Source organism: Lethenteron reissneri, chromosome 5 (genome assembly GCF_015708825.2).
Source record: "Lethenteron reissneri isolate LAM-NWPU_2019-01 chromosome 5, ASM1570882v1, whole genome shotgun sequence".
In the NCBI taxonomy this organism is placed as follows: Eukaryota; Metazoa; Chordata; class Hyperoartia; order Petromyzontiformes; family Petromyzontidae; genus Lethenteron; species Lethenteron reissneri.
The window spans coordinates 8598452-8840818 of record NC_083783.1 but is presented as its reverse complement, the minus strand read 5'-3'; the positions used below and the strand labels follow the sequence as shown (position 1 = coordinate 8840818).

General features: G+C 48.0%; 5 protein-coding genes and 1 non-coding gene across 7 annotated transcripts; 2 read left to right on the top strand and 4 right to left on the bottom strand.

Moving 5' to 3' along the window:
- Window positions 1–1748: 1748 nt before the first annotated feature.
- Window positions 1749–15729, bottom strand: NSUN3 (NOP2/Sun RNA methyltransferase 3). Of its 2 annotated transcripts, none has more exons than XM_061567964.1 (6): window positions 15469–15729; window positions 13622–14439; window positions 11029–11186; window positions 6488–6609; window positions 3201–3324; window positions 1749–2228 (listed from the first exon to the last, which is right to left on the bottom strand). In XM_061567964.1, exons 1-6 carry the CDS (start codon window positions 15696–15698, stop codon window positions 2058–2060), a joined length of 1623 nt encoding a protein of 540 aa, XP_061423948.1. In that variant the 5' UTR covers window positions 15699–15729; the 3' UTR covers window positions 1749–2057. The 2 variants fall into 2 exon arrangements, with proteins under 2 accessions (XP_061423948.1, XP_061423955.1); XM_061567971.1 differs by having other exon boundaries at window positions 13634–14439.
- Window positions 15730–15787: 58 nt separating this feature from the next.
- On the top strand, window positions 15788–193000 carry LTN1 (listerin E3 ubiquitin protein ligase 1). Its single transcript, XM_061567905.1, is given in 33 exon segments — window positions 15788–15973; window positions 17727–17984; window positions 19355–19453; window positions 20419–20649; window positions 21594–21646; window positions 22626–22803; window positions 23659–23832; window positions 24726–24916; window positions 26545–26758; window positions 41353–41547; window positions 43534–43786; window positions 45952–46091; window positions 46093–46428; window positions 47597–47638; window positions 70046–70265; window positions 77566–77805; window positions 145014–145167; window positions 150980–151136; window positions 162056–162338; window positions 173744–173960; window positions 174655–174765; window positions 175517–175659; window positions 176383–176521; window positions 176724–176865; window positions 177434–177701; window positions 178205–178451; window positions 180728–180802; window positions 181438–181624; window positions 182471–182669; window positions 184072–184298; window positions 185540–185734; window positions 186284–186451; window positions 187258–193000. Coding segments are annotated over 33 exon segments (5841 nt in total). The 5' UTR covers window positions 15788–15931; the 3' UTR covers window positions 187321–193000.
- LOC133352334 (polyadenylate-binding protein 1-B-like) lies at window positions 102003–108725 on the bottom strand. Its single transcript, XM_061567929.1, has 3 exons — window positions 108502–108725; window positions 106235–106633; window positions 102003–103352 (listed from the first exon to the last, which is right to left on the bottom strand). Exons 1-2 carry the CDS (start codon window positions 108566–108568, stop codon window positions 106266–106268), a joined length of 435 nt encoding a protein of 144 aa, XP_061423913.1. The 5' UTR covers window positions 108569–108725; the 3' UTR covers window positions 102003–103352; window positions 106235–106265.
- On the bottom strand, window positions 190104–208883 carry CEP97 (centrosomal protein 97). Its single transcript, XM_061567940.1, is given in 13 exon segments — window positions 190104–194441; window positions 195196–195271; window positions 196258–196526; window positions 196528–197852; window positions 198901–199043; window positions 200289–200453; window positions 201350–201516; window positions 202483–202596; window positions 203726–203827; window positions 205612–205770; window positions 206794–206933; window positions 207298–207394; window positions 208622–208883. Coding segments are annotated over 12 exon segments (3681 nt in total). The 5' UTR covers window positions 207332–207394; window positions 208622–208883; the 3' UTR covers window positions 190104–193454.
- Window positions 208884–210522: 1639 nt separating this feature from the next.
- GOPC (golgi associated PDZ and coiled-coil motif containing) lies at window positions 210523–231177 on the bottom strand. Its single transcript, XM_061567891.1, is given in 10 exon segments — window positions 210523–215125; window positions 216270–216450; window positions 217541–217705; window positions 218324–218419; window positions 221468–221633; window positions 222424–222599; window positions 226268–226291; window positions 228520–228684; window positions 230916–231125; window positions 231127–231177. Coding segments are annotated over 10 exon segments (1404 nt in total). The 3' UTR covers window positions 210523–214955.
- A 5507-nt stretch (window positions 231178–236684) lies between these two features.
- On the top strand, window positions 236685–236756 carry TRNAC-GCA (transfer RNA cysteine (anticodon GCA)). The gene has a single exon. It is a non-coding gene; the product is annotated as a tRNA-Cys (tRNA).
- Window positions 236757–242367: the final 5611 nt, after the last annotated feature.

The following is a 242367-nucleotide window of genomic DNA, read 5'->3' as shown; positions in this document are numbered from 1 at the left end:
TTATGATTGCAAGTTGTTGCGAGTCAGTGACTGCTTTAGTGTTAAAATATGGTGCTGTATTTTTAGGATAGTGTGTTTATAATATAATTTTATGTAGATATCCACATTTATTTAATATTTTTCTTCTGCAGTTTTTATTGAAAATGCAATATTTGCTATCTCAAAAACCTGATGTGATAGACAAAAACTGATGCCAGATTTGGAATTAGCACCCCAAAATTACCTTACAATACTGTTGGAATACCTTATGCCAGAAAAAAGTGTGTTGACCAGTGTAATAATCTGATCCACAAGGAGAATCTTGCTTTGGATATAATTTTATTATAAAAACCCGAAAAAATTACTTGTATTTTCATTCGGTCGGTGTCGACATCTTAAGGTTCCGATTTTTTATATAAAGACAACTGTATTCTATAGCGATATAACTGTGCTGTCTGTAGATTCCAGAGGAAGGAAGAGGGTTGTTCAACGTCGGTTGATATCACTCGGCCACGGGTCGTTTCCCCTAGGTCCCGTGAAACAAAAACAATTGGACACACTGCAGCTCTGTAAAACTTGCACGAGGTATGTTTCGTGTGTAGGCAGTGTCGATGTGGAGGCTGGTACGCAATTGTCGCTGTACCCAGAAGAATTTCACAGTGTTCAGATGAGCAAAAAAGGGGGGGGGTGGTGCATACCCATCAACCCATACAGTTTACACGTATTCTTGTACAGGGAAATTGCGTTTTTACGTCCATATGGCGTACAGCCATTTCAATACGGGCAAGGACATTGTTTTGTCTATTTGTGTTTCTCCCTTGTGATGAGACTTTGTAGGATGAACGTTGAGATTTATGAGGGGCACAGGGTGACCAATAAGGTCTGAATTGGTCTGTAATGAGGTAGGAGGCACTGATAAGGGGTTGACAGGTATGCACTATACAGTACACACGACTATACACTCCTATACCCTACTATACAGTACACTATACACTACTATACACTATTATACACTACAATATACACTACACTATCATACCTGTCAACCCATACGGTTTACCCCGTATTCTGGTACAGGGTAATTGAGTTTTCAGGTCCATATGGCATACAGCCGTTTTAATACGGGCAACAAAGAATGTGTCTGTGTTTCTCCCTTGTGATGAAACTTTGTAGGATGAACGTTGAGATTTATGAGGGCACGGGTTGACCAATAATGTCTGAATTGGTCTGTAATGAGGTAGGAGGCACTGATAAGGGGTCAACAGGTATGGTAGTTGTGCCCATTTCTGTTGGTGGCTCTGAACCGGTATTGACAATTCCAGATTCACATCGCGGGGAGGGGGCCAGTCTCTCCATAAGATGACTGCTGTTAACTTTCTCAAAGTGGTAATCATTTTATCTACAATGAGGAGAGGGTGATAGGATGAGCATTCCCACAATCCACCATCTACCAAGATTTTAACTCGCAACCTTGCCCGAGCGCTCTAACCACAGAAACACCCAACGAGTAATTTCCCCATTCATAATCAACGTTTTTGGGTTTAGATCGCGTTATTTATAAATGTGTCGTAACCCTCCACCACCCGACACGGCTAATCAGTAAAAAAGTGTCATGTTGACAAAAGACAAATAGTTCACTGCTTTAGCTCACCGGTGTGTTGAAGCGTGAAACCACAACATTTACAATTTGAGTACGACGTTTCGCTGGTAATTGCATCCAGCATCGGTCAATTCGCCAGAATTGTAAATGTTGTGGTTTCACGCTTCAACACACCGGTGGGCTAAAGCAGTGAACGATTTGTCTTTTGTCAACGTGACACTTTTTTACTGATTGGCCGTGTCAGGTTGTGGAGGGTTACGACACATTTATAAATAACGCGATCTAAACCCAAAAACGTTGATTATGAATAATATTGGTCGCGAAAGCCTACGTGTTAAATTTCCCCATTGCCCCGAAGGAAATCTAACGTCAAAGGTGAAGCGAATGAGTGTCTGAGCGAATGCGAATCGCCGTTGCTTGGGTGGTGCGGCACCGTGCGTTTACGTCGTCGTAAGCTGAGAACGCGAAGTCGACAGCATCAGCTTTGCCGGCGCAGCTTGCACAGGTACAGGGGTCCCCACGCGCGGCCTTCCTCCGGCACCACGAGCAGGCCTGGCTGCTCTCCTGCTCCTCCACCACTGCCGCCCGGAACACCGTCCAATGAAAATACACCCTGCAGACCCCGTGCCATGTCTGCCAAGTCGACGACCTGTAACGAGGGTAGAGGCGACCGCATCGCAGAGAAGAGTTTATATATGTTAGGGGCCGTCCATAAATGACGGCACGCGGTTTTGGACGATTTTTTATCCCCCCCCGCCCCTTCGTCACACGGTGTCACAAAAAGTCAGACCCCCCTTAAATATGACGTCACAAAGTTCTGCCCCCCCCCCCCAAAAAGCATGTTTCAAATCGCTTTAAGTCTTCAATTAAGTAGAACGTGTTGTCTATATTTAAAGTTGCGCATTTTGATGTGACGTCACATTTCTCAAACCCCCCCCTCGTCACACATCGTCACAAATGTCTGACCCCCTCCCCCAGGTGTGTGACGTCATTTATGGACGGCCCCTTAGTGTTACCCGTGATGTGTGGCGGTACTGTCGCTCATCGTGTGATGTAAGGTCCACGATAATCGTGTCGTCTGTTTTTGCAAAATATCGAGCTGTCTCGAGTCTCGTTGCTCATTTTTCTTCTTCCGTAAACATTTAAGTCCCTGACAATTTTCACAGAGGAGCAAACTCTACAATGAAAGTTACGAATAAATTGCTGTTTATTAAATTAACGGTTTGTGAAACGTGTTGAGTAATTTACAATAGGTTTATTTAATGACGTCATATTAATTCGTGGAATGAATCAGTTTTGTGTAACTGGTACCATGTGCTTTAAATTTGATATCGTATTGTACGGTGAAAAATTGCATCACAGCAGCCCCAGTTTACATCCAATCATGAGCCACCGTGGAACTGGATTCTGTTTTTCGCACACGTACGGTTGTTGGCGCGGACCCTGGTGCAAGAAATGAAATGGGGGGGGGCGTTTCTGCCTTTTCCCCTTTATAGCCCGGATGACTCCTTCGTCCCATGGGCCCCGGTGCAGCTGCACCTCCGGCACGATCGATAGCTGTGCCACTGCCGTGCTTGGCTCATGGGGGGGGGGGGGGGGAGAGAGCAGTACAGCCACGTGCCTCTGCGTCGACGCCGGCGTTGCCCTCGAGCACGGCGCGCACCACCCCGGCGTTCTCGCGTGCGTTCAGTGTGCAGGTGGCGTACACGACGATCCCACCTGGCTTCACGGCCCGCAGCGCCGACCTGCTCGCACGGGTACAAACGCGCGAAGGTAAAAACTGAACCGTGAACGTTTTTTTTATTTTACCAGACCCACTGAGCTACGTAGCTCTTTGTCACAGGAGCGACCTGGCTACCACGAATGATCGCCCAACGAAGTGGTTTGTCACGTGGAAATTTATAGCAGCCAAATACTCTGAACGCACGTTCATTTTAAATGTGGAGGGAAAAATCGGAGGACCCGGAGAAAAATAACCGTGACCACGGGGAGACACGCAAACTCCAAATGTACAAGCACTAGGGTTGGGATCGAACCCACAACACCCTGCATACCAAGCGAGGTAGTTAACATCTCGCCACCGTGGTGCCCCTTAAAGATCCTCCAATGTATTCTTAACAGGTTGTCGTGGCAAATGCTGTTAGCGAGCACCTGTGGAGGCCAACACGGCACATGAGCAGGTGGTGTGGCTGATACCACGCTGGCTGCCTTTGTCTCTCCCATCGCTGATGTATATACAGCGCACCAGATACTCATTTAAGGCTGAGTCCACCTAGGAGAGGCCCTGAACCGGTTCAGAAATTCATCACCTATGTTGGCTGTGAGCAGAAATCGAACTGATCGCTGGGCAAGTGCACTAACCATTATGCCACCTTTCCCCACGACACGTAAATAAGCACACGTACGTCTGTGCTGATCTGCTCGCACGCGTATGCTCACACGTCCGAGAAGTGAGGGTACCCACACTTTACCCCATCACCCACGACCAGTCTATCGACTAACACCGTCGATCGGCAAAATCACAAAAATGTGTAGAAGCATGCTTAAGTGTTCAGACTTAGAGCTGTAGAGTCGTCATCAACTACGATCTTGGGAGTTAGATTTTAACACCTGTGTGAGCCCTGCAAAGCTCAGTCTGCCGACGTTGCACCGCTGATACGCGTGTCCCATTATCGGACGGTGCAGGAAATTCTCAGATGAGCAAACAGGTGACAAACCTCGTGGGCCGTGCCGCTTTGAAACCTCGTCATACCCACGAGCGTAAACGCACGGGGTGGGAACGGGCCTTTGATCCTTACCATCGTAACCCGGGACTGAACCCGCAACCTCTCGAACCCCAGGGAAATTACGCTGGGGGGGGGGGGTGGGGGGGCGGGTTGTCAGACGGAAACTTAAAAAACACAACACAAAGGGACCTCACAACCTGTGGTTGACAGCACTTCCCAGCGACTGGGGAGCGGAGAGAAGTCGGACCGTTTTCAGAACACGCGGGACGAGCCCGCTCTGAAAAGACGGTGCGGCATAAAGAAGAAGGGTGGACGACGAAGGCAGGGGAGGGAAGAAAAAAAAAAAAGAGCAACGCTTACAACTCGCTAACAAATTACCAAACATTCCTTCACTCTTTCAGAGAATTCTGACAGACCGCTGCGGTCAGATTAGTTCCGGATGGGCAGGCGGGCGTCAATAGGTGGTGGGCGGGCTTCGTAGTAAAATTTAGGGCCGAAAAGGATCGGAATTACTCATTGGGCCGCGGAGGGGAGAAAGCGTCGGCGAGAGACGGGGAACAGAGGAGCGACAAAGAGGTGCGGGCGGCGTCGATGCTCACCGTGACGCTATAGTGCGGAGTAAACGCCACTCCGATGAGCTCATGCATCTCGTGGAGTGGAGGGGGGGTACATCGGTCTTGTTTGTATTATATAGGGGGCTCCTTGGCGATTCACAAACAACGTGGGCCGATTAAAGAAAAATGTCAGGAATAAGAACCATTATTGGCCGAATGGGAAAGGAAGAGAGTGGATGTTTGAATAGAGGGGCCTTTCTCGAGACTACATTATTTAAGTGAATTATTTTGCATACGTCTATTTTGTTTATTTCAAAGCGCCAAGTCACAAAGCCACTTTATACTTCACAGATGAGAACGGGCAATGCCAAGATTTTACTCTGCACACGAATGTTGAGGTTTTTTTTTAACCCTCTCCAAGACTTAAAATAGAAAGTTGAGTGCTCACCTCTCTGAAGCTCAGCCAACCTAGGAGTTGACCATGACCAAGTTAAACATCTGCGTGTGAAAATCCTGAAATATCTCGGGCAAAAAGAAACTGGGATCGAACCCAGTAGCGTAGAGGTGGCAGTGTGCCACGCCCCTGTGCCACGCCGTCACGAGGCTGCACACTAAGCCTCTGAGCTCAGGGTCAAAAGTTCGAGCCCCGGTCGTGGCGGCCACGGCAAAACAAAGCGTGGCGTTTTGTCCGGGCAGTGCCGAAAGCGCGGTCCCACGGCTCTCCCCACAAGCCAGGCCACTTAGTGCCAATCAACCAGGGAGGGGGTGGGTAGATTAGCAGCTCATGGGAAAATATATTAATTATTCTTTTCACACCAAGGAGGGCCACGTTTCGAACGAAGCATTGCATAGATTAAGGCACGATGCAATGCAAAAAAACTAAGCTCTTATCTCTTCGAAACACACCTCTAAACCTGTGTATTCCAGGCAGTCCGATGTGAGTTTGAATCTTCGTTCATCAGGGACAAAGACACCTTCTACTTGCTACATTTGAGAACCCAGTTTATTGACAACCCGGCCTATGAGTCTTAGTGAGTCTATGGATGTCTGTGCAAGTTGGGCTGAAAGCATCAACTGGCTATACTTGAGAGCCTGATTTAATCAGGGGAGGCTGAGAAATCAGCCTCAAGCCTACCGCCTCATTGGTGCTCCTGGTTCAGAGCAGAGAACGATAGGATTTGTTTACGTTTCCTATAGAGAGACTCCTCTAATTACAAACGTTCAACTTACAAACTTTCAGAGATACGACCAAACCTCTCCGTATGTCCAGTTGCCTGTTCGGACTGAGAGTCGTAAGTTCAACCGCCGCACAATAGATGGCGGTGGTGACATCTACATCTGCAGAACGTACACCATGTTTTGAATCTACAGGAGTAAAGTTGGATTTACGAACAAATCGACTTATGAACAGACCTGGAACCTAACTCGTTCGTAAGTAGAGGAGTCCCTGTACTTTGCATTCCTATCGTGGTTTTTGTACAGTTTGTTGTTGTAACCTTCCAACCTCCCCTCCTACATGACATCTGTGAAAAAGAGCTTTATACATGTTCATCGGATCCCTCCAGTATAAATACATATCCTGACGATTCTGATGATCACCCATGGGGCGCGCGGCGCCGCAAACGTACCGCAGCAGCTGCGTCTGGAGGCCGGGCAGGTGCGCGCGCTCGCGGACACGCAGCTCGGCAAGCGCCTCGCTGCCGCCGTAGAGCCAGCTACGGTCGTTCGAGCAGGGGGCGTCCACAAGGACCTGCGGCAGGGAGCACAGGCCGACACGTGCGCACGCATAACCACGTTTCATTTCGAACTGCTTTTCGTGCCTGGTTCGTTGTCCTTCACGCCCCCCCCCCCCTCGCCGCGGAAGGAGTTCAAGTCGGGGCCACGGCTGACTTCTCCCACCTTCAGCCTGTCAGAAACACGCACTGTACGTGTATCATCAGCCATCGACAATCAACTGCTGGATGAAGGCCTCCCCAAGCTGCCGTCACCTCTCGTGATCCTGTGAAGTAATAATCCACCCAGCGCCTGCACATGAGCCGATTTCATCGCTCCATCCCATCGGTGGGACGTCCTCTTCAGATGCATTCCATTGCTTGACAGATTTCACTGTATATATCACACGCCTGGCAACTGTTGTTTCTGTTTCTCATTTTTAAATGGTGTTTTACGTTTATTTTTGTACTCGCTGGGTTCCCTGGACTTTTGTTGTTCCTTCGTATATTTATTCCAGGTCTCCATTGCAACAGTGACGTGTTGCCTTCATCTAGGCTACATGAATAGTACGACCCGGTTAGTTCATTTCGTTAAGTAATCTTACTCAAAATTTTAATCGGTTATGTTTTTGTGGTAAATTGTTCAGGCCACTTGAAACATGGTGGTCACCCCAACATCCTGCCTCCCAAAGGCACTAAACCGCCTGTGAGCGAGCCACACAGTGCCAAGTGGCTGATGATGCTGATGATGATGTCACCAAGCCCCAGAGGTCGCAAACGGGTTTTAATTCCTTACCCGTACCCGGCCGCACCAGGGTCGCAAATGGGTACATGTACCCTACCCGATACCTGGCTACCCGTACCCGGCCGGGTATCGGGTAGGGTACCCGATTGCGACCTCTGGGATGAAGCCATGTTGCAGGCGCGGGTGGGTTGATTCTAGGAACTTGAATTATGAGAAGAGACGAGACATAGGGAAATGAGTGACAAACGGTGACTCACCAGTGACTCATGGCCTACCCGTACCCGTACCCGGCCGCACCAGGGTCGCAAACGGGTACCCGTACCCGTACCCGGCCGGGTATGGGTAGCCGGGTATCGGGTAGGGTACGGGTATCGGGTACCCGGTTGCGACCTCTGCCAAGCCCTGGCCCCATTACCTTCCTTCCAGCGCCACACATGGGAACAGGCGAGACTTTTCGCCCCATTTTTTGCTTTATCCGAATTGTCGAGCAATCGACCGGATAATTGTCAATCGTTTACTCATGCAAACGAATCGCATAGCTCTAAATGTGTCAATCACCATAAACGTGACATCAACAGCCCCCTGGGAATAAAACCTAAGTGTTTCCCCGGGTCAATATGAGTGACCTTTGGCCGAGGTTACGGTACATTAAAAACACAAAGCCCACCGTCATTACGTGACAAAAAAAAAAGTCCCGTTGCGTCATTTGGCCTCTGTTCGGTTCAACAGCAGGGACGCGCTTCAAAGTGGGCAGCATTAAACGGTGCACGCGGGATATGGCGGCGGGGCGAACGGCGGATCAAAGAACTTAGCCGGCAACGCTGGGAACCTGGGTTCGAATCGGGGTTTTAGCCTGCCTGCGATTAAAGCGACGGCCTCAGCCCCAGTCACACGTGGCTAAACAAAACCCCCGTCACATCAAATACGCTTTTCTCCCCCCTTAATTATGGTTATTCCAGCACTCAAAATTAAACATTTTGGTTTCAACGACGTTGATAAATACTCCTTGCAGAGATTATAAAATGTGTGCCCACTTGGGCGGAAGACGACGCCTCGTGAAGGAACTCGGTCAACCCGAGCTGCGTCCCCCGTGACACAAGGCGGGTTTAATGCTCGCTGAAAGAGCCCAGAAACTGAACTTTCTTCATCCCCCCCCACCACAGCCCCCCCTCAACAACATCGCCAACAGCGCTGGTGAACCGGTGCGTATAGATGTAGTGCACAGGAGGTGCACAGTATGATATTAAATGATGACGATGATATTCTGTGGTTCTTTCGGTAAAGTACACCTGATGACGGAAGCTTGTGTTGCCTCCGAAACGTCGTGATTTAATTTAGTTATTTTCATTTTATTATTTTTATCATTATTTTTCTTTTTCATCTACGTGACTTTACCGAAAGAACCAAAGAGTATGGATCCTTGCAGTCACGAAAACTTCAAATCTAGATGATGATGATGATGGCTACAATGAGCAAAACGGACGACTCGGGATGAATAGTTGTGACTCCTGCTAAGGACGACTACTACGCCCAGCCAGCCCCGAGCGTCCCTGGACCCCACGCTCCTGCCAGCCGGGCCCTGGCAACCGCAGCAGGGATCTCCCGTAAATCCTCACAGGCCCCTTTGCCTGCCAAAACCTCGTGAAAACACCCATCACCACTCGCCCACCGCCCCCCCCCCCCCAACTCTGACTCCCCCCAGTCAGCCTCCCAGCCCCCCCCCTCCCCCGCTGTGATGAATGTATATGAGCCCAACGTGGTCCATACTGGATGAAAGTGTGCGAGTGTGAGTGTGCACTTGCACATGTGTGTCCGTGTGATTTTGCCTATGACGGGAAGCTTTGGAAAGTTAATCATGTGCACGTACGGAACTTATTATGTCAATCCATGGCTGGATGAGGACCTCCCCACACCGGGCGGGGGTTGTGTTTACCATAAGCCAACACACGCTGGTCAGTGCGGGTTGAAAGCAAGGGCATGCAGATGTGAGGGTATCGAAAATACGGTACCTTAGAAAGCTTTCTAAAACAAACAGATGCGCAATCACGCACAGTGTGGAATCAAGACTCGTATCGTCCTTTGGTCTTTATCCACTGCTATCCGCACGGTTTCTGCACCATGGAGCCCAGAGGTTGCAACCGGGTACCCGATACCCGTACCCTACCCGATACCCGGCTACCCGTACCCGGCCGGGTACGGGTACCCGTTTGCGACCCTGGTGCGGCCGGGTACGGGTAGACCGTGAGTCACTGGTGAGTAACTGTTTGTCACTCATTTCCCAACGTCTTGTCTCTTCTCACAATTCAAGTTCCTAGAATCAACCCACCCGCGCCTGCAAAACGGCTTCATCCCAGAGGTCGCAATCAGGTACCCAATACCCGGCCGGGTACGGGTAGGGTACGGCCGGGTATGGGTACGGGTACCCGTTTGCAACCCTGGTGCGGCAGGGTACGGGTACGGGTAAGGAATCAAAACCCGTTTGCAACCTCTGATGGGAGCCCCAGCTGTGTGCCAGAGCTGGTTCTGTCCCCCTGGGTGGGCCCCGTACAGACGGCATTTCGTGAAACGTGGGGTGCCGAAACGCAACATACGGCTCGGAGCGCCGGACGGGGGTCGAACAGAGGCATCCCAGCGATCACTGTCACTGCTCAAGGCAAAGTGGTGCCGAGATGTTTCCTTACCGCGCAGGGGCTGAGTGTGCAGACAAATGAGATGTAAATATGTCACACTGACGAGTGGTTACGGTACGGCCTTTGCAACTGATAATTGTCACGGTTCATGGGTACACCTTTGCCTGTACCAAAATATAACTTATTCTCATATGTTGGTACTGGCAAAGGAGGTCCCATGATGTAGCTGCTCACCCCGAGCCCTCATTACTCTGATGGTGGCATTGTCTTTGTGCTGTTCGCCTTTTGGCGTCCTCTGGTCTAACACCGTTTGAGACGAGGCTCGAAAGAAAGCTGTCTCTGGTGTGGACCAATCAGTTTTAAAGACAATGCATTTATTGCAGAGTATGTTTTTTGTTTGCATTCTGACCACAAGTATATGTGGATAATGCAGACATGATCCCTTGTAAAAGGTTTCAGTTTGGTGTTTTAACATCTTAACACCTGTTTTGTTGCGAGAAAAAAAGGGGAAAACCTCTTCTCATATTTTAACGGTTCTTTATTTAGCTAGGAAAGTCTCTGCTGAGTTTCTTGTGCTGTGTTTTTTGTCCGAATTATTGTTAAATGATCAGTCCTTCATCCAGATTTACATGTCAAAGATTCTTCTTTGGTGTTATCTTAATCGGTTTTTTTGCCTGTTAAATAAATAATGGATGTTGAAATTTATGAATGAAATTCTCACCTAGTCTTCTACACCACTGTCTGTCTGGTCTGTCTGCTTATTTAATAACAGCCCTTCGTGCAGGAAAGTCTCGCAGAGGCTCTTCCACTGGTGTATTTGTCTCATTGCTTGCTTGCTTTACAGCAATAACAGCCCTTTTTCAGAGAAGTCTCAGAGACGAGTCTCCGGCACCACTGTGTCTGTCTACTGCGTGTCTGAATAACAGCCCTTCGTGCAGCAAAATCTGGCAGAGGCCCTTTTGCACCGGTGTATTTGTCCGACGTCTTGCTTACGTTACAACAGGGACATTGCTCTATCGATCTACGGGGAGCCCCATGTCCGTTCAAACCGCTTGTGAGTGGCGAGTCGCTTAGCGCCTCACCTTGTCGTAGGACGCGGGCTGCAGGGCGCCCAGCTCGCAGCCGTCCCGCGCCGACACGGCGACGAGCGAGCGCAGCGCTGAGCGCGGCACGAACGACTCCAGCGCCAGCAGCAGACGCCGCCGCCGCAACTCGTCCGGCTCGTTGGCGCACAGCAAGCCTGCGGGTGGATCGCGATTGCAGCGGCATCGTTAGCTGACGGGCAACGGGTAGGGGAGGCGTTCATCCAGCGGTGGATTGTACTGTATGTTGAATTTCTTTCGTACCGTGCGTAGACAATCGTGCTAATCGAAGGTGCGGGGGAAGGACGGCAAAAATAAGTTCTAAACAAATTAGTTTTCAATATAAAATGGATCGATCGGGGCTGCTGATGGTGTTAGCTAAATTACAATTACATTGTTGATTGCAGTTCATGATGGATTACACACGTAGAATAGTAATTGATCCCAGGTCTGGTGCAAGGCAGGACTGCGGGCCATCAGTCACTTCTTCTTCATCTCGCTCGTCAATAAGCCGTGATGTTGCTTTGTTATTTTCTTACGCTCTTACGTGCGTTTTTTAAGTTTATTTTGTCGACATATATTTCTACCTATCAACTTTAATGTTCGTGTTATTTCATTTGTGTATTCTGTGTGTTGATATTTGCATTGTGTTTTGCACTCCGGGTTCACTTGCATAAGAGTATTTTGTGTATGTGGGCTCTCACCCAGTTATGAATAAAGTCCATGTCCTGTATGTACTATTCTACATATGTTTGCAAACTTTTTGAGTGTCGTGGGATTGTGTAATAACACGACAGGAAGGTGCATCCGAGTGCGATTTCATATGTAACGCTAAAAAGTCAGACCATAAAGTTTATCCCTTCGGAGAATTAGAATTAATTTTTTTTTAATGTCATTTAAGTACTGTAATTATATTACTCATTTTGCACTAACAGTACAAAAACGTATCTCAATGATAGGAAGAGAAAAAAAATCTGCATACAACGCCATCAATGGTTTATTTAAACCATTGTTAAAGCACATGCTGTGATCCATTCGCCACACATACGGAATTAAACCTCAAGGATTGCCCCTGGGACTCACGTTTTTTTTCTCACAATTTTGAGTGGGTTCTACACATGCGGGCCATGCAATGGATTCTCATGTGCGTGGTTGTTGTTTCACCGAGAGTAATTCACTCAGCCCTACCGATGGCAATGTCTCACCGCCAGGTGCTGCCCGCTGGCTCAGACCGCACGTAAGCTCCTCCACTGTTGTCTTCACTCACGGCCTTTGAGACACAAGCTGGAAACTAACCCCATCTACACCATTGGAACCTCATTTGCCAGTAAAAAATATGATTATTGTTTTTTTACCTTTCTATCTGGCACCAAAACTGACAACTTTTTTTTATAAGGAGTCATGTTTGCATGGACCACAATACCTGCAGTCATAATGCAAACAAAAAACATAACTCTGATAATGGATGCACTGTCCTTGAAGTTGATTGGTCTACACCCGAGACAGCTTTCCTTAGAGCCTAGTCTTACATGGGTTGGACCAGATGACGCCTTTTGCATCCATTATCAGAGTTATGTTTTTTGTTTGCATTATGCCTGCAGGTATTGCGGTCTATGCAAAAATGACTCCTTATAAAAAAGGTGTCAGTTTTGTTGCCAGATAGAAGGGTAAAAAACCAATTATTATAACCCCATCTAGCCAAGGTTATTATTCATTCATTTACTGTGGCTTCAACAAGTTGTGGAGTACATTAGCCTTTTGCTGCTACGCAAACTCATTTAGTAACCCCCGTTTTTCTCCATAATGCTCGCCCTTGCTTGCTTCGTGCCAGTGAAATGTTTGTGCCTCGATTTCCTGGGTTTATCTATCAGTTTCTTGGGTCTACGTATCAGTATCTCGGTTATTTTTCCCAATGTTTTTCAGTCGAGGTCTCACCGGTTTGAACCCTTTGGGGTTGACCCGTATCTATTAGCTCACCACCCTCGTTGTCTGTAAAATAAAGAGCGCCGCTCTAACCGTGGTCATTCTGCCACCCAGTGGCAAATATTTGAGTTGAGCTCTTCAGGAAGGTGGCCGTGAAGACTCGAGGATTCACCCAGTTGGTCATTAAAATAAGTTCTTACGCTCATTCTAGATTTGAAGCTTTCGTGACTGCAAGGATTCATATTCTTAGGTTTTTTCGGTAAAGTCACGTAGGTAAAAAATTTAAATTAATAAAAGTAAAATAAAAATAAAATAAAATCACGACGTTTCGGAGGCAACACAAGCTTCCGTCTTCAGGTGGAACCGTCACAGCACGATTGCTGTATAAAGTAAGAGAAATTCCAAGAAAACCGTCCTTGTATATAGTGGGCCTTACCTGGTAAATATGAAATATTTTAGTTTAGTTTTTTTTAATACCTCAGTGGGCTTTGCCTGGTGGGATTGGGATGGTGATGTATTTACCTTTCTTGTACTTTGCACTGCTTTGGTTTTTTGCATTCTTTGTTTTTTGTAATGTTCTTACCCGCCCCTACTGGACATCTGCGAAAAAGAGCTTTGTAGCTAATCGGATTTCTCCAGTATGAATACAATATTCTGATTCTGAAATCACCCGGCACCTCACTTGGCTGCGCGCACTGCAGGATGCCGAGGGTTTTGCCCCCGGGAGCAGCACACATGTCGAGCACCCGCTCCCCGCTCCGCACATCCAGCGCCAGCACGGGTAACAGCGAGGCGGCGTTGAGGACGTAGAACGCCTTGAGGCGGCCCGGCTCGTGCCGGAGCTTCGGGAAGGGCCTGCCGGCCTGCGCCAAGAAGCACCACAATCCGGCGACGCCAGCGGACCGGCCGTCGTCGAGAGATCTGAGCGGCCACTCAGGTCCATGCGAACCGGCGGGGAAGGTGTCGCGGAAGTGCTCCGCCAAGCCTTCTCGAGTCTCCCTGCGCAGGATGCCCGTGGCTGACAGATACACCGCCTCTTTGAAAGCGTGGTCGCGCGGCGGGCACCGCCTCGCGATCCTATCTGCACACCGTTCGATTTCATTCGTCTCGCTCCGATCACTGGAGGTTGTGTGGATGTCGTCGCAATCTCTCGGACCGTCTGGCATTTGCGCTAGTCTGTCGCAGGAGCCAGACGCCCAGGTGTCCCCATTACAGTTCGCGTGCAGGTGTGGAGAATCACTGACCGTGATGTCTTTGGTAGTAACGTTCCCATTGCAGTCTGACCAACTGCCGTCAGCGAGTTTGCAGGAGGGCGCATTGTCACAATCGTGGGATGGAAAGGCGCTGTGCTGTGTGTGACGTGCCTCCTCCTCCTCGGCCAGCTGCTGTGAGTGATGCTGAGGGCAGGACTGCTCTCTCCTTTGCTGCATCGCAAACAGGTTGGGCAAAGCGGCATACTGCCACTTGTTGGGTGCAAGCATCACTGCCCTGTTCACGGCCACACAGCGCAAGAACACAGCCATGAAGGAGCATTAACAATGACATCATTCTCATCAGCTAAGATCAATCCACTGGAGAAAGGCCTTCCAAGCTGCCACCATCATCTACTCACGATCCTACGATGCAACAATCCGCCTAGGACCTACATAAAAGCTGATTTCATCGTTCCATCTAAAACACCCACACTAATTTGTGCCATTCCTGTACATACTGCTCACATTATAGACTAAAATAACGGCCTATAATGGGGTCTCCTAACAATTGACTAAAACACTGGTGCCTGCTGGAGTCGAAAGACGCTGTCGTCATTAAATCCACATCGGAAACCAGACTGGTTTATAATGGGGCCTCTATATTCAAAAGATGACAGAATAGTTGTCGACACAATCTCGACTGCGCTCGCAGTCAATTACTGGTATTTAAACAACAAAGACATTATTTTGCCATTCTCATTAACGTGACCACCTCTTTAACAACCAGCAGAGAAAAACACACCGATTGAACACAAGGCAAACCTGCCCATTCAGCTCACAGTATATACGGATGGTAAACCAGTCTCTGATCGGGTCTCTAGACAAAACTGTATACGGGCACATCTTCTTGGTTCTTTCGGTGAAGTCACGTAGAAGGGAAATAATAAAATAATAAAAAGACAACATAATTTAATGTTTTATTTTTATTATTTTATTATTTCCCTTCTACGTGACTTTACCGAAAGAACCAAGAAGATGAATCCCTGCAGTCACGAATGCTTTAAATCGAAATGTATACGGACAGATTGTTAAGTCTGTGGTGCCGGAGTTATTCTGTGGGTGCAGTGTTAGTTTAAGAGTCCACTGTTATTCTTATCAGCACCATTGTCTGGTCCAGTCTCGAAAAAAGACTGACGGGTGATCACTGATACAATCTCTGACTTCTATTTAAATACCTCCCCCCTCCCCCCACAACCTCTTCCTCGTCATCCATCCCTTCAAAATCACTCAAACAAACTCGACCCAAACCCGCACACAACCGCACCTGAACTTCAACCAACGCTGTCCAAACCAGCTCTCCGTACTCCGCGTCAAAGTGCTCCAGCACTGCCCGGCACACCGTGCGGCCGGCCGGGACTCTCCGCCCGCCACCGGCGACCTCGAGAGGCCGGTCCCCTGTCTCCCCTGCCCGGCACGAACAAAGTTTGCCGGGAGGCATACCCGCAAAAGCCGAGTCGGTAGTGTCAGCGTGGTCCGGCCCAGAGGTGAGCACATGGCTAAACCACGTGTGAACCTTTCAGCTGTCAGCTGGTGAACCCTGACCCCCTCGTGACGTCACGGGGGGGAGGGGTCACGGGTCACGCTATCACCGCCCCCTCCCTCCCCCCACCTCTGGCGTGCCGTTTGAGTTTTAAACAGCCGTAACAAGCCCTGTGGAGAGAGTTGATTGCCGTCGGGAAATTATATTTGAACCGATTCAAAGTGATTCCGCCGCCACAGCTGCGCGCATGGGGGGCAAGAACAAGCAGCGGACAAAGGGGAACGTACGGGTGAGCGTGTGGGGAGATTCGTAGCGGCGAGGGAGGGGGGGGGGGACCGCGGGGTCTAGGCCCGAGCCTCGGTCTTGCCTGGATGTTGTACCGAATATGGGCGAGGGAAAAGCCGTCGGATATGACACGAATGTCGGGGTGTGTGTGTGAGGGTAATTTGTAGGGGCTGTTCGCGTATCGCGTTGTTGTTGAGAGTCGCTGTCGATGTGGTGGCGATGGGAGGGGTTGCCGGTTGTGGTCCTGAATTTTGGGTAAAGTGGGACACGTGGGGACCGGGAGAGAGTCTGAAGGACTGGGGGAGACACGGACTCAACTCACAAGCAGAGAGATGGACAGAAACAGACACGGAGAGAGACATACGTAGAGCGATGTACCCAGACACAGAGGTACAATGATAGACACGGAGAAAGACGCGCACAGACCGTCAAAATAATAACGGGCTGAGAGATGTTCAAGAGATACGGGAGACTCAGAAACATGGAAACTTAGAGACATAGAGACAGATGCAGACAAACGGTGTTAGACCAGAGGACGCAAAAAGTCGTACAGCACAAAGACAATGCACTATCAGACTAATGAGAGCTCGGGTTGAGCATCTACATCATGGGACCTCCTTTGCCAGTACCAAAATATGAGAATAGGTTTTCCACTTTTTTCTGGCAACAAAACAGATGTTAAGATGTTAAAACGCCAAACTGAAACCTTTTACAAGGAATCATGTCTGCATTAACCACAATACTTGTGATCAGAATGGAAAAAAACATACTCTGATAATATATACATTGTCTTTGAAACTGATTGGTCCACACCAGAGACAGCTTTCTTTCGAGCCTAGTCTCAAACAGATGCAGACATTGATGCAGACATGATTCCTTGTAAAAGGTTTCAGTTTGGTGTTTTAACATCTTAACACTTTTTTGTTGCCAGAAAAAAGGGGAAACCCTATCCTCATATCTTGGTACTGGCAAAGGAGGTCCCATGATTATTGACAACTGTTCTTGTTTGCCGTTTGCGAACTCTTGTGTACTATTCTTTTTAAAGGGATCCCGGTGGTTATACTGCACTTCAAAAATGCGCCTGCAGACTTCAGTCTTGCTCTGATCAACTGAACACGTTCACGTGATTTAAACACCTAGCCCGCGGTTTCTTGTGAAGCATTCATCTTCACATCGAACAGAAAGCGATCTGTAAATGTATAATAATATTGTAATCAATAGTTCGTCACTGTTTTATTGTGACTTACGTGTGTATTGTTATTACGTAACATACGCTATGCACGTTATTGTATAAACATATACACGTGTGATTGTCTGAGCTGGTTTCCTTTCCTGTGGGCCACAGAGGAATCTCACAGTTAAAATTGGTACATTTTTACTATGTCTGCCCATATCGTAGGGTCTTTAAAGTGCAATTTAAATGACTTCGCAAGCGTTGTTTTCCCCCAGCTGCAGAATCATGTTACGCAATGCAGGCTAACACGGTGATAAGCATGTAATGATTACTTAACGACAGATCCTTAAACTCACAATACACTTATTAATTTAAGCATGTTAGAATCGATTTCTTGATTTTTATGCAGATTTTATCTTTAGGCTAAGGGAATGAATGAGAGATCCTAGATTTGTACCCTGAACCTCAGCAGTGCCACCTCAGGTGCTCCAACCGCTCTGAGCTGTCGCACTGAGATCACGACGGCTGACTGCACAGTATTGACCGGTTTGCTCAACGCCACGTGCGCCCTTCCTCTTTACAGCCGTCGAGCAGCGCCCGCGCGGCCGAGTTGCTCGCCCGGGATGTCGGCTCCGTGCCGGGATTCCTCGGATTCGGGGGCGCCACCAGCGATATCGTGTTCGGCGCTGCGACCTCTGACCTCCGCGCCGGCGCTCTGACCTCGGAGCTGGGGTTCGTGCCCGCGGTGCAAGGAGCTGAGGACGTGGAGAATGTCGTTGACCCAGACTTCCGCCTCGTGCTGCGCAAGCTCTCCAAGCGAGATACGACCACCAAGCTCAAAGTATGCGAGCCACACAGGGACTGCCCGTATTGGTCTTACTCTCTGTCCGCTTGTGGAGTCTACACGGTTCTGGTTTGAGGGTTTAGACTACACTATGTGTAGGGCTTTGTAATAATGCCTGTAGGGTCTGTGATGCAATTATTGTCTAGTCTACGCAATATTTCCAGTGAAAATTCACATTACTATTTGTGGTGCCATATAGTAAAGATTGTAGGGTCTGATGATTGTAGGGGCTGTATGGTACTGCCTGTTGGGACCATGCAGTATGCTTTATATTTGCCAACCCTACTGATTTAAGTCGTAGGCTGCTACATCCATACATACTGCAAGTATAATGCTTGCATTGTGTACGCGATACTGACAAGGCTCTTAACATAACTGATGATATATCTATTCTTCACTACTTATTGCAGGCCTATATAGTACTTATTTTTCATGATGTCAACAATACCGCTTATAGCATTTGCACAATAATTATTGAGCCTGCTGGTGCTTATTGTAAGCCTATATAGTACTACTTGAATACTGCTTGTAGGTTATGCACATGGCACCTTGTGTGGGGTCCTTATACTACTATATGTTAGTGCTACACAGTTGTGCTTTTAGTGGGTTACCAGTAACATCTGTAGGGGATGCACATTACTGCTTGTAGGTCACCGTCATGCTTTTCGGGTCACAAATTGGGGTGGCGACGTCGCCAAGCGGAAGCGCATTCACCGCTTGTTGCAGAGGTTCGCGGTTCGAATCCAGCGGCCACTCTGGTTATTACTGCGGTTGTAATAACCGTAATAATACTACACTCCGTCTGCTTCATGGTGGATGTTAAAGATATCGTGACGTGATTCACAAGAATAGGCCATTGTGTGCCAGCGTCGGGTGTCCAAGTTGCCATTCTAAAATTAGTCGTAAATTACTCAATTGGGATTCTACATAGCAATCTTCACCCTCTACTGGCAGATTATTGCCCCATTGGCCACTCTTACACAAGAGACTATCCTGGTCTCTGAGTTCTCAGAAAATAAAATGACCTTGAAGCTGTGATGATATTCATTGTTTGGTCTGTATGATACTGATTGCATTATCTGCATGGCTCTTACTGTGGGGCTACAATGTACTCTTGGTGGAGTCTGAGAAACATGGCACGAGAAGAAAGAGTGATGAGTAGGTGTCATGCACAAGCTTCGAGATTGCATCAGATAGATGGTAATGCTTGAAAGTTTAGGATAGGAAGGGCACGTGCTGGGGGGATTTTGCAGGAGTTACTCTATAGGCTGGCGCCGGTGGTACTGCATGCTGTCTCAATGTATGCTCAAAGCACTTGACTTGAGTGCTGTAAGTGAAGGAGTGTTTGTTTTTGTTTGTTTGTTCAGGCCATGCAGGAGTTTGGAGCAATGTGCAAGGAGAAAGATGTTGATGTCGTTAAAGCCATCCTGCCTTACTGGCCTCGCCTCTACAACAAAATCTCCACGGTAAAACTGTCCCGTTGTTTAGTAAATGGAATTTGCAGTTTTTATTAGTGGTTTTTTTCATGCTGTGAAACTGTAGTGCCGTTGGTGTTGGATTGTGGGTTTCTGCAGGGCTACGTTGTCAGCGAAGAGCAATGCAGCAAAATACATGATACTGTGTTCCAATATCTAATCTACGATCTGCCTTTACAAAACCGTACTGACCAGCTTGGTGAATTATGATGAATAACCCCCATAACCTAATGGCTTGGGAAGCAGTGGAATTTAAAAAAAGGCTATAATTTTTTTTTACTCAGCATACAACTATAAAAATAGTTTTTTTAACGTATCTAAGAATGCCTCAAGTGAATCTCAAGACCACTTCTTAGAATACTTCTGCTTGGGATGTTTTTGTCAGAACTTTTTTGGCCGTTTTTCAGGATGGCATGGAACCAGAATGTCTGTAAAAAATCTCACACAAGTCGATAACACTCACACGCTACACAGACTGATTGGCAACCTACTTCATGTTTCAAGTTTCATTTATTAGGTATAGCCCTGTGAGCCATTCGCCTCTTGAATCGGGTGCAACCGCAACAAACAACAAACAAAAACATGAACAAGAAAACATCTTAAAGTGACTATGTGCAAACAGAAAATCCAAGAAAAGACAGCAGAATATTGCAGAAAAAGCACCGTACACTTGCTGTCCCGCATCCTATGGTCACCACCTCGATGTCACTGTTTGTGAGTGATGCATGAATTGATGAATGTTATTGGCACAGTTGTCTTACTTCACTGACGGACGACCAAATTACCTCTTTTTTTTGTCTCCGGCATTGGGCCGAGGCCAATAGACCAGCCGCCCATTTAGTGATAGTCGAATCGATGACCTTGAGTTTATGGCACTTGCCGGGACCGATTTGACCATTCTCTCGGGCACTGACGGGCGTGGATGAAACACCGATTTTTTTGTCTGGCACTCGCAGGACCTGGACCGGCGTGTGCGCGAGGCGGCCCAGGTGGCGATGCAGCAGCTGGCGTCGCGCGTGCGCCGTGCCCTCGCTCCGCACCTCAAGGCCGTGATGGGGACTTGGCTGGTGGCGCAGTGCGACGGCCATGCCCCCGCCGCCTCCGCCGCGCGCGCCGCGTTTAGCGCTGCCTTCCCGCCTGCCAAGCAGCCTGAGGCTCTCGCCTTCTGCAAGGACGAGATCCTGAGCGTACGTGGTGGGGCGGAGCTGGTGGTGGTGGTGGTGATGTGGCCGAGTCCCGGTGGTCGCTCGCTCCGGGACGTTTATAGTTTTTATTGTTCGGCGGAGATGGCCAAGGGCTCGCGGTGGCTATGTTCATCTGATGGACAGAGATGGGGGTGAATTTCGTCCAAATGACATTAATGGGAGTCAATGTAAAGTGGATACAAATTAGCAATCAACCACGTTTTGCATATATTAAATACAAATTGGAAATGTTTTTGAGGTGTGTAATTTAAATACCAATCACAAATTACAAAGTAATTAAATGACATTCAATTTAGATACTGCTAAGCCACTGAGCCAGCTTGGCTGAGATCTTGGGTTCAAGCCCTGGTGTCGTCGTGTCTCTTTCATCATAGCCTTCTCTCATCATAGCCTTCTCTCATCATAGGCTTCTCTCATCATAGCCTTCTCTCATTTGCCCCATAGTGCTGACGCTCATAACGGCTGTGTCAAAGTGATTGAGCCAGCACTGCTTGATATGTGAGGTTCAAGCCCTGGATTGCAGTCCCACTCTCTCATGGGGACTCATAATGGCTGTGTCAATCAATTGCTGAGATCCTGAGTTGGAGTCTTGCTGCTGGGTGTAACTCCATAATGGGCCCGTCAGAATCGTTGACCTTCCTTGTAAGCCTTGGGATTGGGATGTGTCTATTTTGCATGAAGCCTACAAGACCTGTTTCGTCGCAGAGCAAAAGATACTGGGTTTAAACGGTGGTACATTTTTTAAAAATAAGTACAGTGGTAGTCACCTGTAAACTAACTTCGAATAGGCAAAATTTTCACGGATATGCAGAATTCAATAATAAGAAAAATAGCAATCACGACCACTCTCATAACTATGGTTTATTTGATTTTGTAACTGTTAGCGTTTTTTGACTGTTATTATTTTTGTTTGTTTTTACTTGCAGCACCTCCAAGACAATCTTTTCAAGCTAACTCCAGACACGTTAAGTGACCCACAGTGAGTGTTTACCTTTTGCATATTCATGAATGTGATTATACTCTTCATGAATACTACTTTTAACAGACAGAATGCACAAAGAAAGCCAGACAGCTCAAATGTACAGATCTTGTTTTCTTTATATATATGTACATATGTAGGCATACCGTGCGTTTATATATTTGTGAATTAAGTGTATATATTTTTAGAAAATGTATTTATTTGACCATGCTTCACCATGCCCGTCAGTGTACATTTGGAAGAGTGAGTCCAGTACCAGTTCAGATGTAACACACGACTAATGTGAGCCTTGGCCAGGTATCGATTAGAGTCATAAGTCATAGTATCCTCATCAACCATGATCTGCTGGATTAAGGCCACTCCAAGTCGCTGCCTTTCCTCACAGTCGCACATTGCGTTGTGAAATTAACTTACCTTTTGTGTCTGAAGAAGAACTTTCCAATCGTTGCATATTACCCGCTTTGGCACGAGAAATCTCAGCACTGACAAGGAAAATGGAACAAAAGTTGAACATAGGTAATATACAAAACAACAAATAACCGACGCAATTTTGGAGGCACATCAGAGAGCCATACAGCACAAACGTGAAAACCTCCGCCGTAGTGTTCACGGTAGTGTTATTGTTCAGAGCAGTTATGAGGCGAGGCTTTGTGTGTCGTGACACTTGTGCCATGTATGGGCAGCAGTAGTGTTACGGTTAGCGCACTGCACCGACCACAAACCCGTCGACGTGAATTTAATTCCTGCTTGCGACCAATAATAGTGGCGAGTATATGAACTAGTCCTGGATCTCCCCTAGGCCAACACCTTGTGTGAACATCAGCACCGGGGAGACAAAGTTGGCCAGGAGTGGTGTTGGCCACCCACCCTCTCGTGCGCCTTCTGAACCTTTACAGGTGCTCACTAAAAGCACTTTTCCCAACAGTCTGTTCAAGGCTAATCCAGGGGGCATTCTCTTGTGTGCATGTGTGCTGCTCAGGGTGAGCACGGACGAGAAGGAGGCACGTCACATCCGCGTGGTCACCTCCTCGCTGCTCGCTCTCAAGCGGCTGCTGTCGCTGCTGCCCCCCGGCGAGCGTGCCGCACTCACGGACCGCCTGGCCGCCCTGCTCGCCCAGCCCAAGCTGTGGAAGTACAGCAAGCACAGCGCCCCACAGGTAAGCCGTGGCGTGGGCACTTAGGGTGTCGGGATGGCAAAAGCCGTTTCGAATTTAGCAGCCTCCACGACTTAGTAAGTCTGGAAGATTACGTGCCGATGATGTTAGCCATTGTCAGCAATCGAGCTCCAGTTGCTGGGTTCATGGTGCAGGGTCTGAACCCCACTGCACCACCGCTCAATTTATCGCGAGCTCGGTCTTTGTCCAGGATGGTATCATAGAGTCCCATGACTTAAGTCTTTAAGGAGAGTCTCTGCTTTGGGATTGCTTGTCAATTTATTCTTGGTTTCACAAGCGACGATATTACTTTGCGGTCATCTTTGTATGTAACAGGATACAACTCAAATCCATACGGGCAGGTCATCAACCTACTTGCTTGACTGCCATCTCTTGTCCACATCACAGGGCAGTGAGTTGGGCTCATCACAGCACGCAATGCCATTAGTGATGGTCGCCGCACGATTGGGCGACCCGACCATCACAGATGTTAACTGCCTCGCCAGGTATACAGGAGATCGTGGGTTCGATCCCGACCCTTATGTCTGCTGTATATTTGGAGTTGACATGTGTCTTTCCCCATGGTCGCCTCCTTCTCCAGTTTTTCTCTACACATTTAGAAACATGCTTTTAGAATATTTGGCTGCTTTACATTTCCACAAATGACAGCTCAATGTTTCTAAGCTTTCATTTGTGGTCAGGTCGCTTATTAAAAAGAGCTGTATAACTCAGTGGGCTATACATAAAAATAAAAATAGATAGATTAGAATTTTGTAGATCGCGGGTGATTGGCAATCGGGACTGACACTGCTCGTCCTCTGCTCCTCTTCATCCTTCCCCGCGCGGGCAACTCCGCAGGTGCGAGCGGCGCTGTACGAGGCCCTGTCGGCGCTGTGCCGCGCGGAACCCGAGCTGGCGCGCGGGGAGGCGAGGCGGCTGTGCCCCACCGTGCTGCTGGCGCTGGACGAGACGGACCCCGTGGCGTGTGCGCCGCTCTGGGAGGCCGCCCTACTCGCCGCATCCACCATCGAGGTTCCTCTACCCACTCTCCCCGCTTCTTAACGCACGAGCCCTCGCCCGCCTGCCTTGTGTTTTCGTCCGTCTGTGAAATGGGCTCAAGATAACTCTCGTAAGCTTATTCTGTCGTTATTCGCGAGGGGTACGCTCCGGAGATGCTCGTGAATAGGGAATTTCGCGGATGATGATATTGGCCTCTGAAAACTTTTAATGAATACTTAAATAAGCTATTAAATACATGAAAATTACAATAAGACAAATAAAAAAAAGTGTTATTATAAACAAAGTAAATCTCTCTCACCTCTTTCTTGCATCACACTTTCTCTCATCACTTTCTCTCTCTCGATGCAGTCATGTAGAGCTCCAGATGCGATTCACGGATAGTCAAAATTGCGGATAGTGATTTGAATAACACGACGAGGGAATGCTGTCATCTAAATTAATTGACCTGTGTCAGCGTCTGCAGGACTAAATATTTATTGCCTGCTGCACGTATTTTATTTGGTGCTTTTATTACCTGAAATCAACAGAGAAGTTCTACTTCTGTGGGCCTCATGACGTCACAGCTCACGCATCATGTGATGTCATCGCATTGTATGGCTTTGGAAGATTATGTGACTATGGTTCATAGTTGATTTATGGGTTAGGCCAGGTGACGGTTTGACCAAATTATACCATTAAGACCCTCCACCACCCGCCACGGCCACACAGATCAAACCACCACGCGTGCAAGCTTTTAACGCTGCGACTATTATCGATTGAGCTCAGCCCGTAAGCCGCAGAGAACATTCCCACGACCTGAATGTATAGCAATGGTGGTTACGACGTTTGCGTTTGAAACCACGTCAAACACCTTGAGGACGATTCGTTCTGACGCCCCCCCCCCTTCTCTCACTCGTGCGACACAGGACTGTTGGACGCACGTGAGCGCGCGCAAGGGCGTGCTGCCGCGCCTCTGGGCCGTGCTGCGGGAGGGCGGGCGAGGCCTCGCCGCCGTCGTGCATCCGCACCTACTGCCCCTGCTGGGCCTCATGCCGCCCGCCGTCACGGGGCCCCGCGCCCTCTTCTACCCGGTGCTCTTCTGCAGCCTGCGCCAGGGGTGAGGCCTGTGGGTGGCGAGGTGGGGGTGGGGGTGGGGGGAAGAGGCGGGCAGGGAGAGATGGATGAAAGAAAGGAGGCTTGGAGGGAGGTGTGGAGAAAGAGGGGGAAGAATGGAGAGATGGAGGGAGGAATGAAAGGAAGGAGGCATGGAGGGTAGAAGTCATAGAAGGTAGTAAGGTAGGTAGCGAAGGAGTGAGTCATGGAGGGAGGTATGGGAGGCAGGGATGTAAGGGAGGGGGAGGGAGGCATGGGAGGGAGGTAAGGGGAGGGAGGTAAGGGGAGGGAGGTAGGGAAAGGAGGTAGGGAAAGCGAGAGGTAGTAAGGGAGGGAGTGAGGTAGGTAAAGTAGAGCGGAAGTGAGGAATGGAGGGAAGGAGGGAGGGATGTGGGGAAGGGGTAAATGGGAGGAGAGAGGGTACGGTGCTGACAGCGTGCACGTCATGATTGGTTTTGTCTCTGCTGTGATTCTTTGTGATTCGTTGTTATTTTGGGGTTGTGATTCGATTAGATAATTCAGGGTTATTGAGCTGGTAAAATGTGGCCCACAAACGCCCTTGGACTGATCTGCCCAAGCTGTGACCCGCTGAGAGATATGGCTCACCGAGACAAAGAGGTAAGGATTATTGAGGTTGAAGAGAGCTGAAGAAGACTTGGGAGCTGTAAAACAGACATAGATTAGTGAGATAAAACTGAGATAAAAAAGAGAGGGGTGAGAGACCTGGAGTTAAGATCTCAAGATTAGTGATCATATCTTCATAAGTTATGATGTCACGATGCCCAGATAATACGTTACACTACCTGCAATGACCAATTTCCTTATGAAAATATGACACCTACACACATATATACTTTATAAGCAGACAAGAGTTAGTTTCAACCAAAGGTTTATTTTTAGGATGCCTGGGTAATGTGAATAAAATTTTCATCTCATCGTTTAAAGGCATGAACACAATGCGTGCAAGGGCAATAAACCAATGCAGTGCACGCATGTTCGGTTAGGCATGCAATTAAAGTGCAACAGCGTGCAATCCAGAAACTCGAAGGATATTATAGCACAGGGCTATAAAGTGGTGTTAAAGGAAGGCACACAAAAGAAAACAAACAGCGCTCGTAGAACACATTCCTGCGGAGGGAGCTGGTAGGAACGGTGGGTTGCTTGGTCAATGGCCAGGGTCGTGGTGTATTCCGTAAATATGCCCGACTGTGAGGGCGGGCATATTTGTAAGTAGGTTAAACGTTGAGTTTTATAAGGGCACCACGGGGTGACCAGCCCCTCCCCACCCAGCCCCACCCCTCCCACCCCAGCCAGCTCCTCCCCACCCTCTCCACCCAGCCCCTCCCCACCCTCCCCACCTAGCCCCTCCCCACCCTCTCCTCCCCACCCACCCAGCCCCCTCCCTCCCCACCCAGCCCCTCCCTGCACGATGGACACAATAATCCCCTGTGGGCTGGTGTAACCAGGAGGTTCCTACCAGTATAACGCCGAGACTTTTAAGTGCCAGCACGATGTGGGAAGACCCTTGTCTAGCAGTGGATTGACAAAAGGCACTGCACTTGGACCTACACGTACACAATGATGCAGCTGATGATGAGCGTTGTGATTGCGGAACGCACGCTTGTGTTGCAGCCTGGGCAGCGACACAGTGCAGAGCAGCCCCTCGGAGCGAGCCGCCATCGTGAGGGCTTTCACCGATTGCTTCCGCCTGGCGGTGCACGAGAGCGTGAGCGACGGAGAGAGCGGCGAGGAGGAGGGAGAGGAGGGGGAGGTGGCGGAGGTGGAGGGAGAGGCAGGTGGAGGTGGTGGAGGTGCTGCCCTGCGCAAGGCCCTTCTGCATGAGCAGGTGCGTGCAGACACATGGCGACGCTAACGGAACTAAAAAACTTCAAGCTATTTTTATTTAATCGGGTAAAGCCCACTGAGTTATCTTTTTCAGAAGCGACCTGGCCACAAATGAATGCTCAACGAAGTGGCTTATCACAGGCATATTTAAAGCATCCAAATTATCTAAACGCATGATGTTGTTTCTACATGTGGAGGAATACACCAGAGGACCTTGGAGAAAAATCCACACTACCACGGGGAGAACATGCTAACCCAGATATGCAGGTGTCGGATCGGGATTGAACCAACGACCTCCTGTATACCAGGCGAGGGTGATAACAACTCGCCACCATGGCGCAAACGCATGGGGCTATCCCTGTGTTGATGCGTCTGGTTGAATAGCTTTGATCCAGCCATCTTTAACCAGGTGGGAGACAATTCATGAGCGATGCTTTGTTGTTAGCAAGGTGATGCTTGCCTGGCTCGGCGGAGCGGTGGCGCAGTGGTTCCCACATTGTACTGTGAACTCACTCGCTTGAGTTAGATTCCCAGCCACTGCTAACAACAGTGACGAGTCATATCTGACCTAGTCCTTAGTTTCTTCCTTCGGATTGCACTTGTGAGCGTGGTGCAATATGGTATAACGATCCCCCATACTCTTCATCCAGAAGTGGATTGATAAAATCGTTGCATAATATTACAATACCCATTTGCCCGGCTGGTACAGTGGCTTGAAGTTGGAAGGATGCGAGTTCAGTTCCTGGTGAGGGGAAAACTCAGCCATTCGTTATCCTGGGGTTGATAAAATCTATACTATTTTGGGAGTAAGGCAAAATTATTAATCCACAGGAATTTCCGCCACTGGATCATGATTGTAATCCAGGGATCGTCCGCATGTCTGGTCTTTACTCATTGGTTCTATCGGTAAAGTCACATAGGTATCAAATAAAATAAAATAAATTACGACGTTTCGGGTGCAACACAAGCGTCCATCACCTATGTGACTTTACCGAAAGAACCAAAGAGTATGGATTCCTGCAGTCACGAAAGCTTCAAATCATGTCTGGTTTTATTTGTACTGTCCGTGTCAAAGACGTCCTTTTGTCTCTCTTGTTACGGCTCTCTGGTGTTTACCGACCCTATCACTTGTGCAACCTTTTTTCTTGTATGTTTTTTTATTTTATTGACACTGCCGGTCTCGTTCTGTCTCATTCATTCCGACCGACCGTGAGTACCGCGCTGTCTGACCTCAACAAAACATTTACCCTGGAGGTAAATACTGACGTACACGTTGCGTGAATTGAGCGTAAAATCTATTGTCACGCGCACCAAACTACACGGTACTGCGCCGTGTGTTGTTGGGGTTCGTATCGACGCATCGCGGCGGTGGTTTTGACGCCAGGGGGCGGTGTTGCTCCGTGCACCTTCAGCAGCGTCAGTGACACAGCCCTTCTGCCGGAGCCCCCCAGCACAGCCCGCTGTAAGAACAACATTAATTTTTGAATGATAGTCATAATTCACACACCTTCGGCAATTCACTGCTCGATGAAAGAAACCTCCCCACGCCGTGTCGGCCGTGCAGGTTGATCGTACTTCACCACGCCATTGCGGATTGGTGAAGGGGTGGGGGGTGTCCAGAACTAAACTAAACTATTTTTAATTCTACTAGGGTAAGGTCCCTTTGAGCTGTGTAGTTATTTTTCAGCAGCGACCTGGCAACAAATGATAGCTCAACGAAGTGGCTTATCACGTGGACATTTATAGCAGCCAAATACTCCAAATGCACGCTTCTACATGTGAAGGGAAAAACCGGAGGACCTGGAGAAAATTCATACAACCATGGGCAGAACATGCAAACTCCAAACATACAGCAGGCGTCATCAGGGTCGGGATCGAACCCATGACCTCCTGCATACCAGGTAAGGAAGATAACATCTCAGATATCACTTGCCACTTTAAGCAAGTGGTGGAGCAGTGCTTAGCCACACTGTGCTATGAACCCGGCAAGCTCAGTAATAATAATACCATTTATTCACCTTTTACCCAACGTATTCACCTATATCAGCCACTTATTGATAGAGCCTGAATTGCAAAAAATTGCTAAGTGTTGGCAATGACAAATTGACAAATTATTGCTTGGTGCAAAGTCTTGCTGATATTGTTCACAGGATCACAGGGTATTATCGTTTTCCCCACTGAGCAGTGCAGCCAGCTCACAAGGGTGATCTATTGATTGAGACCCAACAAAAGTAAGAGAGAGAATGAAGACAGGAAACTATTTTTAAATCAAAGGCTCTCCTTGTGTCCCACCAATCTCGGCACACCGACCGAGTCTCTTGACCATTCTTCTCCGTGCAACATGGAGCCATTGCTTTCCCGATATTCACTCGCCCGTTGAGAAGACGTTAATCGCGATATGACAAATCAGTGCGGTGTCCGTGTACATAGATCACCCTACATATTTACGTACTCTTTATGGATATTTATTTCAATGTGGAGATATGAGAGAAAGCTGTGCTACGTGTCTTTCCGTCATGACAACACCCAAAGTATACTATGTAGGTGTCGCCAGGGCTACCCAGAGGTTCCTGGAGGCGGCCTGGGGCAGCATGCTACTTGGGGCCCCCTTATTCCGCCATTCCCAGGCTCCTTGTGGGACCCTCTCCTTTACACAAATCCTGGGGTCAAATTGCCCCTTTTGACCACCATTCTGGGCGGTCCTGGGTGTCGCAGCATCGTGATGTGCATTGCAATGCCTGCCTCTGGTTCCCATCACTTGCTCGTCAAGTGTGCATCGCCACAGGTCGGCATGCGTGAGTTCCACTCACTTCTCGTATTTGCTGTCCATTTGGCATGCTCCGTCGCTAATTCGTCCAACCTGCGTCTCGTCCAACAAATTCCAACGACCGGCTCATGTCTGCCGGTACATTTTGTCCTCTCGTCACGTTTCGTTATCCGTAGATTAATGTGCTCGTGTCACTTTAATTGGAGAAACCCAACTCATTCAGAAGGGAGCTTCAAAATGACGCATATTTGCCCCTAATAACCCGCAACGGCGTTGGGCACGAGATGAGTTTATCCTGAGCCCCTACAGGGCAGACGCTGCGATTGAAGTGTGCGATAACGATGGCACGTCTGCTTATTGTTAAACAAGAGCGGTCGGAGCCGCGATGGTGTCCGGCATCTCGGTTACATAACGCCTCTGCTGCCCCGCCACCTCGGTAACCTGACCTCTGCAGACAAACAGACGCTGAGCAGCGTTGGGCCTGGTCAGAGCCTGCACCGGGGACCACCTGGGGTAGCTCAAGCAGCCGTAGGTGTCTCTGGTAGGGATTTTCGTTGCCCTCTTGGCTGTGGCTTGGATAATTAAGCTGTGCACCAGCAGCCTTTCTAGGAATGTGTGTGTGGTGTGGTAGTCATAGACATGTGTACAGACACACGTACACGCTCTACCTAAAAATACATCCACCGACAAAGATTCCATCCCCCTCCCCGCCCCCATATAGCCTAATACAGACTGTTGGGGAAAAATGCTTGTTAGCAAGCAGTGATGAAGGCCAGAATGGCACACTGGAGTTTGATTTTGCTAGCACCACACCCGGCTGCCTTTGTCTCTCCAGTTGTGATGTTTACAGTGTGTCAGTACTCATTTAAGGCTGACTTACATGCATATAGACCGAAATGCACACTTATAAATGCACATACAAGGACACATACTGACAAACAAGTCCACACACATGCAGAGAGATGTGAACTTATAGCACATGCTTGAACCAGACCCACAAACATACACACACAGACACTGATGCAAATATACACAATTCTGCACACACACATTCACAGACGCAGACACACATGCAGATTCACTGATTACACAACAACAACAACCGCCATTCGCCACTAAGTGGCGGTGACGTCACCACGACGCTTGTGCCAGGCCATGTGCACCTTGAGGCCACGTGAAGTGTCGAACGCCCGCTGGCAGGAGGTCACGGGGCAGACCCAGGTGCCACGGGTCGACTGACCGAGATGACCGAGATGACTGGCTGATGCACCACCTGTGCCCCCTACTGTACCAACTTGCTGTGCTTTAGCCACCCGGCGCTCCGCTCGTTGTTGTGAGCGTCGCTCCTCCGCCCTCCGTTGTTGTTGGAGGGCGACTGCCTCCAACTGCCTAGTAGCGTCCTTCATGAGCATCCTCCACTGAGGCCGATCTTGACACCGCTGGTACCAGTCATCGGCAAGTCCACTCAGCTCCACGTCCTCCTGTACCACATCACTCCATCTCTTCTCTAGCCCGTGCCGCGCCCGTTTAGCCCCCTCGATCCGGCCGAACAAAAGCTGTTTAGGCATGCGGTGGCTGGGCATGCGGGCTACATGACCCAGCCAACGCAGCCTTGCCTGCCGGAGGAGCTCACTGATGGGACTTTGCCCAGATCTTTCAAGGACTTGTGAGCTCCTCACACAATCCAGCCTGGTTAAACCCAGGATGGATCGTAGGTAGGCCAGCCTAAATGTTTCCAACCGGAAACATGTTTCCAACCGGAAACATTTAGGCTTTTTACAGATTACACAGACACACTAAGACACACACACACATGCCACCCATAGCCAACTGGAATGGACAATTAATGTAACTCCAAATGCAATACAATTGAACTAAACTTAGAAAATACATCCAAATGTCAAAAACACAACATTCTTTGGTTCTAGAAGGGCTTTTGAGAACAATTTCCAATTTCCATTTGCTCATTATAGTTATAAAATAAAGAGGCAAATGAGAGCATGTTGGAGTACTTTTGCAAAATTGGACATAGCAATGCGCCCCGAGAGGAATGTTTTCAATCGGTAATTTCAACTTGTAACACGCCGCATGGTATTTGCTCACTCTCGAAGAATCGGAATCTTTATTTAGACTGGAGGAATCCGATGAGCAATGAAGATCTTTTTCACAGGAGAGAGAATGACTCTGGAGGCGCGAGGAACCACAGACAATCAGTATGGCAGCAACCAGGCGGTGAGCTGCCACTACCAGCAGTTATCCAAGCTCTGCCATCCCCCATATATTGTGCCGATTTATACACCTCCCAGCAGAGATCTGAAACCTGGTAACTTCTTGATCGTTTCCTTTCGCATCGTACATAGCCAACCGTGCTCATCGGATCTGATAATGTGGTAGTTGACAGAATTCAGCAAATGCTGAAAGTTGCACAAAGACACATGGAGAGGGACAGGAAGAGGAACACGTGGATTAGAGAAGACGCGCAATTATGAAGAAAAGGAAGGATGTATTGGCAGGACACGTCGCTCGAAAGTATGACGGCTGGCGGTGGAGACTAACGGCGGAGTCACAGTTAAAGGAGAGAACACTCCCGAGAGGACGTTGACCTTGAAGTTGAAGCGGTGGAAGTCGGCGCACGTGCAGCAGTCGGACGGATTTTCGCATTGCAAGAGCGTGAGAAATGGCGATAGATTTGCGACACCCATCCATCATGGCCAGGCGTTGGCAACCAAAATAAATTTTTCCGAAATTCGGTAACAAAAAACCTCTATTTCAAGAGCTGCAATGCATTTGAATACGAAACGGTGGCACTTAATAAATAACGTCACGAAGCAATGTTAAAGAGCCACATGTGGAGATGGAGCCTCAGGTTGCCGATCCCCTGGTCACAATGATGACAACGAGCGTGAATTTGAACAATTTCTGGTCCCAATTCATGGACTTTCCTCTTCCTCCTCGTCCACCTTGTACCTCAGGAATTATTGAGGCTGTTGTTGCGCCATCTGTGCATTAACACCCTCCACCAGGTCTTTCGACTGCTCACTCATTCTCCATCAACTCTTTCCCTTTTTCGTCTTTGGCTCTTCTGTTCCAGCCGATCTGTCTTCCCGTGCCAAAGTCAACCGTCGGCGATCCACTTGATTTTTTTTTTCCCACGAAAGCCGAGCACAGGAATAAAGAAAAGCCCTAATATAAAATAACAAAAATGTCCTTCACACGCCGTGCAAAAACAGGTAGTGGGGCCTGAAGTGCGAAGCCTCAGGCCAGGATCAGATCTTGGGTGAAAAAAACACATATTTGCTCTGTAATCCTAGTGCTTCCTTTCGACCACGGCAAATATTTTCTGACCTTCAATTCGCCCGGCGTAGGATTAAAAGTGTGTGCACCATCCGAGCGCGACGCCGCGTCGATCGGGGCTCGCGCTGCCGAGCGGTTAGAGGCGGACGGACGAATGTCACGAACGCCGCTCCGCCATCCGTGGCGTTAGAGTGACATTCGCGCGTTTGCCACAGTGGCTGGAAGATGTTAACTACCTCGCCAGGTGTACATGAGGTTGTGGGTTCGATCCCGATCTTGATGACCGCTGTTTGTTTGGGATTTGCACATTCTCCCTGTGGTCGCGTGGATTTTTCCCCGGGTTCTCCAGTTTTCCCCTCCACATTTAGAAACACGCGTTTCGAGTATTTGGCTGCTATACATTTCGTTGAGCTATCATTTGTAGCTGACAAAGAGCTGTAGCTTAAAATAAATAGTTTTAGTTTAGTTTACAGAGGAGGACGTCCGTCTCCTCGTTGTGAGAGCGGCATTGGTATTGAGGGGCAATAGAAAGGAGCCTTCGTGCCCAATGTTATAGCAGTGTTAGCGTTTTTAGAGGAATGCTCGTGTTCATGATGATTAATTGGCCCGTCGATTAAAATAGACTTTTCCACTCTTACGACACATGCATGGACTCGTGCGTGTGTGAGCTATTTAAAGTGACACTTGTTACATTAAAGGTTTGAACAAAGCTACGCTAAACGAGAACACTATTAACAGGCCGGTACAAATAAAACAAATACAATAATATTTGTATAATTCCTTTATCGCGAATACTTAGGCATCCTGGGATGGACATTTCGGTGGTGTACATTTAACAGTGTGGCTTACCCCCTCACGTTCCATGCCAGCCTTAATTGGTGCTCACTAACAACACTTGCCCCAGCAGTCTGTTAAGGCTATGCGGAGGGATCTTTATCTTTTGCGTGCGTGTGTGTGTGTGCGGTGTTTGTGGATTCTCAGGCTTACATGGCGTACATTTAAAACGCCGTATTTTTCGGCCAATTCATCGTAGCGTTGGATGCGCGTGTGGGTGTGGGTGTGAGTGCGCATGCCTCCCGTGCGGGTGTCCATGCGTGCATTTTCATATTTTCTTCACCGCGAAAAGATAAACTAATGTTTCTCCAAAAACAATACGTCCCCCGTTTCAACTGGACACTTTTAATCTTGGTGCCAGATGGCCCGGGAGGGGGCGCGGCTGGGGGGGGGGGCCGGTGGGGGTGGCCGGGGGGGGGCATTGCAGCAACTGCGTTGAGAGGCATCGTCTCCTGTGTCCGATCTCTCGCGTGAGTTTTTGCTCGTCTCCGAGCACAGGTGCTGGAGCACAGTTTACGTTGAAAAGAAACCAAACTAATTTATTTTAAAATGTACCAGGTAAAGGCCCACTGAGCTATGTAGCTATTTTTCAGAAGTGACCTGGCTATCACAAATGATAGCTCAAGGAAAGTGGCTTATGATCGTGTGTAAATTTATAGTTGCAGCCAAATACTCTAAACGATTGTTTCTAAATGCGGAGGGAAAAACTGGAGGACCTGGAGAAAACTCCACACGGCCATGGGGAGAGACACATTTGCAAACTCCAAATACTCGATTTAAAGCTTTCGTGACTGCAGGCATTCATCTTCTTGGTTCTTTCGGTAAAGTCACGTAGAAGGGAAATAATAAAATAATAAAAATAAAACATTAGATATTATTTTATTATGTTTTAGTTTTATTATTATAGGGAAATGATAAAATAATAAAAATAAAACATAATATATTATTTTATTATGTTTTATTTTTATTATTTTATTATTTCCCTTCTACGTGACTTTACCGAAAGAACCAAGAAGATGACTCAAAATACTGTATACGGCAGGCGGCAGGGTTGGGATCGAACCCACGACCTCCTGCAGTACACCAGGCGTGGTAGTTAATATCTCGCCACCGTGGCGCGCGAATGGAGTGAACGCAAGCTAACGAGTGAGTGAGCGTGGCTTGCCCTCAAGGCATTTGTCTGGCTGTGTGGCAAGATCCTCTCCCGTCTTGTTCGCGTTTCGCCTGCCAGAAATCGACGCGTGTTTTGACGCTGGCGTTCGACAGGAAACAGAGAAAAACTCAATGTTAGAGACGCGCTGGATAATAAAACTGCAAATGCGGTCCAAAGCCTCATCGCATGATGAATCCACGTACGTGTTTTTCCCCTGTTGTAGGGCACTTTTATTAATGTTGATGTTGGTGAGTTTTAATTGGTTCTTGTAGATCACATCCCATGCACTCTGTTAATATTTTAATTAAAATTCACACTGACATTTAGCTTACGCCATTAATTTTTTTTACAAATTCATGTTTTTTATAGTTTTCAGGATCTGTGCTGTACTCATTTTAAGAAGAAGCATCCACGATCTATCCACTGTGGGACAAAAGCCTCTCCAGGCCGACATCGTTTCTCAGTCACGCGACACAACAATCCACTTAGCACCTGCGTAAGAGCTGAATTCACTTCATTTCTACAGTTGGCCATCCTCTTTGGAGTATTCGTGCCTTTGGCTGTACTATTAGCACACAATGAAAACTATTGCCATTTAAAACCCTCATTGCAGTGTCTTCTGTCATCGCTTGTATTTGTTTGATGATGTTGATGACAGCACAAAGAGCAGGAACATGTTCCAGACTCCAAGCACAACATCGGGGTGATGGAGGGGTTTGGTCCACGCTGTGGATTTTTTGTACAAATAGTGAAACTTCTGTACCACTTTTAGTTTTGTTTTCCACGTTTCTCCGTCCCTTGTCCATCTTCTCGGTGAAATTAACTGGAAAGTTGGAACGCCGGCGCTAGTTTTTTTTTATTCCTAAAACTCTGCTCCAGCTACTTCTCGTCACATTGCGTGCAATAAAAAAACACCTCGGAATTTTGGTAATAATTGGCGTATTTAACAGGCAGCGTTTCTGTGGTGAACTTCTGTACAAAAGGCCGGCATTTGCACTTCCAGAGGGCCACCTAGCTAGCGGTTAATGGTAATTAAATGAGCCAATAAATCTACACTCATTCATCACAATCGAAAGCAAGAAATTTACGCATTAATTTACAAATACTCAACACATTGGATAAGAATTTTCATTTATCCGGCCTTTAAATACCACAGAAACTCCAAAGTGTGTACATCTGTAAATGCAACGCCTATTTGTCAATCCACTGCTGGATGAGGGCCTCCTCACACCAGGCAGGGTTATATGGCCATACTTCACCACGCTGGTCAGTTGCGGGTTGGTGAGGGGTGGAGTACAGAACAGCACTGGATTTTACCACACTGCCCTCTTGTAGTCTACAACTACTCCATCTGTTTTATGCGTGGCGATTGCCCATCCAAGACTCATCCAGGATAAACCCTGCTTAGCTTCCGAGGTTTGATGGGATCATGTGAGTTGGTTCTTGGGGATTTAGTCATTGGCCATTCTCAAAGTGCCTTACACATGAATGTTTTTCACCAAATGCAACCTGTATGACGGTGCTTATATACAGTGGCGTCCCTCGGATAACAATGGAAATTCCACATTACCATGGTGTGGGCCAGGCTGATTGCGTCCGAGCGTGATTGTGCACGATTGTGATCCAGAAGGTTAGGCTGAGGGGGGCGGAAGCTAGCATCATGCAGCTTTGTGATGTTCTCATATCCGCTGCTGCGAGGTGTAGAGAAGTGGCAGGACAGAAAGTAGGTTCGTGAACCCATCTGTGTTGACCTTTGGGTGGGTGTTAATCCTTTTACCCGAGTGTATTTTCCCAGAGTATTCTTCGTTTCTGTCTCACATGTAGAACACCGATGCATGGATGTGGCCAAACGACCCAGTGCAGTACTTACATGCGCTTGAAATCTCGAGGCTGTGTGGCGTTCCCTGTAACACAACTACATTATTATTCATCCTTGAGAGAGAGGTCTAATAGCCACTTTTACAATTGTGAGCCAAGCGTGCTCGCCGCAGTACCACCTGGCCGGATTTACAAAAACGGTAATGTTTTCCAAAAACTTATAAATAAATTAATTCCGGGGAGCCGTTACAAGAATAATATTGAATCATCTTTTTGAGTTGGAGTGGTCCGGCCCGGCTTTTCAAGAGGCGTCCAATTCACTGTGGCCCCAAGCTCATTGCCGCTACGACCGTAATGGTTTTATGAGTGAGACTTCGGGGGCGGTCGGGGCTCAGGGGAAGCGGGGTATGAACGTCTGCTTACAAAAAAACAACCCGACGAAGATTCAGGTGGCGATAATGTCCGGGGCAATTTTGCACAGCTGCAGCTTCCCGATTCGGCGCCCTTATTGAATGAAAACGCGTTTCATTTTACATCTGTACATTTTTAAACGTTCCCGATAAGGTCACGTACGGTACGGTTAATGTCCCAACAAATTTGATGGCCGTTTGAAGTTTGAACCCTTGACTTCGGCTCAGTGTGCTCAATATAGTCACTCCTGGCAGCCAAGGGAAACAAGCGTGGCCTCCTTGCAATGTTTCACTCGGGTGTAATCGGATCGCATTTCAGCCACATGGCGTGGGCAGCGCTGGATTCTGTCCTGATGATTCGAATGATACTTTGAACACGTTGGGATCACTCTCGATGTTCGTGGGTCTGTTCTCTTTAAAAAAAAAATCTCATCGTTGTTTACCCAGTGAAGCCTCCTCACTCGAGACTTTTTCAAGAGGGTCCTGCCAAGTTTTCGCAATCGGAGGCGATGTTGCTGCTGAAGTGTAATCCCAGTCGAGTAATTTATTCGGCGTTGGATGACTGGCCAATACAAGTTGCATTGTATCGGGTTTTTTTTTAAGCGATGGAAGGAAACCGGACAACACTCGGAACAGGAGGAGAACATACAGACTCCACAGAAAGGCACCCGAGTTGGAGATCAAACTCAGGCCCTTCTCTCTGTGACGCACGAGGGTTACCGCCGCGCCAACATTTCGGTGGCCGAGCGCGTTCGGCGTTTGCGACCACCCCGATTGCCCGTCTTGGCGAAGCGACCCGCATCGAGCGCTCGCGGACGGGTGCGGACTCTTGCGCTCCGCAGCAGTGTTGGGTCCGAGCAGCCGTCTGAAAAATTCCTTTGAAACAAGATAATGCGCATACCTGCCCCCCCCCCCATTATTAGCGTTATTGACGTGGGAACCGTAAGTGCTCGACGATGTCATTTTTCACCCGTTACGTTCTGGCTAATGAGAGACAGAGCCAAGCTCCTTGTCGTCCCTCCTCCTTGGGTTTTCCCCACTGTCCCACCACGTGTGTCTCGTTAGCAAGCGCCTCTGTGGACTTGGGCGAATTGATAGCACGGCTAAGGATGCCCGATACGCAGTCGGTGTACACTGCCCTAGCCCCCAAGCATAGCCACAACCCTCGGGTCAGGTGGCAGCAATTCTTGCCTCTTGACCAGCAATTCCTGCCAAGCGCTAGAATTCTATTGGTTACAATGCACCGCCACCACCTCGTTTCATAAATGATCCCACTGCTGTCCAAATACCCTCTCGAGAGGCTATGTAGAGCTCCTTCTATTGGGGGCCCTTCTGCCAGCATTGAGTTGAGCCAAGAAATTGCAGGGTTGCACCTTTACTTTTTCTCTCAATGCACCTTGGGTTTTAGGAACACCTTCGATTAGCACGGTTGACTACGTACGGTGCGAACGATGTTCAATATACATACATAGAGAGACAGACATATCACAAATACCAACCACTTCTTATGTTCAAGATATGTACCTAGACTGTGTGTCCTGGTCTGTCCAATGCAAGTCTGAAGCTTCATTAAGGACTAAAGACATTTTAAACTAATGGTGAAGTGTGCCATTATCTAGCACTTTGGTGCTATTTCTGCAACGTCACTCACGCGCAATGTAATGCAATGTTAGTACAGGGCAGATACGAGAGCACGCTATGGCGGTCATCATCAGTCATGGTCAATCCGCTGCTAGATGAAGCCCCCACCCAGCCCCCCCCCCGCCCCAAAACTGCCGCCACATCTGACGATCCTGCGATGCATCGGTCCTTCCCATGGCGGTGCTCTTGCCAAAATGCACCTCCAAAGTTGTGAGAGTAGGATATGAAAATTGTGCGGAGGTTGATGTTCGTAGCTTTTGTAAAATGTGTAAATGACGAGAAGAAAAAAAACACATCATAACACAATAATACTGCGTGCTGGAAAAAAACCCGTAAGTTTTAAACAACACACAAAAACGTGTTACAAGCGCACGGTGCCTCTCTTGTGGGTTTTATGCGTTCCGGTTTTCTCCCATGCACGGAATTGCTTGTGAAGTCCCGGTGTGAGACAGTGCAGCAAGTAGGTTGTTGACAGAATCTCTGTGCGGAGTTTGGTTGCTCTCCCGTTGAATGCGTGGGTTTGGTGCAGGCGTTTTGGTTTCCTCCCACGCACAAAATTGCTCGTAAAAAAAAAACTCGAAGGCATTTGTCAAACAACGTACGGCAAAAGGACACTCGCGCAAAAAACAAATGGTCTTAAGGCTCTGCGTCAATTTGCCGAATTATATTTTAATAAAAAACATGAAACACAAGATTTCGCACTGGTCACTCGACCTCCGGCCGGAGTCAGGACTGAGGTTGTTTCTGCGAGTGTAGGCGCTGCATTCGCCCCGGACTGCTGAGCTTGGCAGAGGCTTGCACATCCTCATCGTATTTAACTGCGTTCCACAGCACTGTGTACATTAAACATCTGGGAACCATTAGAGACACTGAAACCAAAATGTGCTACATTGTTTAGAGGTGTTTTTTTTTCTTTCACTCTGCACCGAGTTGAATACCATCTATACGTCTTTGCCCATAGTACTGCTGTTGAAATGTGCACGCTCAGCGCGTGTACTGGCATTTGTGCCTGCACACATTTGCGTATATATATTTGTTTGCGTGTGTGTGGGGAGTGGTAGTGTAGCGGTTAGCACGTTGCTCTATGAACCCGGCAACCCGGATGCGATTCCCTCTCACCGCCAATACCTTTGACGATTATCTGAACCGGTTCTGGACCTCCCCCGATGTCGACTCAGCCTCAAATGACTACCTGGTGCGGTGTGTACAAATTTTCACCAACCCCCTCGTGTGTTGTGCCAGCCCTCGTGGGTGCTCGCTAACAGCACTTGCCCCAACAGTCTGTTAAGGCTATACGGGGGGGGGGTGTCTTTGTCTTGTTTATACTGCTGCAATCAGGTTGTTTTAATTCGACGCTGTCCGTGTATACAGTACGCAATGCGGTTCACCTCATCTTTCACCGTGGAATGTAGCCTGTTGCTTTGCGAGTTGGAGGTTTTTTTTTTATGCTGTGCCGCCCCATCGGAATGGATGCGGCACCGGATTCCTCTCAAGAAGAATTCGCTAAATATTTGCGTCTCAGCGTCTGCCACTTTAAAAAGGTCCGAAATAGATTTTTATTTTGCATTTCTTGTCAGCGGGGGGGGGGGGGGGGGGGGGGGGGGGAGAGCCCATAAAACAACTGCAGGCTACGTGACCACCCGGCAAAGGGCTCGACAATGTCTTTTTTTTTGTTCCATCGCTTTTCCTTTCTGCAAAGTAACAAAACTTAAATTCCGCATGACTTACGATCACAATGTATATGATTACAGAGGCCGGGCATGACCCTCTTGGGATGTCACATATGCCGCACTCGAACATCAAGTTTAAGAGTAACTGACGTATTGGATTGTCGCGCTGCACTCTCGTTTTATTGACCGAAGAGAGTGATGCAAGCCAGAGTGCCTTTTTAACGCGCCGTCTTTGTAACCATAATAATTTTTGCCCTCTATTTGGTTGTCCGTTGGTTGAGCTGCGTTCGGCTCATTTGCAAGCGAAGCCCCATACGGTGTTCTGACATGTGTTTTCGCCGACACTGGCCAGCAATAGCCTCCTCGTTTGTTCGGTGACGTTACAGATTCTTCGCCGGTTAAGACTGCAGGTTAGCCTTGGTGGCCAGGCGGCTTGGAGGGTTAGAGTGCTGAACTGGCACTGCTGAGGTCCTGGGTCAGACTGCAGGCAACCAGCCGCCCATGTTTAAACTAGGATCTCAAGTGTTATGAGTTGATTGTCACCAGATTCAAAACCAGCCTCTAAGTTCAGTGCGCCTACTCTGAGCCATCACAGCCACGCAGTCACCTTATGTCATGTAGGTTCTGTATTAAAACACATTCCTGCGGAGGGAGCTGGTAGGAACGTTGGGTTGCTCGGTCAATGACCAGGGTCAATGGCGGCGTGGTGTATTCCGCAAATATGGCCAACTGAGGGCGGGCACAAGCCGGCGTGAGTAAGTTAAACGTTGAGTTTTATAAGGGCACCACGGGGTGACCAGCCCTTCCCCACCCAGCCCCTCCCCACCCTCCCCACCCAGCCCCTCCCCACCCTCCCCTCCCCACCCAGCCCCTCCCTCCCTCCCCACCCAGCCCCTCCCTGCACGACGGACGGACGGACACAATAATCCCCTAGTGGCTGGTGGAACCAGTGGGTTCCTACCAGTAAAAAATGTACGTGACATGTGTGCTGTTGCTGTTGCTCAACAGTTGCTACCCCTGGTGGAGTTGGCCATTGCGGACCCAAAGCTGCAGCAGTCGCCAGTCTTCGCGCAGCTCTCCGAGCTTCTGGCTCATTGGGGGCGGCGATCGGAGGACCCCGATCTCCCGCCAAACCAGAGGCAGGCTTACTGCGAGCTGCTCGCTGCATTCTGGGAAAGCGTCGGGAGCACGTGTTTGGGACAGGTGAACTCGCACGCACGCACACGAGCACGCACGCACGGCGGCGAATAATCGCGGTGAAACGCACCGCGTTGTTGAGAGATGCACAACTCTCAGAGCTTTGCCCAAAGGAATACATGACAAAGGCCTTCTTCTAATGTCAGGAGTTAGCTGTTCTTCTTGGTTCTTTCGGTAGAAGGGAAATAATAAAATAATAAAAATTAAACATTATAAAATACAATTGTAAAATACAAAAATCCCTGCAGTCACGAAAGCTTTAAATCGAGAGTTAGCTGTTGTCAGGCAGTGGATTCTGGATGAGCACAGTTCTGATTTTAGCAACCAAAAAGAGATTTATACAAGTCTCCGTATTCATAGCCAGTAATTGCAGCTAATATATATATTTTCATGAACTAGAGCTTTAAACGAATACATGTATTTCCTTTCTTTTGAGTAGACCAATGAAATACAATTTTTTTTGTGAAGTTAGCAGTGGTTGTCCTGCAAAAAGACTTGCCCCTGCCATGAGAATGTGGCGTTTAACCTCCATCCGTGCACACCAGGGTTGTTAGCGAGAGAGGAGGGTTGCTGTGTATATACACGTTTGAACAGGAAAGCGCTTTGATATTTTCTTGAGCGTTTTTCGATAACACGGCAAGCAACTAATTTCCTACAATTGCTCAAATTGCAACATGTAATCTAATCTCTGGTAATTGAGATTACGAACCTTTTGCGATCTGTTCGGTAGTTTTTTTGTACCTCGAAGGTATTTTGGTTTACTGTTAGTGAGCGTAGTACAAATGAAATGGAATTAATACTGCCGTTTAATTTTTTTCAATGTAATATTTCATGTTTATATAGTTCAGATGGGCAACTGTCAAATAGTTTCACCCTTTATGGCTAGGCTCCCCTTTGTTCTTTATAAATGATGCTAATGATGCTGTTGAAGATAAACTAGCCTGCGCAGATTACATCAATAATTACCAAAGTACCGATGTGATTACAGTAATTGGTTAAAATTAACCTTTTATGCTTAATGCTCCATGGACGTTAATGATATCGGTTAAAAGTATGAAAGGGGAAATGTACAGCATAGTACAAATTAATAAAGACCGTTAAATGGACAGATCAATATCTCTATTGCACCAGTTGTGCGTGACAACACGTTCAAAAGACACCTGCGCAATTATGAAGAAAACTAAAGACACAACAACAAGCACGAGAAGAATCTTCTCGTCAACGTTGCCTTGTGATAGAAAATAAATATATTGTAGACAATGGCCCTCCATCAGAGCGGTAATAGAGCAGACCGTTTGGCTGACTTTGAGTCCTATAGGACACTTTACTACGTAGTACCTTGAAAACACTGGGACCTTTAAAGTGGATGTACGAGCTGTTTTGAAGAAAACATGTAAAAATAATTGAAACTATTTTTTACCGTCACACAATGGAACCAAAAGATCTTGGTATTTCGACTGACTGAATGCTTTAATTGATCTCTAATATTCTACAGAGTGCCGTTGACTAAGACTGCGTCTAAAATAAACATTCTGGAAACGTTAACGCGGCATCCCCGTTGCCACGTGCGCGTGTGTACGCCTGTGTGTGTGCACGTGTGTGTGTGTACGCCTGTGTGTACGCCTGTGTGTGTGTGCGCACGTGTGCGCGTGTATGCACTTGCGAGTGTATGGAGAGCGGTAGGTAGTGTCGCGGTTAGTGAATTGCACTACAAAGCCGGGGACCCGAGTTCAATCCCTGCTCACAGCCAACACCTGTGATGATTATCTGAACCGTTTCTGGGCCTCCCCTAGGTCAACGCTGCCTCAAATGAGTACCCGGTGCAGTGTATAAACATCGCACGAAGGAGACAAAGGCGGCCGGGCGTGGTGCTGGCCACCGACCCCCTCGTGTTGCCTTGCTGGCCTTCATAGGTGCTCGCTAACAGTGCTTGCCCCAACAGTCTGTTAAGGCTACACGGGGGTGCGGGATCTTTGTCTTTGTTGTGCACAGGTGGGTGCGCCACAGCCCGAGCGTGCTCTGCTTGGCGTCGCCGCTCTCCTCTCCGCCCTCCGCCAGCCCGGCACGGGCATGGCGCAGCCCTCGGCCGTCACGGCGCGTCGCACCAAGAAGCCGGGACGCATTCGCTTTGCGCCAGAGCCCGGAGTAGAGCGGGCCGAGGCTGCAGGAAACGGCAGCAGCGGTGGCGGTGGCGGAGCAGAGGAAACCGCGGGGCTGATTGAGACCGTCGCGACGGACGCCCCGGGTACGCGCGTCGCATCGTCGTGCGCATTCCAGCGTTGCGCTTTTTTAAGGAAGATGCAAGCCATGAGATGTTTGGGTTAGACCACGTAATGATGTTGCCAAATTGGTTGTTGTGTAACCCTTCACCGGCCGACATAGCTAAACAGGTGAAATTGTCAGAGGTACAGGCGTATAACACGCTGATTGTTATTGTGTCATCTCACCGGTGAATTGAAGAACTATTCTGACAACCAAATTCAGTAACAAGACACGACGCAGTGTTTGAAATGACACCAAGCATCCTCCTCAGGTCATGAAACCAGAAAGTCAGAATAACCTTTTGTTATGACAGCACAGGAGCAACCAATCACACGTCGTTAAAAAGCACAGCACACTTCGATGTTGGTAATGATGAGAGCTGTCCAGTTGAGGTTCATGAGGTCCTAACGACATAGGTACATGGCAATGTGACGGCTCTTCTGCTATAATAATAAAAAAGTTAAATTAACATTTCATTTTGTAAGACCTTGTCAAACAGGTCCCAGTAAAGAGCACAGAGATTCCCCGGCACTTGCCCGGCAGAGTGGTGTATGACGACATGCGGAGCGCCGGTTCCCACAATGCACCGTGCATTGTGACGTTTATTTATTGTCATGTCCTCTTCACATTGTCCTGGAAGGTAGAGCAGTCTCGCCATTCCGAGGCTACTAGAGGACGCTTTAGAGGCTGCACGATTGTGACCTTTAAGTCTTTTTTATCATTAACAAAGCCCCAAATGCGTTTCTTACAGCCGTTGAGACGCATCCTCGACATGCACTTGCAGAACAAGAGTAACCGCTGTTTGGTTGTGCATCTTGCTTGAAGTGTATGTGTAGTTTCAGCTGTTCATGCTTTTGGCATGGTATTTTTTTCCCACACAAAGCATGTACAGACATACTTTTGTAAAAATGAGTCCTCGTCATGTATTCATTTGGTGAATTTCCACAATTCGGGGTCATCATTCAATTCATGAATAACCGGGGGTGGTGGTGGTGGCTATGTAATCCTGCACTGTAGATGCGAGGCTTGGTGGATCGCACAAATTTTGTGAAACTCTCTTCCAGTGGGTGTTGAGGTGGTACAGCAAGTGGACTAATCACCGTCTGTTTCCAATTTGACCCTTGCGTGCGTGGGTTTTCTCCAGGTGTATAAACACTCAGTAATTGGCTGAAAACATCCTAAAATTTAAACTATGATGCAGGACCCTCCTGAAAAAGAGTCCTTGGACTCAACGTTGCACTCCTGGAATAAAAAAAAATCTCTTTTGTTATTGTGGTGTGTGTAGTCGATGCCACAGTGGCTGCAAGGCTTCCATGAGCCGAACAAATAGATACAAGTCCAATATAATCAGTTGTTACGCGCACTATTTGATGCATTTATCTTGAGCTCCATTTAGCGGATCATTTGATGAATCGTGGGATGCCCGGTTATAGAGCCAATGATCACACGCTGATCTGCTTCTCTCGCGACAGCTGGAGCTAGGAGTTGGGCCTGAATCCTCTTGATTTAACGTGTTGTTTGTGCAGCATCCCTAGCACGTAAATGAAGCTCCTCTTGTTTAATGCGTGTTTACGCGGGCTGTTTGAAGTGTCCTAACTCACTATCGTGCTCGCGGGAGATATGCATCCCTCCGCGTCTGTGATTCCCATGGTCTGAAATTTGCGGGATGCTGCCATTGTTTAGTGGATTTGCGCACAATTTGGTGCGGTTAAATTTCACGGCGCGGCAGTTGAAGCAATAGTGCAAGTTTCTTAAATCTCCCACGCCTCTGTCTGCTCAGCAGTCTCGAGGGGGTCGCACTGGTGCGATAACGTGCGAGTCCTACCATCTCTCGCAAGACATCTAACCAGTATGGAAGAGTAGGCTAAGTACCCTCTAGAAGGTCTCTAGAGCTTCCATTAGCAGAGGCCCTTCTACCAGAAGTGTATGTATGTTGAATTTCTTTCACACCGTACGTAGCCAACCGTGCTAATCGGAGGTGCGGGGGAAGGACTTGAAACCCAACACAAAAAGCAGTTGTGAAGATATTCGTTTTCAAACGATATGATATCAAAGTGCATCGCTCCAGTGGCTTCCTAATATCGGACTAAAGAGCGTTCTTAGATGGCAAACAATTGCAGTGCTGCATCTTTTTTTCCTCCCTTGCAGGCTCTGACGATTCCACCGGTGCCAGCGAGGACACTGCGGCCCGTGACCCCGGCCCGGACCCGTCCGGGCCCCTGCCGGCGCTGTGCCGTCGCGCGGCGCGACTCGGCCTGTCCCGCGCACGGGAACTCGGCTCCCTGCCTGCACCTCGACTTCCTCTCTGCCGTGCTGGCACTCTGTCCCACCGACGACATGTTCCGCTCGCTGCTTGGAGAAGACGACGGAGTGGCCGAGGCTCGCGCGAGCCGTCCGTCCGACGTGCGGCCCGAGGCGCGACCGAGTGAGGCTGATGAGCGGGAACGCGCCGACGAGGTCCTGGGACCGTTGCCGGCGCTGCGGTTCCTGCGTGACACGCTGCTGCCCTGGCTGGGCGAGTGCCGTGCCCCGGAGCGAGCCGCCCTGGTGGAGGTGCTGTTCAGCGTCCTGCGCGCCTGTCGCGATCAGAGGCAGCGCGCTGATATTTTGGACGACGTGTGCAAGGTGTGGCTTTCGAGGGGGAGTGCCTTGCGTGCGTCTGTGCGTATTTTGCTACCGTCGGTGTCATCGCTATTGAGTGACGCTGCTTGTGGTTGGTTTTCTCAGTGCCACGTGGTTGTGTTCGGGGAGACCAGGTATTAAGTCCTTGCTAATCAGTTGTAAGCCAGTCTCACTGCCCATGTGCTTGCCTACATGTCTTCTCTATCTGCTTGCCTGGCTATTTACCTTCCCACCTGGCTCCTTGCTGTCCTGCCAGACATCTCATCATCATCATTAGCCATGATCTCTCCATTGCTGCGATGTGACAATCCATCGAGCACTTGTGCACGAGTTGATTTCATCGCTTCGTCCCTGTGAAGAATTACACTCCGCTGCTCCTGATGCGGTTATCGGGGCTTGACCACCTGAATGTGAAATCGTAGTTGTTGCTCTGCGTCTACATCAGCCGTACGACAAGAAGAAGAACGTGGGCCGGGCGGCCGGTAGTTGTCCCTGATGGAACTCTGATCCATCGCCGGCATGATGTTCGTCACAAAGCCCCGTGGGGCGAGTGGGCATGCGATCGGTCGTTGGCGCGTGTTGGATCTTCGTCAGCGGTGTGAGGACATGACGCCGGCATGTGTGTGTGTGCGTTGCCCGAGAGGGCTGCTCGCTAATTTCAACATCCTATGCATCGTTAACGCTTTGTTTGTAATAAATCAGCGCGATTCTTTTCTTTTGGTTTTCAACTGTTATTCATCAAGAAAGGCAAGGGCAGAGAAGGCCACGGATGGGGCGGAGGGAAAAAAAATTGGGGGAAAAGTTTATGGTGTGTTTGGTCAGAAAGCGATATTCGCAATGAGCTGTAAAAAATCTAATTTGTATTTTACTTTTGCCATCCGCAACTGAAATAAGAAAAGCAATCTCGTAATTCATTTTCACAACAATGTAAGTCTCTTTAGGCTTATTATGATTTATCAGCTCATGGATTTAAACATATTCGTACGCTCACAACACATGCATCCAATCTTGTATGCGTGAGATAATGTACTTTCAGTTAATGACGATCATCATCGAATTATACGCGTTAGGATAATGCAGCAAATGAGAGATAACAAATGGGAGACATAACAAATTAAACGTAAAAACACATTGCACAAAGTTAATCGGTTGTTTTTCTTCACATCCACAGATGAATCTGGGACCGTCCGTTCTGCTGCTGCTCATTCAGAAGGTAAACACCAGTGCGCAGCAGCAACAACATCAGTGTGGACGACTCGTGCGACTGACTAATGCACCGTCACGAGTCGGTATGACCGACTCATGTGACTGACTCATGTGACGTCATGAATCGGTGTGACTGACTCGTGACTGACTAATGCACTGTCATGAGTCGGTGTAACTGACTCGTGTGACTGACTCGTGACTGACTAATTCACCGTCATGAGTCGGTGTAACTGACTCGTGTGACTGACTCGTGACTGACTAATGCACCATCATGAATCAGTGTAATCGACTCATGTAACTGATTCGTGACTGACTAATGCACCGTCATGAATCGGTGTGACTGACTCATGTGACTGACTCGTGACTGACTAATGCACCGTCATGAATCAGTGTAACCGACTCATGTGACTGACTCGTGACTGACTAATGCACCGTCACGAGGCCGTGTGACTGAGGGAATGGGTGAGTGAGCGAGTGCCTCCCGCAAATTCTAATTCTGTATTTGCAGGGCGATGAAGCTTACATTTTACGTAATTATACTTGAGCGAATGTTTCTAACTCGCACCTTAAAATATATACGTTAGATTTGTATCGATTTAAGTTGATTAATCGATCAAAACTGATAATGATGTTTTGTGGTCCATAACTCGGGCTGCTTTTAAAACGGTCGCCACCCCCACATCCTGCCTCGCGAAGACTGCAAACCTCCTGCAAGCCGCACCCATCGTGACACTGCTGATCATGCCGATGCCCGTCACCTAGCCTCGCACATCGCCTCCCGTCCAGCGGCACACATGGGAACACGTGTGTGAGACTTGTTTCCCCCCCCCCTCCCCCCGCCAACTAGTTTCGCGTTATCCGATTGGTCGAGTAATCGAACTGATTCCCATAAATATGCTAAATTCCTCTTGATATGCAAATTATTTTATCAAGGCGCTCTACCCCCCTCCAACCCAGCTTAAAAAAGACGCTCCAAGCCTGGGGTTGTCATTCAGACTGTCTTCTCGACACACCTGTTCTTCACCTGAGGACGGCTGCTTGCATTGTGGCCGAAACGTCGTGAGAATTATTTTAATTATGTTTTATTTTTATTATTTTATTATTTTATTATTTCCATACTACGTGACTTTACCGAAAGAACCAAGAAGATGATAAGGCGAGTAATCAATTGCTTTTAATGCAACGGATAGTGCAGCTCTGGTCACACATTCATGGCTCCCGTTTGGGAGAGGAGCATCCGAGCCGCCGCCAAACGAACGAACTGTGCAGAGGCCCTGCACAGGTGCTGTCCTGGGTAGGTCTTCCAGGAACATGACAAGGCCGAGTTTTTGTTCAGTTCTGCAAGAATGCACCGCCTCGGAACACTGCATTTACATGCAGTTCTCCCCCCACTTTGGAATTGTGAGATATTCTCGCCGGGTCGGGCCGTTAAACAAGACACATACTTTAGATATTACGTATACATCTTGACGTGTGTTTATAGCCGTAAACCTTATTGAGTCTCAAAGACTCACGTTTAAGAAGGTCGTGATTTACGATGTTTGGCCATTTAATTCTGGAGCATTTTGTCTACTGTTTGGATAAATTAACTCTTGGCAAAACATTATCGACTGATGATGTTGTTCGTGAGCAAACGATGCAATCTGCCACAGCAGCATGCTCTTGGTTGGGACAAATAGGCTTATTGTAGAGATTTCAGATTTTGTTCTGTGATATCTTCTTTGCAGGGCTTTACTCGTACACAAAGTGGTGAACTGCTAGTTGTGAGAGTTCCCCATGGAAAAGCCTTTTTGTATCGTGATATGACGCCAATAGTGCAGGGTAGGGCCGTGGTGTTTAGCAGCTAGTATCCACACACGCCTGGCCACCTTTGCCCCTCCATTGGTTAATAGTGACCACAGCATAGCAGGTACCCTTTGTCGGGTGAGTAAGTCATCTTTGGGGAGGCTTGGACCAGATTCAGATTAAGGCTTGCTCTTGCCTCCGATGTGTATCGTGAACTCGGGTATTCGGTATCGCAACACTGTGCTCACGAATTTGCCGCACCACCACCACCACGTCACCTTAAGGATACACGCACACTTGAACATAGAAGCGAGCGTCGTGATCATCGTCGTTGTCATCGTCGTTTGTGACTGCTCCTCGCATGCAGTTACCTCTCGATGTGCCAGCACAGACCGAGGAATTCTTTTAAACGTATATAAAAAGCGAGAACAGGAGAAAAAAAAGTTAATCTCAGCAAAAGCTCGTTAAGCGGAGAGGGGGTGGGGGGCGAGGTCCTGGGGCAAGCGCCCCGGCTGCCCTCTTCGCCCGGTTGTGACCCCATGACGACCCCCCATTCTAGTGGCAGGGGACCCAGCAACACAGCGGGGCCGTGAACCTGGGCCCCCGTGTCCCCGCTGTAAATAAGCGGAATTCCTGACTTTGGGGGGGCCAGTGGGGGTGATGGCGGGGGGCGGGTAAAGCATTGCATCCACCTCGCCCGTCATTCGCCTGCCCACTCGCTCGAAAACGTGGACGCACACACACACACACACGCGGAAGTACGAAAGCATTTTAACTCTCGACCCCGCACATTTGGAAGTCGTTAGGTCAGGCGGCGTTGGAGTGCGCCCGTTAACCGCACGCCGCCTCTTTCCCCTCTCGTGCCATGGAAAAGGTTCCCGGCGGACGGGAGGACAGGAGGGTGCCCTCCAACCGAATGGTCTTGGGGTTTCTTAATCTTTCCCTCTCCCCCGGCGCCTGCCAGCACGGGTGGTCGTGGTATCGCTGTGGGCCGTGCAGCCTTGATTTGCAAAGAGAGCGCTTGGGCAAATAAATAAATAAAGACGTGAATAATAACTTCCACTTAAATCATTTCCGAAACACAGCCAAGAGCTGTGTGCTAAGAAAATATATATATACACATGTCTGTTTCTGTGTTTGTCTGTGTCTTTTGTAATATTTGTGTGTATCTGCGCGGAGCAAATATTCTCACAATGCAAGTTGGTGATGTTGAACAGGCTGGTATTTCTCAAAAACTTAACTTTTTATTTTACCAGGTGAGGCCCACTGAGATGTATAGCTTTTTTTCAGAAACGACCTGGCCAGAAATGATAGCTCAATGAAGTGACTTAGCATGTGGAAATTATAGCAGCCAAATACTCAACGGATGCGGATTCTAAATGTGGAGGGAAAAACGCAGAGGACCCGGAGAAAAAGCCACACAACCACTGGGAGAATTTTCAAACTCTAAATATAGACGCGTCAGGGTCGGGATCGAACCCACGACCTCCTGTATACCAGGCGAGGTAGTTAACATCTCGTCACCGTGGTGAACATGTCTTCTGTAACGAATAGGGCCCCATGTATAATCTCAGAATTCTCGGCATGACGTCAGCTTGGCTCCCCCTATTGTGTCGACTCGGTTTATTTATTTTTTCGTGATGCGACGCATACTTGGGAGCTTGCGGTTTTGACAATCTGTTTTTGTTTAGGGAATAATTGGTTTCGCTTTTTTTATTTATACAAGTTTTTTCTTCTTCTCCCTGTAGAGCCTTCGCATTTTTGCATTGTTTTGTGCGGCGACCACCCTTCGTGTGGCCCGAGACACGAGCACGGAATGCCTTCGCAGCATCAGCCACCACCATCACGGGTGGACTGTAAACAATAATTTGAAGAGCCTTTTTCATTTATCATTCGTTTATTTACAATACAAATACAGTGTAGATGTCTGAAAATGCGCGTAGCAAAGCAGTGACCGTATTTCACAGGCTGTCGGTAATGGCAGGAGAGCAAAGCATATCTCGAATACTTGTCTTGCCACTTCTATTCTGATCTTTCGCATTACTTACCTATTTTTCCATGAACTCCTATGTGTACTATCTTGTGTAGCTATATATAAAAGTCCAGCTGGCTGACCCCTACCGTCTATAAACAGTCTCCTGAAACACTATTTAAAGTGATTGCTCTTTTATTAGGAGCTCTCAGTTCATCGTTGTCGTTAAAACATTTCGCTATTAAAGTCGCCGTGTCTGGTTGCAGTCGCTGATGCCCTCCTGTGTCCGGCGTCTGACCGCAATGCGCACTCAGCACCTCCGATTTGCCGACCGAACGTCAACCCGGGCTTCCTTTGCCACGGAATTTCCCAAAATTCCCCCGTGCGCGGTGAAATTGCAAACAAAGGATCTCGCCGGCTTTGTAAATAAGAGACGTGCGGAGAGTTAATTTCACGGTTCGGGCAGAACTTGTTGCTTTAGTCTTGATAGAAACCAGCCCAACGCCCGATCGAAGCTCACCTCTCAGTCTTGTCTCCCCACACAGGCCACAGCCACCTGTTTCCTGTAATCAGTGTTCGCTCACTTGTGGTTGTGTTAAGGCTGCTTTTCGTCATTTATTGCAGGGAAGGGTTTACCAAATGCGTAAATGGTAGCCCAAATTAAAATTCCACCAAGCCTGTTATTTTATCATTCCTTCATGGAAAGCCCTTGTTATTTTCGGGGTAATAAGGGGTAATTAACGGATGGCTTTAATCAGTAAAAAAAAACACCAGAGTTAATTTCTTGGAATAATTGAGCACAAATGTTTTTCCATTTTCCATGCCGGATGATTAAAACCGACGTTTGCAGTGGCATCTGTTGTCTCCACTAACCACGAAACAACATTCTGAGCTTTATAAAAAAAACCCCAGATGAAACATTCTACCATCGATGGGTCAAAACCACTCGCCCGATGCCAGATAAAAAAATGTTACATTTGCTTTGGCAGTTAAAATTCCACAGATTTTCAATCAAGACTTCTTTAGCCAAAGAACCTCTCGCACGCACAAATTCCAAAGCTCAGATGTGACCCTAGGGAGTTGGTACTTGAAAGAGGAAGCCTCCGACACTTCTTAGTGGAGAATTAAACAACCCTCTTTGGCGTGCGGCACGACCAGCAGACGTCTTGGTCTGCCCGTCGGTGGCTGACAGTCTCGTGTTTGGATAAGATCCAAATTAGGGGGGGGAGCCTTGTAAGCAGCACCTCTCGGGACCCGGGTTCAAGCCCCGGTGCAGAGAGTAACGATCGGAACTCGTTCCGCTTGGCCGGCTGCTGACGGATTCCGCGCGGAATGAGAGTTTGACGTTTGTGGACTCGGGACGGCTGGAAAACACCAGTCGGCACGTCGTAAAGCCGGGGGCTGGATTTGTTGCACCGGACTGTTGATTTGTAATTCTTGACAGCAAGAGGCTTAGGGAGATGTGCGCACGCACCAGGCTCCCATGCTCTAATCCATTTAGGGCCACTGACAGGATTGGTTCTTTTCTCAATGAGGGGGGGGGGGGGGGGGCAGGGTATCTTCTTCTTGGTTCTTTCGGTAAAGTCACATAGAAGGGAAATAATAAAATAATCAAAGTAAAACATAAAATACAATTCTCACGATGTTTCGGCCACAACGCAAGCAGCCGTCCTCAGGTGAAGAACAGGTATGTCGGAAAGACAGCGTCTGTTCCGTTTCTCAAGGCACCAGGTTTATTCCGAGTTTCAGCAGTCCTCTGCTATTCCACCACGTAGCGTTTTGCAGTTGACATGATGCCTGACATTTTGCTTCAGGAGAGCTTGCGCCTCAGGTTCACCCAGCCTGAAATAGTTCCTCTGATTAGCATGGTTGGCTACGTATGGTGCGAAAGAAGTTCAGCATACATAGTTACCCTTCACATTGACTTGGCTTATAATACATACATTGAACAAGGCACACACACGCTCCCTTTTATGATTGTATGGGATTTATACAGTTTTGTTAAAAAAACAACTATATTTTGCATACTTTGCTCTCGCAAAGTTGTCCACGAGGACCTCTCAGATTCTGCGGCCTACGGGGAGCTCAGGAATCCCCGACGTGGCGACCTGCACTCGACACAGGTTGCGCACAGCTCTGCTTCTGACGGTCGATGTAAATGAGACGGACCAAATTGAGATGGCACAGATTAGACAAACAAGAAGCAAGCAATGACACGTTTATGTTTACGCGATCTAAACTAAAAATAACCTCTAATAAGGAAGAAGCAAGCAATAATTTTTTTTTTCTTGAACCAGATTGTGAGTCCGTATGTTGACAATTCAACAGGTGAAGCGTTAAGTTGTTAAATGCCTAGACGCTTAGTAGAGCAGTGTTTAGAGTGCTTCGTAATTTAAATATGTAATTGTGTTCCAGTTGTAATTCGTTTCTAATTTACACAGCTGTGCAATCAGTATATTTAAAAATCTCAATTCCACGAGGCATACAGTCAATCGGTAATTGGTGTCTGCATTGCGCTACTTCAGGAATTTGGAGCTTGAATGTCCCCCTAGACGGTGGTGGTTTGCACTCACTTGCACCCACAACATTCTTAGCGAGCGTTCAATTATTACCTGTGCACTTACATCCGCTCATCAGCTCTCCTGTCTTTCAAATGCGCGTAAGTGCCCTGTGCATGTGTATGGGTAGTTTATGCAGCTGTAAATGTCTCCCCCCATGAATCTTTGTTGATCTTTGTGAGTAAGCCGTTTTTTTCGTGCGCCAGTGTCCTATGTAGAGAGTCGTTTACCGCTCGGTGAAAGCGCTGCTGGGCTTGTGTGTTTGTGAACGCTTGGTCTGCACTGGGTTGTGTTGTAGGCCTTGTAGCCCCTGAGCCAGGCTGGGTAAAAAGCGATACTGTGCTTGTTTGCGTCGGTGATAATACCGTGCACTCGGATGTGAAATTTCATTTGTAGCCAAATGAAAACGAAATGAAATAATTACGGTCTTTTGTAGATTTAAATTCGTTTCACTGGTCTGCTCAAGGAGTTAGACAAAAAAACGGTCGTGTTTGTTTAAGGCTTTCTCTGATTAAAAATCATTTTAAACATCAGTTGCGATTACTTGTGAGGAATAAAGAGGCAATTTAAAATGAAAGGAATTAAGAGCGGAGGCTTTCTGTGAGTTTCAAAAAGAAACTTAACTCGCGAAAAAATCCCAACAATGCACTCAGCGGAGGGAATTAGGTTAATTCGCGGGCAAAAAACCTTCAGCAAAACTACTGCTGTGAAATGTTCCGTGAGGCACCTTTACAAAGCCAGATACAATGCTGCATTCATTCGCGTTTCAATAATCGTCCATTTAGAGCAGGTGGGGATCTCATTGGTGGCTGTTATCACACTTGAAATGCAGCGCCGGGTGCCGAAGTTGTTTAAGGACAGTCGGTGGATGATATTTTTTCTGACAATTTTTTTTTGCCGCGGGTGAATTTCACATGTGGAATTTGGCACCACAACAATGCCCTACAATAAGCCTGCTCTTGCTAGAAAATATCACAATGTCTTTTAATGTTCGCTCTGCAACCGACGACACGGTTTGGTAATTCCCTGTTGAGTTGAAACCATCAACTCCGGACAAACTGGCCCCGCGATGACATCTCATACTACTAGGTTTATCCCGCCACTAAGTACATATTTATGTAACTTTGGTATTTTACGCATGCCATGCATTGGCCTGTACATTTTGAGCACATTAGACTTGGTACAGTTCTTATTCATGTCAGGTTTTGTTTGGACATCCAAGACCGGGCACTGAATGTGATTTTTCGCGATTATTGTCCTTTATCATATCGGCGACTGTCTGAAAAAGCCAGTGGTAAACACTGAACCAGCGGCATTTAGCGGAGGGAACATCGTCATCCATCAGTGTCTCTCACCGAGATCTCGGCACTGCTAATGAGACCCAGAAAGTTCTGAGTTTGCTTGCTTCCACAAGTGCTGCCTGAAAACACTGCTCCACAAGTCCCCATCGTCTGATGGACCAAAAGCATAAAGGGTGCAGCCCTCCAATTGCTTGCTCACGCCACTGCTGGCAAAAGGGCCTCCACTAGCAGGAGCGAAAGAGAGGCCGTCTACAGGGTATTTTGGTCTACTCTTCCACACTGGCCAGACAGCTTGGAAGAGGTGGAAGTACCGACGCTTTACCCCACCACGTACGACCTGCCGATCGACTAACTGGGTGGACAGAAGTGGCAGGGCAGGGGATTTGAAAAACTTGTCAATTATTTCAGCCACTTCGCCCAGGGGAGATCGAATCAAACCGTCGACCTCTGGATCACCAGGAATGGGCTAAGATGCCACGTTGGTTTGTGTTTACACGGCAAGGCAGACCCTGGCGTGTTTGATTTTTCTTTTATTACCCACAGTGCACTGTGGCGGCACATGATAAACAAAAAATGTGCCACCGCTATCGCCACGCACCGGGACCCACCCAGTGCTACTCGCTCAGTTCAAAGGGGCAGTCTCACACATCACACTATCCTCGTGTGACCCCCCCCCCCCCCACAGTGTACACCTAAGCCTTGGAAGATGCCTGCCCTCCCCCCTCTAAGTCTTTCAAGCGATAGCACTGCCCCCTCTCAGAATCAGAATCTTTATATATACTGGTGGAATCCGATAAGCTATAAAGCTCTTTTTTCACAGATGTCCAGTAGGGCCAGGTGAGAATGTTACAGCAACAAACAGTAGTAAAATATTATAGGGGTTCAAAGTTTTGGAAAAGTAAAAAATTCGATAAAAAATATATACAAATGAAATGTAACAATTTTGTTTATCTTACCAGGTAAAGCCCACTGAGCTATGAGCTTGTTCTTTAGAAGCAACCTGGCCACAAATGATCGCTCAACGAAGTGGCTTATTACGTGGAATTTATAGCAGCAAAATCATCTACCGCATAATGTTTTTATCTTTCAGAGTAATCACATCCTGCTGTTCATCGGCATGAGTTTGAGAACGCACTCAATTTACAGATGTCACGTTGACTGCTGAGACAAGCAGGAGTGACGGTGCTTGGGGAAGATGTGCAACTATGAAGGTACACGGTGGCCGGTAATCACGACCAGAGGTCGCAACCGGGTACCCGATACCCGTACCCTACCCGATACCCGGCTACCCGTACCTGGCCGGGTACGGGTAGCCGTTTGCGACCCTGGTGCGGCTGGGTACGGGTATGGGGTAGGCCGTGAGTCACTGGTGAGTAACCGTTTGTCACTCATTTCGGGTAGGGTACGGGTAGGGTACGGGTACGGGTAGGGAACGGGTACCCGTACCCGGCCGGGTACGGGTACCTGTTTGCGACCCTGGTGCGGCCGGGTACGGGTAAGGGTACCGGTAAGGAATCAAAACCCGTTTGCGACCTCTGATCAAGACTAACGACGGAAGCAAGCCAAACAGGGGAACATGCTCGGGAGGACGTACACGTCGGAGATGGAGTTATGCACTGGGCTCGTGTGCGAGCACTTGATGGATTTGCTACATTGCAGGACTGTGATGGTAACAGTTTGAGGAGACCTTTATCCAGCTGTGGATTTATCGTGAGCGATGATGATTGATCAGCGGCCGGCTTATAGAGCCTTTGGTGGTATGCGTGCTACCCCAGCAGCCCGCCACCCCCCCCCCCTCCTCTACCACAAGGCCATGACATGGCAGGGACTGTTTCCCATGCCTCTCCCGGCCTTCCTCAATCTTGATTCTTCCTCTGCCCACTCAAACATGTAATCTGCCCTGTTGCATGTGCGTGGGCTAGGCATGCAACGATCCATCGGACGTAACAATCTATGAAAAATAGATTGTTGCCTTCGTTTTACGTGCATTGAATCGTGTGTATGAGAGTTGCCGATTCAGAGTTTTTTACAACCAGGCTTCATCCACGATTTACTTCACATATGAATGCCGAGGTGTCTTTACCGTTGAGTGCTTTGATTGAGCGTCATGTGCCTTGGTTACAAGAGACCATATTTCCTGTGTTACGTGCGGCTGTGTAATTAGACCTTGTGTGGAGTCGGACCCCTTGTTGGTGTTTGTGCAATGTAAATGTCTTTGGGCTGTACGTGACTTTTTTTTTAGGAGGCCTCTTTTAATCATTGCACCAATTTTCACAACGGGCAGTGAGTGTCCTTGCGCGCTATTGCAGGGTCAGGTGTTTACCGGCACATTATGGCTTTTTTTTACGTCAGCAGGTCTTGCGTTCACAAAGTGACTGCAATTGGGAGAGACGCATCTTGATTATCACTCTGAATGAATTTCCCTCGTCACCGCCATTGCCACACATGTATCCCAATGGCATTTTTACAATGGCAGGGCGTGGTGGCACATGCCTGGCAGCTTGGCAGATCGCAAGGAGAATTTGTAAAATACCCCAATCTGCAGGAGGTGGCCAGAGGTCACAGCGATGAACAGCACTGTGAGTAAACCACCCACGCAAGTGCGGTGTATTGATGTTTTCAGCCTGGTCACTTCTGACTGCAAAATAAAAATTACATTTGTTTCTGCACTTAATTTGGGTAAATTCCAGCTCTGAGAATGAAAAATATTGGTCTGACCGCCCTGCTAAGAGCATTACTGTCACGCGTAGTGGTTGGTAAAGTTCTGCCCCCTAACTTTGAAGGATTCACAGAGGTAGCTCGGTGGTGTCCGCTTCTGTGGGCCGTTCTCTAGCATGACGGGTTACACCGCTCTGTGATATATCCGAATGGTAACGTCATCTGCTGACCTGATACCGATAGAGCTTCAACTGGTTAGAAAAAAGATTCCCACCTGCTGGTGCCATTAGGGTACAGTATGTTGCCCAACCTATCCATGTGGAGTTCAATAATTTCTCCGGCTGTTAGTTTTGTCCATGCATGCAAACAATCTCAAGCGTGGATTGGCCTTAGCAACCCAATGAAATCCTCTTGTAAAAAAGAGCCTTGATTTATATTAAAGTGATTGAATATGCAAAGGCACGGAAAGGCTCTGTCTGCAATATCGCACCGCACGATGAGAAACCCACAAACCAGATTCAATTTGAGTTGTGGGCCCCACCGGATTTCGGACTCGTGACAATGGCTCCCCTTTATGAGTGTCGCGGCCTTGCCGAGTCTGACCTGTACTTGACTGGGTGAGCTCGGGATTAGACGGTGCTCGCACCTAAGTGGCCGCGGTTGAATGAAAGGCACTCGTAATCCGGGCCTCGCGCGTCTCCGGGCCTCGCGCGTCTCCGCGCAGCCGGGGTCAAACAGGGGTCACAGGAAAGTTAGGATTGCGTGGAGGTAGTGGTGGTGGTGGTGCTGGGGGGATGAGGGGGGTGGCATTGAACTCTCACGCTGCTGCACACACGTCAGGTGTTTGTGTTTAGCGGCGTTCGGTTCCTATAAGCTCATCCGATTACTAATCTGCAGTGTTTGTTTTTATGGGGCCAGACGAAAGACTCTGAAATACCACCTGTCTGTGTGTGTGTTGTTCAGCAAGTGTGGGCGGTGGTAGTGTAGCGGTTAGCACGCTGCGCCATGAACCCAGCAACCCGAGTTTGTAGTGCGCTGCGCTCTGATCCTGGCGACCCGAGTTCGATTCGCGCTCATGGACGATAACGGTGACGATTGTCTGAACCAGTCCTGGGCCTCCCCTAGGTCGACTCGGCCTCACGTGAGTACCCGGTGCGGTGTGCAAACGTCGACACTGGGGGAGACAAAAGCGGTGATGCTGGCCACCGACCCCCTCGTGCGCCATGCTGGCCTTCATAAGTGCTCGCTTAACAGCGTTTGCCCCAACAGTGTGTTCAGGCTATACGGGGGGATCTTCGTCTTTGTTTCTAATCAATGCCCCCCACCCCCGTCGCATAGGTACCGTGCAAATTCTACTTGGCACCGTGCGACCATAGTAACACCACAGGGTCGCGTTTCATCAGACGCTTGCGTTGCGTAGATTACGTAAAACCACTCAAAGGCCGATGACATAACATGCGCGCAGCACCACGTTGAGAAAAGGGGAGCAAATGCTGTTAGAGGAACTTTCCCCGTTAAATTGGATGAGGTCATTTGTTTGTGCTCACTGCGCTGTTAAATGTCAATATGGTGCAGCTTTAATAATTTGATGAATAGTTTTTGACATTTTGGACGTTGTGCTGAACAACACGTGGCGCGATGCGAAAACGTAAATGGGCGGAGAGGGCGTTTCGCTGAAGTTCAAGTTGAATCTGTTTAACCAGATGACAGGAGTGGTCTCATTCGCAAGCGTGAACTGGGTCACCAAAATCACCAAAGCAATAACCTGGAAAACATGTAACAGCGACGGAGCAAATAGAAATCGGAGCAAAAACAAACTGAATCAAAAATTGTTTTTTTTTTAAACAGCTGCGTTTAGGGAAGAAAGAAAAAACGGCGTACAAACAATGACCATCTTCTATATATATAAAATCGTGCATGTCTGTCTGTCTGTGTATGTGTGTGTGGATTTCGGACCATACGCACTTTCATTGGACGGCGGTTGCCCCTGGCAACGAGTAGCAACTTTTCGCCGCGGGGTGGACGCCATTTTTAATAGCGCGGGGGGGGGGGGACCGGCACCCGTACCCAGCGTTCGCCGGGTGGGAAAATCAGGCAAGGCGTGAGGCTCTGCACGGTGCTAGGCCTCGACACCCAACACGCCACTCTGAGGTAAATTCATACAAATTTCACGTCCTCTACAGAGTGGCGAGGGAGGCAGAGTGGCGAGGGAGGGAGAGTGGCGAGGGAGGGACTCAGCCTCAAAACGAGTAACTGGTGTGGCGTATTAACATCGCCACTGGGGAGACAAAGGCGGCCGGGCGTGGTGGATACAAGTCCCGGGCAAAGCCGGGTCATGACTATGTGTGTATGTGTTTATGTGTATGTCTGTGTGTCTGTATGTATGTGTGTATGTATGTGTCTGTATGTGTTTGTGTGTATGTGTGTGTGTCTGTATGTATGTGTGTGTGTATTGTGTATGTGTTTGTGTGTATGTGTGTGTTTGTATGTATGTGTATGTCTGTGTGTATGCATGTGTGTGTATGTGTGTATGTGTTTGTGTGTATGTGCGTGTATGTATGTGTGTTGTGTGTCTGCAGCAAGCGCGTGTATGTGTACCTATGGACGCGCGCGCGTGTGTTGTGTAGGGGGAACGGTAGTGTAGTGCTTAGCGTGCTGCCTGTGTCTGTGTGTCTGTGTGTGTGTGTCTGTGTGTGTGTGTCTGTGTGTGTGTGTCTGTCTGTGTGTCTGTGTGTGTGTGTCTGTGTGTGTGTCTGTGTGTATGCGCGTGTGTTGTGTAGGGGGAACGGTAGTGTAGTGCTTAGCGTGCTGCCTGTGTCTGTGTGTCTGTGTGTGTGTGTCTGTGTGTGTGTGTCTGTCTGTGTGTCTGTGTGTGTCTGTGTGTGTGCGCGTGTGTTGTGTAAGGGGAACGGTAGTGTAGTGCTTAGCGTGCTGCCTGTGTCTGTGTGTCTGTGTGTGTCTGTGTGTGTCTGTGTGTGTGTGTCTGTCTGTGTGTCTGTGTGTGTGTCTGTGTGTGTGCGCGTGTGTTGTGTAGGGGGAACGGTAGTGTAGTGCTTAGCGTGCTGCCTGTGTGTGTGTGTGTCTGTGTGTGTGTCTGTGTGTGTGCGTGTGTGGTGTGTGGGGAGCGGTAGTGTAGTGGTTAGCGTGCTGTCTGTGTGTCTGTGTGTGTGTCTGTGTGTGTGTGTCTGTGTGTGTGTCTGTGTGTGTGTCTGTGTGTGTGTGTCTGTCTGTGTGTCTGTGTGTGTGTGTCTGTGTGTGTGTCTGTGTGTGTGCGCGTGTGTTGTGTAGGGGGAACGGTAGTGTAGTGCTTAGCGTGCTGCCTGTGTCTGTGTGTGTGTGTCTGTGTGTGTGTGTCTGTGTGTGTGTCTGTGTGTGTCTGTGTGTGTGTCTGTGTGTTGTGTGTCTATGTGTGTGTGTCTGTGTGTGTGTGTCTGTGTGTGTGCGTGTGTGGTGTGTAGGGGTAACGGTAGTGTAGTGCTTAGCGTGCTGCCTGTGTGTGTGTCTGTGTGTGTGTCTGTGTGTGTGTGTCTGTGTGTGTGTCTGTGTGTGTGTCTGTGTGTGTGCGTGTGTGGTGTGTGGGGAGCGGTAGTGTAGTGGTTAGCGTGCTGTCTGTGTGTCTGTGTGTGTGTGTCTGTCTGTGTGTGTGTGTGTCTGTGTGTGTGTCTGTGTGTGTGCGTGTGTGGTGTGTGGGGAGCGGTAGTGTAGTGGTTAGCGTGCTGTCTGTGTGTCTGTCTGTGTCTGTCTGTGTCTGTCTGTGTGTGTCTGCGTGTGTCTGTGTGTGTGTCTGTGTGTGTGTCTGTGCGTCTGTGTGTGTGAGGAGCGGTGGGTGTAGTGGTTAACGCTACGCTGCGCTACCAACCCGGCGAACCGAGTTCGATTCCCGCTCATGGCCACCACCGGTCAAGATTATTTGAACCTCCCATAGGTCGACTCAGCCTCAAACGAGTAACTGGTGTGGCGTATTAACATCGCCACTGGGGAGACAAAGGCGGCCGGCCGTGGTGGATACAACTCCCGGGCAAAGCCGGGTAGTACAGCTAGTATCATATAAAATACATACAAACGTTGGCTCGGGGAAAAAATAACATTGGCAGTGACATAAAAATGAAATAACCGTAACCTCAATATGCATGTAGGGTGGCTATTGCACCAGTGTGCAAACAGGGTAGCGGCCTCGATCCCTCTGAGCGTTTAATATCCGCGGGTTTATTGTTTGTGCCCAAATCGACTTGATACCTGGGTGGGAACAACAACAACAACAACGACGATCACGCACGCATCGTTGCGTTGATCCGGCAGGCGCCATTCGGCGGATCGCGTCGCCACACAAAAAGTGTCGGCGCTAATTCACTTTGCACAATCGAGCGCTAATTGTGTTTCGTCCGACAAAAGGCGCCTCGCTCCCGCTTCACGGCTCGCAGACGAGACTGGCGTCGCCGCGATCGCCGAGGTTTAGCGGCAGCAGAGTAGTTGCCTCCGCCAATTATTGTTCCGGTTGATTGCGCGCTGGTGCTGCTGCTGCTGCCACCACTGCTGCTGCTGCTGCCACTGCTGCTGCCGCCACTGCTGCTGCTGCTGCTACTGCTGCTGCCGCCACTGCTGCTGCTGCCGCCACTGCTGCTGCTGCCGTTGCTGCCGCTGCTGCCACTGCCACTGCTGTTGCTACTGTTACTGCTGCTACTGCCGCTGCTGATACTACTGCCACCAGCACGACTGCCGCCACGCGGGAGGGTTTGTTGGGCTTGAAACGGTCTCCGTGGCGTTGATTCCGAGAAGGGTTTTGCCACCCGCTCTGGAGGGGTGGCGTGTCCCTTATTTGTTTCCTGCAAACAAAATCTCGCCCTTCCCACACGCGTGCGGGGGTCCCCTTGCAATGTTCTCAGCACTGCTCCGCGGTGGGAATTCATTGGGCTGCCACGTAAAAGGTTATCGGAATGAATGAGTGAGAGAGGGCAAAGTAGTGCGCGATTGACGTGCACAGGTACTGGGGCCGCTTAAATACAATCACCGGGTAACCTTGGAAATAGCCAATGATGTGACAACATTACATTTGATGTGTACACATATAGCGCTTTGTCAGTCCGCTGCTGGATGAGGGTCTACCCATGCCGTTTCATCATGTACCCAGTATTTCTACATGTATCTATCTATTCATGAATGTATGTATGTTGAACTTCTTTCGTACCCTACATAGAGAACCGTGCTAATCAGAGGTGCAGGGAAAGGACAACAAACTGAACACAAAAAGCAGTTCTAAATAAATTAGTTTTTAATCTACATTTAAAAGTGCATCGGTCCAGTGGCTTCCTAATATCGGAAGGAAGTTGCCATGCTGATGGTCGCAAAAGCGCATCTGAAAGCGCGCGATGCAGTAATCATCTCTTTTTGATGGTGAGCCAGAAGACGCTGCAAGGATGACCGGAGTTTGCCTGATGGTTTATGCTCCTTGATGATATCAGCAAGGTATTGTGGTTAATTTGTAGCGAGCGCTTTTTGTGTGTAATGTGGGCGACATGTTGGCATTGTGGTTCGGGTCATTACATTTGCCTCTCAGCCAGTTTGTACAAAGGTTGGATTTGCACTCTGCATGGAAATTTCAAAAGGAAAGTTACGTTTTTCAGCTGATAAGTAGTGAACAAACAAGCCCATAAAATAAGTGCGCCAAAGCAGCGACTTCTCAGAAATACGTAGAAGAAAAAAATATTTTTTACGATAACTCACGTTAAAATGTGAGTGGTGGCCAGATTCTGGTGGTTGCCTTTGCCGCGGTGTTCGACGTCAGGTTTTTCGATCTTTGCTCTAAAAACGCGTTGGAGAAACGAGAGTGCCGTTATGACACAGCTGCGATTGCCATACGTCCGAGCGCGCTATGCATTCCCACAATGCATTTTTCAAACATCGCGAGTCTTCAGTTAAGAATTAGGTCAGTGGAAATATTTGGCGTCATTGTTTTCAGCCAAAGCGTAAGCAAAGCAAAAAAAATGCACAGATTTTTTACAGTTTAATCCAGAAATATAGAATGAAAGAGTGATTTGTTTGACACTGTCCTTTATTTAAAATTACATCATGAACGTAATGCCCCATGGGTGCTGCTTGGCTTCTTTCGGGAGACACGGAAAGCCTGCTTCTCTGTGCTATTATAAAAAAATTATTTACGTAAACGGCCCAGCCGCTGAGTTAATCCTAAGACGCACGCGAGTTTCTCCGATTCGCCCGGCCAGAGCCGCGTCGGTTTTGCCCATTTTGTAAATGATGAGAAAGTACATTTGTGTTATTGTTCTTGTAGTTAGGTTAGGCCCTTACTAAGTGTGAGGCCAGATACAACGTACGAGTGGCCTTTGTCAGTCATCTCTGCAACAGAATGTGGACTTGCCCATTCCGTTGAGGGCATCGCCAAAGCGTACGTAGGTGCCCGCTTGCACGTGTCTACGCTACATTAGTTCAACGTGCGCGTAATCGCCGAACGGAGCGCTGGACGATCATCAGCGATTCGCGACGTTGTTTGTACGATCCGCAGCCGCACTGTGGGTTGTCACAGAGACCGCGACGGTGGAGGTCGGCTGCACAGCGACCTCGCCCTGTGTCCGGTACCTGTCCAGCAGCACCTGCTGATGGCGTGGCAGGGTGAAGCCAGGTGGACAGACTGTTGTAGGATCCCCGAGAAGGAGTTGGTTAGGAGCTGATTTTGTCCTTCATTCCTCCCGTCAGCCGGTCTGTGCCACGCAGTCCTGGTGCAGCTGTTTGGGTCAAGGTTGATGGCGGGATTGGAAGACTTACGGAGTCTTCCGTTCTTATGTGCATACACAATAATATGGTCTGTTGTCGGTTAAACTGCTTCCCACTCTGTGTCGGTCAAAGGGATAGTTTGACCTTACTTCACTACGCTGGTCAATGTGCCTTAGCGAGGATCTGAAACTGATATCACTTGTATGTTGAACTTCTTTCGCACGGTTTGTAGCCAACCCTGCTAATAGGAGGTAATGTTAGCCTTGGCCGGGAATCGAACTCGGGTCACGGGGGTTTGTAGTGCAGCTTGCGAACCACCACGCCACCGCTCCCTTACGCAATGCGCGCATTTGTCTGTGAAAACAATCAGCGGATGATGATTTTTTGCAAAAAATTACCCCCTATTTTGTCTGGCTATCGTTAAGGAAGAAATGCTTTCATTTATTTTATTAATTCGTAGACATGTCGGATGTCTGTGCGCTTGCATACACGCAACGCGTGTGGGGAGTTGTGAATACTGAAATCCTCGGGAGCACAATCACGGAGCATGACAGGTGTGGGGAAAAAGGGTCAGAAAGAGGGTAAGGTTTTATAGGCCGCTCGCTTAAATGCCTCGGCATCCCAAAGCACCTTGCATTACATCTCAACCGTTCCCTTGCCCTGTGGCAGGATAGCCTAGCCGAGTAGGCCCTGCACCTCCTATTAGCACGGTTGGCTACGTGCGGTGCGGAATAATTAATATTCATACGTACTATGGAAAATAAGAATAGTTTGCACCCTTTTATTTCCCTGTACAAGAATACGTATGGGTTGACAGGTACGCGAGCAGAGCGCGCAGCATGTGGAAGAACGACGCGCAAATACGGAATCCGTTTGAGACGCGACGTTCCAGGAGCACGGCGAGAGCGAGCCAGTGCGAATCAAAGATGAACAAAAAGGTTGTCGTATCCATGATAGAGGTTTTTGGGTTAGATCGTGCAAATATATAAATGTGTCGTTAAAACCCGCCACCACCCGGCACGACCAACTAGTAAGGGTTGTCACGTAAACAGAACGTGGCCAATTCGTCACTAGTACAGCACACCGGTTGTGTGTTGGAGAGCCAAGCCACAAGATTTACAATCTGAGTACGACGTTTCGCCAGTAATTACAACCAGCTTCATCAGACGACAGCCAGATTTGTGGAGAAGTCCACCTGTTTCGTTCCTTATATCGAGGCGTAGATGTGGTGACCACGCTTATGCAATTTTGCACAATGTGGGGGGGGGGGGGGGAATTACTGAGGCAACGCACATTATGCAATTAGGGCGGTTTGGCTATGTACAGCGCAAAAGAAGTTCAACGTACATACATAGTTTGGTGCCCTTCCCCCGCACCTCCGATTATCACGGTTGGCTATGTATGGCGCGAAAGAAGTTCAACTTACGACGGAGTTTTATCTCCCACAGAAATTGCCTGTGAAGTCTAACGAGAAGGAAGGTCTCGTATACACGGTGCACCGTACAAGGGTCAGCTGGAGGAATGATGGCGATGATTCTGACGTGGAAAATGTGAGGCGATATAGAGAAACACTGTGAGCCGTTGGGATGGAACCTGTCGTGAGAGATACTCATGGCTGGAAACAGTGGGTGATATGTACCCATGTTCAATCTCTTATGAATGAAAGTGTGGTTATTGGGTATTGTAGCGGTGCTCATAATGCAAGCGATGAATTGTGTGTGTAAAAAACAATTTACAATGCATCGTAATGATATGCCAAATCGGAGAACTATACAGTACAACTGCGAAACCCTACACAGTGATAAATTAGATTATCATTCCTATCACTGCTTGCATCCCGTGAAATTCCGGTGACATATGAATGCAAGGCTCGACGGTAAAGAATACTTTAGGTCAGCGTGACTTCATACATGCATAGTCTCTCATTGCCAAAGCACGCTGATCGCCCCTTGTGTTCGGTCGCAAATATGCCGTGTACACATGCCTGTGTGCCTGCATGCATGCGCGCGCAGTGTCCGCATCCTCTAGCGGCAACCTAATTTACACAGAGCAGCGTGTGCTCGCACGCTTCCTGTGCTACAAAAAGAGAATTTGTCCCTGGGCTGATATATTTCTCCTTGTGTCCTTGTAAGTGTCCAAACGGCCGAGCGAAGGGCCTTTCCCAGAAGTCCTGGCTCGCTCCAAACGGTCGCCCCTTTCGGGTCTAGAAATGAAGCCAGCCAGGGCTTTAGAAACGTTCCACATGTTTTGGAGGTTGATGAATGCACGGCGTATGCAGTTGCTATTTATATTTTGTTCAGCTTCTGTGTGTATATGTATTTGAACGTGTATTGAACGTCTTTTGCACCGTACATAGCTAACCGTGCTAATCGGAGGTGCAGGGAAGGACAAGAGGAGACTAGCAGGGCCTCTCGCTTGCCACTGCTAACGTGCAGATCCGCCTTGGGATCGCCAATGATAATCGGTGGCAGATCCGATCATCTGTATCCAATTACTGGGTATGTAATTTAACATCGATGACAATAATGATCCACGTGGTAGGTTTATGCAAACCTTCTCATCATTAACTCCCCACCACCAAACAAAGCTGTCACATTCACAAGGATGATGTTTATCCGCGCTGATGTATCGATCAAATTCTGACCAACGAAGCCCCCTCCTCACCATTGGATTAAAACTTTTTGTCACTGAATCGAACTTCAACATGCGACGGCGTTTCGCTCGAACGCATTGGGCTTCGTGAGGGGGTGCTGAGCTGGGAAATCGAGTGGAGAAAGCGAAGATGATAACGTACATAGCCGTTTGTCAATCCGCTGCTGGACGATGGCCACCCCACCCCTCTTTCTCACGGGTGTTGTTTGACCATACTTCACCACGCCGGAGAGTGCGGGTTGGTGAAGTGGCGGGCACCAGCACTGGTGCAGATGTCAGCAGTGGCTGGGTCCATAGTGCAGTGCGCTAACCCTTTTGCAACTGATCCACCCCAATAATTATTAACATTTGTATTACACATTTTACGACCAGATGACTTGATCACCTGCAATGTGCGTGCTAATTCATTGCGCGACATCTCGATGAACATTATAATTATCATTTTTAAGTAGCGACCCTCTACGCACGGTACATATTGACGGAAACCGGAACACGCGCAAGGGAGCAGCACTCTACCCCTGTATAGATGTAACGAGATGGCGATCAGTCCACTCGCTGTACTGCCTCCTGCTAGCCCCAGGGTACGGCACCTCGATGCCCACGGGAAGGGAGTTTCACAATACTTGTTCCATCCACCAGCCCTCGCTGCTTTTACAGTGCTGTATTACAGGTCACGTGCATAGCCACCATCAAGAAAAAACCTAAGAATATAGCCGCCACCGCCCGGCAATTATTGTTTTACTTTCAGCATTACTGGAGTCACGCTGGACTTGCAATCCAGAGGTCACTTTAAATCACAGTCGATATTATGTTTTTAATTTTGTGTCTGTTCCCTAATCTACGTTTTTTTCTTTCAGTCACTGCGTATGATTAGTGTATTTGAGCTTTGATTTTGTTTTTAAATGTCCATATCTCTCTATCGTGTCGTTATACCGGGCAATGCAAATTGACTGAAAAGGCTTTTTTTCAAGCACATAGTTACGTTGTTTATCAAGATGAAATGAAGTAAATACAGAATACACGTTCGTTACTGAACTTTGCGCGTATATTATCAAACACGTATATTTTTTTCTACCATGTTGTAATCGTTAGCACACAAAGTGGTGGCCGGTTTGATTAGTCTGACCTGTGTGGCAGTTAAAGGAATGGTGCAAACTTCTTAAATCGGCCACCTCTGTCCACCCAGCAATGTTAATGAGCACCACCACAGTTGGTCAATCGGCAGTTCGCATGCATTGGGATAAAGTGTGGGTACCACCACCTCTTCCAGCGAGGAAGAATAGGCCAAAGATGCCCTCTTAGAGGGGCTCTCTTGAGCCCCCAGCAGTGGCGTGAGCGATCATTTGCAGGGCTGCACCATGCAGTGCATGCTGGGAGTCTAGCATGCTGTTCTCACCGTCCGCTAAAGGGCCGCGTGGGCGGAGGCACGAGCGAGCTTGGATTCTCAAAACGCCGACAGCCTCGCTTCGAAGGAGCCTGCTATGTTTCAGCCGAGCGTGCTACACCAAAGGGCGCAGATGGGTCATCTTTCATCTCACTTAATCACAAACAGCCCCTTGGCCCTTGCTATAGCCCTTGGGGATAAAAATATCATTAGACTTAGAGATGCCGAGGCTGGGGAGGGTGGGTGGGGGCAACTAGAGACGTGGGTGTTGATCGCACGAGGGAGGAGGGCAGATCTTTCACAGCTTCGACGGAAAGGAGGTAAAGTCGGTTGTGGGGGCGTCGGGCCAAAGTGGAGGTCTTGTCGTATTTCACGTACGTGGGAATTGCCGTTTTCTTTCATTTATTATTTTGGTGTGTGTGTTTTTTTTGTTAACACAGAGGCCACTGTGAAAGGCAGATGGGGCGTTTCTTGTCAACGATTTGTGGCCGGGAGCACCGTCTGACCGAGACAGCCGCCTCCTTGGATCCCTTTTACGTTTTCTTTTCGAGCGAACTTCTCTCGTCCGTTGCTTGCCGCAGAAGCGCGGAGCTCGCGGCTGCCGTGGGCCGGGCCCCCCGTTTTATTGCCGTGCTCCCCCGCGGAGTTTCCCCGCAATGCTAATTGCCCTCGGCGATCAAGCGCCCGTCTCGTAGCAGCCCGGTGGAGCAAGGCTCGTGAAAACAGATGTACAAAGCCGTGCGCGCGGTCTCCGTTATGCCCTGGGTGAAGCCCGCTGCTCGCGAGCCACGCGTTTAAAACGCCAGCGCCCACGTGGTGGCTCTTGTGTTGTTGTTTGTATTTGTCAGTGGTTTGGAACCTGCGACTGAGGATGACCGGCACCCGCTTGACAAGCGCATCCTGTCGAGTGCCGCTGCTCTTTTCGGAATACCGTGACCTTGACCTGTGACCTTGACTTATGGCTTTTTGACTCGGCGTATTATCACGAGTGTGAGATGCACTTCCGTAACAGGTTATTTTCAAGAGAGGCCTACATTAGTGAGTGTGTTTGGCATGTGAGAGCAAATTGGAGTACATGCATTAAAGCTGCTTATACAACCTGATAAAACTTTCATCCCTGCACCGATTGATTCAATAATCTATTGTTTCTATTCATGACGGTGCCACTGGTGCTCTTGCTGATTGTGCTATTAATTATTGTTGTATGTATGTATGTTGATCCTATTTCACACCGTACGTAGCCAACAACAGCTGTTGTTGATGGTTGTTGTTGGTGGCCTTGCCGAAGGTGGTGGTTATCATTGTTGATGATAGTTGTTGTGGCGGTAACCTTGCTCACAGAGCTGTTGTTGTTGTTTGTGGTCGTTGCTTTCACCAGGCATGTGCAGACACGGGACGCCTGCGCCTGGCCCAGGCGTGGCTCATGGGACCGGTGCTCACCGAGACACTGGTAGTCACGTGCCGGAGGCTGTGCCGGCCCGGACAGGGCAAGCAAGCGGCGAGCGGAGCAACGGCAGCAGCAGTAGTGTCGTTGTCTGCGGAGCAAGCCGACAGCTGGGCCCTGCTGTCTCTCGCGCTCTCTTCACACGCCGATGGCAGTGAGTGGCGCTGCACGCACTGCGGCAAACGCAGGAGGAAAGGCGGGTGCCTTTCCTCCCCGTTCTTAGCCTTGCTCCTAAGTCTGGGGCGCGTGGCGTCGGCGAGCACCTGTTAGGGCTGGCACGGTGCGCATTGCGCCTGGTACCTTGTGTGAAACACACAGCCGTCTTTGTCTCCTCCGTGCTGTTGCTGTCCACGATACCGCCGTATGGCTGTGATGTGACACCAGTATCGACTAGCAAGCTGGGAAATATTAAGTGAAAATCTTAAGTCTTGAGTCTATGAATCCATTTGCTACATCATGGCCAAGAATGAAAGCCAGATTGCCAAGCTCATAGCCGAATACACAAACAACCTGTGCCGTGTGCCAGTCTTAATAGGTGCTCGCTAATAACCCTTGCCTCAACTAGCGTCCCCAGGCTAAACAGTGCCCCTTCATTGTATTTGTTCTCACATATGCTTTACGTACACACACTTAATGCAACATAACAACTGTCGTTTCCCCACGCGCTAAAGTAATGCAGAGGGAACCCTAATTATGTAACCTTCTGTCTGCGACATAAAACAATACGGTCCGGTTGTTTGCAAGCGAGACGCTGAGTAGCCGTGTACAGTTCCAGATGCGATTCGCGAATAGCCCAAAATCGAGGATAGCAAATTTGTGAATAACGAGGGAATACTTTACATGCTCGCATCGCGTCCTTCCTGGAAGCACCAATGTCGGCTCAGGGTAAGCGTGAGCCAGTGGATTTACGGGCACTTTGCGGGCTAAAGCCGTCGCTCCCACTCTACGTATTGGGAACCAACAGGCCCGTTACTTAAACCCCCCCTCCCCAAATTGATGTGCGTACCAAAGTTTAGGAAACGTCACGGACGATTAACTTTCCTTTTGGACTCCTTGCCAAAACTTAATAATGTATTTATTTATTTTTGGTTACAGCCCAGAAGAGGCCTGGTCGGTGCGGCTTGAGTGGGCCCAACGTTCACATCAGATGTTACTTTGTTCACAAAGATTCCCAGAATTTTGGAGCGTTACAAAAAACACCCGCGTTGCCAAATTCTTCGTGGTCTCTCCACGCATACCGCATAGCCTCTGGCCTGTGGGATATAAAAGTGCTGCCCTCACTGCACTGATGACGCTGATTGGGTGAGATGCTCTATAATTTACCGTTTAATTCACGTGTGAATCACATTTGTCATTCTAGTCAGTTGCTTGAGGAGTAACTCTGCATACATCTAATTCCTACCCTCTCACACTTGGCGGTTCTCTCCAGGTGCTATTGTTTCTTCCCTTATGTAAAATATTCGCGAAGCAACCGCGCTATTGCGTTTTAGGGCCGTACCACGTGTTGTTTGACTCTCCAGGACGTCCGTGCGCGTCTAGTTTCTGAAGAAGCTTCCAACACGTAGAGCAAAATGTCGGACGTGTATGTACGTTTGTATGTTGAACTTCTTTCGCGCCGTACGTAGCCAGCCGTGCTGATCGGAGGTGCGGGGACACGGGCCGAACAAACGCACGGCACAGCCCGAAAACACATTGGAGGGCTATGCAGCACGGCCGCTGTAGCCTACGCAGTGATTCTCATTATTGTTGTAGCACAGCGACCGTCGCTTGCTGTGGCCATCCTGAAGGAGCCTTCCTTCCAGCCAGCTCGCCTACCCAGGAGAGCCGCTGGAACGAAACAAATCGCGAGCGGAGCGCGAGAGAGCGGCCGGTGGAGAAACAATCAGCGCAGTGTGTTCTCGCGTTCTCGCGGCGTGATCGCCCCGGCAGGTGGCCTGCACGGTTTTCGTTTCCTTCGCTGCGATCCTCCCACCTGGGGATGGCTTTCGCCTGCCCGCCTGTCCGCCACACCCCCCCCCCCATCCCCCCCTCCCCTACCCACCCCGGCACGGTGCCGAGGTTACGATGCGCCGCGGAATTTTGCAGTTCCATGCCTCCGAGGAGGATTAATGTTCGAGTGTGGCGGTGGAGAAAAGGAAGTTTATTCTTTCCGTTGTTGTTATTGAGCTATGATGGAGGCTCTATAATAAGGATGGGTGGAGGTTTTAATACAAAAACACGAGATTTAACTGCGAATAACTTTTTTTTACCACATTTTAAATAGGTCTCAGCCAGTGGTGGAAACTACACATTCTTATGGTGAGGTTGAGTCTCTCCAGAGCACAACCACCGTTGACTTCCCACACAGTGGGTATTCCTTTTATCCACCTAGCGGGGATGATGGGCCGAGTTATCCCCCAAGCCAGGATTTGAAATCCCAACGTTGCGATTGTGAAGCTGCTTGCTCCACACCACTGAACCTGCCTGTCCGGTCATCCTCACGCACCGAATGTTGTCAACAAACTCGATACAACTGCAGAGTTACGTAGCTGAGCAGCCGAGCGCGCAAAGTTGTTTTCCTCTTAAGCGTGACGGTCAATTCTTGTTTTCCTTTTAGTTTTTTTTTCCATTCCCCCCCCCCTCCCAACCGGTTCGGAGGAAGCGAGCCATCGAACGATCTGAAACAAAGGCCCCAGCACCGCCAGAGCTCTCGATTCGGTGTCGCCGGTTCCCCACCGCAAGCCGCAACGGTGGTGGGGGGGGGATTAATCGCCGAGATTGACGTGCCACCGTGCGGGCCCTTTTAGCACCAGTGCCCCGGCGGTCTATTCACAAATCAAAGCATTCCTGTTGCTACGGACATTGCTGGGGGATTTATGTTTCAGTAGCGCAGAATTATTATATTTGTAAAATGTGGCCTCGTAACAACAATGCCGCGTTTAAACGGGCCCTTTCTCCATCCTGCTTTGATGTGGCGAGATAAAAAAAAATCTAATAACACTGTTTAACTTTTACAAAGATGTGATTGACGGGCAAGCGAGAGGCAAGCGAGCGTATGTAGTGCTTACGGACACAAGACCCGCATCCTGAGCTTCCACTGTTCCATCAACGAGTCTCATCCTTCGAGGCACTTTATCTCGAGTGGCCCTACTCGGCCCGACAGCCGTAGTAACTACAGCAGCGGCAGCAGCACCCAGCGGAGAAGCCTCCGAAGGGGAATGCATCTCCAGGAGTCGTCCTGGAGATGCACCCGGCTCCAGGGGCGTGCCTTCGCCTCGACACGTGACCCCCTGACCTTTTAATCCGTGTATCGGAGCTGTCCTCATTCTGGAGCATCCCTCAACGTTTACGTTTTGTCAGCGTTCTGGAGATAAGATAACGTGTCCATGGAGATCGACCGAGAGCTCCATGGGCGGAAAACACGCACACGTGTGCGCAAATGTCGCGGGCTTGCGCGGTGCAAACTGCACGACGCCGCCTTCATCGTCTCCGGTTTCCTTGTCCGCTTTCCAATATTTTCCGTCACGGTGGCGGCCGTCGCTTACGGGCATCGGCCAGTCACGCTCGGGAGGGCACCTCGCGTTGCATCCCCGCGGCACGCTCTAACGGCCCCCTCCGTGTGGCGACGCATAACCCCTCCCCCCCCCTCCTCGACGTTCAACCCGTCCCCGTGCCACCGACGCCCGGATTGCAGATTGCGACTGTGAAGTGCACGGGCGCGCGATTTATTGCGCGGTTATCTTTACCCTGCCGCCAGGCGCGTTTGAACGCAGCTGTTGCCTTGTTTATACGTCTTACCTCGGGGGACGGTGTTTTTAGGGGTGGCGTCTGGCAGTGTCCACCGCCCCGCTCGTCTGATTAGTTTACTATGTCTTTTTTTTGTTCCCCCCCCCCCCCTCCCGTTTTACAATTCCCTGTACATCCCGTCGCGTAGCCCCTCGGGACGTTGATGTCGTGGGAATCGCGGAGTTATCTTGTCCCTGTCGCTATGCGCTCAGCGCGTAGCGCTCGCACGGCTGCCAACTGTGGGATGCGTGACACATGGGATGGGGGCTTTGGGGGGGGGGGTGGAGAACTGCGCCACGGCTCCTTCACACACGCGATCCCCCAGCGTTCACGATGAGATATTAAATTAACAAAACAAAAAATTACGCACTGAATTGGCACACCGCTGCAGTGGAACGATCCGTTCTTAGCTTTCGCACGCGAGCCGATGTCAGTGATCCATCCCTGCGGTGGACGAACGTCCAGGCGCCTTCCCTCCTTCGGCTGCCACTCCGTCGACAAGCGCGGCCACCGCCAATTGTCCCTTCTAGGGACACGTCCTGCCAAGCCCACTTTGGGTTCCTTGGCAGCCTGTCACTTGCGTACGCTTTCAAATCCAAGCGTTAAACGCCGCCTCACTACAGACACGGATGTATTAAAGGCTACCTTAAGGCAATGGGCCTTTTTTGCAAACATGTTAAATAGTGTTTATGTTATCGGGTGGTGTTATTGACGAATGTGGTTTTTAATGTCACAATAAGCTCGGGAGTTTCCCTGGCCGGCACCGTGCAAAGGGGAATGACGAGGCCATCGTCACTGGGAGGCCGACGTGGCCAGGTGGTACATCGGCCTTTGAACCGAACGACCCGTAGCACCCACACCGGATGGGGCAACCACCGCGTATTCAAAGCGGACGGTCGGAGAGAGAGAGAGAGAGCCCCGGCGACATGCGACTGTGGAAATCTTGACCACGACCGTAGGGAGACCGTAGGGGACCGCATCGCGACCCGCGGTTAAAGTCAGCGGAGGCGTTGTGAAGACATCTTCCGCTCGGCTTCCCCCGAGGCTGTGCTTACGGCCTGCACGTGATGGACTCATCAGTTTCTATAAAAAGCCACACACAAGAAGAATACGTCTGGAATTGGCAGTGCTGAGATCCTGGCTTCGAACCCAATTTGGTTTTGCACTTAATTTGACCCTTTTTCACTGCAAAAACTATTTTTTGGCCGACAGGTACAACCTACCCGCTCGCTCATCTCCACATCCAGGGAGCACGATGTGGAGATTGTGGTCAAATGTAACCAATGAAGAACTTGAAGCAAAGATCAAGAGGTCATCACGGCCAAAGTCGTTGATGCCACCTCGCCTCGTTGGCAACGCGTTCTACCCTGCGCCAGGTCCCGCAGCTACTGCTCAATCGACATCCGACCTCCAGGATCTGGCCTGACCTCCGTGATCTGAAGCAAAGTGTGATGTGATTTGTGGCGCTGCTGTCTTGCATTGCGGTGTGCCTGGATGATGATTGAACGTGGAACACTTGCGATAGAATTGGTGAAAAGAACATGAAATGTAACTGGAAAAATATTTGCACTACTCCTTACAGCAGTGGACTATTGCGTGTCTTCTCTGTGACCCAGTTTACCAAATCAACACGGATTTCCTAAACCCATTCACACCTCGTCAAGAATTTTAGCTGCCGCAGAACCCCCTGGGGATTTAAAAATCAACGTTGACGTTTTGCAGTGAAATGCTCCTGATAAATACGTGTGGGATGTTGATGCAAACTTTTTTCTTATATATTTTTTTATCGTGAAGCCCTTGCGAGGAGAGAAGTAGAACGAGCGAGTGAAAGAAAAAAAAACACCACCTTGTAACGGCTTCTTCCCCTCGGCCTTCCTGTGCAAATGCTCACGTCGGGCAAACCGGCGCAATGTCCTAGCGTTCTGCGTGAAGCGTGGCAGGGAAAACAAGCGGCTTGACGTCGCGTGATTTATTGCGCGAACGGTCCCCGAAGGCGAAGCGGCTGTCTGCAAGACGGATCGCGCGCGGGGCCCCTCCCGAGTTCACGTCTGAGTTCTCGACGTGGCCGCTCGCGAGGCAGGAGTTGCGGGGCCTCCTCGGGTCGCGAGTTCGCGCGACCCCCCCTCCCCCCTCCACGCCGGGCGCTGTTCGGACGGGTCAGACCCGGCGCTGGAATGCGACGATCGTGCCGGGCCAGCGCCGCCTGCGTCGGCACACGTCGCTCGGGCACCTGCCGCTGAGCGCCGAAGAGGCCGCGTCTCGGGCAGGCCGGCTGAGGGACGGACCGTCATCATCTGACGGCAAGCAGGGCTGCGATTCTTTAGTTAGTTGTGCGTTACAGCAGATGCCTCCGTTGGAGGCACGCCTTCTCAGAGAGCGGGAAGCTATAACTCTGCAGTGCGTGATCCAGCGGCGGTCCTCTTGGCCAGTTGCTTACTGAGTATATTTTGTTTCATGTGGCAGGAAGCCTACAACCAAATCGCACAATGCGCCACTTCTCATGAGATCTGGGAAGCGAAGCTGGCTTGAGCCTCCATAGCGCTGAGCAGGGTGACTACCATGCATCACAGGTGTCATAGCTGGCTGCGAGTCTCCGCTGTGGACAGCGGAGAGCAGCGCGGAAAAATCCTTTGCTCCATTGTACTTCTACGCTCCGGTGTCTGTGCTCCCCGCCCTCGGCATCCACCATTGAGCAGTGTGATGAAGTACGGTTCAACAACTCGTCATTGACACGCCGTGACGAGGCTGTTGTTCCACGGGAGATTGACAGCAAGCGATTCATAGTCACATGCGTCTCTGTGTGTATTTATACACGTGTGTTCATTATACCGTGAATGTATGTGTTTGTTTATGCGTGCGTGTGGCTTAATTTCAGCTGGGTCTGCCTGGGTCAGAAAGCAGAAAATATTTCCACCCCTGAACATCGTGTCCACTTCGTTGAGCTATCAATTCTAGCCAGGTCGCTTCTGTAAAATAAGCTAATAGCTCATTGGGCTTTACCTGGGTATAATACAATAGTTTAGTTTATTTATATATATTTGAGCGATTTACTTACCTTTTCTATACTTTGCACTCCCATCTTGTTTTTGTATTGTCGTTGTAACGCTCTGACCTGCCCCTACTGGACATCTGTGACAAAGCGCTTTATAGCTCATGGGATTCCTCCAGCATAAATAAACATTGTGATTCTGAATAGCTGCCCGTGGCTACTCGTCTACCAGTGACCCGGAATAAATATCTGCATGAAAACGAAGCCCGGTGTGTATTCACACACAGCTGCACGTGCGCGTGCGTGCGTTCACGTGGGTGTGTCCGCCGTGCGTGCGTCTTCAACTATACACTATTCAACTCTGATTCATTTCTAATTTTACCAGGTAAGGCCCGCTGAGCTATATAGCGCTTTTTCAGATGCAACTTGGCCATGAATGATACCTCAGCGAAGTGGCTTTTCACGTGTAAATTTCTATCAGCCAAAGACTCTTAATACGCACGCTTCTAAATGTGGAGGGAAAAATCCGGAGGACCCGGAGAAGAATCCACGCGACCACAGGGAGAGAGACGCGCAAGCTCCAATGGGCGTCGGGGGGGGGGGGGGGGGGGGTCGGGATCGAACGCACGACCTCCCGTACACAAGGCGAGGTCGTTAACATCTCCCCGTCGCGCGCACGCGCGCGCCTTGTGTCCCGCAGAGCCGCTGCTGCCCGCCGAGTGCGTGCGCCGCGTGGTGTCGGCGATGCGCGCGGCGCTCCCGCGCTGCGGCGTGGACGGCGCCCCAACACGCGCCGAGCCGTGCGTGTCGCTCGTGTGCGACGTCGCCTGCAGCTTCTTCGGCGCCAGGCATGGCGGAGCGGCGCTCGCGGCCGCAGAGGACCTCATCTCCGCCATCTTCCGCCTCGCGTGCCAGAGCAGGGAGAAGGATGCGTTCACAGGCGAGTGATTGAAACCCCCCCCCCCCACTTCCTTGTCTGCCTGTCGTCTGCCTGTTGTCTGCCTGTCTCGCACTGCTCGCCTCCATGTGGATCCACTGACACTGCCTGAGAGCCCCTCGAGAGTGGTAACCAGCCGGAGCAGTGTCGGTGACCACCTATGAAAAACATATTTTAGTTCAGTAAACACAAGTTTTATTAATATTTACTTTTTCACGTTTCGGGACCGCCACCCGGCGGGGATGCTTCTCCACCTGCCTCTTGGCGGTGTCAATTTGAAATCCACCGTCACAGGTGACAGATTTACCAATGCCTGCCTGTCTCAAGCTCCTCGCCATTGTGTATATCGGCCGTGTGAATTTCAAATCCCACTTTCACAGGTGAGTTCGCGACTCCTTTTCTGGCACCCGGGCTCTTCTCACACCTCTGTGTGTGCGTTGCACTTTTTACTTCATTGGAAAAACCAATGGCAACATCGCCTCCCAACTTCTGTGTTCGCCTTGTGCTGCACAGGGACAGCTGCCAGTAGGGGCGTCTCCTTGGCTAAAAACCTGCGCTCCGATACTTGTTTTACGTTACAGGGCGCAACATAAATGCCGTTTGTTTTGCTAGTTACTTTTACGTACAGATGTAGTGATGCCCTATACCACAAGGTATTCACAATATCAGCAACTGGATTGATAGTTGTTTACACGTAGGTTATTCACAGCGGCTCGGGATCCAAGTGTGGACGTGCGGTTGGGGCTGCGTATTGAGCGTACCTTCTCTCCTCTTCGTCCTCCTCGCACAGGAACCATTCCAGTTGTCTTATCTCGCTGGATGGTAACCTCCCCAGAGAGGGATATCGATTCAACACAGCCACCAGTAGCAATCCAAGGGTTTTCTACCACGTAGCCAAACCTTGAAGACCACACTTGCACCGATTGGCAGTGCCCGCATTGCAATACATTCATTGCTCAGTGTAGCCAATGGCAATTGCTTCATGCAAAGCGTCGCTCATGCCAGCAACGTGATCACAGCTTACAATTTTTCGCCGACGAAACGGTCACGTACATGCGCAAGCCCTTATGTCTGTGTCCACTGCTGGTTGAGGGGGCTCCCCTACGGCGTGTGGGTCTTGGCGGGTTGTTTAACCGTGCTTCACCATACTAGTCGGTACAACTTGATGAAGGCAGCCAGCGGTGGTGGAGGGGGGCGGGGCACATCTGGCTCAGATACCACTGATGTTAGCCGTGGTCTGGGATCAAGCAGCGCGGTTGCTTAGTCCAGCGTGCTAATCACTTTGTCACCGCTCTCCTACGGCAATGCAGACATTTATTTGAAACATAAACGGGGAATAATCTTTTTGTGAAAACAAATGACTCCATATTTTGTCTGGCTATCGTTGAAGGAAGAAATCCCAAGACGCGCTTTAATTTATCATGTGCGTACGTAGATGTGTTTGGATGTGCGCGTACACGCAATACGTGTGGGAAAATGTGAATGCCCTGGGAGCACAATCAGTGAACATGCGAGTGCGGGTTCGCCGAAGGCGTAGAGGCAAAGGCATGGGTGCGTGGAAGTGCAGGACAATGAAATCCCTTGCCCAAATCCGTGATCCGCAAAAACTCTAAAGGCATTTGGGAAAAATATGGTTTGGTTCCAGCTTCGTAATACGACACCCCACCCCCCTCTTGTTTTATATCACCCTACATGAACACTGCTTATTCAACGGTTGTGCTGTGCACGATTACCTCGTACCTCGTACATACTGTCTCGTTCATTCTCGTAGACGACTAACGGTGCAGTGGCACATTCATACAATAATGTCGCATGTGGATAAGGCGACTATCGTGCACAGCAGGTGTTATAGGCTGCGGGGCTAGTGCGGTGTGCAACAGCAAAACTTGTTTGTTGGAGTGCGGAATTCCCGCCTATCGGCTAGGGCCGACACCGGAGGCAATTACTGGCCTGCCACTCACTCGAGCGTGAAGTGTGCGAGTTGACCATTACGACGGCAATGGTGACATTATTTTTGCTCAATGTTCACTTCCGCACCAGTAGCAAGCGGTTTGCTGGTAGATTTGACAAGACCGATAAGTCGATCGTGGCTGACAGACAGCCGTTGGTCGCTTTGATTGAACTTTCCAGATCAGACCAACCGCCGGCATGCTCTACCTCTAAGCCGTTAAAAATTAAATCACGTCGTCTCAGTACACCCCACTCTAAATATATTTGTTATCTTTAAAACGAAGATAAAAAGAGCACATGAAAGGGTGAGAGCACCCGATGCACGAAGCCCCCATGCCTTCAAAGGAGGGTGCTGACGGAGCGATGGGCCGTGGTTGCCTTATGTCGTGACGCCTCCCGCAGCGCTGGCGATCAGCGGAGAGGAATCGTTGGGTTCGTTTCAAAAGTGCCGGCCGACCGACAACTCGCCGTTTTGTGCCCTGGTAGCCCCCCCCCCTCCCCCCCTTCGATGCTGCGGGCAAGTTTTGTCACGGCCGGAGGGTTGCGCTCCGCTCGAATTACGCTACCCGTCTAGCGAGCGAAATGGTCGGTGCCGGTTAAAATAACACTACTTGCTAGGTCAGGCCACTCGCCCCCTTCTCTCGCACAGTGGCGGTGCTCGGCATAAGTGTGGGGCCCCCAAAAATCCGATGAGCTATAAAGCACTTGACAGATGTTCAGTAGGGGCAGGTCAGACCGTTACAAGCAACAAAATAAAAATATAATTGGAGTAAAAAGTATAGGAAAGGTAAACAAATCAGTTAAAAAATATCCAAATAAAACTAAACCATTTTTATCTTACCAGCTAAAGCCCATCGAGCTATTAAGTTTCTTTTTTCAGAAGCGACCTGGCTACATATGGTAGCTCAAACAAATGGCTTATGTGGAAATGTATAGCAGAAAAATAATCGAAATAATTATTCAAGCGACCTTGGATGCATTATGTTAATAGGGATACCCCAAATCTGACTCATAACACTGTAAACATAATATGACTCGTAATTTGTGTCTTAAATAAATTATTTCACACGACTGTGATTTAATTGAGCTGGGTGGCTTGACCATCGCAATGTTTGGAGCCACGTGACGCACCCAGAAATAATTTCTGCTAAAGGCCCAAAATAGATTGCCACCACCAACCACAGCTCCCACAGGTGCCACCTTCACACCTCACCTCGTTTAACTTCTGCCAGATCTAATGAACGTGGCACAGTTGACAACTGTACTGACCTCCAAGATCTGCTCTTACAAGCTCATCACTATCGGGCTGATGGTCATCCTGTGTTGTCTCCAGCCTCTGGGTGCCTCTTCAATTCCCTGTTCTGTATGTCCCCCACTACTCGTCACAACTTTTACTCCCTGATTACATTTATAAAACTTTGCTCCGACATCATCAAACTTTACTCGCACTCTTCTGCCATTCAACTTCTATCATCCTCTGCATACTCGTGCATTTAAAAACTAGAAACATTTAAAGCTGCTCTGTTAAACAACAAGGTATACAAGCTGGGCATATTTTATACAGAGAAAGAGGCAGTCCTATGCTGAGAGAAAAATTCAGGTCTTGAAGCCTCGATTTTAATAGAAGCAGGGAGTCAACAGCACGGATGACTGATGGAAGGGAGTCCTAAACAATCGCCGCAGAGGAACCTCCCACGGAGCGAAGGTTGACTGGGGACTTTAAACCCCAAATTTCTATTGTCGGACACTTTATGACCTTTGGCTGCACCAGGCCACAGTCAATAATATCCATTGAGCCATAAAATATCATCTTTGTTACTGGGCCTTAACACGAAGCATACTTTGCAAGGGCAGCACTATTTCTAAATACAGTTCCATTACTTATTTACTGCTTTGTTTACGTAACTTTGCTTAACCGAGATAATCTACCCTAGTAGTGTACATTCATTGTTGGGGCAATGGGGTCATTTATCGTTGCACACTGCTCGTTGGTATTCCTCATTGGTATTTCCCATGATGCCCCTTGGCTCGCACATGTTTCACCTTGTCACGTAGCATCGGAACGAATCCAATGAGCGTACCCTACCCAGCTGGCATCACAGGCGTGCGCGTGGTGTTAGTTTTTTTGCGCCGTTTAATTACGTAAAAATTGCACCGCCCGCCCGTTAGCGATTACAATTTGTCGGGCACCACTCGGCCCTCGGGTTTGAGATAAACGCAAATCGCTGGAGATCTGCACTGGTGAATGTATCACTGTGTACGTGCATTAAGAGAAAAAAAATGTCAATTTTGCCAGCGAACGTGGTGTGTGTGCGTGTTAAATGTAAAAGGTGGAATGCTTTTATCGTTTTTTTTGGGTGGACTTACGACTGTTGGAGAAATGCAAATAGTTTCAGATTTTGATTTTTATCGTGAGTGCTGTCTTCAAAGCTATTAAAATTGCTTAACCAACTACATCTTAAAAACAACAGAGACAAAGATCCCCTGCACTGCCTTAACAAACTTCTGGGGCAAGTGCTGTTAGCGAGCACGCGCTCACACACGCAGACAGCCGCGCGTAATGTACTCGTCAGCGCAGTGCTCGTAGGCTTGCGGAAACATTTATACAAGCCCGGCACTTAAAAAATAATCTTAGCAATAATATTTATTCAATTACAGACTCGGGGTCGGGCTGTCACGAGAGATGTTGCCGTAGAAGATTGAGAGATGAAAGCCGCACTGAAAGTGGGCACTCGCCGATGTGATGGCGAAGGGAAAACGTGCGACACTCGCTTTGACACTGGAATGCTGTATTTTGTTTAGTGTAATGAGCTCTGTATTTACATTCATACATTTCTCAGGATTTTGGAGCCTTATGTATATATATTTATTCAAAACCTTTTGACTGCCACTCGTGTACGTATACGTGTGTATACTTGCACAATGTACACAATGTACAATGCATATATGTACGTATGTTGAACTTCCTTCACACCGTACTTAAACAACCGTGCTAATCCGAGGTGTTGGGGAAGGACAATAAACTAATATGTGTACTATATACACGCACACAAATTCAAAAGGTTTCCTGTATAGGCCTTACATGACTGTTAGGGCAAACGATATTGGCGAGTACCTATGAAGGCAGGCATGGCATCCGAGGGGCTGGTGTGGCCAGAACTAGTGCTGATATTTACACATCTCGCCACCAGGTGCTCATTTAAAGCTGTAACCCGAGGGGAGGCCCGAGAATGGTTCAGATATTTGCCACTGATGTTGGCCATGAGCGGGAATTGAACTTGGGCAGCCCTGGTTCGTAGCAAAGTGCACTTAACACTACACGACTGCGCCCCACTGCTAGTACTACTGCTATATACAAAGACAAAGGTCACACGTATAGCCCCCACCAGAGTGTTGGGGCAAGTGCTGTTAGCGACCACCTATGAAGGCCGACGCCGCACACGAGGGGGTGGGTGGCCAACACCACGTCCGGCTGCCTTTGTCTCCCTAGTGATGATGTTTACATACCACACTGGGTAGTTATTTAAGGCTGAGTCGACCTAGGAGAGGCTCAGGACCGATTTAGATAATCGTCACTGGTGTTGCCCGTGAGCAGCAATCGAACTCGGGTTGCCGCGTTCGTAGCGCAGCGCGCTAATGGCTACACCACCGCTCCCCACTCTATGTATACTATATACACACACACGAACATTATACACACAAATAAAGTCGGTATGTATACAGAATTGAACCTCGGAATGTTTTTGAAGCCTTCCAGGGGTTGTAAATTTGCGGATGGGGGTGGCTTTTTTCTCTTCAGCAAGACCTCGTTTTCGATGAGGTGTGCTCGCCGATTCGTGACCTAAACACACATTTCAAACTCGCGTTATTCATTAATCCACTCACAAACCCTTTCATAACACTGGTCGCCTTGTTTAACTGGAAGCATGTGTCAGGTTTAATTCAGAAATTTCCACGTCGTGTTTTTTTTTTAATTACGAGACTATTTTAAACTCGAGTAATGTCCTTTATTAAGTTACAGCAAGTCGTACGGTGCCGGGAGCAGGCGAGGTTGTTGTAATGTAGTTTGCTGTGACACCGCTCGCTTGCGTGAAAGACCTTGAGTTTGTCGTCCTATAATTGCCTTGTGGGTTGGGCCTTGTGTTCTGAGAAGTGAATTCCCGGCCACAGGTCTCTGTGTGCCACTCGCAAGCGTTCAGAAATCTACGGCGCGCACGCGTGACCTTACCAGATTTCCCAACTCCACCGGCCCTCGGAGTCTATTATTTGTAGTACTCTCTTTCAACTCCCGTGTCCAACGTCAAGCTTGGTTAGTAGAGCGGCATTGCTCACGATTGACATTGCACGTTCAAATCGCAGCCAGTCATCATCATCATTTTTATTGCCATCATTGCAATCATCAAAATCACTCTTGTCCTAATCATGGTAACCATCAACGAGTCATCATCGTAATCATCCGCATTCTTTTAGAATCATCAACATAAGCACCGTCTGGTGAAACGTAACCTCAGGTTGTCCCTTTGAGACAACTGGGCCTTGCCATAGAAATGTGGAATTTCTACCACATTTTTGTTGACCACCAACAGAGATGAGCACTTGCCCCAACTTTTAATTTGAGCTTCAGGGAATGTACGCTCCATCGACATTTTTATTTTTACACTCTGGAAAAACACACGGGGCTCTTCGTCGGCATGGGGCTCCATCGACAAACGTTGGCGGGGCCTCGTGCGGTGGCGCACGTCGCACACCAGCGGCGCCACGCGTCTTCACCATCGGGCCGTATCCACAGGGCTACGCACGCCACTCGCGTCGCAACACCGCGCCTATAAATAGGCCGCTGATAATGGACGCCGGCAACGGTGTCAGCTCGGTCACCTTCCCGGTGACGGGCGAGCACGCCGGGACACGTGGGGGGCTGCACTGCCACCCTTCTCCCCCCGACCCCCTTCACCTCCTGCTGTCCCTCCATTCCCACCACCGCCCGCTTGTGCCCCCTCTTTCTCCCCCTCCCTCTCCCCCTCTCTCTCTATCTATGTTGCATCCACTGTGGGTCTGGAGCGGTGCCAGCGCTGGTGTCATGAGCGCACCCGCTCATGCGTCCAAGCTAATGGGTTCCAGGAGCGATTAATTGGTTTGTTTATAACTCACTCGGTGCGTTGGTGTTGCCGCTATCATTATTGGTCTGTTTTTTTTGGAAAACGTGTGATCGTTTCGGGTGTGGGTTTGCTGACGAAGGCGTGCGGCTGCAATAATTCTTGTGTCACAGTGAGGGCAGCTCAGTGCACCGAGTGCTTAGTTTCCTAACTGTATAATCCAATTTTATAACGTGGCAGTACTCTGTGCCTTGTATTGCGTGGCGAGGGTGGAACTGGGCTGGCTCGCTGCTGGCACTCGGTTGGACCCACAAGCCTGTGTCCACATGAAAGCCCTTGAAGGCCAAAATGATCCCTTGGAGCCCCTGACCTTACTTCCTGACCCATGCCACCCACTTAGAACTGAGCTGAGCCGACCCTGCAAGTCGTCGCGAAAGGTCATGGGGTCAACGTGGAAGTGAGACGTCACTCGCTAGGTTCAACTTCCTGGACTATTGCTGCCATTTTAATATTATGAACATTTCAATTTCTGAACTCTCACAGATAGCAGTGCACCACCCTGTGTTAGAAGAATGTCCCTGGAAGATGATCTTTTAGAACTACTTCATTAGACATGTTCACCTACACTCGGGGCATATCTTTCATACAACTTATAAAGAGTGCGTGTCCTATAGGAATATTGACACATTTTGTATCTCTCAGAGCTGGAGTAAGTCAAATAAAGTGAAAACTTGACTGAAAATCCAAATTAGATGATATTTTGTTGTGCAGTCATTGGTGGCCATCAATTCGCTACTCACGGGAACCCTATTTTAATCGCAGGTGGCTAAAACGCAATCGTGGTTACATTAGTCGCGATACAAACAGCGACTATCAGCACTTGTTTTACACAATACAGGAATAGGGAACCGATTGAAAATGCGTGTAAAAAACAAATAATGCACGACTACATTCTTATACTAACAAAAATAAAGGAAGGGAAACAAAGTATATTAACAAAGCAAATGCGATCAGTAACCAGGAACTTTTAGTATGATCCATACAGACTCTGGCTCCCACTTCTCTGCCAGTTATTTATTCCAGCTACGTCTGTTTCCATTCACCTCGCTTCTTGATTCCTCCTCCAATGACTTGGCTCCTTCATCTCACCCACACTGTGTTTCATCACCACGACACTGCAGGCCACAAAACACAACACTCACATCGGCAATTCAATGCACTCTCGTCAGATTTCATCCCCTTCAACCACGTGGCCACATCACTGCTACTTTTCTTCACAAGTTTCACCACGAGTGGCTGACACCCAGATTTGAACCCAGGATGTTAGCGGTGCTGGCTCTGTGCCCTGACACCTGGTGTTAGCCAATGAGCCACACTGCCAATTCCAGGATTTCTGTGGTTGCTGCTGCTGCCTGGTCAATGGAGCCCTCTGTGTGCATCTCACAGCCTCCACCACCAATGCCCAGTGGCCTACACACAGGCAGTTAGTGAGTGAATATTATTGGAGCAGCAATTGTCCCATGGACCAGGCCAACTCATGGGCCTGCCGGATCGTGCCGCCTCCTCTTGTATTGATTGATAAGAGCGGCCGCTTCCTATTGGGGTCATCACGGGGAGGGGCTTTTTAAGGTTCGCTGGACGTGGGAAAGGGTGTGGCAGTGACCCCGTAGTGAACTTGGTATGTTATGGTTTGTAAAACTATAAACTGTTTTTATTTTACCAGTTAAGGCCCACTGAGATCTATAGCTCTCTTTCAGAAGTGACATAACCACAAATGTTAGCTCAACAAAGAGGCTTATCGGGTGGAAATTTATAGCAGCCAAATAGTCTTTAACGCATGTTTCCACGCAACCACGGGGAGAACAGGCAAACTCGAAATATACAAGCTTCAGGGTTGGAATCGAACCCATGACCTCCTGTATACCAGGCGAGGGAGTTAATATCTTGTCACTGTGGTGCAATTGGCGGAGTCTGACATGGTGCAGAATGGATCCACGATTCATAATGTGTCACTCCAACTCGCCCCGTGCGTGCGTGTGTGTGTGTGTGATTTAAGCAATTTTTTTCATGTTACAGTAATAGGTGGTAATCGCATGCTTTCAATCAATATTAGCTGACAAGTTCTGGCAAAGGAAACTGCTTGCATAAGCTAGTGAAATTATAATATCTGGTGTACAGGTCAATTGTGAAGGCAGCTACTTTGTGTACATGTTTGTGTATTTGTTGCGGGTAGTGGTGGTGCAGCGGTTAGTTCGCTGAGTCACGAATCCCGCAACCTCAGCTCAATTCGCGATCACAGCTAACATCATATATGAGCCTGACAAAATAAGAATAGGTTTTACCCTTTTTGGCAATAAAACAGGTGTTAAGATGTTCAAACACCAAATAAAAACCTTTTGCAAAGCATCAAGTCTGCATTAACCACACGTACTTGTGGAAAAACATGCACACAAACAAGCTCTGATAATGTATATGCATTGTCCTTGACATTGATTGGCCTACACCAGAGACAGCCTTCTTCATGGCCTAGTCTTACCACGTGCTAGACAAGAGAATGCCTAAAGGTGAACAGCACAAAGACAATGCAAGTATTAGAACACGTATAGCGCTCGGGTTTCGAAGACAATGACGATATTATCAGAGCATGTGTGTTTGCTTGTGTTGCCATACGTATGTGTGGTTAATGCAGAATTGATGCCTTGCAAAAAGGTATCCATTCGGTATTTGAACGTCTTACCACCTCCTGTTTTATTGCCAGAAATGGTAAAAACCTATTTTTATTTGTCATCATTTTGGATGCTGGCAGAAAAAATGGTCCAATTTTGATCTTTGAGCTAATCACATGAGTCCACTTTGTTGACTCCACCCTTGAAATGAACGTCTTGTACATTGTGTAAACATCGACACACAACACCCTTGCGCCGTGCCGGCCTATTTAGGCGCTGGCTAGCAGCACTTGACCTAACAGTCTGGTAATGGCTTCATGGGTGGATCTTTGTGTTTGTGTGTGGAGGTATTATTATGGGGGAGGAGTGTTTGTTGCAGTGCGCTTTGATCCTGCCATAAAGTCATTGTCGGGTCGTCACTAAACCTGGCCTGCTTTATGTCTATTTAGGCTCAAATGAGTACCTGTTTTTGGTGTTTTTCCATCAGCAATCGAGATACAGCACTTGCCCCTATCATCTGTAGCCCCAGACGGGGGTGGGTGGGGGGGGATCTATGTGCGCGTGGTAGCGCGTGCGAACAGAGGAATCGTAGTTTACACACAACGTTCTACAGAGACAGCAACGGAACGCTCCATTACCGGCTCTGCGTCGCGCCAGTGAACAGAGAAATCTTAACTCCATTGGCCGGTGGTTTTGTGCCTCTCTCCCGGTAGACGACTCGATGTGAAGTAACTACATGGGTGCTGTGTCGCGGACGAACAATGGCACCCCCGTGGTGAGATGTTAACTACCTCGCCTGGTATGCAGGAGGTCGTGGGTTCGATCCTGACCCTGACCCACCTGTATATTTGGAGTTTCCATGTTCTCCCCGTGGTCGCGTGGGTTTTTTTTTTTCGGGTCCTCCGGTTTTTCCCTCCACATTTCGAAAGAACATGCGTTTAGAATAGTTGGCTGTGATACATTTCCACATGATAAGTCACTTGTTTGAGCTATGTATTTGTGATCCCAGGTCGCTTCTTAAGAAGAACTATGTAGCTCAGTGGGCCTTAGCTGGTATAATGAAAGGTTTAGTTGAGCAATGACAAGCACTTGGGAATGAAGAGCGTCGTGGTGTGCGCGTGGTGGCGGTCACATTTGTTCACTCCTTCTGGCGTCATGCTCGCCCATACTAGGAGCTCGCTTGGAGCATTTGCAGCAGCAGCAGCAGCTCACATGGCTTAGCAGTTGGAGGGGTGGGGGAGTTTTCTGTCGATGTATGTCCAACTTTTGCACTGTATCTCAAAGAAAGGAAAGAATTGAGAATAATATAAATCATAGGCATAGCCTTCCAGAGACCAGCTTATGTTTTATTATTTTATGGACGCCACCCACTCTCTTGTTGGCTGGAGAAAAAGCCCATATGTTAAAGAACAGAACCCCAAGCCAAACTAATTGCTCCAACAGCTGGTACCCGAATGGCTTAATCTTCATTACACACACAAACTCACATGTATATTTTACATGGAGATACGTAAACTATGTAGAATGAGAGGCTGTGCCAAAACCATGAGTTGTCCTCTTGTTGTGAAGATATTTTGTGTATTTTTTTTGCACGTCAATACGCAGATGGCATGAGTCATATGTTTTTGAGAGGTTCCGTCACACGGTGCTACGATGCTTGCGTATGCCTGCATGCGTGCGGCACAATGTTGATAAGCTACAGCGACTCGCAGCCCTTATCTGTGTGCTTGCTGCAGCGTGTGTTCTGGCTGTGTGCTGAAAGCACAGATGCATGTCCGCGACAGCACAGGGGCGGCTGTCAGAAAGCTCTCGTAAGAATGCCCTAAGAGGTTGGCATCCAAAATAACAAGAAGAACATTTTAATCTCGAATTTGGTTAAAAACCTCTATTTCAAGAGCCGATCCTTTATAAATAATATGACGAAGCGGTTCTTAAAGAGCCCGCAGGTGGCCAACCCCTGCCCTAAGAGGAGACGCAGCACGCTAATGTCATTCGCCCTGTCTCTGTGCATAATTTGATAAGTGCATCAGTGATTTGTGCTGTAAATGGAGTAGCTTTCCGCTATGTTTGCTACAACTAATGTTACACTGATGACCTTGACTGAGTGCTTTCTAAGCCTGGCAGGGAACACGAGGAAGTGGTATTGTCTACACGTTGCCCAAGGTGCTCATTTGAGGCCGAGTCAACCTACAGAAGTCCCCCAGGTCAGCTTCAGATACCACTCGCCGCCGACTTTATGCATGGCCAGGAATAGAATCTCAGGTTGCTAGGAACGCAGCTCGGTGGATTTGCACGTACACACCCACACGCGCACACAGATGTGTGTGCACATCTATCTGCCTATCTATGGCGCTCATGCTGGGGCAGGATTAATGCACTCCAGGGAAAGTACCGTGTCAAAAAAAAAAGTGCGGCTGGTGACATGGAAGGTGACAGCGGAAGGATCGCGGCAGAATGACCACGGTCGAACGAGGAGCAAGCGGTAATCCGCGGCTTGGGGTACGGCACGTGCGCGCACGGCAGTTGCGCTCCACCCTTGACGCCTCCCGTTATCTCCCGGATTAAGAGCCCCGGCCGTACGCCTCTGCATTTTTCCAAGTGATACGACGTGTGTGGCCTATTACCCGGGGTGTGAAGGGCGGTGCGGTGGTTCGCACACACACACACACACACTTGCGCTTTCAATCCAGCGACCTGAATTGGATTCCCTTCCAAGGCTATCATGTCAGTGGCGAGTGTTAACTGCACTTGTCCGGGCACACCCCCTTCAACGCACGTGGAACCAGTGTGGTGAAGTGTGTCCTGACAACTCCCATGACAGACATGGTGTAGGGGAGGCCCAGCAGTGGATTTGACAAGGGGCTTAAATATATATAATTATGGCCATGCTGAAGTATTCCGTCGTAGGTGTTTCGGTCTTATATGGTCCTTGCTCATAAGTTAGTTATCTATGCGTGCAATGAACTTTGCATGGGATTGCCAACTGTTTTTTATTGTATGCGAATTGATATTAATTTTTGCTTGCATGGGGAAAATTGAGAGCTATTCAAATATGCCCTCGCCTGGCTAACACATTAACACATTCCTGTGGAGGGAGCTGGTAGGAACGTTGGGTTGCTCGGTCAATGGCCAGGGTCAACGGCGGCGTGGTCTATTCCGCAAATATGGCTAACTGTGAGGGCGGGCACAAGCCGGCGTGAGTAGGTTAAACGTTGAGTTTTATAAGGGCACCACGGGGTGACCAGCCCCGCCCCTCCCCACCCAGCCCCTCCCCCAGCCCCACCCTCCCCACCCAGCCCCTCCCCATCCTCCCTTCCCCACCCAGCCCCTCCCCACCCTCCCCACCCAGCCCCTCCCCACCCTCCCCTCTCCACCCAGCCCCACCCCTCCCATTTTTGGATGCACGACGGACACAATAATCCCCCGTGGGCTGGTGGAACCAGGTGGTTCCTACCAGTATTATAACTTCTGCACCCTGTAGCCGTGTTACGTAATTACGGGTTGTGTTTTTGTGCGATGTTTGGTTTCGCGTCAAAGTTTTAAGCGCTAATTTGGCAGTAAATAGAACTTACTTACTCTGCCCAGAGCACAGTGTAAGCAACATGTTACGTTTCAGCACTTAAATGTCATCTCGAAATTACGAACTTATAAATAAGGAAACGAAATAAATTTCATTAACAAAAACAGTTGATCTAAATTAAGCATTTAGATATTTCAGAGATGGTAAAAATTATTATGAGAACGCGATTATTTAAGATTCTCATGCTCAGCTCTTCGACTTGTTCTAAGGACCCCCATTCTTGCCCATGATCTATTGTTCCATTATATAACACAGTGTATGCATAGGCGCATTGACAACAGAGATATTGTGATGCATCTCTTTGGCTGCCCACTTGTATAAAACATTGTCTGCTTTTTTATACAAAAATAGGTCTGTTTTGGTGGTGTTCATTTTTAAACCCAATGTTTATATTTCTTTATCGACTGCATTTTCAGATTTTTTTTTACAATTTTATTTACTTTGCACAAATATAAATGATTGTTCTCTACTTATCCTAGGATTATCAAAATATTACTGTGCTCCACCAATAATAAAACAAAAAAAATTGGTGGGAACTTTCTACATCCCTATTTCATTAGATTTTTTTTTCATTTAAAGCACTTAGTTCATTCGGACACTCCTAGGTTATTGGCCAAGAAAGTGACAGCTGGCAGTAAATAGAACTTACCGTCTCTGGGAAATAACTCGGCGCTTTAACAACTACTCACGCTCCAAAACGGTCGAGTGCATCGATGCACAGCGGCGCTTCGCTGAGCCCCAGGAAGGTCTCGGTTGGGCGGTGAACTTCGGGATGGTGTTTGGACGGGTTGTGCGTGTTTGTTGCCGTTGTAGTGGATAAACGCCACAATAGCTGAACGCACTTTTGGGGGGGGGGGAAGGGGAACTTGCGCCACCAGCAACAACACCCCCACGCGGCAGATTCCTGGCTCCAGTCGGATGACCTGTCTGCCAGCGTGCCGGAGAAAATTTCACTCGGGACGCTGAGACTTTGGCAGCAGCTTTTCGAACGTTTGCTTTATTGTTCACGTGGTCCCCCCCCCCCCCCCCCCCCAAATATGGCTATGCAAACAGTTTACATGAGCTATTGCTAGTTTTTACGAGGCTGCCGATTGTTGATGGGAGTGGTTTTTATTTTATTTTTGCAATTCTTGGAGAGCAAAGACTTATTGGCGCATGGCTTGGTGCGAGATTTTGTTTGATGCCTCACAGCAAATCCTGCGTCACGCTGGGGTGTCATCTAAGGGAGGGAGGCCTTCGGTTACCTGGAGGAACATTCCTAGCCCGCAGCAAGGGCATCTCGAAGAAATCCGGTGATCGTCGTCGGCAGGTGTACGGAAGAGTACGTGACAACAATACAGTGCGCTCACTCATGGCGTTGAGTTGGAGTGATGTAGTTATCGGCTCGTATGCGGTTGCCGCCGGGTAGATTGTCACATCGTGGGATTGCGATAGGTGGCAGCGGATCGGGGAGGCCTTCATCCAGCAGTGGATTTGCCCATGGCTATTGCTGCTCATCATGTTGATGGTCATTTGATGCAGAAGTCGCAAAATGTTGTGGAAGATTGTTTTGAATTGATTTTAACACGACACAGTTACTGGCTTAGTGTCCTATGCTATTAACATCTCAAGCCCAATCAATGAACACCGGTTGGGCCTGAACTATTAACAGTCCGTGTGCAATAATTATTATTGCCTCATTAATTCTTACTCCGTTCTCAAAGTTCTCTTTGCATCTGTACGTACGTTATTATCACCACGGTATACATTTGCCCGTGTGTTCACAATGATATTTATCACTGAAGCGCATACCACAGAACTACCTCAGAGATTTCTTCAAGTTACGTCATGTTCACGCAGCAAGGCGGCAAAACAGTTTCCTATCCGCTCTGAATATGAGAATGATGTTCGTTGCTTGACAAGTCAAACCGATATTTTCATTCTCAAAGCTAGGAAATTAGCCTAATTAAGTGGACAACTTAAATTTCGATTTAAAGCTTTCATGACTGCAGGGATTCATCTTCTTGGTTCTTTCGGTAAAGTCACGTAGAATGGAAATAATAAAATATGTTTTATTTTATTTACTTTATTATTTCCATTCTGCGTGACTTTACCGAAAGAACCAAGAAGATGGACAACTTAATGCCTGCGTTCCATGAGATAAGTTGTGCAACTGTAAATACTTGCAGTCTTCACTCCTTTAAAATAAGAATGGACGAGATCCACTCTGCTTCTGAACAGACAATTGAGTGGATAACAAATAAAACATTACATATTTAAATCTACTGCTATTAATCGCAAGTGTACAGATTGCCTTGAACGTCAGTAAGCCTCCTATTCACATGTCAAGTCAATGAAACTAAATTATACAATTCTCAGAGCTGGAATCATACAAAGTAAATCTCATTTAGATTTGTGCAGTCATCGGTAACCGAACTGGCACCATCAACTCGCTACGCTTGAGAACCCGGTTCAACCCCAGACGGCCGTCGTTTGTAACTACTTTGAGTCCGCTGGCGCACGCAAGGGAGCCAGGAGATTCATGATTCATGGGGTGATGTCTGTGGTGCAAGGACTGCGTTGAAACCACAGGGCGGGGGGGGGGGGATCTGGGCGATGCGTCAATCACGCCGAGTGCGCGCCAGTCGCAGGTCTCCACCTTTATTTTAATCTTGCAAGAATTGCAGACGTTGTACTTTATCATCCAACGCACGGCAATCTGATATCATCTCGCCGCCACCGCCGGCCCCGGCCGTTGTAAAATCGTGCCCGTGGGCCAAATCGCTACGTCTGTTTTTTTGCGGTGTCGGAGCCCTGCGCTGCATCAACCCCCTGTGCAGCATCGCATGACCTCGTGGCTTTAGCAGCAGCAGCAGCAGCAGCCGGAATAACTGAGGAGAAAATGACGCTTCAACCGGAAATTAATGTTCTTGTTGCGAAGTTGAGCCCCGTTGACCCCGTCAGCGAGGGAGGGTGGCGATTGGATCATTTGGAATCGATTTGGCAGAAGTGGCAGAAAATGTATTTAAACGTGTGGTGTGCAAGACGCTACTTTTAACAAAGAAGGGTTCTCGGTAATGTTTCTGGAGAATTATTTTTTGTCATTACTGCTACTACTATTATTATTACTACTACCCCGCTAGTTTATCTCAGGAAACTCTCACCGAGTCTCAAGACTCTTTTCAGGAGGGTCCTGCCAAGTTTTTGCAGTAGGGGGTACGATGTTGCTGCCGTGTTTAGTCTCATTTGAGTAATTTGCGGGTAATTTTTCAACATTTGCGATCTGTGGTCAACGCCAGTTACACTGATTGTTATTTTCTTGCGAGAGGAAAAAAATGTATAAACTTAATGCAGATCGGGGCGTGAAACGTTCTTGTTTTGAGGCACAATTGTTACCATTGCGCCACCTTGCCATGACAATAAGGGTTTTCGTGATATGGTAATAACACGATATGCCGTAGAATATAAGGTTCACAAAAAATATAAGGTTCACAAAAAATCATCACAAAATATTACCAAAATAGCAAAACCACATTCATTACAGTTTGAAGTCAATTTGCTGTTATGTATTAAATCATTACTCTGCAAATAATTTTCTGGAGTTATTTACCATGTCGTGGTTATATGGTCTCCTAATCTTGTCAATTCATTCACCTCGTTGATTATTTCTTGCATAACTGGCAGAATGTGCATTATAAGCATTACAGGCTGTAAAGTTGCAATGATTATGTTGCGTGAACTGCAGTGGAAGAAACTGCTAACCCTATATATGAACCCGAGGCCTCATACCACAGTGGCAGTTCCATCAGCGGTTGTGCCAACCATTGTGGCTAAATATGATTGTGAAACGTATTTCTTCTTTTGAGCATTTGCTCCACTTGGTGAGGTCTGTGGAGAGTGGTGGAACAGTGGTTAGCGCGCTGCGCTACGAACCCGGAAACCCGAGTTTCGACCACCAACACCAGTGGCGATTATCTGAACTGGTCCTGGGCATCCCCTAGGTCGACTCAGCCTCAAATTAGTACCTAGTGTGGTGGGTAAACATTGCCACTGGGGAGACAAAGGTGGCCGGGCGTAGTCCTGGCCAAGTCCTCTTTCCATCCACAGTTTTCGATCTATCACCATCTCCACAGTAACGCCACATATTCTCATGTCCTCATTATTGACTTGTCATTTTCAGTTTCCCCCTTTTTCTCTTTCCCTCAACTTTCGTGTTCTCTATTTTCAACTTACCTTCCCGACGTTCTGCACATATGCCCAAACCATCGCAGTCTATTCGACCCAACTGCTCCTCTATCGATGCCCGCGACTTATACCCATCGGCTCACTAGTTCATTTCCCACGCGATCTTTTCTTAATGATGAAAGTTATTTTTGGTTAGATCGCATGACTGTGTTGTTAACCCACCCACCACCCGACGCAGTCAATCAGTAAGGTTTGTCACGTAGACCAAACGTGCCAATTACTAGTTCAGCATACCAGTGTGTTGGAGAGTAAACCCACAACATTTACGTATTTGAGTAGCCTGATGTTTTGCTGGTGAATACAGCAATTGGCTTTGTCGGACGAATTGTGCCGGAATTGCCCGACTCGACAAATCCATCTCGACGTTCTCATCTCTGTCAGCCTCATCGTGTGCTCCGGCCGTTTTCTCTCGTACCCAGCACTCCCGAATCACGCATGAACCCTGGCCTAAGGACTCTCCCTCTTTCTCGACGCCTTGCATAAAAAATTGGCATTTTCTTTTTGTGCACCACCCAACTCTACTTGACCCACACCTTGATTATTCCGCTCCTAACTTTGCTTGTCAATCTCTCTCCATTGTCTGGTTTTGTGGATTCCAATATACTTGAACTTCCGTGCTAAAGAGATGTGCTGGCCGTCCAGTTTCATGGATGGATTTCCAGTCGTTCTCATCTGTATATATGTACGTACGTACGTTCAACTTATTTTGCACCGTACGTAGCCAACCGTGCTAATCCTCTATAAATGGGCAGCATATATTTCTGATGTCCTGCCGACAATGGAACGTTGGCGTGCGCTGGGCCAGGCGGAGCGATTAGCCGGACGGCGTGCGAGATAGCGGGGCGGGTTTTTGCCGCATCGGCGGCGGTGGAGTTCGTCACTTTGAGCGATTGCGGGGTTAAGTGTCCAGGTCCCACGGGACCCGCGAAATCGTACGCGCGTCACGGACGACGGCTGCGTTGCTGCCCTGGTTTTTATTGTTCAATTACATTCTTGTTTTACAGCTCCTGAATTATTTCCCAAAAAAATAATTAACTTTGACTCCAGCGGCTGTCACCTCCGACGTAAAAATGTTGCAATCGTGACTATGGGTTTTTTTTTGCATCTGTCATCCCCGTTTATTATTCCAGGGAAAGGTGAACCTTGCAGCAGCAAGTTGCATCACGCCGATCAGACGTCAGCAGGTTTGACGGGGTCTGTGTTGTAAATCGGTGCGGGAGTGTTTGCGATCGACATCGGCCGCCGTGGGTGTTCAACGCCGAAGAGTCTTTCCGCAGTCTTTTCTTTCTTATCCCTGTTGGGCTCGTCAAGTCGAGCCACTCAATGGGGTGTCATGGTCATCTTGTTATCTTATCATATTTTATATTTATGGAGCACCTTAGCTCAAAGCGCTATACATAGTTTTTAAAGCGGTAACAAAAATAGAGTGATTTAGATGGCAAGGGGCATGCTCGGGCGGAGGAATGAGTGACCGTGAAAGAGGGCACGTGGGGGGTCACAAAGGGGCACTGCGGAGGGACAGGACAGAGTGGAGGGGTGAGGGTTAGGGAAGAGGAAGCGAATGGGCGATGGAGAAAGGTGAGGCTTTAAGAGAGGAATGGAACAAGGTTAAGGAGGGAGACTGCTCAATGTAAAGGTGCAGTGCTGAGTCTATGGGCAGTGCTGAGTCTATGGGCAGTGTTGAGTCTATGGGCAGTGCTGAGTCTATGGGCAGTGCTGAGTCTATGGGCAGTATTGAGTCTATGGTCAGTGGTGAGCCTATGGGCAGTGCTGAGTCTATGGGCAGTGCTGAGTCTATGGGCAGTATTGAGTCTATGGTCAGTGGTGAGCCTATGGGCAGTGCTGAGTCTATGGGCAGTGGTGAGTCTATGGTGCAGTGCTGAGTCTATGGTCAGTGCTGAGTCTGTGGGCAGTGCTGAGTCTGTGGGCAGTGCTGAGTCTATGGTCAGTGCTGAGTCTATGGTCAGTGCTGAGTCTATGGGCAGTGCTGCTTAATGTACAGGGGAAATTGATTCGAGTGGAGGGGTGCAAGGAGGGAGAAGGACTGAACACGGGATTGGGTACAAGTAGGAGGAGGGAGGGACAGTGAGAGACCGAGAGAAGTTTTGGATTGCAGAGCACGAGGGGGGACATGGAAGGAGATGAGTGAGGCATCATCATCATCTGTCCCTTCCAACTGCTTATTAACAAACTCATTTCCGCGATGATGGATCTCTTTTTTCCTCCAGTATTTCTGCTTCGTTTGGTGTCAATCCTTTCTCTTCTTTGCATCGCCAAGTACGAGATGCTGACGAGGCTCATTCTCAGAACGCATCTGTTGTCCCCCCCCCCCTCCCGCACTTCCGATTAGCACGGTTGGCTACGTACGGTGTTCGGAGTTATAAGCGAAAGAAGTGCAACATACACGAAGCACTACAATTTTCTGACCTTGACTTTGTGCAACGAGGTTGTTTTCACTTCTAACTCCGAACGCCGATGGGTTCAAGTCTTGCCAGTCGAAGTCCTCTGTGCTCTGAACTCTCTCAGGGGTTCATGCCAGCACGGGGAGTGGTTAATTCGGTCAAGTGTTGCGCAAAAATTACGTTGCATTTCCCAAAGTGGAAGAGGATTGCGAAAGTTGCCACTGGGCTCTAAATCAAAAAAGTTTAATAGAATTTTGCATTTTTCCATATTTGTGTGTTATGATCGTCAGTACCACAAAATTGTAAAAAAAATGTCACATTGAAATAGCCAAACATCATAATTGGAAGTTATAAATTTCGTACTGCTCATGCTGTTCTGCATAAATATATTTTTTAAATATCATCATCATGAGTATCATGAGCACCATCATTGTCATCGCAGTGATCATCCTGATCGTGTATTGTCAGCTTTATCATCGTCAACATCATCATTATAATCGTCTTGACGATCACCGCCGTCGTTGATCCTTGTCATTCCGCCCGTCGATCGTATATCAAGTCGGTGCGGGACCCTTGGAGCCGCTCCATTAAGCTCTGCACAGCTTATTTATTCTCGTGCATGAAAAAAAAAATATCCAACGTCTACAACAATAACCACGGCTGGGCTTTGTTTGCTCAGCTCATCGACTCTGTACAGGAATGCCCAGGGATGCGTTGGGGCGCCCAGACTGGGCATGTGACCCGGTTATCGGATACTCGTTCACTCAGCCATGCGTGGCAGGTGCAGCGTGAGGCCGGGAGAGAGCTGTAAGTCAGATCTTTAAACAAAAAATGTATTCATTAGTTCATTCCTTTTGTTTCATTCAATTCCCTCTACGTCACCGGGTGAGAAGTCCATTGATGTAATTTAGCTTTTCGTAACCATTCATACACCGCTATGTTTTTGGGTTGTACTGCGTCTTGTTGTTTGGCATGAATAGTCATTGAAACTCAAATATTCAGGTCCTCAACAAGATCCCAGCATGTGGAGTGAAACGTCGGACATGGTGTCGCCAAACATTGCGCGGTGAAACCCGAAAACCCATCGTCGGAGAGCCGTGCAGCTCTACCGCGAAAACCTACGCAGGAGTGTTCATGTTTCATTTGAGAGCTAACTTGTGTGCGAATATCACGTTTCTCGGTGTTTTCACTGAGAGTAGTATCGCACTATAAAGTGTGATTTACAGCTATGCAAGTCTTTATGCCCTTTTCCGGCTCTAAAAAAGCGATACGGTGCGTAATGTCAGCCTCTGAAATATCACTCACTTATTATACGGCCGTGCTAATGACGGTAGTTGTGAGTTTTTCCTCTCACCTCCATCACTGTAGTTGTGGGGGGGGGGGGTGCGGCGTAAACTTGCAGCACAGTGATTTCCGCACGACACTGTTGGTGACCTGAGTTCAATTCCGAGCCCTGGATAATGTCTCTGAACTGTTCCTGCATCTCTCCGCTGTTCACCAGTTATGGTGAGGGATGGCCAAACAGACCCCATGACTGATGTGATGTGCGGGGAGGCTTTTAACCAGCAGTAAATTGACAAATGGCCATATGTTGTTATTTGTATAACTCTGGTAACGTAGATGATTTCAGTGAACCAAATGTTTTAGTGTAATGTACAACTTTAGACGTGGTATCCGTTACCAAGTCACCCTGTTCCACTCGCGTGAACGTCGATGTCACGGGGGGGGGGGGGGGGGTCGTGTAACGTCCACCGTACAGCAGACACACGGGGCTATGTTTACATTTCGACAGCGTCAAACGATTGTCTCTCAGCACAGATGCAATCGCAGGCCAATACCATACCAGGTTTCACCTGTTGTCTCCTAACCCCCGACCGCCTGTCGTTAATAAGAGCGGCGTTTCTGAAGTGGATTTTTTATGTCGGTGTCAATAGGGTCGGTAAAAAATGTTTTGCGAGCGAGGTATTAAAAGTATAAAAAAATCACACCAGCGGCTAACTCATTACATTATTTAACATTGCACTCACCTCTGTCAATGTGTTATCACAAAGTAGTAAACTTTTTTTTTTACCGGGAGATGAGATTTCAAAGTAGCAACTGGGTTGCACACGGATGCCATTGCTTTAATATAAACTTATAAAACACGCCAGACGTACCACGCTGTCAACCAGATGTCTTCGCAGTTGGCTTGCTGGAATGTTTCGCGATGCCAACTGTGTTCCAGCGCTCGCCGCCAACGTTCGTGTTATACGATCGAAAAATTAACGCCGCACGAATTTTAACAGATTAATTTGACTCTTAACCCAACTCGCTAACACGTGCTCTGTCAGCACACGGATTTTTCTGTGTCCTTTTTCAAGAATTGCTAACGAGGACAGTTTGGTGTTGAATTCGAAGTAAAGCAGATGCAAGATTGCGGGCGGCAGGGGAGGGGGGGGGGGTGTTCATGGGGCGGTTAGTTTGTGCGTGATTAACGGTGCTGCTGAGAGCCAACACAAGACAAAGGTCCCACCGTAAAGTCTTTACAGACCTTTTGAGGCCAGTGCTGTTAGCGAGCACCTGTGAAGGTCGGCACGGCACACTCAGGGGGTGGGTGGCCAGCACCATGCCCGACCACTTTTGTCTCCCCAGTGGCGATGTTTACACACCGCACCAGGTACTCGTTTGAGGCTGAGTCGACCTAGGGGATGCCCAGGACCCGTTAAGATATTCGCCACCGGTACTGGCCGTGAGTCGGAACCGAACTCGCATTGCCGGGCTCATAAAACGTAACGCGAACCTCTGCTCTACCGCTGCCCTTAAAAACCCGCACAAATACACACACGCACACAGCTCACGCGAGCCGCCTTGCAAACCGTCGATCAAATTGCAACCGCCTAGGGCGCTTCAGTGCAATCGATCAGCGTGCCGCCACGACGCCAGTTGTATAAAACGTCCGACCTGACACGTTTGCGCGGTGGGTGCAGTATAAGTTGTGGCTTTTCGACTGAAGGGGACAATGTGTGAACATTGCCCGGTGAAGCAGAAGTAACGAAGCGCCGGCGGCTTCGAGGTGCAACGTTTTTGTTGTCGTTAGGCGACGGCGTAACCGTGTGCATATTTCATCAACAAACCATTACATCTTAATCCAATTAGCGTGGCATGTGGATAGACGTTTGTGTTAACTTTGGCCCCAATGTCCACATGGTAGTGTTTAAGTTTGTTAATTCTCTTGGCGTCGTTTCAAGGGGGGAAAGTTCAGCTTTTTAGAATTTAGATTCAAATGCCACCCGCCCCCCCTCTCTTTTTGAAGCCGCACCACTTACAAAGCGACGTAATGATGCCTTCCCCTGTTTGAAATTACGCCCTCGGCTCGTGCCGCTGCTGCCGCCTTCGCCTCACCCCCAGGGCTGCCCCGCCACGGAGCTTGCCACCTGCTCCGTGACTGCCACCTGCTCACACTTAGGGCTGCCACTTGAACACCCCTTGGCATAACTGCGGCGGCAAATGTTTACAATTTGTATTCTCTTTTTGCGCGTACGGTACCGAACGCGGTGCCTCTCCACACACCGCATTCGTTCGACGACGTTCAAATTTGCCGTCGCCCCCCCCCCCGCTCCCACAGAGCTCCTGCATAGAGGCGTGGGGAAGAACTGATCGCTCGTGGCCGTAAACCACCGGTTTCTCCCTGTCCTGTCACAGCAGCGAGGATTTGCCGTTGGCCTTCGCTAGGCACCTCTGTCCATTGCCAAAGTGCCCAATGAAAGCTTTCTGGGCAGTAAAAGTAACCGATAGATCTGCAGTGCGCCTCCGATTAGTACGGTTGGCTACGTACTGTGCGAGAGAAGTTCAACATTACACACGCGCACGTGCGTTTTCGGGGGGGGGGTTGTGCCGTGCGTTGTTCAGTACGACCGTTCGACCTTTCGCTCCGTGTGCCGGGACTTTCTTCAGGTCCTGTTTTCCCAAAGGAGCTCGCAGTTTCTTAATTTGGCCGTGGCACTTCCTAAACAGAGCTGAGTTTGTCACCGCCACGTGTTGTACCACCCCGACATGTCGCGGTGACGGCCCAAAAGCACGCAAGGGAGCTCTACGGCACGGCCGTGAAGACACCTTACGCGGGTTGTAAAAGCAACGGAGCGTCTTCTGGAATGTCCACGCAGCGTTCATGACTGCCTTAGACCACTAAGCAGTCTCTTGTGTGTTTGGTTTATTGTTTTAATGTTTCATTGTGGGGTCGTAGGTTATACCAAAAGTTGTTATGAGATACAAGGTCACGGTGGCTGTAAAGAGCGAGGAGGAGAGATTGAAGTCATCAGTTGGGTCTATTATCCAAAGTTTTATTTACAGTGAGCATTCAAATGAGAAACATTTTAACAAACATTTTTCGTTAAAAAAATGTCCGTATAACAACATTTTAATGCAGGAACAAATGAGAGAAACTGAACGAAACAAATGACAAAGTTAAATACTGTTGCTTCATACCTGGTAAAAATGCCATCTTAAATCTATAAAAAAAGTGAAAGAAAAAAACCAAAAAAAGATAATAAAAATAATAATATTAATTTATATATATATTTTTTACGTAGCAGCCCATAGACAGGCAGCACTTCATACTTGACCAGCAGCAGCAAAAAAAAAGAACACGTGAGAGGAGAGGTTACAACATTCGTCTATAAACACTAAAGCAACGGTGGCGAGAGACGGTGCCAGTCCCACTGGACACTTGCAAAACTAGAGCGCTGCCGTGACCCTCCAACCCCCAAAGCCACACCGACCGCGGTGCCTCTCCACACACACACCGCATTCGTTCGACGACGTTCACGCCCCAGCATCTCACACCAGGGTCCCTTTGTGACAGCTATTCACCTACGCTCCCCACAGAAGCCCGGCAGCAGGACGCTGTGTTCCAGTTTAATTTGTTCTCAATTAAGAGACCGTGGGGGGAGGGGGGGGAAGGAGGGTGGGGTGGTGGGGTGGTGGAGGCTTTGTGAGGCAGGCGGCTGGGGCGGTACAGGAGATGGTGGTTTACAGTTTTGAAAAATGTTCGAAAAATGTTCGACACATGCTTGAGAAATGCGCGCGGGGTTTTAACTCGAGCGGTCCCGCTGGCGGAAGAAGCTGGGAGAGTTGGAGGAGCTTGAGTAGCGGGGCGAAGGAGGGGGTCGGCAAACGCGGTGTGGTTGGGGGGGGTGGTTCATTTGGCGTCCGCAGGGACGCATTGACGTTCTGCCCAGAACACTCGCGGGCTGGGAGAGAGCCCCCACGGCACTTGACGGTGCTCTCCTCCAAACCGCAGCGCGCAGAATCCTTCAGCACACCCGCCAGCTCACTCGCTCGCTCAGTTCCTCGCTCACTACTTCGCTCGCTGGCTCGCCGTAGAGAGAGGAGCGATCCACAGTCGGCAAGCATCGTGGCGTCTGCGAGTTGATGTGCAGCCACACAAAAATTCTCTCTGGTGCCTGCCGTTTTTTTAGTTTATTTTTTTTTCTATAAGTGTTTGGTTTTTATTGCCCCCGTTGACGGTTGTTGGTGGTTTGATTTTTCTTCTTTTGTTGTTGTTGTTTTTGTCACGCTTCATCGCACGCGCGTCGCCAGGACCTTGCGCTCCGCGTGTCTGCTGCCTCCCGTCCGCTCGTCACGAAATCCCCGCTGCCTGTGAAGCACATCGAAGGGCACGCGCGCCAGAGTTAGATTGTTGCCGTTTAGTTTTTTCAACATGTTTATTTTGTAAACCAAAGTTCAGCCGCGGCAAGTGGCGCACAGCAGCAACTGAAACACAATTCCCAAAAAGTAAACCGGCGTGTTTTGAAAAGGGTTTTTTTCCCCCCCTCTAATCTGACCATGACCTAGAGGCCTGCAGTGGTTTGCTGTGTCGACTTGCTCCCCTCCCCTGCCCTCCCTTCTCCCCACTTTGCCACCGCACAGCGCTGGCAAGGTCCCGTCGCTCGTAAAACAAACCTCAGTGGCCTCCCCCCCACTGCCAGTGCAATGCAGCTCCACATTCCCTCCGCGTTAATCCACACTTACACCGTTCCTTTTGTACGTTGCTCACAATTGCTTTGCCCCACGTGTGATGCCGCACCAAAGTGCTTCAGAAGCGAGTGACTAATCCCCTGGCCGTGGCCACGCTCACACGATTGGTGGTGCTGCCAACGTTGATAAGGGGGTGAGAGGCGGGCAGCGACCACGTCGGTAGGCTACACGCTGCAGAAGTAGCTCGCTTGTTATTTTATTGCCTCTGGTGTCGCACATCCCCGTGGTGAGAATGTGGCTCTAGCGTCTGTTTCTTATCGTTGCTGAGTCCAGGTCATCCGACTGGCGTTTGTGACTGATGCCCGTGAGCACGGGAAGGGTTCCGTGGGGCTTTGGTAGCGCAGAGGGGGAGGGATCGAGAGAATTGTCGGGAGCTCTGGAAACACAAGCGACCGGGTTGCCGCTCGCCAGGTTATGCCGAAGGATGTTGCTGAAGCACTGGTGAATTGCATGCCCTCTGCGTGTGCGGAGCCTGCGCGTGCGAGAGCGCGTGTGACTGTGTGTGCGTGTGTGTGAGAGCGTGGCGAGGTTGCCCACCCACGTGCACGCCCCGATCCTCAGTGCCGTCAAGCGCCAAAGTGGCTCCTTTCATGCAAATGATTTGCACCGAGCGCGAACGAGACCCGCCCGGAGAGTGTGGCTACCCGCCAGTCGGCTCTCTTCTCCTAGCAACGTCGGCGTTAATGAAAAAAAATATCCCAAGATCAATTGTCGGAGTTTAACCTAGGGAATTAAGGTTTGTCCAAAGGGGGAGATATCAAGGTGAGCCTCTCTCGCTTCTCAGCTCGGCAACTATCGCTTATCTCCCTGTTTTCACCGAACTTCACGATCGACACGATCGATTTCGAGGGCGATCCCCAGCTGTGCAGTAGTGGAATTGCCCAGAAAGATAGCTCTTTATGACGTGGTACCCAGGTGGGAGTCCAGTGAGACCAGAAGTGGTTTTTGTCAAGGCCCTGGCAGACCGTGTTATCAGCGACCACTGATTTAGGCGACTGATCGTTCACGAGGTCGCCCAAAAGTCCGCAATGCAGGCTGCAGAAGCCGGCTTAATACCGCTTAAGGTCTGCGGGCCTTCTGTGCTGGGCGGTGGGCAGACTTCCCTGACGCTGACAAGGTCAACTAGTTTCATTAGGGGGCCCCTGGTCTGCACAGTGGGATTTCGTGACTTTCATTGGTGTCACCTGCAGATGGTTTGTTGCATATAGTTTCCATTTACAAGATTTTATGTGATTGATTTGTTTTATTTACTTAATGCCACGGAAGATGAGGCAAAGGTAAATACAGTGTGTAGTTCACTGATCCTGCAAAAAAAAATGAATGAACGATTGAAAGTCTATAAATATAGTTAAGTTATTGAGTGGCCAGTGGAGGCAATACCACCACCCAAGAGTGTGCAGTGTGTGTGCGCGTTGACTGGATGCACATTGCGAGTGCCAGCGCATGCCTCTACATCTGTCTGCTCTTCATATGAAAGTGTTTCCACGTAGACCTGTCAGCTGACTGAGTGGTACTGTGCTCCTGTGGTTGCCTGATCTTCCTCTGACCGCATTGTAAAATCAAAACCGCATTTGGACAGAAAAGCAGGCTGTGGAATGTGACTTTTCTGAGCATTAACCACCTATTGATAGGGGCGTTGCTTTCATTGAAAGGAAAAGAGAACCAAGCAAACGAAAACTAAACCGTTTTTTTTCATTTAATTGGTGGGTGACCAAATTGATGGCTTTTGAAGTATGAATACACTTTGCTAAAAAGACGTGTTTTCTGCTGTGTGTGTATGTACGTGTAAATGCTGCACAGTCGTGCACATGCATACACACGCGTACGCTGGGAGAACTGCCACAGGATGAGCTCACGTAGAGGTTAATTTCATGGCCATGACCCCACTGCCACTTCCAATTTCCTGGCCCTAGCCGTCAGTATGCACAGTGGCGGCAGGTGTCGGGGTCATCTCGCTCAGCACAGGTGTACCGACTGCGCTACACTGATGCAGGTGGGAAGACGAAGTGAGTCCGTGCAGCTGTGTAAACACGTCGCGCTGTGCGTGAAGCGTGTGCATTTTAGCGATCGTGTAAAGCCATGCGGATCGGGCGATTGTGTCGAGAGATGTGCAGATTGGATGGGATGAATAGCTGTAAAGGTATGTATGTAATTCCCCATCTCGGATGCACAGAGACACAGCTTGAATGTGCACAGGTGTTCCGGCCTAGGTGTACAGTTCCAATGTACAGACACGATTATACAGACATGCGGGTGGCCAAGGTACGAGCACATTTGCCATATGTACACGTCGGGGTATACTGCTGCAACTAATGAGATGGGACCCCCCCCTCCCACCACATCAGGCCCTGAGTTGGCCGCGGTGCAATTGCACCGCTCGCACACGCGATAGCCACGCCACTGCTGTATGAACACATCAGGTGGACAGCAACAGTTCTCATCTGTGTGCGTACGTGTGCGTGCGTACGTGTGTGTGCGTGCGTGCGCGCGCGCGCTCGTTACCGTGTGGGTGTGGAGCAGCCGGCGCCGCCGCTTAAATGGGTCCCCGGCCGTTGAGAGACGGGCGATTCCAAGAGTGCAAGGTTTGCTGCGGCGTCCTGTGGTTGCACCTGTGCTTCTGGTGCTGCTGCTGGTGCCGGTGCTGGTGCTGCGGGTAGAATCCCTGGTGCGGGTGATCGCGGCACCGCGGCCTGTGCTGGTGGCGCCGTGCGTGGTGCGACGCGCTTGCGTCTCTCGCCGCGGCCGCCGCCTGCGGCCTTCTGCCCTCCATTATCGATGAGAAGATTGACGTCGCTGCTGACGACGATGACGACGACGACGACGATCGCGACGGCGACGAGTGCGATGACGACGACATCTGGAGACCGTGCTGGAAGGTGTCTCTCCTTTTCCGCATGACTCCTGTTAAAAGCGAGGCAGTGTCAGGAGGTGTTTGTTTAGCCGACCCATCGCGGGAGCAGATTCGCACTCGTGCGGTCAATCGGCGAAAACCACGTTACGTAGTGTTCGCTCAATGTTCCCACGGGGTCACGCGTATCACTGTTCAGTGGCGGCGGGTCGTGAAGTCGGTGACCTGGGTTTGATCCCTGACCTTGGTTGACATCGGTGGTGATGGGGTCCCTTCCTTTGCCAAATAGCGCTGTGACTTGCGTCGCAAAGTATGCTCAAAGAACCCCAGTGATCGACACGGCATGATTGACATTACAATATTATAATTAAAATACTCCATTTAACGTCTTTCATGAAGTTAGATGGAGTAGAGGACGGCACACACCACGTGCGCTCTTCCATTGCTTCCCCCTTGCTGAGGGTCTCGAGGTTTTGTTTCAAATTTTTTTTTTACACGACCACCACAAACAAGAATTGAGGAACAACAAGGCAGTAGGAGAGTGCACGTGCCTAACAAAGCACCGCGGCGCGGAGAAGCTTGGCGGAGTTGCTGGAACACGGCCCCGCCGTGGACTCTGGCACCCAAGGTGGATTGGATGCGGGGTTGTTTATTTTTTTCTGAACAAACTCAGTCGCAAAGGCAAATTTGCCCTTTCGATGTTTAGAGATTCGTGGCCGGCACGGGAGAGGGGGGGGGTGGAGACGGAGACCGCCGCACCGTCGAGCCACGCAGGCGGCCGACGCGACAAAAGGAGCCGCGCCGTTGGAGTGACGGCACGTTTAGGTTTTTCGTCACGTCGCCTTTTATCCGGCGCTCGTGAATTGCGTCGATCATTTTTTTTGATTCGCATCGAGGGTTTTTTTTTGTTTTGCCAGAACGATTCGCAACGGTCACACCTCGTTAGCGGCACAAGTGAACGATCCCCCGCCAAGTTGGGACGCGCATCCATTAATGCTGCATAGGCTCGGCTCGCGATTACAGGGGACATCAATCAACCCAGGTGTTAATTGTGCAGGGCGAAGGGGGAGGCAGCTGTAAGCGTGTGCACGCGTGTGTCTGTGTGCGTCTGTGTGTTTCTCTGTGTGTCTGTGTGTGTCTATTTGTGTCTGTGTGTATCTGTGTGTGTCTGTGTGTGCGCGTCTGTGCTTGTGGGACCACTCATTCGCCGTTTTTTTTCCAACCTGGCACATAAAATATTTGATTGTTCGTTAAATCTCGCAAGAGCATTTTTTAGAGCAAGGACTTAATTAAAGCCATCTGCTGCGCGCATAGTTTAGCGAGTCGTTCATGCGCCGTTGGGCTTGCGGTTTGTCATACAGACATCACAGTTCCTGAGCCGCATTTGTTTGATCACTGTCTCGCGTCGCTTTGCTTTTTCTGCGGTTCATATTTTTTTTACGTAATTATTTTTTCTGCAACGTTTAGATTTGAGTGCCCGCCAAACAAATGTAACCATTTCGGTCCCCCCCCCCGCAAGCAGGTCGCGATAGCAAATGTACGCATCACAAAGGAACCAAGCTGAGTGCAATAAGTTACAGATGCACGGAATTAGTTTAAATCTACTCAATCTGTAGTGCTTTTTATACACTGTTAGATGCCTATTGGGTGTGAGCACGAATCTTCTTAATCTTTGAAACGTTTGGAATCGTTCCAAAAACAATCGACGGGAAAAAAAACCTGTTGGTAGGTTCATCACCTTTTTTTACGCAAACGCGTTTACATTATTCATGCATCCAACATCAAACATTTTCTCTTTAGCCAAGTTCATCGTGCATTGACACAAAAAAGGAAAGCGAGCATTTCATTGCATACAAACGCGCAGCGCGACAGAAAGTTTTGCAGCGAAGCAAACGGCGCTTTGCTCGGGACGGACGCTCACCTCCGTAGGCTGACTCGAGCAGGGCGACCAAGACAAACGCACAGATGAGGTTAAGCCGGCCGCTCATGGCTGCTCGCTGGTGAGACGGCGCGCGTGATCGCTGTGCACGTGCGTGCGCCGGTTCGCTGCTGCGTCCGCGCGCTGCTGTGGCTGGCTGCGTCCGCGCGCTCTGGCTGGTGCAGCACACGCGCGTAGCCAGCGAGCGTTGAATGTGCTGCTCAGTAGCGCACGACTGCTCCGCACCAGAGCCGCAACGCGCTTTATCTGCAAGGATGCCTCCACCCACACCGCCCACCGCCACCACCTCCGCCTCCTCTCCCCTCCCTCCATCCATCTATCGACCCCTCCGCCCCCTCGCCACCCCCCCCTCGCCACCCCCCCTTTCCACAACAACTACCGCCACCCCTTGCCTGCCCTCCGCCTTTCCCCCCCCAGAAAACCTCCGCCCACTGCTTCCTGAAAACAAAATGATGCTTGACTTATCGGTCTGCCTGTCCTGCTGAATTAAATGGGCAGCGACAGCGGTTTGCTATTACTCAGCACGGGAGGAACAGCGCCTCTTGCCCCTCTCTGTTGCCCTCTCTGCACATCACCAAAGAGATTGCCTCACCCTCCTGAGTTTGAGCCTCACCTGTTTGCGAGCCAGTGTGCCAAAGTGGCCTCTAATCTTTTGTTGTGTGTGCAGTCATTGAGTGTTTGTTCCCCCCCTTCCCCCCCCCCCCCCCCCCCGTGAGCTCATGTTCCAATCGTCCGGAGGAATGTTGCTTCATTGTAACATTGCAAGGGCAGAAACCTTTGACCACATCACCTGGAATGCGCATGATCTCATCAGTTTCTGAGAAAGCTAAGCAGGGTGAGCCTGGATATTGTGCCAGACCGGGGCGATCGCTGTCCAATAAACAGGTTGTCATGCTTCTGAGGGGCTACATGGTGGTCGAGTGACCCCCACGACCCTTGCCTTGTGATCAGCGGAGTGACAAAATGGCTGTACATTGTGTACAGCCATTTTATATCGAGCTTTATCGGGGCCTTTCGGCAGTTTTATTTTTGTATTTTTTGTTTCACTGTAATGTAGACACAATTGAGGAGCAGGGTGTTATGCAAAATGTGGGTTTCACCGATTTATATCCCCAAATGCTTACTGGGAGTTTTCTGCTTGTTTGTATCAGGTTATATTTCCAGCGCTTGGCACGTCTCAGCTCGTGGTATTTATGAACTTTCTATTTATGCATCAAAAATACGAGTCCAAGAGTGCAATCGATTCGATTGCATTCTTGATTTCTGCGCGGGGATACCTACCGACCGGGCAGGGTGCACGCCCCAGTTCGGTGTCGCAGCTTCCGCGCAATGTGGAGGACGCGGCAGCGAGACCGCAGGAATGTTTTGAATTCGCCACTTGTGAATAAAAACTAGGGTGGCTGTGCGTCTCTCGATTTTCAATTAACCTCAAATTGGCGCTGACGTGAGAAGCAGGCGGCGTGTTAAAGTGAAATGTATGCCCTCCTTCTCGCCCCCTCAACTAATTGTGCACAATCTCTCCTGTTGTCTTTGTCTGCCTTCTCAGTTGACGTGTTTACGATGTTTGCTTTCTCAGTCAGTCGGCTTGTGTTCCTCCAGGAAGCTCTAAAGTTGCCTTTTAAAACTCTGCTGGATCACAAATTTCGCGTTGCTCTTTAAGAAGCCACTACCAATTCGCTGTGTGTATATATATATATATACAGGTAGTCCCCGACTTACGATGGAGATGCGTTACGACGACCCCATCGTAAGTCAAAAATATCAAAGTCGAAGATGGCCTAGCCTACCCAGGAGTATTAAAGAATGGTGATTATTGAGCAAAACAGAGCAATTTACATTACCGTACTGTATAAACGATATACTGTATTTATTTATGAATTACAATACTGTATTGCACAGTAAAATGTAAGGTAAAAAAAGCAAGGTAAATTCTTAGCCTACCTATATGAATTGCACTTTAAGTTTTTTCAGGAAACAGTCCTATCTGCTATCAATATTTTAATATGCGTACATCCCGGCAGCGTTCCAACGTACAGCACCGTACCTCGTACGCTGCTGCGTTTGCCTGCCGCGCGAAATTTTAAATAGTTTTACAATTTTGTCGTATCGCTATCGCCATCCTAAGATCGATATATTGTAAGTCGGACCAGCGTAACTCGGGGACTACCTGTACACACAAGCGCAGCAGAGCTATGAACCCGATGAGCTGAGTTTAATTCCCCTCCATGGATTGTCGAGTGAAATCCGAACCAGTCCCAATCCTGCCCTAGGTCAACTCAGCCTTAAATAAGTATTTGGTGCGCTGTGTTAACATCGCCACTGGGGAGAGAAAGGTGGCTGGTGCGTGGTGCTCTCGCCACCCATCCCCTTTGCGTGCCGTGTTGGCCTTCGTAGGTGCTCACTAACAACACGTGCCCTAACAGTCTGCTCAGGCTATACGGGCATCTTTGTCTTGTGTTGGTATGTTCAGACTCAGTCATGTGTGCCTGTGGCTGTTATCCTTCAGCGGCGGAGTGCCAGGCCCTACCGCACCCTACGAGCAGAAGCTCCGTTATCTGAATTTCAAAAATCCGATGTCTCATTTCTTCCTTTTTAATATCTCCTTATTGGGGAATGCTGTTGTGCTCTCACCAGTTTACATATTTGGGTGAGGTTATATACGTATACACAGCATGTTGGGGTCATGCACGGCCTTAATGACCATGCTGCAGGCTCTGTTTGCTTTTCGATGGGCACTGCTGTCTCCTCACCCCTCCTGGACTCTGTACTCACAGACATCAGCTTGGTTCTGACTGCTGGATCATTACCTGCTTGTTGTGCCACAATATGGAGATTCTACGATAGATCGTACGGCGTGCGGATAATTGTATCGTCTGTGTTGAACACAAATAGCACGGGCACAACATTAACAATACAATCTACGGTGACAAAGTTGCGTAAGTCTATTTGAGGGAATTCAGAAGTATTTCTGTCGCGCCATCTTCCAGGGTCGTTTTCCGAAGCAGACGCGGTGCATGGGACGTGACGTGTCGTTGATTGCACGATTGCAAATATAGTTGCGTCGATAAAAGCAAAAATGGAAAGAAAGTATGAATTGTAATCCGATTCGACGTCTCCGCTGAGCTGAATCGGACAGACCTCGATCGTCCAAACTGTTGAAAGGCAGCAGTTGTCCACGGCACGTATGTCCACGGGCGTGCGATGTGGAACGCATGGTTGAGTAGAGGGTGCGCGTCCGTGCGCGCCTGTGGTGGCCGTGAAGCCATAGAAGGGCCTGGCCAAGATGGTGTAATAGCGTCTCTAAACCATTGTCTTTGGCAAAACATGCCCAGTGTAATTATTAGCACAGAGACGAGTTCCAACTGGGCCATGTGCCCACCCAAGCAGATGTGAAGCTTGCGTTTTTTTTCTATAAAAACGTTTCTAAAGTGTGGGTGCTTGTCTCGAGGGTGGCTCTTCGATGGGTTGTCGGGTTGTACCCCCCCCCCTTCCGTGCTGGTCGGCAATGCGTTCCCACGTATCTGCTCCACTTGCTTGGAAGCCTGTTCAACGCGTGGAGCGAAACGTCGGGCACCGTGCCGAACAGCGCACGGTGTGACCCGATAACGCATGGCAGGGCGTCCTTGAAAAACTTCCGTCGTAACATTGTTGTTATGGTCACAACATCGGCAGTATAATGGCCATATCTTGCAAACATCGCCCCTTGCGTTCAGTGGGTCGTACGACATTTTATCGTGTTGGTTTTATTGTATTCTTTAATTGCGGCTGATGGCACTGCCTTGTGGGTTAGATTCATTCCTGTGCATGACAGCCTTGCTAATGTTACCCAAGCGAACCAGGCTACATGGACATCCGCACATCATGCTACGCCTATCTGTCCAGATTTGCATAATCCATCTCGATGCTCTGTGATGAAATGGATTAAATCATCAATGCTTACTTGGCTACCTTTTGCATACTATTAGAGGGGGTGGTGGGGGGGGGCAAGCCTCATGCAAATGATGCCTGTAAACCCCGGCAGTTGTAACCCACCTGCCAAAGTGGCCTCATCACATGGAAGAGGTAACGCTAACCTCAGAGGGAAGGCAACAGGATGTCGCAGTGTTTGCAGTCTGGCGTGGTGAGGCATTGCCGTATCTTCACAGCTGCACCTACGTCGTTTAGCCTCGGTCCCCATGCGGGACAATTGCGACAAGCGCGATTGTGCGCGCGGTAACTGTAGCACGCCCTGGCACGTGGCGAAAAGCACACAGCTGTATTCCGGCGCGCCCCATGCGTGCAATGGAGCCGCGGATCCATTTTTTGGCGATCGTTTTTCCAGGTCGGTGATAGACCAGGGTTAAAAACACGGCTAAGCAGGCACAGCCATCGTGGGAGGTTTACCGGATGTCATGTGCCGAGTTACGGAAATAACTTTCGGCCTCCCCATGGCACGTTAAATATTTTTATTATGAGTGCTTGTGGGCACAGATTGGGCCATCTCTGCAATCGCACCGTCAAGGCCGAGATAAACAGTTTAGGATATGTGAAATAAAACATTCCTTTGCGCTGTAAATCGTCACTTGTTACGTGGGCGCTAGGGGTGGTTGCGCAGTGGTTAAACGTTTTCCTCGCAGCAAGAAGTCCCCAGGTTTGATTCCCAACACGGGCACCGTTCTCTGTGGAGGTTGTATGTCCTCCCCCCGTGTGTCCGGGGTTTCTCCAGCATATTCCCGTAGCTAAAAACATAACGGAAGGTATTGGCCGTTGGTGGTGCGTGCCTGCAATCCGCCACTGTGAAGGTTGGTGGGATCGCTGCACAAGCATTGTGAAACTCCCTTACTCCCTGGGTGCCGAGGTGCCGCCATACCCTGGCTGGCCAGGAGAAGGCAGTACAGCAAGTAGATTAATCGCCATCTTTTTCCATCCATGGACATCCGTACATCACGCTACGCCGAAACGTCCCGATTTGCATTATCCATGTCGATGTGATGAAATGCATTCAATTAGAGGGCGGTGGCGGGGGAGGCAAGACTTATGCAAATGTGGCCTGTAATCCCGGCAGTTGTGAACCCACCAGCCAAAGCGGCCTCGATATACACACAGCTCATCATTGATTGGTTGAAAACATATTGAAATGGAAACCCAATGCAGGACCCTCCTGAAAAAAAAAGAGTCCCACACGGAGTTATAGACTCAGCGCGGCCCTTCCAGATAAATGAATAAGTAATAAAAAATCCCCATGTTGAAAAATTCCGTTCAAATAACTCATGAGATACCCAAACAGGAGCGTTGTCCACTCGTGTGCAAATCTTGGCTGGACCCTCCTGAAAAAAATCTTTTGAGACTTGGCTAGACTCACCTGGGTAAACGAGCGTCATAATAACAACAACATAAGTCCTGTGTCTTGCCTTTAATGCCGCAGGATGTTTTCAGGCTTGCAAGTGGCAGTGTGTTTTTCACGCTCAGTTCACCCTTTCAACTGATGTCTGCTTTGCCAAGAGACGTTCGATAATGCCGTCCCGTCTCATCCGTCAGCATCACCGGTCATGAGCAACCCTATTGGGTGAAGTCCTCCCAAAGCCACTGCCACCGCCGCCACCTCTTCCCGTCGCTCCCCCGTCCCTTCCTTCGCTGCCACTTTGTCATTGCGCTCGTTCGCCGGCCTTCATTTCCTTCTCAGCGACGCGTCCGGCCCTAGACAAGTCGCTCTTGCGAGTGTTGTAAATCTACGGTATCTGTGGGCCATCGCTCTCCGTGCGCTGTAATTTGTTCACAGCCTGCGCTTGTTTTGACGGCGACGTTGCCCAAACCGCACCGCCAAACCACCAGCAGTTGATGAGGTTCAGACTGCAAGTGTCTTGGGGGCAGTAAATGCAAAATCCTCGCTTTGTCTACTCGCAAAATATTGTTGCGAGCAACGCCCCCGGGCAAGGCGCAGCTCTGCAAGGATGAACGTGTATTGCAAGCGATGGCAATGATTAACTTTGTCACCTTTGGAATAACGTTTTATTTCTTATCTGCTGCCGGCAATAAAGATTGGAAGTAACGGGATAAAACTTGACTGAGGCGATTGAGGTGAGCGGGTGGGCCGCAGTGGGGAATTGAGGGGTGGGGATGCATGAAAGATGTGAGAAAAATATTCAGCCGAGTTCGGAAATAAAGAAATAGTGAAAGCATTTTGAACGTTTGTGTTAAACTTATTCGGAGTGCGGTGGATAATAGCGAAGTGGTGGGATGTCTGATTAGATACGCATTTGGCTGAAATTACAGCTTTACTCGACCGTGTTATTTATTTACTCGCAGTGTGGAGTTATAAAGTGATGGTGGTACAGCTTGTTTACAAGGAAACCTTCAATATTTTATTGAGAACAGTTATATATTATGCAAGGCATTCAGCCATTCAAATGCCACAATTCTGGTTTACAATTCTATTCGAGATGTTTTTGTTGTTGTTTTATTTTGTGCCGCCTCCTCGTGTGGATTGTCTGTCTCGTAAGCTCCCCCCCTCGTCTCCCGTCAGAGCTCCATTGACATGTGAGTCGCATTCGCAAACCGTTATTCGTAAGTAGCGAATAAAGAATCCTTTCACGGGCAATTCGGTGCTTGCAATACGAGTGTAAGAATAACATTTCACTCGATGAATCACAACACGCCTATTAAACAGGGTCACTCGGTTCAGCCTGCCGCGTTTCCACGTGAAGAGACCGTAGCTCTCCCTCTAGCGGGGGTCACCCATGCAGTGCAGTTTCATCTTCGTCATTTAGTACAGGGGCAGCAAAATACCCTTTGGCCGTGGCCAACCCGTCAGGAGTGTGAAACTCTTGAGACCTGGGGCTGAACGACCTTCGCATCAGCAACAGTAGCGGTACGATCACCCTAAACGAAGATGCGGGATGTTGATATCGGGACTGTGGATGAACGGGCGGTGGGTGTCAGGGTGGTGGGCAGTTGGAATTGGTCCACGTGACCCAGCCGCTGCATGAGACTTGAACCCTGCGCTGCACGGCCGCACATGGAGTGGTGGTGGGGTGGGGTCCCCATGGTTTAACCCACAAAATGAAGGGGGGGGGGCAGTTTGTGTGCTGTGTGGCTCGTGATGAAGTCAAGGTCAAAGATCAAAGTTCATCCCCGCTACAACGACGGAGCGATGCCCCATCAACGGTGGCAGCGCCGAGCTCCATTTGTAAATTAAATTGTTGTTGTGGGTGCCACTTTATCCGCGTGCCATTTCGACAAATTGATATTCATTTTACGAAACGAATACTGATGGTGGGTTGATGACGCCAGCAGTGGTTATTGGAGTTTGAGCTGCTGCGCACAGTCCGGTGTTAGTTACCGTGGCTGAGTTTCACCACAGTCTACATTTTTTCCTTCCGCCTTAGTCCGGTTGTGTAACATTGTTTTGTCTTTTACTGCCAATTCTGATTGTGCCATGTGCATCATCTCAGGAGATGAAGAAATTCACATTCAACACGAGAATGTGTTGAGAGAAACAACCCCTGGGAGGTGACATCACATAAGTGATTCTGAATTCCTTTAAATTGCCTCTTATTGACACGAGAGAGACATTTTTATAGGCCCTACATCATAGAGTGTTGTGTAACAATGAGGCTACAATATTTTATCCTCAGGAATGAGATGTAAGGACTTTGTGTGTGCATGTGTTCAGTTATTGGTGTCAACGCGGATGGAATTGGACGTAAAGGAGTGGAAACTTCATTTTGATTCACTCGATTCACCCCCTCGCCAATGGTCACTTTCCTTCTTGCCACTCCTCTATCGCTACTCAACATGGCTACTGTTTCCATGAACCTCCCTTATTGATTCCTCCTCCCATGTTGAGGACTCGGCCTAACCGACCGACTGCTTCGTTTCACCCACGCTGCGTTCAATCACCACTGCCACTGCAGGTCGCAACACTTCTTTTTGTCATCCTTTCCCCTCCAATCGTTTCCATGACCAAGTTTTTTCAACTTCACTCTGTCCAAGAAACCTTGATTCTTCTCTATTACACCTTTAACAGTGCTGCTTGTTACGGCCAACTTGTCATTGTGGGGCCTTTGGGCCCTGCGCTTAGCAACAGTGACAAAAAAAAGAATCCGAAGTATCTCGCCACATTACTCCTCTCCTGAGTCGCCCATGTCCACCTCAAGCAGGGATGTGTTTGAGCCGCTGCGCTCTGTGAGTCTGCGTGGGTGGTGAAAACGTCCGGACAGCCACATTCAACTGAGAGCGATGCCCTCTCAGTGACTTTAACTCAACAGCCCACCTTGAAACAGTGGATTAAAAAAATAATATTTTAACAATTTTAAAAAATGTAAGGGAAAAAAAAAACCTCATAAATCTTTCGCTGACCCTTTGCCTCACAGGATTCTAGACTATATTTTATGTTACCTTTAAATGATATGAAAGCGAGGTTTAATAAAAAAAAAGGCTTCCCAGCTCGTGGGACAAAACGTGGGACAGGCAGCGTGCCGAACAGCACCGTGGTGTAGCCCGAAAACATTTCACAAACATTCGCAGTCGTAAAAAAGATATCTTCTTTAATCGCCAGTTGACATCTGTAGCTGTTATGATATCGTTTCGTCCAGTACATCTTGCCAAGAATACCCAAACAACGGCCCGTTGTTTTGGCAATTGTGCTCAGCCGCCTTCTCTCACCGAAATCCAAAATCCGTGCCATGCTCGTGTAAACAGTTGTGATTCTGCTAAGCCACTGTGAGCATCAGCAGTGTCCAAGTACTGTTTGGTCTAATATTATCTTGCGACTGCAAATGACGTGCAACCTTAATCCCGCCAAGCTTCTGTGTTTTCGCGGCAAGGCACAGCATAATAATTTGGCACGATCGCCTCGTACCTATCGCGTCACTCGCAATGTCGTGTTTTATTAGAAAGGAAAGTGCAGGAGCATTGCACGTGTTTGCGATTGAAAGTGGCGTCGTTCTGAACGGACAGCCTGCGCCGCATGAATCAAAATTGGGGTTGTTGGGTGGGGGGGTGAGTTGGGGGAGATGGGGAGTTACATGGGACATTAACGGCCCATTCTGCATCATCCTGATGGGGCCAAGTTGTCAGCCATTCTTCGGACAGATGCCCCTCGTCTGGAAGTCTGCGATGCCGCAACGAGCGCTTTCTGTGACGGCGGTCGCGAGTTGCGCGCCCCGCACATCGTAACTTCCACGCCCGTCTGCGTGCATTGCCGCGTTTGATCAAACTGCGTCATCGGCGTGCTTTCGTCACCACAATTCAGTGTGGTTGTTTTATATGTCATGTACGTACCCTCCGTGTTTGACAATGGGCATTTTATGCATGTCAGTGAGTGAGCAGTTGTTTGATTTACGACGTGAGAATGGGCTCATAGTTGGAATTAAGCAACTGGTACGAAACTGCGAAGTTGCTTCACGTGAACTTACTGTGCAGTGAAGTGGAAAGGTAAAAAAAGATTGACGGCAGCCAACCATCATTTAGAATTCCACCTGCCCACTAACTTTCATGCCTGATTGCATCTGAGATTGGCAGCAAGGACTGCCTGTTCTTGCAATGCACAATAAACTGTTTACATATACAGACAAAGAGCCTCTTTATAATCGTATATATTGTGCTTGTAATCGGTGAATACTATCCCGCTGTGACACATAGATCAGAAACATGGGGGGAGTTAATGAAGGAGATTAAACGGTGGCCGTCGACCGAGCCATGCGGGTTGTCCCCTAAACAGCCCGTATTCTCACTGGATGCAACTTCTCCGCACGCAGGAGATTAAACAAATAAATTTGTAATCTTTTTCTTCACGTTGGTTGTTATAGAATGTCGTTTATAGAATGTCGTGGGAAAAAAAAAACATCCACGGGCAGTGCTGAAATAGCTTCTCAATGAAGTGGTGACTCAAATTAAAGTTCAAATCCCATCGCTTACTGGAGGGCCTGCTTTCTGTCCGAGGGCGTAAACAACCCTTCATGTGCCCAGCGGGCATCCTCTTGACCACTGGCACACGATGGCTGACTCGTACAGGAGTCCTTAAACCGCATGGAAAGAGATGAGATGTCATGCTGTTAAGAAGAGTGAGTGAGCTTGGGCAGGTCACGTTGATAGGGGGTGGGTCGTGGTGGCGAGATGTTAACTACCTCGCCTGATATGCAGGAGTTCGTGGGTTTGATCCCGACTCTGGCGCCTGCTGTATATTTGGAGTTTGCATGTTCTACCCGTGGTTGCGTGGCTTTTTCTCCGTGTCCTCCGGTTTTTCCTTCCACATTTAGAATTTAACAACATGACAAGCCACTTTGTTCAGCTATCATTTGCGATAGCCAGGTTGCTTCTGAAAAATAGCTATATATGGGCTCAATGGAAGTTACCCGGTCAAGTAAAAAGTTTAGTTAGGTTATTTTAGATGGAAGGGACAGATGACCAATGCTAAAAAATAATGACGAAGTGGCACCCATGGGAGAAGCGAAGCGATCGGCTCGTGTGGAGACGCTGCGTGGATTGTTACATTGTACGAGCGTGAGAGGTGCCAACGGCTCGGGAAGGAAGGCCCTCATCCAGAATTGGATAGATCCGCGTTGGAGTGCGATAACCACTGCACCACCGCCCTGCCGCGTAAACCACACCAACAAGCAGCCGCCATTTGCCACTAAGCGACGGTGAGGTCACCACCACAGCGTTTGTGCTTGGCCAGATGCACTTTGGGGCCACGTGAAGTGTCGAAAGTTCCATGGCAGAGGGTCGTGAGACAGACCCCAGGTGTCATGGGTCAACTGGCTGAGATGATTGGAATATATGCGCATGCACACGCGTATATCGTCGAAGACGAATATGCACGCGTGCGCACACGCACAACAACGCGTGAGGATTCTGAAGCTTTTGTTGGGACCGTGCTGTGTGTGAAGATGAGAAGGCAGCTGAGAGGCTCTGAGCTCCAGGATGGGGGGGGGCTCTGTAGCTGCACCGCGTCATGTGGCTCCGCCGTGCTCGACAAAGGGCGCACAAAGTGTCTTTTAATCATCGACACACAAAGGTGTGTCGCCAAGCGTATAGCGCCGTGGCGGTGTGCGTGCGGCATTGCGCATGTGCCAATTAGATGGTATTGTGTTTTATATATGTGTGTGTGTGTTTGTCTTTTCATCAAATGTACCGCTTTTATAATTGCCGTGAATCGGATTGAATAAAGGCGCTATATACATCTAGATAAGATAACATCTGACTCCCAATGTGCTTCCATCGCTGATCTCTCGCACACATACAATGGTTGTCCATTGGGTAGCGCGTTGTTTGAACCCGGTGAGCCGAGTTCAATTCTCACTCGCGGCCAACATCAGTGACGAATATATCTGAACCGGTCCTGGGCCTCCCCTAGGTCGACTCAGCCTCAAATGGGTACCTGGTGTGGTGTGAACAACAGCTTTGGGGAGACAAGGGCAGTCAAGCGTGCTTCTGGCCACAACCACCGTGCGTGCCGTGCAGGCCTTATTAGGCGCTCGCTAACAGCACTTGCCCCAACAGCCTGTTAGGGGCTATACTGGGCATCTTTGTCTTGTGTGTACGTGCGCACGACTGGCCGTGCCTTTCTGGTCAGTCCACTTCTGACAGCGGTCGCTTGTAACCTCACCTGTGCTACGTGCTCGGGGCACTGCCGTCGTTTTGCAAGAGCGGAGTGGAAAAAATGATCAGATATTAAAAATAGCCGATGTTTGTTCCCTGTGTAGGTGTCAGAGGAGTGTACTCAGTCGAGATGTGGAAATCCCTGCCATGGTTTATGGTGACGTAGGCGTATGAGGAGGATAAGTTAATGAACAAATTCATGAATAAACTTAGGCATTGCTTTAAATGTGTTAACAGGTTGTTCGTATCACAAAGGCTTCTGCAAGGTATAGCTGTGCATTAGCATTTAGGGAACATTGTATAGCAAAACTGATATCGGTAGCATTGTTGTTTTACTATCTGCTATTGAATGGCGTAGAAACATGGTCGGTCACGAGCGAAAAATATAAAACAGAAACTGAAAAATGCACAAAGAAGCGTCCATGGATTGATGCTTGCTTGGAATGACATAGAGAGGCAGAAAGAGGATGACATGGATTAGAGAACATGTGTAGTTTAATGCCATCGTTCAAGCCATAAAAAAGTAAGTGGACTTGCGCAGAACATGGCACGGGTAGAAGAGATTATGGAAGATGGTCAAGAATTTAACACGTAGGCTTTCGCGACCAATATTATTTATAATATAGGTTTTTGGGTCAGATCGCGTTATTTATAAATGTGTCGTAACCCTCCATCACCCGACACGGCCAAACAGTAAAATATGTGTCACGTTTTTCAAAGGACAAAATAAGAAGTGAATTATTTTGTCCTTTGAAAAACGTGTCGGGTGGTGGAGGGTTACGACACATTTGTAAATAACGCGATCTGACCCAAAAACCTATATTATGGTCAAGAATTATAACGCAGTGGCGTCCAAGGAATGTAAAGTGTCCTGGGGTATGTCTAGCAAAGAGATAGAGCAATGAAATCAGTGTATACGCAGGTGCCGGATGGATTGTTACACCGTGACATCGCGAGTGGTGGCCAAGAGATGGAGCAGTGAAACCAGTGCTTGCGCAGGTACTGGATTAATCCTTGTATCGCAGAATCATCAGAAGTGGCGGCGGATTGGGGAGGCCTTCATCCAGCAGTGTATTAATCGTGGCTGCTCCTGATGATACTTTACGCCGTGTCCACTTTTGCTTGGTGGCATTGCTACCCAGCTCTAAATAGGAACTCCTCTTCATGGAAGTCGTCTACGACGACATGGTTTACTCCTAAAGCAAGTTTTGGCATTTACGCAATAACTTCCAATGTGCACATCCGTGCTGGGTTTTTTTTGCGATTACTTTACAACACAATACGTAACACTTGCCACTGATGCTATCAACGGCTGGGAATAAAACTCAGGTCGCTGGTTTCATGGCCACAGGAGAGAGTAACCACTGCAAAACTAATTCTGCACTACAAAGGGAAAGATGCCCTACGTAGCCCACGTAGATTGTTGGGGCAAGTGCCGTTCCTGAGCATCTACCAAGATCACCATCTTGGCGCTCGAGGGGGTGGCGTCAGCCAGAACCACACCCGACCACCTTTGTCCCCCCCGCAGCATGCGCTCATGGTCATGCCTGCTGTGGTGGGTCTCCTGCAGATAGAGGAGGCCCCCGATGGTGATCAGAGGCACAGCAGGGACATCTCGGCCTGACTGGTCCCAGGGCCCGTTGAGCCAGTTGGGAACTATCATGGAATCTGGAGCATTTCCGGTCGCAAGTCGGCGATATCGCTGCAAGCCTCCGCAATTCGCACAAGCCCCATCCAGCATTCATTTGCATCCCCTTAGTGGACATTCTGGCCGAAACACTAAGAATGTTGTTTTTTTAGTCTCACTTTGCTTTTATGATTTTTTAAATTATTATTTAGCGAGCAGGCCAAAATGTTTTGCTGCTGAGTTATGGAGTTCTCTATCCCGGGATGGTCCTTCCTTCAGGGAGCTTGCTTTGGTCAGCCAGTGGCTGGAATTGTCTACATTTCTGGTTCTTCAGGCCCACGCTCACTACTCACATTTGAGCAGTGACTTTTGAACAATATCAAAACACGGAACTGATGTATGTACGTTGAACGTCTTTCGCACAGTACGTAGCGAACCACGCTAATCGTGTAAATGCTGTGTGCGTAGCAAGACATGTTTGTTTATTTTCTTCCTTTTTTTCACGCATATAGATTATATAAGTATTTCTTTTCTTCATTAAAGACATTGAATTTGGTTGTTTAGTTGGCCAAGAGTTGCGTATCTTTTCTAAACTTGTTCTGGCCTTGTTAGCATTTTCGTTTATATATAAATATGCTTTTGATTTGTTTGCAGTGATTTACAAGTTAAAAGTACTTTGCTCCTAAATTCTGGACTTAATCCAAGCATTCTTTATTTACGGCAGGAAACTTTCAGCTGCCCACAGCACCAATGGGTACCGTGAATTCACATTGCGGGCAAGCGATTAATCATTTTGCATAAATGCTCTCTGCTTTAAGTGTGGCGTCATTCAGGTGTAACTGGCATATTTTGTGTTAGTCGTCACACCTACAGGATCCTTATGGCATGTCGATTACAGGATTGCCTTGTAAGCTGGCTGTCCAGAAAACTTGCTCAAGTCAGGGCAACTACACCCCCGGAGTTAGATTTACTGTTGCGAAACTAGCAAAAATACGAAATTAATCTCAGATGGTTTGTAACAAACGTTTACCCATTGAGCGTGTGTTTCTTTCCTGGATATCTCTGTGCCGCAATGCTAAGCATTTATTTATATAGCCAACTTGGCCGGTCCCCTGCGCTCAAAAGTGTTGTTCTAAATCCTGTCGTGTCGCTGTCTCTCGGGCATTACGTATCAATAACTTGCGCTAAAGCCTTAAACTACGGGCAGGGACAATGCTGTGCGTGTACATTCGTTCAGCCGAAATAATTGCCACTGCCGCGCCATGACCCACTTTAAAAATGTTGGCATCTGGCGCATGTCTTCCACGTAACAAAAAAATCCCCGATAAAAAAAAAAAATTCGAAAGCTTGTGTTTCCTCATGAACCTCCTTACAAAGCAGCGTAAAAAACACATCGACCACAGCGAACAAACGCATATCGGAGAGTCTGCCAAAGGGTGTTTTTTTTGCCCACATGTATTATTTATTTCCCCCCCTCCCCCGTGTTTTTTTACACACAAAATGGGCTTTTAATGATGGAAAAGAATTCTCCCTTGGGGGGGGGGGGGGGGGTTAGATGTTGGTCCCCCTCGGCTCATCTCAGAGGGCGCTGCTTCGTTGCTCGCAGCCGAGGGGGTCCTCGAACGCACGAGGCCGCCTCCGCCGCTCTGCGCCGAAAATACATTTTTGGGTAAACCCCGCCCACCCGCCTCGCTCGGCACGGATCTTATTGCAAAGTGAAAAATAAGAAGGTATGAAATTGCCGCCGCTGCTACTGCCGCCCATTTCTCGCTCTCTCGTGCGTGAAAATAAATATCTCGGTGAGCCGGATATCGTCTGGGGCCCCTGGGTGTAACCACTGTCGCCGTTCTGCGTCGTGTGCAGCTCTCACTGCATCGAGCAGCACATGACTGCTCCGGTTCAGATATCCCACTCGTTAGTTCCACTTGGCGTGGCCAGCGATGACCGTAGGTGCAATATTAAATAATTCATTGGATAGGATATATTATATCCTCGCCTTTTGCCCATCACCCGCCCATCCAAGGGCGGGTGTATTGCAGTAAATCTGAAACTTGCAAGCGAAAAGCAGACCACAACGTGATATATTCATTGCATCAATGTGTGTGCAATTTGTAAGGGCGCGGTGACACAGACCTATTTCATTTAAAGGTTATAATCTCTTGTTCATCACGACGTTCTTTTTACTTCGATGTCTCAACAGCGTTACGGAGATCGTGTGACGTGAGGGTTCTGCCTTTGAAGTGAGGGTTGTAAGTTGACGCTGAGGTGGGGGGAGGAGGCGCCTCGGCCCCCCATGTGGAGTGACGTCAGCCGCTAATTATTATGAATGGGGGAGAGGGTGCTCCATGTGGAGTGACGTCACCTGCTCATGATTATTAATGAGGGGGGCTGTTCGATGTGGAGTGACGTCACGAGCGTTAAGGACAGACATTCGTGGGTGATTATAGTAGGTATGTAAAGAATTGAGTTCTGCGACAGTATTGCCACTTCAGGTGGCAAGTTTCGCTGTGCCCCACAAGCTGAAATGGCACGGCGGGGTGTAAGTTTGCTCGATCAATGCGTGCGTTTGTGTGAGCATTTTGCTTGCGCCTGTGCGCACAATTTTTGTTTATCATGCAGTCAAATTCCCGAACAAATCTGAGGTTCCTTTAATAGCCGTGCTGTGCAGTTGTGTTTGTTTTCTCTCTTCGGTGTATTGGTTTCACACGATGCTTTGATTGACCATCTTCTCACCGGTCTCACAAACATTTCGGTGAAACGGCTTCAAACGCCCAACCACGGCCACAAGCAAGACCCTCGTTGCACTGTAGCCATGTTTTCAGTTCCATTCTGGTTTGTATTTCTCCCTCCTCGCGCCCCCCCACACCAGCGTAATTTTTATTTTAAAAAAACAGAAATAAATTGGGGGTGAGACTGGGGGAAAAGGAATGCAAGTGAAATAATATTTTGGCCAGAAAAGTGTTTCAGGAGTCCAACTCCATGGCATCCAAAAAACAGGGCCACTGGAGGCCTCGGGAAAGATTGATTTATGGCCAAACATCCAAAACTGTAACTTGTTTGTTTTGTCAGAATCATTTCATATTCCACTCCATTTTGGATCTCTTCGACTGTGAGTTATTCCTGTAATTCCGTTGCTAAAAATGTAGCGATTTGTTTGAAAGAGTCAGCTGGTACATACGGTTTGTTAGTATCCAAAACGGGCAGAAAAGAAATCATTTTTAATTTATTCTCAATTCCGAAAATGTTATATCATGTTGCACACGTGCACATATTTACTGGGGAGTACATAATCTTTATCATCCGCATCATTATTCTCAGAATGATCAACCGTGCGCATTATGTAGGTTATCCGTGGAAAGATCTTGCATAGTGCCTGTGAGCACGAACGGTTTGTCATAGATTCCCCATTGAGCACTCTCTTAAACAGCATTGCCCTCTTAGCGAACCCTGGGTGTGTGCTTTTTTGTATCGTTCCGTAACGTTTGCAAACGTTAGGGGTCTCATTTGGAAATCATTTAATTCCAGTTTAGAAATAAGGTCAAGTTTCTTGCACATTTTTTCTCCCCTGCAGGCTCGTCGAAACGTCCACATGTCAATTAAATTACACGCGCTCGAAAGAATAAAACGTCTCGTTCCATAAATTCGGAGAGAAATGTATGTGACGAACATTTGGTTTACTTTACGTCTGAGGCCCTTTCGCAGGGCATGTTGGTTGTAAGCCTGGCCACTGGTTAGCGATGCGTAGACGACGCGCTAATACACGTGTCCATGCAGCGCCATAATATACGGGGAGAGAGTTTGACGCGCAAATGTGTTTTTGTGTGCCCGGAAATAATTAATTGTAAATGAGCCTCGTGTATATATTATTTTGTAGTATTATCCACGTATTACTAAGGTTTGCAAATCAAACGATATACACTCATGTCTGTTACATTAATGAATAATATTTTTTATTGGCGATTATTTTCTCACTTGGCTGTGTGTGATGTAACACACCATGTACTGCACAGGCTCCTTTGGGCATTTTTGGGTTTTGAGGGCACATTTCATGAGAGCCCTTTGGAAATCTCGCAGACATTCGTCAGCATGCGGCCGTTGTGCAATCGTTAGTGAAGAGGTAAGAGAATGCATTTACCGCGTTGTACAGCAGCGCAGATTTTGACACGGACGCTTTAACCTTGCGCGCACTCAGACGGGTCCGCAGGGCCTTTTTTGAGAACCCATTCATTAGGGAGTCTCCCCCCCCCCCCCCCCCCCCCCCAGCGTTTGCTGCGGTCTTTCGGTTGACTGGAGCTGCCGGGATGGTAGCGTGTGGGTGGTTGTGGCACGCTCGCTCACAACTCCCCCTTCGCCGATTGCCCCATCCTCCGCTACGGCACCTCCCTCTTATCGCAAACCACTTGAACTAAGCGTAAAATTGGTCCCGTAACTGCAGGGCAGCGGAGCCCCGGCAGGAAACGACCACTAAAGTTTTAAATATTTGTTTTATCCTATTATTTTCAACAAAACAGTCATAGGAATACTAATAATTGTAATGGCGGTGGTAATGATGATGGTGGCGGCGATGATGATGATGATGATGAAACAGGAAACGTGGCTTGTGGTTCATTCCAAGCATTTGATCGCTTGGACAGGGGGTGGCGACTGGGGTTGGGGGGGGGCGGGGAACGGGGTGGTGGGGGATGAGATCCTGCGTGGAGTAACGAGGCTCCGGAAACTCGGAGGAGCGAATTCCAGAGACAAACGAGCATGCGTCAGCACCCTCTGCCGCTGGATCCTGCATGACCATATTTGCAGAGTTTGGCACGCGTGTGTGCCTGGCTTGTGTTGTTTCTTTACATTTTTCCTGTGTGTATGTGTGGGTTGTTTTTGATGACCCGTGGGATGAACCGAGGATGGGATAATTCGAGATGTGTGTTCGCTAAAAATAATATAAGGTGAACATAAATAATTACATGAACCATATAATGCTATTTTTGGTACCAGATATATTCCTTAAGGGAGGCTCCAAATATGCTTTCATTTAACTTCATCATCGCACATGTGAGAGAATTCTTCAAGTCACCCTGGGACTGAGTTTTTTTTGTGTTCTCAGTTGTTGCTGGGTCATAGTTTATTTTTTTTGTGAAGTTATCTCACTCTCAGTGGGGGGGGGGGGGGGGGGAGAGAAAAATGCTGTTTTATTCCTTATTTTTATAACAATTGTTTTCATGTTCAAATAATGGAAGATAATTTCTGCAAAAAAAGTGAGCCTGAGAACGTTTTTGTTATTCTTCTAATAAGTAGCATTCTTTAGCCATTAAATACAATATATTTTGCAATGACTGATAATGATCTGCAAATTAATTAAACTGCTGCAATGGATGAGCCAATGGCAACAGTTTAATGTGACAGCTCTTGAGCAGTGCAAAGAATAATAGTTGTTTTTTAAACAACATCTGACTGAACCATTGACTTCACTAATAAGACACAGACAGAGGTCCCCCGTATAGCCCTGACTGACTTACAGGGCAAATGCTGTTAGGGAGCGCCTATCAAGGTTGGCACAGCACACGAGGGGGCGGGTGGCAGAGGTCGCAAACGGGTTTTGATTCCTTACCCGTACCCGTACCCGGCCGCACCAGGGTCGCAAACGGGTACCCGTACCTGTACCCGATACCTGGCTACCCGTACCCGGCCGGGTATCGGGTAGGGTACGGGTACGGGTACCCGATTGCGACCTCTGGGATGAAGCCATGTTGCAGGCGTGGGTGGGTTGATTCTAGGAACTTGAATTGTGAGAAGAGACAAGACGTTGGGAAATGAGTGACAAACAGTTACTCACCAGTGACTCACGGTCTACCCGTACCCGTACCCGGCCGCACCAGGGTCGCAAACGGGTACCCGTACCCGGCCGGGTAGCCAGGTATCGGGTAGGTTACGGGTATCGGGTACCCGGTTGCGACCTCTGGCGGGTGGCCAGCACTACACCTGCCCGCCTTTGTGCTCCCAGGGGCGATGTCTACACACTGCACTATACCCAGCACCAGTTTAAATATTCATCACCGCTGTTGGCTTTGAACGGGAATGGAACTCAGTTTTGCAGGTTCATAGTACAGCACGCTGACCACTGCACCAACGCTCCCCATAACACAGGCCCGCACACATGTTGAGTGACAATTTTGCCACGGTAATCCTAAAATGCACGACTGTACCTTTATATTAACTTTTTTTGTTAATTGGTATGAAAAAATTGTATCCGCCCAAATCATGATGGGTTGGTAATTGTTTTTAAATTGCTAACGTTTCATTAATTCAATGTATTTTTTCATGTTCAGAAACCTGATATTACTTGCCTGTAGAAAAATACAATGTATATATGTTTCTCTTTAACACAATAGTAGTCGTAATAATTGCCAGCCCTTTGTCAATGCACTGCTGCGTGAATGCCATCCCATACCGTGATCATCATGCTGGTTATTTATCAGGCTTCAGCCGGGCGGTCGTGGCTACGCACGTGGCCGGTAATCCAGCACTGTGGAGGCAGCGAGGGTTGGTGGATTGCTGCAAAAGTTGTGCAACTCCCTTCCTCATGAGCGTCGAGGTTGTCATACCCTGGCTTGCCAGGAGAAGGCGGTCCAGTAAAGTGTGGTCTAATTCATCTGTCCCTTCCGTAAGGGGATAGTGTTACCCCCTCGCACACATGGGTTTTCTCCGCGTGCTCCATTTTCCTCCCACGTGTACGAACATTGATTAATTGGCTGAAAACATCTGAATATACAGAGGACTGCAGAGCTTGTGAGCAATCGTTGGTGCCGGCTCACCGCCTGGCTGCCTTCCAGCTTGTCTGTGGCTCCTCGGTGATTTTGAGGGAGAAATTTGCAGGAACGACGCTATCTATAACCAACTAGTTATTATTCACCTTGCTGGTCATCGCGGGTTAGCGAAGGGGCCCTGGGGCCCAAGGCCCGGAATCGAACATCGGCGAGCATGTTTACAATGCAGCGCGTGAACCACTCCGCAACTGCTCCCCCTGAACACAGTAAATATATATTTCAATTCGGGCTCATTATTAGGACAGGTGGCCATCAAAGGCATGGAGCATAGTTCAAGGAGAGGATGTTCACCATGGCTCTCAAGGTTACAGTTTGGCGACGCAGTGGCATGGGCAGCGTCTCTAGTCAATCTCGGACAGAGGCCTCGGACTCGCACACGCACGCACGCACAGCGACGGAACACAGGGGCCGATGTTACACTTCCATTTATCATAGCGCCCGCCAGCTCACACAGTACAGGAGGCGCAGGTGCATTGGCGGAACCGTTCCCTTATCGCCCGCTGATTTTAAATGCTACGCAGCCTAATGCTCTTGCGGTTATTGAAGTGGCCCCTCTATTAGAGCGGCTCAGTCATTCGTGTAACGATAACAAGCGGCACGACTCGGCCCCTTGCGCAGAGAGCCTGGTGGAGGGTGGCGGTGAATGTGAGCGCAGCTGAGGTGGGATCGGCGCCAGCTTCCTTTTAATGCGGCACGGGGGGAGAGCCGGGTTTGGTGGCTTCGCTTGTTGATTGGGGGGTGCTGCCCCCCCCCCTCCCCCGACCAACGTTGCGATCAAAGCTCTCAATCACTGTGCTTGCAGGATGTAGCCACCGGTTAACCGAGGGATTGTCAAGAAACAAATTTGAAAGGCCCAGAACCTCCTGCACAGGAGAGCGAACGGCTGTTTTTAGTTGAAATGTATGCAACACGTGTGTACGCACGCACGCACGCGCGTGCGCGCGCACATGCCCGTGCTTACTAAACGCTCGAAAGGTACCGAACAAATTCAAACCAATGCCCGGGTTTTTCTCGATTGGACGGCAGACAGCTGTGGCCACGATCGCCAATTTGTTTCGTCAGCTTAATTGCCCCAAACCTTCTTGCCAGAACCGGGGGCGGCAGTGTTTTTCAGCACCGCAGGCAGTCGCTCTACGGCAAACACACCCCTCCCCCCCCACTAAGTAATACCCGAACCCCCGGTTTCTCACGGGAGACTCCGCTCATCTTCCCAGTGGAAGTGCTCGTGACAGTCGGATGTTTCCCTCGGTGTTTATGTGAAATGTACGAATGAAAGGAATGAGGGAATGAGCAGGCAAATACATCGGTGGGTGGGGTGGGTGGGAGGGAGGGGGGCGGGTGGGTGGGTTCAAATAAAGAATGCATCTTGTTCGGCCAGAATGCATCTTTCTCGGCCAGCGCGGGAATGAGCAGGAGAGTACGCAGAGTGGTGGGGGGGGGGGATTTGGGGGGGGGGGGGTTGGTCCGGCAGGCGACTTATTTAGGGTTCTGGAATGCATTTCCTTCCGCCCAAACTTAAGGCCGGAGCTAGAAGCAAGATGCAGCACAGATGACAAGATGTAAACTGGCGCGCCTGCATTTTTTGACAGCTTCATTTGTTAGCGATGTTCGTCCGTGTTCTGGGGTTGGCGGATTACCTGGGGGATCTCGTCGTGTTTCGTGAGAATGCCCATCACCTGTGCAGGGCTGTGGGAATTGGGTAGAAGTGCAGTGAGCGGGTTGTTGATTTAACTGTGGATACAGTTTCAAGCGTGAAGTGAAGAATCCATTGAGCTCTCTCTTAGAGCATTTGCAACCCTTTGTGTTCGAGAACAGCCCATGGTGGAAGTGGAGATCAGAGCGACCTCTGAGATCCCTTTAAGTGACCTCTGGTCACATGGTAGTGGGTGGTACTTTTCCACCTTTCCTGCCACTGAGAATAAGTTGCGTGACAGTGAAATCGATCCTTTTTTTAAATGTAGTTTTCTCGTGAATTAAATGAATGCCAATTAGTGGTGATGGATTTTTTTTGCGTGTGATTTCGTTATCGAGACAATCAACTTTTGAAAGTCCGGTTTAATCACAGGTGACTGGATTCCAACCTTAGGCCTCAGCCATGCCTGCTCAGTCCTCTGACCTCTGAGACACTCGCCCATCGGGTGGCAATTCACATTTTTGAGCGTAATCTTTTCTCTCGTGCATAGTGTTCCCAATGAACTCTGATTTCACCCCCCACACACACACACATTCTAAAAATGAAATTGGACAAACATCCCAAAGGGTACCATTCTAAAAAAAAGGGTCTTGAGTGAAGGGCTCCTGAGCTGTCAATTGGCTGCCAGATGTCTGTACAGCAAAAACAAATTCATGAATCCATCTCTGTAGACCTTTCGGTGTTAACCCCACGTGTTTGTGCTTTGCTCGAGGTTATTTCCACTTTTACAGCGACATTTTGAAAGGAATTTGCCCCGTGTACTACTGCAGGACCTTGAGACGCGGTGAGGCTTTTGTAGATAAAGGGCATGGTTGTTGTTATATTATTTGGATATTGGACATTATTATTGTTGTAAGGTTAATCCGACAAAATCATAAGTCTGTCTTCACGGCTGGCAACCTGCTCTTCCGGCGCCGCATGCGGTTGCTCTTTAAGTACTGTTGCTTCGCGATGTTTTATTTTTAGGACCACCGTCTCGTATTCACCACACGGTGCATTGCAGCTCTTGAAATATTGAGGTTTTTTTTTTTTGCCGATTTCGATTTTTTTAATATTCTTGTTATTTTGGTTGCTGACCTCAAGTATAGGATAATTCCCCTTCATAACCGGCTTCTACGTGGTAGCATACCTGTCAACCCACACGGTTTACCCGTATTCTTGTACAGGGAAATTGAGTTTTGAGGTCCATATGGCGTACAGCCGTTTCAATACGGGCAACAACAAAAACATTTGTTTTTGTGTTTCTCCCTTGTGATGGGACTTTGTAGGATGAACGTTGAGGTTTATAAGGGCACAACGTTATTGTAAAATGTATATGCGTGTCTACGTGTGTGCATATGCAAAGGATTTTCTGACAATGAGGTATAAAATGTTTTACACAAACTCACACCATACTGCAAAACTTTATTTTTTAAATTCACCTCATGTGACATTGTGTTTATTTTAGAGCCTCGTACAGAAGGGGGACAGATGGCTCAGCGGGACTAATACCACGGTTCAATCCAGCGGCCGCCCTGGTTATAACTGCGGGTGTGATGGCCACGATGATGCGCTGTCTGCTTGATGAGTGAGCGTTAAAGGTCCCCTGAGGTCATTTGCAAGAGTAGGCCCATGGTGTGCCAGTGTCGGCATCCAAATTTTGCTTATTCGAAAATGTCCTGCAAATGACTCACTTGGGCTTGTATGTAAGCAATTGACGCCAGTTGCTTTTGCCAATTTGACTATCCTGGTCTCTCGAGTTCTGGTTAAACAAAAACTTCTATGTCAAAAGCACGTAGCTGCCACCTTTCAGTCCTAGGTTCAACTCAAGTCTACCGAGAAGAAGCATTTGGGGCATTACAATTCTGAGGACTTAAACAAATTAGATGTATTTTTATCGTCATGCGTTTGAGAACGTGCGCCTTTTAATTTGAGGCAAGGGAATGAATCTCAGAAGTAGTTCTGTGATGTCTTCTTCCAAAGGCTGCTCAAACAAAACAAAAGGCGACGGACTGCTGTCGATGAGAGTTCCAAGTATGTCTTTTGTAATCTGACAAAGTGATGCTCTTAGCTCACTTGCAATGCAACTGGGAGAAAATAGCAAAACGTTTGCAGAAAAACAAACCACCCTCCCAAGTCACAATACATTTGCGTGACATTTTTGTTACACATTATCAGCTGTTATTTTTGTTATTGCCGTTGGTATACACACGTGTGCGTCTTATTTATGTGTCTATTTAAATGCACATCCTATCAAAATATACATCGTTAAACTGCTTTTTTGAATTAAAAATAAAAGCACCCCTATGGAACCCTGCCACGGATAATTGCGCTGCACATTTTTCGCCAGATGAATAAACATTTTGTTTCCCTGCAGAAAAAGGAGCTGCGATAGCTCCAGTGGAGTCGCTAAAAATGTAAACAAATCTTCACCCGGCCACCGCTTTGTTCACTCCAAACTTGAAAAGCGTCGTCCGCGTTTGTTTATCATTTAATGTCAGCCTTGTCTGCTGCTGCGGCGGTGGCTGGAGTGAGCTTCAGTACAATGTGGCGGTATTCGTTTTTGGCCCCATGAAATCCCACATCCGCATGCCTGCCCGGCAATTATACGATGGAAAACTATACTTTTGTGTAAACGTAGACATTTATGGTTTTCCGACCAATTATATCCCTTACGTGCCGGTAGAAGTACCAGGATAAGTTGTTATTTTGGCTGTGGGGCTACGTGCGAGGCAGCAGGGGGCAGAGCAGCAAGACCCGTTGTTGTACTACACTTCCATGTGCCCACTTTTATGCTCCCTGCTTTCACCAACCTGCACTAGCCAGCAAGCATGGTGAGGATTGGTCACATAACCTGCTCAGCCCGTGCACACTGTGAGGAGGGCCTGCCTCATGCAGCAGTGGACTGACCGAGGCGTGTACATGTGAATGTGTTAACTAACCCCTCGGATGGGAGTTTAAATAATATAATATTATATTGATTTTTTGTTCATGTTATTTGTTTCATATTCATTCGGGAAATTAAATCTTCACACTTGAGAATCTGGTATAGTCACTACTGGCTAGTGTGCTGGGTGCTCTGACACAGATGTTCGGACTCTTTACTCTGACAAAGTATTCTAAGTACTCTGAGTCTCGCCGGCCACTTCCTCCTTCTGGCGCGCTTCTCGTAAACGTACCCATCACGTAAAGTTCATGTTACAGTTGGCGTATTGGAATGTGTGTTTATATTACCTTTTTTAAATACATGTATTCAGAATTGTGCAGTGGGCACCATCAAATCATGGAGATGATCAATCCATTGGGAAATGTCATATACTTTATAAATATCCTTCCAAATCCCCCCCTTTGATCATTTACACAGTTGGGGGTGGGGGGGGGTGAGTGAGCTGTCTCACTCTCCCACATCCGCTTAGGAGATGGTCACATGACGGTCAAACTGCCATCTTCAATTGTTGGAGCTGCAAGTTTACCCAAATGAATTGCAAACTCAAACTTAACATGTGGTTTTGGTGGCGTGTGTCTTTACAGTCACTTGTTGATTGCGGTACCATTTCTTAATTGGTTCACTCATTTTTTATTTTGTTTGATAGTAGGGTTTTAATTTGCTTGTTAGTGGCTGGATATGGGATTTTATATTTATAATCAATGTGCGGCATTGTTGGATGCTATTAGCACTAATGACGCTATATACAATTTAAGTATTATGATTATCACGTCTGTACACTCAATAACTCCCATCATAATCACGGTGCGGCTGAAATCTGGATTTGAACCCAGGATGTCAGCGGTGCCAGCTCAGCCTTCTGTGACCTCCGAGCCCTTTGACGTTATCTCGGGGTGAGTGCCACTTTAGATTCTGTGTGAAAAAGCGGCACGCTGCTCTGCAAAAGCGATTTAGCGACGACGGAGCTTCGTGTCCAACGGATCGCGATGGTGTAACAAATAACCGGTGCGGCGACGAGAGACACGCGTGCTCGCGGCATCCTCCAACGTGATCACGCCGTTGCGGTCGCTGCAAGCGCGTGGTCCCGTTGCGGATGACGCCCCGTCGCCTCTTGTCACTGAGGAATTGACGTCATCGCGTGGGTGTCTCTCCCGAGAGCACGAAGCGATTTGTATTGCAAGCGTCTAAATAAATGCGACTGCATCCTTAGAACCCTCAACGGATGAGGAGACGAGACGGGCACAATTCGCTTTTCAGCGATGAGTGAGTTTCTTCTTTCCTATGGAATTTAACAAGTAACGGGCCGGGTTTATTTGAGCGGCATGGTGGTAACACCTGTGCCTCACAGCAAGAGTGGCCTGGGTTTGAGTTTTGACTGTGTGGAGCTTGTGTCTCCCCCCTGTTTTATACGAGTTTCCTCTGGGCACTCTGATTTCTTTAGATATATTTACATGTATAAAAACAGAATACAATGTAACTGGTGTTGACCAAACATCCCACTGCTGAAACGTTATCTACAAATAACACATTTGGGTTTACATACAGCACCATTGCCCCCTACCATCAAAACATGGCAGGGCCGATGGCATCTGGGGTTGCCAAATGGATTACATTTGCACCTCCTACAACAGCATGAGTTGGAGGCTATAATTGCAGAGTAACGATGGATGTTGCTTCTAGATTTGAAGTTTTCGATGGATGTTGCTGCCGTACCCTCTGATGACAATGTAGTCTCGCACCAGCCTACAATACCTGTATTGTGCATGATGGTCACCCATCCAAGCCTAGTTCAGGCTCGGTTCTGCTTGGCTTCCAAGGTCAGATGACAACGGGCATATTTTGTGTGATATGGTCATAGGCTTAATAAATATGATTCATTGTCAGATTTTCCGGGGCCAGTATAAAGCATTCTAGATTGTCAAGTCAACAAAAGTGGTTATACTCTTTGGTTTTTTCGGTAAAGTGACGTAGGTAAAAAAATAAAATAAATTTAAGCTGAAAACAACTAAATTAAATCACGACGTTTCGGGCGCAACACAAGTGGTGTCCGTCTTCAGGTTTGGGACAAACGCAGCGAAAGGACAATCGCTTAAGTATGGAGACCCTTGCAGTCATGAAAACTTCAAATCTAAAAGTGGTTATACTTTTGACCGTGCATGGTCCCTGTGTTATGAATGTAGAATGTCCACCACCGGCTTAATATCTACAAAGATGAGCACCGCTCTTGTTAGAGTGTTGAAGACACTTTGAAATTTGGCTTCGAATCATACATTCTTTGTGTGAGTGTGTATATGCACAATGTGTGTGTGCCTATGCACTGTGTGTATATCATATTTCAGCATACTGGCATTAAAGGAAATATTATGGGAGCATAGATATGCTCTACAAGGTCACTTTCTCTGTAGTCTTAAACTCCTAGCCTTTATAAAGGTTAAATTTAGTAAAAACATTTTTGCTTTGATCATAACAAAAATGTGCAGGGCAGTAAGATAATGCATTTTTAAAAATATTAAATTACTGCCATGTGTGGCTTAGTGATGAGAGGATGGATGAAGTCTTGGAGAAATATTGGATATAAAACTAATGCAAAAAAATCACACTGTCCTGAAAAATTGCGACAGTTTGCCGATAAGGCCATAACATTTGCTTTTCTGTCCTTGCGGTGCAAGGTTATGGGTCTAGGCAAGAGAGATCTCACAAGTCAGTTCATTTCCCAGGCCGAACAGAAGCGCCCATCGCGATCCCGTTAACTTTTACGGGGCGGCAGATACCCGCTAATCCTGGGAAATGGTTAACTGCTGCTTCTTGTGGGATGTCACTCGTGCATGTTTTCCACAAAGCGGTATTTTAATTGAGCGTAACTTGGCGCGATTTGTATTTTTACTTGATTTTGCTTTATTTTACTACTGTCCAGATGGTATTGTTAAACTTTTAACGGGAGTCTACGTGGTCACAGATAGACTCATCCTCAATGTGCTGTGAATTACGCTCTGCATTTGCATTGTCAAGGCCGAGATCAACTTCGTTTAGGACAGGAAATGATGTGCTGTACATGCTCACTTTTTATTTAAAGTTTGTGTTTTGCCTTTAATACCCTGGCATTTTTTTTTTAACTTACAAGCAGTAGCGTGTTTACCACACTTGCTTAGACCACCCTTTCTGCTGACATCTGCTGCCAAGAGACACTCAATAATGCTGTGGATCTCCATCATCATCATCAGTCATGGACAATCCACTGCTGGATGAATGCCTTCCAAAGCCACCATCACCTCTCGCGCACGTGCGATGTAACAATCCACGTAGCGTCTCCACACAATCCGATCGTTTTGCTTCGTCTCTCCCATAGGTACCACTTCGCCATCCTATCTGGACTAAACTAAACTTTTTATTTAGATAAAGGCCCACTGAGCTATATATTGCATTTTTTTCAGAAGCGACCTGGTTATCACGAATGATAGCCCAACGAAGTGGCTTGTCACGTGGACATTTATAGCAGTCAAATACTTTAAATTGATGTTGATTCTAAATGTGGAGGTAAAAACTGGAAGAGCCGGAGAAAAATCCGCACGACCACAGGAAAACATGCACACTCCAAATATACAGCAGCAGGCGTCAGGGTCGGGATCCAAGCCACGACCTCCTGCATACCAGGCGAGGTAGTTAACATCTTGCCACCACGACGCCCCTATTAACGTGACCTACACAAGCCCACTTACTCTTCTTAACAGCATGACATCTCATCTCTTTCCAAGAGGTTTAAAGACTCTTTACATGTCAGCCATCGTGTGCCAGTGGTCCAGAGGATGCATGCTGGGTACATGAAGGGTTGTTTACACCCATGGATAGAAAGCAGGCCCTCCAGTAAGCGGTGGGGTTTGAACTTTAATTTAAGCCACACTTCATTTGAAGGCAATTGCAGCAGCACCCGTGGATGTTTTTCCCATGACATTCTACAAATGCAAAAAACCGATGTGGAGAAAAAGATGACTAATTTATTTGTTTAATTTCCTGTGTGTGCATTGAGCGGAATTTGGGTTGTTTGCAATACTCTGACGTTTAAAAAAAAAAAATGCTCTAAGTGTGAACTTTGTGCTACGTGCAGCTGGTTCGCAAAGTGGCCCGTGGTTTTTTTGAGGGGTAAAATTTTCTAAGATGCCACTTGTGATGAAACCATTCTCAAGTATATAGCCAGTTGATGATCTCAGCCTGGTCACCAAAAAAAAAAACACCCCATCATGCAAAATTAGTTGTTTCACTTAACTTGGATAATTATGTCTCTGATGATTTAACATATCTTTACGATTGCCGTGCGATAAACACTTCACATTCCGAGTAAGAAGCGTACCACCTCGCATGGATAACATTTCCATCGCCGTGGTTTTCAGAAGTAGTTTCGTGATCTCATCTTCCAGGGCCCAATCTCCTGGCAGTTCACTCCCAAGAGTTCTGAAGTGAAACCCTTTTTGTCGCATGACTGAGCACCGACAGCTGCAATTGGAATATAATTGTGAGGAAAACAACAGAGCAGCGTAAATCATGCCACATACATCATGCCGCCCACGTGCGCGGGATTACGTAAAGCATGGATCGATCGTGCGTCAGTGACGGCACCTGTAGAGGCCGTTTAACATCATGAAAAATAAGAATAGGTTTTACCCTTTCTCTGCAATGAAATAGGTGTCAAGATGTTCAAACACCAAACAGGAACCCTTTTAACATCTTTGAATTTCGATTTAAAGCTTTCGTGACTGCAGAGGTTCATCTTCTTGGTTCTTTCGGTAAAGTCACGTAGAAGGGAAATAATAAAATACTAAGCAGGACGGCTGCTTGCGTTGTGGCCGAAACGTCGTGAGAATGATTTTATTATGTTTTATTTTTAATATTTTATTATTTTCCTTCTACGTGACTTTACCGAAAGAACCTTTTAACATCGTTAGTCGCAGCTCTCCGATGTGTTGTTGTTGTTGTTGTCGGGTTGTGACTGCGTGCAGTTCGCTGAGTTGTTTGTTTCACCGCAATCGTTGGACGTCGTGCCGAACAGCACGCAGCGGCGCAACCCGAAAACACATCGGAGTGCTTTGCGGAGCAGCAGTGAAAATCTACGCGGTCGTAGCATCAGTCAGTGTCCCCCCGTGCCCAGCCCTTTGCCCTTACACTTCACTCTGCATTTGTAGTCCTTCGGTTTATCGATGGAGCAACACGCTCTTTCCATGTTTTTGTTTTGTGCTTTTTTTTCTACTTGCGATTTTTTTTTGCTTTCCTTTATAGAAAATTTTTATTGCGATTTCCCACAAGTTAGTGGGCGTTATCGCGAGGTTTTTATTGGCCTTCTTGTTTCGTTCGGATGATTTCCCATGATGGCGGTGACGCAGCGACGCGTTTATAAGCTGCGCCATTAAAAGTGTTGATCGTTTTTAATGGCAGACGATAAGCCACGTGCAATTACAATAAGTTAATCACAAGATCCTATTGGCACCGCGCTAGGCAGCATAGGTCGCCCATCCAACTATCGCGAGGGTCTGGGGTCCTGGTTACGAGGGAGGTCTCTGATTTTGTCGCGACGGGTCTAGGTGGCTTATTTCACCGATTGAATGCTGAGGAAATGTAAATCAGGCCTGAGATCGATTCGAATGCCACGTTATTAACAATGATGGGATTTATTCGGGAAGTAAATATTTTTCAGCACGGTTCTGCTTTGGGATGTTCGGCCAATTATTCCAGCTTGTAAAGACTGTTTTGCTTCGTCTGGGAGGCAACTGCATTGAGAGAAAACACACGCATACTTAGGGATGGCACTTGTGTTCACGAACCCTCTTGCTGGACTGCCATTGTCTCCTGCCTTGCCGCATAGCCCGTACAGCCAGTTTACAGAATCACGCCAGCACAACGCCGGGATTGAGGCACGGGGCACAAAGCCCACTCGGCTATCCAACTGCTCTCCCAAAACAAATGAAAATTGGAAAAAAATCGCTCGCCTCTGCATACACGCAAATCTGGACGTGGAAATATTAGTCATGTGCGCATGCAAACATATGCATGCAAGTACATACACAGTAACAAAACTATTTAATGGTACATATACACTGGCAAAAATGTGTATCCTTGCATACTCTTAAACGTGAACACGCGTATATAGGAGGTATATTTACATAACCCCGTCGTGTTGCTGTGTTATGTCCACTGCGATGGGATATCTGTATCGGACGTTGTGCCGCTTTACAGATCATTAGTCTCATTTGTCGTTGCTTCGTGTGCGTGGACGATAGCGATAGCGCTCAATCCCTCTGCTCATGATAGCGAGGGCTGGTGTCGGCTGAACGAAGCAAGACCCCATTCGTACAAGAGCACGAATGGAAATGGGGGGGGCGGGAGGGGTGCAAAGTAAAAAAATATATTCCTCAAGAAAAACAAAGGAATGTTTCAAAATATGAAAGGAGACGTCGCTGAGTTTTCTGCCTGTCGACCGAGCGATCTTTATAGAGTTGTTGACCGAATCCAGACAGCATTCTCAGACCCAACGCTACGCTGCGTCCCACGCCGGCTGAAGTGCGAACGCCAGCGCTGTCGCTCTTTGCGCTGTAAACTCTGGCAGGTGGGAGAGAGAAACTCTGCAGGTGATGGGTGGGAGAGGGAAACTCTGGGGGTGGGAGAGGGAAACTCTGGGGGTGGGAGAGAGACACTCTGGGGGTGGGAGAGAGACACTATTAGGGGTTTGCCCGGTGGCTCAGAGCAGTTTAGAGACGTTGAGCCACACCACTGAGATCCTGGTTCCTAATCCGGGGGGTTTGCGTTGCCTCACGGTGATGAAACCAGGTTCTCAAGTGTGGCCAGGGCTGGCTTAATGTGGGGGCTGCAGCCTAGGCCCTGGTATTTTAGGGTCCCCCCCCCAAATAATAAAAAATACAGTGCTTTGTTACGATTGAAACTCAATACTGCGGCACTGTGATACATTATATGGTTTCATTTAGTCGTTAAAGCCATAGCATCACGATGCACATTACTACCAGTTATCTCTAGAATTTTTTTAAAATTTCTTTACGTTAACAGTGAAGCACACTTTGCGTTAATGCCGACTGGAACTGACCGTGAATTAGAAGGAAATCACATGACATGCGCAGGTGATTTTTGCAAAGGTAGTTTTTTGTTAAGTGGTTACCTTTTAACCAATTAAATTGCAACCGCCTGTCTTTGCCATCGCTAGGTGACGATTCCTTTCGCTCTAGCGCACAGAGCTGCGCGAGGCTACGTGAAGCGAAACACGAGTGTACACGAGGTTATGTTAAGTGAAGTGTGAATTCACACCAGGCTACGTGAAGTTACACGCGAACACGTGTGAGGTTACGTGAAGTGAACACGCGTGTCCATGGGGCTGCGTTAATGGAGGCATGCATGTACACAAGGCTACGTTGAACGCCACTCGAATTTACACGATGGTATGTTAAGTGACACACGAATGTAGTCAAGGCTACGTGGAGGGAAGACAGAGTTCAGACTTCAGTTCAGACTCTGTCTTCTCGACAGACCTGTTCTTCACCTGAGGACGGCTGCTTGCGTTGTGGCCGAAACGTCGTGAGAATTATTTTATTATGTTTAATTTTTATTATTTTATTATTTCCATTCTACGTGACTTTACCGAAAGAACCAACAAGACGAATGTCCACGTTGAGTCCAGCGTGGCTGGGTTCATGCCAGGGCTTTAGGGGCTGCAGCCTGCACTCTGAAGTGCCCCCCTTCCTCCTTCCCCCCCAATATATGAACTGCTTTACAATGATTGAAACACGCAACACTGTCGTAGTGATATGATAAATCCCACGGGTAATTTGGTCGTTGAAGCCATAGCATCGCCGATACTGAAATCGTTTTGTGCGTTTGGACTTTGATTTTGCTTCAAAGTTTGTACATCACATTTAACAACTGGAACTGAAATCAACAAAGCGAATAGCAGTGGGGGCCTTTTGTTACGGGGCATGGGTGGCTTTAAAACAGTCGAGGCAAGGAATTTAGTTCACAGAAGGGGCCCTTAAACTAGAAAGTCCCTGAGCTCCCATCAAACTTAATGCTGCCCAGAGTATAGTGCATCAATGGTCTCAGCCCACTCAGGATTGATTGCACCCAAAAAAAACATAATATTCAATGTTTTTGTATGAATTGGAGTTATTCTCATGCAGTGTGTTTTGCTTTGATTGACGTGTGTAGCAGGCATGCCCCTAATCTGAATAAATAGTGACCTCAGAAGTAGTTCTGCGATGTCTTATTCCTGGGGCCGTTCTCCGACACGACATGGTGCACTGCTCGCTCGGACATTGCCTCGTGGAAATGTCTAGCCGTAACAAGTAAAGAAGTGATGTATGGTTTGTGTGCGTTACAAAACGGTATTTCTCATGAGCGATGTTTATAACACGGATGTTCAGCAGCGTTCATCACCAAACATATCACTCGAGGGTCATTGTCACTGTTGCAAAATGTTGCCCGTGTTAAATATATCGACCAAGTTAGAGATCGGGTCATTGTTGAACATGGGCTCAGTCAATTATAGACCCGTATTAAGTCGAGGGCCATTTTTGAAGACGGTGTTAAAGATAGGATCCATTTTAAACACATGTTCAGTGTCTACCAAAGGGATGCATGGTAAAGACAGGACCCATCTTATATGTCGGACCATGATTTAAAGACAGGATTCATGTCGATGATAGCACAGCGTGTTCGAAATTTCTTTCAATACTGGATCGCAATTTTTCGATGGGGACGCGCGCTAAGTTTGGGACTTGGGCTAAAGATAGCGTCGACTCGTTAAAAAGACAGAGGCTTGTTTTAATTATAAACCAACCCTGTGCCTCGCTGGGAAAGCAGCAGCAGCGGCGGGTTTAAAACGGTTCCTTGGAATGCAGCGCACAGCGGCGGTGGTGGTGGCCGTGGCATCGTGGACACGTGGGAGAACCATTTTGACGTCTTTATGGAGTTGTGCGTTCCGCCGACACACACACTTGACGGCTTCACCCAGAGACGTCACAGTAGCCCATGCTTCGCGATGTAGACATGGCGTCTCGTTTGCCCGAGCCGCCCGCGAATACGAGGCGCTTGGGATTCATGTGGCGGCGGTGGCGGAAGTGGCGGTGGCAAAATGAATGGGGGGCTGATTGAAAAAAAAACGTGACACCCTTTTTACATTTAACTTAAAATTTAGGTTTTACGTAACTAGTAAAACAGTCCGCTATCGTTTACTTCTTCTGCATTACTGGATATATATATTTTATATCTTTCATAACAACTGTTTACTGTGTACAAATGCTACGTAATATTTCATTTATTGGTTAATATGGCCAATTCCCCTGCAAGTATGAATGCACTCATTTGTGGGTCATCATCATAATCATCGTTTAGTAAAACCGAAACGTGAGTAAGGGAAACGCAAACAATGTATGTATGTTGGACTTCTTTCGCACCGTACGTCGCCAGCTGAACAAATTAGAGGCGAGGGGGGAGAACAACAAACACGATAAGCAGTTTTAAAGAAATGAGTTTTTATTCCAGATTTAAAAGTGCATAGCTCCAGTGGCTTCTTGCAATCACGATGCGTCATCGCCGCGGTCGCTCGCTCTTCATATTTTGGGGCTGCGTCGACAATCCAAGGTTAGGTCCGGAAGGCGCGAGAGCGAGACAGATTCTGGAAAGGGAGTTCGTTTGCGGGTTGCGTGGGACACCGTGGAGTTGGTCGTGCCATGCGTTGGGGCCTCTGCCAGAATCTCAGCCGCAGCTGTCTAAAACCTTAAAACCTCCACCCGTAGGCCGCAACCACCTTGCGGCCAACACGGCGTCACGTGGCTGACGACACAACCTTCCTCCGCCATGTGGTTTTGGTCAGGTCACCCCGCCCCCTCTTCCGCGAAATCACAAAATGATGCGGCCCCGCCTGCCTCTAATCGTCATGGCCAGGAAGCGCCCAAATAAGGCGGTCGGTCTCTTGGACCGCCCGGTGGCGGTGATAATGGCTTGGGTTGCCACCTCTCCGGTACAACAAAAAATTTGGACGTGTCACAGGAAGAAGAAAAATAATTATTTGCAATACCGGAAGATTGGAGAAATACGTGTGATGCATTGTCCGTGGGGTGGGTGTAATATTACTTAACTGACAAAAGCCATGTACTGGTTTTGCCAGATCAGCTGCCTCAAAAAGAAAGACGATCCTGGGAAAACCAGGACAGGTGGCAATTCTAATGCATAGCCGTCATGCCCGCCGAGAGTTGACGATCATTAGCCGAGCGCTGAGATGATTGTGAGAGCATCCCTCTCTCCGTTCGGTTGTTTTGAGGAGCAACGACCAAATTGTTGGCAGATTTAGCGACGACACCGGACCGCTGCGTGCCGTGGGAGTTTTTGTTTCTCATTAATGTCCACAAACAAGCAGATGAGACCTCGGCTCCCGGAGGGCGTAGGCCTATTAAATAATAATGTTCCCGTGGCTGGCTCGTTTTGAAACATTTTTTCGAAATTAGTGTCCCAGATCGAAAGTCGAGGGCTAAAAATACACATCGAGCTGAACTGATTTATTTTTTAACCCTCGATTTTTACGCGTGCCATACTGCTGGGAACATTCCTGTGCTACCCGTCACCTCCCTGGCAAGTTCCTGTCCGGAGCCCACACATCCCCACTGCTCCTGCCATATTGAGCTTTTCCCAAAATGTTCACGGGCGGCGATCGCCGCAACTTGCTCTCGTTTTTCCACGTGAACGGAAGGGATTTCCTGTGCTGTGGGGGCCCAGTAAACGTTGTTTTTGCGAATTGTGTTATTGATTGAACTTTTTTCTGCGGTCGTTGGCTCTGTTGAGACCTTGTGTGATTCTATTTGGAAGTGTGTGTGGGACGGATGTCGTGACTGTATAACACACTGTGCATTGTCTGTCTGGGTGGTATGTAGGGTTAATTTCAAGGTTTCAGTTTCTTTTTCAGCAATATTGATAATGACATGCAAAACAATGATTAATAAAACCACCCACTCTCATTAGCGTGGGGAAGTTTGGTCTAACAACTCCCGTGACCGACACGGCATGGTGAAGCATTCATCTAGCTGTAACTGACGAAGGGCTGTAACTTTCAAAAGTATATATATATTTTGTAGTATATCATGGGTTGTGACGTGACCAATCACATTGGTTCCTTCTCGAACGTTTGCACTTGCCAATTGGTTCGATCGTTGCTTAAACTTTACCAGATTCGATCATCGATTGCTTGACATGTGACGTCCACGTTCGATTCCTTTAGCGGTTACCGATAAATAACACATCGAATAACAACCGCGGTTATATAGGTACTGGCCCAGTCGCTGCATCTGCCCATTGTGGATTCCCCCTGACAAAAATGTGTTGCCGATACTCTACACGCAACCTCTTGACCTGCATAAAAATAAACCGATTCAGCAGAATAATGCTAACCGATCCACCCACTCGTGCACAACGAGATACAGTGATTTATGTATTTGAACCACCTAAACTGGGTGGTTTATTTTTGGAAACATTGTGTTGTGAACGGTTGTGCTGAACTGGTTTATTTTCATACGTGTAAACACGACTAATGCCCCAATCTTCCTTAACCGTGCATACCAGCGTGTTACAAATGTAGTGTACGTGATAAACATAAGATCGTGCCAGAATAAACATCAACACGATGTTTAACTTTTTATGGAGCTTTATGATACGGGTGGATTTAATCATAAAAAAATTATGAAGAGCCGAGTGTTACTACTTGTGCCCTTTTAGTTCCTGTTTTTTGTAAAATGTTTTGCTGGCCCATTTTTCAAGTTAATATTTGTACAAGACAATAAAAGTGGTTGAATTTGTTTTTTTTACCCTGCGCAGATGAGCTGAGAGAGAAGCTGAGCAGCACATGGAAGGCCGGTCTCACGGCCCTGCTCACGCAACAGGGAGGCTACATGAAGGAGGGCGGCTTTCTCCACAGCACGGCATTGTGGGTGAAGGAAAGGATCATGGGAAAACAAATCAGCCCTGCAAGGTACATATTTTTACGGCACAAAAAAACTAAACTCCTCACTGTAAAGTACTGTGAAGACGTCAACGAAAAATCCAGAATTACTGCTAAGTTTGAGAATAAAACATTAACGTGACTTTGCATAAGTTGTTTAGTTTAGGACATATTTATGCAGGGTAACTCCGCTGAGAACCATACGTCTCTTTGTTAGAGATGTCCAGCCCACACAGGGGAAGTCTTGATATTTGGGCAGCATCCAAGCGGTGGGTAATTTGACCAGGCCAGACGTGTTTTTCTGACCCGTCGTGGGATCGCTGCCAGGACACTGGAGTCGAAGCGTCTGATTGAAGAGTGCCACGGGAGACTCGGGGCTCCATCCGCGGAGCAAATAGAATGTCGACTTGACGTCTTATCCGAAGGTCGGTCGGCGCATCCCAGAGCGCACTGCCCTCCAGCACCGAGCTGGGGCCCTGTTTGAACTCAAACCATCGGCGGTCCCCCCCCCCCCCCGTCCCGCCGCTGTGCCCCTCGGCTTTAGGCCGAGACCTGATTTGACTGGGGGTTCGAAGGTCGCATGGTCACAGGCCACGGCAAGACGAGCACAGACGAGCTGCGTTCAAAGCCGCGAGAGAATGCCCCGCCGCACATATGCGCAAACAAAGACAAAGATTCCCTGTATAGCCCCTATAACAGGCTGTTGAGGCAAGTGCTGTTCGAGAGAGCCTATGAAGGCTGGTACGGTACACGAGGGCGTGGGAGGTCGGCACCAATCCCGGCCGCCATTGTCTCCCGAGTGGCGATGTTTGCACACTGCGCAAGGTACTCATTTGAGGCTGAGTCGATCTAGAGCAGGCCCAGGACCGGTTGACTTAATCGTCACTGGTGGTGGTACAGAAGCAGAAATCGATCCCGGGTCACCGGATTCATCGCGCAGCGCGCTAACCGCTAGACTAGCGCACACACACCAATACCCGCCACAAAGTGACGGTGACGTCACCACGGCGCCTGTGCCAGGACAGGTGCACTTTGAGGCCACGTGAAGTGTCGAAGGCTCACCGACTGGAGGCCTCGGGACAGACCCGGGCGCCATGAGGCCGGCTGACCGAGACAACTGGGAGATGCGCACACACACGCATGGACACACACTCGCACAGACACACACTCGTACACACACAAAGATACCCCTGTATAGCCTCTAACTGGCTGTTGAGGCAAGTGCGCCTTCCTCCCCCTACCGCTGCTGTTTTACAGGTTACTAGTTAAGGCTGAGTAAACCTCGTGGAGGCCTAGGACCAGTTCATATAACATTAGCTGTTTATGTCAGCCAAAGCCGGGAATCTAACCAGTGTTTCCTGATTCATATAGCACATGGCGTGAACCACTGCGCCACCGCTCCCCATATATATAAAAACAACAGCTGCCATTCGCACCTGAGTGAAGGTGACGTCACCGCAGCAGTCGTGCCAGGCTATGTGCATGTTGAGGCCACATGAAGTGCCAAATACTTGCTGGCATGAGGTCACGGGACCAATCCAGCTGTTGTGTGTTAACTGACTGAGATGACTGGCAGTTTGCACCACCTGTGCTCCCCTGTGTACTACCATATATATATATATATACCCACATAACAACAACAACAACCGCCATTCGCCACTAAGTGGCGGTGACATCTCCACGACTCATGTGCCAGGCTATGTGCACATTGAGGCCATGTGAAGTGTCGAACGCCCGCTGGCAGGAGGTCACGGGACAGACCCAGGTGCCACCGGTCGACTGACTGAGATGACTGGCTGATGCACCACCTTTGCCCCCTACTGTACTGACTTGCTGTGCTTTAGCCACCCGGCGCTCCGCTCGTTGTTGTGAGCATCGCTCCTCTGCCCTCCGTTGTTGTTGGAGGGCGACGGCCTCTAACTGCCCAGTAGCAGCGTCCTTCACGAGCCTCCTTCACAGAGGCCGATCTTGACACCGCTGGTACCAGTCATCGGCAAGTCCACTCAGCTCCACATCCTCCTGTACCATATCACTCCATCTCTTCTCTAGCCCGTGCCGCGTCCTTTTAGCCCCCTCTATCCGGCCGAACAAAAGCTGTTTAAGAATGCGGTGGCTGGGCATGCGGGCTAAATGACCCAGCCATCGCAGCCCCACATACACACTTGTGCACACACACACACGCACCCTCGGAGTGATTGTGTGGGCACGATGCCGTCATTATATTATCATCGTACCTGCCCAGAGCCATCGCGTGCTTGGCACATGACGTAGCTTAGCCGCAGGGAGCAGGCAACTGTTTACACCAATTACTACTGACAAGTCGTGGGGTTGTGTAAATACATTTTCTCCTGCTGCTTACTTGCAGTTATTTGCTTATCAAAGCCGAGTTTTGGTACGATCAGCAAGATGTGGGCGTAGGGGTGGTCATGGTAGGCCCCGATGTGTACGTGCAGTTTCAGCGTCTAAATCAAAAGCAAAAGATTCACCGGTCACATTTTTTAAATTTAATCCCTGAAGGGTTTGCGATGGAATGTTTAGGTGCAGCAATTTGACGAACTGTCACCCTTGATTCCCAGGGCTGGATTAAGTTTGATGGGGGCCCAGGGCTGTTATAGTTCTGGCGGGGCCCTTCTTTGGAAATTCAATTCCTTCCCTTTACCGTATTACCGCCACCCATGCCAGATGCTCCACTGTTATACACCTTGGTTATTTCACTGGCATTTAAAAAATGTGAAATAGCAATTGTAAAGCTAAATCAAAGCTCAAAATAACAAAACTATTACAATTTTGGCACATAACTGGTAGTCATACACAGAGTGATTCTATGGCTTTCATGGCCACATTACCTGTGGTATTTATCATAGTGCTACAGTGTTGCGTTTGCAATAATTTTGATGGAGGCTGCAGCCGCTTAATCCCCCTGCAGTTCTGAGGGTCAGAGTTGTCGGATGTATCTGAGAGCGAAGGACTGTTGTCTAGTGATGAGCAAGAGAGGCGTTTGAAGCGATTCGAGAAGCGGCTGAATTGGAGACATCGTCTGGGGCAGTTCGTTAACTCAACGTGAGGATCTGCCTGCCGTAACGAAAAATCCCGTTCGACGTTTCATCTCATTAGGAGGGATGACACAGTCGCATTGCAGTTGGTCATAACATATCCACTTGGAAAAACAAGCTCCGTGAAAATCACCTGCACCCCTATTTTCAAGCTTGTTTAGTTTGTTTGGCCGTGTCAGTTTGTTCCTCGTCATTTCCAGTCAGCCCCAAAGTCAGTAACATCATAAAGTGTGCTTGACTGCAGCCCATTTAAGAGTCATGTTTTCGATTCTATCACAACAACCTTCGTGGGTTGTCACTTTGCTTTTGGACAGTTTCCAGGCGTCAAGCAGCGTGTGCCGTCTGTGCGACCGCGTGCAATGCTGGCACGGCGGTGAGCGAATTCAGGTTAAAGTCTGCGCCCTATAATCGCATCACAACCCTCTGTCAGCTAGAGCAACGTCTTTTTACGCGCCTCGCAGTGAACTTTCGGTGCCCTTAATGCGCGCATTTAACGGGAGAGTCGGGGGTTGTATTTGTTACAGCCGTTGGGTGTTGACCAGGCACTCAAACATAACTGGCATTGCCGTTGGGGAGCATTTGTAATCACTTGGCAGCCATTCAGTAATCCCGAACTCAAAATACACGTAGATTCAAAACAGAAACAGGTTCAAACGGCACGAGTCGATATAGATATACGCGTGTCGGATCGTGGCAGACAACGGCAATGTTGTGCAGTTGGTTTTTCACCGAGATGGCTTCTCTGAAGTCTGGTGAACCATGCCAGGTGTTGCTTTTTGAATCTGTATTTTTCCCACTCGCTGTTGTTAATACGCAAATTTCTTTTGGAGCGGGGGGGGGGGGCTGGGGAGGAAAGGAAAAACAACCTACACAACCTACATGATGAGGCAGTGTGTGCAATGGTGTACGATTATGCCTGCGGCCTCAGATTTATGAGTCTTTTTAACAAAACATAATTCTAAAACCGCGGGTAGTGTTGGGGTGCTGGGTGCTCTGGTTAGCATATTGCGCGATGAACCAGTGCTGGGCCCTGTGCTCTGACTGAGCAATGTGTGGTCAACCAACCCCCTTGAACCACAACGGGTGTGGGGTGGGGATGCTTTCTGCTGATGCACTGACAAAGGCTTTAAATAATATATTTTTTACAAAATGGTATATATGAAAAAATATATATATTTGTGGTTTCATTGATAAATAATTCATTTGTTGCAAGTAATAGTCGTACATTAGATTGTCAAACTCTATTTTGAGTATGACAATCAAATGGGTTCGATCTCTACTCTGACGCCTGGTGTATATTTGTAATTTGTATTGTTCTCCCTGTGGTTGCGTGGATTTTTTTCCGGGTCCTCCTGTTCCTCCTTCCATATTTAGAAACATGCGTTTAGGTTATTTGGCTTTTATACATTTACACATGATCAGCCACTTTGTTGAGCTATCATTTATGGCCAGGTCGCTTCTGAAAAAAGAGCTGGATAGTTCAGTGGGCCTTACCTGGCAAAATAAAAATATCGATTTAAAGCTTTCGTGACTGCAGAGATTCATCTTCTTGATTCTTTCGGTAAAGTCACGTAGAATGGAAATAATAAAATAATAAAAATAAAACACCCCGCCAAACCTCCTACGCATTTCACAAGTAGTACTAATCGCATATCTGCATTTCCCATAAATATGCTAAATTCCTCTTGATATGCAATGTTTTTTGTCAAGGCACTCTTCCCCTCCAACCCAGCTTAAATATACGCTCCAAGCCTGGTGGTGTTTCATTCAGATACTGTCTTTCCAACAGACCTGTTCTTCACCTGAGGATTGCTGCTTGCGTTGTGGCCGAAACGTCGTGAGAATTATTTTATTATGTTTTTATTTTATTATTTTATTATTTCCCTTCTACGTGACTTTACCGAAAGAACTAAGAAGATGAATCCCTGCAGTCACGAAAGCTTGAAATCGAAATTTAAATCGAAAAATGGTCGGAACCATTGTGTGTGTGTGTGTGGCACAACTCCTCCCTGTCATCCAGAATATCTCCAATTTTGGACATTTCAGGTTCTCTTCACCGAGTGAACGGTTACTGTAATTGCAGATGCATGTCAGAGCCAAGCGTATTGGTGAATGCCTGTATTCGGCGCCTTCTAGGCGAGGGTGGATGGGCCAGCTTTACTTATTTATTTATTTGTGAAAGTCCCAAATGCACTGGGCCCACCAGGTGGCCCAGAGATGGCGGTACAGAAAGTAAATCCTTGAATCCACTTGTGCGGCGCTTTGAGTGTTGTCCTCTCTCATATGTGTGATCTGCTGTGGTTACTCTGGTTTCCTCCCTGATGCAAAACACTCCTTCATGGAATGAGCCAAAAATCTCAATGTTAGTGCCCAACCGAAAAAAAAAAGTCCTTGAAACTCAAGAGTGAGGCTGTAATGGATAAATAAAGGCCATTATCATTGTTACGTAACACATTACTGAAAATATATTGTGTATCTCTTAGCGACACCAACCATCAAAAGAACAGTTTTTACCAAGGTACAAAACCAATTTTTTTGTGATTGTGTTCCGAACGTTTGTGCGTGCGTCTGCACGTGCCTCTCTGAATATCCCCGGTGCCTGCGAGTTATTTGTCTGCTCTAAATTTCCACGTGATAAACCACTTGGTTGAACTATTCCTTGTGTCCAGGTCGCTTCTGCAAAAAGAAGCCAATAGCTCAGTGGGCTTTACCTGGTAAAATAACAAACAAACTCATTTCTCACCCCGTGCCCTCCTGAACATCTGTGACAAAAGAGCTTTGTCCCCCAGCCTGGACGTGCTGGGTGCCGCCGTCTGCTCGCTGGTGGACGTCGCGCTGACGTCGGGGCTGCCCACCGCCCACCCGGTGCCTGCCGTGCTGCGCTGCCTGCTGCCCTCACCAGCCGAGTGGGACCTCCTGAGGGCGCCGCTGCTGCTGGGACAAACGGTATGGCGCTCCCCCCCCCCCCCCTCCTTCTTTTCAATGGGAACGCGTTTCACGGGACACAGCTTTCATCGGGGGTGGGGTGGGGGTCCCACGGGCAGAAATAAAGCCACGTTCTCTGAGGCGTTTTGTTGTGCGATGCAAAATGCGTGTCGTTATTGTCGTGGTTTCTTGTGTTTAAAGAGCCACTTGTGCCAGGGCTGTTTGTTGATTGGTGTGGGTCCACGCCAGTGCTGGCAGATGGTGCCTCAACTCGAGTAAGCCCGAGAGAGAACCCATCTTGAGGGTATTTGGCCTACTTTGTGCAGCTAGTCAGGCGGTTTTGGAATAGGTGCGAGTAACCCCCACATTCTATCGCGCCAAACGCTACCTGCTGATCGACTAACTGCGGTGAAGCCGTTCACGCTGATGCTGGCCGGGCGGAGGTTTCCAAGGGGAGACTTTAGAAACTTGTGCCGTTATTTCAACCGCTGCGCCGAAAGGTTGAACCAGCGCGACCTTTGCATTGAGTCCTGTTGCAAGGAATGAAACGGGGGGGGGGGGGGGGAGGGGGGGAGTGGGGCCCCTCTCCAGCACTCGCCACCTGCTTTTCTCCCTCTTGGTAGCCCAGCACCTGTGCCCCTCCAGCCCATGTTCTCCGATTCAGTTGCACCATCTGCGTGAAAAGATAGCTTCAACCGCTACGCTGCGTGCTGAGCTGTCTGTCCCGAGCACTGGCTGTGAAACTTGTCATTTCATCTGTGGAGCGGTACGTGCAGTGCACGCAGTTCCTTGGTCATGCAATTGGTCGTTTAGTTTGGTAAGTCAATCAATAGATCAATCAGCAAATCAATAATAGTCAATGCACGTTTTATGAAGGTGGGAAGCAGTGAAGTTCAATTCAGCAATGGATTTTCCCACGCAGCTCTCTGCTGCCCGCCACGTAGTACAGCCTCACAGCGGCCGATGACAACCTGGCGTTGCGTGGAGGTCACCCGTGCACGATGGCATCCTGTCACGTCCGTTACGACCACGGTGGGTGAGTGCAAGTGAGAGCCCAGAAATGCAACGAGGGGCGTGAACGCAAGACAAATCTTAGTTTTTCCCCCCCCATTCCTTTCAGTTCTCCCTCCTCACAACCGCCATGTTTTTCACGGCCTCCACACATCTCTCTCTTATCCGTACCTCTCTTGTGGCCGCCATACTGCTGCGTAATTGTTAAGCGCTTTGTGTATTTTTGTTAAAAGGCACTTTCTAAAACTATTTTATTTATTATTCCTGGTGATTTGGTCATTGGCCGCAAGAGAAACGCGGGGCGATGGGGGAGGGGAGGGGAAGCAATCAACAGAAGGAGTAACTTAGGGGCATTTTGTGAGATTGTGAATAACAAGTTCATCGACGTGGAAAATGCACCAGGTTTTAGACTCGAGTCAAGTAAAAAAACGCAACACAACGAGCGGGAGGAGAAATAATAGCCGACGCTCGCTCCGAGACTCGTGCCGCTGTGAGCGAGAACTTGGGCGGGCTGCGTGGGATCGTGGGTCCGTGCCACCGTCTCTGGAACCCGGCTTCCCACAGGGTTGACGCGTGAGCTCATGTCCATGTCCGCAGCCCACTCAGTGCCTCCTTGGGTTCGTTCAATTTGTCCATTCATTTTGTTAATTCCTTGCCTCTCATTCATCGTGACTCATTCGTTCATCCATTAATTTGTAGCTGTTAGATATGTTTGCAAGTGCTAGGTGGATTATTATTTTCATAATTATTGTATCGCAGGATCGTGAGACGTGGTGCTGGCGATTTGGGGAGACCTCATCCAGCAGTGGATTGACCACGGCTGATGAAGATGGAATATATATTTATACATAGAGAGAGGCAAATATCATCCGCTCATACTATTGCTAGCGAGGGCCCCTTCTTGCAATCATTCGTAACAAGATTCTGCTGCGTATATGTCTTCGCGCTTGTGCTACACACACCTCCAATCTAGTTTACGGGTTGTGCCGCGTAATATTGGTCACGATGACCGACGTTTCGCTGCATGTGCTGGCGGTAGGAGGGTGACCCCAGTGGCATAGCATGGTTGGTATGGGGCCTGGTGCAAGGAATACAATGGGACCTACCTCCTTGTCATAGAAGAAGACCTGATGCAGGCAGTGATGAGAAGGAAACTGGCACTATTTGGACACACGTAGGGTGGACAACAACAGGAACATCCGTCTAGCAGCGCTCCACTCCCCCTACCCCACACCCCCCCCCCTCTCTATCTCTCCTCCCTTGCTCCTCCCCCCTCTCTTACCTATATAGCCTCTTGTCACGGCAGCCCTTTTGCCCACTTCAGCAATTGTTTCTTGCTGTGGTTGTCCCACCTGATGACGGACGCTTGTGTTGCGCCCGAAACGTCGTGATTGAATTTATTTTATTTTCTACCCACGTGACTTTACTGAAAGAACCAAAGAGTATTTTAAGTGTTGTTGTTGTTTGGGAAAAATTTAAATGAACCAGAAAGAGAGGAAGCCCCAACAGAGAATGGCTTGACAACGACATGATGAGAGATTGGTGCCAGAAAGATGTGGCCACCACTTGGGAGCATATTGGCGCAAAGACCGAGGAAACCGGAAACAAATTCCGAAAAGTTGCAGCGGACAGCTACTACGGGCTATCTGCCCATGGATAGTGGTAATGGTGATGATGATGACCCTCTTACCTATATCCCTCCGGGGGCCCCTCTTCATCAAACCCGTCGCTTTGGCTGCCCCACCACGTGGAGTTACGGTGCGGTGATACCGCTGTTTGTTTTTGGGTCGTAACGGTTGGAGGTTTACACGTGACAGGTTTTTTTTGTTGTTGACAGTTTTTATTTTTACGTTTATTCGCATGCAAGCAGGAATGTGGACACGTGAAAACGCTGAACGCATCGCGGTGTGTGTCTGTGTATGTGCGTGTGTTTATTTTTCACGAAGAATAACACGGGATTCGGATGTGCAAAGTAACACATGACTCACCGTTTTTTTTTTGCAGTCTTACATTTGTATGATTCAGCTAAGGTAGTATATGACGCATTAACGTGATAAACAAACAAGTCACATTTTAGAAGGGCTGTTTTACAAACAGATGAGTTTTGCCTGTTTTTTCCGTAAAATGGGCAATGATATATATTTTTGTTCTATCGGAGTCTGCCCGCTGGCGCCGTGCAGTGTTTTCTTTTCTCTGCGCTGCGGTAAGTGAACAGTTGTGGGGCGATGGGGTGCAAACCGTGGTCACGATCGCGACCGAGGGCCAGAACTTAGCGCTTGTAGATTCCCTGAACAGCAACCACAGCGAATATATATGGCATGATGTTGGCGGCACTAGAATGGAACTGAAAATGAATGTTCAACATATGTAAGAGAATAAGAGTGGTATGGGAATGTTATCGAATGGTGTCAAGCTGAACGGCGCTAGGTCGCACACGGTGTCAATACGCGTTGCATAATAACACTTACACAAAACTCACCTCTTACTTTCGGACAGTACCTTTGCTTTGGTCTGCTCACATTGATTATGATTAAATGTAAGCGCTTAACAGGAGGGAGAACGACAGATAACCCCATCTGGATTTGAAGCTTTCGTGACTGCAGGAATCTATATTCTTTGGTTCTTTCGGTAGTTAGAAACTAACTACGTGACTTTACCGAAAGAACCAAAGAGTATAGATAATCCCATCTTGATTTTGGCAATATGTTTGGGAGCTTAATGCCAATGTCAAGGTCAGCTAGCCACGACGACGAGAGGGCTTCAGAAGAGGCTTGGTGTCGTTTTTGCTGTTCCTCCTCCTTTGAAGGAGCGCAGACCCACAGTGGTTTACTTAGATGGTCCGTAGTTTGTGTTGCATGCCCGCAGTCGCACGGTGGCTTGTGTCCTTTTAACTCTCTATTCACGAAGGAGATGTGCGAATCAGCCTGGTGATGTTCTGATGCGGTTGATGGTTACGCCGGTGTCTTGGAGATGTGTCAAAGCCAGGGGGTGCGATGTTTGGGTTTCGAATGAGGCGTTTATTCTGGACATCCGCATTCTTCCACTCTATCATGGGATCTCTCTTGCCAGTATCACAATATAAGAATAGGGTTTACCCTTTCTGGCTCACCCCGAGCTGCTCACCCCGAGTTCTCAATGTCCTGAGAGTGACATTGTCTTTGTGCTGTTCGCCTTTTGGCATCCTCTGGTCTAACGCCGTTTGAGACGAGGTTCTAAAGAAAGCTGTCTGTTGTGGACCAATCAGTTTCAAAGACAATGCATATACTGTCAGAGCATGTTTTTTGTTTGCATGTTCACCACATGTTTATGTGGACACATTTCTGCGGAGGGAGCTGGTAGGAACGTTGGGTTGCTCGGTCAATGGCCAGGGTCAACGGCGGCGTGGTGTATTCCGCAAATATGGCCGACTGTGAGGGCGGGCACAAGCCGGCGTGAGTAGGTTAAACGTTGAGTTTTATAAGGGCACTACGGGGTGATCAGCCCCTCCCCACCCAGGCCCACCCCTCCCACCCCCCACCCAGCCCCACCCTCCCCACCCAGCCCCTCCCCACCCTCCCCTCTCCACCCAGCCCCACCCCTCCCATTTTTGGGTGCAGGACGGACGGACACAATAATCCCCTGTGGGCTGGTGGAACCAGGTGGTTCCTCCCAGTATTAATGCAGACATGATTCCTTGCAAAAGGTTTCAGTTTGGTGTTTTAACATCTTAACACAACTGTTTTATTGCCAGAAAGGGTAACACCTATTCTTATATTGCTCCACTCTCTTCGGGAGAAATGCAATAACTATTGGTTCACTGACAAAAAATGGTATAACCGCAAGGATAACTTAAAGTACGTCTTAATTAAGAACCAAAACTGGAACTGGATGTGTTGCACACGAAGCACAGTAATAAGTGGAGCTAATCTTCTTGGTTCTTTCGGTAAAGTCACGTAGAAGGAAAATAATAAAATAATCAAAATAAAAGATCATAAAATAATTCTCACGACGTTTCGGCCACAACGCAAGCAGCCGTCCTCAGGTGAAGAACAGGTCTGTCGAGAAGGCAGAGTCTGAAGAGTCTGAAGAGTCTGACCTGTTCTCCACCTGAAGACGGCTGCTTGCGTTGTGGCCGAAACGTCGTGATAATTATTTTATTATGTTTTATTTTTATTTTCCTTCTACTTGACTTTACCGAAAGAACCAAGAATATGAATCCCTGCAGTCACGAAAGCTTTAAATCGAAATTTAAGTGGAGCTAGCTGATTATTGTGGAGCTAAAGTTGTACGTACGTACCTACGTTGAACTTCTTTCGCACCGTACGTAGCCAACCATGCTGATCATCCAGCAGTAGATTGACTTAACCGCATGCTCGTATGCCTGTCTACGGGAGGTTGGTCTTAAACCCGGGTTCTTCTCACAGTGCCGGGCATACGTAATAACACGTAGCCTAATTCTTATTATAAGCAGACAAGTTCACGGCACTTCCGCTGCCCTTTGCGGGCAGCAAGCCCCCTCTTCTGGAATTTCTGCTAGAGAACTTTTTTTTTAAGCGCTGACCTAAAATATTGCATTTGAAAGGACTCTGAAAGTGTGCGAGCGTAAATAAACGTTTCAAAATGAACGGCGGCAAATAATGAGTTTTTTTTTGGTGCTGTCCTGTGATATGATTAATTGCGCGGTGGACGTTTTGTGGTATTAAGCATTATTTTACTTGGAGTATTCAGTTTTTGAACAGCTTAGCACTGATTTTGTCATCTGTACCCTCGAGGCTGTGACTCCATGCACTCTCACCTGGTTTATATAACAGTTAACAAATACATTAAACATTATTTTACAAGTAGCATATGTTTTTAAATGTTCAATTATTTATTATCTCTCAAATGTGGAACTTGTTCTGAGATAATTAACTACACACACAGTAAGTACACAGACACTCGAACTCTCTGACTCTGGACACAGGAAATAACACCGCCAATTTTTTTTGCCCGCAGACGACGATGCTAATACCATCTGTCCAGGTAGTTAAGTGCAAGAAAATGCGCAGGAAATGGACAACTTTTCGCTTTCCATCGGTCTTTCATCCCCGTCGCGAAATCAGCGTCTGGATCTGCGCCGCTCGCTCTGCACAGCGTCCCTTGCCAACGTCTCCGTTGTCTATATCTCACGTGCGGCGGTGACGGCGGTAACCTCCCGAGCGCTCTGCACCATCGTTCAGCCCCCCCTCCTTCTCCCGACCCCCCCCCCCCCACCGTTATCCCTCGAGTAAAGCCTCCCAGGTTTTTTCCCTTATCCTTACGCCCCTTTGGCGAAGCACATATGCCCCCCCCCCCCATCGCCGCACACACGCTAGCAGCCAGCTACAGCCTGCGCCTGTTTACGTTAGCCTGACCAAATGATGTCGTAATGTTGGGTCTCTCTTGATCCAGTTTTGCGTGACTTGTAAACACTCTCTCTCTCACACACACACACCTAGATAAAGAACCTCCAGTACTGCTATTTCCAGACTGTCGTGGCAAGTGCTGTTCGCGAAGGAGATATTGGGGTCAGCTCCACGCCTGGCCATTCTTTGTCTCCCCAGGGCTGATGTGGCGGACACGCGCATTTGAGACTGAGTTCACCAAAGGCGCGAGGCCCAGGGGCAGATTCTGATATCACTCGTCACTGATGTTTTCCATGGTCGTGAATCGAACTTGGGCTTCAAAGCGAATCGCGCCACTCGTGTACGCAGGGACAAAGGTCCCATGTCCGGTATGGTCCACTTTGATTGTTGGGGAAAGTGCTGCTAGTGAGCACCTGTTCAGGATAGTACAGCACACGAGAGGGTAGTGTGGCTACTAAAGCTCACACGCCTGACCGCCTTTGTTTCCCAATTGCTTATGTTTTATACACTGCAGCACCCACTCATGTAAGGCTGAGTTAACATAGAGGATGCCCAGAAGTGGTTCACATATCACTGGCCACTGATGTTACTTAGCCTTGGCCAGGAATCAGATTCAAATCGATGGGTTATTATCGCTGTGGTTTAACCACTGTGTCACAAAGGCAAAGACACACACAGACACTCACATCTAGACTGCTCAGCACAATACACACTGTCAAACATGCTGGACAGTTGCAAGGGTTTGGCACTTTGAAACCTGAATTCACCAGTTAAACTAAGCTAAGATTTGTATTTACCAGGTAAGGCCGACTCAGCCGTGTCGCTCTTATTCAGAAGCGACCTGGCTACAAATGATAGCTCAACCAAGTGGCTTAGCACGTGGCAATTTATAACAGCCAAATACTCTAAGAACATGTTTCTAAATGTGGAGGGAAAAACCGGAGGACCCGAATAAAAAACCGCATGCTACCACGGGGAGAGCATGCAAACTCCAAAAATACATCAGGGTCCCGATCGAACCTACGACCTCCTGCATACCAGGCGAGGTGGTTAACATCTCATCACCGGAGGTGCCCAGTTAATCCCGTAGGGCAACATTACCAAAGCAAGCTGACCTGGGTAATGATATTCACATTAGATACCCTGCGATGACGTTCGTTAGAGCAGGCCGCCTCGGCATATCGTCCAGATCAACATATTCAATGTATTCAGCGTGAACCAAATCACAGCAAACAATGAATAACAGCCTCTTCCTTTATATCCATTCAGGTGCAAGGACACCCTGTGCTGAGGCACAAGGCTACACGCACAGCCAAACTGATCATAATAATTGGCCCATTATTAATAGGGGATAGGTGCGGGGTGGGGGTCACGTGACACGCATTGTTTTACATAATAGCCAAGATTTTAAACCGCGCTGGGAACGTGAGCCGTGAATGGCCATCTTGGCCGAATGCTTTCAGCCCAGTCCACTGTTTGTAATTTCCGAGGCTTCGTTAACTGCGAATAAACCGCTGTCAAGGTCCAGGACAGGCGTCTGGCGCTGCCTTATCTGTGGCGTGGGCCAGGCACGGGTCGGCGTAACCGCATCGCTCGACCCCCTGGAACTCGCAGTGCCAAACGAGGGGCACAATTGTCAGCTCATATTGATGGATGTATGTGTGTATGTATGTATGTTAACTACCTTGCCTGGTATACAGGAGGTCGTGGATTCGACCCTGACGCCTGCTGTATATTCGGAGTTTTGCGTGTTCTCCGCATGGTCTCGTGGATTTATTTCCATGTCCTCGGTTTTTCCCTCCACGTTTAGAAATGTGCGTTTAGAGTTTTCGGTTGCTATAAATGTCCACATGATAAGCCAATTCGTTGAGCTATCATTTGTGATAGTCAGGTCGCTTCTGAAAAATAGCTACGTGGTTCAGTGGGCCCTTACCTGGTAAAAGAAAAAAATTTGTTGAGTTTATGTTGAACTTCTTTCGCACCATACGTAGCAAACCGTGGTCTTACATTCAAGCACTATCCAGGGTTAACTCTGACTGGTGCTTTGTTCAAGTGCTACGACTGCATTTAAACTCTTAAATCTTCCTATGCCCTTCTGATATGAGAATCTCGACCAGAATTTTTTTTCTTTTAAGGGGTCTATGTGGGTGTTGAGGAGGGGCACCTGCATTTACTAGGAGGAAGTTTGGTTACAGGTGGTGCTTCATGGTCCAAACGGCCTCCACCTCAGCATCGTTGTCCTCGGGGCGATAGAGGCCACTGCCCGTGTGCTGGCCCCAATCCTTTCACACACTCTGTGAAAATCCTCGTTGTACTAACCACCAATCGTGTCCTCAAACCTGCCCCACTGTTTGATGACCCTGGGACGCAGCAATTATCAAACACCCCCCCACTGCTCCTTGCTCGAAATTCTCCCATCCTCTCCCTGCTTTTACAATCCCCAGGACCCGGCCCTGTCTGCTTTAGATATTTTAAGGCTTAACTGGGACAGTTTTTCGACAACGGGTTACTAATAGTGCCATAGATCACGAGGCCTGATGAATGGCCCGTGTGAGTTAAACCTCCGGAGTGCGGCGTTGCGGGAATGGCAGGGAGCGTTTCTCTCTTGAAGAATGACGAAAAACCGACGACCTCGGTGTGTACTGCGGCGCGTCGGAGCCCCTCTTCCGTTTGGCTACCTCGATCAGCTTCCCACCGCTTCCCACCGCGCCGACAATAGGAAATGTTTTCCATTCAACCTTGCTTTTTAATTAACGCATTAAGGCGCTCATTATACGGCTCCGCTAATCCATTTTCTTCCCCTTCCGTTATGGAATAAACAGCGACGCGCGCACATTGGCTCTCCATTTATTCACCATGCCCGTTGCAGACTTTCCTGACCTTTAATGTCTGGTGAATAGCAATAATTCGAAAGAGCTTTTGGTGATCAGAATGCCACTTGGTATGCCGGGCCTGTTTTCACTACGATCCATCTTCTCTTGTCCGCTGTCCTCTCTCTCTCTCCTGCCCTGTGCTTTTTAGTTTCTGTCCCAGAGAGAGAGAGAGAATTACATTTCTTGTTTTTCTCAAGACCGGCTCTTTTTTTTTCACGCAACCACAGCGGCAAGACTTTGGGCAGGTGTCAAAGCGCAGCGGGAGACCCTCTCGTCAAATTGCGCAGAAATTTGGGAGCTCCGTGTGGCTACGAGATTGATTTAGTTTCATTTCATGGAGCGTGTTTTTGTAAATTTGGCAGTGTGTTTATTTTAATTGCCTACCTACCGTTCTGCAGCTCTCGCAGCCACAGGGCATGCCAAAAAAGCTCGAGCGTGGATTGCGTTTAAGCATGGAACGGAGTCGGTGTTGGTGAGATGATAATTCCGGCTTGGTCTTTGCAAATTTCCCTGAGAGTTTGGGCTCTGCTTGAGTGATAGCGCAGATGACAGCTGGCTTGCTTAATTCGAAACAAAAAAAACAAACCCATCTCACTTATACAATACGAATAAAAATGCACGTATATTTACGTTTTTTTTTACTTCTCTGGAATAATACCACACGTGTTGTATTTGTATAATTGGCATAGAATGGTGAGTGTTTTTCTTCAACTTATTAACATTTATTTTTCTTTCCTAGAAAAGGAAGGCCGCGCACGGTCCGCGGTTAATGAATAGTGAAACAAAACATTTCGTGACGGCCGATGAGCAGTTTATTTAGTCAGTGGCAATCACTCTGTAAACAGATCACGTGACATTAATGCAACAGTGCAGTCACACCTGACGTGTGCGATGCCTTAAGCTGTGAGTGTTGAGGCAGGAGATGATTCACGTAAAAATGGATCAGATGTGTTAGGTGCAGCGTACGAATATAGAAATCGAGACATTTCGCCAACTTAATTTTTCCATAATTAATAATCGTGATATACCAGCCTTTGTCAATCCACTCTGGGAAATAGCCTCCTTATATGGCATGTCAGTCATGGGGTTCGTGTGACCATACTGCACCACACTGTTGTTCGCCACGGCCGGTAATTGAACTTGGGTTGGTAGGTTGCGAATGCGGTGGACTAACCGCTTGAGTTCATAAACAAGCTCCTGGCATGTGGACATTGTGCGACCCGGCGCACGGTAGTGCCCAGATACTTCTGCATTGGTGAATGTGATTTGTAAACCGTCGTCCTTACCCATATATCGATAGTTAGATTTTAATGTGCAATTTTAATTCGGGGACTGTGTGTTATCTTGGGACTCGTTTTGCTGTTGTTATGCTGCCTCGCCCAAGCTTGGTAATTGGTGTACTTCTGTAATTTTAGCTTATATACTTTATTTATCTATTTATTTTGAGTGATTTTGTTATCTTTCCTATACTTTGCACTCCTATCGTGTTTTTGTATTGTTTGTTGTTGTAACTTCATGACCCGCCCCTACTGGACATCCGCGAAAAAGAGCTTTGTAGCTCATCGGATTTCTCCAGTCTAAAAACAAATTCAGTACACACCCAGAAACACATCGCGGGAAGCTACGCAGCAGCACGGCCGTGAAAACCCACGGCAGAGTTCAACCTCACGTCCCCCTGCGCCCCCCTTCCCAGCAGAGCCTGATGGAGGCGACGCTGATCGGCCGTCTGCCCTTACCGGAGCACGCGGTGCCGGAGGAGCCGGGACCCTGTAGCACGACGCCCGGCGACGACTACGGCGGTGAGGATGGCGACGCCGACGCCGCGCCTGCGCACCTGTCGGCCGTCTCGCTGCTGTCGCGTCTCGTGGGTCACCTGCAGAGGGCGGACGAGCGGAGCGGCCGCGCCGACGGAGACGAGGGGACAGCGGCTGAGATCGGCGACTCTGAGGAGCGGGAGGCCGACTCCCGTCTGCTGGGTGAGTGGACATGCGTGCGCATCATTATGATTATCGTGGTTATTCACGGTCCGTCTACTGCTGGATGAAGGCCTGCTCAAGCCGGTATCGTATCTCATGGTGTTTTGTTGCGATGTAACAGTGCACCTTATTGCACCTGTACCTCATCTTTCTCGAGCACCTCTTTCTGTCATCATATTTGGACAGTTTTTTTCGATCGGCGATTGTTTAGTTTTTGACTTTCAAGTATCCCCTTTCTTAGTCATGCAATATTCCTGCGGACCCTGTACTCATCTTCTGCACTGTTGACGTTTTTGTCTTTATTTTGTTGTTGCTGTTGGGCTCACGCACCACGGATCTCCTTTGTAAAATATCCAAGAAATTGGCTTCATGGCATCATCCGTGTAATGAATAAAACATAAAAAAAACTCAAACTCAAACCTAGCACCTCGAATTATGAAATGCAGTTCAAATATAAAGATGTGTCAGTGACCCACTTGCCAGCCTGCAAATGGGGCTCTCAGACAGGCCCCATCCCTGCATGATCCACCGAACCCAACTTCTAATCTCAAATGCACCAACGTTGCACCTCCGCGTTGGATGTACTCTCCGAAAGTCGCTTATTCCGACCGCCGTGCGGCCGTTGTCGGGGTTCATGACATCAGAGTTATCCGCACCTCCGATTAGCTACGCACGGTGCGAAAGAAGTTCAACGTACGTACATAGAGAGTTGTGAATGATTATTTGGTTCTTTCGGTTATGTCACGTCTAAAGATAAAATAATAAATTAAATTAAATAATAGCATACGACGTTTCGATTGCAACACAAGCAATCATCATCAGGTATAATGAAATAGCGACATAAAATCTAACCAGAAAACTATAGACAGACATATTAGCAGACAGATATCACCAAGATACATAGAGAGAGCAACACAGGTAACAGAGAGGGGTGATCGTCTCTGTGGGGTGTCTATTTAAGGCCACCCCACAGAGAGGATCACCCCTCTCTGTTACCTGTGTTGCTCTCTCTATGTATCTTGGTGATATCTGTCTGCTTACATGTCTGTCTATAGTTTTCTGGTTAGATTTTATGTCGCTATTTCATTATACCTGATGATGATTGCTTGTGTTGCAATCGAAACGTCGCATGCTATTATTGAATTTAATTTATTATTTTATCTTTAGATGTGACTTAACCGAAAGAACCAAATAATAATTCCTGCAGTCACGAAAGTTCTAAAATTGAGAGTTGTAAATGACTTGAGGACTGAGTTTCAGGCTGCACGACCATTGGGGGGAAATGTCTATGTGTGACCGTACTTCGCCGTAGTGGACGGTGTGGGTTGTTGAAGGTGCTCACCTGACGTGTAGATCACTCCAATCGCCCTATGGCGACCCCAGGCGGCAGTGCAGACATGGCCAGTGTCAACATAAATTCATCACGACAGGCCTTTTATTTATCTTGACTGTGAGAGGACGATTTTACAGTGAGACTTTGGCACGAGGGCTATGCATTGTGCCGTTTGGCCAAATGCTTTATCGGGAGTGGTTCTCTTGTGGGAGAAAATCGGGAGTATCCATATAAATAAAGACTTATACGTGCAGATAAGACTCAAAAGTCTGTCCACAGTGGGTTACACACAGGAGTGATTCGGTTTTAAGAAATTAGTCCAAGTTTCACTTTAGGCCTCATCATTCTACAAGCTATATATTGCTTTTATTTCCGTATGAGTTTTGTAGGTTCCTAACATTTGTGGAGGCGGCAAGTTGGATGGCGCCGACATAATACTGAGACTCGAAGGTTGGGGTTGGTGGGCTTACAAAGACGGAGGCTGGCTGAGAGAGCCCTACACTTGCCAGGCAACGAGTGGGTTCCAAATCAGAATTAGTATTTACACTGCAGGAGAAATCCGATGAGCTGTCAAGCTCTTTTCCACTGATGTCCTGTCGGGGCGGGTAAGAACTTTACAACAACAAACGGTACAACAACGCGATAGATTAGTGCAAATTACAATATACAACTCAACCATCCCCGTCCTATCAGGCGAAGCCCAGTGAGGTTTCGATTTAAAGCTTTCGTGACTGCAGGGATTCATCTTCTTGGTTCTTTCGGTAAAGTCACGTAGAAGGGAAATAATAAAATAATAAAAATTAAACATAATAAAATATAATTCTCACGACGTTTCGGCCAAAATGTGTTTGCCCAACGCCGCCGCAGCCTTGCCGTATTGTTGTTGTTGCTGCAGCAGCAGCTAATGCAAGCAGCCGTCAGACGCTGTCTTTCCGACAGACCTGTTCTTCACCTGAAGACGGCTGCTTGCGTTGTGGCCGAAATGTCGTCAGAATTATTTTATTATGTTTTATTTTTATTGTTTTATTATTTCCCTTCTACGTGACTTTACCGAAAGAACCAAGAAGATGAACCCACTGAGGTTCTCACTTTTGCAGCAGCAACCTGGCCACAAATGTCAGTGTGCAATTTGAGTTGTAGGCCCCCGGCATTCACATTGGCGCTCATGCCATCCCGTGCGCAGAAAACTACTCCAAAACAGAATTGATCAATCATGCTGAAGCCAGACTCTTTGAAAAATGAATCTTCATAATTAGTGAGGGCTTCCTGAGTAAAATAAAACCTATTGTTTTTTCATGTGTTTCTCTTCCATATGTGGTGCTTCGGCTCTCGATATTATTATTATTTTTATTCTAAAATAAATTCGACATTTTGCAGCACCGGGTTATATATAAAAAAACTACATATATCACATTTTTTGAAATAAAAACGAACGCAGTCATCGCTTGCAAAGGGTACACGGCTTTTAAAAATGTTACGATTAAATCCACGTATGAATGAATGACATGGAGAGATAAATCTATGTCGCACGATTATTATGACTAATTTATTGTATTATCTTCGTTTTCCTTTCCCGTCTCTGATCTCACCATTGCCCTCTAGGGAATTGTGTATCATCGTCTCACTGAAACGCTCATAAAAAGATTCCCCCGAACATTCATATTTCATTCCAAAACCATGTATCCCCAACTCTTCTACGCGTGCACGTACGGTACGAGCGAGTGCGTGCAGTACGAGAGAGTGAGCACATGTGCGTGTGTGTAAGCGTCTGTGGGGAGCGGTAGTGTAGTGGTTCGCGGGCTGTGCTATTAATTTGGCGATCCAAGTTCGATTCCCGCTCACGGCCAACAACACCAGTGACGATTGTCTGAACTGGTCCTGGGCCTCCCCTAGGTTGACTCAGCCTCAAATGAGTACCTGGTGCGGTGTGTAAATATCACCACTGGGGAGACAAAGGGTGTGGTGTTGGCCACCCACCGCCTCGTGTACGTGCCGGCCTTCATAGGTGCTCGCTTACAGCACTTGCCCTAGCATTCTGTCAAGGCTATACGGGGGATTTTTGTCTTTGTGAGCGCCAGTGGAAATTCCATCTGTCTAATCATAATGATTTTATTACATGAAGAGCCCCGTATCGGGGTTCATTTCCCAGTCCTCAGTGATCCATGTTGTAATTCCCAGGACACATCGGTCCTGGGTGCGTCCAATTGAGTTTCGCTAATGATTGATGGCTCCGCATGCTTTTCGCATTAACGTTTCTGCCGGGGCCCGCACCTGACGTGGGCCCCAGCCTGAGCGATCCAGACCTCTGCCTCGTTCTCATTCCCACATGTGGACAAGGACAAAAAAAAAGTTTGACCCCGTACTGTAAGCGCCACTAATAACTTTCCGGCCAAGCAAAAGCAAAGAAGTGGCAGAAATTGCACGCACGTTTGTTTGTTTGTTGTGCCCATGTTGAGAGAGCCTCGGCTGAAGTCGGAGGAGGTCGGGGCGGGGGGCAGAACAAGCGGTGTTTGGAAGAGGAGAGAAATTGCTTTTGCGCTCGCACCGAACAGCGAACGCCCGCCCTTCGGGTGATCACTGTGAGTGGGTGAGCGGGCGAATTAATGAGTGGGTGAGTAAATTATTGAGTGAGCGAGCAAACGAGTGAATTCGTGGTCGCGCACCCATTGTCATCCTGCAGCTACGACCACGGTGGTTGTAAAATTCCCCAGTTTTTTTTTTTATCGCACCCTTTCCCTCTAAACTCTTGAGATGAAGTCGGATTAAATTTCCCCACAGATTTCTCCGATAAAAGTTTTTTCTCTTTCTGTCGTGCTCTCGCCTTCCTTCGACCGCTTGAAATTAAATCTTGAGCCGCGCTCGAGTGCGCGAGGACTTCAAATGCCGCCTTGCCGATACTCATCTGTGTTCGCCGGCTCTCCGTGATTGGCGCGGAGCCGCGGATTGTCTTTGGCAGGCGACCCGCAAACGTACCGGCGCGCGCCGGGCCAAGTTGAATTCTTGCCGACGCAGACGACCGCAAATTGGCCCTCGTTTATTTTCCGTGCGCGCCATTTAATGAATGCTGCCCCCCCCCCACCACGCTCCCCCTACCCCCCCCACCACGCTTCCCCCCCCCCACCTGCACCAAAAGCCCGCGCCTGCCTCCACCGGCACCTTCGCCGCCCGCGGCTAAACGTGCGTGCGGCACGCGCTCGGGAACATTTACAAGGCTACAAATCTCAGCCTACGGGCGTGCGCGGGGTGGATATCAAAGCAGGTGTCCGCCGCGTGAAATCGGACACTTCATTGTCACTCCAGGAGGGCCTCCTTTGCGCGGAATAAGACGGAACTTGAAAAAGCGACGCGCTCCATTATAACTCGCAACTCGACTCCAGACTCTTTAACTTTTCACGGAATCCCAGCCCAAACTCTGACCCTATATTTTAACATGATTTGATGTGTGACTGTGACCTGCACGTATAGTAGGCCTTAGGCTGTTTCACTTGTTTTTCCGTGAGTAAATGCGCCGGTTGCCATCATTGGGGCCCCCGTTGACCCTAAAGCGAGTCATCATTGTGTGGTCGCAAGCTCCTGCATGGGGTTCTGTTATTGTGCAAATACGTCTTTGCCCAGGGGGCAATCAGGGAAAGAAAACAGTGTCGCAGATCGAATTGAGCAAATTAATTTAATGAGCTCATTGGGATACGTCTGAGCGCGTCGTTTAGAAATCTACCCAGACTAGTTTTACAGAGACATTTTAATTGTTATCAAAACTAGGCACTGCAGTCTCGTTGGGACATGTTTGTGTTTTAATGTCCTGGATTTTTTGACATTTTAAAATAAATAGCTCGTACAGCAAGAGGCTCGCCATGCTTTAGGATGCAGCGATGGGTTTGTACAGCTGCAACTGCTTGGTCATGTATCGTGCGTTTTCACGAAAGCGTTTAAAATCCCCGCGCAATGAACCAGCAGCTTCAAGCAGGCAAGTGGCATGCAGACGGTCACTCCCCTCGCCTTGCTCATGAGGCTCCTCACGAGGCTCCACGAGAGGCGATCCGCTCCGATGAACTCCGGTCACAACTTTCTGCGTTTCCAGAGTTCGCTTGAAAGGAGCACTGAGATATCCCCCCTCCCACGGCCTGTTTTCTAACACGAAATTGTTGGAATAATTGCAAAGATATTGGAGAGAAAAAATATTCTAGATAATTTTTTTCTCATGGTCATAACCCCACGGCGCAGTCATGCAGGTCCCACCACTTTATGCTCCGCACAGATAGATTGAAGAAAACACATTGCTGTACTGACAACCTTATAGCCCAAGCCTACAACACCTGGTATTTCTAGGCATTCCTCCCATCCAAGTACAAAGCAGGCTCAGTGGTGCTTAGTTGTCAAAAGCGGACGAGATCCGGGGCAGTTCACGGTGATGTTGCACATAGGCATCAGCCTGCGTAACGTGTCGGCGTTGGGGTTCAACTCCTCTCCATGGCAGAACTAAACCCCTTGACGTCACGGCCCAGGTTCGTGGTGGACTCGCTGCATCTCCCCGTGCGTGCTCGCCGCGCCTCGCTTAGCGCGGGCGCTGCATGACGCCACGCCGCCGACCGTGTCACCGCCGTGACTCGACCGAAGCCGCTCTGGAAGTGACGGGTTCCGGGCTGGGGCTGGGTGGGGGATGGAGAAGCTCCTGTTGAGAGCCTCGACGGAGGAGGCACGGCAGCCTCAGGGGGCTAATGTATCACGCTGGGGGTGCTGAGCCAGCCCTGCCGAGGTCCTGGGTTCACGCCATGGGCCTGGGTGTCTCTGGGGGCCATAATGCACCGTGTCGGGGAACACAGCCAGCAAGCTTTCCAGAGAACTCGCTTCTGATCCCTGTCAAAGCAACCCCGGTTGCCTGAAGTTGTGGAAAAATACCACGGGGAATGTTGCCCTTTGACCAACAGTGCCTCAAGATCAGAGCCCTTCAGAAAGGGGCTGGCTTTAGCGATTTTACTTTTAAGATTTTTACCATTTGTATCGTAGCAGTGGGTGGCAACTCTTCTACGTGCAGAGCCCTGCTGACAATCCACAATGATTGACAGGCCTCTTGCCCATGCCATGCGGATCATGATGTTATTTGACCATACTTCACCACGCTGGTCAGTGCGGGTTTGGTGAAAGTGGGGAGCAGCACGAGTCACCTGGCGTGCATTGTGATCACCCAGCACTGTGCAGGCTCAACAATGATACGTTCTCCTAGATCTGATTCGATCGGGCGCATCCCAGGTGATTTTTGGTCGTAGGCAGTTTATGCACCACAGAGAAAACATTCATTTCCGATGTCCCATATGTGCAATTTAAAATCACTCCAGCATGCGCGTGTGCGTTTTATTTACATGTATGTACCAACACGCTGGCACACGCTGGCACACGCTGGCACACGCTGGCACATGCTGGCACACGCTGGCACACACACCTGCCCATCTATGCTCCTGTCAGTGGCTTAGCTGAACGAATATTTTGGAAGTTCACACAAAGCGCTTGCCACAAGTGAACCACAATCCCTTTCTGATCTCGTCGGGGAGCATAAACCATCACGCGAACTTCTGAAATGCACGGCGGGGGGAGCGGGGAGGGATAAGTGCGGGGTGGTAAGTGGGGGGGGGGCCCTATTCATTGCCTTAGAACCCAGACCCCTCTGGCCCGTGATCCCCCCATGTCAGTGGCACTGCCTCCCCGCACGACAGCGATACCGCTGACGTCGCTGCTCAAGCCGGGGAAGAACCGAACGCAAGCACGCCGAACAGCGTTGGCGTTCGGCCCTTGAGCTTCGCCGACTCTGTGACCGGGGACCCATAGCTCTTATCGGTGAAGTGTTTTTTTTTGAGCCGGGAAGTTTGGGGGGGAGGGAGGGTCCGTGATGAATTGTGCAGGTTGACCGCGTTGCAGAGGCCACCCTTGTGCCAGTGGATTTGTTTATCTTCGCCAAGGAGCTGGCACCTGCGGCTGCCGGCCCCTGCCTCTCCACTGCAGCCGGTTGCCCGAATGAATCGCGTGATAATTCTAGATTTGAAGTTTTCGCGACTGCAAGGATTCGTGCTCTTTGGTTTGTTCGGTAAAGTCACGTAGGTGAAAAATGTAAATGAATTAAATTCACACTTAAGCGGTTGTACTTTCGCTAAGTTATCCCCACTGAAGATGGACGCTTGTGTTGCGCCTGAAACGTCGTGATTGAATTTATTTACATTTTTTACCTACGTGACTTTTCCGAAAAAACCAAAGAGTATGAATACGTGATAGGTTCGCATTCGGTACACACGAAGTGCTTGTCGCAAAATGGATCACGGCACCTCGCTGATGTAATCACGGGGCATAAACCATCACACGAGCTCCGGTCAGCGTCCTCGCAGCGGCGGCGTTTGGCTGGCCATCGAACAAAGACGGTCACCGCATCGCGTGCTTCCATCTGGAACGCTCTTCTTTCCGATATTAAGAAGGCACTGGAGCGATGCACCTTTAAATCATCTAGATTGAAAACTCATTTCTTAAGAACTGCTCTTTTATGTTTAATTTGTTGTCCTTACCCCCCCCGCACCTCCGATTAGCACGGTTGGCAATGTACGGTGCAAAATAAGTTATACGCACACACATACAGGCTCCTTTTACAATGGCCCTTTCTCGATCGTCACTGCCGCCCCCTTGTCCATCGTATGCCCCTTTATTGATGCCCTCTTTCCACACTGACTCCCATTGTTAAATGGATGCTAGCTCTCCAGACAGTCGCCCTCTTCATCACCCACTCCTTTCCCCATTGCCACCCGTTTTCATCACTGCCGCCCCCTTTCCTGCACCACTGCTCCCTTTTGTTCTGGCCATGTAACCCGTCTGTCTTCGCTCTCACTCCCTTCGTTTTCATCCTATGGGGCTCGCTTATTACCCGGTAATCATGAACATCATGTTTCATTCTGATTTATACTGCATTTTTTCTACTTTATATTGTTATTCCGCATTTTTTGGTCCCTTTTCTTGGTGTGAAACGCAGAGTTCGCACGCGCCGAACCCTACGCCTCCGCACGTCAGAGAATTGAATTTGGCTCAGAAAATTGGCAGAGCCGGGAGGGAGGGAGGAAAAATAATTTGTTAAATATTGCGATCAAATCACAGTGACAAGCGTGCAGTTCTCTCCTGAATTAATAAACATTTCCGCTGTGCAGATCTTCTTTTAAAACACGTGTTCTAAGGGGACGAGCGATTTACCTCCGTTATAATTGTCTCGTGAACAGGAAGACATTCCGCTTTCGAGAAATCCCTTTAGTCTACTTCGGGATATAATAAAAAATAATCGGCCGTATTCCTGTTTAACCAATGATGTGTAGGGTTTATGGCCCAGCGGTGCACTGCGATGCCCCATCTCACTTAATGCCTCTGCAGAGACGGGTCTCCGTTACGACGCTCACATCTTAATGGCCGGTCAGCAAGCGTTGATGGTTTTATCGGTCGGTGCCCGCGGTGGGCTGTGCAGAAATGCCATTCAGAAAGCGTTGTGGGATTCCCCTTAAGGTTATTGCATAGGAACAAAGTTGTATTTTAACGAGAACTTTTGATCTAGAATTGCGGACTATAAATGGCACGTGAATGTACAACGATGGCACGCTGAAAAAACAATAATTTGGGTTTTGCGGAATATGCGCAGGGGTCCGTTTAGAGATTAGCAGTTAGTTTTAGAGTGATGCTCAGAGTTGGTGGTAGGAGTACGAGAACGGGTGAGGAGTCGCCATCGGGGGTTAGAATTAGGTTAAGGGGTGATAGGTACCACTCGAACTGTACGCGGCAGTGGCACGCACACACACACACACACGAGTCGTTAGTGGCGATTGCCTAGCGCAGTGAAGGATAACTCTCGAGTGCCTCTGTACGCCGGTGATGTATGAACGACGGCGCACGGATCTCGCACAAAGGGGGGACATCCCAGGGTTTCTCGGCCGTTATGTTTGCGCTTACAAATAGGGCTGGGGGGGGGGGGGGGTCGCCTTTTAAGGGAACTCTAAATCACCAGCCGCCTTTCTACGGGGTGGGGGGACGACCCAGGGAAGCATGCGGCGCTGATTTATTTCGAAGATGTGCAAAACGACACCGGGAAGTCGCCCGCCCGCCCGCCCACCGGAGTAGCGGCTTAGGCGAAGACGCTGGGACCGGAGCCGCGGGAGGGTTATCTGTTTAGCAGGAGCGATTCCAGAGCGTGAGCGCTAAGCGCTTTTAAAAATGTTTCCGCGCGAAGTTTCACCATTGGCGGCGGGCAGACCGTGCCTCTGCTGCAGCGCAAGTTCCCCCTTGCTTTGCCCGGCAGAGGCGCACGGCGGCACATGGCGGCGCATGGCGGCGCACGGCGGCGCACGGCAGCGCACGCCCATGCTGCGTTGTTGGATCCACTGCTGGATGAGGGCCCCTCCCCACGCCATGCGAGTCGTGGGAGAGGCTTATTGAATCGTACTCTACTGCGAGGGTCAGTGTGGCTTGGTGAAGCAGATGTCGGAGCATAGAAGTACAGTCCAACTATATATGAATCTGCACTGCCCTCTGCTGCTGGCCACGTAGCCACGCAGCAGCCAATAACGCCCGCTATGCACGGTTGGTGCCCCGTTGAAGCACTATCCAGGCTCAATTTTGCTGCTTTGTTTCCGAGGTCTGAGGAGATGGGCACATTCCAGGTAATTAGGTCAAAAGGCAATACAATTGTCGCTGTAAACCACGTTCAAGAACACCTCAGATTGTAGCTAATGTTTTACAAATCTTGTTTGTATGAGTAATAAAGGTCACACGGTGGTTTTTGCCTGGTTAAAGGATGTTGATTATTTTAAGTATCAAAACAGTGTCGAGTGGATGGCAATCGTGGATGTAAACCAATGTGAACCAAGCCACGACAATAATGATCACGCTCGATCATTCGAGGTGGGTTTCAAAGCAGTGTGTTGTTAATAACGTCTTCCCCAAGCGATATCTGAATCAGCTGTGGGCCACCTCTACGTAGCTGGCGCTGTGTATAATCATCAGAGACGAATGCTTCGTGGTCCATGACGTCACCGCAGGTGCTCACCGACAGCACTTGCCCCTGCCAGGCCGTTAAAGGTTGCACGGGCAACACTTCTGTTTAAACTCTCAACTATTTTTAAATCCTTTATATTAAGTTCGCTTGCTTGCTTGCGTGCTTGCTTGCTTGCTTAGGACCGTGCAAATCTTTCGGTCGTTTTTTAACCCACTTCCTGTGATCCAATCGAGCTGACATTTTCCACACAGACTCGTTGTGCCAGACAATTAATGTTCCCAAAATGTACACTTTTTAGGCAAAAAAAAAATATTTTACATATATTCAAAAGAACTCATTCTTGGCTTTGGCTGAACGTCACAGTATAAGAGACCAGAGCGTAACCCCTCCACAGGCCGTGGCGGAGTAGCGCAGTTGGTAGCGCCCTCGCTTCCCATGCCAAAGGTCGCGGGATCGATCCCCGCGTCCTCCACAGGCGAATATATTTTTAAATCCTTTATATTAAGTTCGCTGCCACGCATATAAAGGATTTATAGTGAAAAACTTTGTTTTTACGGGTTATACTTATTTTATTTGACCAGGTAAGGCCCACTGAGCTACAAGGATTACTGTTGCTATTCTTTGGCCTTCCCATCCGTGATAATTGCTCCCAGATATTTTAAGTTCATCCGACATTGAGTATGGTGTGTGCAAATTAAGAGTTAGGGGCTGTTTGTTAGTTAGGCCTCATGTAGCATTCCAAAATAAACTAAAACTAAACTAAGTCAACTAAACATAACTTTTTATTTTACCAGATAAGGCCCACTGAGCTATGTAGCACTTTTTCAGAAGCGATCTGGCCACAAATGATAGCTCAACGAAGTGGCTTATCACGTGGATATTTATAAGAGCCAAATACTCTAAACGCGTGCTTCTAAATGTGGGGGGAGAAAAACCGGAGGAACCTGAGAAAAATCCGCGCGACAATATACAACAGACGTCACGGTCGGGACCAAACCCATGACCTCCTGCATAGAAGGCGAGGGAGTTAACATCTCGCCACCGTGGTCCCCCACCGTTTGCGCGCAGACCCCGCGTGCTGCCTGGAGCTTGCGTGCGAGTGCATGCTGGCGGACACGTGGTGCCGGCTGAGTCGCTCCGGCCCAGCCGGGCCTTCCCTTCCGCCCTGCGTCGGTGCCCTCTGCTGGGGGCTCGTGGGCGCGGCGCCCACTCCGTCCACGCCGTCCACGCCTGCCGCTGACCCACCGCTCGCGCTCAGCCAGTTGCTCGGGGAGCTCTTTAACAGGTGACGGGCACGACGGGACAGCGGGAGGGATGACAGGTGACCCTGTAGGTGGATAATGCAGTTCACAATTCGTTAACGCACCGATCAGTCGTTAGAGGCGCAAGTAAAGCACGCTTTGTGCCCGCTGCGCCAGGGCGTGCGTGTCCAGAAGTTTCACCTGGGGCCAGAGCCTGTTTCAGCGAAATGTGAACACTGACCATAGGTCTCCGTGGCGTACTCGTGTAAGTTCGCTTTGTGCGGTTCCGCGTATATGCGGCTAACAATACTTCTGCACAAAATTCGCTCTTTGTCATTTGAATTCACTCGACATGCGGCGAGGTAGCTGACTCGGTTTTGTGGAACGCATCGACTACTCCCGCGTAACGCAAGGTAAACCTGTGCACAGCGCCATGTCACAGAATAAAAATCTGAATTTACAGAGATATTTTGCCTTTTTTATTTCATTCTTGACCATTTGCAGAGTTAACGCTGACACTACCCTCTGCTGCCCACGCACATAGCCCTGCAAGCAGCCTTTAACAATTTGCTGTGCATGGAGGTTGCCCATGCAAGCTCAGGCTAAAATCCTGCTTGGCTTCCAGGATCTGATAAGATGGGGCGCATTCTCGGTGATTTGGTCATTCGATTTTACCTTTTAATAAGTAATGTGACCTCTGTTTCTCTCTCTGTCTCTATCTCGCGTGCGGCCGCACAGATCCGTGCAGCACGGGGGCCTGTGGGCCCTCGCCCTGTCCCACGCGCTGCCTGAAGCCTCCAGGCGAGGCCTCGACACGGACGTGAAGGCCCTCTACGGATCCGTCGAGTGGTACGACGCGATGCACCCGCGCCGGGCTCTACCCACCGCCCTTTACCGACTCCTCTGTACCGTCTCCCCTGTGCTGTGTGTCGTGTGTACTGCTTGTACCGTCTCCCTTGTGCTGTGTGTCGTGTGTACTGTCTTGCTTGTACTATGAACTCGGTGATACTATCACCGTTTCAGTTGTACTTTCTGTCTTCTTTGTACTACCTCACCAGCACTGTGTCTTGCATGTGCTGTTTTTACTGTCTTGTTTGTACCGCTTTTATTGTGTTGTACTGTGTCTCAGTGCTCCTCTCTCTCCTTACTATTGCATTCGTACTGCCTGTCTCCTTTATACTTCCTCATTTGCAGTGCGCATCCTATGTACTCTTTGTACTGTCTTGTGCCATTTCTCCTATTTGTATTCGTCTGTCGCCTCTCTGTCGTCACCTCTCTGTGTCTCATTCGAACGGTGTCACGTTTGGACCGCCGGTGCCGTCTTCCTTGTTGGCGCTGTGCGACTCGGCCTCGAATGAGTACCCGATGCGGTGTGTAAACATCGCCACTGGGGAGACAAAGGCGACTGGGGACGGTGCTGGTCACCCACCCCCTCGTTTGCCGTGCCGGCAGTCATAGCTGCTACTCGCTAACGGCACTTGCCCCAACAGTCTGTTAGGGCTATAGGGAGGATCCTTGTGTATTTGTCCTGTACGGTGACTGCCGTCGCGCTGCGCTTGCTGCTGCTGCTGCTGCTGCTGCTGCTCCATCACCGCCGCAGGTTCTCGGAGCCCACGGAGGCCAAGCTGCACACGGCGTGGGCACTCGCTCCGTTCCTGTCGCGCTCAGACGCGCACGCGCTCGTGGACGTCGCCACCGCCCTGCTCATGTCCTGCCCGCCGGACGCTCGCACCCGTGCTCAAGGCATGTCCGCGGATCGGCGTGCGGACGGACGGGTGGACAGGCGGACAGACGGACAGACAGACGTACAGGTGGACGGACAGATGGACGGACGGATGGATGGACGGACAGACAGACAGACGGCAAGACGGACACATGAATGGGCAGGCAGACAGTCAGGTAGGAAGGCATAAGACAGGTAGAGACAGGACAGACAGCTAGAGACAAGACGGACAGGTAGAGACCTGACAGACAGAAATTCGTAAAGACAGGCAGGCAGACAGACGAATAGGCAGGCAGTCAGACAAGTAAACAGATGCAGGGGATGCATACAGGCAACAGGCAGAACAAAATGTTAGGGACAAATTGGGAAACAGACAGGTGGGCAGTTTCTTCTTCTCCTAGATCAATGGACTCACCACGAGTGGGGTCAGTCATTCTGACACTTTGCCACCAGGGTTTTTGGGGGTCTTTCGGCGATGCACAACGCCAAGGTCGCGTGGTGCCTGTGCCGGGTTGGGCTTTTCCCCCAGGTTAACATAGCCTTGCACAAAATGTCATCGGTGTGCGTTTAACGACGCCAGCAGTGGGAGTGCTTCAAGTGGCCGAGCCTGCGTGATGCCAGCCCCACCGCCACGTGCCGTGCCAGCCTTAGTAGGCCATCACTGATGGCAACGTATCCCTACGGCCCTCTGAGACTTGGTTTTGGGGGGCGGGCTGTTTGCGTCCCATGCGTTTGTGTTGCAGGGGCCCGTGGCTGCCTTTCCCTGCTGTCAGTGTGCCTCCTGTCACAGCCTGAGCTCCCCACGGACGGCCTGCACAGGGCGCTGGACACGCTTTCTGCCTGGAGGGATGAGGAGAGCGACGACGTCTTCCTGTTCGCACGGTCAGAGCCAACCATCACGCAGACAGACACACCGTAGTCTCATACCCATCAGTGTTACGCAGATGCATACGCAGACACACACAGCAATCGCACATGACGACAAACACAAAGTTCCCCTGGGACAAGTGCTGAAGGCTGTGGTACAGCACACAGTGGGGCGGGTGGCAAACGGTCTTTGCCTTTGTGTCTGCCCGCGCGGCAGGGATGTGTCGGGCGAGGACGGGGCGGCGGTGGCGTGCAACGTGGAGATGATGCGGTTTCTGCGCGGGCTCCTGTTTGCGCACTCGCCGCTCTCGCACCGCCACTGGGACTTCCTGCTGTGCTCCATGCTCTCGTGGCTGCAGGTTCGTGCGGAGCGCGCGATGGCCAGTGGGCGGGGGGGGGTCGCGTTTCGCGATGTCGCGGGTGGCACCGACGAGACGTGGCGCGTTTTTGCCGCTCGTCCCCGAGGTCCGCGCTTCGATCCCCCGCGGCTCAAGTCCCCGGGGCCGCCCCGGTTGAGCCTTTCCCTTACATCGGCAAGCTGCAGGGTGGGGGTCCCATTGGCCTCTGAATCTCTGAACGCGCGAGCGGCTCAGCGTTTGTTTTGTTTAGAGAGGCGTAGCGCCGTCGTTTTTAAAGACGTTGTACTCGCCGCAAAGAACTGTAGGGACACGACCGCACTCTAGGATAACTGGCGCCAAACTGTGCCTCACTCCCTCCCGCATTGCCTTGTCAGAGCCTCGGTTCTGGTTAAGTAATTTAATTTATATTTTTCTTACGGTTTCGTTTTGATGATGTACACCATGTGTACGTCATTGAAACGGAAAAGGGCTAATAGTGTGGGTGTGTTGATCGGGACAGGTAGTAACCGCAGTGTCACCGCGACCCCTGTGCTGTGTTGCCTCTCCCCCCCACCCCCCCACTGCGCAGAGCACAGGCGAGAGCCTGGGGGACGCGCGACGAGCGTCGCTGCACGTGCTCGCTTTTGCGGCCGAGAGCTGCCGCCTGCTGGCATCGGTGGCCGACCTCCTGCAGGCGCCTCCGCCCGGCGCTGTCGCAGCCTCAGCGCCACCGCCGGAGAGCGTGGATCCGGAGGAGGCTTCCGCTACGGTGCCTCCTCACCTCTTCACCGAGTGGGCAGAGTTCTTCGCGGACGGAGCCTACAGCTTGCTGCTGCCCGCGTTTGTGTCCCTGTGCGGTACGCATCATTCCCCGCCCCACCCCTCCCCACCTTGCAAGCCTGGAATTATATTGAGAGAGAGAGAAATAGGAATATGTTCATTTGAGAATGTACTGCAGCTTAATGACGTAGTTATGAGTGGGCCTGGGTAGTACACGCCGCATGGGGAGACGATGGCCGATGGCCAAGAATGATAACGGAGTGGCAGCCGAGGAGTGGAACGCGTCCGACAAGATGTCCACTGCAGAGATATGGACCGATGAACAAATCGGCTTGTGTGTGTAGACGCCAGGTGGATTGATACGTTTCAGGATGACCGCTTGCGGAGGGCTTCATCTAGCTGTGGATTGACCATTCCAGATGATGATGACCTGAAGTGAAGCAGAAAATGTATCGCTTCCATTACCAGTGATGCTCAAACACAAATCTAAAACACTTGCGGACGATAGAATGCAGATGGCTGGACGATTGCATTGGATACACAACGGGGGGTGGGGTTGTCCATCTTCGTGCGTGTGCAGCTGGCGCGGTGGGCACGGCTGGCACCGGCCCCGGCAGGCCTTGCCTGGCTCTGCTGCAGGCCACGGCGCAGGCCCTGGGCCCCATCCCTGTGGAGCAGTTGCACGGACACCGACTGCCACCACGCCTAGTGGCCGGGCAGCGGAGCCACCTGCCGGACGCGCTGCAGACGGCCCTCAACACGCTGGCGCCCCTGCTGGGCGCGCCCGCGAGGCCCGTCCAGCTCGCCGCCTTCCACATGCTCGACAAGTGAGGAGGCTCGCCGCCACGAGCTGCGCAAGCAAGCCGGGTGCCCCCCCCCTTCAAAGTGGGCGCCACGGTGGCTAGGAGATGTTAACTCCCTCTAGCAGCGTGCTTCAGCCGCACCGAACCTCACAATAATAATGTCCAGGTGCCTGCCTTGGCTCCTCCCACCCTCAACCAGTATATATACAAGGACTGTTTTCTTGGAATTTCTCTTACTTGATACAGCTATCGTGCTGTGACGGTTCCACCTGAAGACGGAAGCTTGTGTTGCCTCCGAAACGTCGTGATTTTTATTTTATTTTTATTTAACTTTTATTAATTTTTATTTTTTACCTACGTGACTTTACCGAAAAAACCTAACAATATGAATCCTTGCAGTCACGAAAGCTTCAAATCTAGAGTTAACTCCCTCGCCTGGTATGCAGGAGGTTATGGGTTCGATCCCGACCCTGACACCTGCTGTATATTTGGAGTTTGCATGTTCTCTCTCTCCCCACGGTCGCATGGATTTTTCTCCGTTTTTTCCCGCCACATTTAGAAACATGCATTTAGATTATTTATATTATTTGGCTGCTATAAATGTCCACTTAAGCCACTTCATTGCGCTTTCATTTGTGGCCAGGTCGCTTCTGAAAAGGAGCTATATAGCTCAGTGGGCCTTACCTGGTAAATAACAAAATCAGTTTAAAAAGTGGTTGCCAGCTTGATTAGACATCTAAGCAGCGCTCACCCTGAGCCAATGGGAGGGAATTTCCTACGACTGAGTGAGTCTGTCCATAGGATATTCACTGTGGACTCAATCGTTCGACCCCCAATGGAACGATGGGCTGAGTTCAGAATCAGAATCTTTATTCATACTGGAGGAATCCGATGAGCTGTGAAGCTCTTTTTCACAGATGTCCAGTAGGGCCGGTCAGAAAGTTACAACAACAAACACGATGAGAGTGCAAAGTATATAAAAGCTAAGCAAATCACAAACGAAACTAATAATAAAACTGAACTATTTTTTATCATGTAACCGGGATTTAAGCAACCTCGTGACTTTGCGCCGCTCACTCTCCTGCCGAGCCACTTGGTGTGCATGAGTTGTCACTTGTAGGACATGTTACAAGAACAACTGTGATAATACACGGACCGTTTTCTTGCGCGGGATGATGCACTGCCACGGAGAGTTGTAAATGGATTGTTTTGCCTCTTGACATCGCACAATTGGAGTACAATCGGAGGAAAAGACGAAGATGTGCAATGTTGTCTGTGTGCCGGAGTAATTGCCACGGCTTCATTGGAACATGCCCCTTTGCGTTTAAGCACTCGTACGTTAGGGTGTGTGCATTTGAGTGTGAGCTCGCGTGCCTAATGTTTGCATGCATCCATTTGTACGTGAATCTGCATGTGTGCACGCTTGAATTTGTTTATACAGTCAAATCCGTAAGTCAAAACTGTGGCTGGCTTAATGGCCCGGCTTGCCAGGTTGGTTATAGTATCCACCGCTGGATTCAGGCCTCTCCATCATGTCAACACCCTTGCTCAGTGCGCATTATTGGCGAAAAGGAGAGGCTCAGGAACGATTCGGATATCACTCGCCACAGAAACTCGGGTCATCGTGTTCATAGCGACGCGCTCTCACCGCCGTACCTCGGCTCCAGCCTGTTGCAACTCGCCGCAGACAATTATCACGCTACGGATTTGGGTCATTATACCAGTACACGGTGGCCTGCTTTTGCAAATGATGACGGCACAATGTTGTTTATGCACGTCAGGGGGTGAATGACCTGCTGCCCGTGGCTCGTATTTGTCTCGCCACTCGCATGGCTCACAACCATGAGAGGCCTACCACTGAAAAATGGCCTACGAACAATATGTATCCCTCACTGCAAGCGTCTTAGCTGCACTAAGCGGATACTCGGGGCAGAATGTTTTTGCGTGCTCTGCTTTTAATTTGGTGTGCTCACTGACTTCTGCTACTGCAAGGGTGTCTCGCAGTGGCAGAAGTGACAGAGGTGTGTGTGTGTGTGTGGGTAATGCTTGGCCCGCAACCGGAGTTTTAACGTCCTACTTGGCCCTCCGGAAAGAGTAGGTACTCCACAGGTGCTGTGCATTACAGCAAACAACGATGAGAAGCAATGTATACGTAATCAGCTTCATCTAGCGGAATGAATGAAAGCCCTGAATAGTATGTGGGACCAGCAGTAGCAAGCGTGCCGACTGCTAATACTGCCCCAGTGTGTGGCGTGTGTGGTACCGAGTTGTGTTGCCGTCTGCCGCCTTGTGTTCCTCAGGCTCATGCCCGAGCTGCCGGCGTTTGACACCGGGAAAGCAAAGCCGGAAGACGAGGGGGAGACGGAGTCGTGCCTGTGAGTGGCCCGCACGATCGTCCTGTCCGACCTCGCACGCCCTCCGTAGTGGTTTCTTTCTTCCCCAACATTGTCGCCGTGTGTCGAGACTTATCAGTGAAGCCACTTCACTCGTAGCGTGAGTTGTGAGTGATGAGGGCTTTCCTGTGGCTGGCACGATCGAGTGGCCAGAATTGTGTCTTGTGAATTTTAGCAAATGATATAAAAAAAAAAACCCTGAAAGGATTTTTATTCGGGTGACAACACTTACCTTGTATACAAGACAACTCGTATCCGGCACGTCTGTTGTGCAGGTGACTCGTTCTACAGGTGCTCTATCGTACAATAGAGATGTAGCCAGTTGAATTAAACACGTACCGTATAGGTGAAAAAAATGTAATGATTGCATCGGTAGTGGTGTGCAAGAATACACAAAGAATCAACGTAAATTACTAATTATCATAAGTATTCTACCAATCAAATGTTGCCATCAAAATAAAGTCACCCACCACTTCCGTACTCTTAACACTGACACAAACATTGCTGTGGCGTTCCTCCGGTCCCAGCAGTACGTGACTGCCACCTCACCTTTGACCCACAACGAAATAAAGTTCGACGAGCGGGGGGGCCCAAACTGACGTCTCGCCCGGCGCTAGGTCTCCCCCGGCCGCCCTGATGTCCGTGCTGGCATCGCTGGAGGAGGAGCTGCTGGAGCTGCTGGCGCCGGTGCCGGTGGGCGAGCCGGTGCGCGTGGAGCCGCTGACGCCCGCGTACCACACCACGCTGGGCTACCTGCTCGCCTGGAAGCTGCTGCTCAGCTTCTTCCAGGCCGCCTCGTCAGAGGTGCGACCCCCCCCCACCCAACTACCCCCGCTCCCCCGCCCCCCCTCCCCCGCCCCTCCTCCCCCACCCCTCGCAGCAGCAGAGCGAGGCCATGGACTCGGACTCGCCTTTTCATTCATTCAGTCACTGGGTGATGGGTATAGAATAAACCTGTTACTTTGTTAATGAGTAAAACAAAAAATCGAATTAGAGTTCCGGTCGAGTGTGCTAATGTCGTGTGCTCGAGTGAGCTCCTTGTGTGGGAGCGACGTCGGAGTGACGTCACGAGAGTGCTGTAATGATTTGCTTGACTGTGACTTTAAAGATAAATGATGTTTCGTTAGTGTTTACGTTTGTGATGGACAGCACATAGGTGAGCTATGATGTGATTTAGGGTTGTGTCTTCCTCGACCAAGAGCATCGTAATTTTCGTGACCATCATCGTCGTCGACATTACCAGCACTGTCCTCATCGTCATCATGTGCTTATACGGCCATTTTTGTCGGTCCACTACTGGGTGAAGGCCTCTTGACACCTTCCGATCATGGGGTTTTTTGACCATACTTCACCACCCTGGTCAGTGCAGGTTGGTGAAGGTGGAGAGGATGCATTTTGGAGCATAGAACTACAGTACAACAATGGATTTCCCTCCACAACCCTCTGCAGTCCACCGCTTAGCCCCACGGCCCGATTACAATCTGTGCATGGTGGTCACCCATGCACGCACTGTCTAGGCTCAACCTTGCTCATTGCCCTCACTCTAATAGAATTGGTCCTAGGCGCCGAATACTTACTTGGTTTTAAAGTCCACACGTCTCGTCCCGTCTGTCCGTCTGTTCGCCCCGCGTCTGCGCATCCCCCGCACAGCTGCGCGTGCAGTACTCGGGCTTCATCCGTGAGCAGGGCTCGCTGAGCCGCCTGCTCGAGGGACTGTTCAGGCTCATGCCGGAGAGTCCGGCTCTCCCCTCGGCCGCCCCATCTCTCTCCGGCGCCGGAAGCTGTGGAGGAGCCACGGACAAAGCCACGCGGAGCATGTTCACGGAGCCTCCGCCACTGGCACTCACAGGTGGGCAAGACTGCGTGCACCCTGCCCATAGACTCAACACTGCACCATAGACTCAACACTGCACCATAGACCCACCACTGCACCATAGACTCAACACTGCCCATCGACTCAACGCTGCACCATAGACTGAACACTGCCCATAGACTCAACACTGCACCATAGACTCAACACTGCCCATAGACTCAACACTGCACCATAGACCCACCACTGCACCATAGACTCAACACTGCCCATCGACTCAACGCTGCACCATAGACTCAACGCTGCCCATAGACTCAACACTGCCCATAGACTCAACACTGCCCATAGACTCAACACTGCCCATAGACTTAACACTGTCCATAGACTCAACGCTGCCCATAGACTCAACGCTGCCCATAGACTCAACGCTGCCCATAGACTCAACACTGCACCATAGACTCAACACTGCACCATAGACTCAACGCTGCCCATAGACTCAACACTGCCCATAGACTCAACGCTGCCCATAGACTCAACGCTGCCCATAGACTCAACGCTGCCCATAGACTCAACGCTGCCCATAGACTCAACGCTGCACCATAGACTCAACACTGCCCCTGCACATTAAGCATTCCATTCTTCTCTCAAAGCTCCACCTCTTCTCTCTTGCCCATTCTCTTCCTCTTTCCTCCCCACTCCGCTCCACTCCTTCCCATCCCTCCCCTACCCTTCCGCGATCCCTAAGTTCTCCTCTCTGTCGCGGTCACCCATTCCTCAATCCGAGTTACGCCCTCCGCCAATAACATCATTTCATGCTGTCATCGTTTTGTAAACTACGTCAAGCGCCTTGAGTGAAGACGGTCTATAAATATAAATTAGATTAGATGTGTGTGTGTGATTGTCATACTTCAGGCTTACAACAGCAACTTGGTTTGGATTTACTTTGAAAATCCGTGGTAGGGTCAGGTTTACGTTACATTTAAATTGTGATTAAAGGTTACATTCAGGTAAAAGCACTCGGTTTTAGGCATCGGCCAGGCGGCGAGATGTTAACTACCTCGCCTGGTATACAGGAGTGCGTGGGTTCGATTCCGATCCTGGCGCCTGCTGTATATTGTGTTCTCCCTGTGGTTGTGTAGATATTCCTCCGAGTCCTCTGGTTTTTCCCCTCCACATTTAGAACCAACGTCATGCGTTTCGGAGTATTTGGCTGCTATAAATCTCCACGTGACGATAAGCCGCTTCGTTGAGCTATCATTTGCGGGCAGGTCGCTTCTGAAAAAGAGCTCTGTAGCTCAGCGGGCCTTACCTGGTCAAATAAAAGAAATTAGTTTATAGTTTAGTTATCGTAGTTGACGTGCGACTTGCGCGACGGCCGTGCGGCCTCTCCTGGCCCTGCCGCACACCCGCGCGTCCCGTCCCCCGCGTCCCCCTCCCGCAGACGATGGCGCCGCGGCGCTGCCCGTGGAGGTGCCGCACCTGGCTTGCTGCGTGTACGCCGAAGCGCTGCGCTGCCTGCCGGCCATGGTGCGCCTCTGGTGGAACAACCAGGACAAGCGCGTGTCGGGCGTGGTGGAGCGCTTCACGAGCCGCCACGCCAGCCCCGTGCTGTCGGCGCAGGAGATAGCCGCCGTGCAGGCCACCGGCCAGCGCATCCACGACATGACGGTGCGTGCGGCACGCTGCTTCTTTCTTTACGCTTTGTTTTCCATCCCCCCGTTTGTATTTCAATTGTGCGATCGGAGTCACGTCCTCGCCGCAGCTTTTGGCTAACAGCTAAGTTGCCTAACGAATACATTGCCACAAGTGAACCACAATACCTGGCGGATCTCGTCAAGGAGCATAAATCATGACGCAAACTCCGGTCAACCTCGTCGCGGCTTTTGGCTCGTCGTCGAACAATGACGGTCACTACATCGCGCGCTTTAATATTAGGAAGCCACTGGATTTATGCACTTTAAATCTCGATTGAAAACTCATTTCTTTAGAACTGCTTTGAGTGTTCAACGTACATTGAATTGAAGTGTTTCCGTACGAATTTCTCGCAGAGCAGTGCAGTTACTGCCATGTTAGGTAACAGCTGGGTCCGCCACCCCACGCCACTTGATAGAATGCAACGTCGAGTAGTCAGATTGATTGATGGTCGAGCACTCACCGATTCACTGCAGTCACTAATTCACTCACTGGAGGGGTCGCCTGCCTCCGTATCACTCTTCTCTTGCCACCGCAATATTTACTGTTCTGCTTGAACTTCGCTCGTGAATTCCTGCACCCACGTTGTTGCCCACTCGCCACACGGCAGGTCGAAACACTAACTCCGTCTCCTTTCCTCGCACTGCTCCGCTTCAGAATTCCCACCCATCGACTCTTTTTCCAAAGCTCCCATAACCTTGGCTCAATTCAAGAAACACATCGATTCTTTATAGATATATTATTACGACCTTAAGAGTGCTGTTTGTTATTCGTTTCTCATCATTGTCACGATCCATGGACAGATAGCCCCGTAGGTGACCACTCACGTTTCCTCGTTTGTTTCCACTTTCCCTGCCTTGTGCCAATATGCTCAAGTCGTGCCACATCTTTCCGGCACCAATCTGTTGTGATGTCGTCAAGACATCATCTCTTCGGTCTTCCTCTATTTCCGCTTCCTTCCATCATTCTCAAAACAACACACTTTAAAATCTTCCTGTTGCTGTCCATCCTACACGTGTCCAAATAGTGCCGGTTTCCTTCTCACCGCTGTCTGCATCGTGATCCAAATAGGCGACCTTTTTTTCACTTCTACCTTGGTTAGTTTCCTTCTGTCCCGCTTGGAATTTTTGCCATCTTTTTAGGCCTGCGCTCGGCAACCGCGATCGAATTAAATTGAACGGAAGTAATAATCACGGCCGCCGCCGCTGCTTCCGCAGGTTCGCGCGCGGCCCGCGGCCCGTGAGGTGGTGGCCACGTACAACGTGGAGGAGGTGTACATGGAGCTGGTGGTGACGCTGCCACCGAACCACCCGCTGGGGCCGGTGGCCGTGGAGTGCGGGAAACGCGTCGGCGTCGCCAGCCAACAGTGGTGGAACTGGATGCTACAGCTGAGCACTTTCCTCACTCACCAGGTATGGGGCGACTCCGCAGCTCTGCCAACTCACCGCTGTTGCACCTTGGCCGTCGTTGCGATAGCAGCGTGTTAACCGCCACCACCAAGTATACAGTTGGGTCGCTCTCTCTCTCTCTCTCTCTCTGGGCAGTGCAACCCTTTGTGTGAGAGTAGAGCCCACGCAAGCGGATATCACAAAACTACTTCTGAGGTTGCTTCCAGTGAAATTTGGTCCACAGTATGGGACAGCACTTTCCCACTTGCTATGCCACTGAGAGTCATGATTCTATGTATGAGTGTGACACCAATATTTGTTTTATTCCTCACTGCTGAAATGTAAATGCGGAACCAAATTTGCATGCAATGGTTGCGTGCAGTCAATGTTGACCGGGCTTGAGATCATTCTGGAGAATTTGGTTAATTCACAGGCGACTGGGTCCTCAGCGGTGCCAGCTCACCACTGACCTCTGAGCCACCTGGCCTCCGTGCACCTGAGCCGCTGTAGCTTACACACGTAAGCTTGGCCCCATCCACGTCACCATCCTCCACCCCCCCTCCCCCTCCTCAGAACGGAAGCATCATGGACGGGCTGGCGCTGTGGAAGGCCAACGTGGACAAGCGCTTCGAGGGCGTGGAGGAGTGCACCATCTGCTACTCCGTCATCCACGGCTCCAACTACTCCCTGCCGCGCAAGGCCTGCCGCACGTGCCGCAAGAAATTCCACGCGGCGTGCCTGGTGCGAGCGGGGCTGGAGTGGTGGGGGTTGGGGGGGGTGGGGGTAGGGGGGGTATGGGGAGCAGTAGCTGTGTAGCGGTTCGGGCGCTGCGCTATGAAGCCGGTGAGCAGAGTTCACATCCCGCTCACGGCCAACACCAGTGATGATTATTTGAACCGGTCCTGGGGGGCTCCCCTAGGTCAACTCAGTTTTAAATGAGTCCCTGGTGCGGTATCTAACCATCGCACTCGGGAGACAAATGGAGCCGGGCGTGATACTGGCCACCCCCCTCCCCCCCCCCGTGTGCCGTGCCGGCCTTCATAGGTGCTCGCTAACAGCACTTGCCCCAACAGCCTTTTGAGGCTATACGGGGGATCTTTGTAGGGGGTGCGGGGGTTCACTGAGACGAGAGGGGGGGGAGAGACAAAAACCGTCCGTGGGGGCCGACGGTGACATTTGGGGATGACGTCGATGATGAGGACATCAATTCAATTCAATTGTAGTTGGCATCCCACCCGCACACTTTAATAGATCAATGCAGGAATGTCAGCAGAGAACCCTTTTGCAGTTACTCGAAGCTAACTCTAATGTGATTTTATTTTTCTTCACATTAGCAATGGACAGCTTGGGTACATATCTGCACGGTAAGAGCTGTTTTTTTAGCTGGTGTCTTTAAGAAGCGTGGATCGCAAGAGAGCTGACTAGTTGTGTTTCGAGGCCCTTTAAGCAAAACGCTCTGCAAAAGAAACGTGACGGTGACGATTGCTGACAGCGCGTGTGTGTGTGCGTGCGCGTTCCCTTTCCTGTGTGCTCTTGCTGTGCTGCAGTACAAGTGGTTCACGTCCAGCAATAAGTCCACATGCCCCTTGTGCCGGGAGACTTTCTTCTAAGTCCAGGTGGATCTCAACCAAAACCGCCCCCACCCCACGGGAATCTCATTCACTTCGTCGACTGCACGGTGACCTTATCCCGCATGGAGCTGCAACCGCTGCTTCTCACCCCAAGGAGACTTTACAATACATGAGCCGAGCAGCATTACACCACCGCATTTACTATATTCATGAGTTGGCACTTTAGAGTCTGAATCCCTGTGACTTGGTGTCTGAGTGATTCGTTAACCTGGGCACTGCTGGGATGTCTAAAAAAAAAACAATATTTTAAACGTGTTGACTTCATCCCAGTGAAGCTAGAGCCGTGTACACAAACGTTTAATGGAATTACAAACAGGTCTGCATTATCGTCAAACCACGCGCAGTCCAGTAAAGCCAGTTTGTATAGAGGTGTCATTCAATAAAGCGGAGCCTTCTTGTAAACAACACGCGTGGTAATTGGTAAATATAAGTTATAATTATAATTAAAGAACAGTTGCATCTCTTGTCATTGTGTGCTATCTTTCCTCTCTCAGTTCTGTTAAATAAGTGCTACAGAATTAAATATTTGAATCATAAAGGGATGGGTACACATGAAGCCACCTGGCAATATGAATACTTATGGAATTCAGTCAGTGCACAGTGCCTCTTATTTATAAAGGTAGATGTTTCATCTGCAGCCTGGAGATCGTAGTCACCATGAAAAATTGTCCACCCTCTTCCTCCGCCTCGCCCTGATAGATCATCTCGCCACCGACGCCACGGTTGCGAGATGTTAACTACCTCCCCGAGTATACGATTAGCACGGTTGTCTCCGTATGGTGCGAAAGAAGTTCAACATACATTCGATCCTGACGCCTGTATATTTAGAGTTTTCATGTTCTCCCCACGGTGTGGATTTTTTTCCCCAGGTCCTTCGGTTTTCCCCTCTACATTTAGAAACATGCGTTTAGAGAATTTGGCCGCTTTAAATTTCCACGCGATTAGCCACTTCATTGGGCTGTCATTTGTGGCGAGGTCGCTACTGAAAAAGAGCAGTGAGCCTTAACCTGGTAAAATAAAACGTTTTTAGTTTCAGGTCCTGGATATATTTTAAGTCTTTTGTAATGGATGGTAATTTCTCGCCGAGTGCCATGGTTGTCTCACTAGATTAGATACATACAAACGAGCCCAAGTACAAACGAGACAGAACAGCAATCCAGAAAATTGCTGTACCACCCTGCAATTATTTTGTGGAATTCCCCAAATCCTTCTGACTTCACGAGTGACATTTTTTCACATGCAAATCAGGTATTATGAACGTGGGTGTTTCCGCTTGATAAATGTCTTTCATCCTGTTTTAAGTATTCCCAGCAGTTTTAAAACTGGACACAAGTTTTTTTTTATTCACAGTGTACATTCATGTGCACATGTTTTGGAGAATGTGGTATTCAAATGCGATGGTGATGTTCTGGTCTATGTCTCAATCTATCTGCTGTGGGTCTTTATTCTGTGCGTTCGTTATCCGTCTCCCATGACCAGTCTGATGATGAGGTCTTCGGGGCACTGCGCTGGCAGCTTTGATCATGATCTCTCCCTCCACCTTTCCTGATCCTTAACCCCCACAAAGCAGCTGGGTGTGGTATAAGCCTGCCCAGTTTGCGATGTTCTGACTTCGTCTACTAAAGCACCCCGTTTTTCTAGTCCCCTCAATGTTGATGGTGCTTTGTAGTATTGTTTTGGATGGCCTTTTCTGCATCGATTGCTATACCAAAAGAACTTTAGTTTTCCTAGTTTCATGGCGGATAGAAGTACTCCTTTGTGTCCTGATTGGGCAGCAACTGTGGCGCATACATTGTAATTAGTTGTGTCCTCTCCATTCATAATTACTTTAAAAAAATAATTGAAAAAGCCTGGTTTTTTTCATCTTTAGCGGGTAGAATCCATCTTCACATGCATACAAAACCACTGACCTCAATTCCTGAAGGAATTCAATCTTTATTGATGTGTTAACATTTCTTTTCCATATGGGATCCATATTTGCAAGGATTACTGTTGCTATCCTTTGGCCTTCCCATCAGTGATAATTGCTCCCAGATATTTGAAGTTGATCCGACATTGATTATGGTGTGTGCAAATTAAGAGTTAGGGGCTGTTTGTTAGTTAGACCTCATGTAGCAATCCAAAATAAAACTAAACTAAGTCAACTAAACATAACTTTTTATTTTACCAGATAAGGCCCACTGAGCTATGTTGTAGCTCTTTTTCAGAAGCAATCTGGCCACACATTATTGCTCAACGAAGTAGCTTATCACGTGGAAATGTATAGGAGCCAAATACTCTAACCACATTGATTCTGAATGTGGAGGGAACAACCGGAGGACCTGGATAAAAATCCACACGACCACGGGTAGAACGTGCACATCAAAAATATACAGGCGTCGGGTCCGATCTCCTGCAGGACCATGCGAGGTAGTTGACATCTCGCCACCGAGATGTCAACTCGCCAGAGGTGGCTATTCAGATGCACTCATCTTTTTCAAGTGATACTGGAGGTTAAGGAGCAAAGAGCACAAGAATAGCCCAGGTAATCTTTTAAATATTCTTAGAAAAAAATAATACTTAGTAGATAAACGATCGAATATTTGAAGTACTTGAAAAACAACACGCTGTGCAATGACAGTCAATTTTATTAGAAGCCCAACGTTACGGTGGTGGGCCAAACGCATAACACAACAATTTCAAGGCACATCATGGTCCAGCATAGCAGAATTCAAAGCAATGCCCCTTATTGAACGCTTGAATTCCCATATAAAAATTCATTATTTTTCTAGCAGATAGTTTTCTACGTCAGGCTGACAGCCACTAAGCTCCCAGTGCCTTGACACTTTAAAAAAGTTCTACAAGAAAAAGCGTCATGGTCTCGAAAAAGATTGCATGCTCACAAGTGCGTATACACTACACATCTACAAATGCTCTCGTTTTGAATGTACAATTCAAATCAATGACTTGCAGCTTCGAGTGAATGTATGATTCAAATCATTGACTTGCGTAGCTTGGAGTAAAATGCAGGAACGAACAGCAGTTCGCAACAGAAGACTCAACCACTCATAGTTTGCACATTTCAACCACATGTGCTTCCTGTTATCAACTATCGCGGTAAACAACTCCAGTAGCTCATTTGCAAAAAAACTCGGACCGGAATAATTGTTGCTTGCACAGTGAACGCGAGGCATAAACTTAAGGAACGTGGTGTGTCACACAGAGCACCTTGTTTCTCCATTGCACACCATCTGCATGCATCTGGTCACACTGCCCTAAGTGCTTTTTTAAAACCACAATGGTTTAACAACGATTAAACAACTGCTAACGTCTATCAAGTGTTTTTTTTTTATCAAGTTCATATTTAACACGACTTTACAGCCGTTGTGGCTCCGATTATCCAGAGGTAGACTGAGTGCCGTAACTCGCCCACATACTGTTGACGAGCTCTCAGTTGTTTGCTAATGTCAATCTGCCTACAGCAGGCCAACACATTTTCCAACTGCAAACTCAAATTATGAAGTGCATATTATGAAAGGTTCACTGAATAACTAGTTATTGCAGGTTCATAAATGTGACCTACACAACATCAAAACACCGAATTTTTTATAGCTTGCGTAGGGTGTACTGGCAATGTTCAATGTCTGTGTGCTTGTTTGCTTGATTCTTGAAAAATGTGGCATTGACAATGCGAATGACGAAATAAGCCACGTGAAAGCCATTGCCCCAAAAACAATTCATCAAAGCCTGTCAGCACCGGGGCAATTCGACTGAAATCTGTGGACCAAATATTCTCCAATTGTACAAAAACATTGGGAGAAATTGTAATGTTGACTTAAAACTTTCGTGACTGCAGGAATTCATATTCTTTGGTTCTTTCGGTAAAGTCACGTAGTTAGAAAAATAATAAAAAGTGAATAAAAAAACTAAAATCCACTAATGTAGACTGTAGCCCGATTCTTAATCGGAGTGGATTGGCAGTCAAAATGTAGACTGTAGCCTGGTTATTAAGATTGATGAGTGTACTGGCAGTCTATAATGTAGACTGTAATCTGGTTATTAAACTGGGTCAGTGTACTGGCAGTCTGTAATGTAGACTGTAGCAATGGTTAAGCTGGGTGAGTGTACTGGCAGTCTATAATGTAGACTGTAGCAATGGTTATTAAGTTTTGTGAGTGTACTGGCAGTCTGTAATGTAGACTGTAGCAATGGTTAAGCTGGGTGAGTGTACTGGCAGTCTATAATGTAGACTGTAGCCTGGTTGTTAACCTCGGTGAGCGTACTTGGCAGTCTATAATGTAGACTTATTTTGGTTCTTACAGTAAAAAATATAATTTTCAATCTACGTGACTTCACCGAAAGAACCAAAGAATATAAATTGTAATATGCCAGTGGTGTCGTTCAATGTTGTGATGAGATAAAGCTGCATTTAATGCCATATAAATTCACAGTATTTTAATTTCAGGAAAAAAATAAGTTATGCGAATCCTCAATACAGCTCAAACGAAGCAGTCTACCCCAGGGAGATTTCATCTAAGGTAATGGAAAGAAGTCGGAGTCATTGCGATAACTAATTTTACTGTTGGTGAATCTGCAGTCGAGAACTATCCACGGATCAGCCAAAACAGCCAATTTTTGTCAAACTCTTGGACAGCTCCCCTCGCAAATGTCCAAGGCCTCTATCAATGACTACCGCCATGTCTAAATCAATTGGAGTTCATCCAATTTCTGGGGCTGAAGCGCGAGGCAACGTTTAGCCATGTCATTATTGTTCAATCCTTTAATTACAATCCATTGTTATAACTCAATGTGCATGAAATGCATTTAAGAATCGTGATATTCAAATCGTACGTAAATGTTGTTTGCCCTGCCTAATGTCCCCAACAAAATTACAGAGGTAAAAAAAGACAGACAATATAGGTGTGCCTGGGTTAACGAGCATCCTTTCTACGAGAATTCCGCTGACCAATTTGAATTGACCAATTTGTTCGCAAAACGAGCAAATGTTCGCGCAACGAGCGGAGGTAAAGGTGGCGCAAAAGGTGGCGCATCGCAGCCTGCAATTGTGTTTACCAGCTGTGCATCGCGCGCAATTCGCCGTGGAAGGGGGCCTTGCCTCGTGTCACTCGGTCGGGAGGGGTGAGTGGCGGCGCTAATTAATTTCAGGTGCTGAGGATAGGCACCTTGCAAGCATTGTGGTTCTTCACGTGTTGGTGTTATATTTGATGCTCTTACTACTTTATTTTAAAGTGATCATTTGTATTTCTCACGTTCAAAAAAGTTCTTCAGGAGTGGAACATTTTGAGGCTGAAACCTAACTCGCCTTTAAACATGGGGGTCAATGGAAAACGACGATTGTTTCACGAGGTTTTTCTTAACGAGCAATTTTCGCACATTTAGCTCGTTAGGCGAGACATGGCTGTAACTTAATTTGCAGTTTTCGCTTTACTACCTTATTGTAGGTTAAAATACATTGACTTTAGTTTTAGAGATTTGCACGTATATTTCTTATGAAACTACAACCATAAATCACTGCAAGATTGGAAATATACAACTGTAATGGCACGAGGCAAACATATTAATATCCTAACAGATCAGTCAAGCAAGCACACAAGCTTAATGCCATAAAGTTACGTGTATATTTGAATATGAACATGTGAATGAAACATTTCTTTTTCAACATATTGCTTGTTTTTTCCTTCTGAAAAAGCTACCTCCTGGGAAAAGAAGTGCCTTCAATAAAAAACACATCAAGATGTACAATTTAAAGGGACTTGAATATGGGAAAGTCTGCCAATGTGTGTGACATAACAAACTGACCCAGCTTCAATATCCCACTCTTCACAATCCCAGCCACGTAAATACCCACATCCGTCAACAACACCAGCATTCACATCCACGTGACAGACTTGCAATACAAGAGAATGCGCAAACCAAAAAAAACACTCAATGGACAACCAGGCGTTTCAATAAAGCAGCACACTTAAATAAGCCTGCACACACGATGGCACTCCAAAACAGCATAGTATAATGACCACAAAACCAAGGCACTTGTTAAATGGCAATTATTCTGAGGGAAAATATATTTCAGCTGTAGCAGGCACTCATTGAAATTGTAAAACCCTTCGCTGGTTTTATACCAGGCTCACCAAACTGCTGTGCCCATTCGAGGCTCGTGAGAGCGACGCAGCTTGCTTGGAAACCGACGTCTCTGTTTGCGCGAGTTGGTGCAAGCTATCCTGTCCATCTGCATCAACAGAAACGGCCAGGGTTTGCCCCCCTGGCGCATTCTCCACAGCAAGAGCGATGTCGTCTGCACCCACCGTGCCAGCGGTAACAGGAGGCAGCTCGCCAACTTCAGGCGGCGACAGAGGTGGTGGTGGCGGCGACACGGCCTTGGGAAGATCCAGGCCTGCTTCATCAGAGACAGCGTGGACGTCTGATTCACAACCGCACGTGGCACCGTCTGGCACAAGGCTGGGCACTCGGAACCCTGAAGACGCCTCGGAGACATCCACCAATCCGTTTTCTGCCACTGTATCCACCGATCTGCTCTCTGAAGACAGCTCGGCAGATAGTAGAACTTCACCTGGAGGGACAGTGGTCACAGTGTCTGCTGGAACGCCCGCAGTGAGGGCTTCAGGGCGAGCTTGACCGCCGACTGGCGATCGCTCGCTCAAATCATCCTGAGGTAGCTGCTCAGACAGGTTGACGGATGTCTCATAGTTGAGGGTGCAATTGACCGATCCTTCTGGCTCTGGCCCCATTTCCTCCTTCTCCTCCTCCTCCACCATAAGCTGCACCGAATGAAGGTACTCTTGTGTGAGACTGGGCTCCCCGTCACTGGGGGAGCTCTGGACTGCCACACCCTGAGGAGCGTGGCTTGGGGTGTCGTCCGGTCTTCCCTCCGACCAGTCACTGGAATCGCTGTCATCCGAGCTGTCGGAGTCAGAAGCGTCACTTTCAACAGACGCTGCGCTCTGCTTGTCGGTGGTGCCTTGTGCAGGCCGCTCATTTGCTAAAGGCAGGGCTTCCTGAGGTTCAGGTTTTTGGCCGGCGAACGTCGACTGCATACGGAGCGACTGAGTGAACTCTTCTTTCCACTCGTGTAGGGTGCGCACCTGTTAGAACAACACAAAACAGCAGCATGTGATGGAGATAGTTGTACATTCTAGATTTGAAGTTTTCGTGACTGCAAGGATCCATAGTCTTTGGTTCTTTCGGTAAAGTCACGAAACGACATGTATCGGACCGCATTCGCGAGCACAAGGCGGATTTGAAACATGGCAGAACTGGATCTTCCGAAGTTGCTGATCACTGCTATAATTCTGTTTTTTTTTGCTGTGGTTGTCCCACCTGATGACGGAAGCTTGTATTGCCTCCAAAACGTCGTGATTTAATTTAGTTATTTCATTTTTATTTTCACCTACGTGACTTTCCCGAAGGAACCAAAGATAGATGTACATTTAAGTGGAGCGGTAGTGTAGCGGTTAGCGCGCTGCGCTACAAACCCGGTGACACAAGTTCGATTTCCGCTCACGGCCAACACCAGTGACGATTACCTGAACCGGTCCCCGGTTCCTCCCCTAGATCAACTCAGCCTCAAATGAGTACCTGGTGCGGTGTGTAAAAACATTGCCACTGGAGAGACAATGGCGGCCGGGCATGGTGCTGGCCACCCATACCCTCATGTGCCGTGCCGGCCTTCATAGGTGCTCGCTAACAGCACTTCCCCAACAGTCTGTTAAGGCTATACGGGGATCTTAGTGTACATTTAAGAAAAACAACGCATGGTAACACATCACACAATGGCACACAAAGAGTGACATTACAGCCTCAAATTCAAAGACGACTGAATAACTGATGAACCCGCACCTGATTCCACAGATACTTGACAGCTTCAGCTTGCACGAGCCGCTCCCTTCTCTCCGCCTCGTGCATGCTTCTCAGCCTGGTGAAAGTTACGCACCAGATAAAGAGTCATTATTCACATCAGGCACATTGTTGGGTTACGTGATGTGTCCTGAAAACGTAAATAACCACTGATATGGTGACCAAATGTACATTGCAAGACCATGAGCAGAGGTTGTCCAATCAAACTCTGGTATTAGCGAATCCAAGCCCATTATATCGGTGTACTAATATGTGCATGTCAACCCACTGCTGAATTGGGGCCTCCCCACGCTATTCAGGTCATGCGTGTGTTATTTAACCATACTTCACTGCGCTGATAAGTTCAGGTCGGTGGAGGCAGAGAGCAGACCTGGGAGAATAGGACATTACTATTGATTTGTTGCATTAACCTCTGCTGCTTGCAATGTAGCTCCGCAGCCCTCTGAAAAATTGTTTAATTATGATGGCCCATCCAAGCGCTATCCGGGGTCAAGTCTGCTCAGCTCGACGGACTGATGGGATCGGGTGCATTCTGGTCATGGACAACGATGTACCAATATCACTAAAAATGAGGTGATGATGACGAAGCTGCCGACAAGGGTCATCACGAAGGCGATGTAAGGAATAACAATGGTTTCGATTTAAAGCTTTCGTGACTGCAGGGATTCATCTTCTTGGTTCTTTCGGTAAAGTCACGTAGAATGGAAATAATAAAATAATAAAAATAAAACATAAAATAATTCTCACGACGTTTCGCCCACAACGCAAGCAGCCGTCCTCAGGTGAAGAACAGGTCTGAAGAGAAGACAGCGTCTGTCTTCTCGACAGACCTATTCTTCACCTGAGGACGGCTGACCTATTCTTCACCTGAGGACGGCTGCTTGCGTTGTGGCCGAAACGTCGTGAGAATTATTTTATTATGTTTTATTTTTATTATTTTATTATTTCCATTCTACGTGACTTTACCGAAAGAACCAAGAAGATGAATAACAATGGTGTTTCAGAGTGTGGCTCCTCGGCTTCATGCGAGCGAAAGAGACGAACCTTTCCAGCTCCTGTGCCAGGTACACCACATGCTCCTGCAGGCGCCTCAGTCGCATCTCCCCACGGGCCGCCCGCACGCGCTCGTCATGCTCGCGAGCACGGTAGCCGCGCCACGCTGCCTGGATGCGAACTGCGGCGCTTCTTGCACGCGGCCCGAAACTTCGCACCGGCCCTGCCTCCCTACCCACCTTCACAACCACCCCACCGCCGATGTTACTACCCCCAGCCGAGGGTGAACCGCTTTCCTGGCACGCAGGACTTTCACGACCAATCGGTTCGAATGCTTCTCCCAGTGCAAGGGGCCATCTCTCCCGCTGCACACTCAGTTGGCAAGCCAGGCTTCACATTGTGCCGTCTTGTGCTTTTGTCGGTCGCTCTTGGTGAATGTCCACCACCGCGGCGGTCAGGGGATTTTTCACCGACCAAGTGCTCTGCGTTGGCTTCTGTGCAATCCATCTGCCTGTCTGCACGTGTCAAGAACTGAACGCTGGATGCCACGGTTGCTGACGGCACCGTACAAAAAGCACTGTCACTATTTTTATGAACGGACGATCCATTGTCTGCAAGGGAGCCTCCATTAAGAGCTTTAACACAGGGCAGGGAAACAGGGCTCACTTTGTCATTGTGCAATCGGCTACGCGACTTGCCTTGGACATTCGTTTCAGGTTCGCCGACGTTCCCGATGTGGTTTCCTCGCTGCGAGGCATTGCATGCATCCGACCTGTTGTGCTGCTCTTCACCACAACTCTTCTCTTCAGGGGACAATTGTGCAAAGCTTGCAGCAATAGGGAATCTATTCAAGTGCTCCCCTCTCTTTTGAAGTGCTTTTTCCACATCTTTCTGCGGCACTGTCTCCTGAAAAGCTTTGCTACCTAGGCTGTTAATTTGTGCTTTTGTTCCAACTTTCAACTCGTGCGTCTCTCTGTGCTGCATTAGATGAACAGCGGCAGACGAAGCTAATCTGAGACTTGGCACACTCTCCGCCTGAGCATTGAGTGTCCATTTACTATCATCGTGCTCTTCGTGAACTTCTTGCAAGCACGGAGAAGGCGTGCCGACATCTCTCTGGGTCGACACAATTTTCTTGCCGTCGTGTAGCGACGACTTGAATGTCGGAGCTCCTTTTAATAACGGACGACCGTATGCATCGCTACTGGGCCTCGAAACCTCACCCGCCTGCGCAGGCGCCGATACTTTCCCGCTCAACCCCTGCACCGAAGGCAACTGCCTCCGTTTATGCGGCAACTTCTTCTGACCGACCGCCTCCGTTTGCGGAGACTGCCGAGGACGCAGGGGTTTGTCTTCGTGCTTCAGGGCTTGTTGAAACGGAGTCCGGGCACCGTTTGCCGAGACGCCCATTGGTTCGCCGGACTTGGGCGATGGTAATAAGCTGGGGCACATCATAAAGGTGGACTCCGACAACAGCATGCTGGAGCCCAGCCGGTCGTCCTCCGAGTGTACGTCCTCGAGGTGGAGGTCGGAGTTGACCGGGCGCACGCCGAGCTTGGACGCCGCCGTCCGCTGTGCAAGGGCTGGGGACGCCATCTCGTGCAGACCCCCTCCGCCCGTCCACAAATTCACCTTAATGGGCCTGTCTGCGAGACCCACCACCAAACACCGGCATGAGGAAATGTGATTAGAAAGTGGACGTACCTAAAAAGTTTCGATTTAAAGCTTTCGTGACTGCAGGGATTCATCTTCTTGGTTCTTTCGGTAAAGTCACGTAGAAGGGAAATAATAAAATAATAAAAAAACAATAATTCTCACGACGTTTCGGCCACAACACAAGCAGCCGTCCTAAGGTGGAGAACAGGTCTGTCGGGAAGACAGCGTCTGAATGGAGACGTGTCTGAATGGAGACGCTGTCTTCTCGACAGACCTGTTCTCCACCTGAGGACGGCTGCTTGCGTTGTGGCCAAAACGTCGTGAGAAGTATTTTATTTTTTTTATTTTATTTCCCTTCTACCTGACTTTACCGAAAAAACCAAAAAGATGTAACTAAAAAGCTAAATGTAATTTTGTTAGTGGCAGGATATATTATCAATACGGTACTCCTGTTAAGTATTGTATGCCTGCTTGCTATGTGCTGTTCACCAACACACGGGACAACTAAATATCGATCTCCCGGTATGAGCAACTAAATGTTTTTGTGCTTGATGGATGGATGCTAAAACGTCATAATACATTCCATATAAACAATACTATTCACATACCAGTTCAAATCAACTTTTGATGTGAAAGCAAAACAGTATACATATTCAATGACATAGGCATACCATCTTCTTGGTTCTTTCGGTAAAGTCACGTAAAAGGGAAATAAAAATACAACATAAGAAAATAATAATATTAAAATATTTTTTATTATTATTTCCCTTCTATGTGACTTTACCGAAAGAACCAAGAAGATGAATCCCTGCAGTCACGAAAGCTTTAAATCAAAATTTATAGGCATACCACTTTCATTATATTCCACAATGATTCCTCACTGCTCAAAACGTTGCAATGGCCGTGTAACCAAGCTGATTAGTTCTACCATAAACTCTATCCGTGTGGAGCACGCTCAACAGGTGTTTTAAACAAGACAGGCAAAACGAGGCACAGTTGTGTTTAATCAGGAGCCACTGCATTGTCGACTGACAGCACCTGGCGTCTCGGAGGCAAGCTCGCTGTACGTGAGGCTGCTGCTGTCTCCAGGGTTGAGGGATGACGGTGTTTGGGAAGCTCCCAAAGAGAGGCTCCGATGCCGCTCTTCCTTTAGCTCCTCCATCAGCTCCTTCTGGTGGCGCCTGTGTCGGTCAGAGAGGAGAGGAAAAAAACACGCACTGTAGTTGAGACATTCTCTGTTTCAACCAAGTCTATAGAGCGATGAATTATAAATGGCAGATGAAGGCAACATTCTGTACCTCACACATGTACCCTGTGTAAAACTTTGATGCATTTGATAAACGCTGCAAACATTACGCGCTGCATGAAACTACTGCGTGTCTCAAAATACACTGAGTGGAGTGCCCCAGTTCATGTCAACATTTTCAACAAATACTCGGTTATTTGCATGAAAACCAAATATAACCCAAAAACAGCTAGCAAACTGGTATAAATTTCGATTTATAGCTTTCGTGACTGCAGGGATTCATCTTCTTGGTTCTTTCGGTAAAGTCACGTAGAAGGGAGATAATAAAATAATAAAAATAAAACATAATAAAATAATACAATTCTCACGACGTTTCGGCCACAACGCAAGCAGCCGTCCTCAGGTGAAGAACAGGTCTGTCGGAAAGACAGCGTCTGAATGAACACCACCAAGCTTGGCAGCGTATATTTAAGCTGGGTTAGGGGAGGAAGAGCGCCTTGACAAAGGAATTTGCATATCAACAGAGGAATTTAGCATATTTATGGAAAATGCAGATATGGGATTAGTCACTACTTGTGGAATGTGTAGGTGGTGGGGGGGGTCTCAATATGAGACAGCTCTGTAATGTTATTTAAACTGCTTTTCATTCAGCTTTCTTGACTACTTCCTGCCTGGATTCCTGTCATCCTGCCTGGCACGTTCTGTTTACGTGACAACCCTTACTAGTTGGCTGTGTCGGGTGGTGGCGGGTTTTAACGACACATTTATATATTTACGCGATCTAACCCAAAAAACCTCTATTATGGATGATATTGGTCGCGAAAGCCAACGTGTTAAACTGAAAATCACAATTATAGAATGCACATCTAATACCACGGTAGTAATTGTACAGTATAGAACTAGGACTGGCTGGCATGACGGTTCTGCTCAGCGCAGCGACACAGCTAACGAAAGGTCAGTTTTGCTTTGCACACTTCTATTTGAGCTTCAAGATGTGCGATTGTCGTTCCTTTCCTATCCGTAAGGGTTCCCCCAAAAAACCCCATCACATATGGAACAATATATCCGCCCACATTATTTCAACTGAAGAATGCCCAGAAATTACGGAAAATAATTAGTGAAATTTCACATGCTGTAATGTCCTTCAATAATTATAAAGTGGCAGTTCAAGAGTTCTCACTGTTGCTGTTTGAGTATCTTCTGGAGCTTGGCATCCTCAGCGGTGATGAGCTGCGGCGAGGTGGACTGCGGGCACACCTGTGCCAGATAGCCAATCAGCTGGGTGTGCTGGCCCGGCCGGAACGAACGGCCCCGACCCTGGCTGTACAGCCACTCCGCCTTCAAGCTGCAGCCAGTCGGCAAACACGCTGTGTTGTTAGCGCAATTCGTGCAACAGTGAACTCAGGTGAGCACTGAAGCCTCAAAGAGTTACAAACCACTAGTTGTTTAACTATGCATCCATAATTATTCAATTAATATTGATTCTCACGCACACAATACCTGAATTCAATTGTGTATGAGAATTGGTTATTTATAGGTTGTGCAAACTGTATACAATTTGCTGAGGGGGTAAATCGTTAAATGCCTGCACACCAGGCCTCATTATGTAATGATGGTGACAACTATTTAGATTGTAACACCCCTTCACAACCCCACATAATCCGATTAATGTAGAATTTTCTTCTGATATAATTATGGACTTTTGTGCGGTCTGGCAGCACTCACAAAAGTAACTGACAACCATATTACTTTGGTGTCCACCACACCATCTAGAAGGTCTTCACTACATTATGCAGAAAAAACGTCCCTAAGCAAGTGCTGCGCTGCTGATATAGAGGAGAGGGAACTCTGTGGGTGCGGCAAAGGTCTCCAAAAATGTATCTAAAATCCACCTTTACATAAGAACTAAATACTACATTATGCAGCTAAATCTTACATTCGTAAATGGCCTGGCAGCACCCACATCCAATCAGAAGAGGTTGTAGCAGCACCTCTACCCGACCGGAGGAAAGCACCGCCGTGCCGAAAGCCACTTTAGCAGAAATCAAACCTGCGATGTCTGACAAACGTGTGTAACAATGCTCCAGTGCCACCTTCTGCCAACTCACCCATGACGCTGTCACTGTTGTAATGGGGTGTGCCATAACCCATGTTGAGTGCCTAACATATACCAAAGTACACGGTATTTGAGTCACCAAAGACGTGTGGCCGCATCATGACCCCGTGCAGAGCACTCCCTACCTCTCCTTCTGCGTGACGACATGCCCATCCAGCACGCGCAGTGTCAGACACCAGCTGAGCACGTAGGGCCTGTAATCGCAGACTGGCGCTGAGGGTGCACTTAGCATGCACGGGTTTTTCATCACCGACAGCTGCTCAAGGCTGCGCAGGCATGACAGGTGTGACATCTGCAGACAGACACCAACCACCACGCACTTACAGTTACAGCAAATGATCCATCTGTATGTATGATGTATGTAGAACTTCTTTCGCCCTGTATGTAGCCAACCGTGCTAATCGGAGGTGCGGGGGAAGGACAACAAACTCAACACAAAAATACATTCTAAAGAAATGAGATTTTAACATAGATTTCAAAGTCCATAGCTCCAGTGGCTTCCTAATATACACTGCTCTATGCTCATTTAACTGATGTCTGAAGGAAAGACCACTTCCAACATTGCTGTGCATCTACAGATTTGCATAGGTGCCTGATATATAAAGGATGTTTGTGTTGCTTTAAATAGCAGGTCCACGGACAGCACTTTCAATTTCATTATGCAGTAATGTATGTTAAGTCGGACTGCAGCAGCCAGTGTGTATCTCATTAGTACTGTGGGTGTTAAGACTGATAGTGTACGAACATGCATATAGGCCTCACAGCACCCATCTGTGCATCACGAGGTGACTGGCGAAATTGCGGAGGTGATGAACGATGGGTGGGCCGGTGTGTTTCTCATTAGTACTGTAGGTTTTTATTACTGATAGTGTACGAACATGCATATAGGCCTCACAGCACCCATCTGTGCATCACGAGGTGACTGGCGAAATTGCGGAGGTGATGAACGATGGGTGGGCCGGTGTGTTTCTCATTAGTACTGTAGGTTTTTATTACTGATAGTGTACGAACATGCATATAGGCCTCACAGCGCCCATCTGTGCATCATGAGGTGACTGGTGAAATTGCGGAGGTGATGAACGATGGGTGGGCCGGTGTGTATCTCATTAGTACTGTAGGTTTTTATTACTGATAGTGTACGAACATGCATATAGGCCTCACAGCGCCCATGTGTGCATCATGAGGTGACTGGTGAAACTGCGGAGGTGATGAACGATGGGTGGGGGGGGAGGATGGGGTAAGGGGTGCCTTGACACACCTCGGTGAGGTCGGTGATTTCATTCTCAGCCAAAGAAAGGATGCCCAGCTGTGGAGGCAGATGCGTGGGGGCAGCGCGCAAGCTTGTCACCATGTTGCCGTGCAGCAGAAGGGTCTACACTTGGAACACAACACCATTCATTCAGATGCAGTCACATTTAGATGGTGCATACATCAAAAATACATTGTGTCATATGCTTATGTAAAGCAATAATTCTCAATTAAAAAGGAAAGCCTCACTTCTTAAGGCACTATTTGAAGAAAGCCTTACTTGGGATAGTTGTCCAATTTCTCAAATATTCTGCATGTGGAAGAAAACTGAAATATTCTCAGAATTCCCATGCATATATATGTATGGATTACACTCATCTCTAGGGGCAAGTTAGCAATTTAATTACTGCATGACCATCTGTCTGGACCAAAATCATTCGTCACTAATGTGCATTATTTTCTGCAAAGGATATGTTTAGCCCTTTAGATTAATTAAGAAATTCACATGGACAACACCTATATATAAGTGAGTTCACAAGATCTCCTTGGTTGGATCTACTGCTCGGTTGATGTCTTTACCAATTCTTTGGCTTCTGCCCCCGAACCAAGAGGTGTAAAAGACGCAACATGAAAGCAATGTGATGATTCCCAGCCTGTTTTCCCCCAGGCTGTCAGACCACAACTTAAACACTTCATTAGTGAAACAAACATACATATACATGGCATCATAAAAACCTGAATTTCAAGAACTTGTATATTGCCCTCTCATGATTACTGCAATAAACATATAATGTATTATACCTGAACATGGCAAGCCTGCATGTGTGGTAATTTATACATCGCACTTCTGCTGACTCATTTACATGATATTACTACACAGCACAGCTGCAAAGAAAGGTGCTGTCGCAGCCTCAACACTAAACCGGAGCCACACTTAACAATCCCTTAATGGAGCGTGTGGTGCTCAGCAATTGGGCAGCATCACACAGTAGTGAATGGTGGGAGTTCCTCCATTTTAAATGACACCAAGCATACAAACCTAGAAGCTATCATCAATTATGGCACCACTCAATCTAGAAGCCTCCAAGCAACAACTTCAGAGATGAATCAACACGTTTCTAACAGTACATTTTAATTGCTGCAATTACATGGATTAATATTTTAGGAAAAGTAATAGTTGAATAATTTACTAAGCAGACTAGCTGCTATTGTGCCACATTGTGTGAGTATCTGGTGCCCCCCATGTGACACACCCGTAGGTTGGACAGCTTTGACATGTCGCCCAGGTGGGAGATGTTGTTGTCAGATAGGTCCACGTATGTAAGGGAGGTGCAGCCATTCAGGTGTTCTATCGTCTGAGAGAAACAAATACAACATATTAGAGTCAATGCTAATAATCCAAAAGTTATGGTCTGAAAAGTAATTATGCCTTTGACGAAATGTTAAAAAGGTTTTTCCACGTGTTGTGCGTATCACGTATATACCACCCATTAGTCAATGTATCGTTATTTGGCTTAATCAGATATATAATTTGTCAAAAACTTACAGCTGTTATATATTTCTTACCAATTTGATTATGATTTCAAATTGAAATCCCATTCTTTAAGTTACAGAATTAGATAAAACCATGTGAAATATATTGAGCCAAGCTATTTGAGGTCAGGCAAACAAAGTACGCAGAAAAACATGCGGCATAGGCGGTACTAATAAGCTGAATAGTAGATACACAACCCCAGGGATTTGACTGTCACAATTCAGGGTTAGAATAAGATTCAATTCCCATTTGTGCAGTCTGATTTGTACAGTTTTATTTATTCCATGTGCCTAAAGACAATGCAAGTACAAAAAAAACTGTAAGTAATGGATTCAGACGCATTAAATTTGAACTGTATATTGCCAGGATAAGTTTACATTTCAATGATAAACCGATGTTTCGTTCCATGCCTGCTGGACCGCCTAGCTGAACAACTGCTAATCATGAGTGAGGCTGCAAGTCTAAACTCGGCACTGCCGACTCTTAAATCCCTCCAGTGATGGTCAGTAACATGAGCTGTGCCATTTACCAAGCCAAAGCAACAGGAGTCTGTGCCAATCACTGCCCTGAGAATGCACAAGAACGTCACGTCCATTTCCAAGCTCCATGCTGATGGTAACTCCATACAACTGCAACAGACTATTCATGCCTGTGGGAGTTCCTTTTCCTCCTGATATTTAAAACAGGAGGCCGAGTAGCTCAGGAGCCTAATAACACATCTGAGCACAAACGTGGCACTGCTGAGATCCTTCGTTAAATTAAAGTTTCGGCAATCTACGAAAATAATTGGTTCATAGGTATAGCATTTTGAAGATCTCAAGTAATATATGACTGCACAAACATCCATTGCATTAAGTATGGTTTTTCGTTTCAGCATATGTCCACTCTGAGGACAAATTTTCTATTTGATCACCAGGTGATCAACACACTTAAGCAGTTGTGCTTTCGCTTCGTTGTCCCCACCTGAAGAAGGACACTTGTGTTGCGCCCGAAACGTCGTGATTTAATTTAGTTGTTTTCATTTATTTTATTAAGATATTTTACCTACGTGACTTTACCGAAAAAACCAAAGAGTAGGTAGGTGATCAACACCTCCCCATATCAAGTCATCTTCCCGATGCTGCTATGTAACATGGGGTGGGTGATGCACTGTTTTTTGCAAGAGTTATATATGACAGTTCATATCTCGTGACATGATGCTAACAGCATTAATGGGAAATGAGAATCAAAACATGTATTTATACTGGAGAAATCCAATGAGCTATAAAGCTCTTTTTCATATGTCTAGTAAGGGCGGGTCAGAACGTTACAACAAGAAAAAATATAAAAACACCATAAGAGTGCGAAGTATAGGAAAGGTAAGCAAATCACCAAAAACAATGTACAAACAAAACTATTTTATTCTACCAGGTAAAGTCCACTAAATTATAATCTTCTTATTCAGAAGCAACCTGGCCACAAACGACAGCTCAACGAAGTGGCTTATCTTGTGGAAATTTACAGTAGCCAAATAATCTAAGAAACCTAAAAGCATGTTTCTAAAAGGACAAAAATCAGCCCCAGTGCTCGGAGGGGGGCGGTGAGTAGCTGCCCGCCTGTGCACACCTTGATGCTGTTGCCGGCAAGGTTCAGCCACTGCAGATGGCAGAGATCCTTGAGGCCCTCAATGGCTGCGATGCTGTTGCGAGGAAGGTTGAGCTGCTTGAGGCTGCTGAGCCTGGCCACACCTCCCATGCGCACCAGGCTGTTCTCAGCAGCTGACAGCTGAGGGACACAGAGGGATAATAAGCAGATACATCCTTATATATGCATTGAATAAATATTAACACAATCCTGCGGAGGGAGCTGGTAGGAACGTTGGGTTGCTCGGTCAATGGCCAGGGTCAACGGCAGCGTGGTATATTCCGCAAATATGCCCGACTGTGAGGGCGGGCACAAGCCGGCGTGAGTAGGTTAAACGTTGAGTTTTATAAGGGCACCACGGGGTGACCAGCCCCTCCCCTCCCAGCCCCACCCCCCACCCAGCCCCTCCCCACCCAGCCCCACCCAGCCTCTCCCTCCCCACCCAGCCCCTCCCTGCACGACGGACGGACACAATAATCCCATGGGCTGGTGTAACCAGGAGGTTCCTACCAATAAAAACCGTTACAATATTATGTGTGTTACACCCCAGCTCCATAAACTTAACGCTGTAATGTAGTGTCATACAGTTGGTACTTCACTGACCAGCATTAGAATGGGCTATCATGAATTCCAAAAATGCAGTGTGAATATACGTTCAAGTGAATCTGTATTTTAAAAATGCTGAAATACATATGTATATTAAACAGGTAAATAAAATTGATGTAAATTGTATCCCTATTCAATGAGCACGTCCTTATTGTAATGGATGTTTTGCCACATAAAAATAATCCTTAACGATCACTAATCTTTGTGTATCCTATACATTACATCAACTAGTTTCCCACAGGCCAGAGCTTTTGGAGTGGCTGGCCAAGATATGGCTGGCTGAGATGAAATAAACACGAACAAGAGATACAAAAGAGATTACAGAGCTGTCGATATAAGTTTAGTAAGAGAAAAAAAGATGCACAAGATGCGAGAGACCTGGAGACGAGGTGCTGATGAGCGGTCACAAGTTATCACACGACGCGACACCAGCCCTCGTTATCCACCAGAAAATATAGTTGCAGAACCCTGTAATACATGGATGATATCTGACATTCCCCATTGTGTGGACAGCCCAAAGGAGGAGCCCAAACGCGTAGCAGCTTGTGCCGTGCGCACCTGCATGAGATGCCTGCAGCTCTCCACACCGTCCAGCTTGGGCAAGTTATTACTGTCAAGCACCAGCGTGCAAGCGTCCGTGGGCAGCGACACCGCAGACAACCGGACCAGGCCACGATCCGACAGGTCGACCACCCGGCCTGCCACAAAAAAAAAAAGAGACAAGCATACCTCGACCATGTCAGCGTGGTATGAAATATCGCTTTCCTGAAAAATCACGGTGCGGCTAGTTGGTGGTTCAACCCTTGTCGGCTGCAGTCCTGTCGATCTCTTTTTCCACTCCGTGGTTATAATAGCGTGCACATTAACCATGTTCTGCGACTCCCAAAACCGATTGTGATTGGTGGCAGCAGTATTTTTCCGAGCAACAGTACCGTAGACTATTGCATTTTTTTGTTACTAGCTTACCAGTTCAAAAGGAGTGGTTAGCAAGTGATGATAAACATTGACAGAATCCTAGGTCATTCCAATGCTATTGTGCGATGTTTATTCAAACACATTTACCTTCGCTGGCTGTGATGTCCAAATGCGCTGCCATAATTCATAGAGTCCGTTCCGCGAGAGGCTTAACTGATTATCTTGTACGTGTTTGCACATCCGCCTACGAAAAATATAAAAGGTTATTTTAACAATGAAATAAATCCGAACTGCTCGGCTGCGGGAACATTTAATTGGGTCATAAAACCCTTGACCAAAGCATTTGATACTAAATAATGTAAATTTAAAGTATGTTTCATGAGAATAGGTTTTCCCCTTTTTTCTGGCAACAAAACAGCTGTGTTAAGATGTTAAAACACAAAAACTGAAACATTTCACAAGGAATCATGTCTGCATTAACCACAATACTTGTGGTCAGAATGCAAACAAAAAAACATACTCTGATAATATATGCATTGCATTGGAAACTGATTGGTCCACACCAGAGACAGCTTTCTTTTGAGCCTAGTCTCAAAACGGTGTTAGACCAGAGGACGCCAAAAGGCAGGGTAGGTTTCATTATCTAAACTTAAAAGTCGTCTTAAAGATCCCGAGACACGCAGCCCAATTGCATGTAACTGCAAGCTGTTTTATGGGTCGTGTTTTCATCTCGTAATTTGTGCATATTAACAGTACAAGTCATGACAGCGATTACGGTAAAGATACAAATAATGACAGTAATTTTCGATTTAAAGCTTTCGCGACTGCAGGGATTCATCTTCTTGGTTCTTTCGGTAAAGTCACGTAGAAGGGAAATAATAAAATAATAAAAATAAAACATTATTAAAATAATTCTCACGTTTCGGCCACAACGCAAGCAGCCATCCTCAGGTGAAGAACAGGTCTGTCGGAAAGACAGCGTTGTGGCCGAAACGTCGTGAGAATTATTGTTAAATTTTTATTATTTCCCTTCTACGTGACTTTACCGAAAGAACCAATAAAATGACAGTAATGACAATCTATTAAATATTAAGATATGTAATACTAATCATAGTATTGAGTATAAGTGATGCGTTTCCACGTTTTAATGTTGCTAATGATGTATACAAATACTGCACATTAATTACAATGCTGATAGTCATAACAGCAATTGTATGACAGTAAAGCTAATACAGTAATACTATTAACAATATAATTATGCTAGAGGGTGGTTGGCGCGTTGCTCTCTTAACCAATCCAACAGAGTTCAATCTGCGGCCACAGCAAGTCACATCTGAACCAGGTCTAAACGAGGCCCTTTCAAGCTTCACAAACCTTCACTCACAAGACAACCACGACACAAGGGGGTGGGGGAGGGATGCCTTCATCCAGCAGTGGACGAGAATGACTGTAAATCGACGAGAACCCGGACCTGTGGGAGATCTTTAACGAGTGGTCGGCTGGGGCCTACACCACGAGGCCTCATACACTCGGCAGGCTCCGCGCAAGACGGCTTCAACGCAACGCGCAACGCCGACGGCTCCTCACGACCGCGTAGCTCTGCCCTAACAGACGACGCGTATAACGACACTTATTATTATTGTGATTGCTTTTGTTGCGTCGCTTTAGTAAAGTTTTAAGTTGATTTATCGCGGGCTACGCCGTCCTAACCGCGGCGAGCGTTGCCGCCAGGCCGCGCCGCACTGGCGCGCGCTTGTCGCTTAGCAACCGCGGCGCGAGCTCCTCCCCGATTGGTCGGCGAGATTTTTTTTGTTTGTCAACGTCAAAATCTAATTTTTTTTTAACAAATATTTTTACCCGACGATTTATTATCCGCGTCGGCGTAACAAAACGTCGAAGAAAAAGTTTTGCTGCGTGTAATATTAAAAAATCGCTCGAATTAATCGAGCGACTGCGCATGCGCGTTGACGGCTTCCGCTTGTCACGCGCGCGGGCGCCCCCTCCCGCAGTCCACCCCACCCCCCCCGCGCGCGCTCCGCTCACTTGGGGAAGTAACCCGGATGTCAACAAACCCGTCACGTGGTCTCTGTGCTGCACAGAGAGCATGGCACCGTATAACAATGGGTTTGACCCTTTCTGGCAAGAAAACAGGCGTTAAGGAATCCTGTCTGCATTAACGACACGCACTTGTGGTGAACATGCAAACATATAGCATGCTCTGATTATATATGCATTGTTCTTTAAACGGATTGGTCCACATCAGAGCTTCAAAGTTTGACTGAATTTTTAGTTCACTTTTCCAAAAACCTGTACAGTATTAGGACCATAAAAGTGCACATGTTCAGGATGGCATGTGAATCAATAAAGATGACCTTAATGCTAAATGAGGGCCGAGCTTGGTGACTGGTAAGGTTACCCACAAGCGCTCCCGGATGTGAGTTATCCAGATGACAGTACATTAATGGGCTCAGTAAACTAAGATTACATTTTGTCAGTTTATTGAATCTATCTGTGCAGAGTTTTTATTGTTATTCCTTTTGTGTGCATGGGTTGTCTTCGGGTGCTCTGGTGGGAAGCCACTGGAATCCAAATGCATGTATGGTATTGGTATTGTGATGGCTAAACATCCCAAAGCAGGACCCCTCTTTAAAAAAAAGTTAAGCTTTCCTGGGTTCATAATTGCTATCATTATTTGTGATTAGAATATTTTAAAACAATATTTGTCCTAGCAATACCTTCAATATGCAGCGCATAATGTCTTGTAATGGCCCTTTGTAACATCTGTAATGACAGTCTTGTATTTGTGAACACATTGAATGGATAATAAAACAATGTAAACTACCTTTAAATATACACTATCTGATATACATACACTACAAAACAATAACATAATTTTTCGTGTATTGTTTTATTAATGCATGTAAGATGCAATAAATGAGAAAGCTATTATTTAAGTGAACATTTCTATTTGCAAATGAAAACTCAGTCCGGTGCAACAATACTGTACCACTATGTGAGGTCACATTAAATGCACAGCGCAACTATCTTACGAGTACACGGAAATTGTCATTTTTTATTTGAAGTCCAAACTACAGGCAGAAATAAACATGGGCAGAGAGAAGAGAGATGCGCTTGAGTGGCACACGCGGACACGCCACGGTGCCAGTGTGCCATAGTTGTGCTGTCACAACCAATTCCCTGGACTTAAAAGCTATGTTTACTTTCATTGAACACAATCTAATATCTAGATCTTAAGTTTCCGTAACTGCAATGATCCATACTCTTTAGTTCTTTCGGTAAAGTCACTTAGGTATAAAATAAAAATTAATTACAAATAAAAAAGAAAAAAAACACAAAACAGATGTATTTAGAGTGTTTAAAATAAGAATCGTTTATTTATTTTATTTTTATTTTATACCGACGTCACTTTACCGAAACAATCTAATATTTCCATTAATTTAACATATCTCAAAAGTGTAGGAGGCCTTTAAACATGCAAATACCATTGTTGCTCCAATTTAGATCGCTGGCAATAAAAAATATATACAATGAAAAATTGTTACGATATGAACCTTATTGCGGGACCCCGGGGTCCCAAATAAACGAAAGTCAAAATCGCAATTAATTTGTTTATTTTTGGCGACTCCGTCCCACCGCGCACATAAACGCCGCGACCCACGTGGCGCGGATCATTGTTGCCGTGTCGTCCTAGCGCAGCAGCGAGGACGAATGCGCAGAAGAAAGAAAACTTTGAAACGTTGATTAGCGCATCGTGTAGAGTGCGTCGAGAGGAATAGATTGCCGTGTCGTTCGCCTTCAACAGACATCAAATGACGTCGCAACGCAGTTTATGTGAGAGCCGAGGGTCCCGCTATAAGGTGTATGTCGAGGGCTTCCTTATTGAAACATTTAGAATGGTGTATCTCGTGTTATTCAAATTCCCAAAGGTTGCATTAAAAATAGAAAAACCAAGTTCACCAATATTTCCGATTGTGTTGCTAATCAAGTCGTTAACCTTTTGCACATATTATAACCAATTATTGCATGGGCTGGGGTGAAGCAAGACTAGAGTTTGGAAAGCCACAATTTAAACCCAACATGAACTATGACGAGCTAATTCGCATCCCCGATTAGCACGTTTGGCTACATACGTTGTCGAACAAGTTCAACATACACACAAATCCGACACTGCACGGCAGCACTAATAAAAGTCCTCAAAAGCCTCCAACCACAATGCACCTCACCCTATTCACCAATCAACACGATTCCATTCAATCTATCAATGCAATTCTTGTTTGAATTGAGAACGTTGATAACTGTGGAAAACATACCACCGATAAGCAGTGGGAAATACTTTCCAAAAGGTGAAATTTCTCTCATTACATCACCAAAAACGAGACAGAAAACATAATATTTAAATACGGCAAACTCAGATTGTCTCTTTGCTTCCTCAGCTGTCTCGTCACTTTTATCATATCACACATTGGTCCTCCCAAGTGACTGTGTTACCTGCATCCAAGTTGTCTAGCATCAGGACCTTTGAAAAATTAAAACCCATTACAGGAGCACTTTGGACAGAGCATAATGTTTTGCAACAATGCACAATTGTAAGACTGTGTAGATGGCCTTTGGTTAAAGTGGCATGGTCTCGGATATACATTTTGAGCTTCTGTAACATTTATAAGAAGCCTATTATTTAATTTTTTAGAGCATCATGAAACAATACGTAGTGCTATTTGTTGGTTTGATTAGAATAAGGCTAAATGTCCAAGACGGTTATATGAAACTGCTCCTCCACAATCATACTTGTACAGAACACTCCCGTATAAAATACCATGATTAACGCTTACCATATTATACATTTTTGACATTGTTACCAAAACAAAGAAAAAGTACGTACACATGTAATAACACACAAATTAGTTTGGTAGGTCAGCAAGCATTGCAACATTTACAATTTTAATTTGTTTAATTACACAAAGCTATCGGATTATAATTTATACAGAAGTACTCTCACACCAGTCACTAACATTCACTGCACAGTACGTACAAAATGTTGTTTGTAACATTGAATAGATGCTGTGAAGACCATGTAAAACTGGGCACATCAAGTATTCACACTCTTCGTTGGACGTCTGTTTTAGATTAAAGATAATATTTTGTAAGTCGTAAGACTCGAAAATATTGGTGCAAAACATTTCTACCCAACCCTTTTGGGTACCCCAATGACCCTCAACCATTGCTTCCTTTCCAGTAACATTAAAAAAAGGACTCCCCCACACCACATGGTCATGCACGGATGTACATACCAAACGCATACACAATGAGAATCAAAATGTTAATGTTTCAAAAACCGTTAAGATTATAAAAAGTGTTGCTTCATGCCACCGATGTTTTTAGGCTGTTTCCATTTGTTTTATTTTACATTTTTCCACATTCTTCTGGAACTAAACAGAGAAAATAAAGCTAAAATAGTAAAAATAGTAAATAAATAAAGCCAAGATCGGTTATTAAAGTACTCAGACCAAACGAAGAGGAAAAACATTGAGCGAGCCTAACGACTTCGTTTCCAAAGCCACTGACAAGAACTAGCATCCCTCTCGACGAGATGCCCTTCATGTGTGCGTGGACGGCCCTGAAAATAATCCATCAGGATAGTCAAGGGAAGGAATTCAATATGCACAGATGGACGGCATCAATGGTGCCTCAGTACGGCCCTGTTCAAATTTCCCTGGACTCACCCAAAGGTGATGTCCCAACTGCCCACGGCCGAAAGTGAACAACCTCCTCTTCTCCAAGTTCCCTCCAAGGCTTGTAACAGACATACCTGTTAACAGCTTTTAAGTTCGAAGTCCGTGATTGTTACCCCTGCAAATCGTGATATTAGACCCATCTTCCAAGATTGCCTTTAAAAAGCAACTCCGTTATTCACGTGCAATGGAATGCAATATTGTTGGATAAGTTTAATGTTCTTATCGAGTTTTCTCGTCTCCATGAATTGTAACGAAAGCAAATAAATACAGTAAAATTAAGTGTTTGAAATATTAAAATATCTTTCACAAATGTGACTGTTGTGAGCAGTTTATGGATTCCTGTGGACGGACTTTATGACAAATTCAAAATAAGTTGGAATAACTCTGTTGGAATATGAGGAAAAGATTAGGCTTATGGTTGTAGCCCCAAATGGTTCACATTTCCAAAGGATTAGGCTTTTCCCAGATTTAAGAAAGCAGATTCACTGGGCTTTGTGCCGAGTGTTTGGTTGATTAAAGCTTCTACATTAATATTGCAAGCGTTGACAATAATCTCACAAGTGACCGAGGACACTTAACCTTAAAACATCACTAATCTTTACATATGCACCATGACTGCAGAATCAACCATGGTAGTAATTCATATTTTAAAGTAACCTTCAAGGAAAATCTAAAAATGTATACATTTATCTAAAAAGGAAACCACACGCACAGGCTGTATATTGGTAATGCAGCCAAACTTATTGTACGTGTTTTAAGATGCGTGGCCGTGCGCCAATTACATGGCTCGGTGTCACATGTGAGAGTCACGTGACCGCCTCGGCCAATCATTGCCATGCTCAGAGCCAAAGAGGTCAAATATGTATGCAGCGCGTGCCTGCCGAGTCAACTCCTGTGGTCGTGCCTACAGAGGACAAGAATAAATATAGACTGCAAAGTAACTTACAATTTCATCACTTCGTATACCTAAGCACATAGTATGAGTACAAATGTACAGAGAAAATGCCAGTGGGTTTCAGCTGTCTAAATGATGAGTGATCTCTCGTTTTAATCTACTGTAACCTCACAACTGTGTAACACAGCACTTTTGTTGTACAAGTTAACGGATGACATTTATACAATGGCTAGCAAAGGTTTCAGAACCATTTGTAGAGCATCTTGTCAGAGCTAAGTCTACCATGAATGACAGCATGTAGTTTGATCCACCGTGTAAATATATATATATATATAGATTATATTCGAAGGGCAGGACACTCAAAGATACAACTGAGCAAATGTGTGTGATAAAGATGATGTTGAGAATGTCAGGTCTCTTTTGGTAGGAAAATGTGTACTATGAATTTAAATATATGCACTGGCTGTAAATGGTTTACAAACAAAAGCCCAGCCCCCCCTCCCCCCGCCAACAATAAAATAAGTCTGAATGCCGTAAGCTGCACTTTTACACCATGCTGATACTGCTAAGCTATGAAGTGTGAGGGTATATCCGATGTTTCCTCGGGTTGACTCGCTGATTGAAATGCCAGGCTGGATAAACAATGCAACGCTCAAATCATACCGCATTAAATACCAATCAATCGCTGCTTTACAGAGCAGGAAACATAGTGGAACCACATGTGGACTCCAGAAGGTTGTGTATTGTGGGATAACGAGAATTGGAAATCATATCCCCTTTCCCCCCCCGAATGGGTCATTCCACCAGTGAAACAAAGACGTGATTGAAGACAACAGCCAAGCCGATGCTAAAGTCGATCCACTTTGGGTCAATTCCATAGCACGATTTGGACACTCACACCACGTGGCCACTCCACAGCATCCATAGAGACATGGAGCTTCGGTGCAAATGTGGGTTGTGTTTTGGGATGGATGTGCGGGCCAAGAATTAGGCAATTGGCAGAAAACAGCGAACGTGGCTCATGTCAGGGGGATGTGTGCGGTACGAGTAGACCATCCGAATTCCACGTAGTAGGGGAATATGGCCAGAATAAAACGCAGGGAACATCCCAACCACCGGGGGGAACGGCGGGCCTGGGTGACCCGGAAGAGGAGGACTCATGGGGAGGTGGGAGGGGTGGGTCCGGTGGGTTCCTGCGTGCCGGTGGTAGCCGTCGCTGTTTCCTCAAGAGCCGAGGCGCTGGACAGGGTTCCGTTCGAGGCAGAGCCGTCGCTCAGGTCTCCATTGTTGAGGCTCAAACCGTCCGAGGTGGCCACCGCTGTTACATCTGCCACAAAAACAACAACCACCACCACCTCGAGTCTTTCAGGAAGCAAGTGAATAAAAACATGAAATGTTTACTTTCAGTCAAATAAGTAAAACTGGATCCTCACTCAAAAGAGTGTGAGGCAGTGCTGGTCATTTGTTTGTAACTCAAAGTCATTGGTGTAAATTCTACCTTAATAACCGGGACAAGTTTATGCAAAGGACAACCGCTGCGGACTGACTTTGCCACCAACTCAGCTTGCAGGCGGACTGAGTAAACGTAGGTGGGGATTGGGTGAAGCTGGGAGTGTGGGGTCAAGGAGTGATAGCGTTCACCCACAAATCCAGAAGCAAATATAACAAACATTATTCTCTGTGGCTGAGTGAGTCGGAGCATAAGAGCGCTAATCCTTGTGGACAAGAGGTCACTTAAAGGGATCTCAGTGGTAGCTCTGTGGTGTGCACTTCTCTCGAATGCTCTCAAGCACAAATAGATGTCTTGCTCTGTGAGGAATCTGAATGGATACTTCGTTTCAAGACAACACTGACAGTTTAATTGGATAAAATTAAATGGCAGAATCAGGGTACTCAGCTACTGACAGCATGGCCATGAGATAAGTGCTTACGGTGGCACATTCGGTGTTATTCGGAGGCTACGGCAGACTGCTTGAAGATGGCTCTAAAGTGGGAGGCAAAAAAACGTCGGGAAGCAGAAAGGAGAAGTGCTCGCCAAGGATATCTCGAAAGAGTAGCTTCTAAGAGCATTTCTCATTACATCGAGCCACGAAAACCTTCAACACCATAAACATGTACGAAAAACTATTTTTCTTTTACCAGGTAAGGCCCACTGAGCTCTTTTTCAGAAGCGACCTGACCAAAAATGATAGCTCAAGGAAGTGGCTTATCACGTGGGCATTTAGATAGTTAAATACTCTAAACGCATCTTTCTAAATGTGGAGGGAAAAAAACCTGAGGACTCGGAAAAAATTCCACGCGACGACAGGGAGAGAGACACGCAAACTCTAAATATACAGCAGGCATCAGGTTCGGGATCGAACCCACGACCTCCTGCGTACCAAGCGAGGTAGTTAACATTTCGCCACTGACGGCGCTCAATCTGGCCGCGCTCCGTGCTGGTGTAGGCGGTGGGTGTCGTGGCTCCTTACCGGGCGTAGGCGACTTGGAGCCAGCACTCGTGGCCGTCTTGCTAGAGGCCACGCTGTGCTCCTCCAGGTCCTCAAGGTATAGGCGATAGCGCCGCCCTGTTTCATCCTCGTACTCCGCGTTTTCATCGTCCGAGTCCACGTCCGGCGCCACGAACACCACCTCAAACTCGATCTCTCCCACCTGTGCTCGGCATGCGAGTGGTCAGAGGGGTGGGGGAGGCAAAGAGTGAAGTGCTGGAGCATCTGTCAAAGGTGGTGAGCCAGTGGACGGCTTCAGGAATAACCTTATGGATATATGAAATGCTTTGATTTATAGCTTTCGTGACAACAGGGATTCATATTCTTGATTCTTTCGGTAAAGCCACGTAGAATTTGTATTGTTTTATATTTATTTTATTTTATTATTTCCCTTCTACGTGACTTTACCGAAAGAACCAAGAATATATATGAAATGCTGTTGGGTTGCTTGATGTTAGAGGGCAGAGCAGTATAAACCCTGATGAGACTCAGAAAGTTGCACCATTGCCATAGTTTGCCAGAATAATTAAATGCTGCCAGTAAAACAGTTGTCCAGAAAGCCCATAGGCTAATGAATTAAAATGTCGATGAATTGCTATCAGGATGAAACCGATAGATGCGTGTTGATTTGTTAACATTCCAGGTGTTAATTTTGGGCCAAGGCCTTTGAAGGTCACTGGGGCCATAATGCATGAACGCAGTTATAGGCTCAAACACAAATACAAAGATCCCCTGTTTAGCTTTCATAGACCATTGGGGCAAGTGCCATTAGCGAGCACCTACAAATGGCAAGCAAGGATGTGGTGTCACTTGGACTACCCATGGCCACCTTTGTTTCCCCAAAGACAAAGATCTCCCATATAGCCTTCAACAGACTGCTGGGGAAAGTGCTGTTAGTCAACCACCAATGAAGGCCGGTACGGCACACGAGGGAGTGGGTGGCCAGCACCACACCCGACCACCCGTGTCTCCCTAGTGGCAATTTTTACACATCCTTACCAGGTACTCATTTAAGGCGGAGCCAACCTAGAGGAAGCCCAAGACTGGTTCATAGAATCGCCACTGGTGTTGGCCGTGAGCAGGAATTCGTAGCGCGGCACGCGAACCGCTACACTACCACTCCCCACCAAAGATCCCTCGTATAGCCTTAACAGAATATTGGGGCAAGTGCTGTTAGCGAGCACCCCATCACACACACAAATACGTGCACACAAGCGCGCACACACACGTCCGTCCCACTGGCAGGTCCCCACCTGCTGGGAGAGGATGCCGACCGCCTCGTGGTGCTTGGTGTCGCGGAGGTTGATGCCGTTGACGGCGAGAATGGCGTCGCCAACGTAGAGGCCACCGCAGCGCTCGGCCGGCAGCCCCGGGTGGATCTCGGAGACGATAATGGGCACGCCATGTTCCTTGCCGCCCTTCATTCGGGACAAAGATGCCCCCCCCCCCCCCCCACAGACAATGTAGGCTTTAAAAGACTGTTGTTGGGGCAGGTGCTGTTAGCGAGCATCTCCACAAGCTGACACGACCTCTGCAATTACTGCTCTGTGACAATTCGTGCACCCAGTGTTGGTAGAGCCCAATGAAGTGAACGAGTTTTGAGTATCTCGAGAAAATCATCAGTATGCTGGACTTATGAAGACAAATTCACATTACTATTAAATTGTTGCTTTTGGTTTATATATTTTAGATATTAAAGACAGAGTGGACACGTTCAGCAACCTCCTATATATGTATGTATGCCCAAAGTAACACAACTGCTCACAAAAAGGCAAATAAGGCAACGTCAATTATTTATTAATATTAAGCTACAAAGTTAACACCAAAAGCTCACAGAGCCAAACTAAGCCACATTTAGGATGTTTAGTATTCAAATTATATTCCCAGGGCTTAGACTAGGCAGACTAAATTACATTAAGCTTCTTATGGTTTCCTGTTAATGCCCGAAACTCTGACCGCCAGGCAATTTCTCTGGCATGAAACAGCAAATCTCTTGGGGTTCAAAGTGGCTCTGCTGCTGCTGCTGTATAACTCACGGTGATGGAGATGCCCAGACCCTCGTCGTCAGCCTTGACGAGCAGCACCTTCCTCACCTGCCCAACGCCCTGCTGCTTCCTCAGCGTCTCCGGCTCCTGCCGGGCAGAAGCACATACGATCACGGCGCGACATTCAGGCGTGCGCCAATCTCCCTGCCCGCGAGTGTGCTGCTGACAATGGCGGGGGGGGGGGGGGGCTCTGCAAACCTACAGCGTGGTTTTGACAGGCACACGAGCGTCGGAGAAATGTGAATGTTCACTGAAAAATTTGGCGCGCTGTTTCGCCGCAAACAGTCAAACGTGATGTCACCACGTGTGAGATCTTGATGGCCTGCGGGGAGCTAGGAAATTCCAAATGTGGCCTGCACTCGAAAAAGTTTGCATACCTCTTGACTAGTGTCCTTCAACAAAACGCTTGATTCTGCTGTAAGCTCTCGCCTTCCTTAGAGACAAACCCAGCCACAATAATACATCTCATCTTGGAGACGAGTATCTACGCTATATGTCCAAGCTTAATTAAAGGAACAAAATATACTATAAAGTATCTTTCAGGCATGCTTTAGGGACATTACAAAATGTCAGTGGGAGGTCACTTAATTCTACTCTGTTGGACTCACATTGTGGCACACCGTTCCCACAGCCATCTCTGCTGTTCAAGTCCAGGCTCAATATTTTCCTTTTTTGCTCTACTTATCACTGACTGCCTCCATCTACAAAATACGGCAAGTGTGTCTGTAAAGCGTCATGAGATGCATTTAGACGCTAGAAAAATCCAAATTGTATTTGCATTGTCGCTTGTGCATTTACCGTGGCATTGCTGCTGTAATTTCACTCCAGCATCACAGTATTGATCCTGGAAGTAATTTGAAGCATTTTTATCTCATTAACGGAGCTTTAAATGCATGTCGAAGATTGCAGCACAGTCTATCTACAAAAACTATTTGCTTTTTGGGTGGTGTTTTATTACGATATTGATTCAAGTCGACAGAGATTTTGAACTATGCTTCTGCAAATAAAAGAATACTGTTGATTCAGTTCTCAAATTCCGGCTCACAGCTACAAGATGGCGTACTGTCATATGACCCTAACATGTATCTTTGCGCTGGACTCTAGCTTTGATTACTTGCCATGCACATCACAGGTCAGAATTGGAATCTGCACCTGGAATAAGCCTCCCCTAGATCAATTCAAACTAAAATTAGTACCTGGTGCATTGGTGTGGTCAACATCCTGCAGGGAGTTGACAAAGCTACAACCATATTCTTAGATTTTTTCGGTAAAGTCACGTAGGTGACCTACGTGACTTTACCGAAAAAATCTAAGAATATGAATCGATGCAGTCACGAAAGCTTCAAATCTAGAATTAAAAGCTACAACCACACGCATCGGTGTCATGAAGTAGCAAAGTAATCGGGATAATGAGGCTCTCGTTGCGATAGAAGGTTGTGGGGTCATGACTTAAAAGTCTTTTATGAATGAAGATGTCGACTCATGTTGAAGGGCCTGCGATGCACAGCTTACATATACAGGTACGTTTGTATGAAAGTATTTGGACACAAAGTATTTTTTGCCAATCTATACATAATGGAAAAAAAACCTGTCTTTAATTATGTTATTATCCATAACCAAAATGGCACACATTGTTGCATAATGCTGCTATACTGATTTAAATTGGCTCTACAATTTCTATGGAATGCTGTTGGCCATAACATCAAGCAACCCAGTATAATTTGTTGGCAAGCACTGAGAAAGTTTAAAGCAGTACTGGGTATGGCTGCTTAAGACAAATGCTGCTGGAATGCATTGGTACAGCGGGCCCAGAGGCTGACTGACCTAACTCTAAATTAATTTAATGTAAATTTGGTTGAAACAGACCCTTATCTGTTTGTTAGCTTACAAAGTTGCAGCTATGTTTTATGTTGGTTGTGGCTTTCGTTAAGCAGCATGTAAGCATTCTTGTGCTGCAAGCATGCCTCTGCCACAATAATGCTACTGTTGTGGAACAAAAGACTATGATCCCCAATTCAGTGGCATAGTATCATGAACAGGAAGTACGACTACTGGGTCAGCAAATGTTCAGCTTATCATGGCACATGAGTGGGTGGTAGGGTCAGCACCACGACTAGCCACCCTTGTTTGCCCAGTGCTGGCATTAAACACAGCTCCAGTAATTGTTTAGGCTGAGTTGACCGAGATGAAGACTCCATTCCAAGTTTGGATACCAATTTGTACTGGTGAAATGCATTACCAGGTATAAAACCCAAGACATCAGAAACGTATAGCAATGAGCCAACCAATGCACCAATGTTCCACATGTTGTTTTTAAGCATAGAACAATAATATAATATTGTAGAGGTCAACCTGTAATGTGGTTCCACGAAGCATGTACCGATTCACTGATTAAATTGATACGAGCTTAAAAATTGTGGGTGTAAGAATTATTTACTTATGAAAATTGTATGCAAACATAGCCAAATGACAAAACAAAACACACGCTACATCAAAAATGAGAAACATAGAATTTAAATGAATCGCTTCCTGGTACTGCGACAAATTATTTACTTTCTGGGAAGACAGTAATCCGCTACACGCCTGGTTTCCACTCGTACAACACATGATGAGAGAAAATGACAAAGATCCCCCGTGTAGCCTTAACAGAATTTTGGGGCAAGTGCTGTTAGCGAGCACCTATGAAGGCCGGAACGGTACACGAGGCGGTGGGTGGCCAACACCACACATGGCCGCCTCTGTCTCCCCGATGTCGATCTTTGCACACCACACAAGGTACTCATTTGAGGCCGAGCCGAGCATAGGGAAGGCCCAGGACCAGTTCCGATAATCATCACTGGTGTTGGCCGTGAGCGGGAATCGTAGCACAGCAACGTTAACCGTTGCACTCCCGCTCCCTCGCACACACACACCTCCAATTAACACGGTTGGCTACGTACAGTGCGAAATAAGTTAAAAATACATACACACACTCTCTTTGTTTTTTTCGGTAAAGTCATGTGACTTTACCGAAAAAACCAAAGAGTATAAATCCTTGCAGTCACGAAAACTTAAAATCTAGACATACACACACAGTTCATATGAGCACAACATGCTGCCAGGGTGTACGCGGGTGTGTGAGCAGTGCAAACCCACGTGTCCGGCCGGCTGGGGTAGCATGTGCTTGGGGTTGGCACGGCCACGGCAGGCCCTTATGACCGTCTTGTGACGGTGCAGATGGATCTCCGCCTCCAGCTGATTCCACAGCTTGTCATGAGCCGAACCCTTCAGATTCTGACCCATGAGCTGAATCTGTTGCACGCTGCACCACATATACGAATGAGCACACACAAGCATCACTTAACACGGGTATGTACACTCACGCATGCGTATATCAATGTGCACGAATGCACTAACACACAATACAGCATACAAATGCATGTGCCGTGCATATTCACAGACATGCATGTATGCATTAATACACACATATGCGTAAGCACACACATTTATTTACTGACGTATTGCGATAATGAACACCTGCATACATTAATGTGCGCAAGTTCTTCGACTTCATCTTGATACAAACAGCCGACATACCTCACCTTGGCAATTTGCCTCATTGGTGGCAATGGAGATATTAGCACGTTTTTTTTCTTCCAATATTCAGGCAAAAAAGAACACGTGCACAGTCGCCACGTGTATACAAGTGTAGGTGCCTGTACAACGACTCCTGTGCCACCTCGAGGTGTAATTTTATTAACTAATATGAGAACATCCACAGCGTGGAGTTTAGGCGCCTCTCACAAGGCAGAATGAATAAGTTAAAGCCTCAGCAGGGTTTGTAAATATTCTCGAGAAGCCACAGGAGGTACATTAAAAAAACTACACGGAGATAAAATATACAACCAGCTGACGACATGCAAAATGCAACTTCTGGCTAAAAAGAATAAGACGAAAACTAACACGCTCTCTCTTCTCTCTCTCTCTCGAACTTCCAATTCTCTCTCCGCTATGCCGCATCACACAGCCAATCTCATTATCACGAAGTTAGTTCTTCCACTTAATTCTGGAGACCACGGACAAGAAGACCAAAGCTCCCACAGACTCCGTACCGGCCGGCCAGCTCCTTGTCCAGGTACTTGGCGGCGAGGCGAGCGCCGTAGACCTCGCCCTGCAATACTGACAGGTGGCGCCGTAGATCGTCATTCTCTCGCCGCAGCAGCACCGCCTCGCTCTCCCACACTGCGTCCTTCATGCCCGCACGCTTGTTGCTCTCCAACTCCTTCTCCTGGTGGGCACGGTGGAGGTGGGGGGGGGGAATCGGATAGAGCGGCGGTTAGCAGGACAGCGCACGTTCACAAAAGTTGAGTTTAGCATGGTTAGCTACCATAATAGAGGTTTTTAGGGTTAGATCGCATAGATATATGATTGTGTCGTTAAAACCCGCCACCACCCGACACAGCAAACTATTAAGGGTTGTCACGTAAACAGAACATGCCAATTCGTCACTAGTACAGCACATCGGTGTGTTGGAGAGCCAAGCTTGGCTGTCCAAAGATTGCAAATGTTGTGGCTTGGCTCTCCAACACACCGGTGTGCTGTACTAGTGACGAATTGGCACGTTCTGTTTACGTGACAACCATTACTAATTGGCTGTGTCGGGTGGTGGAGGGTTTTAATGACACATTTATATATTTACGCGATCTAACCCAAAAAAACCTCTATTATGGATGATATTGGTCGCAAAAGCCTACATGTTAAATGGTTAGCTACGTACGGTGCTAGAAAAATTCAATATACATGCACATAACGGGGAAGAGTGGGGCGTGAATAATTAGCTAGTGCAGGGCCTTGGATGTAGGGCAGGGGGTGAGGAACCTTTTAGAGTTACTACGGACAGAATATGACTATCAATTAACCTGAGGTGGTCCACACATTAACACACCTCAGCGTTACTCAACAAAAAAAACCAATGAGTGCTCACCTTTGCAGATGACTGAGCTTGCTAAAATTAGAAGCACAGTGTTGCCAGGTAGAAAATATTCCCCTGTCGTGCCCGATTGGAACAGCCAAGATGATTACAGTATTGATTAAATATCCTTTCCAATACATTTCTAAGTGGTGGGTGTCCACGTGGCGGTGAGCTGTATGAAATTAAGTTGAAGGCGATATTTGGCTGACGGGTGATACGTTCATTACCCCCGAGATTTCTGGACTAAGAGCTTCACCCACTCAAAATAATAAGGAAAATATATTACGGGACTATGTTGGCAGTGGTGCATATAAACTCATAAAAAAATATATATATACAGTATCAGGTGGTAAGTTTCTTTATAGTCAACAAGATAATTTAAATATTGAAGTAAAATTGAACCGTGGAGCTGTGTGCGGGAGTGAGGGCGCAAGCATTAGGAGTTCAACAATGGTGCGTTTTACGGCATGGAGCGAGAATTGATGAAACTGTAATGTTTTGCCTCGGCTTCCACACGGCATGTATGCCAAAGTTGAATCTTAGTGGGAGACAATAAAGATGCATCCTACTTTAAAGCTTGTCCTAGGGGCATGTCAGCAAAACTCCCACACTCGACATCTATGCAAATGTATTGCACACTTACACGTTTGTTGTGCACAAGCAAATGCACACACAGCATAACGTTGTTTTTATATCTAAACATGCACAAAAGATCTGCAGCAGGAAGCAAGGGCATATGAATAACTTAAAATGCAGATTTGGGACACATTACTTCATGACTAAAGCACACTGAATCCACTCGATCTATTTTTAAACCTTTAACACTAAGCAGGGTTAAGCATAATGCTATGCAAGACAATTTTTGTTCCTGGGTAGTAAGTATTATTTCGTTAATGCTTATGCCTAAAAAGTATAGAAAATGGCTATTATTCCCCACAAACTTTGCTTTTGTGACCAGGACAGTGATATTTTGAAATGTACCTATTTTAATGAGGAAACGGGCGAATTTGTGTCTTTTCGTTCACATAACGTCAGAAAAAACAACATATGAATAAAAATTAACGTATATTTATACTAAATTAATAAAAAATGACTACAAAGGATTTAGAAGCGAGTAGTTTTTCGAGATTTACGATTGTACAGCAAATCACTTTCAAGAATCAGCCCCCAAATGTAGTCTCCCATCATGTTCTCGTTAGACTGTCCTTGGTAGCGGCGTTCAAAGTCCAGTATATCCTGGTGGAAGCGCTCGCCTTGCTCCTCCGAGTACGCTACCATGTTCTCCTTGAATTTATCAAGATGAGCATCAAGGATATGGACTGTGAGGGACATCCTACAGCCCATTGTGCCGTAGTTCTTCACCAGTATCAACCAGCTCCACATAGTTTGACCTTGTGATTGCCCAGGAAGCCACGAACCACTGCGACAAAGCTGTTCCAAGCTGCTTTCTCCTTACTAGTGAGCTTCTTGGGGAATTCATTGCACTCCAGGATCTTCTTTATCTGTGGTCCGACGAAGACACCGGCTTTGACCTTTGCCTCAGACAGCTTAGGGAAGAAGTCTTGAAGGTACTTGAAGGCTGCCGACTCCTTATCTACAGCTCTGACAAATTGTTTCATAAGGCCCAATTTGATGTGCAGTGGTGGCATTATCACCTTCCGGGGGTCCACCAGTGGCTCCCACTTGACGTTGTTCCTCCCCACAGAAAACTCGGACCGTTGTGGCCAGTCCCGCCTGTGGTAGTGCGCCTTGGTGTCTAAATCTTTTGTAGTAATTAGTGTATTACTTTAGTATAAATACACGTAAATTTTGATTCATGTTTTTTTTTTCTGACTTTATGTGAATGAAAAGACACAAATTCACCCGTTTTCTCATTGAAAATAGTTAAATTTCAAAATTTCACTGTCCTGGGCACAAAAGCAAAGTTTGTGGGGAATAATAGTAATTCTGTACTTTTGAGGCATAAGCAATAAGGAAATAACACTTACTACCAAAAAGAAATTGTTACAGTGTAATTAGTCATCGGATGGGAGATTTCCTGGCTATAGAAGACGCTGTAGGCTTGGGCTACCAATCGGCCAAGCCGCGATGGATTTGTGAAGCAGCATGCAGAACGATGAGTGTTATCCTTGTACGCGCGGGCTTTCTCCGGGTGCTCCGGTTTCCGGCCACATGCCGACCACTCATTAGTGGAATAAGCCAAACATCGCAATGCAGGATCCTCATGAAAAAGACTCGAGACTCAGAGGCAATTTCGTGGTAAATAAAGGGCATGATAATGACTTTTGGTGAATCCAACAGCCATTTATTAATTTACCAAATGACCGACTCCGAGCACGGGCTATCGCTCTGCACGTGCACGAGTTCAAGAATGTTGAGAGATGTCAGGAAGTGAGTGCCCTGCAAAAGGTCAGTCGGAGGTCGCGAATGTCATGGGGGAAAAAAACACGGCTAGCAAATGAGGGTGCCCTTAGAAAAGGCAGCGCCTGTGATTGGTGGGGTGGTTTCAAGGGGGGGAATGACCAGCTGATGCCACCCCTCCCTCGACCCCATCTATGTTATTTACAAATAATGGTGCTCAGAGGTACTGACATTGCACTGTGAAATGGTAAGGACCACAGTTAACCATTATCCCATGTCTGTTATCCACCTTGTTCTTATTATTGTTAGTCTTATATATAGCAAGCTACATGCGACCTCTATAACAACGATGGGAGGATCTTGGAGGTCGCGTGTCTATACCATGTAGCAGCTGAGGGGTTATAGTACAGAGTAGAAAACATCAGCAAGGTTTGGTGGTAGAAAAATTGTTCATTGAGAGAAAAAAAACTGAGATATTTTTCTGAAAATAGATGAGAATAAGGATGTCACGATTGTTTCACTTTTGTATATAACATGTTTAAGTATAATTTCTATTGCGTAATTACTCCCTTTTGTGAATGAGTGAAACTGCTGAAAGTTGTTCAGAGTGAAAATGAACTCACCATCATCTCCAAAGAGGGGACAGACTTTAGGAAAAGACAGTGTCAGAAAGGTTAGAAGAAGCACATTGAGAGATGACACCTCACAGGACTCACCACCCTCACCATTTTCAACTCAATCAATATCATCACCATTACAAGTGCCAGGGGGGGGGGGGGAAACACAGAATGTCAGTGTGACATTTTTCACGAGAATATTTTTGCCATAGGGAAAATAACATTCGAAGTGGACAGACAGGTTACGTTAGAGTGGAATTTGCCAGGCACTAGCTTTTGCAAGTGAGAACAGAGGCTGGCCTTGTAACTAACTTCCATGCAAATCCATGCAGTACATGACTCCTTAAGCATGCCCACATGGTATGTGATTGTCACTAACACGTTTGGCACATTTGAAAGAGGAACGCATAATTAATTCCAATGTTATTTCACTTCTATGCACCCCAGCTTGCTTAAGTAATTAACAACTTTAATGAGCCATGGGCAGGGTAGGATGCATTTGTATTTGTTAAGTTTTCACTTGACTTTTAGCACTTGCTGATATTGCATTGCATTGGGCATGCATTATAGAAGCACTATCACCATGCCATGCAACACAGTACAATTATGCTACATATGGATGACGCAATTCGTTTAAACGCAAGCACTGGTTGGTTCTGTAAGATGGGCAAGTGTAGTAGAAATCACAATAAACTGATGAAGACGATTTGAAGAGCAACAGGAATCAGACCTCTTAACCCTTTCCCGTTCCTAGATGACTTGAAGTTGCAGGGCGAGTCCCGTTCACTGCTGAATCTCGGAACGAGCAAGCGGTTGAGCGTTAATTTTATTAAGAGGCACTAGCACCAATTCTAGATTTGAAGCTTTCGTGACTGCAAGGATTAATATTCTTAGGTTTTTTCGGTAAAGTCACGTAGGTAAAACATCAAAATTAATAAAAATAAAATAAAGATCACGACGTTTCGGAGGCAACACAAGTCTCCGTCATCCCCGCCCCCCTCCCTCCCGATACGTTCCATTCATTGGCTACCACATTCTGATGAGCTCCCCCCCCCCTCTCCTCCCCCCTCAACTCGCTTTTAAGGGATTACATCTTGAATCATTGCCTCACTTGATGCAGCTATTCTGGCTGTGACGGTCCCACCTGATGACGGAGACTTGTGTTGCCTCCGAAACGTCGTGATCTTCATTTTATTTTATTAATTTTGATGTTTTACCTACGTGACTTGACCAAAAAAAACCTAAGAATAGGCATAGCACCATTGTTTTTAAAGACGTGCACTATGATAGCTGGGGCCAAACCGTGAAGAACGCCCTCCTGCATGGCCTTGGGGGAGCCTCCGTACCGATAAAATTATTTTATTTTAGTTTTTCTTCCGAATAAAAAGAAAAACCTATGACGTACACGTACATCATCGGAACGAGAAAGGGTTAAGGAGAATGTAACCATCCAAAAGACTCGATTGAGGGGTGTTGCAACCTAAAAAGCTCCAGCTCTTATCTTGTAGCTTCGTACCTAAGCTGTGCATAATGCTGGCCGACAAGAATTTGAAGAACAGTTACTGTAAAAAACAGCATTTGAAGTCAAGACCTGGAGCACACTAGTGATATCACTGTAGCATCACTCCTGTACCATAAAATATAACACTGCAGTGATGTCATAATAGTGACTGACCGTAACTCTATATATTCCGTTCTCAATAATGAGGCATCGACCGAAGTAATGTTGGCACAGCCTGCGGCACACAGCCTAGATACATAACTAAAAGATAACATCTATTTGTTTAGTGTTTTTTTTCACTATCTTTACACATTTCTCCAACAAACTGGAAATGCATTCTGTACATGGAACACAATAAAACCTGGATTGGACTGTGTAATTCTGTTCATGATGAAAACTTTCAGGGTTAAAGTTGCAGGGTGCCTGTAGGGATATGGAGGGTAGGAAGGGATGCCGAGAGAGGTAACACATACAGGCAGGGATGCAGATTGAGGCGCAGTGTGTAGGCAGGGATGCCGACTGAGTTGCACGCTTTAGGCAGCGATACATGGTGAAATGCAGGGTGCAAGCATGGACGTAGAGCGAGCTACAGGGTGCAGGCAAGGTAAGGTGCATGCATGGTGTAAGCAGGGATGCAGGCAGGGATACAAGGCAAGGTGCAGGATGCAGGCAGGGACGCAAGGGTGCACAAGTGCGTGGACCTTGTGGAGGGAAGAATGGCGCTGAATGGCTTTAGTGTGCCCGTGACAGGCCTCACCAGCTTGGCCTTGATGTTGCTTGAGTCGACGCTCTGCCCCGAATGGGCGTGTAGCTGTAACTGCACGGCATGCAGCTGGAGCAGCTGATCCCTCAGCTCCTTATCCAGCACCACCTTGGATGCCATCGCCTCGCTCAGTTCGGAGCGCAGCCCAATCAGCTGGGCCTGCATGTCCACCAAACGAGAACCACGTTAACGACGCAGCGCAAACATTGATCAAGCCAAGCATGGGAGCATACGCAGGGACAGCGAGCAGTAGCATCCACCCTTTGGCAGGAAACCTCTAGGGTCCATCTTCGTAGAGCCTGCAAGCTAACTCCACTCCTAACCCCCATGTCTCGACATACTACTGTAGTAGTCTATCTCATGCACGCAAGCGGCCTATGGATAGGCAAATGGCCACCTCCTCAGCGCACACGGTTCTCCAGCATAGGTAAGCTGGTAGTCAGGGTCAACCAAGGTGGAGGCGAGCCACATTGCCCAAGTTACTCAAACATGTTAAGTTGCCTTATAAGAGATTTAAAATACACGCTTGTATAACCACGTGAGACATTTTGATAACACATTTTATGACTTTTAACGATGTAGAGCCACGCATTTTTCCCATCTCATTTGTGTATTTTTGTTCACTCTGTTAGCCTCAATGCAATATTTGCATAACATTTGAACAATAAAATCATGGACTGTAACCCGATGCTTTGCGGATTGATATTGACGAATCGAAAAAAGATAAATCCAAGAAAAGGTTTGCGAGTAATGTCAAAATAATATTAAGAGAGTGAAATAATGACCATGATTAAGTGGGCAATTATGTCACTCATTAGAAATTTCCAATCTCATTAACGAAGCTACAAACTAACATCGAATCTCCTGAGACATGCAGTCTGGGTATGCCCCTTTCAAATATTATCTCTTTTTTTGGGTTGCTTCTTATTATAATGAATGAAGGAGTCATTCAACAAATCATTCCTCACTGCACAAACTTCGTTCACACAGTATGACTGAACGCCGAGTAGCCCTAACATATCCACTGCACACGGGCACGCAAATGTATCAAAACAACGCAGAGATTCCTATAAGGAAGTCCTATTAACGGTCAGTGGCATGGAGCATTTAAGGTCATGTACACAGACCTTATACAATCCACTGTTGGATGCATTTTCGGTCACAGTGACTTCTATCTATACTTCATCAGATTAGTCAGTGCGAGTTAGAAAAGGGGAACGGTTCACTGGCCACTGGTCTTAGGTGAAACCGGGAATCAAACTAATATGGCTGGGTTCATGGCACAATGCATGAACCACTGGGACAGCGCTCCAACCCCAGCCTGAAAGGACCACAAAGTTTATTCCATGACCGATGCCGGTCACAGTAACAATGACAAAACACACACACACCAGACAAGCCAGAGCAACCACGCTGCCGGGAATTTAAAGCCCATTTGAAGCAATTTACTTCCACTAAAGAAATGCCATGGCATAGATCCCCGTTAAGTCCAAAGTGACTCCCGTGGCAAAAGCTGCCGACAAACGCATTTAATACTGTACTGCAATGATTATCACGCAGTGTGGAGGTTAAGTCAGCACACATGGAAGGACATACTGGCTAATAAAACAGGTGTTAATATTTTCAAACACCAAATAGACGCATTTTGCAAGGAATCAGGTCTGCATGAACCACACGTGCATGTGGTGAACATGCAAACAAGCTCTGATAATATACACGTGATATTTTAAATGGATTGGTAAACACCAGGGACGGCATTCTTTATGGCGTTGTCTCACAAGTGTCAGACCAGAGATCGCCAAAAGGCGAACAGTCCAAAGACAATGCAAGTATTAACTGGAAAGTTGCCTAAAAAAGGCGAGGGGCAGCTAACCTCCACGTGGATATCTCGGAAACGAAACTTTCTTGAAGGGTGGGTGGGTACGAAATGTTAAATCTCTGCCTGAGCGGGCAGATAGTAAAGTCTCGTCTCTGGAGGGATAGAAAATGCACGTCCCATAGAGGGGGGCCAGGCATGGCCAGTCTGATTAGGGGGCTATTAAAAGGTCTCAGTTGCGGGACCAGGAAAGCCTGGTCTCGCAGCGCGTTGTCTCGAGGACAAGCCATGCCCCGATTAGTCTCTGCAAGATGACAACCTACGGAAGTCGGGCAGAGGGTGAAGACGTGGTGGAGAAATCGGAAAATCCCTGACTCTTGAACCCAGGCAGTGCGCATTACATTCCCAGCCAACCTAGCACGGTTGGCCATGCAGCAGTGCGGCAACACGCGTTGTCGCGGTGCCGTGGCAAGTAGGTAACCACGCGGGCGCTATGCCGTGCTTGCAGAGAAGGAGGAGGAGGGGAAGAGACGAGGCAGTAGGGGGGGGGGAGGACGCCGCCACTGCCAACCACCTCGAGTTTGGTGTTGAGCTGGAACACGGACTGCGCCTTGTGGCACAGCTGAGCGAAGCAAGCGCTCAGCGTCGTCATCTTCTGGCGGCCCTCGTACGTGATCTCCGCCTGGTCCGGGTCCACCTCGCCCAGCAGCAGGTCCACGTCCACGAACGCCTTGTCGAACTCCTTCTCGAGCACGTCCAGCCATCGCAAGAGCGACGCGCCGCCAGCTTCCCGCCCCTCCACCGCCGCCACCGCCTCCACCGCCGCCCGCCGCCATTGCCTTCTTCCGCGTTCGCTGGCAGCGGTGACGTCACGCGCCACGTGACCGGTCGGCGCGACTTCCGGCTCCAGCCGCGGCACCGCTGCTGTGATTGGTCGGTCCCGCCGGCGGAGATGACGTCAACGCGCGCGATGACAGTTGTCGGTAACGACGCGGTGACGTCACTTGGCTGCTACGTCATCCCGCGGGTGAACGATTACGTCACAAGAATGTTTGTTTCATCGTTACGTCGAGGCGAGCGGCGCCGGGGTGGTGGTGACGGCGGCGGCCTCGGTGACGTCACGCCTCCTTGGCAAACGCGTGGATGACGTCACCTCAAGGAGGACAAAAGGTTGTCCGCTGTCTGTCGCGCGTGACGTCACCGCGTGTCGACAGAGCGGCTGATGACGTCACGTTGCGGTGACTTAATCGGAGATGCGTTGAGCGCGAAGTAATTAAGGAGGAGGATCGTAGACGCCATTGGGTTTGACCCCCACTGCAAACAGCGGAGACAAACCGCCAAGACACCTTGTGATGCCTTCAACCAGCCCCCCCCCCCCCCTGACCAGCGTGGTGAAGTATGGTCAATTAACCCCCCCCCCCCACACACCCACGATCTGGGGAGGCCGTCCCCACAGATGTGCAACGTGGACCAGTTGTATAAGGGGCCGTCCATAAATGACGTCACGCGATTTTGGACGATTTTTTACCCCCCCCCCCTCTCGTCACACGGCGTCACAAAAAGGCAGACCCCCCCCCCACCTCAAATATGACGTCACAAAGCTCTGCCCCCCCCCCCAAACCATATTTCCATTTTGAATATAAAACATGCTTCAAATCGCTTTAAACTTTTGTCATTGTAGTGCGTATTTAATGTGCCGCTGCACTCAGATGTTGTAGGAGAAAACATTTATTTAAAAGTATATTTAATTAAGTAGAACGTGTTGTCTATATTTATTTAAAGTTGCGCATTTTGATGTGACGTCACATTTCTCAACCCCCCCCCCCCCCCCTTGTCACACATCGTCACAAATGTCTGACCCGCCCCCCGTTAGTTGCGTGACGTCATTTATGGACGGCCCCTATAGCCCAGACCCGAAATGAAAACTCATTTGTTTGTAACCGCTTCTGCGCGTGTAGTTGTCCTTCCCTCCCTCGCACCTCCAATTGGCACGGTTGGCAACGTACGGTGCGAAAGAAATTCAACGTGCAGCAACACAAGAACCATGACAACGACCTTGGGCATACATAGACACCCATCAATCCTCTCGAATCAATTGATTGTCTTGCACAGCAACCCAAGGGCCACGACAATTGCAATCGTTCGCTGTCTTGGAACAAATCTCCCCCAATGTCCATCTCTGTTCGTCAGCGTTCTTCAGGATCTGGGTGCGATTCGAGCGTGGTGACATCAGCAGCAGCAGCAGTGATCCCAGCAATAGAATGTCAACTCCTTATCGGTGCCCGACCTTATTACAGACCAATTCAGACCTTATTGATCACCCCATGCCCGGATAAATCTCAACGTTCATCCTACAAAGTCACAGCACAAGGCAGAAACACAAATAGAAATGTTTCATCTTCTTGGTTCTTTCGGTAAAGTCACGTAGAATGGAAATAATAAAGTAATAAAAATAAAACAATAAAATAATTCTCACGACGTTTCGGCCACAACGCAAGCAGCCGTCCTCAGGTGGAGAACAGGTCTGTCGAGAGGACAGAGTTGTGGCCGAAACATCGTGATAATTATTTTATTATGTTTTATTTTTATTATTTCATTATTTCCATTCTACGTGACTTTACCGGAAGAACCAAGAAGATGAATCCCTGCAGTCACGAAAGCTTTAAATCGAAAAATAGAAATGTTTTTTTGGTGTGCCCGTATTGAAACGGCTGGACGCCGTATGGACCCGAAAACTCAATTTCCCTGTACCATAATACGGGGTAAACCGTATGGGTTGACAGGTATGCGAGGAACATTGTTGAGATCCTGGTTGATAATACCGAAACCATGCGTGGTGCTGTAGTTATCATCTCGCCACCGTGGTGCCAGTTGCCCTGGGCTCTGTTGTTTGGTTATGGTGCTCGCATCGCGTTATTTAACTGTGCATCTGGCAGTTGTTTTCACGATCTATCGCACACCTGTCAACCCCTTATGAGTGCCCAACTTCTTACAGACCAATTCAGACCTTATTGATCACCCCGTACCCCTTATACATCTCAACGTTCATCCTATAAAGTCCCATCCAAAGGGAGAAACACAAACACATAGACAAAGACATTTGCTAGTATTGAAACGGCTGTACGCAGTATGGACCTGAACACTCGATTTCCCCGTACAAGAATACGGGTAAACCGTGTGAGTTTACATGGTATCTATCCTATCGGACCAGGCTGGAATGCAGTGACCGTCGCTTAAGTAGATGGGTGAGAGAGGGCTTCTGTTCACAGCACATCACCGGAGGGGCACCACAGGTCGTTTCTGTAGCAGGATCATTCTTGATTTGGGTCTTTCCACAAATATATTTCGTGTGGGTGGGCTTGTAATGCCAGGCTTCTGGCCATGCTTACCGCGAGATAACTTGGAGTGGGATCATAGCACACTGGGCTTAGCACAGAAGGACACATCAGAGGGTGGCATCTGCTGCATAATTATTTATTCAAGTAGGAAATCGCGTGTTGTGGGTATGATCGGAGTCTCCAAGCGACGGAAATATGCCTCCAATAACGTTGCATTAGCTGCTACGAGTATTTGCAGTGTTCTCGAGGTTTGTGCGCTGTGCAGCAAAGGGCTATGACATCGGGATATATGAACTGCCGAGATGATGTACACGCTAGTGTAGAGATTATATCGCTACGGAGAATATTCACCTGACGCAGCGGACACCGCGTGACACGGATAATCGTGACGTAAAACAAGCCCTCTTATGGGTTCCTAACGGGCCTATAAGGGGATTGGGGTTATATAGGCTTGTGTGACAATTATTTTGCGCGCCTTACGAGGTCAGCTGTGGGGTTTGCAGCGCCTAGAATGACTTAGTAGGCCAATTATTGAGTGACAATCCTTGCCACAGCCATTGTAAGTTAATGCAGTGTCAGCTCCAGTGATGTGTTGATTTTTTTCTGTCTTTTCTCCTCGCCTCTCCCGATGCCAGTTTTCATAGCCTGCTTACCACCTGAGTCGGTCGCCGGGCGGTTTGGGGTGAGAGGCAGGAATATCGAAGGGATTTGGAGGTAGAAATGCAACACGGAAAGAGTGGGAAACGGAGGATTATTGACAGGGAGGTCGGTTGGCATCGGTTATGGAAAGTGGTAAGGTGATTGGCAGGAGGGAAAGAGGATTAAGGAACCTTCGAGATTGACAGGGAGGTTGGTTGGCATCGGTTATGGAAAGTGGTAAGGTGATTGGCAGGAGAGATAATGGATCAAGGAACCTTCGAGATTGACAGGGAGGTCGTTTGGCATCGGTTATGGAAAGTAGGAAGGTGATTGGCAGGAGGGAAAGTGGATTAAGGAACCTTCGAGAAAAGGGGCGTTTGAGGGATATTTAAGTGGGGAAACGCGAGAGATCGGTAGGCTTGGAGAACAGGGAAGATGACCGTGTCTCGTGCCGGAAGAAATAAAAACTCCGACTGTCGAAGGCTACTCTGTCGGGTGTCACTACACTAGTCTCGATCCTTGAGGGAGGCCATTGTTCATCATTCTCTTGCGGCTGTGTTTACCAACGAGGTGTGCCCTGAACGTACGGTTGAAAATAAACCGTACAGTATATACAGCCTCAGACACAATGGAGCCTTTTGGCGTTATCTGGTCCAACCCATGTGAGACTAGGCTCTAAGGAAAGCTGTCTCAGGTGTGGACCAATCAACTTCAAGGACAGTGCACATTATCAGAGTTATGTTTTTTGTTTGCATTATGACTGCAGGTATTGTGGTCTATGCAAACATGACTCCTTGTAAAAAAGGTGTCAGTTTTGTTGCCAGATGGAAGGATAAAAAAACAATTATCACAATGGAGCTTAGTTACAGCATTCTCGCTTGTCCAAGGGGTGATCCTGCAGCATGGCCTGAACATACAAGGGGTGCCACGGTGGCGAGATGTTAACTCCCTCGCCTGGTATGCAGGAGGTCGTGGGTTTGATCCTGACCCTAACGCCTGCTCTTATATTTGGAGTTTGCGTGTCTCTCTCCCCGTAATCGTTGTATTTTTCTCGAGGTCCTCCGGGTTTCCCCTCCACATTTAGAAACACGCGTTTAAACTATTTGGCTGCTATGCATTTCCACGTGACAAAAATTTTGTTGAGCCATCATTTGTGACCAGGTCGCTTCTGAAAAAAGAGCTACACAGCTCATGTAGGTCTTACCTAGTTAAATAAAAAAAAAGTAATTTATTGCATGGCTAGATATAGAAGGTCAATGTGGAATAGTAATATTGTTCGTATTATAAGGATATTAAAAACGTGCGATTGATGCTCAAAGGGAACGTTCCGGTACCAGCCCTGAGTTTTCCCTCTTGGAATGGTCACGAGGGAGTGAGTGTCCGTCAATCATCGCCCCCTACTGAGAAAGTTTGGCAAGGTCATAGCAAGTAATGAGATTCTGTGAGGTTTTCCTGGGTAAAACATGCGTACTAATCTAAATCTCAGAAGCAAATTTATTAAAAAAATAACTGTACTGGATATCACCCCGAGAATCTCCATACAATTGGGTTAGTTTATTTAGTTTTTTTGGACAGAAACCTAAAATGTTCACAGGTGTATTAATAATATTTGAAACCGCAAGAGCAGTTAACGATTTGACTTGTGTGACATGACCGTGTATATCTCAAAGCTGATGTCTCACCATGATGTCCACACTGAATGGCTGGTGTGTGTGTGCGTACAGATATAGAAATGAGTACCCGGTGCGGTGTGTAAACATCACCCGCCACTGGGGAGACAAAGGCGGCCGGGCGTGGTGCTGGCCACCTACCCCCTCGTATAGGCCGTGCCGACCTTCATTGGTGCTACTGGCTAAGGGGCCGTCCATAAATGACGTCACGTACCTCTGGGGGGGGGGGGTCAGACATTTGTGACGAGGGGTGGGGGGGGGTTTGAGAAATGTGACGTTACATCAAAATGTGCAACTTTAAATAAATATAGACAACACGTTCTACTTAATTAAATATACTTTTTAATAAATATTTTCTCCTACAACATCAGAGTGCAACGCCACATTAAATACGCACTATACAATGACAATAGTTTAAAGCGATTTTAAGCATGTTTTTTTTGGGGGGGGGGCAGAGCTTTGTGACGTCATAATTGAGGGGGGTCTGACTTTTTTTCACTCTGTGTGACGATGGGGGGGGGGGGGGGTCAAAAATCGTCCAAAACCGCGTAACGTCATTTATGGACTGCCCCTAAGCCCGACTTGGCTTGCCTCATAGAGGAACTCAGAAACAGAGCACGCATGCCAGGGCTATTGAAATGCAAATACGTTCCAGTAGCCACTTAACACGGTTACACCCTCGCTTGTTCAACATGTGGGGGTATAGCTCAGTGGTAGAGCATTTGACTGCAGATCAAGAGGTCCCCGGTTCAAATCCGGGTGCCCCCTCAGCGAATTTTTTTTTATGTCGCGGTGTTTCGTATTTAACCACAGCAACACAATCTTTGTGTAACCGATGCTCACAATGGTGAGACAGAGGTCATCTGTGATGTTTGGATAAGCACAGAGCTCATGTAACATACATCCGTAATACTTTAAAACCCTTTGTCAGGGAAAGGCGAAAAGCAACTTCTGGAAGAAGCACGTTTTGGATTTTCGCACACCAGCTTTGCTTCCAAGGGATGTGCTCACATCCAGCTTCAGATGTATTTAACACATTTGCGGTGGCAACGCTTTGTTGGCGCTTGGTTAATAATTACCCACGCATCGTAATTGACGCCACTAAAATGTTTTCACCTCAGATAACATCCATTTCAGCTCTGACCCATGTACTCATGCGGAATGGAGTCGAGGAATTCATGATATTCTATGATGGCGATTCTACGGCTATTGGAAATACAAGGAAACTACTACCCGGCGGTCGCCCTGATTAATACTGCGGGTGTATTTTCAGTAAAAAAAATATATACATGCCGTCTGCTGCGCAGTTGATAATAAAGTTATCGTGGAAGTATTCGATGGGGTAGGCCACTCGTAACCGATGTCATGGTCCAAAAAGGTATAAAATAAAATAAATCAATACTTCTAGATTTGAAGCTTTCGTGACTGCAAGGATTCATATTCTTAGGTTTTTTCGATAAAGTCACGTAGGTAAAAAATTTAAATTAAAACCTCTCACTTGATACAGCTATCGTGCTGTGACGGTTCCACCTGAAGACGGAAGCTTGTGTTGCCTCCGAAACGTCGTGATTTTTTATTTTATTTTACTTTCATTAATTTAAATCTTTTACCTACGTGACTTTACAGAAAAAACCTAAGAATATAAATCACTACGTTTTAAAACTGTCTGCATCAGCAGCATGCTTTCCCACCTGATGACGGACACTTGTGTTGCGCCCGAAACGTCGTCATTTATTTTATTTCATTTTCTACCCACGCCTTACCGAAAGAAACAAAGAGTATGGATTCCTGCAGTCACGAAAGCTTCAAATCAAGATTAATCAATCGCTCACAAATAACTTAATTGAGAAATCGCATAGCGACATTGCCCCCTGCTGGCAGGCTGATGTTCGCTGGCTGTGTTTACCTTGTGCCTCGCAGTGGACAGCTGTTACCATGGGTATCGTGCCTCGATATTTATAACGCACTACATGGGAGGCACGGTATGAATATTCATTGATGATGATGATGATATTAAATAAGGTGATGGATCACGCCAACCTGATGTCTGAGAACAAGCAGAAATGAAAAAATAGCATATTAAATATCGTGAATAACATGTGCATCCAAAACTGGAATACCATTCCCATGGCAATGACCTTATGCATATGTTGAACATATGCATGCTATAGCTGTAATAAATTCCCCTAGAGCAAAAACATGGATTATTACAGCATTTTTTACCTGCACATATAGTGCCACAGGCAGAATTTAGCAATATGACAGCATTACATATATATGTAAAATAAATGCATAAGGTGACTAATCTGTACATTTGATAAGAATGCATTTTTAATAGCAGTGGAATGATTGAATTTTCATGTTCCGCTACTGCGGCACTGGTGCTTTAATAGGTTGAAGACCACTGGTTAATAACATCGCGACATTGCGTTTGAAACCAATTATATTTAAAGACGTGTGCTGTAATAAGAGAGTATATTATTTGACTATAAATGTCAACACAATTAATTGAAATCATATTCTGTACATGTGAGCATTTGTGAGCCTTCGAAATGTCATGTAGTCTTTATTTTTCCATTATATAATACGTATTCAGTGGTTGACCGTGGGCCTTTCACACAACACTGAGTGCATTAATTTAACATTCAAGTTTAACACAAGCCGGGTAATATACTTGTAATATACATGTATACATGATAATACTGGTAGGAACCCACTGGTTCAACCAGCCCACAGGGGATTATTGTGTCCGTCCGTCGTGAAGGGAGGGGCTGGGTGGGGAGGGAGGGGCTGGGTGGGGAGGGGAGGGTGGGGAGGGGCTGGGTGGGCAGGGGTGGGGCTGGGTGGAGGGTGGGAGGGGTGGGGCTGGGTGGGGAGTGGCTGGGTGGGGAGGGTGGGGCTGGGTGGGGAGGGGCTGGGTGGGGATGGTGGGGAGGGGCTGGGTGGGGAGGGTGGGGCTGGGTGGAGGGTGGGAGGGGTGGGGCTGGGTGGGGAGGGGCTGGTCACCCCGTGGTGCCCTTATAAAACTCAACCTTTAACCTACTCACGCCGGCTTGTGCCCGCCCTCACAGTCGGGCATATTTGCGGAATACACCACGCCGCCGTTGACCCTGGCCATTGACCGAGCAACCCAACGTTCCAACCAGCTCCCTCCGCAGGAATGTGTTACTTAGGGCCTGTTCAGCACGGTTGGCTACGTACGGCGCGAAAGAAGTTCAACATACATACAAAACATCAACAACAAAAACTGTACAAAAACTCATACGTTGACACGAAATATAAATAATAACAACAGTTTACAGCCCTTTGTCAATCCACTGGTGGATAAAGGCCTCCCCATGCCATGTTAGTCATGGGGGTTGTTTGACTCTACTTCACCACAATGGTCAGTGCATGTTGGTAAAGGGAGTGGCCAGGACTAGTTAAAAAAAATCACTCACCACTGCCGTTAGCTGTGTCCGGGAATCAAACTCAGGTCGCCGGGTTTATCGCTCATGGAAGTGAATAGTATGTCGTTTTAATGTGGTTTAAATTGTATTTATTCCGCATGTTGCATTTGACACCGGGATTCCTAGATTCGGAGCCCGCATAATTCGCTCCGCTGGATCGTTCGCTTCCTGGGGGGAGCCCGGGTACAAGCGAGGCTTGAAACATGAACGCTGATGCATTGCGTGCCATCCCGGTTGAACAATGAAGACCATGTTAGATCCAGTTGTATCTTGTTAGCACAGCAATGTTTATCCATTGTAGAGTTTTTTTTGGGTTATATCGCATAAAATATAAATGTCTCGTTTAAACAGCCACTACCCAACACAGACGATTAAATGTATCGTTTACAAATCAGGCTTGACTGTCGGTTGATGAGGCTGGCTATTGTAATTACCAGCGAAACGTCGTACTCGAATTGTAAATGTTGTGGGTTCAGTCTCCAACACACCGCTGTGCAGAACTAGTAACGAATTGGCACGTTTTGTTCACGTGACAAACCTTACTAATTGGCTGTGTCGGGTGGTGGGATTAACGACACATTTATATTTATGCGATCTAACCCAAAAAACCTCTATTGTGGATAATCTTAATCGCGAAAGCCTACATGTCAAACAAAGTAATTTTTGTTTGGTATTGCATCATTATTTCACAGAACCTGCTTTTGCAACTTGGCTACTTCCGTATATTTGAAATATATTTAGACATAATAGAAATGCACTTTATGAGCCACTGTTGCAAAATACTGTCGAGTCGAGTAGGACATTCGTTACGGAAATAAATAAGGTTGTGGCTGGCGTCAGATTAATTATCCATCTGTCATTCTCTTATCTGAAACTTCCACCCTCCTTGCAGCCATGGCTGCCCACTCGACCACCCACTCACCCAACCACAAGCCACGCCAATCCATGCATTGCCAAGCCACTCTCAAAAGTAAACGCTTCCCCTCCTGGTTATCAGACAGCAGCTGTCTGAACTGCAATTGAATTGATTGCCGTGCAAACTTTGGCGGCGTCAAGCGTGAGACAAACGGATGGAGGAAGTTCAGTGATTTCCCTCTGCTGCTTGGTCGCCAACAATGATTTGCAACTGGCATCAAGCGAGAGCAATTAGGATTAACGGTACAGTACAACTGTAGTCCAAAGTTCACTTTTACCTGCAGTTGTTTGTACTCATGTTTATGTAATGGTCTCCCTTGGAAAATGTGATTTCAGGTCGCTGTGGGCTCTTAACCGGTTATAAATTAAGGCCATTTATGCATTTCTGGCAGTTTTTGTTTTCCATTTTCAATTATATGCAGGTTATATTATTACAGGGTGCAGCAAAAAACACAAATGCTGTTTGCTCGTGAAAAGGACTGGTACCCACGTTTTAGCACAACACAACTGTCAGCAATAAACTGCGTATACAACTTTACCGATGCCAGTATCTGCCGATAGGTCATGTACAGGCCTTATTTTAATACACTGATGGATGATGACCTCTCCACACCGTGCAGGTTACGGGAGTTATCTGGCCACGATGCACCACCGCTGTGGCCACGATTACTCCAAGTTTTGTGGCACAGCTATTCTCCTATGCACTGCACGTTGAGATACAAGCCTTTGCTCGGCAAAACCGCCCTAAAGAAATTTCTGAAGTTTTTTTTTCTCTCTTTATTTTAGATTGCACACATTTGCCACTAAAGAATGTGCGGTAGTTCAAACAGTGTTGTGATTGCTTATAAAGGAAATAAGGTCGGAAGAAGTCAAGAGGAAAAAAAAACATTCTATCACAGGGGGCTTTTGTTTGAGGAGCTCACTCAAGCTGATTGTAATGAGACCCAGCATCCGGAAAAAGTGAGGAAGGACCTCTTGGGTAAGTGCGTAAGGCATGTCTGTGTGTGTGTCTGTGTGTGTGTCTGTGTGTGTGTTTCTGTGTGTGTTGGGGGAGCGGGTAGTGCAGTGATTAGCGCGCTGTGCTATGAACCCGGGGACCCGAGTTCAATTCCCGCTCACGGCCAAACACCAGTGACGATTATATGAACCGGTTCTGAGCCTCCCCTAGGTCGACTCAGCCTCAAATGAGTACCTAGTGCGGTGTATAGTAAATATCGCCACTCGGGAGACAAAGGCGGTCGGGCGTGGTGCTGGCCACCCACCCCTCTCGTGGACGTTCCGGCCTTCATAGGTGCTCGCTAACAGCACTTTCCCCAACAGTCTGTTCAGGCTACACGGGGGATCTTTGTCGTTGTTTTTATGGTGGGCAAGTGGGTGCATGGCAGCGTAGGTGTAGCGGTTAGGGCTCTGCGCTACGGCCAGCACCAGGGACGATTATCTGAACTGGTTCTGGACCTCCCCTAGGTCTACTCAGCCTCAAATGACTACCTGGTGCGTTGTGTAGACATCGCCACTAGGGGCATAGTGCTGACCACTCACCCCTAGGTGTGCCGTGCTCGCTCACAGCACTTGACCCAACAATCTGAAAAGGCTACACGGGGTGGGGGGTCTTTGTCTTTGCATGGCAGCAGAGTTGGTTGCACACTGGCAACCCGAGTTCGATTCCTAACCACGGCTATCGTCCAACATCGGTGGCGAGTCAATTCGCAGTCGGTCCTGGGTTTTCCAACATCGGCGGAACTCACCCTTAAACGAGTACCTGCTACTATGTGTAAATATCAACACGTGGGAGACAAAGGCGGCCGGGGGGTTTTGTTGGTCGCCTACTCCCACGCGTGCTACGCCGACCTTCATAGGTGTTCACTGACAGGTTATACGGGGCGGGGGGGGGGGGTCTTTGTACCATTTAAGGTGTCGTATCCCACGAGTCTCACATACACAACACGCATGAATCCCAGTGCGTCCACACATGCACACATGCATATGCACGGTTGCTCATACTTTGCTCCACGGCA

What these genes read in the sequence shown, in the direction of transcription:
- NSUN3 (XM_061567964.1), bottom strand. Translation starts at nt 15,698, where the DNA reads ATGTGCTCACCTCTGGGCCGGACCACGCTGACACTACCGACTCGGCTT. An exon ending in GCAGCCAAGTGAGGTGCCGG is followed by an intron (nt 11,187 to 13,621) that starts GTGATTTCAGAA and finishes ATCCACCCGCAG; the next exon opens with GCTTGCTGTGCGCCAACGAG. An exon ending in ACGCCGGCGTCGACGCAGAG is followed by an intron (nt 2,229 to 3,200) that starts GCACGTGGCTGT and finishes CCCTCGTTACAG; the next exon opens with GTCGTCGACTTGGCAGACAT.
- LOC133352334 (XM_061567929.1), bottom strand. Translation starts at nt 108,568, where the DNA reads ATGAGCGGCCGGCTTAACCTCATCTGTGCGTTTGTCTTGGTCGCCCTG. An exon ending in GCTCGAGTCAGCCTACGGAG is followed by an intron (nt 106,634 to 108,501) that starts GTGAGCGTCCGT and finishes CGCTTTTAACAG; the next exon opens with GAGTCATGCGGAAAAGGAGA.